This window comes from Theobroma cacao, chromosome 3, assembly GCF_053813885.1.
Source record: "Theobroma cacao isolate CCN51 chromosome 3, ASM5381388v1, whole genome shotgun sequence".
Lineage (NCBI taxonomy): Eukaryota > Viridiplantae > Streptophyta > Magnoliopsida > Malvales > Malvaceae > Theobroma > Theobroma cacao.
In genome coordinates this window covers 1714102-1977139 of record NC_142641.1, presented here as the reverse complement: position 1 = coordinate 1977139, position 263038 = coordinate 1714102, and the positions used below count along the sequence as shown (strand labels likewise).

The following is a 263038-nucleotide window of genomic DNA, read 5'->3' as shown; positions in this document are numbered from 1 at the left end:
TTGTAATTGTTGAATTTTTAAGATGGATATCTAATTTACAATTAATTGATAATAGATGGAGAAGTCTTTGTTGTATTTACATATCCAATATACCTTTAATTTAATTGATATAAAAAATTTTTTATCAATATTTTAACAATAATATTATTTGAATTTATTGGGTCCTAAGTTGTACGAGAGAGGGCATATCTCTTTCATCACTAAACTCACCTTATTTCACATAAAATTGTTCACCCTAAAAGAAAATAAAGGACAAGCTAAAACTTTTTTTTTTTTTGCATTTAGGATTATTAGACATTTTATTTTACAGAAAATTGAATTTGAGAAAAAAAAATCCAACACAAATATGTCTTATAATTTAAATAAGTAACGATCAAATTTCGTGTATAAAAAAAGGTAATATTTTTAAAATTTGAATATCGCTCTTCTTTAATCATGATTTTTTTTTTCACTCTTAAACTTTTGATTATGCAATAATATATAAAAAATTTACAATATATTATTTATTAAAATATTATCATCGTATGATAGTTTGTATTTTTGGTATGAAATTTTGGTGATATTAATAAAAATTCGAAAAATGTGAATGGCACAATAAAGTTCAGGTTTGGGCTTTTGCTGGGGAGAGACTGGACTGACTGTTAATGCTTGATCGGAGAAGAGGTTTAATCATCCCTTTTCTAGCCCAACCCAAACATTATTTCAAGGAAACGATAGGAGAAAAGAAATGGACTGTTCTTTGCGATTTCAATCAATTCTAATTACTAAGGACTTAAATCATTCTAATTTAGCTTTGTGGTTTTGTGTAGGGTCTTCTCCTTACATGTTTATTATTATTATTATTATTTGCAAATTTTTTAATAAAAAATATGTACACTTATCATTGAATAAAATATTTAAATTTATCTTTTCTTACGTATTTTAATTATATAACAATATTAGTTTGAGAGAGACCCAAAAAGAGAATACTTGTTTTATCGTATACAATTTTAATTTAATTTTTGTTCACATTTGTCTTATTTATGTTAACGTTGGTTAGGTACGCGCGTTTGAGTTGAAATAAGTTCGATAAACCAAAATAGATGCGTAATATTGTTCTTTGAAAGTTAATCCAAATATTATTTATTCATAATTATCACAATTAGTTTGAAAAGCGGCTCAGAGAAGATATCGAGCCAATTGCTCAATTTACTATAATATTTTGAATATGAGCCAAATTAGATTAAAACCAAATTAAATCATTTAGATCAAGACAAAATTAATACAAAAATTTAAAAAAAATCACAAGTTTGATCAAAATTGATCAAATTATTTATTTATTTGATTCAATATAAAAATTAGATTAATTAAATTATTGATCGTCAATTCAATTAATCTGATCATTGATTCGAGTCAATTTTAATAATTATGCATATACTCGATGAATAGATGGACTTCATTATGGATTTAATTGTTGTAGCAAATTTCGGCAAGCCTTAATTGTTGTAGCAAAAGAAATATTGCTCTTGGAACTTCAAATGCTTTTATTTTTCTATTTTTCTAACTTTTTTATTTCACTGAATAAGAAGTACATCCATGGGCTTAGGCAGGTGGAAGTAGAAGTATCCGCTGGTAGGGCTATAATGGGCCAAGTTTGGGTGTAGTGTTTTGGCCCAATTTAAGTCGATTAACTTTTTCTTATTAATAAATATTATATTTTTATTAATTTAAAATTTACAAAATATTTAAAATTAATATAATATTAAATTTTTTATTTTAATAATAAAAAATAATTAAATGACATACTGAATTAAACTTATACTTGATTTTATAAAATAGAGATTTGACTTGACTTGACTCGACTCGACTCGATTCATAAACACGTCTAATAAAAAACTTCTAATCCAATAACGATTACGACAAATTAATATGATTTTGATTAAAATTTTTTACTCTAACATAACCCCACCTTAATGATGTTTAGCCTGAATTTCCATTCAACTAATCACACGATAAAAGAGATTTTACTTTGACCTTTTTGGTAACTATTGATGACACACTCTCTTCCTAAATGAATGTTTAATTACTCAGTGATTTTACTTGGCCCCCTCCGGCCCGGCGGGTTGGACCGCCTTGCGACTCCCCAACCGTGGTGTGGTCGAATAACGAACCCCAGCACGAATCGCGTCAAGAAAACAAGAAGTTGCTGAGTAAAAAACAAATTGAATGCTTAATTACAATGGTCTTATCCAAATTTCTCTATCCTACCACATTCCTAGAAAATGTCATCATGAATATATGTGGTTTTCCTCTTCTGCATTCTTTCCACGGCGAAATGAAAAAGGATTCCTCCCTCGAAAGGCCCTGGTCACTGCCCCCTTAGGAATGCCACTGATTGTGGGTCTGCCCTTTTTTCTTGATGTTTGTCACAAAATTGTTAAATTTCAAAAATTAACTAAATAAATTTATTAGGTCTTAAGTTACATAATGAGACTCAATTTTTTCAGTATCTTATAAATATGATTCAAGATTCAAATTAAAAAAATTTTAATATATAAATTTAAAGACAAATTTCACCTATTCTCTTTATAGTTTCAACTCTTTTCACGATATTTTATGAAATTTTTTTCTCCAATTACCATCCTGGATACATCTTTATTTACTAATTAGCACTTGTGAATAATTTCTATTCCTGCCAAAAAGGTTAAGCTGTTAATTTTATTTAGTAAAATTATCAAAATATTTTCAATTTGATATCAACTTATTAATTCATAATTAAGAATATTTTTATAATTTTATTAGGTAAAATCAACCACCTAATCTCTTATCTAAAATCACGAAAATAAAATTTATTCAAAATTCTAATTATCGAGATATCTTTCAGGAACTATGGTCATTGTAATTTGTGTACCGTGTATAGATTTTTACCTTTGAATATTCTCATGGTCTAGCTTGTTGGCTAGACCAAAACCATCTATGTTCAAAAATCTAGAAAAGTGGTAATAATTTTCCACTTTTTCCCTTGAAAATCTTGAGGTAATTAACCAATTATAGGCCTCAACTTCAATACTCCATACATAGTACTCCAACCTTTTAGTAGGGACAGGAGCCATCAAGCTAAAATCCAACTGTACACTTTTCTTAACCTTCCATATCAAGAAAAGCAGTGGTTTCCAAGACCTTCACAGCGTTGAAAGAGCTAAACCCTTCATAGAAAAATAGCCAAGCCATAAACCCAAGGGTTCTTTCTTTATTAAATAAATAAATAAATATTATTTAAAATAAAGATACATAATTGTCATACCTTCAAGTCACAAAAATAAATCCTAAGTTTATCTATCTTTTGGTATGAACAATGAGTCGCTAATCTAGTGATAAGGACTGTATCGATGTTGATGGTTTAATTCCAAAGAGAGGATGAAGACAAAATAATTTTAAAAAAAAGGAATTAAAATCAAATTTGACTTAATCCTCAACTTTTGTTAATACATTGTACAAAGCTAAATTAAATGGAAGGCAACCTACCACTGTAATTATTATTGCTATTTGAACTGTAATTCACCTTAATTTTTTAGGTCACCAGCCACCAGATTTCCAGTAGCAATTATGGCTTTCTTTTATATATTTTTTTTGAGAGAGTTGACTTATCATTTACCTCAAAAAAAGGGTATTCACGTTTACTTATGATCATTAATTCTTCATTTGGTCTTAATTTAAAGGGTCTATTCTTTCCTTTGAATTATACAGATGACCGGTGTTTCATTGTATTTCTAGGTGAACAGTTCATGGAAGTTTCGTCTTCTTTGGCCAAAAGAAAGAATATTTTACTGAGGAAAAAAGAAAAACTTTTACCCTTTTCCCCAATCCCATGACAAAGACTATAGTTTTTTTTTTATGTTAAAATTTTAACCAAATTCTTATATTTTTGTTTTAAATTAAAATAAATTAATTAAAAGCTAATTAATTATAATTAATCAAAATACGACTTACCATTTTGTTTCATGCGATTTTGACATGACATGTTGATATGTCAAATGAACGTTGATATAGCATATTGACATGATTACATGAAATTTTTTACCTTTCAAATCAAAACAATATTAACAATAAAAAATGATAAATGACGTTTTTTATTTTATTAATAAAAAATAAAAACTTATTTAAATCTTTTTGAATAATTTAGAAATTTTTTAGAACATTATGCTAAAAAGAATTGTAGTTACATTAGAAATTATGTGATTAAAATACAAAACTTTCTATTAGCCAAACAATGCTTAATCATGAATTATTTGTTATTTTGTTATAAAATGCACAAGCAATATTTTTATTTATTTATTTAGGGGGGGGGGGGGGGGGGGTTAGGAGTTGAATTACATTTTTCAAATAATAATGATTTGGATTCTAAAATTCTATAGAAAAAAAATTGAATGTTTATAATATAGAAAATTCCAATTGTGTAGTTGTTAATCTTTTGAACTAGTCTGTTTTGATTAATTTATTCTCTTTGTTCCGTTTTAACTAATATTATGAAGCATTTCAAAATGAAAAGAGAATCCCATTTAACAAAACATATTAAAGTAAATAAATAATAGTATATATTTTTTAAATACATCAATATTTTTAAATTAATTAATGAGAAGAAACCCCATTTTTATTTTTTATACTTTAATTATTCCACATATTTAATAATTCAAATTTAAAATTTGAAAACTTACGTTCTCACTTTGAAATATTGTTTTAAAGACAAAGTTCGATAAACATGAATATATGCAATAAAAAGTTTGAAAATAAACACGATTAAATTAATGAATAATTAATGAAATATTTGTGTATAGAATCGTACTTCCTAAATCCACAAAAAAAAAAAAAAAAATCCACAAACGTGAGAAGAGGAATCCATTGTTTATCCACCAAACTCCTTTTGTCAAAACCAAGTTCACCACCTTCCATTACATAATCAAATTAATTAAATAATCAAAATATATCAATACTAATTAAAGAAATCGATAAATAATAAAAAACAGAACGATTTCGGTAATTTGAATAAAGCACGTAAGATCTTTATCTTTAAATTTTAAGTTAACATTTAAACTTGTTATCATTGTTTCTAACCTTTATTTTTGAATTTTTTATTTTTAAAATATACATTATTTATAATTTTACACAAGTTCAATAATCAAAATATATTACTACAAATTAAGAAAATCGATAAAATAATCTACAAATATACTGACCGATACCTTGAGTAAAGTACATAAAATCTTTATTTTTAAAATTTATGTTATTTACACTCGTTACCATTGCTTTTATCTGTCCTCTTTGAATGTTCATTATTTTCAATAATTTAAAAAAAAAACTCTAAAAATATACCTATAAAATTTATGCAAATTATTCATAGTTTTACACAAAATCTTTAAATAATCAGAGTATATTAGTATTAATTAAGAAAACTGATATATAATTTTAAATAGCTTGAATAAGGTTCATAAAATCTTTATCTCTACACTTATTGTCGTTGCTTTTGTCTTTTTTTTTTTGAATTTTTGTTATTTTTCAATAATATGAATAAAACCCGTAAAATTTTCATCTATAAAATTTACGTTATTCATGATTTTACACACGATATTATTATTTTTATCTCTTTGTTTCAAATTTTTGATCATTAACCACAAAACTTGATACTTATAAGCAAATGCTAAACAACATTATCCCATTATAAATACAAAATAAAAAAAATAAAATAAAAAGATGAGACCAAGTCAGAAGAACAAAATTTCATGGTGGGCTCAGAGGAAGTGAGAAACACACAAGTTTTGTCAAGTTGGAAGGCTGAGTCCAAGTGGGACCGACTCCCCACCATCCCCACTTTAAATTAATAACACAAGAATGGAATACTTGGCGTTGCTACTTTCATGCCAGAGCAAGTTGACCCCAACCACTGGCCTTTTTGCTACCTCAGCCTGAGTGCAGGACACGTGGATATCTCATGATCTGGAGCTTCGCATTTCGTAGCTTCCTCAAACTGCACTAACCAATCACGTCATTACATGTGGATTTTTAGTGCTGTTTTTGCTGGAAGTTGATCTTCTTGCCACTTCTAATATTTTAGTGGGAGAGGGTTCGGATGAGAGATTTTTGTTTTTGGGCCAATGAGAAGAGGAAACATTGGCATTCGTTTTGGTAATTTTTTGTGGTTATTTTTGTATTTTGTTCTCAAGATTTTAAAGGGTGTTATATTATTTTTTATTTTTTAATTTCTTTGTAAAACATTTTAACAATTTTTTTTCAGTCATTTATTTATTTTTACTTTTTAACAACTTTTTTTTAGAGTAAGCTAAGGCAAATAAAAAGAAAAATCTAATGACTTTCATGAAAATGAATCTCAATAAATTTAGCGTGTAAGGTATCTGTTATTTTTGAGATACCTTAATTCGGAGTTTATAAATATTTAATTAAAATTTTGAATTATTATTCGAACTCGAACTTGTATATTAAGTACTATCCGTTAAATACCCTACTTGTACTCAATTAAAATAAATTTCAAATCAATTTTTATGTAAATTTAGAAAAAATGAATTAAAATTTAAAATCATATTTAGAAAAGTTAATAAATTTTAATAAATATTACATTAATTATAAAATTTTTATAAATAAAAAATAATATATAATTAAAAATTAATATTAAAATTAATTATTTATAATAATAGTGATGATTTAAGACTGTTAATTAAACTCGTAACAGTTAATAGTATTTTATTTAATCGAGTTGGAAAATAAAAGGTACTTAATTAAAAAGGGCTCGTTCATTGTTGAAAATCCAAAAGTAGAAATGAAGCACCAAATCATTTCCCAATATCCCCTAAAAAAAAATCTAGATTTAGGTCAACGAAATTTCCACCGGCTATAACCGGTCACCCAACCCTCGGCCCTCACATCTATATATTCCCAAGCCCCCTTCAACCCCGCCAAATTTTTCACTCTTTGAAAAAAATAAATTGAATAAGAGGAAGGAAAATAAAAAAACTGAGTGAGCATGGATTCATCGGAACATGGCTCTACCTCACCAAAGCAGAGGCTAACTCTTAGCGTCCTTGTTTCCTTCATGGCTCTATGCGCCAAGCACGCCGGCCGAGTTTCTAAAAAGCTCAAGCCCAAGCCTAAAGAAAACGGCTTAGCTTCCGACTCTCCGAGATTCTCCATGCCGAAAACACCTCTAAGATCGCCGAGGCCGAAGCAGCTTCTGACAACGATTAGCAACAAAGCGATCACGCTGGTACACCGGAAAAAGCTAGGGGAGGAAAACGGGAAAGGCACCCGGCATGCACCGAAGGAGGAGGAGGAGGAGTTCGGGGATGGCGGGGTGTGGCAAAAGGCGATTTTGATGGGGGATAAATGTCAGCCGTTGGATTTCTCCGGTGTGATTTATTACGACAGTAAGGGGAATCAGCTGGACGAGTTGCCTATTCGCTCGCCGCGTGCCAGTCCCTTGCCTGGCTACCTCGCTCAAAGAGGGCTCTGATTCGGTCACCGGCGAAGGTTGTTCAAAACCAGAAATGTTTTGTTTTGACAAACTCTTTTCTTACTGTAAGTTGCTACGTGTGCCGTTTCTATTGGTGTGTTTTTGTAGTCAGGTTGAGGCGTCTGGGTGATGAAATCATTTTCCTAAGAAAATAGCCTCCGTCCCGGCGCCCCCCATAAAAGAGAAAAGCTTTTACTCTTTAAATTAGCGAGTTAAAACTTTTTTTTCCTCTTTGCAAGTATATGTACAAAGTTTTAGAAAAAATTGGATTGTACAAATTAAAAATTAATTACCTAAAGTGAATATTTGTTCTTGATCAATTTATCATGAAAAAAAAAATCGAACTCAATATATTTAACGAGAGATATATTTATTATTAAGTTAAATGTTTAGATACATTAAATAAATTTTTTATTAAAATCTTTTAGTTTTTTTCTAGAGTTGGGGTGTAAAGTTCGAATTTCGACTCTTATGATAAAATCGTCTCTTAAATGAATGTATTGGGTCATTGGGTTAACGGTTCGACTGTTGGATCGATGATTGGTTTATATATTTAATTTTTTATTTTCATATATATTTATATAAATTAAATTGACTATTTTTTTGAAAATATACACAAACATAATGCTTGATCATTTGATGATTATAATTGAGATCAAGGTTTAAATCTTATAAATGACATTTAAGTGGCTGTAATTGATTTTTTTTTTTTTGAAAATGAGTCAAATATGATCAAATCGTCTAAGTCAATATCGAGTTAATGTAAAAACAATAAAAAAAAAAACTCATGACTTCTAATTGAATCATTTGCTTACTTGAACTAACAAAAAAATTAAACCAATCCGAATGGGTAGAACACTGTTTTAACCATCGATTGGGTTCAATTTTAAAACCTACATGTGAACTAATAACATTATGCATTACAGCTAGGTTAGATTTGATATAGTTTGGTTTTTTAACTTAGGTGGGAATTGGATATAATTTAAGTATGAATGAATAATTGGTACCAATTAGTATAGTTGTAAGCTTTTCAAACTACTTAATAGTTGAACAATTCAACATAGAGAAAATCTTCAAACTTCCAAAATTGATCAAAGTAATTGAAGTTTCTCAACTATGACTCTTTAGCACATCAGCACTGAGAAAATGTGTTTTACTTGAGACTTAAGGTTTATAGCATCATGCCTTACTATGTAAATATATCATATAGTTGAAATTTGAAAAGGTCTATAACATGAGTATATTTGATTTTTTTTTTGTACATTTTGAACAAATTCTTAGAATAAATTTCTAGTAATGTCAGGGATGAGAAATAGTCATGGCTCTTTACTTGTTTATTATACCAATTAGAACAAATAAATAATAAATAATTAAAACATGACAAGACCATTTTCCATGAAAAATGTTTTTGATGTTGTAACAAAATAATTAAATTATGGCATGACTTTTCATGTTGTTGATCATTGTCATGAAATAATTAAGGTCCAAGTTCAATCAATTTTTTTTGACATAATATCTAAAAAGATCTCTAATTATTCAAGAAAATTCAAATAAATCTTTATACTTTTATTATATTTAATCAAACACTTATATTTTTATTTTGAGCTAAATAAGCTTTTATATATTTATTTTAAATCAAATAAACTCTTCTAACTGATAATTGATTTAGTTAAAATGTCTTTTGTCATTTTTTACTGTATGGTGTTGATTTGACATGCTAACATATTATATTTAATACTGATACGACATGTTAACATATTATAATTGTTGATGATGTGACATGTTAATTAAACATAATAGCAAATCATACGACAAATTTCACTCTCTATATCAATATTATGTTTGAACCATGTAGATATTAAATTACAAATGAAATTTTGATTAATTGCAATTACTCAATCATTAGTTATAAATGCTTATTTGATTCAAAATAAAAAATATAATAATTTGATTGAAAGTAAAAAAAAAAACTTATTTGAATATTTTTAAATAATATATATATATATATATATATGTATTGCAAAAGATGTCAACGCTTATCTTTACAAAAATATAATTGAAATAAGAATCTTGAAATTATTTTTTTTCCATTATGTCAAGATTGTGGTTATCTTGTTATTGGATAGTATAGCCACATATGTTTATTCATTTTTTTTTGTTAATATCTTCAAAATTTTGTATTTAAAATTTTATTTTCAAAATATTTCCTACGAACACTGAATCTTATTCGACAACGAAATAGACTCTTGACCTTACTAATTGATAATTTGTGCGAGTATAATCCCATAATTTTGTACTTCCGATAAAATTTTGAAATTGAAATTTTATCTCCCAATTTAAAAAAAAAAACACACACACACACGCAATATCAAGCTTAGGGGTTCCATTTTTCATCAATTTGGACCAAATTTAGATTAAATTTATTGTTTAAGAAGAGAGGCATTGTTTGGATTAATATTGATGAATTCATATATTTATTGTCCATTCATGAACTATGTGGAGAGGAAGCTGCATCCTTTGACTTCCTTATGTCTTGCGGACCATTGTTCTCTTCTCTGAAGAATTGACGTTGCCTTTTCGATTTGACTAGACCCTAAGCAATAACAGCCCTATCACTTTCATATATTTTGGTAATTGTTTCCATTCTCTAACATTAACTCATAAATCATGAGTTGTACATTGAAGAATCCCAATGACATGGGTATACCAACTACGGCTTCGGGCAAGGTTAGTTATCAATAAACTTGACAATTTTTGTATTTATATTTTTATCAGGTCATATAAATATAAAATATTAATAATTATATAAATAAATATAAATATGATACGATTAATTAATGATATCAAAAATTTAAATACATATACAAATATATTTAATAAATGTACCGCACGATACGACATGATTAACACGTTTATTAAATTTATAAAGTTAAAATTTATATTACATCACACTATTCAAATTTATACGAATTATGATACATTTACATAATTAATATGATTGATATGATTACATTAAAATATATATAAGTAAAATAAGATTTAATTATTCAAATTTAGAACAACAAATTATAAATATAATAATATTTATTAATATAATAAAAATTTAATATTAATAAATTTTTATTATTATAAAAATATTAATATTTAAATATTTTATTTATTAATTAATATACGATCTTTTACTTATTCACAAAACACGTGAACATGATAAAAAAAATGCCATTTTTATTGACTTGGGCATTTTGTTCTCTTCTCTTAAGAGTTGACTTTGCTTCCTCGATTTGACGAGACCACCCAGATCAGACGGTATCAACCAAGCCTAGAACCAGACCAAACCGCAACCAGACCTATAAACACTTTTATATAATTAGACCAGTCAGATGAAGCGGAATCAACTGACCTAATCCAACCCAACCAGATAAAACGGTGGGCCTAATCTGACCCAACTAGACACCACCCCAGCCAGACCTCTACACAGCTCTATAGATATCAGTACGAGCGCTGGTTATTTTTTAATTATTGTTTAGACGTAATATTTAAAAATTTATAAATTATTTATAAAAATTTAAATAATTTTTTATATTTTTATAATATTTAATATAATATTAATATTTTTATTGTAATTAAAATAAAATTTTATAATTAATAAATAATTTAATAAAAATATTATTTATTATTTTATATTTGACGTAATACGTTAACATATCACAATAAAATTATATAAATAATAAATAATAAATAATATTTTAATTAATAATAATTAATTAATTATTAATTATAAAAATTTATTTAATTAATTAAATATAATAAAAACTAACTTTTTAAAATAATTTAAAAATTTATTTAAATATAATTATATCTTATTATTTTGATTAATATTAAATTAAAATAGTAATAATAGGTAAAAATGAAATAATTATTACTATATCTAATAAAATAAAATATAAAATCAATAAATAAACCAAATTATAAGGAATAAAAATTGTCTTTACAATCCAAAGATAAAATTGAAACAAGGTCACCAATACTTGCAAATCTACACATAAAGATATTGCATGGGTAATCACAAATAAGCAATTGACTAATTGGTGTGCTATACTGAATTTACTTTATTAAATGAATACTTTATTTAATTAAAAATAAAAGATTAATTTTGATTTTTTTTAATTAAAAAAAAATTTAAATCTTACTTTTTAAGTAGAGATAGTACATCAATCAATGATCAACATCAATCAATAAACAAAATACTTTTATTGTTAAAAAAATCATTTTTTTTTAGAAAAAAGGGCAAATTCTTTCTTTTTACACTAAACAAAAAGATTTAATTATTCAGTTTCAACTAAATTTAAGACATAGGTAAGGTATAATAACATTAATTTGTTGAAATGGTGATTGGTTATGAATTAATTTACAAATAATTACATTGTTAAGTACCTTTAATCAAAACTTTAATTAACCAACGTTTTGTAATTTATTTAGATGATCTAAATTAATTTCTCGAACAAACAAAAAACTTCTCATTTAAATCTCGATATGATTTCATGCAAATGAAAAGCATATAATCGATAATTAAAATTTCGATTTAAAACAAAAAAAGAAAAAAAACTCTTTTTTTGGTTTAAACACACAAAATTACCATCATCACAAATTGGATAAAGAAAAAAAAAAAAGGAAAAGCAGGTAGCTGAGACCGGATCAACCCAAAATCCGAACCGGTTGGACCCATTTGCTCATGCACCAGGAGCAGCATCCTTTACCTTGCTTTGCAAGTAACCACCATATTCCATGGCATAGTCCTTCACATGGCTGGCCGTGTCATAAATCCGGCTCCGTGCATAGTCGACCCTGTCCGACCCCGGTGGGTGCATGCCTCTGAAGTAACGGTACATCCAAGACAACGCCGCCATCACCACCAATCCGAACCCGCATGCTGACAAGAACCCCGCTACCGTCACAAACAGCACGGTGCCTACCGGGATCCATATAGGGCTAGAAATGACGATCAACGGCATAAAAATGACCAGGCCAAGGATGGCAGCAGTGACGGTGAGGCCAGTGAGAGTTATCAGAATTGAAGCAGAGACAAAGAGGGTCAAGAAACCGAGGAGTTGAGCGGAGTTGGGTGCATGAGCTTGGAATTTTTGTAAAAAAGTGGACGCAGCACTGGCGGTGGGGTTGGGTCTTGGTGCAGCTCTCTGCTGGCTAGGATTGCGCTCAGCCATGGTTGAGAGCTCAGAGGGTGAATTAGGGGGGGAAGAGGAAGGTTGAGAAAGACAGAGTGGAATGGGTTAAAAGTGTAGAAAGGAGAAGAGAAAGGTTAGGCTTTGATGACAGCTGTGCGGAGGTTCAGGTTCTGGAAACATGCAAGGAGCACACGTGGAGAAGGCATGGAGTTCTTGCTGTCCTAGGTATGGGGGTGCCAGGACACTGACTTTTTCTGTCTTTTGGGTAGATTTTGATGGCTATTTGATTAACTTCATTAGCTACTTTTAGTTCAGAAAACTGTTGCGTTTAGCTCTAAATTTGGAAATCCCTTTTGTCATTTTCAGATTCTATACAAAATTGACACATTACAGCTTTAAGTATAGAGATTTTCCCTTCAGTTGGGCTCTACAATTAGATTTTAGTTTATTCGGTTCATAATCTGAATTTCTACAACCACAGTCGAAAGATTTATTTTACTATTTAATAAATTTTAATTTATTAATGTAAACACTGCACGATCAGACAGTCAACCTGTCGAGGAGAAAGTAAAGTAATAATCGTAAGACATAAGCATGCACCTAAGCCCTATTACTCATCTGGTCTGAGACAACATTTCAGGGCCTGGATAACTTTAAAAAGAGCCTGAGGTTTTCCACAACATTAGCTGAACGGAAACCAAAAGGTGAGTTCTCAGCTCCTGGTATCGAATCCGAGGCAAAGAGAAACTCCAAACTCTTAGGCTATCATTGGTGTAACTTGCCAATCAAACATGCATGTACAGGGAAAGTTATCATCATCCAATACAAGAAACCGAGAAAACTTCTTCTATTTGCCAGAACTAATGTCTTTCCAGGATTCAAGTTGATTTGCCGTGGCATAAAATTATGATTTTGATGTAAAGAATGAATCAGAAAGGGTACTGAAGTAAGCGATCAAAATGCCTAAAACATGGATCCATCTTCCCCCAAAAATGGATTTCTCTTATGAATCTATGAGGAGAGCTTTCCTTCTTATCCAAATTGTTGTAACTCTATATCAACAAGTACTCCTTCCGATATTCGCGCACTATGACAGGCACACTCGTGGGAGGGATCTGCAGCACAAACAATAGATGAGTTACACTCGACTAAAGCATTTAACCCTATCAAGAGAGAGAAGAGCGAATGATAAACAAAGTGGAAAAAATAAACACCCGCCAAATGTATAGGACTTTGGTATCCTTGGATTCACAGCTAGAATACACCTTAACACAAAATCCTGAGTAAAGATGGGGAAAAATATATCAGTATCACTCACCATGCCGTAATCTGTGACAATCATAGAGATGTAATCTGAAGGAGTAGCATCATATCTGTTGGGAAATCACGCCAAGGTAAGAGAGTTCAGAATCATTCAGAGATCATTAAAAACAAATCTTTTCTTTCTTTAGACATGAGACATCTAAAAGCTTACTTTAAATTAAGAAGTTTGAGGTTTTCCTTCTGTTTATCAGTCAAATTATCCAAATAATTCACATCAACTCTTCCTGGGACCTTCGCTATGGCATCCGGGTCACCTGCAAGATATTCCAGAAGGCTCAAGTTGTCTACTTCAGAAGAGAAGGTGAAATAACTAGAGAAAAAGATATGAAATGACAACTCTCCTCTCAGAAGGAGATTGCAATTCCAGTGTCCAAACTTTTTATATATATATAAATAGAGATTCTTCTGGGAGATAAAAAGAAAGGGGGGAGCAGATTGACCCGTATAACACCAACATACCTAGCTCATTAAAGCAGATTGAATCAAGCTGCACCCTTTCATGAAATTTATATGCTTCACAACAGATCAAAACTGGAACACGACATGCATAAGCAACCATAGCAACGGATGCAGTCCCAACCCTCGAATATACAGTCCCATTAGATAATATTGAGGAAGCCCCAAGAAGAACTCGTGTTACTTCATGCATAATATAAGAAATAGCATTTAAATGAGTATATGTACAGCTCAGGCCCTTTGCTACCAGTCTACGAAGTAGCTTTTGGCCTTCAAGCATGGGACGTGAGTCTACCACAACAACACGGAATTGTTTCCCAAGCTCATGGGCATAAAGCAGAATCATTTCAACAACACATGATGATCCATATGTCAGAAGAACATCGCCATCTCTGATCTTTGTAGCAGCATGTCTAACTATCACCTTATCAGCAAGCACTATCTTCTCATTTATGAAACGATCAATGTCCGAACAAAGGGATGCCTTTGCTTCTGATTCAGAGAGAATTGGTGGTAACTTGGCTATGCGACTCTTCAGAAACCTGATTGCATTTCCCATGCTCATAGAAAGCGGGCGGCATTCAATCAAGAAAGAAACAAAACCACCAATTTTGGAAGTTAAATCTCTAATGAGGGTTTTTTCTGGTGGTGTGGAATAGTCTCTAATGGCTTCCTGAAATGCCTGCAGCATTGCGATACAACGAGCATTACCTCCAGATAAATCTCCAGTCAAATACTGCAATCCAACCTGATAATTTCATATAAGACATCATTGTAAGGAACTTGTTTTATCTACTTTTCAAAATAAGTAGACACGAAAGTAACTCATCCACCATCACAGTCAATATATGCAAAAACTACCATGTGCCCACACTCTGATTCCTTTTCCTACAGTATATCCTCACACCAACTAGTGGGCCAAAATTTAACAGAATTTGTATTAATAAAAATCTTTAAAGGTTTGAGAAAAATAGCAAGAAGGATAAGAATAAGGTCACAAAGCTGAGCAAAAATTAAAAAAAAAAAGAAGAAATTTATGTAGCATTCTCAACAATGGATTTACATATTTGAGGTTATCATTCTACTGAATATTTGCTTTGTGCCAATTTACCCCCTCTTTAATTTTTCCTTTTTCCTCAACAAACTTGAAAGGAGTTGCTTTGTGATGAACTAGTATTATGCCATTCACCAACATGTATCAAGCCAACAGAGAAAGGGAATTTTGTGGCCATAGAAGCTAAAATACAGCATTAGAGAAATTTAAAGTTAAATTGCAGAAACAACTAATCTCTGACTGGCTCATTCATTTCCTTGACTTTCCAGTGTCAGTGTAGATGACAACACTCAGATAAGAAGAAGATGAATACCTATGTTTCATTTCAGTAGTTGAAATAGCAATAATAAGCTCCACTATTAACTAACCACAACAAACTACCAAATAGAATACCTTGTAAACAGCAGGATGCTTATCATGAAGTTCAAAAAATTTAGACTCCAAATAAGGAAGCTGAGTTCCATTTTTGTGTGGAGGCAGATGGCGAAATAGTTCGACGCTATTTCTAGCTTCAGGTTGATTCAACACAGATCGTCTTTTAGCTTTCCCCACACGACTCTCATCATCAAATTGCATGCGCGGAGGAGGAACATCTTTCTTCCTCTCTTTCTCTGCTGGACGATCAACTCCTATTCTTTCAGAAGTTGCAACCGAAGATGCAACTGGAGGAGCATCTTTCTTCTGTGATGGCTGCTTCACAGTTTTAGAAGAAGCTGCTCCTCCACCAGATTTATTTGCTTCAGCTATAAAAATAAAATTAAAAGCTGCTTAATACTAAGGAAAAAGCTAAAGAATTAAGTGCTAAAAAACCAATTTAAATTGGTCAGAACAACTACAAATAATAAATGTCTAACAGAAATAATGTTTCATCAAAATCTAAAACACCATTGCCTATGTTTTTAGAGGGGGTAAAAGAACAAATCTGAACAAATACTAAGGAAATGCTAACAGACTTCAATAAGCTATTCAATGATTTCAATATTACAGAGATGGAAACTAGAAACTAGCTGAGCTGCTTGCAAACTATTCAAGCTCCGCTCAGTAGATTGGAAAACAAGTCAAGCATGGGTTTGATAAAGAACTCACTCCATATTAGGTATTTCTCTTTCAATCAGATTCAGAACTGATTAATTTACGGAAAGCAGAAAACTTGAAACTGATTGCAACGTGTACTTACGAAAATTATCTATATTTGTTTTCTATAATAATGATATGGAATTTTTAATTTAAAACATAACGATCGATAGATTAATAATTTATATTATTTCATAAGTGTATGCTAGTCACGACACCTCACATATTGTCATTGAGCCACATGCTTCTTTCCATATATTCCAACTACAGTCCTTTAGCCTCTTTTCAATTTCCCAATCTCCTCTCTAGTGTAACTGAATTCCATCCATTACTTTTGCAAATAATTCCTACTATGTTAAACTAACCTCTTTTGGGAGGAGATGAGAACAAAACCAGTTAAGCACTTCAAATCATATCTTCCACTTTAGACACAAGCAATAATGCATGTTTGGACACATTTGCACACATTCTCCATAATCAATTCAATTCAAATAGCAATACTTAACAGTTTCAGATAGTCACTGAAAATAAAGAAAAAGACCGTTTTGAACCTTTAGAAGCAGCTTTCGCAGCCCGTTGAGACTGCTGCAAGGCACGTCTCTCAGCTTTTGTTGTTTTCGCTTTTGAAGGCTTTGAACTTGATGCTTGTCCCTTTTGCACTTCATTTTTTTCTGCGAGGCAATTTTCTTTTAAGAAACCTCATTTATTTCAGATATTTTTAAAAAAATTAAAAAAAAACATTATTACCAGGCGGTTGATTTTTAGCTTCTACTCCGGAGACAATTTCTGGTTGCTTCACCGGAGACAAATCGAAGCCTCCTCCTGGAAAACTCGACGCAAATTTCGCGGGATTGTTCCTCCGGTACCATCCCAACGACGATTCCGTTTCCTCCGAGAACTCTCCGTCGCCAATCCGAGTCGGCGGCGGCGACTCCAAACCCAGCACCGAATCCGCCGGGTTGTAGCTTCCGACAGTCGCATGGTCTCCAGCGTTAGCTCGCCCGGGAACCGGCACCGCGCCGGTGCGCGCTCCAAGGTTGTCGGAGAGGTGACGCGGAGGCGGGATCATGACTGGAGAGAGCGAGTTGCTGGCGGGAGAACCGGAGAGTGGAGGCGAACTGGAGTTCGGAGGACCTGATTGAGACCGAACAGGTCCCGGTTGCTCCGGCGGCGCGTTCGGGGTGAAGAAGCCTACTTGGCGTACCCTGGGGACTGCGCGTGTGACGCGTCGCGCGTCCATGTAATGTTGCTGTTCGCTCGAAATTGCTGATTTCTTCTTATAAAACTAAAAACAAGTGTCCAAAATCAAATGCTAGGGTTTCAAACTCATGCCAAAACATTAAATTGAGGATAGAAAGAGAGAGAGAGAGAGAGAGATTGAAGAAGAAGAAACAAATTATTCGTTAACAAAGTAAACTTTTTAAAATATGTCTATACGCTACAGTCGTTAGTGCAGAATATGTTTTTACCTATTTTTTTTCCTTTTTAGGAAAAAATAATTATATTAAGTTGTAAATCAAAGAAAAAAATTACAATAAATTCTATGCAAAAAATGACAAAATTTTTTATGAAAAATATTATAAGAATCTTACTAATTATTATATTGATGGTAAATAAAAAAAATAAAGTAAATTTAATGTATTATATTATATTACATTCGGGTTTTAATTATATTTTTTTTCAATAATATATTTTATTTATAATATTGTTAAAAATTTATATAATATAGTCAAATTTATGAAAATATTATAAAAAGTAAACAAAAAATGTTGCTAAAAATATTATTAATAGCACATTTTAAATGCTTGTAATTTTATTCTTATATTTTGTAATTTGGTTAAAAAATATTATAAGTTAAAGGTAAAAGAATATTGCTTTTAAAAAATAAAAGAATATTTTTCAAACTATTATAAATTTTGACGGATAAAATAAGTATAATACCTAAAAATTTTTTGAATTATTCATCAATATTTAAATAAGTTCTTATTTTTAAATAATTTAGAGATTTTTTCCAAGTATTGTACCTTTAAAATAAAATGATAAATTTGAATCATTTAAGACATGATAAAATTTGTGTCTTAAACAAGTTAAATTTGTTTAATCGACATATGACACGTTTAATTTATTTAATTAATTATGTTATCATATCAATTCATACAATATGACTTATTTAACTGATTTATAATATTTATTTAAATAAATTAATCGTATCATATAAAATTTAATTCAATTTGTTTAATAAATATACTAATAGTATGAAATTGTGTAAGACATATAATAAATATATTTTTGTATGTATACATAATCTTAGTTGTTGGAATGAAAGTGGAGTATCCGGGGGATGGAAAAAGTGGGTTGATAGAAAATGCAAGATTTGGCTTATGTGAATGGATTCCTGACAGCAAGCTTAAGAAAGCTCCAACCGAGCTTGGCACCTTGCTAAACCAGATTGTCATGATGTTGATATTGGAATTTGTCATCTGTAGCTACAGTTTTAGTGATTGTTTTCATGTTCTTCACATGGACAAAGACGAGCCACTTCTTGGTGATGAGACTTATCACTTTCTGAGGTACACAAGGAGTGATGAATAGATAGCTGTGATGGTGAAAACAGTGCAGGCAATGTGTCAGGTTTTCTTGACCCAAATATCTCAGTTCAGTTGCTTGTCGAGTTTAACTGTTGTATAGGGCTCTAGGCCCATGAACTGTGAAGAATCTGCATGATATTCCGGGTCAGCATCTTGGTTGTAGCTTCAGTTGCACCTTTTGCTGTCATCAGAAAGAGTTGGAAGAAGCAAAATCTGATGCTCCCAGGTCAGTTTAATTGACTAGCTTTTGGCTTGGTCACTGAGTAGTTTTGTTTGTAGTGTTAGTTATATGCTAACTCTTCGGCATTTGCATGGGTTTTAGCAAAAGATTGCTCAAGCTCCCAGCAAGTGGACATGGCAGAAGATAATATTCCAGTATTTCCTAGTCCCCCTCCTCTTTTATATCTTTCAATGCCTCTCCCTTTCTCAACACTCTTTTTGCCAAAATCTAACAAGAAACTAAGCTCTTGCAGGAAAAGGACATGGAGGAGGAGGAGGTTAAAGTGGTCAACAGCAAGAATGTGGAAAAAGTTTTGAAACCAAATTTGACTCAGAAAAGAAACTGTGAAGTGCTTGAGCTTGACAGACAATGGAAGTTAGGGAATAGAGAAATAGAGCAATCTCAGAATCTAATAAAGGAATTGGAGAAGAGGAGAGTGACCCTTGAAGGGAAACCGCTTGAGTTGTACAGTCTAAAAGAAAAGCTGTCATACATTGGTTGTTTGCAGGGGAATTTAGATGACAAAACTGCAGAAGTTGACAAACTCAATTTCAGAATTTATGCACTTAAAGCTGAGATAAAGGATCTTCAAGAAATTATAAGGCAGGGTAACTTGGCCATGAAGCAGCTAGAGAAGGCAAAGAAGATGACAGAGCAAATGCAGATGGAAAATGGTAATGCAAGCCAGATAAAGGGGCAGATAATGGTGCTTGAGGAGCAGTTGTCCGGATTTACAACCAATGAAACCTCTGCTCCGAATGATATGGTTAAGAAGAAGCTTGAAGCTGTAAAAACTATTGAATTCGAAGTGGTTAAGATGAAAAGGAGAAACAAAGAACTTGAGTTAGAAAAAAGGGAATTGTCAGTTAAGCTATTTGCTGCTCATGCCAAAATATCTGCCCTTTCTGACATGACACAGGTAAATAAATCATATGGATGCATTTAATTTTCATTAATCTTTAGATAAGCAGGACAGGACCTTATATGTTCTCTTGCTAGCTACAAATTTCAGTATTAGCTGTTGTCCAACATTACTTCTAATATGCTCTTTCCCATGTCACTCCAAATACTTGAATTGGGATGATAAAAATGTTGCTAATAGCTTCAGCTTCAGAAATCATACTAGAATTTTAGAATTATTTTGAATTACTTGTGTTTGTATTTATGATTTGATACCCCCATCGAGTCTATTCTTTGAAATGCAATGCACCTTAAGGCTCAACTACCAGAAAAGAGTATTGCTTTTTGTAGTGCCATACTTCTTGAATCTGAAAGGGCTTGTTTCTTTACTGGTGCTGCTGCAGAGTAAGACTATTGCCAAGATTAGTGAACTGAGACATGCCAACGGGGACCTCTCAGAACAAGTTGAAAGATTGCAGAAGAGCAGATTTGACATGGTTGAGGAATTGGTGTACCAACGCTGGCTCAATGCTTGCCTGAGGGCTGAAATCCAAGGTCATCAAAAATCATCAAGAAAGACCTTGCAAAAGGAACTTCCAAAGCCTTCAGACCACAAACCTCGCAAGATAACTACACAAGATCCTGACATGAACAGCACTTCTTCTTACACCTCATCAACTGAGAGTGAAGATACAGACAGCAGCACCATTGAAAGCTCTTCAAGTGGCCATATAAGCATTAGCAAGAATTCAGGCATAGGTCATAATTCAAGTTGGAGAAGCAGCATGGATGGTTCTAGTGTTGTTTCATCACTGGATAAGTCCTCCACAGGAAGTCCTTTGGAAAGAACTGGCATCATACGCAGGCTTTCAAATTCAATGGTGCCTTCAAAGACATCAATGCCAAGCACTAAACTGGATGGTATATCTAGCAAGAGAGCTGTGCCGGTCCTGTAGGATTTTACTGAAACTACAGAGACGCCAAATCTTACAAAAGTAAGTAGGGTTTCTTTCAATGATGCAGTAGAAACAGTTCCTTCAGCAAAGCAAGTTTTAACAAAATTCGTTGAAGGGGTGTTGGATGACAAGGAAATTGCTACTTTGGTCTCTGGGCATAGAACAAGAATGAAGGCAGGCCTGCAGTCTCAATCTGCAATGGCTGGAGAGAAACATGAATTTTCTTCATCAGAAGTCTCCCTGGCAAAGCCAGACCAATCAAGTGATTCAAAGAGGAGATATGTTGACAATGATGATACCGCTGCTCAAGAAGTCAGCAGGATAGCAAATGCTCGCCCAAAGGGGCTGCATTCAGCATTTCCAATGTCGTTCCTAATAAAAATAAGATGGATACTCACATCATGCCTCCTGTACTTGCATTTTTCATTTTTCTATTTGTGTTACTTGTCTATTTCTTACATCTTTCTGCCAGGATATTCTAATCATAACATTTTTATGAAGCATGGGACAGCAAATAATTATATACACTCTTTCACTTGATATAATTTTTTCACCGAATAGCTCATTATCAGACTCTTCATTTGCTTGGATGGTCTCCAAATCTATGGACACAACTTGCATATTCACAAGTATTCTCAACTTTAGAGAGATCCTGTTACACTAGCTTATCAAACTTTACCTTTTTCCTGTGACCTTCTGGCCATTCTTCTACATGATTGTTCTTTGACCTCAATAATAAAGGATGAATCCACATCTTTTACATTATTATTTTTATCAATCCTTTATTTCCACTTTTACAATTGCAATATTAATTTCAGTTGAACTTCCTTTCTGCAAAGGCATGAGAGAAAGACTGTTGAAACAATTAAAGATGAGAAAATGAGAATGACATAGTTTTTAATCCCTTTCTGTTAAGATTATCTCCTCATTTCCATCAGGTGACATACAATAGTAATGACTATAGCAAAAAGAAAGACAGCCTTGATGTTCAGTTAGCTGCCCAATGTGCAGAAATTTTGATGACAATTTGATGTACTAGAATCATCACATAATATCAGTGTCTTTTTCTCAGGTTAGCATTCTAAAATTTTGAACTGTACATTCAATACATAATTTTCATATCATACATACATCAATAAGGAAGAAATAATGACAATTCAATTCCCTCTTGAGGGAGAAGTTAAATTACAATCATAAGTCAGACAGTCATCTAGATTAGTGGTAGAAGTCAATCACATTAACTTAATCATTTTCAGATTCTCCTTTTGTTCACTTTTGTTTCTTATCAAAACCAGCTGAGATATTATCTGCAGCAGCTGCAGCTGCCAATTCCATCAACCTCTCATAGTCAATCTCAGAAGACTTGTACTTTAACTTGAGACCTCCCTGAGTCCATGACTTAATACAAAGAATAGCTTGTGTGCTATCATGTGGCATACAAAAACGCTGCTTATCGATCTCATCACCTTTACTGCAAAATAGTTCCTCAGGTTTTACTGAAGTTGCTTGGACAGCCAAGAAGTCCCTAGCCATCGCAGAGAGCCGAGGGTAGCGTGTACTGTTGACCTTCCACCACTCCAAAACATCTGTTTTCGTAGGAGCTGGAGACTCGGAAAGATACTGAGTGAGTTCATCAGCAACATTGCTCATGCTCGCTCTTCGCTTCTTTCGAGCAATCTCCTCCGCAAAAGAAACACTTCCTCCATCTTCAATATCTTGAGCAGAGTATCCACTTGTCATGGATGAAAAATGGCTGGTATAATAATTTCTCATGAAATGGGCTCTCGCTTCCTCTAGATAGTTTTCTGAGTTGAGACTCTCAGGGATGAGTTCACATTTAATTCGGGGATCAAGAATGGCCGTCATATAGATGAATATGTTGCAAACCTGGTTGTTGTAACTTCTGAGCTTTTTGGCCATGTCTTCGGCAGCACTCTTTAGCCAATCTGGTGTTTGCCGTGTTGCAATTGTATCAGAAATGTGATCCATGTAGACAATAACCATCCCAATAGTAGGTGGGTTGTTTACACATATCTCATTGATGACTTTGTAGAAGGGCTCCAGGTAGTTGTGAACAATATTGGCAACATTCTTCTCTGTACCATTCAGCAAAATCCTACTACCAAGTATCTCCTCATTCTTCCTGACGACAGCATCCATTGACTTCCCAGCCTGCTTCATATTAGAAACATTAAATTAAAATTTTATCATCAGTCACCAAACCCGTACCTGAATTGACAGGAAAACAGATTATAAATTTCTCGTATCTAATAAGGAGTTCTTATATGAAAGAAACAAGTACCTTGTGAACAAGATCAAGCATTTGATAATTGCCACTCCACCGTGCTGAAGCATCAAGTGGAAATTGCCAACTACCTTCTTGGTAAGCTGTTGTTAATTGAATGAAATCCTCTGAGATATCTAAGGATGCATTTAACTCTTGTACAAATTCCCTGACCTTGGCAATAACAGGTTTTGTTGTCCTTAATGCATCATCTATAATCAAACTCAAAGTACGAGCAGCACAAGGGATATAGCAGAACGGCCCCACTTTCTGACCATCCAAGTCCTCCTTTAAAGTATGGCAAGCATGGATAGCATTCTGACTGTTATCATGGGTGCATGAGAGGACTTTAGTCTCTATATTGTACATCTTAAGAACCTTGAACAGGGTGTTATATATTTCAGAACCTGTACAAGGGTAAGGTACCTGGCATATATCAAGAAGCACCTTCTGGAAGGACCAGTTTTCATCAATCCATTGACATGTGACGCTCATATAAAAGATTTGTTCATAGGAAGTCCAGAAATCAAGAGTGACAGAAACTTTGGAAGAAACCTGTTCCAAAGATACTCTAACATCTTCTCTCATGCTCCTGAAAACTTCACGGAACACTGCTTTGTACTTCTCACCTGGCCATAGTTGAATTGATGGATTCAAAAATTTAAAGGAGTTTGCTAACCACTTTTCTTCCAAGGTTGAAGGAGGAAGAGAAGCTAATATGAGCCATTTAATAAGCAACCAATTCAGATGATCATAATCAACCTGAGCCGCTCTTCCTTGTGGTTGAGATTTCTTGATCACTGGGGTAGTGGGCTGTGGCACCGAACTAGTAGTGACAACATCCCCAGTCTTATCATATCCGGGATGTCGATTACTAAGGTGCCTTCCCAAATTGCCTTCACAATAAAGGGAGATCATCAGATGAATGAGATAATTGCAATGAGTGGTAATCTTATCATAGACTCAAACACGCCATAAGCTTTCTAAAAGCTACATCCATTGACTCAAACCATGGTAAACAGCCACCTGATTACTAAGGGACTTCCCAATTGCCTTCACGAAGAAGGGGGATCATTAGATGGATGAGATAATTATTGGTCCAATTATCATAGGCCCAAACATGGCATAAACTTGCTAAATGCTGCATCCATTGACTCAAACCATGGTAAGAAGCCATTTCTGTTTTCAGAATAGCAATTTCTAACTACAAGGAACCTAAAGCTCCTTACAAGCACATTGTTATAAATAGATATTATGGTGCCAATGGATTTTCAATGAAAGCACCAAAAGTTAAGGGACAAACTGAAGCAAGTCCACAGGATTTACCAGTTGCAGTTGCAATAGAATAACTCTGCCCACAAAACTTGCACCTCCTTGTTTTCCCATCAGGAGCTGTCTCAAAATACTTGAGGTAAACTGATGTCATTGTCTTCTTCCTGGGTTTTGATGTGGGGACAACACTTCCCTTTTCTGAAGAACCCAATCCAATATCTACTGGATCAATATTTGGAATGAGTGCCATATCCATCATGGCTTTGGGTTCCATATCTGCTACAAAAGCAACGATTAAGAATTATAGATTCATACATAAAGCAGTAATGAAGAATTCAGTATTCTCAAGACTTCCAAGGTAAAATAAACTGATAGCAAATTGAAGACTATTAAATTTAAGATAATGCAAGCAAGCTGCAGATCAATATGTGAAGGTACAGTTTCCATCTTTTTCAATAATTCAAAATTTCCATTTACCCCCTCCTTTTCCAATCAATAAGTCAGGAATTCAACACTCTTACACAAGAAGAATATGCAAACAAATTTATCAAACTAAGAATTGTATCTTACTTCCCTCTTCCCCCAAACTACAAAACACAGAATCCATCAATCTCCACATTTTTGTAATCCTCACTGCAACCTCCCAGATTAAGTTTACAATCAGTTTGTAGGGTTCATATCATGTATAATTAGTCAATCCCAAAAATCGAGATTGAGATTCCATAATTGTATATTTAGCGCCCTCGTGGATGTTACACTTATAGAAGACTGAGAGATTCCATAATTGTATACAATTACTTGTAATTGATATGAATGAACACCCAGTTTGTAAATTTTTTTTCCAAACACAACGAACTGAATCTGCGCATTCTGAGCTAATTACATAACCTAAACACAAGAACAAAGCAATATTTTATCCTAAATCACATTAACAAGTTCGACCGCTGTAAAGCAATATATATTCAGCTAAATTACTCACAAAAAAGAAAAAAAGAAAACATATAGGGATGAGAAGATACCTTTGTAAGTCTTGAAGGTATTGTTTGAATTCCACTCCATTTCGTTTCCAGCTTTCCCACTAATTCTTCCAGTCTTACAGAAATGTAAACTCAACAAAATCAATAATTGCAGCTAACCCAAAAGTCATAGACAGTGCTGACACTAGAAGCAATCCACCTTCATTTAACTTCCAAACATAACAATCAAAACCCTGAAAAAAAATAGAGATTAGTGGCAGTTTAAGAAATGGGTTTTGTTTGTTTTGGGCAAAAAAAGTCTGGGCTAGAGCTAAAACCTTGGATAAGTGAATCTGGGTTCTCCTTCTTCACTTTGTTAGACGATTTGAACTTGCATAAATCAGAGGTGAAAGAAGCAAAAGAAGAGGAGCTTAAGGCAGAGAAAAAAGAGAAAGAGGCAAGAAATGGAGGGAAAGAAAAGAGATCGGCGCTAGATCTAAGCTTGGATCTAAGCCGATGCAACCAAAGAGAGAGAGAGAAAAAAAAACAAATAGTAGTAACTATAAGAACAAAATCAAATCAGCTTTTACTTTACAGAGCCGCGGAGCGAGTTGAGTCTGCGACGCGGACGCCTAAACCCTTTTTTGTTTACTTTTTCTTTTGGCTCGGCTGGGTGGGAGTGAAGAAGGCAAAACCAACTCGAGCGAGTGGCTCTGCACGGGTTGATGTACCAGACTCAGGTGCGAAAAAAACCGAGCCAGCTTTGTTCTACATTTTTTTCTTTAATAATATATATATATATATATTTTGTCTTTGTTTAAAAGTGGGTGGTGGCTGGCTCAAGGTCAGGAACAGTTGTTGAAGCCTGATGGTTCGATTTGTTGAGCCCCAGGTCGCCCCGCTCCGAGCTAAAGGTTCCGGGTCTGGCTCAAACCAAACACCATTTCAAATCAAACGTTCAAATTTGAAAGTGAGTGTGTAACTGTAACTCAAAAGCATACCTTTCTATTTTTAGATAAAAGAATTATTTAAAATTTGTGTTCATGGATCGGGTCGGCCGAAATCGGACTCTTATGTTATATTAATTGAAAAAAATAAAAAAATTTCACTTTTATTATGTATAAAATAATAATCTAAATATTAAAATGTTTTATACAAAATTTCATATTAAATCTAAATCTTTTACCTTAGCGTAACCTAATGCATCCATATAAAGTGTCCCAGTCCGACCCATATGTTGGGTGAGCAAGTGACCTCGTGGCCGATCCGCCTATGACTACTTTTAAAAGACTTTATGTAATGTTATTAAAAGTTTATATTTAATGTATTATCGGTATATAGATTTTATATGTTATTAATGAATCAAATATTATAATTTTGATAATTAATAAATTTAAAACTTTAAAAAATAAATATTTATAATTTTAAAAATATTTATTTTGAAAGGATCTGATTAAGTAACTGTGTACAGATATTATACATTGATATTACATCAAATATAATATCTTAATTTATTACTTTATTTCATTTATAAAAATTTAAAATTGAAAAAATGTTTAGTAAATAATGTCGTTACATGACAAGAACAAAAAAAGGGTTTGATAAAGTTATTATAAACATAAATAATACTAATCTAATAAATAAATAAATATTGAATAACTAAATAAATGAATTATACTTATATTACCTTATTTATATATTGGATAGGAAATATTACCTTATATTTTGTCATATTAAAATATTAATTTAGTATGTAATAACATAACTAAATAATAATATAATATAACATTTAAATAACATAATTACACAATTTTAGCAGATTTCTACTAAAGTTTTGATCATACTACTTATCTAAATAATGAAAAATTTTTTTCCACATTTACTAATAAGCTATTTGTCATTTTTCCTATAAATATTTTGCCGATTACTTTTGTATCTATAAGAGATTAGGTTGTTACTTTTATCTAATAAAATTATCAAAATAATTTCGATTCAAATTTTAACTCATTTGTTCACATTTACGGTAATTTTATAATTTTATTAGACAAAATTAACAATCTAACATAAGTGAAAATAAAAGTTATTCTCGTGTGTTAATTTAGAAAAAAAAAAGATATTCACAAAATGTTATGTAAGAAAAGTTAAAACGATAAAAAAATATAAAATGATTTATTCAAATTTATATTAAGAGGAATTGATTATTGACCTTTGAGGCTTTAAGTATACTACAGCCACCATTATTATAATGAATACTTTTACCAGGTTATTAAAAGTTTAAACCCAATTTCACAGACAATTAAAGTTAGTTTTTTGGGTTACCTGCACCCTTTGAAATAACAAGGACCCAAAAATAAAGGCTAGAAGACATAAGGAGAGAAATCGAAAGAGTGGAAGAAAACTTGCTTGTGTGAACCAACAAAGAAGTAAACGTGGTCACGTTACAATTTTGTCTTTTATTGTAATAAGTTAATACTTCACGTTATTGTCACGTGATATAAAAAATAATAAATATTATTTTTATTTAATAATAGATAAAAAATTTTACATGAAAAAGTGATTAAAAGATAATCATATAAGAATATGAATCGAGTCAATAATTTCATTCGGAGTAAAAATTAAAAACTGACGAGTGGTCGTCGTCACCATCATTGGGTTATTTTTATTTTCGTTAATGGTAATTAATTAACTGTTAATTATAAAAAAATTTTATTTTTTAATTTTAAAATAAAATAAAAATATTGATTAAATATAATGAAAAAATAAAAAATTTATTTATTTTATATATCTGAATAAATTAGTGAGACAAGTCAGGCTGTATTCTTGGAGAACGGAAGTGAAGCGTTTTTGAGCTTAGAAAGCCCTTAAGTTTTGGATTGCGTGACTTACCTAAACACTGAAAGTAAAAACAAACAAACGAATAAATAAAGTTTTGATTGCGTGCACGTCATTTTCTTTAATTATTTTAGGTAAATAAGGTTTGTTGCATGGTGATTGTTTTTTATTTTAGGTAAATTCCCTATCTGTGAATTATTTTGTTATTTGATTTTTTTTTTTGTATTTCATATTTATAATGTCACGTTATACAGCAAGAGAAAATTTTTCTCATCTCTTTAATTCTATTCCTCGATTTTTAAAGATTCGAACTTAAAATTTTTAAAATTTAAGTTTCGTAACTTTAATTATTAGGATATTCTCTTAAGAATGTCTCGACTTGTGTCTAACTCGGCATTATGATTTCTATTTAAAGTTATAAGATATAAAATTTACGAAATCTCAAATAAATAAATAACAAATATTTTTTAAATTTGTTTGTAGATTATCCTCTAAAGAGTACCATTTTATAAATATGTAAAAGTTAAAATTCAAAAAAAATATTTTTAAAATCATGGGTATTTTCATTTTTTAAGATTCTCAATTTTTAATTTTATTTATTAATGAGATATCGATATTTAATTTGGTCAGAGTGTGTAAGATTTATACCGTAATATTGTATCAAATATAAACGTATCTTCGGATATAAGATAATTTTTTTTATTCTCTTTAACAGTCTTTTCTGCCTAACTTTTTAACATCACTCTTTAGTTTAATACCATAGAAGTAATGCATTAGTATAATTGCTGGGTACAGAACAATGATAATGACATGATTAAATCACTCTTTCACATATCAAAACTAAGCAAAAGATTGTTGTATGATGTCAATCTCCATTGTTTATTTGTATTTATTTGTTTTTTGTGTAATCTGTAACTGTAAGAGAAGTTGAGATCCTAAAGAACAAACTGTGCCCAGAAAAGGTGAAAATTAGCTTAAAAACTATGTGCATTTTGGATATACTCTAAGCTTTTCATGTTCAAGCTCCATTGGTATAGCTCCTCTTTTTCCTGGATTTCCTTGACGACCTCCAAATAATTGCAGAAGGGCTTGGACAGATTCGATATGGAATCTTTGGGGTAGGAATATCAGGGACCCTGTAATCAAGATTTTTCAAGATAATCACCAAGAAAATTACTTGTTTCCTATCCCAAACATGGGTGCAAGAAAATGAGAAACTTGTAAGAGAAAATTGGTGGTTTTTATCTTACTGTAATCCGGAAATCTCGATTTGGGAAAAGTCCATGTTAGTTGAGCTGTCTAGCCCTGATAGCATTGCTCTGGTCTTGTTCCTCGGTGGCACCAATTCTGGTTGCTTGATGGCAAGAACTCTGCAGTTGAAGCTGCTTGCTATGCTGTCGTGGGCCATGGCCAACCTATGCCGACATCACACCAATGAAAAACACTGATTTGAGTTTTGTTACCAGCCCTTGGCCATGGTGCAAAGACACCATTACCAATGCAATCTGCAACCATGATTTGCTGCAGTATTTATTGTCATAATTCATGTTACCATAAGATTCAAATCTAATGGTTAACTCTGAATTGGGTAATTTCGCTTTCAACTCTAACATTACTCAGTCAATCAATTTCATGGTTGAAAATAAACAAAAAAGAGAAGGGATTGTATGTAGGAATATAGCAAGTATATGCTAATGAATCTGCTTTCAGACAACTAGCTAGGTTGAGGTTCCCCATAAGAAATCTAGCCTAGTTGACAGCAAACCTCTTGAATCATTGATCATCCCATGATTTCAGAACAGCCCCATGCCTTTAGGCTGCAGGGAACTTTTGTCCATTGCTAATTGACAAGGGAGAAGCATCCCAACAATTACTCAAATCTATACTAATTAACATTACCAGCTGGACCCCCAAAAGGGTTTTTGGCTGTGTCTTACAGGCAATGAACAAAGCCACATGCTTGTACGTGCCGGGTTTAGTGAAAAATGCCTGAGACTTTCCACCCTAAAGTGCGGCCGGCGGGGCCTGTTTTCTTGTGGTCCTTCTCAGCCTCAGGCATCACCGCATCATCATAAAATAATTGGCTACAAGGCTCCAAGTTTTGAACTTGTTTCTTCTTTATCCTGACAAATAATTTAGTCCCGAAATGGCCTGGAAAATTACCATACCTAAGACCTTATGACAGTTTGACCATTTCTTGTACCTTCCTAGAAAGCTCCCCCCAGTCAAAATACCCTGAAAATGGTTTCCCTAATTAACCCCTTCCAGGCTCCGGATGAAACATGGCAACAATGATTAAACAAGGGAAAAAAATTACTGACAAGAAATAAAATTAACTCACTTGTAAAGGAAGCTCTGATCATGGAGACCAACAACAAGAACAGAGGCTCCAATCTCCCGCACGATGGCCAGAATCTTCCTGCCTTCCTGGTCGCCTTCCGTGACAATTATCTCAATATTTGTCTGTAACACAATTCTCTGATTATGGCATATCCGTGAGATAATTGTCACATAAAAAACTTATGGACAAAACGAAAAGAACAGGAAAAGTACTCGAGTTCAAACTCACGTTGAAGAAATTGGAGTTACATGTTTCCTTGAAGGAGAGAGCCAGCTGATAGCCTTGCAAGCGAAGCCGCCTTGCTTTCTTCTTGCTTCTGGATGTAGTGGGAGAGAAGACATGAAGGAGAGTTAGCAAATCACCATAGCGAAGTAAGTTGTGGAGAGCCCATTGCAGTGCTGTTCTTGCTACATCTTCATCCTCTACTACCACGACTATTTTCCTCACATCCATTCCCTCCCTCACCTTTTTGATCCCTTGCCCCTCCTCTCCCTCTCCCTCTCTCTCTCTCTCTCTCTCTCTCTCTCTCTCTCTCTCTCTCCCTCTCTAGAGCACAAGCAGGGAGACTTTTTCTGAGATGGGATTGTGTCCAAAAGCTAAAACTAAACTGAGAATTGACCTTTTAAATGAACTTGGGTACTTTTTGTCAAGACTTGCAATTTCCATAATGTTGATTGGGGTTTATAGGCATAAATTGAATCAAATATTGTCATTTGATTAATAAATTTAAATCTAGTACATATTTATATTGCACTAGATTTAAATATGATACACTCTTTTTGTATTAATTTTTAAATTTATTTTTTAAAGAAACGATAACATTTGATTTATAAAATAATGTGCATAATCTGTGTACATACAACAAATCAAATATAAACCTGCCTGTGGACTACTTGCTCTAATCTCTTTGTCTTTCTATCTTAGGTGCCTTTCTCTCTCTAGGTTAGCTAAAATGGCTGGTTAAGAAAATGGCAAGTGATTACTTAGGCAGCTTAACTAAAATATGAAACAGCCTAGAAAATTTAGAGTAGGTGGCCATTGGGACCATTTAATTTACAGCATAAACATGCACCATGTAATTAACTCCTCTTGAATATCATCACCCTTGATCATGTGGCCTTAAATCTCAATTAACTCCTCTTTTTAGTTTAAAAAAAATGGGAAAAATCAGAAAATCTTTATAAATTAATTGGTTAATCAATCATAATCAAGGCCCATAATTATTTGATTTAACAAAATTTTTTGTTATTTATTTGAAAAATAAAAAAAATCGAGTGACGAAATCCCCGAAAATGATTGGTCCTTGTGTCCCCATTGAAAATCCTTTTCAATAATTAATGCCTAGTTGAACTTTATAGGTCCAAAACTATGTCTTTTGATGCCTCTTGATTACCCTTTCTTTTTCTTGATGTTCCAAATATGGAATTTGTTTTATTTGTTCTTGAAAATGACAAGGATGTGGAAAGAGACTTAGTTATTAATTATTATTATAAACATGAAAATTGCCGGCAATTTAAATTACGTAATGATCGATAACTTTTTTCTACCTCGCAAATCTTATAATTCTTAAAAAAATTTAAGCAAAACATTTAATTTAAACAGAAATCTCGATTTAATTATTACGGGATATTTTATTATTACAATTGTAAATAAAAAATTAATTTTTTTTTCATTTGAAAGAAAAGATGGAGCATGAATTTAAGACCTTAATTTTAATCAACTTTAATTCTAAAGGGAATATCATATTTAAATAGATAACGGCATGTGGAGAAGTTCGATTAAGTCATTATTATTATTTTTTTTTATAATTTTGTGGAAGACTAGTGCTGGCTGCGGGCATGCAAATTTGCGCGTCATTAGCTGACAATGGCCTACGTCCCACGTTGTACTTGGTGATAACATGTTGATTAAAATAATTGAATAACAATAAATTAAAACTTAATAATAATAATAATCGTGTTACGAGGAATTAGCAGCCGAGTTCGGATTTCGTATTTGGAATAAAAATAATATTTACAAAATAGTAATATTAAAGGTTTAATATTTATAAAAATAAAATTTCAAAATTTTTAAAAAATATAGATATATTATAAAAATTTAAAATTTTTAGAGAGTGAAGCCCTGCAAGACCCCTCTCCTCTGAATATGGTGTTATTGGTCGGTTTTGTTATATTGTCTAATGTATATATTTTATACATGGTTAGTGAATTAAATATTAATAATTTATTAATAAATAAATAAAGTTTTTATGCGTTAATAAATAAATATTATATCCCGAAAATAGTATTTTAGAAGGTGACGATAGGACATGGATGTTGGAAGAGAAGTGGTTGTGTCGTGGCGTCAGTTCTATTTTGGCTTCATTTCGTCGGCTGTTCCTTCATGTGTCGCAGTAGTTGTTCTTTTCTGATTCTTTTTCCATTTTTTTTTTAAATTCTGTTATTTTTCTTTTCTTTTTTAATTACTAGCTTGAGTCCACTTCTTTATGTTTCCACCACTAGGATACTGGGCCTGCGGTAGTGGGCCCAATGACGTTAACGGCCCAGATTCCTTGATTGAACGTTGCACAAGCATGGGGACGGATAAAGAATCTCTTTTAAGGTATTTATTAATTAAATTCTATTATTTTTCCAAATATCCGATTATTACTTAAAAATTACTATCCATTAAATTAAACAAGTCACCTAAGATTAAATTATTTCAAATTTATTGATTAAATTGATAAAAAAATTTTTTATAAAAATTAATAATTTTATCTAAATCCGTCTCAAACTCAAATATGAAGTGTTCGGACCTTATGTAATTAGATCCAATAATTCTAAAAATCCGAAAATTAAATACCCATTACCATCCCTCTTGTTGCATGGGTTCCTTTTAAAGCAATTAATCAATCTTCTATACATTTATTTTTGTTGTCAAAGACCTTTTAAGGCCTTGTTTTCTTTTTGCAATGTAAGCTTATTATTGGGGAATTTGTTTGCATTCTTAGATACAAGTGAGTAGCAACAAATCAAGGATCTATCATGTAGAAAGGTGTACTCAAGGTATAGTAATTCATTATGTTGCCTACAAATCAAACTTAATCAAACTATATATTCCTCAATTTCTTTCCTTCTTTCCCTCATAATGGTTCCTTTTTCCATTCTCCTCATTAACCCTCTCTGCCTGAGGTATTCTTCCTAGTGAGATCAAAGCCAAATTATTCCAAAGCCCTCTCAAAGCAGCTCCTTCTCATATCTTCTACTACAATGGAAAAAAAAAAAAAAGGAAATCTAAAATGGTGTCTGTCTCTGATGTTGTCAAAGAACACTGGGCAACATATGGAAGAAATTTCTTTTCCAGACATGATAATGAAGAATGTGAACCTGAAGGTGCAAATAAAATGATTGAATACCTTAGAGATCCGGTCTCAAAGAGTAAGGAAGGAGCCAAGTATGGAGATTATGTCCTTCAATTTGCTGATGACTTTGCATACACTGATCCTGTGGATGGAAGTGTGGCCTCAAAGCAACATGACATGGATGCCCAAGTGGCACTGAAGCCATTAATAGATTTGGCATTGTCTGTATCAATGCTGAAGGACTTCACAGCAATGGAGGAACCCACAGGCTACAGGCATCACATAATTAAATTTATGTATAACCATTTACTAATGAATTATATTTATAGGAGAATATCGAAATCCACGCTCTCACCTACTGTAACTATTTCGATTATTTAAACCTCGGTTCATTCTTGCAACATATAAATATACTCTTAACTCTAGCTAAGTTTAAGAATTAGAAGCAAACTGTTCATCAGTAGCTATAACAGTAAATTTCTTGAGCTTTTAAGTTACTGATCATTTCATGGAGGGATTTTCTCACGAATGTGAGATCATCACTCTGAAAAGATTGATGAAAGCTTTCATCTCTTGGATGAGTCCTGTCTTAAACCTCAAGGAAACGGTGAGTATTGATTGAATATTTCCTTTGCCAGGGTGAGTCTTTGAACTGTGATTTTCAAGTAATTTCCTGCACCATTAATGGAGGAAGGAAAGGTAACTGGTAGGATTGAAAGGAAGAGAAATATTCTTAACGAGTTAAAAGTAAAGATTGAAAGGAAAAATGTGGAAAGCAAAGCGGAAGGTATGGTGAATGCCATACTTGTGGAAGCAAGTTTGTCATGAGATTAGCATTTCACAGCAGAAACAAGTTTTTAGGCAGAGATCACTTTAATTGTTAGGGGTGGCAGAAAAAATGGAGAACAAAAAAAACATATGAGAGATACTATACTTGTGGAAGTGAACACCATGATAGCTATAATTGTGTTCCGTACTTTTGAAACAAAGTCATTTAAAAAGCGGTACAATATATTATTTAATGTGTTTGCTTGAACGAACATATTATTTAATGTGTTTGCTTTAACGAATTTATTCGTTAAGGAATTCGTTTCTCCTCAATATAAAATATAATTAATCATTTTTTTAAAATGAGGGTAAGGAAATTTAAACCGTGCTTATTAGATTAGAATCATGCACGAATCAATAAACTAAATGCTCGGATATAAAACATAATTAATCATTTGATAGAGTAGTATTTTTAGTCATCCATTAAAGAATTTGCTTCTCTCGGAATAAGGCCTAATCATTTGATAAAAATCAAATAAAATCATATTTCTTTCTTTTACTTGTCAAATCCAAATCCGAATCCAATCCAATCCAACCGAGTTTGAAATCGACAAAAATCAAAAGTCCTCACCAACTCTAACTCAAAATGATCCAAACCCAAAATTATTTGAATCCGAAACAGCTTGAATATAAATTGATTTTACTTTAAAATTCAATAAATTGAATTCAAAATAAACCGGACCTAATTAATCCAAGAATTAAACCCAAATGATTTGAATCCGAGAATGATCCGAACCTGAAATGACCAATATCTAAAATGATCCAAACCCAAAATGACCAGAGTTTCCTTTGATCCAAAATGGCAGTATCGTTGCTCAAACATTATATGTCTTCTCTAAGAAAAGAAAGAAACAAGAAAGAAAAAGAAGGGCAGCCAACAAAATTACCAAATACATCCTTATAGAACTGTTGGTAATTAGCAGAGAAAAGTTGAATCCCAGCACGGCAATGCAGGACCTGCAACAACTTTTACCTGCTTTAAAATCAATTAGCTAAGATGGATTAACCTAAGGACTTTTTCGCATAGAACTCATAATGATTCATTTCAGGTCGGCCGGCTTGTTGCTTTAGCACTGGCAAAACCATTACAAGCATTAAGTTAAATTCCCAATTTCTTATTTCTGCTAGATGCCCTTTGTTAGATCATATGCCTATCACAACTACATTTAAAAGAGCTAACTAGGTTACACGACTCCATACAGCCCGTCCCTGGCCTCTCCCACCATGTTCATATCCCCTTCCATATCTAGAACCCCGTGACCAGCCACCATGCCCTGCTCTCCGACCACCATGTCCACCACGATTAATATGGAAACCGCCAAATGTCTGAAACATCCATCATCAGGCAAAAAGTAAAAAAAAATCAAATACCCAATACCCAAGCATAAATCTAACAGAGGAACAGACCCTGAGAGCAAACTACCTCTGCATCCAATTTCTTCTGCTCGGAAAACTTAGACCTTCCTTTCTTTGGCTTGTGATCAAATGTATTGGAAGAAAGAGAATCAAAAAACTCATCCTTAACATACACAGGCTGTGAAACAGAGGGCAAGAAGGTGTTACCATAAACAAATAGAAACCGGATTAAACATTGCTTAAACATATATAACAAAATTAGAGTAACAATCAATTCTAGCAATCTCACCTTTATGTCAGCTTTTAGCAGTCCTTCTGCATCTTCATGTTGTCTATCGTCTTCCTGACTATCATCTGCATCCCCATTGTCTTCTGATATACCTTTACTACTTTTGCCAAGTTGATTCCAGACCTCCTCTTTGTTGAATTTCTCATTCATTGCCTCAAAATCAAAATCCGTAGGGTACTCGGTAACAGAGCGTGAAATCTACAAATCAAAACATTTAGCAATTATAATAGCTCAACATAAATTTGAGGATGATCTCTCCCTCGTAATAGGCATCTCCCAAGAACAGAAAAAAGGATAGAGAGGATTGGAAGAACAAAGTGATCTTCTCTATAATAACCTGAGCCTCTTTAGCAGTTCAACTGCATGTCCATTTTCTCAAACCTAAAAGAGTCGGTTCAGCTTTAACTTTTTTCCTTTTTCTAAACTCAAGATGCCCTACTGCAGCCTTATACAAGTGGAATGGGGGCACCAGTTTGTAACATAAGGTGTGTGTAATGTGAGATTGGGGAAGCCTGTGTCAATGGAATTTAATCTGTGTGTAGCATTTTGAGCCCACATGAAACCAGAGGAAGTAAAAGAATCAGGACATCTGGATCCAGTATTAGATAATTTAATTTCAGCAAGTTTTTTTACCACAGCTACTCTTCAAATACTATGTTAAGAAGTTTGATTATTTTAAACAATGCATTCTGAAAAAGCAATATTGAGTCAGAAAAGATCCCAAAATATTGCCATTTAGCATAGATTAATAATTGCATAATTCAAATTTAATGCTGAAAGAGGTGTATGGCTTAGACTTTCAATTTAAGGGGAAATCTTTCTAATTAACCTATTGCTTTTTAATTGATCATTCCTTCAACAGTTTAATTCTATTACAAGCTTTATTATCACTGATGCAAGTAAAATATCATACTAATTAGCAGTCTAAAGTTTTGGCCTTTTCGATCCAATGACAGGTATAAGTTTCTAAAGTGTTCTGAGCTACTAATTTGTAATTTAAAAAAAAAAGGAAAAGAAACCACAAAAACACATTTATTACCCCGTTTGTTCTTCCTTGCGCACGGCCCCGGCTACCATAATAAGGGCGTGGAGCAGTTCCATTCATCTAGGAGATTGAGAATCCACATAAAATTTTATGAAAATACAGACACTCAGTTAGAAGACAATAACTTATAAAATTCTGTGAGTTAAAAGGAAAACAAATGGAGTACTACCTTTTCCATTCCCCCTGTGTGGCTTCTGTTACTTGGTTGAAAGTGTGATGCAGTTCCATACAACTGAAAGGGAAAATGAAGTGGCACAAAGACATATAATGGAGTTCCCATGATATATAAGTCCGTCAAAGGTAAAGTGAAGTTCTGTAACTCAAAGAAGCTAAAAGAATTACCCCATTTCTTCTCCCCCTTACATGGACCTTATTAGTGTGGTGAGACTGCAAAGTAACTCTATTGGACTGCAAGATATATAGAACAATTCCAAACAAATATGTGAAAATGTAAATGATTGACAGAAGGTAAATACCAATATTCATAGCATATAAAGAATATAAACTGTATTTCCTCATTACATTGTTTTCTCTTTCCTCCACATGGCCCCTAATAATTCGGTGAGTATGTGAGGTGGCAACATGTGGCTGTAAGGAAACAGCATGAGAGCAAAGATCAAACATCTTATCATGAACATAATAAACAAAAGCTGAACTGAAAGACAGTAAATATTGAATATACATGAAGAAACAAACAAGAAGTTGGAAAATAGTAAACAGAATAATTGTACCTAATATACTACAGAGATCTTGCACATTCAGATTAGTGAATAAAAGGAAAAAAAAGGAAGGAAAACTAAAGCATTCTACATAAGTTGGAAATTGAAAAAATCATGTAGTCATATAAATGTTCAAAACAGACGATTAACCAACAAACCCTAAATAATTAATCATGTTAACCAAAAACAACAATAAGAAGGAAGCAAAAGCATGGCAATTAATTATCAAAAAGAAAATTGACACAAAAATGGATATAATAACACATGTTTATCCAGAAAATATGATAAATAAATAAGTAAAATGGGTTAACCCAATTCCTCTAACTTGATCCCCAAATAATCATGCAGAATAGTAGATGCAAGAGAGAAATTTGCATAAGTATCCCTAAGAAATATTACAAAGGAAAAGAAAAACATACCCAAAAGGACTTAAGGAAGAGTTGCTTAACATTAGGCAAATTAACAGGACAACAGAAGCCACCTCAATCATTCTGTGGATTAAGGATATTTATTAAGAATTATATTATTCCCCCGCCCCCATGCAAAAAATAAATAAATTAAGAAAAGAAGCCAGTTAACCTCATGTATGAGTTGCTCAAATTTGATTTAATATCATGGTCAAAATAGAAACTTCAAAACTGATAGGTATTCATGGAATTTAACACTCCAGTACATATTCAGTTAAAAACTAAAACTTAACCTATCAAACTTTAAGAAAAGCAACATCAATGTGCCTAAGTGCAGCTTCAAAGGTTAAAGAAGATTGATACATTACCCCATTTCTTCTTCCCCGTACAAGCCCCTTGTCATGGTGTTGAGAATCCAAAGAAGCTTCATTCATCTGTAAAAGCAAAATGCATCAGGATTCCAAATCACAGTTTAATTGCAGAATGAAAATACCATAATATATATAGAAGCGGTATGTATTATGTGTAGCCCATAGTAGAGAAGAAAAATATCTGCGTATGTAGGATATTAAGAACAATAACCCAGAGAAATATCTAAGGTAGCTAGAATGCACGCATGCACACACACAGAGATGTATCACTGACATTTCCAAATTGACAGTGCACCACTCGAATACAGTTGTTATCTTATTGATCTTGACATTGGGAAAGACAAGGAAGAAATACCTTTCCAGATGATACGGATGCTGTGGGCAACATTGGTGCCTGAGCCTCGTCTGCATCTGTTGACAGTGGTTCTAATGTTGATGTTTGAACCACCTCAATATCTTTCTGAGCAGTTTGGAGGGGAAGAGATGAAGAAAGTATTGTGGGTGGACTAGTGGGTGCGGACTGCAAAAGCTGGCCTGGGGTCACTAGAGAAGGAGTTGGTACCTCAAGTTGATTTGAGCCAGATGTCCCAACAATAGGAGGTGTAGGTGTGGGCATATTTGGATAAGAGGAAGTGGAGCCAAGAGTTGATTTAGATTTCTCACCGAATTGAAGAGCAATATTATTTGTATCCACAGAAGAAGTCAAGGAAGATGCTAATGACAAGTTAGAACTCAATGTTAAACCAGGAGCATTAGGGTCAAAATATGCAGTGTAATTTGATGCTTCATTAGAAACTAATGAAGCAGCATGAACTATAGGAAGCTTAGAGTGCAAAGATGGGGAAGAGATTGATACAAATGTAGAGTTTAGGGTGCTAGCACTTGAAGGTGGCAGCACTGTGGGGTTCTGGGAGCTAGCACTTGAAGGTGGCAGCATTGTGGAGTTCTGGGGGCTAGCACTTGAAGGTGGAAACAATATGGAATTCTGGGAGCTAGCACTTGAAGATGGAAGCAATGTAGAGTTGAGGGAGCTAGCACTTGATGTTGGCAGTAAGAGATGAGGAATTTCTGGCAAGTGTGTTGCACCACTCGGTATAGATGCATCTACGGTAGAATGTTCCATCTGCTGTGTCCCAGGAGATGCTAACAAGCCAGGTGGTGGCTGAAGCAAAGATGGGTGTAAATAAGAATAACCTCCTGAGGGCCCATTCAATCCTTGCCAATACATTGGCACAGTATGCTCGTTGCTGTTTACAGTGGGAGGAGTTGAAGAACCCCAAGAAACCATATGTCCGACAGGCTGATATTGAGGCACACTGCCTTGGTAATTTGAACTAGGAAGTGCCAGCTGTGAATTGGAACTAAAACTTGTCATGGAACTAGTACTAGAATGTGGCAAGCTTGAAGATGCAGCAGGATGTTGATAATGAGACTGCAAAAGGAGTTACATTAAATAAATTATTCTTCATCTACAGCACAATGGGTACAAAACTTTCTTGTTTAAATTTCATGCCTGAATGATAGCAGGATCATCAGGTATGGCTGCCACACTCTGCACGGACAGTGAAGACAAAACTTGCAAATCCTGACAGAGCAAGGACAAAAGGTACAACTCAGAATCCAATAAAACAAGATAAAACACTTATAGATTTAGGCAAAATTATTATTCTCAAAAAAAAAAAAGACCAAGAATTAAAAACCTATCATATCTATTACAATCTCAAAACCACAGTTGCCGATAAGAATGCAAATAGAGTATTAATTATAGAGACCAAGTTATAAATTTTCACCTAATTTAACACCATCTTACAGCTACAAAATAGAATTTTATGACCCTGGACTCAGTACATTCCACGCAGAGCACAGACCCTTAAAACCAGAATCCACTAATTTCAAACATTACATAAGAGACAAAGCAGTTCTTTATTTCCATTTTCAAACCCGACCCGAATTGTGTTTACCAGGGAAGAATACTGCTTGCTAAATCCCTAAACAATTTTTCTAACTTCCATTACGAAACATCTCAAACAGAATTTCCACAACCCAAAGTGAAAAACTAATTATTATTAAACTTCCAGTAACAATAACTATTACCAAAGTGTCAGTGGCATTATTTATTATACCTTAATGTCGCTTCCTCGGAAGTATATGTAATCATAAACTTTGTCGCTTGGAAGAACCTGCGGCCCATCCTTCTTTCGTCCTTCCGTACCAAAAGATCTTACTGCAGGGGAAAAAAGAAATGCAGATATCATCAAATTCCATTGCTTATAATCTTCGCAATTTGATGCAAAAATGTGATCGATTCATTCCGTCACATAAAAGAAATCCTTAAACCATTTCTTTCCTTTCTTTTTCTTCATTAACATTATAAAAGAAAAATACCCAAATTAATCATAAACTGCAAAACGAAGAAAGGAAGGGGAAGAAGAAAGAATGGGGGGCACAACGCACCGTTTTTGAGGCCAATGGAGGATTCGTGAGGGTTGATACGGAAAAGAACGCCTTCGTACCGGATTTCGGACTTGGAAATAAGGCTTATGAAGCTTCCGACGTAGGAATCCGCTGATTGGGAAGCCTCCGTCGTTGCCATTTTCTCTCCTTTTTAACGGAAAAAAAAATTAAGAGAAAATGGAAACAAAAGTGTTTGTTTCTCTTTCGTAAATGCAGAGAGATAGAAAAAGCAAAACGAAAGTTTTTCTTGGTAAAGAAGAAAGATGCTGCCCGGGGTAGTGGAAGGAAAGAACCGTGCTGCTACATGGGCTGGGCCTCCGATCCATTTATTTATTTCTTTTGCTTAAGCCAAATCAGCAAATATATAATTAATTTAAAATATTTAATTATTATATAACTGATAAATTTATGTGAAATTTTTTTATTATAAAACATATTGATTACGTACTAATCTCATATAAATAAAAAATAAAAATATAAAATTAATGTTAATTAATTATAATGTAAATATTAAAAAAAAAATTAAAAAAAAATTTTACTTGTACCCATTGTGACTTCAACTTTTTCATGTGACATCTTGTTATTTATTTTTTAATTAACATTTTATGAATATTTTTTTCAATTAATATAGTGTCATAGAGAGTGAGTTAGATTGTTAATTCAGCTTAAAATTTGGGTTATCCCTCTAACAATGTAACATCCCACTTCGAGATGTTAATTTAATGAAAATATTTTGACAAATTAAGGTGAATTATAGATGTTGGTAATGTGCGAATATATGTGAGAGTGAGAATTAAGGTGGATATGTGAAAAAAATAAAATAATAATATTATCAAAATAATAATGGTGAGTGATTATACGAATATATGTGAAACTAAGAAGAATTTTAAGGAACGGAGTATTGGTGATAGGTGATGAGTGATGACTATATGAAATAAAATATATATCATGTTAAGGGAAGAATTCTATATCATGGTCACATGTCCTCCAAGGAGTATATAAGTGATGGAATTATTATTATAAAGCATTAAAATGAAGTTTTCTGCCCTAACTAGAGCCAAGAACACTTGAATTTTCAAAATTTTTATCTTAGAAGCTGGACATTTGAGTTAAAGTGGAGGAACTGCCCTTCTTGAAGCTTGTTTCCAAGTTTAAATTTTCAAATGTTGTAATGTAGTCAAGAGATGAAGCAAAGGGCTGAGAAACTCCACTAAACGGGAGGTAAAACAGTCCTTAAACAAATCTACTTGGTGGGAAGAAGCTGCTGCCGAGGGGTTCTTTGAAGACCCATGTACAAGCAATGCACTCCAAGAAAGAAATGAGGGACTCTCAGCTGAGGGAGGTTATTGAAGATTAGTTGGAGAAAAACCAATTGGATTAAAGGTTGAGGGGTAAGAACTGTGAGTGAAACTAAGACTTAAGTTTGAACCTTTTTATGGAAATTATATACGAAAAAATGGTGATGAAATTCATTAATGTTCTTGAATTAACCATTTTATTTTTAGGAGGTTGACATAGAAATGAGATAGCAATTGGAACTTATTAAGTGAGGAGTAGTATTTGAAATTGGCAGAATTGTGAAGGTAAGAAAGTAGCTCAAATCAAAATATAATTGCTACTATACTTGTGTAGATATTAGATTTTGGTTAATACTGTTACTTTAAAGAATTATGTTACAACATAATGTTGTACACAAAACGACCAGAATAAGTGAAGTGCTACTTCACGCAGAATAATTAGAACAAGTGAAGCGCTACTTCACGCAGAACAAGTGAAGCGCTACTTCACGCAGAATAAGTGAAGTACTACTTAAAGCAAAATAATTAGAAAAAGTAAAGTATTACTCCATATGGAACAACTAATACAATTAAAACAGCCAATTTGAATAGAATAACCACTTCACTTGGATGACAGTGAAAGTAACTCAGAATAAGTGGCAAGGTTCATGGGTTACTTTCATCTTGGAATGTTTCAGAGAGTTTGGCTTGGTGGCTCAGATATGGAGGTAGTTAAGAGGTGTTCCTCTTAACCCTTTCCTGAAGTACAAGTGTTTCACCCTCTTATCTTGTTCTTGTATACTTATTCATGTACAGCTTATTCTCTTGTACCTATTCTCGTACAGCTTCTTCTCTTGTACCTATTCTTGTACACCTCTTTTCTATTACCTTTACTTGAGAACAAGTCTTACTACATCCAATTACAGTAACGATTACTTTCATTAATATTCTTCATAATAATGTCATTCATTAGGCGCATTAAAGCCTATTTTTATGTAACTGCCACTTTTAGCACTCTATATAGAGCCTCACAATTCATTTGGGAGGACTTTTCTCTTCCCCTCCAAGCTAACACATTTTCAACTTGAGAGCTTTTCTCTCTAAATTCTCTCTCTAATTATCTTGTACCCTCTAAGTCTCTTTAAGTTTTTTCTTATTGTCTTCCACCTGCCACAACACTTAGTACTTCAGGAACTGCTTCAATCTTCCTCTCTGCCGCCTCTGGCACATCTTTTCCAAGAGTCTCCACAAATTTCATGACATGTTCGCGTGCATCACCAATCTTCCCATTAAATTGTTTGAACTTAGGGCTAGTATAGTCTTTAGGATATGGTTTTGCAGCTACACTGGCCGGGTAAGGCAACTTGAGATCAAACTCAGAAAAATTCAAGCTCTTGTTCTTCTGATCTAACAACTTTTGGAGCTCTTCCAGTGTCACAAATCCTTGAGTAGGAATAGATGGGATTACTGCAGTAGAAGTAGTAGTTGGAGTAACTGCAATAGTGGTGTTGGTAGGGTTAGGGTTTGCAGCAACTACTACATCAGCTGCATCTTCTCCATTGCCTTCATTCTCCTCAATGTTTGTAACTAGATGAGTGACTCCAGCAGGTGCACTCTCATTAGGATGCACAGATTGAGCTTGAAAAGTGGTGACAGTCGAGGATGCAAATTGAGATATAGTGTCCATCATTCGCTTATTATTGTCCTCCAAAATTTGCATCCTCTCTTGGGAAGTTTGAATCATTCTCATCAGATCCTGAATGTAGGAAGGAACAGGCGCATCCTGGTTGCTAGTGGAACTCTCTATCTTTTTCGAAAACAAGAAATTTCAGCAGTAAAAGTCTTACTTAGTGCAATCACTCCTCCCCAGTGGAGTCGCCAAAATGTAAAGAGGGTTCTTGTGATAGGGAGAGAAAGTGTTGTAAACAAGTAAAAGGATGTGCCAGAGGCGGCAGAGAGGAAGATTGAAGCAGTTCCTGAAGTACTAAGTGCTGTGGCAGGTGGAAGACAATAAGAAAAGACTTAAAGAGACTTAGAGGGTACAAGATAATTAGAGAGAGAATTTAGAGAGAGAAGCTCTCAAGTTGAGAATGTGTTAGCTTGGAGGGGAAGAGAAGAGTCTTCCCAAATGAATTGTGAGGCTCTATATATAGTGCTAAAAGTGGTTGTTACATAAAAATAGGCTTTAATGTGCCTAATGAATGACATTATTATGAAGAATATTAATGAAAGTAATCGTTACTGTAATTAGATGTAGTAAGACTTGTTCTCAAGTAAAGGTAATAGAAAAGAGGTGTACAAGAATAGGTACAAAAGAAGAAGCTGTACGAGAATAGGTACAAGAGAATAAGCTGTACATGAATAAGTATACAAGAACAAGATAAGAGGGTGAAACACTTGTACTTCAGGAAAGGGTTAAGAGGAACACCTCTTAACTACCTCCATATCTGAGCCACCAAGCCAAACTCTCTGAAACATCCCAAGATGAAAGTAACCCATGAACCCTGTCACTTATTCTGAGTTACTTTCACTGTCATCCAAGTGAAGTGGTTATTTTATTCAAAGTGGCTGTTCTACTTGTATTAGTTGTTCCATATGGAGTAATACTTTACTTTTGCTAATTATTTTGCTTTAAGTAGTACTTCACTTATTCTGCGTGAAGTAGCGCTTCACTTGTTCTGCGTGAAGTAGCTCTTCACTTGTTCTAATTATTCTGCGTGAAGTAGCACTTCACTTATTCTGGTCGTTTTGTGTACAACATTATGTTGTAACATAATTATTTAAAGTAACAGTATTAAACAAAATCTAATATCTACATTTTGCCCCCTGCATAAGAATTCATTATTAAAAATAATTCTTATGTATAATTTTTTTTATATACTATAACGTGTTGTACTGTTTCACTTTGAGCAGTAATGCCTTGGGTAGTACTGCTTTATACAGTAACACCTTAACCAGTAATGCTTTAGGTAGTAACACATTACTGTCTTGTGTAAGGTGTAATACTAATTTTTTTTTATCAATATCTTTTGTAATATATGATTGATTATACAATAATATTTAATATCTTTCGTAATATTTGATTGTATTTTTTTTTAATGTCAATATCTTTTGTAATATTTTATTGATTATGCAATAATATTTAATATCTTTTTTATAAAAACCTTGATTCTATGTGGCTTATAAATATCAAGTTATTACAAACAATTTTCTTCATTCAAATTTTAAAGTAAAGCAAAAACAAATTTCAAAGCAAAGTCGATTCTTTTGCGGATCTTTTCAAGTAAGTTTTTTTTTTTTTTCAATTAGTTGAATTTCTCATACTTGTTGCCCCCTGCATGAAAATTTTTTTTTATTAAAATATGAGGAAAGAGAAAAAAGAAAAAATTTCATGCATGAGATATTTTGATTATAAAAGAAAATAATAAAGTAAGAATATTTATGTTACCTTGGCTTTGTTTTAATCTTTTATTACTCTGACTCATTGCAAGGTAGCTGTGGTTTCTATTTGCTTTTGGATCTTACAAATTGGAGTAATAGGCTTCTTAATTTATTTATTTTTTTAAGTATAATTTATTGTTTTTATTTTGACATATAGTGTTTAATAGAAAAGAGAAATATTAGAATAAAGAAGTCAAGAAAAAGATTAAAGTGAACGGCATGTCAGGAGGGAGAAATACCAGAATAAAGAAACAAACTAGTAAATGCATAAAAAGTTGACAAAAGCTGCATGTCTTTTTTTTTTTTAATATAATTTGACTTTGACCTTTGTCTTTTGTTTTGCATAAAAGTTAACAAAACTGAACAGCATGTCTTTCTAATTTTTTTTTTATTTTACTTGGGCTTGTATTATGACTTTGACTTGTGTTATGCCTTTCTCTAGCTTTTTAAAGTAAAAGCTTTTTAAGTGAGGCTCGCGGCATGTGCCGCGAGCATTTTTACTTGCCGCGAGCTCTTTTTAACAAAGCTCGCAGCAAGCGTTGCGAGTTCTTTAATTATTATATATATATATTTAAAATGTTATATATATATTAGTTTTATCTATTTGTTATTATTATTATTATTATTAAATTTTTTTTAAAGTTTTACTTATTTATTATATATATTTATTTATATTACATATAAAAAAAATAATAATAATAAAAAATTTATAATTTTGATAAGTTTTATTATTTTACTTTGTGGTAGTGATTTTTTTTATACATAACAAATAAGTAAAAAAATTATTATGTTTGTATACTTATCTCTTTTTTTTTTTCATGATCATGTTTGTAGGCTTCTTTTCCATCTTCCCTTATGCCTAGGACGCGTCTCCCTTCGAAGATCCATTATGGTGAGCCTGGGAGAGCTGCAACAAAGAGAAAGACCACTGCACATAAAAGGAAGAATAATGATTCTGAATTAGTTGCTCCTAAGAAAATTAGGGTAGGAAAGAGTAGTGAAGTTCCTCCTGTTCCTGAAAACTGGAAAGATGAAATTATTAGAGAACGAGGAGAAGATCGTTTTTGGGAAGAAGTTCGTGCCAGACAGGTTGACGAACATCCCTCTAAGTCTGTTGGATATGATTGGAATCGTTTATGCTTAGAAGCACTTCCTCATAGAAGAAGTGGTATTCTAGGACTATCTATTCTGAAATTCAGGTTTGAACGTGGTAAGTTTCCCCTTTCTGCTACTAAGTTAGGGTCCAATTCTCAATTTGTTCATGGTTGGGATGAATGGGTAACTAAGGTATTGAAGAATCCTTCTTATGTTAAACTTCTCTCTTCTGCTGGGATACTTGATGCTATACGTATCACTTCTAAGCTCAATATTCGTAGAGAAAAAAGAATAGATGTGTGGCGTGCTATTCTTGCGAGGTGGAGCACGTTTTCTCATACTATGATTACTCGCGGCATGAACCGCGAGCTTCAATTGAAAAAGCTCGCGGCACATACCGCGAGCTACAAAGCAAAAACCTTCTAAAATAAAAAGTTGAAGTATAGCATATTTAAAAAACAATATGTATATTAAAAAAAAAAGATACTGTAGCTTTGTGTCTTTCAATGTTGAAAAAGCCCTTCTTTATATATATATATATATATATATAAAGAAAAACCCTACAACTTTCAGCCTTTGGTGCCGACAAATTACTCCAAAGTACAAAGCCCTCTTCTCTATATATATATAAAAAAAAAAAAAACTACAACTTGCAGCTTTTGCTGCCAACAAAACAAAAACAAAAAAAAAAAGAAAGATTTGATAAGTCAATCGTTTGCTCCTTTTATTTTAACTTTTATTTATTTTTTATTAACTTTTTCTAAGGCTACACAACAAAATAAGAAAAAATTAATTCTCTTTTACACTTTTGCTTGTGCCGTGAGTTTCAAAGAAAACTCTAAAACAAAGTACCACTGCAGTTGTGAGTTTCAAGGTAAGAAAAAAAGTATCAATTAAATAAAAAAATAATAATAACACAAGTATGTATGGCGGGCAAACAAAAGAATAGTTTGTTTACTTATTTTTTTCAACTTTAGTTTGACTTCTTCATCTTTTTGTCTTCTTATGTATTAAAAAAAAAAATTCCATCGAAGGCTAAGTCTCTTTTATTTTTTCTTTCCTCCGGTGAATTAGAAGGCTCTCATTTAAAAGTACAAGTACAAATATATATATATATATATATATATATATTTAAAACATTATTTTTGAGTCAAAATATTCATTAAAAAAAGTATTAAAATGTTAAACTCAATTAAAATTTATCTACAATAATCCAATTTCATAAGAATCTTAATTATATCTAATAAAAAAAATAAAAAAAAACAATATTCTCAATTTTGTTTGTTTAATAATTATATTTTGAACATATATATATATATATATATATATATAAAATCTCATCTTATGCATGAAAAATTTCCTTTTCTCATTTTCAAAAAAATAAAAATAAAAATTTATGCAGGGGGCAACAAGTAAGAGAAATTCGATTAAATTTAATTAATTGAAAACAAAATTAAAAAAAAAATATTACAAGAAGAAGAAAAACTTACTTATTTGAAAAGATTCGCAAAAGAATCAACTTTGCTCTGAAATTTTTTTGCTCTACTTTGAATATGAATGAAGAAAATTATTCATAATAACTTGATATTTAAAAGTCACATAGAATCAAGGTTTTTTATGAAAAAGATATTCAATATTATTACATAATCAATAAAATATTACAAATAGAATCAAAATTTTTTTATGAAAAAGATATTAAATATTATTGCATAATCAATCAAATATTACAAAAGATTTTGACATTACAAAAAAAAAAATTGATATTACACCTTACACAAGGCAGTAACGTGTTACTACCTAAAGCATTACTGGCTAAGGTGTTACTATCTAAAGTAGTACTGCCCAAGGCATTACTGTTCAAAGTAATACAATACAATATGTTATAGTACAAAAAAATTTATATTTTAAATTAATACATAAGAATTATTTTTAACAATGAATTCTTATGCAGGGGGCAAAATGTAGATACTACATTTTGGTTAATACTGTTACTCTAAAGAATTATGTTACAACATAATGTTGTATAGAGAACAACCAGAACAAGTGAAGTGTTACTTCAAGCAGAATAATTAGAACAAGTGAAGCGCTACTTCACGCAGAACAAGTGAAGCGCTACTTCAAGTACTACTTAAAGTAGAATAATTAGAAAAAGTAAAGTATTACTCCATATAGAATAACTAATACAAGTAGAACAACCACTTTGAATATAATAACCGCTTCACTTGGATGACAGTGAAAGTAGCTCAGAATAAGTGGCAGGGTTCATGAGTTACTTTCATCTTGTGATGTTTCAGAGAGTTTGGCTTGGTGACTCAGATATGGAGGTAGTTAAGAGGGCTTCCTCTTAACCCTTTCTAAAATACAAGTGTTTCACCCTCTTATCTTGTTCTCGTATACTTATTCATGTACAGCTTATTCTCTTGTACCTATTCTCGTACAGCTTCTTCTCTTGTACCTATTCTTGTACACCTCTTTTCTATTACCTTTACTTGAGAACAAGTCTTACTACATCCAATTACAGTAGCAGTTACTTTCATTAATATTTTTCATAATAATGTCATTTATTAGGCGCATTAAAGCCTATTTTTATGTAACTGTCACTTTTAGTACTATATATAGAGCCTAACAATTCATTTGGGGGGACTCTTCTCTCCCCCTCCAAGCTAACACATTCTCAACTTGAGAGCTTCTCTCTTTAAATTCTTTCTCTCTAATTATCTTGTACTCTCTAAGTCTCTTTAAGTCTCTTTTTATTGTCTTCCACCTGCCACAGCACTTAGTACTTCAGGAACTGCTTCAATCTTCTTCTCTGCCGCCTCTGGCATATCCTTTTACTTGTTTACAATGCTTACTAGATATATAAAACATTTTAAATATATATATATATATATAATAATTAAAGAACTCGTAACGGTTGCTGCGAGCTTTGTTAAAAAGAGTTTAAAAATGCTCGCGGCATGTGCCGCGAGCTTCACTTAAAAATGCTCGCGGCATGTGCCGCGAGCTTCACTTAAAAATGCTCGCGGCATGTGCGGCGAGCTTCACTTAAAAATGCTCGCGGCACATGCCGCGAGCCTCACTTAAAAAGCTTTTACTTTAAAAAGCTAGAGAAAGGCATAACACAAGTCAAAGTCATAATACAAGCCCAAGAAAAATTAAAAAAAAATTAGAAAGACATGCCGTTTAGTTTTGTTAGCTTTTATACAAAACAAAAGACAAAGGTCAAAGTCAAATTATATTAAAAAAAAAAAAAAGACATGCAGCTTTTGCCAACTTTTTATGCATTTACTAGTTTGTTTCTTTATTCTGGTATTTCTCCCTCCTGACATGCCGTTCACTTTAATCTTTTTCTTGACTTCTTTATTCTAATATTTCTCTTTTCTATTAAACACTATATGTCAAAATAAAAACAATAAATTATACTTAAAAATAAATAAATTAATTAAGAAGCCTATTACTCTAATTTGTAAGATCCAAAAGCAAATAGAAACCACAACTACCTTGCAATTAGTCAAAGTAATAAAAGATTAAAACAAAGCCAAGGTAACATAAATATTCTTACTTTATGATTTTCTTTTATAATCAAAATATCTCATGCATGAAATTTTTTCTTTTTTCTCTTTCCTCATATTTTAATAATAAAAAAAAAATTTCACGCAGGGGGCAACAAGTATGAGAAATTCAACTAATTGAAAACAAAAAAAAAAAAACTTACTTGAAAAGATTCGCAAAAGAATCGACTTTGCTTTGAAATTTATTTTTGCTTTACTTTAAAATTTGAATGAAGAAAATTGTTTGTAATAACTTGATATTTATAAGCCACATAGAATCAAGGTTTTTATGAAAAAGATATTAAATATTATTGCATAATCAATAAAATATTACAAAAGATATTGACATTAAAAAAAAATACAATCAAATATTACGAAAGATGTTAAATATTATTGCATAATCAATCATATATTACAAAAGATATTGATAAAAAAAAAATTAGTATTACACCTTACACAAGACAGTAATGTGTTACTACCTAAAGCATTACTGGTTAAGGTGTTACTGTATAAAGCAATACTACCCAAGGCATTACTGCTCAAAGTGATACAGTACAACATGTTATAGTATATAAAAAAAAAATTATACATAAGAATTATTTTTAACAATGAATTCTTATGCAGGGGGCAAAATGTAGATATTAGATTTTGGTTAATACTGTTACTTTAAAGAATTATGTTACAACATAATGTTGTACACAAAACGACCAGAATAAGTGAAGTGCTACTTCACGCAGAATAATTAGAACAAGTGAAGAGCTACTTCACGCAGAACAAGTGAAGCGTTACTTCACGCAGAAAAAGTGAAGTACTACTTAAAGCAAAATAATTAGAAAAAGTAAAGTATTACTCCATATGGAATAACTAATACAAGTAGAACAACCACTTTGAATAGAATAACCACTTCACTTGGATGACAGTGAAAGTAACTCAGAATAAGTGGCAGGGTTCATGGGTTACTTTCATCTTGGAATGTTTCAGAGAGTTTGGCTTGGTGGCTCAGATATAGAGGTAGTTAAGAGGTGTTCCTCTTAACCCTTTCATGAAGTACAAGTGTTTCACTCTCTTATCTTGTTCTCGTATACTTATTCATGTACAGCTTATTCTCTTGTACCTATTCTCGTACAGCTTCTTCTCTTGTACCTATTCTTGTACACCTCTTTTCTATTACCTTTACTTGAGAACAAGTCTTACTACATCCAATTACAGTAACGATTACTTTCATTAATATTCTTCATAATAATGTCATTCATTAGGCGCATTAAAGCCTATTTTTATGTAACTGCCACTTTTAGCACTATATATAGAGCCTCACAATTCATTTGGGAGGACTATTCTCTTCCCCTCCAAGCTAACACATTCTCAACTTGAGAGCTTCTCTCTCTAAATTCTCTCTCTAATTATCTTGTACCCTCTAAGTCTCTTTAAGTCTTTTCTTATTGTCTTCCACCTGCCACAGCACTTAGTACTTCAGGAACTGCTTCAATCTTTCTCTCTGCCACCTCTGGCACATCCTTTTACTTGTTTGCAACACTTTCTCTCCCTATCATAAGAACCCCTTTTACATTTTAGCGACTCCACTGGGGAGGAGTGATTGCATTAAGTAAGACTTTTACTGTTGAAATTTTTTGTTTTCGAAAAAGATGGAGAGTTCCACTGGCAACCAGGATGCGCCTGTTCCTTCCTACATTCAGGATCTGATGAGAATGATTCAAACTTCCCAAGAGAGGATGCAAATTTTGGAGGACAATAATAAGCGAATGATGGACACTATATCTCAATTTGCATCCTCTACTGTCACCACTTTTCAAGCTCAATCTGTGCATCCTAATGAGAGTGCACCTGCTGGAGTCACTCATCTAGTTACAAACATTGAGGAGAATGGAGGTAATGGAGAAGGTGCAGCTGATGTAGTAGTTGCTGCAAACCCTAACCCTACCAACACCACTATTGCAGTTACTCCAACTACTACTTCTACTGCAGTAATCCCATTTATTCCTACTCAAGGATTTGTGACACTGGAAGAGCTCCAAAAGTTGTTAGATCAGAAGAATAAGAGCTTGAATTTTTTTGAGTTTGATCTCAAGTTACCTTACCCGGCCAGTGCAGCTGCAAAACCATATCCTAAAGACTATACTAGCCCTAAGTTCAAATAATTTAATGGGAAGACTGGTGATGCACGCGAACATGTCATGAAATTTGTGGAGACTCTTGGAGTAGCTGGATTGGATGATGACCTGAAGTTGAAAGAATTCTCCAAGTCTTTCACTGAGAAGGCTTATACATGGTATGTTAACCTCACTCTTGGTTCTGTTCAATCTTGGAATCAGATGTGTAGGATGTTTGGGGAAAAGTTCTTTTCTACTCAAGAGAAAGTTACTCTCGTTGATCTTGGAAGAGAGTTTAAAAAGTCTAGGGAGGATTTAATGGAGTATATCCAACATTTTAGAGAGAGAGTGCTGGACATACAAGAATCTCATGATGAGAAAGAGCTGGTAAAATTGTGTATTCAGGGGATGTTTGATGAATACAGGTTACACTTGGAGAATCTACCTCTTCCAACCTTTGCTACACTAGTGGAAGCTGCACGAAGGACCAATAATACAGTTCTTAGACAAAAGGGACTCACTCGCTTTGGTAGAAGGAATAACCCAACGATGAATGCCATCCAAGGAGGAGGTAGAGAAAGAAGGGGTCCAATTCGAGCAAATTTACGTCTTAGAAGAGATGTCCCTAGGAGAGCGCCAGATGAGGAGAATGACTCTTCTCCACCGTTTTCAGTACCTTTAGATAGAGTGAGAGCTCTTCTCCAAGAATGGGTTAGGGATGGACAAATAAACTTACCTTACACTCCACGACCACCAACAGCGGAGGAAAAGGCTAATCCAGGGTACTATGATTATCATCGGACAGTCGATCATCCACTTGCTGAATGCAGAAACCTTCGAAGAATGTTCCACCGTCGGGTGAAAGCAGGAGAAGTGTTGATTGGAAATAACAGAGTCCAAAATAACCCTCTTCCCATTCATCCAAATCCTCGCGAACAAGTAAGTGCAATAATTCATGCTCACCATGATGACCCTTCCTCTTTAAACACCCAATTCAATGATGCAAATGAAGCTACTAGGGTTACTTCTTCAATTGCTAATTCACTCATGAAGACACCTAGCTTCCGACATTTCTTTGACCAACTTGGGTTTTCAGAAGAAGCAAGGAAAAAAGTAGCTATATCCCTAGTTCAGATAGCTGGAGAACAGTATGAAGAATGTAACTTAATAGGACGACTTATGGGGAAAATGGTTGGTGCATATAAGAACGCTATTGTGTTTACAGAGGCAGACATGTGTACACTTCATCCTTATCATAATAAACCCCTTTATGTGGAAAGTACTATCAATGGATATCCTATTAGGAGAATATTCATTGATGATGGTTCTTTTGTGAATCTCATACCTCTATCCACTTTGAAAGCTGTAAACATGGATTTAAAGAGTTTACGCCGTCCTATGGCCATCATTTCTTTTGATAACAAGGAGATTATAACTTTGGGGCAAGTGACAGTGAATTTTAAGATGGGGCCGATTCAAGATCAAACATGTTTCCATGTTATTGATGCAAATGTGGCTTATCATGCTCTAATTGGAAGAAAGTTCTTGCATATGCATAATATCATCCCTTCCTCACGTCATCAATGTATTAAGGGATATTGGAAGGGGAAGGAGGTTTTCATTCCAGCCACTAAAGCTCCGTTTGAACGGCATGAGGTGAGTTATATAGAGGCTTCTTTCTTTGAAGATCTAGCAACAGATGGAGAAACAACTATTGTTAGACCTATCGGTGTTCCATTTCCACGATGGGAGAAGTATGTTGGGAATAAGACAAAGAGTAGTGGCAAGAAAAAGGAACAAGGTGGGAAGAGAAAAAGGGAAAACATTTCCACATACAAAGAAGTAAATGAAGAAAATACGTCTATTGTGGTAACTTCCTATGCACGTGAAGATGGAAAAATTGTGTATTGCTTATGATGGGACGCGGGGTCTGGGGAAACATCTTCTCCTGATCCCAAACTTTGAAAGCCACCGGATACATCACCATCATGTTTTCAAGTAGAAGCAGAAAAGGAAAAACTACAGGAAGTATTATTCACGAAAGAACAACTTTTAGATCAACCCAAGCCTCAAGGGGATGAGTTGGAAGAAATAAATATGGCAGAAGAAGGAGAGACAAGTAAGCCACTCTTCATAAGCAGGAGTCTTTCTGGTGAACAAAAGGTTGTGCTAATTGAGTTGTTAAGAAAATTCCAAGATGTGTTTGCTTGGACTTATGAGCAGATGCCTGGATTGGATGAGAATCTCATTACTCACGAGTTACACATTTCTCCACAAAGCAAGCCAGTGAAACAACATGCTCGTGTATTTCATCATGAGATAGAGGGCCAGATAAAGGAGGAGATTAATAAGCTTCTCAAGGTTGGATTCATCAAACCCATACATTATCCTACATGGCTAGCAAATGTAGTTCCGGTGAAAAAGAAGAATGGAACAATTCGGGTGTGTGTAGATTTCAGAGATTTGAACAAGGCATGCCCAAAAGATGATTTTCCTCTTCCTAATATTGATACTTTAGTGGATGCTACAGCTGGTCATGAGATGTTTTCCTTCATGGATGGGTTTAGTGGATACAATCAAATAAAGATGGCACGAGAAGATGTAGAGAAAACAGCTTTTAAAACTCCATTTAGAAATTTTTATTACACTGTAATGCCATTTGGATTAAAGAATGCAGGTGCAACTTATCAACGTGCCATGACAGCTATCTTCCATGACATGATGCATGATTTTATGAAAGATTATGTGGATGATATAGTAGTGAAATCCAAGAAGGCTTTTAATCACTTTGAAGATCTGAAAAAAGTATTTAAACGGTTTAGAAAGTATAATCTTTGCATGAATCCTTTAAAGTGTGCATTTGGAGTAACAGCAGGAAGATTTTTGGGTTTTATGGTTCACAGAAAAGGTGTAGATGTTGATCCTACAAAAATAAAAGCTATTCAATCCATGCCATCTCCGATGAATCAAAAACAACTCAAAAGCTTGTTGGGAAAAGTCTCTTATATTAGGAGATTCATTACAGCTTTAGGAGAAATCATTGTGCCTTTTCAAGCCTTGCTTAAGAAAGGTGTTCCATTCATATGGGGTGAACCACAACAACAAGCATTTGAGAAGATTAAAAAGATTCTTACTTCTCCTGCAACGATGATCATGCCTATCAAAGGAAAGCCAATGATGTTGTATTTGACTTCTACTCCATACTCAATTGGTGCTTTACTTGTTCAGGAAATGGATGGAGAAGAAAAACCTATGTACTACATTAGTAGATGCTTACACGAAAGTGAGTTGAATTATCCACCTATGGAAAAGCACTGTCTTGCATTAGTCTATACAACTCAAAAGCTTCGACACTATTTCTTGGCACACAAGCTCATAATTGTGACAAAGTCAGATCCCATCAAGTTTTTACTTTCTAAGCCAGTTCTATCTGGAAGAGTAGCAAAGTGGCTTCTTTTATTGGGAGAATTTGATGTATCAGTTGTTCAGCCAAAAGCTATAAAGTCTCAAGCACTTTCAGATTTGTTAGCATATTTTCCATCTCAGTTTAAAGAGATTATTCTTGATGCCATTCCAGTTGAATTTCATGAAGAAGTGTGCATAGTAAATATTGAAGAAGGGGAGTGGAGTTTATACTTTGATGGTTCTTCAAATAGTTTTGGAAGAGGTGCCGGAATAGTTCTTATTCCTCCGAGTAGAGAAGATAACTCTGCAGTACAAAGTTCTGAATTAGTTGTCTCTCATTTGAGTAGAGGTCACATCTCTTTGGAGAGAAAAGGTCTTCGTGTCTTGGAAGCACCAAGTGAAGATGAAAATTTCTGGATTTCATGTTTAGAGTTAAACTCTTTTGAGTCAAGTAGAGAACCTATCTCGTTAGCTTTCAAGCTAGATTTTCCATGCACAAACAATCAAGCTGAGTATGAAGCACTAGCTTTGGGGTTGTATGCGGCAGCAACAATTGGAATAAGCAATCTTTTCATCCATGGGGATTCTAATCTTATTGTAAAGCAGACTAATGGTGAGTTTTCTTTGAAAGAACCAATACTTGCTTCTTACAGGACTCTTGTTCAGTCTTTGTTAGAGAAATTTCAAACGGTGAGATGTGAACATACTCCGAGAACAACGAACCGTTATGCAGATGCTCTTGCTACTTTGGCTTCTAAAGTCTGTATTCCAGAGAAAGAACGAAGTATTCTTATAGTTGTACTCAAGAGGACTATCTCATGTCCATCCAGTGAGCTATTACTACCTCCAATTTATGACGAAGAGGATTGGCGAAAATCCATCATAGAAGAGCTGCTTAACCCTAGTTCTACTGCTATTCCATGCTTAAAGCACTACATTTTGATTCATGGTACACTTTACCACAAAGGAAGTAATGGAGTTCTAGCAAGATGCGTTTCTGAGGAAAAGGCAAAAGAAAGATTGAGAATAGCCCACGAACAATGGTGTGGCGAGGAAGGACCACCTTTACATCGCTTAATCCAAAGAGCAGGATATTTTTGGCCATTTATGTCCAAGATGCTTTACAGCTTCAAAAGGCTTGCATTAGATGTTCTGAACCACCAGATGTACAAGAGTGTAATTTTGTGGGAAGTGCCGGTGATTGGCGTAGGCCTTATATTGATCTTTTCCAAAATGAAATTTTACCAGCTAACTTTCAAGATGCAAGACAACTCAAGAGAAGAGCTCAACGTTTTTTTCTTAAAGGAAATGACTTGTTTAGGCTCTCATTTGCAGGAACATCATTGAAATGTGTTTCCCCAGCTGATGTCAATCCATTGTTAGCAGAAGTGCATGCAGGTAGTAGTGGGGAGCATGAAGGTGGAAGAAAACTTTATCAGAAGCTTTTGGATCTTGGGTATTATTGGCCTACTATGGAAGCAGATGCAGTGAATTACGCAAGGAAGTGTTATCCGTGTCAGATTTATGGGAATGCTATACATGCTCCAGCTGTACAACTTCATAGCATCATTACTCCATGGCCATTCCATACTTGGGCGTTTGATTTGATTGGACCTATCAATCCTCCTTCTAAAGGATATACTTGGATATTAGCAGCAACAGAGTGCTTTACTAAATGGGTGGAAGCTATTTCTTTGAAGAATGCGACTGGGCCGGCTGTGGCAAATTTCATCAAAGAAAACATCATTTGCAGGTTCGGCATACCTAGACGTATTCTTTCAGATAATGGTACTCCGTATTCTTTCAGATAATGGTACTCCGTTCATTAATGCCAATGTAAGGGAATTACTTGCTCTTTACGATGTGGATCATTTGAAGTCTACTCCTTACTACCCGAAAGAAAATGGTCAAGCTGAAGCTACTAACAAGACTTTACTTAAAGTGCTTAGTAGAATGGTGCATGAAGAACTAAAGATGTGGTATGATGCACTTCCAGTAGCATTATGGGCATATAGGACTTCCAAGCGTGAACCTACGAAGGCAACTCCTTTTTCACTAGTATATGGAACAGAGGCAATGCTACCTGCTGAAATTCTAGTTCCGTTTGCAAGATTAGCTCTAGACGCTGAACTTGATAATGATAATTTACGGATGTTAGAATTGGAAGCATTGGAAGAAAGAAGAGATAGAGTAAAGAAGAATTTATCAGTCTATCAAATAAGGTTGAGTAGAGCTTATGACAAGCTAGTGAAGAGGAGGAATTTTGAAGAGGGAGATCTAGTGTTACGCGCAGCTGAGCATATTAGAAGAGGAACACCATCTTCTAAATTTAGCCCAAAATGGGAAGGACCATATATTGTTCATGAGGTGAATGAAAATGGATATTGCAAATTGATAAATCCGAAGAACAACGTCATCACTGCACCGATCAATTTTCAATATATAAAGAAGTATCATGTATGAGGTTCTAACTCCACTCTTTGTTGTATGCAAAATACATGATTTACTTTTTCGCAATGAAAGGCATTTCAGCCGCAGCTTCACCACTCTTACATTGGCTGTGTTTTACTATTTATAATTTATCCGCTAGCTTCGTTGCTTATATCTTGGCTGCAATAATATTATTGGTCGCAAGCTGTATCGCTCAATATTTGACCATAATTAATCATTAACATTTCAGCCGCTAGCTTTATCGCTCATAATTTGGCTGTAATGATAGTATGTTATTGGCCGCAAGCTTCATCGCTTATCTTTGGCCTTACCTTATTACTCACAAATTGGCCGCAGCTCTTATGCTTGCTTATTTGAAAGGATGAAATAATCTTTTTCACGTCAAGTTAGAGTTAATCTCCTTGATGAAAAGTTAAGAATTACCTTTTGGCCGCATACAATGATACAAAAAGTGAATAAGTACACAACAAGCGAAGCATTATTATTATTGTAAAAGAAAAAGAAATGTGATATATCAATAGCAAAGTACTGACTCAAATGAGTTTCAAAAAGAGTCAAAGAAAAGTAAAAGACTAGCCAATTACATATTCCATAGAGATGAGTTATTATTGGCAAATACATCTAATTGTTCTCGTACTTCAGCTTCACGTTTTTTTAATGAAGTTATCTTCGCTGCAATGTCTTCTAACTCATCTTCCAAGGAAGACTTGTTGAGAAAAATCTTGGCTTTTGATCTACAATCATTGAGGCATTCAAGCTTGAATCCAAAGTTACAAGCATCATCGAAATCTTGTAACATCTGTTGCAATTCCTCTGGTGAAGTACTTATCAATGGAGCATGAGAAATGACTAAAGCTCTACCCAATACGTCCATCATTAAGCAAATGACGTCTACGTTCTTTACAAATGAGGTACTCCAAAACTCTCCCTCTATGTTGAAAATCTGTTCTAAGTATGTCACATATTCCAGTGAAACTTGAAAACCATGGAAGTCAACTTTTTTACCACTTTGTTCAGTATGTGCTATTTGAGTGCCAAAAGCACTACTTGTATCTCTATGTTTTGGCACTGGGGAGGAATAAGCATGAGGAGTCATTGGAATAGCTCTAACATTATCAATATCAATTCTAACATCTTGAATAACCTCAATATTTGGAGTAACCTCAGGAACAACTTCACCAGCAGGAATAGTCTCAATGTCAGAAACAACCTTATCTCGAATAGCCTGGGGAGTAAGAACGATCTTAATTGAAAAAAAAAAAGGGGGAGGGGAATGGAACAACATCAATTAGAGTAACATAGCAATATGTTTATACCTAGTTCATTGTAGAACTATGAACATGATTTGGAAATAAAACATCAAAATCAATGAAATCATCAAAAGGGGTTGGCCCACCCTCAATTTCAGCTTTATCAACATCAATGGATTCATCATCAGATTCATCACTACGTTCAGAGTCACATGATTCTTCTTCAGTCTCTACTTTAGAAGTTTCTTCCTCTTCAACTGAATTGAGTTCTACTCTTGTAGTTGATTCTCCCTAAAAAAAAAAATTGATGAAAATGAGGAAATAAAATATATATATAGAAAAAAATAAAAAAAAATGAACTTATTTTTCGATAGGCATGCTTATCTTTTGTTTGAAGAATAGGAGCAGGAACTGCAGTATCTTCTTCTTTAGTCATGCATTTCTTCTTTCTAAGAGGAATCAAGCGCAAGGATACATCATTGTTACTTACATGATGAGTGTAGAGACGAGCTGTGGGATTAGTTAAGGGCACAGTAAAAGATCTCCATTCTCCAAGACATTCTCCCCAATAAGTAAACCATCCAGAAGTATGGATACCAACTCTATCAAAAGCTGGGATAGTACAACTCTTAAGTTTATCTGAATGGAGTGAAAGTCCTGCCATGAGAAATGAAGAAACGCAAGAAGAAAAGCTGATAGGCGAAGAAGAGTCAGGTGGAGCTGGTTGATCAAATCCAAATTGACGTGCCACTCTATAAGGAGAATACACTTCAACAGAACGAAAGTTTCTATCTCCACCAGAACTAGAACTCTTAATCATAGAAGGCAAATGGGAACTATGAACCCATATACAAAAGTTAATACCTCGTGAGCTCATTCTTCCGGACTGTAGAGGATGAAGGTCATAATAAATTACAGGATCACCAAATCCATTTATAGGCTACACATAAGGTCTGGGATTGAATTCTTTTGTAACATCCATCACTTCAAGAACATTACCCCTTTGTAGTCGATCATGCCATGCCCAAGCTCTATAGTTGTTTCTGGATAAAAGGTTATTCACAGAAAAAGATGCAAAAGGATATGCATTAGGCATGGGAGCACAAGTACCAAACCTTTCCCACAAGCACATCTGAATGAAGGAAACATCCATATAAGTCAAAACCTTGTAACGCCCAGCTGACTCAATAATTTTGAGTTGGTATAAGTCTAATATCTTATATAGGGATCCTAAATACAATGGAGCAAGAGGAAAGCGTATTCCCTTAACAATTTTTATTGCTAAAGGAATAACTGCTGAGGAGATACCATCATCTGGACACCCTGGGAGTAGCTGCCCAAATTGTATAATGTGCAGTGTTGAATCTAGTACTGAGAAATGACATTGTGTATGCTGCCAGTGAACATTTGAGCTGACAGTTTGACTACTAAAAAGGAATTGAGGTGAAGGAGCTAGTTAATTAAGCACTTGGTGCCAAATACAAGTTTCTAAAAACTTTCTAATTAAAACCCTTCATTTAACATGGACAAACTATTGGTGAGATGTCCCACCGATTGAGGTGAGTGGATGTTAAATTTCAAAACTATATTCTTATAAATATATTATATATGTTACACTTGATAGTTGAATGAAATTGTGAAAAGTATGAGTTGGTAGAAAGCCTTAAATTATTTATAATTGTGATAAAGATTTTAAATTTTTTATTATTATATATATGTATATAATTACATGCTTTTAAAAATAGGGAAACAAACATTTGACAAGTTTTTACTTCTAATCTGCCTTACAACCTTTGTGTGGTACTTAAGCTAATGGTCATTATTTGACTTATGAAACGTGATGGTTTTACTTGCTATTTTCATCAATCTATGTTGTCTGTTTTTTTTTTTTTTTTTTTTTGAATAGCAATGTATGTTGTTTGATTAAAGTGCCATGCCTCAAAATAAATTTCTGCATAAACATTTGATTTATAATTATACTACATATTATTTTATCACGTTTCGTGAATGCATTAGAATTATATTGATTTTTCTTTTTAAAAAAATGAAGACACTCGGGGATAAGATATGTTACCACACTAGATTAATGTAATCTTTGTACACAAAGTAATGATGATTGATTATTGATATTTGATTACAAAAGGGGATCTGGAGCCCTTATTTATGTTCGGTGGCGTGAAAAGTTTCCACGAGTAGGTAAAGGGGGACTTGAAGCGTTAACTTATATTTGATGGTTTGGGGAGATCCCACGAGTAAGTAAAAGAGACTTGAAGGCTCGATTTATATTTAACGGTGTGGAGAGTTTCCATAAGTAGTTGATGATGCTATTGACATAAGAGAGTAAACCTAAAGGCTATACTAAATCTATTCGAAGATGATGCTCATTTATTGATTTTTATTAAACATGGCATGGCATTAATATTTGAAATCTATTTTTACATGGCAAATGAGATTTGCGTATTCATTGGTGATTGATTATTATACATTTTTTTGTTTGAGATTGTTCATTTTACACTTGCTATTGGATTTACTGTTGAAAAGAGACTAAAGCTGAATAATTTTCCAACATGCTAATTATAGCTATTTTCATATCTGTTTACTTATGAATTATTTTTCTCTAAGACTTGCAAGGCATAAAAAGGAAATCTCTCAGTTTAATTAATTATATTTTCATCGCTTAGTCTTGGATTTATAAATATTTCAACTTTATGTTTGTTTCCCTTCCCTGCATGCTCATCGAGTCAATGATCACTGAGTCTATGAAACTCACCCACATATATTATTATGCAGATAAACAAATAGTTGGGGACATCGTTGGCGATGATATTTTCTCCAATTGTGTAAGTAAATGGCATCTCCTAATGTTCCCTTGTGTCACTCCGCTGTCAAATAGTTGAGTCATTTTCAATTTAAAGAAATGTTGTATTTAAAACTAATTTGGGCCAAGACCCCTGGATGTTATGACATTAAATTTAGAATAATATTATTTAAAACATGATGTACAAGTACATGGTAAATTGTATTATGAAATTTTACATGTGAGGAAATCAAGTTGCTATTTTAAGGCATATTATTATTATTATTATTATTATTATCATATTTAAAGAAATATTTGAAGCTTTCGTGGTGAATTGAAGATAAGAATTTTAATTAGTAAATTGAATTAAACATAAAAAACTTGTCAAGTTGTGTGAGTTTACTTGCATGACTTGTCCGTCTGTAACGGCCATACGAGTAGGTCGTTATAAACAAGACCCAAACCTATCTCTCTAGCAATCCACAACATCTCACGTATTCCACGTAAATAAGAAACAAGGTGAATTTTATGCATATAAACATAGGATATTTCACAACTTATCAGACATATTGTTTGAATTGAGAATGTGAACTCGTGAATCCAACATTGTGCAGGCTGATGAACCATACAGAGATATATCATCAAAACAGGGATAGTCAACTACTCCAGCCAACTCAGCCAGGAATATTAGTTATTAAGATAACTGCTTTACGCATAACATGCAATTTCAAGAACTTTCGAATTGGCGCAAACTTTTTCATCCATAAATTACCTTTAAACATAGTATGATTACAAATGCGAAAACTGGTTCCATGCAAAAGAAATTTTTAGTTCTTTAACGATAACCAACAGTTGCTAGTTTCTAGTAAATGCCAGCACCCTTCAATTCTCTTGGAGTTGCTTGCTGGGTATTATCGCCTTTTCCCAAAACTAAAACCCGACCTGCAAAATTCACAGCAAAGATTGCGATAAAAGTCAAGGAGAAACTTGTTATGGTGCAGAACTATGAAGTTATTTGTCAACTTGCCTTCACCGAAAATAAAAAGTACTAATCTCCTATTATTTCATCCATGCACTAGTAAACCAAAAGCACAAAAATGGAAAAAAAAAAAAAAAGAAAAGAAAAAGAAAGGATTATGCCAATAAGCCACAAGAAAACCTAAAGTCAGATTCATCCATGAATGGTACAGTCACCATTCATGAAATAGAAGAATTTAATTATCAGCAGAAAGGAAAAAAAAATCAAGAGAGATGATATTGTTATCATAAGCACAGCTGTGACCATTTTGAATATTATAATGTAGGATCTATACCTTTGACTAAGGTTTCAAATAGAATAACAAACTGATTCGAATATATATAACCACAACCTATGTAGAAGAGTAATGCTATTAAACTTTTTTCGAAGGAAAGTAATACAAGTAAAATTTGATGTGCTTAAAAACACAACAAAAGTCAAAACGCATTCATGGGTTCAACAAACCAAAAAATTAATGTTTAATCATCAAAACCACTCACCATTTTGACCAATAGTGACACATTAGAATGTTTGGTTTTGTCAAGTGGGGAAATAAAGCATGGCATGACATGTTAATCAAAAACAAATTCTCATTACTCATGTCAAAATCCATATTAAAGCACTAAAAACCTCTCAGGATAAAAAGAAAATGTTGAGAGAATAAGTTTAATTTTTTTTTTTTTTTGGTAGTGAATACTCAATAGAGAAAGTAATTAGTTCAGTTCAGATATTTTTCTGTCCATCCTTGAGCATATTAAAATAAAGAATGGAAGAAATAATATACATACCATTTCGACGAATGGAAACCTCTCGAATCCGTCGAACCAGACCAGTGATTGGGTCAGTGAAGATTTTTGTCTCCAGATTTCCCTCCAAATATAAGGTCATACTACATCACCCAAATGGAAAAAAATAGAGAGAAGAATATTACAGCCTAGATCAAGAATGAAGAGAATCAACAGCTGATATAATCATGACAAGGAGTTGCAGTCAATAGGATATAAGGCCATGCTCAAAACCAGATTACTATATCGTTCAGTATCCCACCCATTTGAAAGGACTGATTAGACTCTTCATTTTGAATTTTATACATCAACAGAACCAATGACCACAAGTGTTGATATTAAAAACAAATCTCTACAGAAAACAGGTCTGCTTAGAAATGATCCAGCAAAGTTTCCCCACCCAATTACATTCAATACACAAAGCCATTCATTGTGCAATCTTTCAAAACCAACTATTCTCTTGACATTGACTGGCTAATGAGCATTGGTTCTCCCAAGACTCCAGATGTTTGGCGTTGACCATCTAATGAGTCAGTTCACAGTCATTTAATGATACAGTGCATAGCATCTTTTAAATATTTTCTAAGTCATAGATCCATGCTGATAAAAGGAAGATATTTTGCTAATGACAACCTTATGATGCAATAAAGGAGTCATTGCTAGGAAAATTCTGCATCATTCCATTATCTTCAATGTCAACTTAGTCCTCATTCTTGTACTCACTCTTCTCGTGCATTTCACACCCATTATGGATGGCTTATCCTGCAACAGTTTCAATAAAGGGACTATCCAATTCTACATGTAAATAGATTTTTTATGCTCTCTGAATTTGGTAGTGGATAACTGCACAGTTATCCAAGAATTAGCTATAACAGAGCAATGCAAGACAACTTCCTCAAAAACAAAATGCCTAATAACTTTAATGAATTGGTCATGTCAGAGCATCCACCCATCGTTTACAGCATGCTTCTGTTCTCTACATCAAAGACAATCCCATTCATTGACCCCTATGCTAACTTTTGCAGATAACAAGGGTCATTGTTAGAAATGGCAGTAAGGAATGAAACTCAAAAGGAGAAGAAAATGGACATCATCTAAAACCAAAAGAAGCATTTCAGCATATTAAGTAATATGAAAGACGCTTAGAATAAAACCTCACCCGGGTACAACATGTTTCATGAGGAGCTCTCCCAACTTGTCTTGGTAAACGCAAATTCGATGCCACTGAACAGCACAGCGGTTGGCATACTCCTGCGGTTCCTCATTCTCGTGCGGCCTCCTGTTGTTGCGAATCCCACCTGTCGCCACTGAAAACATTGTAACCGCCAATCCACTCCTCAGTTTCTTCTGCACGGGGGTCTGCCCTACCTGTCCGACCAATATTGCCTACAAAAAAAAAAAAAAAACCGAAACGTCAAGAACCACTCTGAGTTAACTTTTGGAACACAGCTCCAAAACTAAACATTTCAACCTCGAACAGCAGCTGCCAAATGCCCATATTAAACTCAAAAGGACAATCTGTTTGAATATTCATCCAAAATTCCAGAGACCCAAAAAAATCCATAAGATTTCCTTTTAATTTAGCTACTGCCAAAAGCTTTCCTAACAGAAAGTTTCGAATTTGAAGAATAAAGTTAAGAAGAAAGAAAGCAAAACCAGTAGGGTGAAATTGAATGCACCTTATAAACGCCCACATCGAGGCCATTCTCAAGCGGGCTATCGTACAAGCGTCTCTGGGTGTTGGAGTCCTTGGAAGATTCCGACAGCGTTGAGGGTGGAGATGGAGTTGAGTAGGGAACTGAGTCACTGTCCGAGTCACAAGATTCAGTAGAGGAGGAAGGCGTGGTGGTGCAAAAGGGCATTGAAAGTTGAGGGGTTTTGGGGTTGGAGAGAAGAGATCGATAAACCCTTCGTGATAAAACTGCCATTGATTTCGCCATTTTTCCTTTTGGAAAGAATATCAAAATGAAATGGAAATTCTGATTGGGGTTTTAGAGTGGCTTAAACCCTAGTGACATAAACTCAGCTCAAATGGTACACTGACATGAAATGCATAAAACTAATTAATTTTTAAGTCATATTTATGATTAATTAAAGCTCACAATTTTGTAATTAAAAATAAAAAATCGTGAAAAAAGAAGATAAAAATAAGAAAGTAAAAGTAACAATAAATAATAAATGGATATACTTATCTTTTTGTTTAAATATTTTACTTAAGAAAAGTACATATAACAATCTTCAAATTCTATTTATACAATTATAAGCATAGTTATTAGAAGTGGACTGTATCCAATAATTACTGGTTAATGTCACGTGTTAGAACTTAAACTCAATCTCGTGTAATTTTAAACTCTAAAAATAAAATTTAAATAAATTTTAAAAGTTAAGAAATAATGAAAGCAAAAGAAAAGGAGAAGATAGAGTTTTTGAGAAATATAATACTTTGTATTTCTAAGGGGTGTGTTATAAATGAGGCGAAGATGTCTATTTACAAGCTGATAGCCTTTTTGTTAGATAAGATTAAGATTTGGATTTAACAGGATGTCACGCCTAACGCTTCCGAAAGGAAGTAAGTAGAATGTATACAAAAATCCCACATTAGATAAGTAAAAGGATCTCGAGAGGCTTATAAGAAGTGGTGCTACACATCCACTCAGGTTAACTTTTTTAGTATCGAGTAGGTAAAGAAATCCTGAGAACTTTATAAACGGTGGCGTTGCACGCCCTATCAAGTAAACCTTTCGTAACACCTCGAGAAGGAAGTATACAAGATGCATCACATCAGGCAGATAGGGAAATTTTGGGAGCCTTATATGCAATGGCATTGCCTTTTGGGGTCATCGTCGAATTGGGAGAGGTGAGAATGCCATGCCTAACGCTTCAAGAAGGAAGTAGGTAAGGTGTATATCTAGAAATCTCACATTGGGCAAGTAAGAGAATCTTGAGAGGCTTATAAGCGGTGGCGTTAACTATTGGGGTCGTCATCAAATTGGGTGAGTGAAAATGTCATGCCTAATGCTTTAGGAAGAAAGCAAGCAAGGTGTACATCCAAAAATCTCACATTAGGCAAGTAAATGAATCTTGAGAGGCTTATAAACGGTGGCACTGCACATCTTATCAAGTTAACAATTAATAGATCATTAATATTGAATTAATAAAAATGCTTCTTTAAAAAATTTTTATACTTTATTTATTAAATTACAAGCATAGTTACCAAAATCGAACCAAATCATAATTCATTCAAAACTTTGAGTTTAAATTCAATCATCGCATCATTTACATCAATGTTGGGTTTATAAAAAAATTTTTAAATATTATAAATAAAATAATAATTTATTATTTATTTTATCATTCTTTCTTAAACATAGCACTGATTCCACTTTTTAGTCTTACAAAAGAAACTATTAAACGATTTTCATTTTTTTGACATAATATCTTAAAAGGTTTTTAAATTATTCAAAAAAATTAAAATAAATTGTTATTTTTTTATTTCAATCAAATTCTTATATTTTTATTTTGAGTCAAATAAGCATTTATCATTAATAGTTTATTAATTGTTATTAATCAAAATATCATTTATCATTTTATATCATGTGACATATTAACGTATTATAATGAATGATGATGTGATATACTGACATGATCATATGTGTAATTTTTCACTTCTATATCAACTTCATACCATCAACAAACGGGCATAAAAACTTAATTGAATGTAATAAAAAAATAAAAAATTATTTAAATTTTTTAAGTAATGTATGAGCCTTTTCAGAGTATTATGTTCTTTTTTTTTAATCTTTTCCTTTTATTAAAAAAAAAAATTCCTGAAATCAGGACCTCATGTTCTAACTCAAGATATGGCCCATAGCAGGCTCAACAAATTGGGAGTATGTCTTACGCACCATATAAAAGCAAGGCATTTCTCGGATTTTGGAGGGATTGACTCACCAATTTTCTTATCCTCAAAAATCTCTACGAAAAGAGAGGCATATGAAACAGAATTTCATCTGCAGCAGCAGTAGCAGTAGCAGAACTCTCTTGAGGCAGTGAAGGTAGAATCCCAAAAGGAAAGGAAAACTGTCAAAAGCAGTGAATTAAACAGAGAAATGTTACAGAACCCAAAATTCTTACAATCCTCCCCACCATTACTTCACCCTCCAACTGCACCAGCTCCCCTTCCACAACTCCCTACCATTCCTGCTTCCCCTTCTTCCCCCATTCTGAGACAGTTCAAATTATCCAGGCGAGAGCTTGCAATTTCTGGCAACTCTTCGCTGCTTCTCCTGTTAAGTTCCCAGGCCCTGGAACAACTCTATCCATCCAAGGCAGAGGCTGAAGAAACTCCAACAGAAGACAATCAACAGGAGCAGAATGTTAACACTCCTAGTCTTGATTGCAGCAAGAAAGTTGCTACCAAACGAGCTTTTCTTGATATAGCCATTGATGGAGAGCCTGTTGGTCGCATTGTTATTGGACTATATGGGGATGACGTTCCAGCTGGGGCTGGCTGGTTTAGCAGTATAGTTAGTGGAGCTGCTGGAATTAGCTACAGAAGGAAAGAGTTCATTAAGATCATGCCGAACTACGTGCAACATGGTGGGTTGAGATCTTTCGGTGTTGATGCTGAGCGTGCGAAGAGAACTGGAAGCAGTCTGGGTATTGAAAATCTGAGGGAGGAGTGGGAGAGAGTGTATGACAAGTGTCCAGGAGCAAAGAACTTGGCTGGATCAGTGAGCATCATCGTCAGGGATCCCTCTAAACCGCCTCCGAAACTGAAGCTGGTTGCTCGAAAGGGGAAGCTGGAGATTGATCAGGAAGAGATTGGAACAGAGCCGAATGGTACAGAGTTTGTGATTGCTATCAAGGATTCACCAGAACTGGATGCTTCAGCTCTCGTGGTTGGCGAAGTCTTGGAAGGAATGGAGGTTGCAAAGAGAATTGGACAGGTCAAGACTGTGCAAGAGAACACCGGTTCTCCCTATTTCAGGTATGCTTTTCAATCATGGCAATATTCATGGTGCTCTTCTTGGCAACTTCATAAAATAACATGTATACTTTGGAGCCAAGAACCCAATAAATGTCACGACTCTTTACTTTATTTTAACATTTTTATGTATCTGTGTCAGACACATATCCGTACCCGACACTCTATCTAAAACCTATGTAATTATGTCAAACATATATCCATATCCAACACTTTCTTCTTCAGAGTATGTAACGTAAAATGGTATCTCCATCCAGATTTTTATTTCCCCACTAACCCATAATTCATCCCAAAAAGGGGGTGTTCTATGTAACTCTATTCTTGTTCTTCCAAATTCGATGATCTCAAAGAAAAATATAAGAAAGAATAGATAAATTTTATCTAAATTCAATTTAAGTTCGTTATATTTGAAAATAAACATTTCTGTCTCAAAACAATGAGAACTCCATTAACAGATGTGTACTTGTGTTTGGTGAGCAGGGTGGCCAAGCTAATAGGCGATAAAAGAGCAGTCGTGGCAGAAAGAGGCTTCAATCGCCCCTACTCGAAGGTGCTCATCACAAATTGTGGTTTGATGGACTGAACCATATCCCATTTGCATACTGCTCATATCCTTTCAATTTTGAGAGAAGAGTGACCTGTTCTATGCGATAAACTAAGTATTTCTACTTCTCAACATGTCAATCCAAAAATTTGATTGAAACTCATAAGCTGCAGTATGGCTGTCAACGGAATTTTAAGCTTTAATCTCACGCTGTAATTTGGCTGTAAATGAGAGGATGGGGGTACTACTGCACAAAGCCTAACAATAGATACAACATATTTGTAGGTTTGAAAAAGGGTGGAAACTTGAGAAACATGATTGCCATCCTAGCATACACATGAAACAAGGGAAGTCGAATCTCCGGTCTCCGGTATCATTGGGCATTCATTGATACACCGGAATAAAAGTTACAAGCAGCAATTTTAGCTTGATTCATGGGTGTTCTTAGGTCTTTTGGCTATAGGAGACGCGAACAGCTTTCTAACTGATGCAATGGGATCATCAACCTGCAGAATAAAATCCAGCAACATTATGATCCTCTAAAGATTATAATAAAGCAATGGATAGTATTTGATCGAACATAATTAATTATATCTTAAATGTTGACATTTATCTGGATTCATCAAACGGAGGAGGATATTCTTTCTCAATCACCATGTATAAGCAACAGTTCCTGCAATCAAAGAACTGTTGTCCGTGTCTCAAAACCTAATTATTTTTTATTTTAACAGATTCAAAAAATAGAGCAGGATAGAGTCACAAGTAAGAATGAGCAGTATAAATAATTAAAAGTTAAAACTAACAGCAAACATACAAACTGGTATCAAATACTTCCATTTTAGCACCAAAAATATGGTAACACCTCCTTTACTTGAGTAAAAGTAAAATTTTAACTTACCTTAATCAGAGAGGCAGATGAAGGAGAACATGTAGGTGAAGAATGAGGAAAATTTTTCCCGCCTAGCAAAGCAGATAATGTTTGTTTCCATCCAGGTGTGCTGCTACCTGCTGATGCAATCCACGGACAAAAGTGTCTGTGCTGCCTTATTGCATCAAACTCTGTTATCTTATCCATGCACAGTTGCTTTAGATCCTTTCCTGGAAAATGGAGGTAGCAGTTTATAAAACCACCCTTAGATTAAATGACAAATCTCAAAGAATCAGACTATCAAAGAAAGATAGGTATGTAACAACTGCATATGCCACAAAACACATAAACCAGCTACATACTATATATCAAGAAGGTTACACTTTCACAATTAACCACCTAGCCAGCAAGGTTCTTATAAGGGGGCACCTGAGCATTTGACTTATTGGTCGGTGCATGATTTCCCTGTTTAAAGAGTAGGGTTCAAATCCCCCTCACCACACCCCCCCCCCCCCCCCCCCCCCCCAAAAAAAAAAAAAAAGGTACTTATAAGGGGGAAACTAGGAGAAGAAAATAATTTTTCATGCAGCTAATGGATCAGCCTTCCAGGCGGCACTGAAACTGAGAAAGATCACAAAGCTTCTAGCTGCTCCAACAGTGGATTTCTAGCACAACATATTTATGCATTACTAGCAAAGCAAGGACAAAACTTGAATTCAACTCTGGCTAAGCTACACAACAAGACACTATTGCAGCTTTAAACATTCCAGAGATGGTATTGTGAATGAACATCAACATGCCATCCCAGTGGCAATGAAGTGTTTGAGTGCAATCCAAGTCAACAATTGCCACATGATTCTTGGAGCACTCTCTTCCATCAATTCCGTAAGAACTTGCAATGCTCCAATGGCAGATCCCTCAATGAAAAATTGATCAAAGAGAAATGATATTAAAGTCCATCACCTTAAAATTTAAAACAACCTATGAAGATAACCTCAATTGCCACCAGCACTGTAACCTAAGCTTCATTTCAATCAAGTACCATCTTTGAATAATCATATATCAAGAAATGTATATGTTGATGGCTATATTTCTTTCTATATATTCATCAAGGCACATGTTTAGGAAGATTCTTCAACATGACAACCCTGGCACGTAGTCTACCCATCCAACAACTGATCTATCCTCTCATCCTGTACTTGAATAACTAGAGGGAGAGTGTTATTCCACAATGGTGAAAGTGTTATTAGTAAAGCCATTCATTTTTAACCAGGTGCTTGGTTGATCAAAAGAAATTACAGAAACCATTTTGGAATCTATAGAAAAAGTGAAAAACTAGACTCTAGGTGTTTAACTTAACTAGGTGTATAAGAAGCATGAATAAGTTTATAATTGACAAGATAGGTTGGAAACAAATAAAACTTGACTTCCCATACTCCCGGAAATCTAGGAAGATAACTTTGGTCTTTTTGGGCTTTACTATACTTGGCAATTGGAGCATTCTTCTCAATTGTAAATAAAGCTCATATTTGTCAAACATCTTCTACGAAAAACTAGAAGAAAGCTCCAACACCTATTAATTTCACAACTTCTAAACGGGAAAAATATAGTACAACTTAAATGTTCAACTTGGTGCATAGAACTGAAATTTCAATCTCTCTTAGGTGTGAAAGCCACAAAATGGTAACAAGTAATGAGTATATAAGGTGAGAATCTTACTAACAGAAAAGATAGTTTAGCAAATTAGATTACTACTTCATTTTCTATTAATCAGCTGGTAAGCAGAGAAGTCATATATAAATCACTCGCCCTCAGATAGACCATTAAAAGAAATTGATGGGTGAAACAGACCTGACATGCTACAGGTATAAAAAATAGATTTTTCACAGGAACGTATTATATAGGCAGAAAAAGAAATTCATCCTAATAAACTCTCTGTAACATGAGAGTGAAATAGTATATTCTCCAACTGAAAATATATATGCAGTTTAACTTCATAATCTACAAGCAATAAATAATCAGTTAAAAGCATAACAAGCCCCGAAATAAAGGGAATTAAATAACAATAGAGCAAAAAAGTATACTGATAGTGAAACTTTCGTTTTATTCAAGGTTATTTTTAAAGAGCACCAAGGAGTGAGGACAACAAATAATAATGCTTACCTTTGGCACAGGCTAAGACCTTATTGTTTTGTGCAGTCTGCCTTCCAGCAATTACACCTTCCTGGCTATTAGCATTTGGTGCATCAGAACAAGTTTTGTCTTCTGTGGAGTTCATCTTGTATGTGCCATCAATATTTACATCAGCTTCCAAGCCAGAGGCAGCACATGTAGACTCTTGATGATTAGATAAAGAAATTTCTTTATTGCAAACCTTATCTGTTTCTGCAATTTGTTCTGGATGGCACTTTTCAGATGTAATCATCACTGATGAATCATTATCCTTAGTTCCTGCATTTCCAAGGGAGACATTAGCACCTTGGGTCATAACAGAAGACTCTCCAACTTGCAAAGTACCAGAACCAATTATTGCTAAATGACCAGATACATTTTGAGGCAATTCATTACTTTCGTAAGAACCTTGTGCTACATTCTGAAAGCTCTCTATTTGACCCCTCATGTTAGAATCATACATACCATTATCAGGATAAGTTTCTTCTGCAGTCAAGCCGGTTCCTTCCAATGGCATGAGGTTTCTGAAAATATCATCTCTTGCACTATCATGGTTTGAACAAGGGGATTGATCATTGCTTGTAGAATTACAATTCACTTGATCATCCTTTTCTTTATTTGAAGTTCTCATGTCTTCCAATGGCACGACTTGGCCTTCTTCTCCTTGAATCATATTGCAGTTGGCTTCTGGTCGTGTATCTTCCTGGTTAATATGTATCTGCTCTCTAAACTCTGGATGATATAAAAGCCTAGCCCTTAAACTCTGGCCAATAACAGGCAAAGAGATTGTTGCTTTAATGTTTTGTCGTGTTGGTGGTGGACCCCCTGCTATAGTTAATTTTAAATTTGAAGATTGCTCCATAGATGATGACCCAACATTTGAAGCAACGGCAACAACCCTCTCACCAACATTGCTTTCATGGCCTGAGTCATGGACCCCAGGACTGACTTCTGCATATCCAACAACTCTGAAGAACTCTACAGGCTGTTGAACAGTGGAGAAAGTCCATAATCCAACACTAGCACCACAAAGCCTGCAATCTAGAACAACAGACTTGGGATCATACTGCAATCTACAAGAATTCTCAGATTCTTTATTTGCCTCCAAATTTTCATGTTCATCAATAGAATGGATGCTGAGACTCGGATTTCGTCCATTATCAACTCCCTGGGATAAATTTAATATATCAGCATCTTTGACAACATGATTTGGACCATCCTTGCATTCAACCACATACGGGAGTGAGCGTGGTTCCCAGCCACAAAGACTTATAAGCTTCTGTGCCTGCACATTTTCAATACCGTCACTCTTCAACACCAACAAAAATTCAAGAATACAGAAAATCACAGTCAATAACTGCAGGATGTATTATGCTTGTATCGGTCACAAATTGGAGACACCGTAGGATATTTTTTGTACTAGAAAGCAGAAGTTGGAACTGTATAAAAATGCAATACATGAAAGTTTCAGAGTGCAACAAATGCATGCATACATGTGAGTGATGTGTGTGTGCATGCGTAATGAAAGCAACTGACACTGGCAAAAATTTAGAAATGTATCTATTAGCATTACCAAACCTATAGTTGCAAACCAAAATGACAAACAAGTGTCATACCTGATAATACATGTTAGTGGAATCCACATCAGATCCACTTTCAATAGTTTCTGATTGAGAAAATTCAGCACTGTCTTTCTGATAATCCAACATGAAGGGTTGTCTGAGGAATTCTTCCAGCTGAGGGCTTTTCATAAATTCAATGGCTGAAGATGAAATCACCGGAAGAGCTAAAAGTTGACAGAGTGAACAAGATCGCTCCTTGAATTTCTCAACTAAATCAGCAGGCATAATGGGAGGAAATTCAGCTAGTCTTTCCTCGCAGGCAATGTTAATCCAAGGACAAAGTAATTTGTGTCCACTATCCAGCTTTAAGCTAAACACCAAGGCTACCTTCTCAACTGAAGAGCATAGAATAATACATCCCATTTAGCCGCAAACACAATATAAAACTTTCTTTTACAATTGCAAGAATCGGTTTAAAGAGTGATTGAGTGGAGTAAAATTAGATGCATGACATGCCTTGCTGCTGTGTCCAAGAAGGTGGAGTGGAAAAAAGAAGACGCGCTCCGCATGATTCACAGGCAATAATATCCATATCTACATTGACCCAACCTCTCCTAGCACAATTTACAGCACTTACTACCTAATAACAATGGAAAAGATAATCATCCATTACCTCCCATCAATTTAAAAAAAAAAAAAAAGGGTTTACTCAGAACCTAGGAAATTAGTAACTAAGATAGAAAGAAAGAAAGAAAGAGTGGGGTTGGATTCTAATGAATAAGCGAACCTTGGGCTTAGCAAACCAAGTCATGGATTTGAATGTCGATAGCCTCCTCACAAGGTCTCCTCTATCCCATGGTCTACACAGCGGAGCTTCAGCCGTAACTAAGCAATGCTGCGGCTCTTCTAGCGCTAAAGCAGACGACGGATTCGGGCGTTTCTTGCCTCGTAACGATTGTCCTCCCAACGAACTACCAATTTATTACAAATAAATATACAAAAAAAAATTAGAAGCAAGAATATTAGAAATTCAAATTCCATCTACTAGACCCTAAAAACAAAAGAAGGAATAAAACCTGGAGGAGGAAGGAGTGGGTTTAGGGGCATGAAAGATCCTGTTCATGATCGAATGAAACCTCTCCTGTGAATTCTGCGCCATTATTTCTTTCTTTTATCTTCTCTTCCTTTATCAGAGAGAATTTAATCTGTTCGAGAGAGAGTTCTTTAGACGAAGAAGAAGAACGTTGCTCGAGCTTCGCCTTGCCGTCTCCAGTTCCGCCTCACTCGCTTTCCTTATATAATGTCTTTTTATCGGCAGCTTCCGACACGAACACCATGTAAGCTATAGTTTCAAATTGCTGTAAGATTCAATGGGCCGGGCCGAGTATTCGCTTGTTCAGAGGTCGGGTTGGCACCTCGGATAAGTTGAGTTGGGCCCAACTCGGTTTTATCAATTTATATGCTATTTTAATGTTTAAAAATAATTAAAAACTTTTATAATATTTTAAATATTAAAATTATAATTTATATAAAAATATTTATTTTGTGATTTATTTTCTAACTATTATTCTTAAAAATCCTAAAATTAGAAGAACAAACTTAAATTTTGTATTTCAATAAAGAGATAACATCAGAAAAATGAAAATTATTTTAAAACACCAAAAATAATAAGATGGATATTCAATTTGAAATAGAAGAATAATATCAAGCTACACATGGGCTTAAAAATTTAAATCCAAATATAGTTTGAGTTAACAACATTTATCTTAATAGTTGATGCATGTATCTCCATTTTTTAAAAAATAAAATTCTAACCTCTTTTTCCCTAAATCGAAATAATAAAAAAAATCAGAGTATATTGCACTAAACATTCATGACTTTTGTGAGATATGTCGTTTTTTAGAACTCAATTTTTTTATTTATGATTTAAAAAAAATATTCAAAATTTATTCATTTTATCAATTTATATCAAAATTAGACCAGACTTGTTGCTTCAGCACCATGTGAATGTCAATGCGGAATTAAAATCAAAATGTGATATGTGATTAAAATTGTCACATGAGTATGCACTGATTTACTTTTTTTCATTAACTTAATATAACAATTATTATTAAAAATAAATTCCTACATGTTTAGGCGATAATTTTAAAGGTTTATGTTTGATATACTATTGATGTAGAGTATTTATACATTATTACTTAATCGCGACATATCACCTCATTAAGAGTATAAAGATAAAGATTTAAAAGTCAATTCAAAATGAATATTTTTAAATTATGACCACTTTAAATTTATGACATAATGATTAGAAAAGCCTTTGAATTATTCAAAAAAAAATTAATTAAATCATTATTATTTTATTACATTTAATTAAGCTATAATTATTTTATTTTGAATCAAATAAGCTTTTTATGGTTAATGAAAATTAATTAAAATTTCATTTATCTTTTTATATTAATATAAAGAGTGAAAAATATCATACAATTATGTCATAATGTCATATTAACGTACCATTTCATCATTTTACATGTCACATTAGTATTATGTGATATAAAATGATAAATGATATTTTTAATAATGATTAATGATAATAACTTATTTGACTCAAAATAAATATATAATTATTTATATAAAATTTTTTCATAATTCATAGTTTTTTAAAATATTATATCTAAATTAATTTATTAATAAAATGTTGTTGGCAAAGTTGAGAACCTGAATCAGAGACGTGGCACCCAGAAGTGGCTGTCTTTGTTTCTGTGGGTAACCAGCTCTCCCAATAATTCTACACAATACCAGCCACAAACTTCCATGGAAACTTCTCTTATTTTGAACCTCAAATAACTACGAATATGACCCCTTTGAGAGTTAAAGACCGTGCAAAAGCTCCGTTTACTAAGAACATATCTGAATTATTATTATTTTTTAATTTAGGTAAAAGGAATTTGAATTTTGTTATTTTAAATAAGGGATCATAGATTAATTAATCAGTTAAATAGCTCTGAATTATATTTGTTTTTATAATCAATTTTATATCATTTTATTGTATTTATATAAATTCTTAATCTCAACCAGAAAAAAACAACATCGATTATTTTAAATCTGATTAATATTTTCTAATCACATCACATTTACACATAATAATTAATATTATTATAGACAGTTGATATGAAATTAATCACTTAATTGTATGATCAAAGCCCATCATATAAAGTAAATTACATTATCATGACATATTTTAACTAGTATTAAACATTATAAGTATCGATAACTTGTCTTAATCCAAACCCATCAAACATTGACTTGATGATTTTACATGATGTTACCGTAAACGTGCACGTGTCAGAATCGGAGTAGGATAGCATGGAAATTCAGTACTACCCAAAGTAAGCACTGTGAATTGAGCAGCAGTGGGGAGTGGATAGAACTCATATTAGCCCTGCTTTGGTCCTTCCAAACAAGATAACAAAACAAATCCATTGCCTTTCCTCCTCCCCCTTGCATTCCTTCCTCCTCCATTTCTATACCCCAAGGCCAAAACCCCCCCAGTACTCCCGCCTTCTCTGCTCTCTCAAGCGTAACAGAAATGGCAATTTCATCGACGGCAGCAGCAGCAGCCACTTCTTCAAAGCTTAGATACCCCTACGCCTCCCCTCTCTCGACTCACTCCGCAACCTCCACAGCCAGTTTCTCCGCAAAATCTACAAAACTGACCCCAACCCATCTCTCATCTTCCTTCCTCCCGCCTTTCCTCGCCACTACCGCCACCAGCACCGTCATCCGCCGCCGTGGAGGGGCTCTCACCGTAAAAGCCGCTCGTGGCAAATTCGAGCGGAAAAAACCCCACGTCAACATCGGCACCATTGGCCATGTCGACCACGGAAAAACCACCTTAACCGCGGCTCTAACCATGGCCTTAGCTGCCATGGGTAACAGTGCCCCTAAGAAATATGACGAAATCGATGCCGCCCCAGAAGAGCGTGCTCGTGGTATCACCATTAACACCGCCACCGTGGAATACGAAACCGAGAACCGCCATTACGCCCATGTGGACTGCCCGGGGCACGCTGATTATGTCAAAAACATGATTACCGGAGCTGCCCAAATGGACGGCGCAATCTTGGTCGTTTCCGGAGCCGATGGACCCATGCCCCAGACGAAAGAGCATATCTTGTTGGCTAAACAAGTTGGTGTTCCAAACATGGTTGTGTTTTTGAACAAGCAAGACCAGGTTGACGATGAAGAGCTTTTGCAATTGGTCGAATTGGAGGTGCGTGAATTGCTTTCAAGTTATGAATTTCCTGGTGATGATGTGCCTATTATTGCGGGCTCTGCCCTTTTAGCTTTAGAAGCTTTGATGGCTAATCCGAGTGTTAAGAGAGGTGAAAACCCATGGGTTGATAAGATTTATGAACTTATGGATTCTGTTGATAGTTATATTCCTATTCCCCAAAGGCAAACTGATTTGCCTTTCTTGTTAGCTGTTGAGGATGTATTTTCCATCACGGGTCGTGGTACTGTTGCCACTGGTCGTGTTGAGAGAGGTACTATAAAGACTGCAGAGACTGTTGATATAGTTGGGTTGAGGGAAACAAGAAACGTTACAGTTACTGGTGTGGAAATGTTTCAAAAGACATTAGATGAGGCTATGGCTGGTGATAATGTTGGGTTGTTGCTTAGAGGTGTTCAAAAGGCTGATATCCAGAGAGGGATGGTTCTGGCTAAACCAGGAACAATTACTCCGCATACTAAGTTCTCCGCAATTGTTTATGTGTTGAAGAAGGAAGAGGGTGGTAGGCATTCTCCATTTTTCGCGGGTTATAGACCTCAGTTTTACATGAGGACTACTGATGTGACTGGGAAGGTAGCTTCGATTATGAATGATAAGGATGAGGAGTCTAAGATGGTTATGCCTGGTGACCGTGTAAAGATGGTTGTTGAGCTTATTATGCCTGTGGCTTGTGAGCAAGGGATGAGGTTTGCTATCAGAGAAGGAGGGAAGACTGTTGGAGCCGGTGTTATTCAGTCTATCATCGAGTGATTTTAGGAAACTGACATTGCAGGAAATGTTACTTGCTTTTTGAGTGATGTCAAAAACTTTTATATGTCAAGGTTATGCAATTAGTTCACCATTTTTAGGACATCTTTGATTCCAATTTCATATATTTTGCAGTTTTGTACTTCTTTTGCTTCAGACTCATGTCTAATCTAGTTGGATAATATTCATGTCATAATTCAATGTGATCTTATTTTTCTCTGTTGCTTCTGCTGTTATTGTGCTAATTCTTAGAGCTTTTGCTCGCTTTAGAAAATGTCATGTTCTTCAGGTGGTTAACACACATCAATACTCTAAAGGAATCATTGTTCTTCAAGGCTGTTTTTCTGTGTCAATGAAACTTTCATACAGCATTGTCAATTTAATCTGATAATTGTTTTGGTCCACTTAAATTGTAATTTGTAGCTCTTCGTGGCAACTATAATTTTTTGTGATTCTAGGTAACCATCTTATCTAGTGTTTCTCCTGCAAAATCTTGCATTGATGGTTTGGGAAATGCATACTCTTCTTTTAGTCAGTTTCCAACAAGTTCAACTTGCTTCATAGTTAGTAAGTTCAGTTTTGTAATAGTAGGTGTATTATAGATATTGATTGCTGAATATTTGGACCAAAGCAAAGACAAAGTATACCTCTATTGGTGATTGAATTGGCTTACCACATTTTGAAAACTCTTGCTTATTACCTCGCAAGCTTGTAACTTCTTATCATCTTTATCATGAAGAATTTTCTCTTTGCTAGTTTCATGAGTAGAGCTACCAGAAAGAATTAGTACTTGTAGATTAAACAAGGTTTGTCAATCTTGCCTGCCTTTGAAAATGATCCCTTGGAATAATGGCTGTTATTGTCAAGCTACTAGTTTAGCACAGTGGTACATGTTACTCACTCTTCTGTACCAACCTTTTCCACCTATCCCCTTTTCCCATTTTGGGACAGCATCTTTCTGGAGTATAATCATGCATGTCTGCACAAGTTGAACTAGGATTCATAAGACAAGTTGCAGTGGATATGTAGATTGGTGTGCCATGAGGTAGACTCTGGATTTTGTCATCCAGGGACCCAGGAGATGGATGTTACTGCTAAATCTAGATGTGAAAAAGGATATGCTCTGCATTTTCCATGAAGGGCATTTCGAAGGAGTTTATGTCAAGGCCAATGCTACTCAAGACTCGAGGTAAATGACCTTTGGCACAGGGATGTCAACAACGGTCAGAGGTATCCCTTATGACACGTTAGGTTCGCACAATGAAATAGAATAGAATAGAATGGTTATCATGTTATTTGGTTCATGAGATGAAATATGATAAGAATTGTTATTATAATTTATTTTGATGGTTGGTTGATAATAATAGTTTTGGAAAAGTTTAAGAATAAATGAAAAAATGACAAAATTATTTTTTATTATAATTTAGTAAATTAGATAAAATTATTTATTATTATAATTTAATAATATTTTTTCTTTTTTAATTTTTTAATTTTATTTTCATTATAAATTTAAAATATTAATAATTCATTATTAAATTATTAATATGATTTTTTACTTCAATTTCTCTTTATTTTTTCTCTATTTGTAGTTTCATTTTTTAATCTTTTAATTTCTATTTTCATAAAAAATTTAAACATTAATAATTTATTATTAAATTATTAATATATTTTTTAATTTTAATTTCTTTTTACTTTTTCTTTATTTTTATTTATATTTGTATATTGTAATTATTTTCAATAAATAAGGACATTTTTGTCCAATAAATTTTTGACTCTATTCCATAGTCATGGAAGAGCCTTTGACATGGAGAGGTGGGGAATGGCTAAACCAAGATTTTGGAGAATTATTGTTCCTCGGAACCTCAAAAACCAACGAAACAAAAGAATAAAAATGAGAAAGGAATAAAGGGGAATGACTTTGCTATTTCCCATACCAAATGTATCATTAGTTCTATTTGAATTTTATTATTAATGAAAATTAAATTAATAATTTTAAGTTATTAAATTAAAATTTAAAATCATTATTAGAATAATTAATAAATTTAAGTAAGCATTACATTAATTATAAAAAGTTTATAAATAAAAAATAATATTTGTAAAATTAATATTTAATATTAAAATTTATTATTTATAATTGAATTCAAGTAGTGGGTAAGACCATTATTTGAATCCTATTTGAAATCGATTATAAAAAATCTTAATTTTATTTAATCAAATATGATAATACAGGATAATTGGCACTTGAAATAATGTCTTTGTTATTAGACTTGACCATGTTGGATACGATACAAGAAGACATTGAGTTAAATAAATTTGAATTTAATCTTATCGTATTTCGTGTTTTAATTGTGTCAGACATAATTAACACGTTTAATTAATCGTATTATCGTGTTTAAACGCGTATAAATGACACGTTTAATGTTAATGATGAATTTTATTAATATGATAATGAATTTTATATATGTTATTTATTTTAGATTTTATTATATTTGATGTTATTATTATTTGTTTTAATTGTTTTTATAATTATTAATTTTAAATTTGAATAATAAAATTATATTTTAATATAAAATATTTTAAGTTGATCTGGTTAAACGTATTAAAAAAATTATGTTAATCGTTTAATCATGTTTATTAATTGTGTTGTGTGAAAAATTTTAATATATTTAATAAACGAATAATTATTCTTGTGTTCGTATTTAGTTTTATCATGTTTCGTATCTTAATAATGTTAACACGATTAAGCCACGAAAATACGAATTGTCAAGTTTACTTATTACTAGATAAAATCCCAATTAAATAAAATAAAAAAATAAAAACTTAATTAGGTACAAATCAAAGAAACAGGGTTTTGAGTATAATAAAAAATATAAAGATTTAATTGCAAAAACACATATAATTGAAGAGTGTTTATTGTTATTTAAGCCCAAAGAAAAATAGGAACTTGGCCTGGGGAGAAAGACACCATAACAATTGCTTATCTCCAGCTTAGGCCCATGCAGAAAGCCAGAACTAAGATATGGGCTTTACGGCCCATTCCAGTACACCCCCTTAAGGCCTTTCTCAGTTTGCGTTTCATTTGATTGTTGAAGAAAATCTGATTTCCAACATAAGCTCTTTATTAAGTTTATCTCTGCTAGATTGTAGGCAAAAAGGGTTAATGGTAGGAGAATCCTTTTTGACAGCAAAAGAAGGCTGGAGAATAGAGCAAAAGGAAATGACTCAGGAAACATTAAAAAGACATTAACTCAGCTTTTAAAACTTAAAAATAGAGTATGTTTCTACACTCCTTATAAAGCTGTGGCCTTTCAATGGCTACAAATATTTGTTTGACTATATAGGCATTATACATACATTCGTACATACATACATACATCGCTTTTTGATGAACAGACCATGTTGCGTTTCACGAGCCGTTCCTCCCAGATAATACCAATTATGATGATCGACCTCCTAGAACCATCACCAGTGCTAAAAACCCAGTGTTGATTAACACAGCCAGGTGAGCTGCAAGCCAGCAACAGATATCAACAAAGACTTTGTTCCTGTGTAATAGTTTGAGATTCATAGGGACTAGATGAGAACCTTAGAAGATGGTTGACATGACCAACTGTAGAACAAATGCGGCTTTTTGCCTTCTCTCTTCTGTATTCTGTTCATGATCCTTGTCCAAAAAAGGTAGTTCAGTTCTGCACAAAAAGGAAACAATCAATGACATTTAAAAATGCGTCTTAACCAGATCCCCGCATTAGAGCTGGCGAATTCCACCAACATCAGAAAACAATAGAACTGGAAATTGCAGTAAGCTGAAAGAGAAACTGACTGAAATATGTACATTTTGCTCTTTCATACTTTTGGGACAACCTTTCAGAACATGAGGGTCAGAATTTATTTACTTCAAAATAAATGGACATAAATTAGAGCAAATTTTCATTTCATACAGAGAAACTATAACTCGTATAATACTTTCTTCAAGTTGTAAAAATTGACATTTGTCAGTACATCAAACCACACTATTGTCTGACCTGTATGAAGATTATCTTGATTAGAAACCTCGACTCTGGGACATTATTCACTGGGTCAAAGAAACATGGTCCTAGTCACTAGGAAGATTATCCTTGCCTTGATTCAAGGAGAAGAAGCAAAGCAGAATAGTAAGGCACGATACCCTTGAAAAACTTTGGAAATTGAGTAGAAGACTGTCACAAAAAAGTAAGACCTGAAGACTGAGGTTCCTGAAGTAGGCTTCTCTAGATAGGGTTCCATAGGTGTCTAAAGCAGGGAACGGAGAATGTTTAAAGATTTGCTCAAGAACAGGGACTTTCAGTGGGTGAAATGAAACAGACATTTATGAAGTCTTCTTAAAAACAACACAGGGTTATGCTGGATAGAGTTCTAGAAGAATTCACGAAACATCAGGATGACCTCCATGGATATCAGAAGGAAGGAAGCTAAAATCATCTGTTTGTTTATTTGCTTAAACCATCAAAGACACAGACAGATCAAGCTCTATAACTAAGCAAAAGGCACTTTAAATTCTTACCTTTTCTGCCTAACCTTTGTTCAAATACTAAGGTAATTTACATGCCCACCCTAACACATGAGGAATCGTGGCTTTTGTATTTTCAGGTATGCAACTATCCTTTGTTTCTAATTTCAGATATGGACAAAACTAATTCCACAGACATGCAACATTCATAAATATCAATTCTGCAATAATCAATCAGACAGTTCTATATTATATGGAATCTAACTTTAGAGGGCACACAATTAAGTTATCAAAACAAAAAACAATTTACCTCAAGTGTGATAATAGGTTCTAATATGCTTTTACTACCTTACAGTTGCAGAATTTATATCCACAATTTTACTGATAAATAAGGAATTTAACTCATCTAAATCGACTAGAGTATGTCATGCAAGGCTGAGGGTCATTAATGACTTCTAGGCAGCAACATAGGTCATTAAAATTTTTAGATTTTTAACATGCGGTTTCCTTCTAAATAGATCCTCTTTTACTAAAAGTTAGCAGTCATATAATGTGTAATCGCACAATGTAAAAGCCCCATTCAATGAGTATACCTTTTCAAATTAGAAGTAACAGAAGTTTCACCGTCAGAGCATTTATCTCGCAAAATATCCTTAGTGTCTGAAACAGGTGCATTACAGAGAAAAGGAGAAAGGATCAGATCAGGTGCAGATTCATGTGCATTATCCCTATCGCCAGTTGAGGAACCAATAAATAAGCTCAGTTCCCTGCTAAGTGTAGCAGGAGTACCAGGCCAGCAGCCAGACTTTTGGGATTTTCTCCTTCGCTGAAAAGCATAAAGATAATTCCAGGTAAGCTCAAAGCACAAAAACATGCTCAAACATGCTACAAACTATATTTAACACATTAAGATCCAAAATGGGGAACAACCTTTAATGAACTAGCGTGTTGCACTATGAAATGTCCAATCACATCTTTACCAAGATTTGCTGCACATAGAGGACAAACCTGAAATAATCGTCAAATTATAATTTTAGTTGTAAGCAGCATTTGCAGAATCATAATGCCTTATATTTAAATCAGTTATATGTTCAACATTTAACTTCAATTTTAACCATTGCCAGCAATCGAAATGAGAAGGAAATAAGCTAATTTACAATCTTTGACAACTTATTATTAATAATTTAAAGCCAAATTAATTAGGATTCCAGTCAATCAGTGACAGGCGCAGCTAAGAAACAAAATACACAATTATATACAAGGTACTCAAGATAAGAACATCAGACAAGACGAAGAAAATACCGAATTTTTCATGTCAAAGCAGTGTTCTTCCTGCAAATGATTACAGAGAGCATGAATCTCAATTTCCACGTAACAGAAGGGGCATGGAAAGCATGCTCTTGTATCTTCATCTCCATCAAAATCATCATAATGTCCATCTGCTTCTCATATTAAATAATAAAAAAAGATGTCATATTAGGAATACATTCAAGAAACTAAAAAGAAAAGCTGAGCAGTGAAACAAAATGGGCAAACTTTGAAACAAAGACAAATATGGCCCAACCAGAATCCTGGAGAGAAAGGATGGTAAGAAAGGCAGAGAATGAAGGAAACAAAAAAGGAACCCATTACATTTTTCGAAATCGGTCTTCCTAAACATTTTTAGAGTTTATCCAGACACCAAGCATTTCGTGGCCTTAATTTGTATATGCGACAAGACAGACCAGATACCACCAATATTACCAAATTCCAAGCAAGGGAAAATTTAGATTAAAAACACCCACCTTATTGGAGATAAGAAAATTGGCAGTGCTACAATAGAGTACAAAAGAATTCAGATGTTCCTTGTTATCATTTAACAAGAGAAGATTCAAACAGCCAGCCCAATAAGCAAGAACCCGTAAGCTCATGAATCCAAAATTCTGTACATCTTACCTTCATCACAATTACTTTCATAATCCAACTCCCCATCTTCAGTTTCATCTTCACATTCATCTTCACATGTTCCATACAAGACACCACAATCAGATTCTTTCCTACACTCCTGCTGATTATCTAGTTGGGAGATATGTAATGACTTAACAGAAAAAGACAGGGAATTTGCATTCAATATCAATGCCTTAAGCTTATCCAAAATATTTTGAAAATCCAAGGTTTGCTTCTGAATGGTCTCCAGTACTTGATTACGCTTAGAGCATTCATCTTCAGTGTAAGTAGTCATCCTTGTGAAAGCCCCCAAAATGCTAAACTTTCTTTGTTTTTCTTCTCCTTAATGTCCATTATATCTGGACTCTTTAGAAACCCTAAGTGGCCAGCTCTCTAGGAATAAGTATTTAAGGACTTTCCAAGTTTACGGGATTGCTAATTATGGAAGGACACCTAAATAAGAAATGACAATAAAATAAAACATGAAATTCACTCATTAACGCCTGAAATCACACTTTTTTCTTCTATACTACTACTAAATTAAGGGAGAAAATTTATACTTTGAAAAACAAAAGTTTCAAGAACATAAGAAAATAAATGAAACCCATCATTCAGAAGTACCAAGAGAACCCCAAGGTCCTATAATCAAGTACAAATCTAAGTTCAGACAATCCCAACAGAATCTAATCAAAATCTTGAAGACCCAGTTCCTGAAAACTCTCAAAAAGCCTCTTACTTGCAAGAAACAACAAAAGAAACAAATCCATATGGCAATACCATAACAAAAACATGTCCTTTTTGTAAGGAAAAAGAAAGGAAAACATTAGAAAACCCAGAAGGAGAAAGTCATACTATAATCAAATTCAGTACCAGAGTTGAGACGAGCAGCACGAACTACAGAGAGATGCTTGGAAGAGTGAACTTTAGATGGCCAGAGGTCAACGTCCATTGTCTTACGTCAGCTTTCCGGTGGCTTAACTATACGTCAGCGTTTCCAGCAAGTAGAGAGAAGGAGAGGGAGAGAGAGGAAAGAAAAGCTTCCCTCTTTCCTTTTGCTTATGCAAATTTTCTCTCTCTTCTTTACTTACCCAGTATTTGCAAGAGGGTTTGTTTGCTTTGGGTGATGGGTTATGATGATGGATGTGCTTCTTCTGCTCTTCATTGTCTGACATTGTGGAAAGCTGTTCCGACATCGAAAAGCCACTTGGTGGATGACTGACACGTGGCATTCTCATTATTTCTTTATTTTGGTAAAATTCTTCCATTTTTTTAATGTTTCATTGAAAAATAATTTATTATAAAGTTTTTGTCACATTTTACATTTGTGAGTAAAGTATAAAAGAGAGATTGTTCTCAAGTGACAGCAAACTTCTGCTTTATAACTAGGCCAACTTTTTTATTAAAAATGATAATAAATATTTTTTAATCGTCTCGAGTCAAATAAGACACGAGTATCATCTCTTATATACTTGATATTCGAATTCGATTATATTAATATTTGAATATTATTAAGCGCGATTATCCAATCCCCATATATTCTTTTGATAGAAACAATTATTTTTATTCATGGTAAATTTCATCTATATTTATTGTGGGTTTTTTTTTTATTTAACACTTTATAATTTTTTTAATTAACATTTCATGAATAAATTTTATTTATATAAAGATTACATTGTTAATATTCACACAATAAAAATTATCATTGATGCTCCTAAAGAAGAAATGGGTTTTTTGTTTTTTCTTCTTTTCTTATGCTTAATGAGAAATAAGCTTCAATTTAAAACAATAAGTTTCAATTAGTTGTTTGTTAGTGATAGAAGACTATGATCAACCAACTTTCCAAGTCTTGAATACAACAGCTCTCTTTGTTTGTATACAGAAAATTTTAGTCAAAAAGCAGAGTTTATGGCATTAAAACTCAACCCAAAGTATAAGGCAATGACCGTTAATGTCACTTCCAAGTTATGGACAAAGTCCCCATCACATCTCTGGGCCTCACATAATAACATTATAAACCCTAATTGAAGCGATTAAACCTAATAATAATTAGTGTAAATTACTACTATTAATAAAAAAAATTCAGTTTACCTTGGTTGTAACGGAGTCAGGATCTCATATGTGGAGATGAATAAGAGGTGGGTCGATCGTGGGGTCTTACGATAATGGGATTCGAGGAATAATTTTATTGAAGTAGGTTTTATTGTAATTCATAAATCTATTAAAATTAGTTATTGACTAATTATTGTGGGAGCATCTCATCAAATAAAAAAAATTATATATATAAGATTATAAAAATTTTTAAAAATAAAAATATATTATAAAATTTTAAAATTTTTGAGAGAACGATATCTCTATTAATCGTCATTTCCTTTGTCACAATCTTCGTTGACGTTATTAATGCACAGATTTTATACACTACCAATTGGTAACTTTCAAAAAAATAAATTTACAAAAAAATAAGTTTACACCCGAGCATTTATCTCATTAGTTGGTGCATAATTCTCTTACCTAAAAAATAGAGTTGAAATCTCTCTTCTTTTAATTATTAAAAATAAATAAATTTAATTTTTTGAAGAATTTATATCTCATGTTTAAGTGATAATATATAAATATTAGACATGACAATCCATCAAATATAAATATGTTAAAAAATCAAACAAATACTCGAAAAAGGCAGCTCAACGAAAAGAAGTCCCAATCAATGGACAGGTACCTAACAAAGGCATAGGTAGAGATGAGGCAGCAGCACGTTGGAGGACGGTGGAAGTGTTGGACACAAAGTTGCTTTGATAACAAGAATGGAATATGAAGTAGGGACAGTGGGATTCCACATAGAAAAAGGGCTAACAACAAAAGATTAAAAGATTACAAATTAATATAATATATAAATACATATATAAATTAAAGGATTTTTAGTTGTTACATAAAGATATTTTAACATTTATTATTGAAGCCCACGTACATCTTTTATAATTTTAATTTTTATTTTTATTACATGGCGTTTCGTACTTTTTTCTATCTATTAAGATTTTATAAATAAATTTTGTTCTCGTAAAGAATTACATTTTTATAACTTATTTATTCATATTTACTGAAAACAGAACTTATTTATAAGAAATTAATTAGGAAAAAAGAAAAAAGAAAAATTGGGATTAAAATTTTAAATTCTTTTATGAGATTTTTTATTCGAGTTAATATTATTGCAAACAAGTTATTTTATAAATCATACACTTTTTACAATGTTATTATAAATTTTAATTTTACAAAATAGATAGAAAATGCTTACACGACCGATGATCTTTTCGTGTCGAGATAAATACTTTATACATCTATTAATATTACATGATGGAGTTTAAAAAAACCCAAAAAATTAATTTTAATTACTTGAGGAAAGGATTCTAAAATCTAAAGGAAAGCTTACATTAAAAGCTCGGGCAATCTATGGCTGCTGGTCAGCTTCATTCAAAAGTCTCTTTCTACACTTTTAGGTGTATATGTAAGTAGGGCCAAATCAAGAGTTTTGGTTTGATTGGTAGCAATTAATTCATCAGCATAAATAGTTTATTATTATTATTTATATAAATTATAAAACAAAAATTTATTAGAACAGAATTCAAGATATTATCTCTTATAATACAATTATGTGTTTAATCAACTCTTTATACGATAAATTCTTTTTTTGATGGGATTAGAATTAATTATAAGCAAAAATTTCAATTGTAATCAAATAATTTTCATGAACGAAAGTAAAACTTGAGATTTAAAGATTTCGAAATCTCCTTCTTAATTGGAAAAAAAAATAAAGAAGGCCAATGATAGGGTTTTTGGGTCCAATGAAGGACAAGGCTTTATGCTATTCAAGTCTAACCTGGGCTGCTTACACCGATAGATATTTGTTGAAATTTTAAGATATTTTTAATTTAATATTTCAATTTTTTTTCAAGTATAAAGATTACGAACTTATCATATGGTATAAATCAACTGAAAGAAAATTTACAGAAATCTCGACACATGGGAATTGTGTCTGGTTTGGTACCATATTGAACTTTTAAGATGAATGTTGGACTTAATAATTTAGAAGTATTTTTATTATAGTGGGGATAATTATTTTGCACAGGCAAAGCTGATGGAGGGCTGAAAAAGGAGAGGGAGGAAGGGGGGATCTGCAGATGTGGTTCGCATAGTCTATGTAGATGCTGTCCGAAATCAATCCAAACATTAAAAACAGGAGCATTTTCATGCAAATCATGATCAATCCATGAGAAATACCCTTTAAACAAGTACTGATAAAATTATCTTACAGAATATATACATAGCTTTAACTACTCAAAGGCCAAAGCCCAGAGTCCCCACTGTTTATCATTGTATGGGATATCCACACCCTTAGGTGCCAACTGCCATTATTCTGTTGGAGGGACCAACAGATGATCTCCTTTCTATGGAAACATGTGCCCAAACAATAGCTTTAGCTGATAGTGATCCAATGTTGATCATTAACTTCTTTATAAAAAGGGATGAAGGGATGGATGATAACAATCTGCAAAAGCTTTCATAAATGTGTTTTAGGAAAGGAGATTTTATTACTGGGAATCTGGCCAGGAATCACTTGGCAAAACACAAAACCATAGTCAACCTAAGCTTTTTCCATCATGACAGAGAAGGGGAAAAGAGCAATGTTTTAGAATATATGTTGGAACTCATCATTGTTTGAAGAGTGTCAGCCAGAGATAGCATTTGTGTTTGGGTATTATTCAATTTGATGATTAGGTGTAAAGTAAAGGTGGAAGCTAATTAATCAGTGGGTCAATGCTGATCAAAGAGATTGAGAGAGATAGAGTCAGCCCCAGCCACAATAACAGCAGCAACAAGTGGGAAAGCAAATAGTTTTTGCATGCTCAGAGAAAATTAGTCGCATGTGAAAAGGAGAAATCTGCAAGAGTCCTTCAACTCCCTTTGTCCTCCCAAAATGGAGCAGCCACTTCCACTACTATTTGCATAAAAGCAAAGCTCACTAGCTCTTTTCCCTTTTAGCAGACTGATTTGAATAAGACCATTCACCAAATCTCACTAGTTTTGATGCTTTGGAAGGGCAAGGGACATGCCTGATTACATATCTAAAAATTCCTATTCCCAAGTGCATCAAATGATTTTACCATTTCTTGTTCTTATGCTGTTCTATATTCACATAATCTATTTCCATTAGAGAACATATGAAGACAGAATTGATTGAATCAGAAGCAAAAGAAGACAAAAGGGAAAATTAATTATATGCAGCAAGATCAGCAACATCTGGAACAAGGGAAGCCCTCTCATGGTGAAAACATCCATATAGAAAATTGGCTCTATATTGTCACCAGATCTACAGTTCTAAGTTGCAGAAATGGCAGGAACTTTGATGGAAATTTGCCAGGGAAGGAAGAATACAAACACACACAAAGAAAAACATTGAGCAAATAGAAATGAAACTTTTATTACATGAAGCACTCACACACATTTCTTACATTCCTAAAAATTTCATCTGCCTGAAACAGCAGCTCTATCTTTCACTCGGATCTAGCTGCTTATTCACCTCACATACAATACTGCAAGAACATTTTCTTTGTATACTAATAATCGATGTTCTTCAATCCTAAAATAAAGTAAATTTGAGAAAGAATAAGAAAGCCAGGATGATGAACACATGAATAAGTATTGCAGGCTAACCTGTTTAACCATTCATCCCCAAAAAGAACAAAGAACAAACATAAAACAGATAAGTAATGTGGTCGGACCAGGAACGCTTGATTCCCCTTTGCATGGATGATCTCCATTCCCATGCTACCTTTTCTCACCGGGAGTGAAGCTCTACATTCACTGAAAGGCAGCTATCAAAGCCACCCATCATATAAAATCGAAAGAGAAGCTTAACCATCCTCTTTTGATCATCAGTGCAAGAAAGCCGATGCATAGTAGAAACCCCAGAGCTTAACATGATCAGAAACATCGACGTGCAAAGATCAGAAGGAAATGCTATGGAAAACAAAGCTTGCTTAGAGAAGGGAGAGAAAAGGGTTCATGCCCATTTTCTCATTCATGGCTCGTTAATTTCTTCAAAGGAAGCCATATATATGTATATATATAGACAATTTACATACATAAGATGAAGAAATGAAATATAAATAGGGAAAAGTTTAGGGTGAGGCAGAGCTGAAACCTGAGAAATATTTGTGGTGCACTGCAGGCTGCACCACGCATAGTGAAGAAAGCTTAACCTTATATTCCCGCATGCAGGTTCGAGCTTTTAGTGAACACTGGGGGGTGGCACGTTTCCACAAGAGAAAAAAGAGAGGGAAGAAAGCGACAGACAATGAAGGTTTTGTTTTTTGGCCTTTAGGGACTCATTTCTTTGTTCTAATTTCTAAAGGCAAAGCATGCTATGGAGTTGACAAAATGAACTCCAACTAAAATATCTATTCGAAAAAATTAGAATTCGAAATGATCCAAACCCTAATATTAATATAATATAAAATTATAATAACTCAAATTTAAAATTAAAAATATAAAATTTAAATATTAATTTTATTTTAATTCGAATCGGAATTTAGGATGACTCGAACTTGAGACAATGTAAATTCGGTTTGAACTTGATATGATCCTATCGGAATTCGACCATTTGCTACCTCCAACATGGTGTGCCCTAAAGTTGGGGACACTTTTCAAAGCCTTCTCCCACTAAAAGGGTCTTTACATGCACATGGCAAAGGCCTAGAGGGGACCTTGGTTTGAACTTTTTTGGCTCTCTTCTGGTCATTTTTTAGGGTTTGGTCGGGCCTACTGTTCTGTATATCAAAATTATATGCTAGCTACTACTTTGCTTTTCAAAATGTCTTAGTGAAGATCTAACATGTCTTATAGAAGTTCACCTACCATGGATATATGTACTGTGAATGCTTTTCTTATAGGGGACAATCATGGTCAAAAAGTCCATTTTATTTTGGTCATGACTGATATTATTGCCCTATTTATCAAGAAAATTAACAATTATATGTACAAAGAATAATACTATTTCGATGAAAAGTTGATATAATTATGGTTTAATATCTTTTTAATAAAAAAATTAAAATGAGTAATCAAGGTATCGAAACCTTAAGATATGATCTTACATTTATTCTCGAAAAGTGTTAATAATCTTGATTAATTATCAACTTGATATGTATATCGGACGTTTGATTTGGTGGTAGGTGTATGTATCTCTCTTCTTAAAACAAAAGGTTTGAATTTTTCTTTTTTCTAAATAAAAACGAAAAGGGCAAAAAAAAATCTAAGAATATTTCAAAAAAAATAAAATAATTTAAGTTTAAGTATTCGAGTATTTAATTTAATACTACATGCATGTATCTTTTTACTTAAAAAATTAAACTCTAAATTAAGAAAAACAAGTACAACGATTCATATCGCTAAGAACCCAAACAAGATAAAGAGACGTAGCCTATCCCTAATCCTTTATGGATAACTAAGAATCTAATTATCCCCAAGTGCATGGTTAATGCCATTTAGGTTTAACTAAGAATCTTATTCATGGGCGGTTTAACGAACGTATTATTACATACGTCTTTAAAATTAATAATAAATAAATTTATTTATGAAAATAAAATAAACTAAATACAATTTTTTATATAAAAGATTATAATAACGTAATTGAATTACTTATATATATATATAATCATTGATATCAAAATAGGAATCTTAGCTCTTGCAGTCTTGCTTGCTTGGATTTACTCAATTCTTTTGATCGAACGCCCTACATAGGAAGGACCACGGTAGCACCGTTGCGTAAGCTCTAGCGGACCAATTCCTTCAAGAGATTGAAACTTAAGAGGGACCAACTGGCCTCGAGAACGTACTGGAGATCGACTAGTGTAAGGGTACGCACGCCCGTTATAAAAGGGCGGTGGGTGGGTCCGAATCACTTTTCGGAAAACAATCTTCGCGTGGAAGACAATCAAGGGCGTGGGTGGGGGGGGGGGGGGGGGGGGGGGGAATTTGATACGGTCAAGAGATGACGTGGTATTTTGGATGCTACTTGCCGACAATAATTAGGCCAAATTTTTATCTGCCCCAAAAAAGGAAGTTTGCTGTGCTTTTTCCTTTTTGGGTTGTTGCTGCTTTCAATTTTCTAATTTTTCTTTTTTTTTTGGGGAAATTATCTTTATATCCCTTTAAAGTAAAAAATATTTCCGGAATACTCTTGTCAAGTCTGTTATAAGTTCGACCAATAAAATTACATCATATTTTCTTACTTTATATATAAATTGATACACCTCAGTGCATTGTCTTATACCTCACCATTTAATTACGGAATAATTGTCACTTTATAAAATGTGTAAAAATAAAAGTTTAAATTTTTTTTCAAATATATATTTTTAAAATTATAAATATTTATTTTTGGGATTTTTTGCTTGTAATATAAATTAACAAGATAGTAACATTTGATTAATTATTAATAGGAGTGGACTCAAGTCCTATCACTCTCTAAGCTTGCTAAGTTAATATTTTGAAAATTATCTTTATTTGGTTTCATTTCATTTAAATTTAAAGTCGTTTAAATTAGAAAAGAGTTTTAAATTTGTGTTCGAGCTTGCCTCCATTAAAGTTTGATTAAATTGAAGATCGGATTGAGCTTAGTTCAAGATTAGGGTAAATAAGCACATTCCCTAACATTAAACGAATATGTTCGATTAGGGTAATTAAATATATTCGTTATCATTAAACGAACTTGTTCGTGAACATTAAATGGACTACTAAAATCGAGATCAACAGAAACGAAAGATAGAAAGGGGGAGAGATATCAAAATGTAGAGAGAATGGGAATCGAGGAAGTGGAGCGATGAGAGATAAGAAAGTTCGGGGAAAATGCGAGATTAGAGAGAAGGGATATAAGTGAAGAAGAGATGAAAGGGACAAAGGGAAAGGTGGCTAAATGTCTCTTTAGACATTTAAACAAACCTTATTTGATCCAACCATAAGTATGCCTACTAATGAACAATAAACACACTTGTGTTCGAGTTCGACAAGTTTATTAATCGAGTTCTAAAAGTTTGTTCGAATTCATAAAGGAGTTTAACCCGAACTTATTCATGAATTGTTTGACAAACATACTAATTCATTTACATCCTTAAAATTAATAATAAACAAATTTATTCATGAACATTAATGAATTAAGCACAATTGTAGGGATGTCAACGGGTCGAGTACTCGAATCCTCACTCTATAAAAAATTAACTACCCTAACCCTATTAACTACCCGAAATAATTTTAAAATTACTACCATAACCCTAATCCTATTACATTTTTACTATCCTATAGTTACCCTAACCTGTTCAAAAACCCGATTATATTAAAAAAAATTAGTGAAATATTCTTCATAGGTACCAAATTACCTAAACCTGAATACATATACAATAATATTTCTCTACGTGTTTTATAAAATTAACTACTAATTAAATTAATAAAAACAAAAATAATAAATTTAAATTTAAATAATCAAAAACAAAAATCTTAAACATAAACTTAAATAACTAAAAATAAATATTCATACAATGATATAAACTTAAATAACTATACATAAATATCCAAATAATAACATAAACTTAAATAACTAAACACAAATATCCAAACAAATAACATAAATTTAAATAACAAAAAATATAATTTTTATAATGTTAACACAAAATAAAAAATAAAAATATTTATATTTAAAATATATATACTAAAAGTATTATAGTGTATATACAAAATAGTAATTATATTTTTTATAAATGAGCCCAATGTATATAAAGTATAGATATTAAAAGGCATTACAATTAAATTAATAATCATAATTTTATTAATTAATTATATGAATTTATCCTTAATTACATGAAATTTAAAAAAAATAGCTAAGTTTCAAAACTATTCTAATCTCACAACTTCTTTTTAGATAATTAAGTTTATATATTATAAATTTATATAAACAAAGGTATATATATTATTTAGTAATTAATTTATATAATAGTAATTAGATTCTTTATAAATTAACATAATATATAATATAAAGTGTATGTGTTAAAAGATATTACAAGTTATATATTATAAAGTGTGTGTATATATATATATATATATATTACAATTAATAATTTTATAAGTTATAATTTTTATAATGTTAACACAAAATAAAAAATAAAAATATTTACATTTAAAGTATATATATACTAAAAGTATTAGTATATATATAATATAGTAATTATATTTCTTATAATATTACTCAATATATATAATATATATTTAAAAATATTTCAAGTTAATTAATAATGATAGTTTAATTAATTAATTTAATTAACTATATGAGTTTGTCTTTAATTACATAAAATTAAAAAAATAGTTAGATTCCAAAACTATTCTAAACTCAAAGACTCATTATGCAGGAGGATCACGCACAAACCAATGAGCTAAATGCTCGGATGCAAAAACTTTATTTAAGTATGTATATTATAAGTTATAATTTTTGTAATCTTAACCCAAAATAAAAAGTAAATACATTTTTATTAAAAATATATATAATAGTAATTATATTCCTTTATAATATGATATGATATTCATATTATTTAAATATAATTAATAATCTAATAATATTTTTATTTATGTATATTCATATCATCACATTAGTAATTTAACTAACTATATTTTTAATATATTTGTCAATATATAACAAAAAAAATTGTTAGTCAAGATAATACAGACTTTGGGTTTGGGTACTTGCCGAACTCGAATATTATATAATCGGGTTCGAGTAACGGGTATCCGTTGACATCTCTACACAATTGTGTTTAAGTTCAACAAATTAAATTGATCGAATTCTAAACATTTTACTCAAATTCTTTATGTAAATGACCTTAACTTGAACTTATTCGTGAGTTGTTTGGCAAACATACTAATCCACTTAAATATAAAAAATAATAATAAATAAATTTATTTATAAATATAAATGAACTAAATACAATTGTGTTCAAGTTTGGTAAATTTATTAGTCGAATTCTAATATTGTATTCAATTCGTTACATAAACGAGATTAACTGAATTTATTTATGAATTGTTTGACGAACGTACTAGTTCAATTACATCTCGAAAATTGTTTTATAGGAGAATTTAATATCTGGTACATAATTTATTTAATATATTTTAAATCAAAATTTAAACTTACATAGTAGTAGTATTAAAAATCCTTGAAATATGGAAAAAAGGGCTTGAGCATTGCATTGGCAATATTTTGTAGACCGGGTCCGACCGGGAAAAAACCGGGGTCTTAAACCCTTGAAATCCCCTTCCCAATTCCCATTGTTGTCTGTCAGACTTCTATGTTCAAACTCCAAAGAGCAACCATGAATCGTTCCAAGGCAATCCTCACCTCCTTCAGACTCGCGAATTCGCTTCTCTCCACCCGGGTTAGCTCAGCTCGTTCCTTCTCCACTCAGGTGACGCACTTCTCCCGCTTCTCTTCACATCTCTCATTTCAGCCACACTCTTCTCATTTACTGAACACCCATCAAAAGCTTCACTTCTCTTCCAAACCCAACTCGTTGGTCCAACTCATCGTGACCAACGACTGGTCTGATGAGTTAGAGACCGAGTTAGAGAAGTTTAAGTCGGCATTGACTCATGAGACTGTCATCTATGTTTTGAAGAAACTCGATAAAGACCCAAAAAAGGCGTCGAATTTCTTCAACTGGGCTCGTGAAGAAAATGGGTTTAATCCCAATTCTTGTGTTTATAGCTTTATGCTTAGGGTTTTGGCTAGTAAGGATACAATGAAAGAGTTTTGGATAACTTTAAGGGAGATGAAGGACCAAGGTTTTTATCTTGACGAGGAAACTTATTATACGATTCATTCATTATTTAAAAAGAATAAGATGAATACTGATGTTGTGGCTTTAACCCATTTCTATAAGAGGATGGTTGAAGAGAATGCTAAGGATAGCATAGTGAAAGAGGTAGCTGATGTTGCTTTGGGGGATGAATGGAGTAATGAGATTGAGAAACAATTGGATGATATGAAAATTGTTTTATCTGATAATTTAGTTATAAGGGTCTTGAAGGAACTTCGAAGTTACCCTAGAAAAGGTTTGAAGTTTTTCCATTGGGCTGGTAAGTGTTTGAGTTACAAGCATAACACGGTTACTTATAATGCTCTTTTGAGGGTTCTTGCGAGGCGTGATTCTATTGGGGAGTTCTGGAGTGTTGTTGATGAGCTGAAGGGTGAAGGATTTGAGATGGATATTGATACTTATATTAAGGTTTCAAGGTATTTTCAGAAGTTCAAGATGTTGGAGGATGCAGTGAAACTTTATGAAATCATGATGGATGGCCCGTATAAGCCTACGGCTCAAGATTGCAGCTTACTTTTACGACGCATTTCTGGTGGTGATACAAAAGATTTGAATTTGGCGTTTAGGGTTGTGAATAAATATGAGGCTGCCGGAAATTCACTTTCTAAGGCTATCTATGATGGGATTCATCGCTCTTTAACCGGGGTGGGTCGGTTTGATGAAGCAGAGAACATTATGAAGGCTATGAGAAATGCTGGGTGTGAACCTGATAATATTACGTACAGCCAACTGGTCTTTGGACTTTGTAAAGCAAGAAGACTTGAAGAAGCCTGCAAAGTGTTGGATGAAATGGAAGCACATGGATGTACTCCAGATATCAAGACATGGACTATTTTGATTCAAGGTCATTGCGATGCTAATCAAATTGATAATGCATTGATGTGTTTTGCAAAGATGCAGAAAAACTGTGATGCCGATGCTGACTTGTTGGACGTCTTAGTAAATGGTTTCATTGGTCAGAATAGAATAGATGGTGCATACAAATTGCTTGTGGAGATGGTTAATATAGTTCATTTAAGACCTTGGCAAGCAACATTTAAAAATCTTATTGAGAAGCTTCTGGGGAAAAGAAAACTTGAAGAATCAATGAACCTTCTTAAGTTGATGAAGAAACAAAACTACCCACCTTATCCCGAGCCTTTCATTCAATATCTTTCAAAGTTTGGGACTGTGAATGATGCTATAGAATTCTTGAAAGCATTGAGTGTGAATGAATATCCAACCGTTGGAGCTTACCTTCATGTTCTTAATTCATTTTTCGAGGAAGGTAGACATTCTGAGGCCCAAGATCTACTACATAGGTGCCCTCATCATGTTCGTAAACATCCTAAAATCTCTGAACTCTTTGGTACCAAGTCTACTGCTTGATTTTTTTTTTTTAATACTGAGAATCAGCTCAAACTAGAATCTTTACAGATGCAATGAGCAATTTCTGTTTACTAGGATTTTTTTTTGGTATTATGTAGCTTCTTATATTTTTTTTCTGAAAAAAAAAAAAGTTTCATGAATGAATCTTATTTGGGGAAGTCCAGCTTGGCAAGTTGTAAGGTTTTGCAGTGTTCATCTTAACTATTAGTGTCTGGTTAAATTTGGTTGTGCAGTTTCTTCAGTGGTTCGACAAAGTTCAGGTGCCGTTATTTTAGTTGGTTAAGGATATGTTGAGACTTGATGTTCATTTTTAACATTTAGTTTAGTTTTCTTTTCGGGGACACCACTGATGGCAGTGTTGCGTTGGTGGTTCTGAGCCGGTGTAGTGGCTGGTGGGAGTTGGATTCCATAGGTGATTTTGACATTGAACTTTCTTTTTTCTTGTAAGGACAGGAGGCAAGGGTACATTTATTCTGTGAAACATTACTTTAGGCAGCTTTAATTCAAATATAATGCATAGAGTTGTTAAACAAATCTAGTGCCCTTCTAACAGTTCTCTGGTTTGATTACAGATGTGTCAAACATGTTAATCTAACATTTCAAAAGGGATGACAGGTAACCATTAGCAGTCTGCAGTTGTAATAACTACATTGCTAGTATACGTTCCTTTTAGAACTTTTCTTGCAAGCAAGAATGAAACCAGTTTTGTTCAAGAAAAGAATCCATGTTTTTCACCAGATATTACTAAGCATCTTGTGTTGATTCTACATCTTTATATTCAGAGACATGAGTAGATATTGCTAAAGATTTAAGCATTTTTTGACATATTAAGCTTCAAAAGCATCCATCATACACATAGAAAAACCTTGTTAGTTCAGTCGGGTAGCTCAGAACGCTCCCTCCTGGCTGTTTCTATCATTGTGTTCAAGAACTTGCTAGGGTCACAACAATAAGGGTTGTTGAGGGCCGCATGAGCCAGAAATGGAAGTTTTCTTAATGATCTTCCACTCAATCCCTATAAAGAAACCACAGAGAAAATCAAGTTAATACCCAAACTTCAGAAAGTTTATTTCCCTTTGGTCATTGTAAAGCAGTTGCCAGATTCAATATATATGCGTTCAAGGGTTCGGTTTCTAACCTCACATGCTTCTGCAGCCTCTAGTAATTGTTTCCATAGGTGAAGTGTTGTTTGAACCTCCTGAATCTCAGGCATACTCAGTTTCTCTTTCAAAGTAACATAATCTGGAAGGATGGATTGGCTTGAGTCCTAAAAAGATTCAAATTTGACAAATTTGGGCATTAAGTGGATGAGACGAAAATTTGGAGGCGTCAAACACTATTGTCTCTGTAAGAGAAACATTCTTACCCGGGAACTTGATATGATTCCTGTCCGTATAAGTTCATTCAAGCAGGACTTTAAAATTTCATAACGAGCTTGAAGAGTTGGAGGGCCAATGTATGCTTTGATATCAGCTCGGTCAACAAATGCAATATCTGCAATACAATCAGTAAATCTTTAGATTCCAACAGTGTGGATATTTCTCCTGTCTAATCTTTATATTCCGTCGCAAGAGAATTATCTGGTAAAGGTTCCTAACAGTTAGAAAACTCAGAATATCAAACCAATACAGAATAATGACAAATTACCGCCCAGACTTGCAGTATTAAAGAAAATTCCATAGATTTCAGTTTATGGAACCATTCTGAAATGGGTCATAGGCTTACCAATAGCAGCGGTTATATTGGACGTAGTCAAAATTATCACATTGGGAGATGATTTAAGCTTATCCATCTGAGTTAATAGCGCATTTACAACCTGAGTACATGTTTTTTGAAGTTGCATTAGGGTATAAAAATGAGATAGGTATACTCAATCACATAAAGATGTGCATTTAAGAAAGAAAATAGAAATTAGTCTTTTACCCGAATGGAATCTGAAGGCTCGGAACCAGACAAAGCGGCCTTCCTAGCAGCAGCGAGGCTTTCAACTTCATCTGCAGCATCATCATCAAATCTAAAGAATCATAAGCTAGAAAGACTGGAAATATTTAAAATCGAAGGCCAACTTCTGAAATAAAAGGCTCACCAATTAAAACAAATACCAGATTGTTTTCTTCCTCTACCATTTCTTGAATTTTTTGGAAAAGCTTTGCGACCTAAAGTTCAAAATATACCAGAGTTAAGAACATAATCACATAACACCTAACATCCAGGACTTTATAGTATTTCTGTCAAAAGCAACCAACTGGCACCAACTGGCACAGGAACATACCAACTTGCCGCTCTCAGAGAACCATTTACTAAACAAAGAATGTGCATTAACTTCAACCAATTGGCACTGTGGGTACCTGATTAGAGTAGAGCAATCCGCAAAACAAAATTAGGCTAGAACCAATCATGCTATTAAGGGCTGAATTCATCAGACAACAAAATTAACGAAACCTAGAGCTGAATCTAATGGATAGTTTTTGCGCCAGCGCTTTACATAAAGATGTCTTTCCTGTACCTGGGGGTCCATGTAAAAGAATAATGCTGCAAAACATATTAAAAACATCAATCTGATTTGGGACACAGCAATTATTATCAATGCCTGTAATCAACTGAGATTTCCTATTATCTAGATGACTAAGAGCAAATTAAAGAAAATACCAAAAAAAAAAAAAACCAGTTACGAATAGAACACACGAAGCCTTGCTTCATCTCAGATAGTTTAAAGAATTTGCCCTCGGGGCAATCAGTCATAAGGAATCCAGGTGCAACAGGGGAATTGTCAAATTGCATGAAGAAGATTTTGAAAAGTAGGGAAGTAAGCATGTGTGTGCATGTAGATTTGTCTATGCTCTACACAGAGCTTTACATCTTCAAGATTATAGAACCACATCAAAGTGGACATCAAACAAGAAGAAAGAATGCCATAATATGCACAAAACTGAAAGACAGCATGCTGATACATACAAAGCCTACTTCTTGAAAGTTTGATTCAAGTTATTCTCTTACATTCAACCATGCCATATTTAGCACAAACTCAACTGAAATATACTTCAGAAACTAATCACTTTAGTCGTTACTAGATAGAGGACATGGAGACCTATAACACTTTCTGAAAAACATTCGATTAGCTCCAAAAGAGAAAAATGATACTAGTACTTTCTTCATTGAAAGTCATGCGAAGGTTCCATACCGGTTCCATGACACAAGGAAAGGATCAACACCTTTTTCAGTAAAAAGTAATGCACTGGCGGCATACCGCAATAACCGCTGCTTAAGGCCAGATTCATAGATTAAGCTACAAAAGAAAATTCCAGCATCAAAATAGAAACTAATTTCAAACTTACAAGAAAAGATGGCAGTTGCAGACAAACCTTTCCCACATGCCATCAAATTCCTTAGCTGGAAGGATCCAATCATTGAAGCTGGACAACTGGCCATCCCCACTCAATTCCTCACATGGCCCTTCCTCACTAAGCTGACAAGCCAACAATCGTATCCGTTCAAATTTAAACAAACAACACAAAATAAGTATAAACTGAATAACTGACCACACATTTTCAATTTCTGCAAGCCACGCAAATACTGCATCATCATCCTAGAGTTACAACCTCTTATAGCTCTTTCAGTTGAAATTGGATAAAATTTCAAACACAATGTAGACTGTAGAGGCCATTTACTAAGGCATGGTTGTGGAGGAAAATGCACAAAAAAAAGAATAAAAATCATAAAATCTGCAAATCTTACTAAATAAAATCAGAATAGCATGGTACCTGAAAGACATGAACAACAGGTTTCACTTGCCAGAACAAAAGAATATCATGGTTTTTCACCCATTCATCTACACAATCAACAATTCAAACAAGATGAGAAAATTGCAAACCCCCTCACTCTCCGTACAGAAAATAATAGAACTCATCAACTAAAATAAGATACTTAATCAAGCTAAATGCCTCAATTATCACATTCTAAGCTGTCAAAAACATACGAGTCATTGTTTTCCTCAGGTCTTACTTTCACCAAAGATTCCAAACGAAAAACATACCTGTGTCACAAATACGGATTCTTTGTACATTTTCCATGAGAAATGGATCATCAATAGGAACAGGTACAGGACCATCAACGTAGCTGAGACTCCTCTTTTCAAGCATTCTAGTTGCAAAGCAAAACAGTTGATTTCAACCTCTGATTTAAAAAACCCCAAATCTAATAAACCCTAATTTCTTTCAAAGCTTATAAATTAGCATAATTTTTCAACAAAACAGTGAAACATCCACCATCAGTCAGTCAAAGATTTTTTTTTAACATAAAGTAATAAATCAAAATCTTTTTTAACTTCTTACTGTTCAACGGCTTTTCGGACATCGTCGGGCCGAGCTGTGCTTGAAGGTTTTAAGCAAACTTCAACTGACAACAAAAGTAAGGATACAAACATAAATCAAACCAAAACAAAATTCAAATTTGTGAAAAGAGAGTTACATTGAAGAATTACCGGAAACGTGAAATTTGTCATGGGGAACAATAGGAGAAGGTGATGCCGGGGGTGGTGACGGGGCGACGCCGTTTTGTTCAGAGGTCTTGACGTCTGCGGGGTTTGGAACGGAAATCTCCATGGGAGAGCTCATCTTTTGGTTTCGGGGATTTGAGGGATTACGGATTATACCATGGATCGCATTGCAGAGGATCTGCAAATCGGGTTTTTGAGAGGTAAACCAGAAAGAAAAAAACCCTAGGTTGGTGAAAACAATGGATTTTTATTTGAAAATGGGCGGGAAAATGTCGAATAAGGTTTTTCAATTCCTGTGCTGAGTGACTTAGGCTTGGGGATGGGACTCACCCAATTATATGCTAACACGTGGCAGGTTTTTTTTTTGGCTTCCCTCCCTCATTTTCTTTTTTTGGTAAAAAGCTAAATATTTTTAAATAATTTCCTTTCCATTTTTTGGTAGGAAAATAATTTTTAAAAAGTTTTATAATTGGATCATTTTCAAATCATATCTCTTATTTTTTTACTCTATTGATATATTTGAATTAATATATTTTTTGATAATTTAAATATTATATTAACTACATTATGAATTATGTGTTTTTTTATAATTATTTATTATTTTGTTTATCAATTACATTATTATCGTTTACAAATTTTATTACACGAACATTGACACACAAATTTAAAGTTACAATAAATATAAGTATTTAAAAAATATAATTATAAGATATTTTGAGAAATTTACAATAAAAACAAAATTAACCAAATTATTTGAATAAATTTGATTAAAATGATTTAAATAATTCGATAGTTTGATTAATTCCGAAATGAGATCAATTAAATCAATTAATTCGACCAGTATCGATTCTAAAATATTTTTCTTATTAATCAAATTAACCTATTTATAACCCTAAGCATACTAGTATTTATTTATGTTTGAGTTTATTTATATTTGTTGAAATATTTTAATATTTTGAATCATGTTTATTAGAACATTTCAATATTATTAAACTTGCGATATATTAAAACTTCATAATTATAATAAATGACAAAGTCATATAGCATTTCACTTTATTGTTTTATATCACATGACACTGACGTAACATATTGATATATTATAATAGATGATAACATAGTATGATGATGTAGTCATGTAGTATTTCATCTTATACATCAGCACCACGTCATTACCACAAAGCATAAAATGATTGATGACACATTATAATAAATGACATGGTCATATAACATTTCACCTTATTATTTTATATCACGTGATACTGACGTAACATATTGACATATTATAATAAATGATGACGTAGTATGATGATATGATCATATAGCATTTCACTTTATATATCAACAGCACGTCAGTATTACGAGACATAAAATAATTGATGATAATTAATCAACTGCTAATCAAAAAATTTTATATGGTACAAAATAAAAATATAAAGTCAAATTTATTTAATCAAACTAAAATAATTAAGGGTTTGACCCACCAATGTCTACCCACGTGCCAATGCTTGAGGCTGCAAGTAAATTGCTGATATTGTCAATTACAGTACCACAACAAAGATATGCATTCCAACGCCTCATGTCTCTTCGCATCAACAATAACGTGAGGTTGTAATTTACCTAAGATAAACAGTACGGCCCCTACATGACTTTCCTTAGAATACAAAAAAGGAAGCATGAAGAAAAAGCTAGAGGTTGAAGATGATGGTGTCAAGGACCTCGAAATCATCAAAGCAGTGGCACAAGCCTGGCACAGTCAATCCGGGTGCACCAGGCCAACCAATGAATTCGATGCCTACAGGCGAAATTTCAGAGGCCAGCCTTCTAGGTTCAAGCTTGAAGCAATGAGCAGGCCATCGTCGGTCAAGGACAATGTTGCTACCCCATGTTGGGACTTCGGGCAATCACTGTGGGATTCATATGAGATTGTCACGGTGGCCAAAAAGCTCGAGACCGGCCTGGTTTTTGATGACCCTTTGACAGGGTTAGAAGAAGATATGAGTAGAGCTCAAAGGAAGCACAAGGAGGGTAAGAATAGCCTTAGGAATTTGCTCAAGCGGGTGACTTCGAGGAGATTCAATGAAGCTGATATTCCTCGTGAAAACAGGAATGGGTTTTGATTTGTTTTTTTGTTTTATTAGCCTTTGGGTTTGTGTGAAAATTGTGAACTGGATTGTCAGCTCAACACAGAGCAGTTTTTCCTCCTGCAACTGTAAACATGGAGATGGTAGCTCTTTTTGGTAAGTGTGATATCAACAGCAACCTGTTTTGAAGGTTATCCTTCCTGATTTTGCATCCATTTTGATTTCTGTGCATTTGGTGAAACATGTTCTCTGCAGAGCTAGGACTCTTCCTGGTCATGACTTATGGAGAGGCAATCATTTATTTCTTCTCAAAGTGTAATGCTTGCCAATCATCTTTCATCTCAACCAATATTGTAAAGCTAAACCAATTTGATGTCTTCCTTACATAAATTTTCTTCATTCACTTCACCAGTTGCTTCTTTTGCAGTACTCTATACTACTGCTCATAAAGACTTGTTTATGACATAACTCTGTTGTTTTCTTTACAATTTTTCTGATCTTCAGTAGGAATAACAAGACAACAAGTGGATCGGATCTTGAAAAGGTCCAATTTACATATACAATGGCCCTGTCCCTACTCCGTTGGGATATTCTCTGCTATGATCTCAAGGCACTTTACATCTTTACCATAACATTATTGCAGGAATACTAATTAGCTACTTGGACTGAATCTTTTGCCTTGACAACATAGTATAGAGTTAAATAGCAGTTGAAAAGATCAAGATCAGCATCTCGATCATGGTCCAGACAGAGAAAGATATTGAGTACTATTTGGCAAAAAGCCTGCTTTCATTCAACTGCTATAGGCTGGCTGCTAGCGGTACCCGTATTGTTGTAATGGATATGAATTTTTAATGGCCCAACTTGATTTTAATATTCATCTGGTGCAATCTTAAGGTTCATGAAGAACTAACTGATACCTTAATTTTTAATTTTTCTAGTGTTATGAGCCACTATTGATCCCTGGAACCACCTAACTTGTAGGCCTATATCTGAAGAAGGTTTCAGGTAAGATATTTCCAGGGTTGCTCCAGAGTGCAGAGGATTTTTAAGTCTAGTATCACAACTTGAATGGGATATCAACTGCCAAAGTTTCAAACCCTCGCCTCCATTCACCTCTAGAACATTGCTTCAATTGGGTCAAATTTTAAGTGTTTGATTACTTCAACTGGCAGGGGCGCTATGAGTGTGAGCTATTCAATTAGCTAGAAGACTGGCGATGGGGCAGGTAGAGAAAAGCAACTTGATTAGATCTGTTATTGGTCCTGCTGAAATTACTGCAAGGTTTATATAGTATTCATAATTATCAATAACAACAAATACATCAGGGCATACACAAAAGCTATCTGCTATGCAAGCAACCAACTTTAAAGCTTAGTTAAAGAGAAAATAAGAGGGAACACACGGGGCTTTGGTAGCACTCCAAGCCAAATTAGACGGGCCATTTATTTAAGTAACTGCATCAGCAATACTAGCTATGGTTACTTGGCGTGTCATTTAATCATGATTAACATGCTCCCAAAGTCTAGTGCACTTTGAAGGTCTTCCATTTGCACAGTTCAAACGCCTTGTGCTTCTGCTGGATGTAGCCACCAGCTTCCACATCGACGGTGGTTTCTTCATGAACCTCATAGTTCCCATCCGTTGTTTCCTCAATGGTTTCTACATGCTCAACTATCTGAACCTTCTTTTCAGATTTTGGGGACCGCTGCTTTTGGTGATGTTCTTCCTTAAACTCAACAACCTCTTCCTCAGAGCTGTATTTGTTGTTAAAGGCCTTGTGGACAGTGGGGTACTGAGATGCACCAGGGATCATGGTGGGCTGTCTTTCCATTCTGGCAAGATGGGCACGGTAGTCCTGGGACGTGGTGTCCCATCCAGAATTCTGTCTGGGAGTGTAGCCGTTGCTCCTTCTCATTGTTGTATCTACTACTCCCTTCACAGCTATGGGTAAGCCGTAATGGAAGCTTGCACATTTATAGGCAGAGAATTTTCCTTTATTCGTAAATGATAAGATTGCATCTGGTTCTCTCCATCATAATGTCATATCAAAACATACTCAGGTTCAGTTAAACTCAACCACATGCAGAGAGGAATAAAATACTGATAACAAAAAAGGAATGCCCGGAGGATCTCTTCAAAGTTTGATACCATGCCCCTGCTGCATTATTGATCTAGGAATATCAGATTTTCTCTCCCGGATAGTGAACTGCACAAACTTTTTTGGGTGCTCAACTGGCTGGAAAAAGAAACACAGTCATCCGAGCCCAAAAGATAATACCCTGGAAAGCAGATCCTCAGGAATTTTGCCTGAAAAGATCATAAATCTATAATGGCTGTCAATATCGTTTCACACCAACCCCCCAAGGATTTTCAAACAAAACAGTTGCAGAATCTTAATTAGCATTAGAAAAAATAATTAACTCGCATGTATTCTTGGAGCTGTTTCACTGGAAAATTCTGCAGATGGCAGCTAGGACATTTTGTCTTCTCAATCAGAAACATTTTTACTGAGTTGGTTGTTGGTTCCTTTGCCTATCCAAACTTCAATCCCAGCACTTTTCCTGTCTCCCGCCAAAAATATAACTGCCATAACTACCATTTACCTTGGAAAAAGCCCAAAAACCTCATCTTGCACCTATGCCAACACCACCAAAGATCTCAGCCCAAAACGGGTGTCCAGTTGCAGATATTGTCCATGATTCTAATGGGATGCAAAATATGTGGCAGTGTCTACGATTTGAAAAAGAATAAGGACTGTAATACAAGTCAAACGTTTAAGGCCAAATAGATAGAATACTTCAATCTCACATGAGTAGGTAAGGAGATTTGAAAAATTTATAAATTTGCATAATATTCTTTAAATTAGTGTTTTTTTTAAAAAATAACAACCCTCGATCATTATACCTTAAAAGAGTGAAATTGTTTAAAACAGTTTGAATTCTATTCCAAGAAATTGAAAAAAAGTCAGTTTTGATAATCATGTCGGTAGATTTTAAATTTTATTTTCTTCTGTCGATTTATAAGAAAACCCTTCCTGTGGTTTATAACATCATGATGGTGAAGTAATTACTCTATCAAATTCAGGGTCAATTCTCTGTCTATTTTGCATTAGAAGTATTCTCCACTTTTAATAGAATTCCTTGTATGAAAATGAGTTCCACGTGCCCTGGAAAGTTTTCCAGGAAAAAGAGACTCAGAAATAAGTTCACTCCAATGAAAAATCAAACCAATGTCCACGGTCAGACTGGTATTTCTTTACTTGACAGTTTGTTAAAGCAATAGTCATACTGATAGTTAAGTGCCTACAAGAATGCAAAAGAAGGGAGGTGGACTAGTGCTTGCATTTCTACCTTGATTAGCGGACAAAGATTGGCAGAAATGGGTTCTGACTTCTGAGGTGCTGTTGCTTTCTTGTAGAGTGATTGACACTTCATCGAACAAATCAAACAGAATCTGTTTCTCCCCTTTCCTCAAGGAACTAAAGTTGAAATTTCTACATCTCATCATTAAACAAGGAAATGAACCCCCCCCCCAACTGACCAATTCCCATATTTTAGTCACTGAAGACATAAGCCAACTATGAACTATGAGCACTCAAAGAGGAAAATGATAGCAACATCAGATAGATATTGTTGGAATTTCATCCAACTGAATTGAACTTTCACTTAAAAATGTAATTTATTAATCTAAAAAAATATTGTTGATGTTATCAGGGTGTACTTGTCAGGCAAGAGGGCCCTATTGTTTTCTGAGCCCTCTTCAGCTTCTTTTTGATTTGATTCCCACTAGGACAAAAGTATCTGTCATTTCTTCTATCTCTAAGGAACTAATAGCATTGATCAAAGCAGAAGAAGAAACTTCTCCGCTTTTTTACCATATTTGCTTTGGGGTTTTCCCCAGAGTCATCACGCACTCCCATCAATGAGCTTGTACCTGGAGATTCTGGTGGCAATATGGCGTTCTCTGAAGCAAAAATCCGAGGAGGAATGGCTGGTTCAGGAGGACAAATACTAGAAAGATAATTTAGGAGCATCTGGATTATTTGACTGAAATTAGGACGAGTATTTGGGTCTTCCTTCCAACATGATGTTAGAATGATGGCCAATTCCTCTGGCAGGTTTTCAGCACTAGGCCTCACATTCTGAATAGCAAAACATCCCAAAACGTCAGCTGCATTTAACAATATTAGAAAAGCTTAAGATTACATCTACTTTAATCAATCAATATAAAAAAATATATATATTATATGAGTGTATTACCTTAAAAGCAGCTGCATATGCTGCCTGAAGATTTGACATGCCTTCAAATGGCAGTTTGTTGTGCAAAAGCTCCCACAGCACAATCGCGAAGCTGTAGGCATCCACTTTATGGTTGTAATGCTTCTTTTCTCCCTGCCTTAATGTGACAGTACTGTACAACTGCCATAATGTAGCCATGCAATCACTCATTAATTAGTGGTTTGGTAGAAAAGGATTGAAGAACAAACTAAAAATGAAAAGTTAAGTACCTCTGGAGCCATCCAGCGGTATGTTCCTGTTTCAGCAGTCATCATCTCTGTCAGTGACTCCTCTCTAGCTAAGCCAAAATCTGCTAGTTTAACCGTTTTATGGTCTGCTGTCAAAAGCAAGTTTTCTGCAGAGAGAATATCCAGATATGGTGAATATTCAAGCTGACATGCAATTGTGTGTGCTTAAATGTCAAAATCATGCCCTCCCAGTGCTATGCTGAATCATTTGCATAGCACACAACAATGAAGTTCTCTATTTTCCCGCCTGTTTGAGGGGGCAGTAAAGGTGGATGAGCCTAAGTTCTAGTTAAGCAGGATTAATGCAAGTTGCAACAAATAAAAGAAAACTCACACAGCTAATTGTCTCTTAAGTCAAATGTTATTATATTAATTGTAGCCATTATACAGGTAAAGCAAAGCAACAAGAAAGAAGACACATACAGACAAAAAAGAAAACCAGATGCCCTAGTTTCGTAAACAAAAACAATCATACTCCAGCTTGATAGCCTTAAAAGTAATGTTTGAAACCTATTGCAGTGATCTTTGACAGAACAAGTGAAATCAATATTTGAAAGAGATTCCAATGGGTGTCAATTGGAAGCCAGTCCATGGCATTTTCTTCAAATTTATTGGGTGCAATTGCTTTTTACTAATGACAATACTATAGGGGCTTTTATAGGTGTCCTGTCACCAAACAACTGCATCAGAATTATATGCAATAAAAAACTTGGTAGTCCGTATTATCTCTAAACCATCTTATCATTCTGAAGCCTGAACAGCAGTTTAATATGTTCCTCACATCTTCTTTAGTCTTCCCTCCGCCTTTAATATCCTCCATTAAATCACATATCTAACAGATGAACACAAACATGTAGCATTAATTACCTAACCTTCTTGCATCCCTTCATAGTTTTTAGAGATGAAAGATTTCAATAAAGTCACCACCAGTCAAGCAACTGATTCAATTACCTGATGTTCCCTCGCATTCAAAATGGTGCATGTCTCCATGTTGCAAAATGCAAATGTTATCCATCTAATCAACTTTCCAAACACAAAAACATGAATGTGGAAAGAGAAGATTACCAGGCTTCAGATCACGGTGGATGATCCCATGAGAATGCAAGCACTCCATAGCACGAGCAATATCAAGTGCAAAACCAATAGCAATTCGCATGTCTAAGCACCTAGGCCGCATGTTCAGCAAATACTTTCGTAGGGTTCCCCCCAACAGAAGCTCAGTAACTATAACCATTACAGGCTCCTTGCAGGCACCAATAAACTGTTCAACACAAGGGTTCAACATTCACAGTTAAAATTGAGCGAAATTATATATAATTGGAAGTACAATGATGCACCAATAGAAAGGTGACAATCCTAAGAGGACTAGATGCAAATCAACCTTCACTAGGTTTTTATGCTGAACTCTAGACAGCATCGCAACCTCTCTTGCAAACCGTCCTTCTCTCTTGGTTATCTCCTCAGGAGTTTCTCCTTTATGAAGTATTTTAATTGCAACAGTCTGGTTTCTATACCTGCAAGGCATCCCATAAAACCCAAAAAGGCGGAAAAAAAGAAGAAAGTTGAGTGAGATAGGGCGACATTGCTGCACACAAAATTAAAATCCAATTCCAGATAAAACAGACTCAAATCAGGTTTAAGATCTCAAGCCAGCTTCAGCAGTTACAACTAAATATAATTCAATGAAATTCTAACTATTTACAAGAAGAATAAGGAGTTCCAATTTTCCGTTTGACAAACAAATTTAAGTTTCAGACAAAATGGGGAAAGAAGATAACATAATTCAGACAAGAATGAGTAGAACAACAGCTAAACTAAAGACCCACAAATAAATCAGAAAGATTAATAATTCCCAATTGCTAAATTTTGAGACAAACAAAGAACAAAATAATGATGAGGAAACTGAATTTGCCAAAGGGAGAGTACAAAGAAGAAGTTGCAAACCATAGTGAAGGCATTGCCCAGAAATATACAAAACAAGAAATCCAAGACCCACAAAAAGAGAAAAAAATTGCAAACTTACTTTCCCTCATACACTTTGGCATGAGCTCCTTCTCCAATTCTTGGACCAACAAAGAGATGCTTTGGATCAATCAACCATTTAGCATCCAATTTGAACTCATCAGCTGAGTAAAACCTACTCCCAGATTCCATAATTCTAAAACAGGAAAGAGCTCAAACATCTATATCTAGCAAGTAATCATTAGAAAAGTTTATCCTTTTATTAATTAGTAAAAAAAAAAAACATACACCACAAAATCAAAGAAAGGAAAGCTTTTTGAAGGCTAATTCACCACAGACACATTACATGGATACGCTGACAATATGAAATAGAGAGAGAAGAAGCTACACAAGACATGCTCTGGTGTAAAATTTTCTTGTGGTGTTTTTGATAAAACCACTCCTAAAAAATCAAACTTTCACGAGTTTAATGGCTTAAATGTCCTGAAGGAGGCAAAAGAAAGGAACCCCACGTGTAGTGTACAGTGGTTAAAGAGAGAAGAAAACAGATAGAGAGAGAGGGAGAGAGAGAGACACACACAACAGGAAATAAAGCAAGGAAGGAAAGAAAAAGTTGAAAGTCCAAAGTAAATGTCTTGAAAATTCATGGGGAAAAGAGAAGGAGAACAAGATCAAATCTTCATCAAAACTTTTCTTTTCCTTTCTGGGTCTTTTTTTTTTTTCTAGTTTTGCATCATAAGAATCACTAGAGAGCTTTAAATTATGATTAAGTCAACAAATGGGGAGATGGGGGAATTTGAGTTTATTTAAATCTTTTAAGGGAACTGGGGCTTAACAGTTAACAGTGTTGATCTAGAGACAGAATCATGGGAGAGGATTGAGTGTGTGTTCAATAAAGAAAAGGAAGGAGAGAGAGAGAGAGAGAGAGGTATTTGTGAAATATTGTAATAAAGGGGGTGGGAGCCATAAACTAATCAAAAGCACGTGGAAACTGATCTTGTCAAACATGGGGACAACCCCCCATTAAATAAGAAATGCCTGGACCGGCTAATGCCTTCCCCCTTTCCTTCCTTCTACTTGTATTTCACTCTACTTCTGGTGTTCAAGCTAAAGCCCAAGAAGGTGTAGCTTTTTCTTTGGGGCATATTGACTTTGTTGTTCATAGTTAGCTGCCCTCTCTTTTTCTTAGAGACAAATACTACTCCTAATACTAATCAACCACTTCTCTTTATTAAGGTACTGTATTACATTTGCTACCCACTTTTTGCTTCTAAAAATTATTACTAACATTATTATGGAATCAAAAGGATTTTATGGAAAAGTAACATTGGCACCATCATATTAAATTAAAAATAATGTGATTTCAAAGATAATTATTACATATATGTATATTTGGTGAAGATAAAATTATAGCTTATACTCATCTTCTTTTTTTTCAAAATGAAGATATTTTTTCCATTTTGTAGACACATAATACCATTATATTTTCTATATTATAAATTTATTTCTTATATTTTTATTTTTTTCACATAAAAAATTAAATATCTATAATATAAACCTTTTTTTTTTCAAATTTTAATATAAATTACATCAAAATTGATACTTTTATAATGACTATAATGCTTTTGTTTAACTCAAAACTCAATAAGCAAAGGAAGAGGAGAATATGTGCATATCACTTACTACTAATTTTAATTTAGGTTTCTATCTACTATAATTCTTAGCTAAAATGGAACTTCATTATTCCTTGCTTAATAAGATAAATGATCAAGCTTTTGTTTGGTCATTTTGCTGTCTTAGAGGGGAGAAAAGAAGAAAAGATATCTTTTGCTGAGTATATATGTAATGTACCATTCACCAAACAGTAAGTAAAATATAATTATGCACTGAATACTCTGAATTTAATATTGTTTTAAATTCTAAAGATTGCTAGGAATGAACCATTTTTTTTTCTTTTTTCAAGAAAGAGGGGTGTAAAATATTTATAGGATAAAGATAATTATAAGTTTCAGACAATAATAGCAAAATGTTAACAGCCCCTCTGGGCCTATATGCTACAGAACTTAAACACCCCTGGAAAACTAAAAGCAGCTACTTGAGATGGTTTGGGAGCACTCTTGATTTTATTTATGTATAGCATATCCCTAAGAAAGGAACATTATCCTTCACTTAAGCCCTTTCACCAGTGAGGAGATCCATGACAACTCCCTTGATGCTCCCATTGTTCTTCTTCAGCAGCTTCTTGTTCATTTCCGCATCACAGAAACCCTGCGCACAACACAACAGCCAATTTCAGAACACTGTCAGCCCAATGTTGTACATACTAACAAAAAAAGAAAAGAAAAAGATGATTTCTGCAGGCAGTTTACCATTTCCTGCAGCTCCTCAAGGATTGGATCCCACTCAGCTACCCCACAAAGATCGTCAACAGACTTCTCCAGATCATATTCATTCATCCTCAGGATCTCCTTGTTCAAATCAACCTGCTTGAATCCCATCTCTTCAAGTTCCTTAAGTAGAGTCTGCTCAACAGACTCATTTTCAATGTCCTCCTGAGATTGTGCTTGTACACTTATTGCAGGGGATGGTGCTTGTACACTTATTGCAGGGGATGGTGCTTGTACACATATTGCTGGGGCTGGTGCCTGAGAGGATCCAGCAGGAGATCGTGCTTGCACACATATTGCTGGGGCTGGTGCTTGAGAGGGTCCAGCAGGAGATGGTGCTTGTACACATATTGCAGGGGCTGGTGCTTGAGAGGGTCTAGCAGGAGATGGTGCTTGTACACATATTGCAGGGGGTGGTGCTTGAAAGGGTCCAGCAGGAGCTGCTTCTAAGAGATCAATGATGGGATAAGACACAGACGGAGACGGAATGTGCGGAAAAGCAGGAGATGAGACACCTTGGTCAATGTTGGGATATGCTGCAGGTGAAGATAATGTATGCGGCCGGTGAACAGGGACAAAGACACCTTGGTCAATGATGGGATAAGTCACAGATGAAGATTTAGGAACAGGCATTGGGACATCACTGTCAAGCAGCAAACTATTGTTTACTGTATGCTCCTTTGCTGGCTGGTCATTAACCATGGGCTCCAGAGGCTCAGTGCCTGCATTAGAGTTGCAAAGCTCTGTAACGAGATCAACATTCATATCTACAATCTCAGAGTCTCTGAGGCCACTGCTTTCAGGAGGCAAATTTAAGTTCAAGCCCTGGAAGTTATCACTAATAGATTCCTTAATGGAAGCATCAACCTGTAGTAACAAATCATAATCAAAAGTAAATGAACTGTCAAAAGATAAAAGATCTCAAAGCATATCAACCATATTGAAAATAAAATACTTACATGAATGAGAACCCAAACACGTTGCCCAAACTTCATACCAGTTTGAGATGCCATCCTCCAGTAAGAAACATATCGACCAGGCAACTGTGGTGCAGTAAAATCAACGGCAATATCAAGTTCCCCATCAACAGGTATACCATCAGCAGGAATCTGTCACAAGTTGGGAGGACCAACAAATAATTAACCACAGCCTTGAACAAAATCATAATGAAGTCATTGAACACACATGAAACAGCACATCTGCAATTAATACAAAAGATAAAACACTCTACCTCTATCTCAACTGAGGTTGCATCACTGAACTTGTCTCCCCCAATCCAGACAAGTTGCATTCTGCCACACCAGGGCAAAGTACCATTATTGCGCATCCTCCAGATCTTTGTAAATGGCGTAAATGGAGCCATTACAGTCCCATCCAGTACATTGACATCCAAGATGAAGCGACTGTCTACCTTAGGCCGAGCTGACTTCATTGCACGATTCCTCAAGATATGCAGGAGTGCTGGCCCACCAGCCCTTGAAATCTGTAAATAGGAACACATCAGATGTCATTAAAACAAGGATAAGAGTTATGAAGCAAACAGCTAAGGAAATTACATGATCATTTGATGCCCTGAAACACCGTGGATGCCGGTAATGCATAGGTCTGTCCATTCGGATGTAATCAGCTTCATTTCCCATTTTGGAAAAGCAGATGCTGCAGAGATCATAATCGTCTGTTCTGTATTCCCAAGTAAAGAGAAGTTCAGTTAGTAACAATAAAAAGGGAGTCTGAAAGGAATCATCAGCACTTAAAACATTTCTTACACTTTGGACTTGAACCGAGGTCCAGTAATGGGAAGAACCCCACAACCATCACATTGAATTCCCTTGTGGAATGTACCAAACATGGGATTTTCATGAGTGGAACTCCTTTTACTTGGACTAAAGGGATGGTATAAAAAAGGAGGCACAACAGGGTCGTTTGCTACTGGCACTCCACTGAAGGGACATTCATTTGAAGGACCCATCCCACTGATAGGATAATATTTCCTTGTATCAACAAGGGGAGTTGATGTATCCAAGCTAACACTCTTCCCCTTGTTATGACTATTGCTCTCCTTTGTGTTTTTCTTGTCATTACAAGCAAAAACGTTTGACGCAGATGATCCAGAGGTCATGGTAGCACATCCAGTCAGGTTGACATCAGCAGGAGGATCAACATTCAAATCAACAGCAGCAGGCACATTTACACCTCTCGTTGCATTTCCATTGTTGGCTTCCTTGCTAGCCTCGCAACTTGAGTCATCAGCTGTACATTTTGGCAAAACTGCTCGTAAGCCAGCACCCTTTGAAGGATTGGGATCAGTTGGGGCAGATGGGGCACTAGGGCTCTCAGAAGTTCCAACAGGTATGTTTGTATTAACACCAGCTCCAGACTGGGAAACAGGACTCAGATAGGATTGACCCATCTTAGACAAGCACTCCACAAGATCACCTAGCACCGGACTAGCAGATGCAGCTTTCGAAGTAACATCAAAGGACAGCTTTGAGAAAACTTCACTTAAAGCATCATGTAGAGGCTCTGGCACAGATTTCAATACATCAGCAGCTCCAGTATTAAAGCTTGCCAACGGAGGCTGTACAGATGGGGATCTTAAGGGAGTAGAACTTCCGCTTGATCCAGTATAAAGTTTACCAAACTTATCATTATTCAGCTTCACATCAATCCTCAAGAACTTAAGACGTTGCCTCATCACATCACGCAGATCATCATCATCAACAAGAGTAACAACATCCCCATCTTCATCAATATATGTAAGAGTAAGTTCAGCATCAGCAGGAAAATTGAAAAGCCCAATAATTTTGGCCCTCAGTCCAGCCATATTAAGATCCAGCTGTTCAGCATCATCAATTCGAGCATTAAAACGCCTTAGAGTATCTCCATACTTAACCTGTCTCCATAACATTTGCAAAGCAAAAATAATAAGATAATGTATACATTACATAACAATAAAATAAAAAATAATAATATATATAAAAAAAGTATCATGGTCTAACAACAGATTGCAATTCAAGTTTCAGCAGCAGTAATTAATCAGGGGAAACAAGAGATCAATTCAATGAATTTAAAAGGAAAAACGAGGGTTAATCATGAATTCAACCTGGAAAAGACATTAAGATCATCACACGTGCATGATAGACACGAAATCAAATCATAATTCCAAGGCAGAAAGCCTTCATTGCATGTTAAAGAACATTTTACAAAGCTCAGTAACCGCAATAATCACAGTTCAAAATAATCATAACAAATCAGTACGGAAACGACCACAGTCCCGAATTGGAGAAAACAAAACAAAAGAATCAAACTTTACCATGTTCCTCCCCAATTTTCCCCGTCAACAAACAGAAAACGAGCAGTTTTAAGTTACAGTCCTACACTGTTCACTATTCCAAAATCACAAAATTTTCCGACCAAATCAAAACCTCCCCAAAACGAACGATCAATCTATTTTCAATAAGTACAAGCAAAAAAAATCAAACCTTGATAACGAGATTGGATTCCATTCCGTCGACGTCGAATAAGGAGATGAATTTCGGCCAACGAGAATAGATTACAAAATTTTTAATCCCTAAACGAGAAAAAATTACAAAAAAAAAAACCCTAACCCACAATAAGATCAACAATTCAAAGTCTCCCAAACGATTAATTCGGAGAAAACTCTACACGAAACGATCTTTTGAGGTTTTGATGGTTTCCCCTTTTTCTTCCTCCCTAAGTTTCTCTCCGCAAATCCTTCTCGCAAAAGCTTTTTCGATCCAAACAAAAGCCCTCTCGGCTTATTTATAGAATCACGAGTGGCTTGGCCAATAAGAAATTTCCCATTGACTTTCTTTCTCCCAAAGAAAATTTTGGTTGGGTTTACCATCGTGATTAAGGAACCCAATCGTTATCGTATCATCTCATCAGGACACTATCGCGCTTGTGGTATCATCTCATCAGGACTCTCTATTGCGTTATCGTATCATCCTGTGATTTAAAATTTGCCACGTATGAGGTGCGGGGTTTGGGGGTTTGGCATTGACCGCAGGGGATTGGAACTGAAATGTGTGTAAAAAAATAATTTTGTGACATTTAAAAAAGACAGACAATAAAAAATTTTTATAATTTTTTATCAAAATTATATTCCATGATTTTTAATATTGTTGGAATATGCTAATTCGATAACTCAACCGTCCGATTGAAGTCAAAATTTTAGTTAATATCAAGAATTTAAGTTCGAGTACTTGCTTGATTCATCAAGATATAATAGATGTCTTATTTTTTCCTATCTCGATAATTTTAAGAAGTCATAATTAATTTTTTATTAAAATATGATCGATCGCTTAATTGATATGAGCTTTTAATAAAATATTAAATTTAACTTTTTTATTAAAAAATTTATAAATTTCTATTTTCGAAACAAAGTCTTGGAATTTGAAAACATAGTACCAATTTAATTGTGTCTTATGTTTTTAATTTTAATCTAATGGTCCTTAATATCTTATGTTTAATTTTGTTTCCCTTAATTATCATTTTTAATTATTGGTAATATTTTAATCCTCTCCTTAACACCTCACAACATATGTGGAAAAAATAGTATCACTTTAATTATGTGTTATGTTATCCTTTTAGCTTTAATCTAATGATCTTTAATCTCTTATATTTAATATTTTTTCCTTAATTATCTCAATTTTAATAATTGATAAAATTTTCAACATTTTGATGGGACTTGAAGAACAAATCCTCTCATTTTGAGAGTTTTTGTGAAAGTAAGAAGCTCTCTTGTCAATACTCTTCGTCTAAATTAATTGTAATTTATTTTATTTAAAATTATTTAAATATATAATATTAAATAAATAAAAGACATATATATGAAAGCTAAATTACAAGTAGAAAGACACCATGGGTTAGGGTTGAAACTAATTTGCTATAATAATAAATTTAAATAATAAATATATAGTAATACTAATTTAATTTCTTTACTCTTTGAGCTCAACTCTTAGAAAATAATAGAACTATTAAAATACGTAAAATAATTTAATTACAACTTATTTTCTCACTCTATTCTTTTTCACTATATCAAATGAGATTATTAGTTAAAATTAAGAAATTGTGACGTGACGTGATGATATAATAATTAAAATGTATTACGTGAGGACTACATGAACATTTGGATAATAAGTCAATAATTAATAAAAATAAAAATTTATTTAAATTTATTTAAATAATTAAAATTTTTAAAAGTAATTATGTTAAAAAGAGCATAATTCAATTAAACCTTATGATTAATACTTATCAAATTGTTATGTTTTAGTCAAAAATGTAATTTATCATTGTATATTATACTAACATGGCATGTGATATCATAATAAATAATGACGCTACATATTGATATGATTATGTGATATTTTTCATACTTTACATTAATGTCACATGCGTATAATATGATAAGATATTTTAATTAATGTTAATTATTTAACCGTTAATTATAAAAGTTTATTTAATAAAAAATATAAAATTTTATTAAATACAATAAAAATAAAAATTTATTTAATTTTTTAAAATAATTTAAAATTTTGTCCATTAAAGAAAAAGGCAAAATGAAAGCATAGTCCACTCTTATCATGGAAAAGAAATAGAAGGGACCGTGAGGAAACAGAACTGCAACTAGCTGGTCGTAATTAAAGAGAGTGGAGGATTACTATACATGTGTTTTGGATCTTGGGTTCTTGTTAATTGATAATCCCAAGCATGGAAAAACATTTGGATAGTAAACAAGGAATTAATACATGTTCATTCACCGTAGCAATGGGCAAGGAAGTAGATTGCAACGTCGGTGGTGATCTTCCGTCCCTGTTGAACAAGCACGCGCCTCCGCTTGCCTGCAAAGGCTAGCAACACCAGCACCGTGATCCAAGTCACCATGGCGGCACGCGCAGCAGCAACCAGCAATGTCACGCCCGTCAAAACCCCCGCGGCTAGCAAGATCAGCGTGCAGAGAGTTAACAGGCGGCCGCTGCTTGCGTGGTGAAGGTGATCAAAACACAACAGGATTAGACATAAGGACAGGAAGAGAGACAACAGGAATGTTGCCAGGGTTGGTTTGGTTTTGAACAACAAAGTCATCTGATTCAGGGTGTCGTTATTGTTCAACGGGAAGAAGAATCGAAGAAGATCAGAATATCAGGAGAAGGAGAAGAAGAAGGATAGGGTTCTTTTGGGGTTGTTTTGAATGATTGGGAGTGAGAATGTGGATTATATTTTATTAGAATGATGAGGTTGGTTATGGAGGGTTAATGGAACTGGAAAGGAATTGGAAAGCATGTGCTGCACATGGGAGGGTTGGGGAGGAGAGCCACCAAATTGGGAACACAATCAAACGATATTTGTGTCAGGCCACCAATCACACTGATTTTACTGTGTACTTTTAGAAGGTGAATAAAGGAGATTTACATGGCACAAAACAAAGATTCCTGGTAGGATATGGATCAAGTTCATTTTTCTAATGATGCAGCTTAATTGTATAGCAATTACATCAGATGAATCAATGTTTTGGTCATGTGGTTTGCCATGGAAACCTAGCGTGGGGAAGAAAAGGCCCATGTTGGACTGAGGTTAGATCATTCCTCCAGGCTCCTTCTTGTTATAGATTGTTAGAATTCCAGGGTATCTTTGCAGATTTCCGGATTGGATTTGGGTAACAATACAAGATCAAGATCGTCCAACACTGCATCACGAGATTGCCAACTAGGGAACAACCTCAAATCACTGTCCTTCCTTGGCTTGAGGAAAATCAAGCAGATGACAACAATGCAATTATTTGGATTTTGATTTCCTTCCAGTTCTCATGGCTATGACTAAATGCAAATGGTTGTCGAGAGCATCCACATATGGGAATGTTTAACTGAGTTGAAGGGTCATCACTCATCACAAGTTACATTAATCTATATGTAAGAAAATAGAGGTGTGAAGACATTTTAACTCTGCCTGTGAAATTTTCGGTAGAGAGAATAAGAATCCTAATTTTATAATAAAAGCAATCTAAGACAACCTTGGCTGCCTATCATCAAAAGTGTAAGACAAATCTCAGCTGAGTTGTATAAATTCTGATGAGGAGATGCAAACTTTCTCATATATTTAACCATTCGTGTTCATCTAGGTACCGTTTTGAATGTCATATACAGTAGCTAGCTTCGCATGATCCTGATTCCTAGAGATCTGTATAAGTGCTGGACAGAAAACCTGATGGGTCCTAGATATTCTTTTCATTGGCCTGGATGACCAGGAAGGCTTTGTTTTTCTTTTGCTAAGCCTTTGAAGGTTTTTTCTTTTCTATTGTAATCGAAATAACCCCCAAAGTTTGAAGCATGAGCAAGACTTGAACCTTGTCTCTCTACAGGGCTAACCACTCAGCTCCATTGACCCGTTGGCTCCAAGCCCGCTGCCAACCTTTGAAATCTTCTTACCTCTACTGGATAATTTTTTCATAATTTTGTGTTATATGTACCTAAAACTTTTCATATTAGAGTTTAAAGGGTTCAAAGTTTAGGGACACCAAATGAGAGCAAAAGATTTCTGTTCGTTGAGCAGGTATTGCTAACGATATGGGGATGTATACTTTTACTAGACAGCAACATGACATTGATGGAACATGTATTCATCTTATCATAGTGAGAGGAAGAAAGGAAGCATAATTTGCAAGCCTAGGCAATTTGGGGACTTGGTATATCAAACCTTCGCCAAAAGAACCTAGTGCACTTCAAAAAATGGCAGTGCTGATCTGGAGTGGAGTATAACTCTCTTTGGCGTCGCCTCATTACAGCGAAATATGGTGAAGGTAAATAATGTTGGTTGCCAACTGTACACAACACATGGAGGATTTCAGCAGTATGGAAAAACATTGTTAATCTTCCTTCTATAAAAGGAGTACAGGGACTGGTGGGTTTTGATGCCTCTAGATGGATTAAGATGGATTATTGGAGATGGCTCCTCAGTATTCTTTTGGCGGGACATATGGTTACGTGCTCCGTCACCATTGAGCAACACTTAAGACTCCATTCCTTAACCTCTGACCAAAAAGCAAAGATGATGGATATATGGATAACGGATAATTGGGACGAGCAGCAATCAGGGGAGTCCTGATGTGCCTATAAACAAAACAACGATCAAGTCATAATCAACCATCTAGCCTCAAGACACAGCAGATCATTTGTTCTTATTACAACAATTTAAAAGTAAAACTCATCTTACCAGGCAAGTCATAAATTGAGAAAGACAGAAACTAGCTGGCTTCACCTTTGCTTGAGTCGGTGAAGTAGGCACTAAAATTATTTGTTCTTGTGGCTCCCACTTTAGCCAATCCATCAGCCACAATGCTAGCCTCACGCAGGATGTGTTTGAATGAGATTCCAGTGCAGCTTCATGAGTAAGCTTCAATGGCATTGGAGATGGTTTTCATGTGCCATGTGACCTTGCTATGGTCTTTGGCCCAACTGATGGGATTGGAAGAATTGCTTTCCACTTCTAGTGAAAGAAGGAAAAATCTGATTCCTCCCCGGATGGTTTGGAATTCAGCAACCTTTGAGTCCTCAATGTCAATATGGTTGGAAAGTGTACCTTTAATGAAGCCTTGGTCGTCCCTTAGAACTCCCCCAATACCAGCTGGCCCTGGCTTCCCTTTGACAGCACCGTCCGTATTCAGTTTAGGGGAGCCTAGAGGTGGGGGAATCCAATGAGTGGTTATTTTCCTTCGAGCTGTTGCGTGATGCTTGTATGTTGTCTTGCTGTTATCAGTGCTTTCCGGCTAAGCCTTATCTCTGTTAGGATCATGCTCTCTTTTCCTTTCATCTTTATGTAGTGGCACATATATTTAGATCGCCACAAGGTGTTTCTTGGGCTTTTTAGACACGCCTTCTCACTGTACTAGTGAGTGACATAGATAGATATAGGTAAATCCTACTTTTGACTGAGAAAAAACAACAATACTAGGATGGTTGGCAAAAGTAGGCAAATTGGGACACCCTCGTTTCTGTACTAGATTTGACTGAAGAAATAATTGCTACTGGACCTTGCCTATGAATTGAGATTGCTTAGCAAGAGGAAAGGGACCTCGCAACTCATACTTTATACTCTTTTTAGATAAGAATCTTCTCCCAATCAAATTTTAACTTAAGCATGTGTTGTCTTTCATAAGCCTTGCTTTTTGTTGCTGATCATTCCTTTTACTTGCTGGAGCATTATACTGTGGGTGGAAAAACAGCACGATACTGCTATCTAAACTCTTCACTATTCTTTTTCCCCAACTTAGGGTGAATGTTAGAAAATAAAACTTAGAACTTGTAATGCCATAGTGTCACGTGCCGGATCTTAAGCCTTGCAACCACTTGTGAGTCATGACATTAACACCTAACAAAAAATTCAAAAATATATGAACTGGAATGCATTTTTGCACATATATATTAAAGGATACGACTATGAAATATAGCCCAACAAGATTTTAAAAGAAACGTTTCAAATGTGTTTCTTCAAATTTTCAAGAAACAAAAAGAGGAGGAGAGATGGAACACGAAGACTCCATAGGTATTCTTGAATCCCCTCTGATTCCAGTCTCTGGAAAGGTACCTGGAGAGGGTGTGAGTTTGAGTAAGGGAAGCTGCAACAAAGCTGAGATAACCTCAGAGCTAAAGAAGCAAATGAGGCTGGCTGGACCTCTAGTTGTGGTCAGTTTCTTGCAGTACAGTTTGCTGATGATATCGGTCATGTTTGTCGGCCATCTAGGGGAGCTCTCCCTTGCAAGTGCTTCAATGGCTACTTCATTTGCTGGGGTGACAGGGTTTAGTTTCATGGTAAAGCTTCTAATTTCTTCTTCCTGTGCATGTGCTAACCTTTTTTTCCTTTTCTTAGTTTGTGCATATATCACATGTCCATTTCGTTTGGTATCCTCGGTTTCCAATCCATGTCATTAATGGAATAGAAAGGTGGTCAAATTAATCGAGAATGTTGGCTTACTTTGCAACTTCACAGTACGTTTTTGACGTTTTTAAGTTTCATTTGTTATTGGCTAGCTTGGGATGGGAAGTGCACTGGAAACCTTCTGCGGGCAGGCCTATGGAGCAAGACAGTATCACATGCTTGGAGTTCACATGCAGAGAGCAATTCTTGTTCTTACACTTGTGAGCGTTCCCATATCCCTGATTTGGGCTTTTACAGGGCAAGTTTTCACCATTCTCAAGCAAGATACAGAAATTTCGATGCGTGCAGGTGTGTATGCTCGGTGGATGATTCCCAGCATTCTTCCTTATGGCCTTCTGCAGTGCCAGCTGAGATTCTTGCAAACTCAGAATAATGTTCTTCCATTGATGATAAGTACAGGAATTACAAGTTTAGTTCATATCCTCGTTTGTTGGACACTGATTTTTCGACTTGGTTTTGGCAATCAAGGCGCTGCCCTGTCGAGTGCTATCTCTTATTGGATCAATGTGTTTATTTTGGCCATCTACATCAAGTTTTCTCCCACATGCAAGAAAACCTGGACAGGTTTCTCCAAGGATGGCAGGAGAAACCTTGTCAGTTTTCTCAAGCTAGGCATACCATCAGCTCTTATGGTCTGGTGAGTTTGATTTTCATAAGCATCAGAACCATCGATTTTGTTTGTTTTCATGACTGAAATGAGCTGTTTTGTACGCCTTTTGAGAGCACTAGCAATCATGCAATCTGTTTTTTCTTTTTTGGGGGTACTGTGTTCCAGCCTCGAATTTTGGTCCTACGAATTTTTAGTTCTCATGTCTGGTCTTCTTCCGAATCCAAAGCTAGAAACATCAATGATGTCTGTCAGGTTAGCATTTTCACTTCGTATTCCACTTGCCATACTTTCATCACCTATTAAGTGCCTGCATGCAGAAGCTCTGTCCACCATGCCACTCATTTTGTCTTCAGGATTTCCTTCTAAATAACACTTTATGAATTCAGCCCCTAATTTCCACTGACATGCATCTGCAAAAGTCAACAAAAATCCCTTCAGATTCAGAACTTTGAAAATGTTCAAGCAACTTGTTTCCTGAATTTCAAACTAGCTACTCAGCTATGGCTTCAGCATTAATCCTGTATTGCTAACTTGGATATTTGATTTTCCTGCAGCCTCAACATAAGTTCAGTAGTCTACAGGATCCCCTTTGGCTTTGGCAGTGCAGTAAGGTAGATATTCTCAATCACTTTTACCTTAATGAATTCTGCCAATTAATCTTCATCTCCCTCTTAGCGTAAGAGTTTCAAACGAACTCGGCGCTGGCAAACCACGAGCTGCACGCCTTGCAGTGAAGATTGTGATGTTGTTGGCAGTAACAGAAGGTCTGTCACTAAGCATAATTGCAGTTGCATTGAGGGGAACCTTGGGTTATCTGTACACCAATGAAGAAGAAGTTGTGAGATATCTGGCATCCGTGATGCCGGTGCTAGCTCTATCCAACTTCATGGACGGAATCCAGGGTGTTCTGTCAGGTTTGATCAACCACTTGATTCCCAAACAATTCAATTCCATATATTAGTGGAAGTCATGCCAACAAATTTGTATGATCAAATACATTTATACAGGTACTGCTAGAGGGTGTGGTTGGCAAAAGGTTGGAGCTTATGTAAATCTAGGATCTTATTATCTTCTGGGGCTTCCTTCAGCTATCATCTTGACTTTTGTCTTTCACTTTGGAGGAAAAGTAAGCCAAAAAATCAATGTCAAATTCAAAAGGCTTAATGGGTTTTTCCTGTGTTACTGAATCACATTTTTTTTTTTGCAGGGACTTTGGATTGGAATTACATGTGGGAGTGGTTTGCAAGCATTTCTGCTTCTAGTCATTGCCATGCGCACCAACTGGGAGCTAGAAGTATACCAATAATCTCTAGTAGTAAAAATTACTGCAACAGTTTCATTTCTTCCGATTCCTTCACACTTTTTTGTATTGCTTTTCTCAGGCGGGGAAGGCCAGGGAGAGAGTTTATGGTTCTAGCATCCCCATGGATTTGCCATCATGAAGGAGGAGGAAAGAAAAAGCGTCAGGGTAAACAGGTTTATGCTAGGTATCACACTTTTGCAGCTGAGGTGACTTTGAAAAGGAAAATTTGATCTGAAGAATCATAAAAATCATTCCTAATTCCATGTTATTTATGCAATCTTAGTATTATGAAGTTGTAATCGGTTTCAGAAATGAAAAGGAATTGCAACAGAAGGAAAAGGACATCTGACGAACCCAACCAACTCTGTAATTAAGAGAAATTCTATTTTGACTAAAATAAGCAAAGCCATGATAAATATATATATATATATATATATATATATATATATAAATAGTACGGTTCTTTCCACATTATTTTTCTGCAAAACTCGAGTTTGGGAAGTCAGAATGAGAACAAAATTTGTTAGCTTTTCAACTCAAGAAGCTGGAACTGGTGCTTAAGGAAAAATGAGGAAACCTTCAATAATTGAAGTTGGCAGCGAAGTGGAATGTAGTAGTTAACAATGATATCATCGCGGCTCATCAAGATAAGGGTCCCTAGGAGATCCTTCAGCAGCTCCAAGGTAACTTGAAACTCTCTCACTAACAACTGAAGCATAGTTCTTCAACCATGAGGTACTGCGTGTCAACCACCCAGTCTGTGCCTGTTCATTTACTTCTTGCATACACTTTCTTTCTTCCTCCACAAGTATGTCAAGCCACCTTTTAGCCATGAAAGTCTTGACAGCGTCAACCCCTTGGTTTACTATTTCCAAAGGTGGAATGACAATGGGATTTTGCTCCAGGTTGAGTTTAGTCAGCTTGTCAAGCCGACCAAATGTATCAGGAAGAGCTTGAATTTGGTTGTTACTGAGATCAAGCTCTTTAAGGTTTGTCAATTCACCAATTGTGTCTGGAAGTTCCCTCAAGTCAGTGAAATTACTGCTCAGATTGAGGATCTCAAGATTTGTCAATCTCCCAATTTCATCCGGAAGGCCACAAAGTTCATTGAAGTGAGCATCCAGAAAACGCAAAGACCTCATCTCACCAACAGAAGTGGGCAGGGAACGGATCTTGTTCAAATGAAATGAAAGCCTTCGCAGATTTCCTAATTCATTCCCAAGATTAGTTGGCAAGTATGACAGGGAGTTGAAGCTCACATCCAACTCTATCAAAGACCTGAATTGAAGAAAAATCAAATTTTAGCAAAGGATAATAGCCAAAAAAACAATGTTTGATTTTATAAGAAACTAACGTTACCTGCAATGACAAATGGTGTCAGGTAAGGCATTCAGTTTATTTCCAGAGACATCCAAGATTTTTAAGTTCTGGAGCAACCCAATCGAGTCTGGCAGTGATTCCAGAAGATTCGAAGAAAGGTTCAGTTCCTCAAGTTTTTCTAATCCAGCAATTGAGTCAGGGATAACCTATTTCCTCAAACAGGTTAGTCAGATGCAAGGGAAATGCATAAAAGAATCAAGACCCAGAATTCATACTGCTTGCCTATAACAAAACAAGTCGATCGCTTAACTTTATCAGTTTTAATTACCCCATCATGAGAGCAGAGACAAGTCTTTGTATCTAAAGATAACCATTATCTGACAAAAACATGTAACCTGGATTAGGTTACAACTTTCACATCTGATGTCTACAGCCCAGTGTTAAGTCATAAAAACGTAGGCATCTTTCATAAGAACATTGAACCTACAAGTCCAGTTGATCATTTACAAGTGAACATGAACAGAAGTATATATATCATTAGAAAGCAATATATTTATCAAGATGTTAAGGGAGTTGATATCCCTTCTGCCAAATTGAAATCTATGTTACAGCATCAACATATGAATAACATAACAGAAAAACTGACAATAGGAAACTGCTTCTTCCACCTGTCTAATCCAAAGTACTGATTACTGAATAACTCCTTCAATGTTGAAGGATTCTAGATCCAGCTGTTCCAAGTAGCTTATGGTTGTACTTAGTACATGTTTCCATTTGTCCAAATTTAACTGAGTAATGTAGAAATGTCCAAAATCGCATGCAAACTCTCAAAATTCTAGTGCAATGCAATGTTGCTCCGAACTCCACTCTTCATTTTCCTCGAAGTACCCATGTCAGACACATATTCGGTAAACATAGGTATGGAGGTCCGACAATCCAAATATAACCAAATATAAGGAAAACCCTATCCGTGTCGGACACATACCATCATCCCACACTCACACCTGACCCCAAGTAACATAGTCAATCATTGTAATGCGGTGCCTAAATGTACAATCTGGCGCCTAAACAAAATACACTTACAATATGACAATTTCACTAGTTACAGTAGCAGCTGATATGTTAATCCTTTAAATTTTCAACTTTCCTTTAAATGGAAACAAATATAATTGCATTGCATAATTATTTGGATTTCTATCTTAATCCACAGCCTTATCCAATCACATTCCCAATTCAATAACTCTAGAAAGAGAAAGAAATCCAATATCATTTCTCAAAAAAAAAAATTTGCAGCAAGAAAAACTGACCTCAAGCTGATTACTGGAAAGATTAAGCAAAACCAAGCCGCTAATCTTCCCAAAGGCTTCCGGCAAAAACCTGAGTTTCTTTCCAGACAAATCCACTCTTTCCAATCCTCTCCCTTGCGCTTCCTCAAGTACCCCAACAACCTCTGCATTTACCTCCTCAACCACCTCCGCATTTTCCGCCACTTTTCCCGCCTTCTCATAAATCTTAACCAGCCTATCCTCCGCTTCCCTCAGAAGCTTCCCGTACGCCTCGTGCATTTCGTCCAACTGCAAAATCGATTTGTAAATAGACTTCTCTTTCTCAGCTTGTTGCCGAATCTGTTGCTCCTTGTCGGCCAAATGAGACCGCCACTCGAGTCGATCCACGTCGACGGGTCGAGGAGAAAGGACGAGTTCTTCCAGGGATTTGGAGAGGCCGGCCTCGATCTCGCCGAGTTTGGACCGGGCCATGTCGACGACCTCGTGGTCAGGTCGTGGGCCCAAGGTTTGGAGCACGGAGCGGGTTTGGGCTACGTCGGAGACGGAATGAGCCATGGAGGCGAGGACATTGGGATGGGATAAGTAGGGCATTTGGTCCACGATTTGTGGCGGGTTGGTGGACGAGGATGGGGAGGAGGGGTTAGGCACTGGCGGTGGTTGTTCGAGGTCGAAGCCGGGATCGGAGTCCGGTGCGGAAGCGAGTTTGGAGGGTCCAATGGAAGGGAGGCGAGACATGACGTAGGAGAGGAGCGGGTAGCTTTTCGGGTTCGGATCCATTTCTAGGGCGAAGAATGGGGTGGGAATTTGGCAAATGGAAAAAGCCTTTCTGCAAAATTACACTCCTTTCAGAGTGCAGCGGAGTTTTCGAAGTGATCCTCTGCTTTGGCGTTATGATAACATTACCCCCCATTGGATGAAGTGAGAGAGTTTTTTTTTTCCCTTTTTTTTCATAATAAAAATTAATTTAATCAAGGAAGAAAGTACTTATTATTTTTTAAATATTTATATCTAAATTTTATTATTTATCAAAATATTCGTAATCTTATAAATATCCCATTAACATTTAAAAATTATTACTCAAAACTTTATCCTAATTAAATAGACCCTACTTCTTAAATACCCTATTGTTGTCCCTAATCATGACACTGTATTAATTTTATTTTTATTAAAAGGAAAAAATTATGCATCATTTAATTCTTTCTGATAAGATAAAAGTTGCTGTCCCCTACTGTTTTAAGTTTATTATTTTTATTCATTTAATCAGATGGGTTGTCAAATCAGTCACTATGGAATCTGTTCCTTCTGGAAATTCAGGAAAGCAGTTGCATACAACTCTAGATTTCTATAGTTTTCCATGATACAATCTAAAACCCTTTTAGAAGGACTTTTCTTTTTTGCAAGATAGAATATCTCCAAAGCATAAACATGGCAACAATGGCAGCAACTGAAGATTTGTTCACTGGAGATGGGAGTAGGTATTGTCACCATGCCTCCAGATAGTGTTCAGATAGATTCTTGATATGCAAAATTGAAAATGGAACACCTCTTCCAACATAAAAGGAAAAAAAAAAAGTGCATTAGCAATCTCCTCAGTTTGTATTAGCCTGGAAACATCTTTAACTTCCCACATTCCTTTGCATAGTTAAAAAGCAAATACAACTAGTTTTAACACATGATTGTCAACTCTATAAACCAACAAAAAAAAAGGGGTCAAAACTCTTCGTCCCTCTCTTTTCTTCCTTCTCTCCTCTTTCCTTTCTTTTCTCTGTTCCGTTAGCCGGAAAGGATAAGGGGGCAGGTGGCATTGAAACTTTTTGAGGGTTGCATGTTATGCTAAAGCCTCTTTGGATTTCCCTCATCTGCATATTGTTAGGAAGGAGGATGACACACATTCAAAAAACTACCTTATATGCAGCCTTCATGGTATCTGTTGATTGATGGAACGAGCTACCGAGACTCAAAAGGTTGCTTTCTGCCTTTCAGCACCATTTTCATGTTCAACCTGATAAAAAGCAAATACAATAGAAATGGAATTTCTTAGCACCCATATTCTGGAAAGAAGTGGTATAACGTCACTAATGATAGCAAATATAAAAAGCAAATGAACAGATCTATGAAGACCAGGGAAATCCACACAAAAAATTCACTAAATGAAGCTTTTTTCCTAAACACGTGGCAGAGGAATGACGTCATGAGATACTAAAAACATAAAAAGTGTCTCAAAGAAACAAAAGTTACCAACTGAGTGTAATTGCAGTTACGACTTAGTGGAGCTCAAGGACCATCTCAGGGTATGAAATCCAATGTTAATTTGTAACCAAAACCATGAACTATTACTAGCCATGAACCAAAAGATTTACACTGAATTGGTATATGGCATTTTCCAAGAGCTCCAGACACCAACATAATGTTTATTTCCAGAAATGACAAAAGACCAATATATAACATCTAAGTTTTGGTGCTCGTATACATTTTTGGTTCCTTTGACAAAAACCACACTGTTCAAATCTTTGTTCCTGATGCTAATAAGATAGTTGCACAAATACATGTAGATAATAAGATAGTTGCATAAATACATGTAGATGTATAACCACCAACTTAATAAAACCAGGCAAAATTTCGCCTAATAGACGCTGAAGGACTATCACATGAAACATTGTCTGAAAATATAAGAACACCTACATGATATTGGTAAGGATTCTTACCTCAACATGGATCCTTGGTTTCTTTTTCAGCTTTTTACCAGGTTCATCTTTCTCAGACTTGGACCTTCTTCGCACTTTAACTGCATTTACTTCTTCTTCTTCATCATCATCATCAGCCACCTCATCTGCGTAAAAATTTCAACTTATTTGAGCAGAACTGAATATGCAGCATTTCAATTATTAGACACATGGCAGGCAGTGGGATTGACAACATATCATCTATCTCAGAAGGGATAATATCATATTGAGCCCCTAGAGTTTAAGAAAATGTTTAATGTGGTACCTGTACTAAAAAATGTTCAACATGGTATTCAAAACTTTCATTCCGTGTAGCAATGTAGTCTGGCTCCTGACACGGTTAAAAAGAGCTACTGACATAGTCTTCAACCAACCAAAAGTTGACATGTGGCAAAAGAATTTCCACATCATCATTTGGTACCAAGTTAATATGTACATGTGTATGGCACATGTTGCATATGTGGCACACCTATGGATGCCATATGTCAAGATCTCATTCGATCTTCATATTAGAGAGATTTAAGTCAGACTTCTTACGGAAAAAACTTAATTAACTAAGAAAGATAAAAAAAACTTATCCCCTAAACACAAAAAAGACCCCAATTTCTATCTTTCAAAATCCCTAAAAGATTTTGTTCTTCTTGTCCTAGCTACCATTCTCTTTTTATTCTTCCTTTTTATATTTACTTAACCTATATACATTTTACCTCCCTATTTTTGTTTTAGAATTATGTTTGGTTGCCAAGACAGTGAAGTAAAAATGAGATTGTGAGGCTTTTTGGTTGTTTCTTCGTTTGAAGCTGGAGGGGATTTTAGACTGGTTTATTTATGCAGATTAAGTGCTGGAAATAAGGCAAAATGAAGGACTTTACAGTTGATTGGTTTTAGAAACAAGGGATGGAGAAATAAGTTGAAAGTTTTAGTTCTTAAAGTACAGGGACCAAATGTGACATTATCCCTTCTCAGAATAATGAAACCAGCTTATGGTCGCATAAAACTAACTTCACACCATTTAAAAAGACACTACATGACACCAGAAAAAAAAAAACAAATAGGGAGTAGCATATATGCATTTGTAAGCCTATACATGCAAGTGGCATGCGATATCACATGACACAAAAATGCTGACAACATAGACAAAAGTCATACCATTACTGATGTGATAATTCTTCATACCCATATCTTCTATATCATCTTCCTCTTCAAGTTCAAAGTTTCCCTCAACATACTCAACTTCAGATTCCTGCTTATTCCCAAAATAATTATCAGTAGGAAAAAGGAAAATGCAAAAAAGCTTGGATGATACATAGAACAACATGTTCCATAAGACAAACCTCTTCATTTTCATCCTCAGCCTGCAGTTCATCTGTGTCAAGAGTTTCAATAAATTTATTGAAGGGAAGGTTGTATATTCCATCATAAATTCCATTTTCGAGCCGTGCAAGCAACTCTTTCTCAATTGTCTGCAAAGGTATTAGTTAAAACCAATTTGAAGATACGATAATTCAGGACAAGCAATTAAGCAGATGATAACCTTATCCAAGACTGCAGCTTTTTCAGCCTTTTCTTCCCTTCTAGCCTCTCTCTTCTTCTCCTTTCTGGGTGTAGTCATTATCTTCTCCCTATGGACAAATGAAAAATAATAAACTGAAAATGAAAAAGAGAAATATATGATCCAGCAGAAATTAATAAATGTCTATTAAAAATAAATTTTTTGAAAAAAAATAGTACCAAAATTGAACAAGTACATCCATGTTGGAATCCACTAAAACACTCACCAATAAGTCCAACGCCGAGTATATCAAACACATAATAAAGAAAATATAAATCCACTAAAACACTCACCACTGCTCAGTATATCAAACACATAATAAAGAAAATTGAAATCCACTAAAACACTCACCCTGCTAAGTATATCAAACACATAACAAAATTTGAGGATTGAAATGAAATATATGAATGAAGCTTTTAGCAACCACCATTGGTAAGATTCTTGGAAATAAAGTTCTTCTCTTTGATTTTTTATCCACTAACTTGCCACATAAACTTTGGAAACAAAAAGTAATGCAAAGCGAAAGCTGAAGGGAACCTTGTTTTCAAGGCAAGTTTCCTCATGCGGATGCGCATCTGTGTCATTTTTGTGAGACGCTGCTTTATTTTGTGCACAAGGAGCTTCGGCCAATACATCTTAATGACAAGAAAAGGGCAAAGACGAAGGCCAGTTAAGCAACAGATAAACCAAAGTTAAGAAACAAAAAATTAAAATAGGCATTACTAAAGCATGAAAAAAGATGGCTATACCAGATGCTTGTCAATAACTTCAAGTGCCTTCTCATAATTTCGGGGCAATTTTACTCTTTCCCATAAATCATTGGGTTTATGAGCTCTTTCGATAGTCTTCATATATAAATAAAAGACCCCTGAAAAGTCCATGACAGCAAAATCCCATAAGCCACATAAATGCTCTATCATGGCAGAACAATCACTCGAATATAAACACATAGCGCTAGGAATACCCACTTACTATCATTTCACAGCAATTAAATACTATTAACCAATTTACAAAAACAAGATACTTCATTCGATTTTCATAACTAATGAAACAGATTTTTTTAATTGAATTTAACACATGTATCAGGAGAAATTGAGTTTAACACAGCAAACATTAAAATTTCATAGCCTAAACCTCTTCTGTTTTCTCCAATTTTCTCAACAAGGAAAGAATCACTTGACTTACCATCGTGGTCACGGATAGTGGCATAGCGACTATTAGCAAGAGGGCAGGAACTACGATTGCAAATCCCAGTGACGTTATAAGGGTTTCTACAGAAGATCCCAGTCGAGATCCTACAAGAACCAATTCAAAAAACAAAAACCCATCATAAAATGATGATACCCAGAGCTGATCAAAGCTTGAAAAAAAGGGACATTGATTGCTTTGAAAGAGATTCTTACTTGGACATGAAACTGCAGTGCTTGTGCCTGATGACTTGCCATATCACCTCGTCGTGCTGCATCTCTCTTCTTTAATTTGCTAACTCAATTCAAAAAGAACAACAATGGAAATCTCGCTCTTGAATTTACAAAAACCCTCTGTTTGAAGCAAGAGATTTGAATAAAGAAAGGAACAGAAAAGTTTTGGGGTTTTTGGGGTTTAGGGTTTTATGTTGGCTTAGCTGCTGCGGACGGTGGGGTTTTTTTTCTAAGGTGACACGGCTGTTCTCATATTAAAATGTGACGGTCAAATAAAATAAAACCTCAATGCCCCCAAAAGACACTAAACTTATCTCAACTGTGCGATTTAGTCCTTATCATTACTCAAAAGTAAAACCCCTTGAAATAGGAGTAGCAAAAAGGGAAAATAAAATCTTTCTTTTTGGCTCTTATAATTTCATTATTCTTCAATTTCATCAAAATTTCAAACAACTTTTCACTTTTTAAATAAAAATCACCTATATTTCATGCGGTTTCAATTTTTCTCACACGTATAATTTTTTTTCTCATGTGATATCTGTAATTTTTTTTTCTTAATTAACACCATGTGAATAATTTTTGTTCTCATAAGAAATTAACTTGTTAATTTTATCCAATAAAATTATCAACACGCCTTAAATTCAAAATTAAACTATTTATTTACATTTAAGGTATTTTGATAATTTTGTTAGACAAAATTAACAATCTAATCTTTTGTAGTAACAAAAATTATCCATCAAAATATTAATTAAAAGAAATATATGCATAAGGTGTTAATTGAAAATAAAAAAAATACATTGCCGCAGGGTGTAATATAAAAAAAAAATAAAACCATACGAGGGATAAGTGGAATTTATCCAAACCTTTCCTTATTGCCTCACATTAGAGTGATGCATTATTGCCCATAATACAGTAAAATTATGGAAAAATATGTAAAAAAAATTAAAAAATTTTCTTCTAATGGAGGAACATGAAATTTCAGCTGAAACACAGTTTGTTTCAACTAATGTTGGTATACAAGGCTTAAAGCCTAAGTTTCTCTTCCCTTTCTGAATATTTCATATAGCATAACAAAAAATCATTAACATTTTGAATGCCATACAAGATATTGAATGGGATTCCAGGAAAACTCTCTGCATAAGCTGTAACAGTGTTGCTCCAGGTTCCTGAAGGACGAATGTAAGCATGGAAAGATCTGTCAAAAGCTGCAGCTATGTCTCCTGTTGAGTTGCAAACAGAATCTCTCTTTCAACCAGTTCGAATATCTCCTTTAATCGATGAATAAATTTCTCTGTTATGTTTCTAGTTATTCTCAGCTGGAACTTGGTGCTTTTTAGCCAGGTGATCCCAATGTAAGCATCACACTTACAAGCATTGTGAGCTAGGCCAGACTTTTCGATCTGGTACATAAAATGGACCTGCAATTAGAAAGAACAAAGAAGTTTGTAAACAATATGAAGCCATTAGCAGTGAAAGGGTGCATGGGAAATTTTGGAAATGGTTTTTCACATACATGAAAGTGGTCACCAAATGGGACGTCGTGGAGCACCATGACCTCATTCAGAATCCACCCTTCATCATTTGCAATGGGAGATTTTTGTTGTGTGCAGGTGACTTCCCCTCCAAAGATTGAAACATGGCGATTGAACTTGTAAGAGATGCGTCTTTCAGAAACACCAGGCTTTACAGGTTCCCAAATGGTCGTTACATAATTAATACAAGCAGATTTTTCCATAATTTTACGCTCTAAATTTCCTCCATCAAAAATTTCCATTAGTGATGTTACCTGCACCAATGCCAAACACAATTCCACCACCAAAATACTTAAATAAGTTAATCAAATTGAAGGCATACGTTTGTTTTTGTTTTAATATTAAGCATCCTAACAAAAACAGATAGCAGAAGCATCATACAGCGACTACGCTAAACATGATGGATGATACTCTACAACTACAAGTGCTTGGAATCTAATTTAGGGGGCATGGAAAATGTTCATGGCAGGGCAGCAGAGGCCAAAGCTAGAAAGCAATCCTTAAATCTACAAGCAAAGCTTTTAATAGGATTACAAACAAAAAGAGTCATAAGGAAGAGTTTTGCATATGACTTATAAGGTATGACTATGGCAGTCCCAGGGTAGGTGCATTATGCTCAATATGAAGAATATATTTACCTCTTGTGAATCTCATGGACGCACTTCCAAAAGGATATGTGCAATGTGAGTTCCTAAATGCTTAAAAATCAAATAAGAGGTAAATGAGATTAGGGTCAAGAAATCCAGAATTTACACTAATAGGAAGTTCAGCAGAATAAATCTTTGACATCTTTGTAATTTCAACATCCCGAATGGATCCAACCTCTTCAAGTGTGATGGGTCTTTCCTCTTGATCCTGCTGCTCTTCTGCAATCTGTGCTTTTTGATCAAGTGTCAGAGTTTTTGTTCTCCACAAGGCCATTATTGTCCTGTAGTATGACATGGTAGATAATCACCTTTTATGAATAGAAATACTATGATGGAAATCAGAACATCATCTTCAAGACTATGTCCAAGAGAGCTGCACTGGGCTATTTAATTACACTAATACCTGCTGGCCACATTGAATGACACAAAAGATTGAAAATAAAATCTTAGTCTTCCTTCTTCATCTTGAGACTTTGCACCATGCCTTGCATCAAGACCTCGATCCTTCCTCAGAATTATGACTAGAGAAGGGCTACCCAGAGATGCCAGTGATGGCGGAAGCACTTGAATGTATTCAATATCTTCCCAAAGGAAGAAAAACTTGGTTTTGTGTCCGAACAAATTGGCATAAAACCCCACAATTCTTGCAGATAGAAAGAGGCGGCCCTGCATCCACAAGTCTTCGCGTTTCAACATATGTATTGCTTAAATATGAAAAAAAGAGACCAAGACATGAGACTAATGATCTGAATTCTAGACAAAACACAGGAATTGGAATTCGTCATGCAAGTTCTATGGCAACAACTATACGAGGTAAGCTGTTCTTTACTAGTCAGTTTAAATCAAAAGCTTCTGAAAATTCAAAGAACCATATTAAACTGGCAAGCTATTCATCCAATTCCATTTTGTTCACAATGAACTGAAAAACCCACGGAATCTAGAAGCAATTATTAAATGGAAATTAACCATCATTATCTGTTTTTCTTTTTCATGCATGAGCACTACGATACAGTGCAAGACTTAGCTAAGTTATAGCAGAACTATATCTAAGAATAGAAAATGTGTGGAATTGCCTTGAATTACTGCACATTACAAATTAGCAAAATAAAAGTTGCTGAACCAAGCAAGAAAACAATGGCTACAATTTTATAGTAGTTTTTAGTCCTGCACATGACAAAAAGGAATCAACATGTTCATTTGATGTCCACTTGATGACATTAACTGGAAATGTTGATCGCAACATTCTATTTTAACAAGTAAATGTACTGACGTGGTAACTGTAAATTGCACCTGCACAGGCAGTTTTCTCATCAGGTAACATGTAAAGTCACTGATAAGAAATTCTTCGGGTGGCAATCCAAACAGTTTCTGAAATGTTGAATTCTTGTGAGGTGACCATAGATTCAACTGCAAAATACCAAGTGTGGTTTAGACAAGGATTTGGGCAGAAAAAACTTATTCTGTATTGTTTTCTGCAAAAGGTCAACCTGTTCATCAACTAGACACTGAACTGTAACTAGGTGCCATCAAGACAACAAAATAAATTCCCTTATGAATGAATGAGCTATTGCACAATCAAAACATCAACAGTTTTGGCTCAGTCTTTACCTGCTTGCCTACTTCCTTTTCCATCTTTGTTAAATATTCCTTAATAGCTTCAACTCCTTTGTTATTATCCAAAAATATTCTTAAGTGTAACTTTGACTGAGAAGACTGAGCAAGCTTTCCCTCCAGGGAGACCCACAAGTCTGCCAGTTCAGTAGATTTATGTTTCAAAAAATTGATCTCAGCATGCCCAAGGGAGGTAGCCTGGTCAAAAGGACCATCAAAATCAAAAACTTCAATATCCAGGACTGATGGGGGTTCTTCCATGGCATCAAACTCAAGTATCTCTGCATGTCATCAAAACAGGTTAGCATATATTCTTGAGAAGAAAAAAACAAGGTGCACAGGAAGTTTTAAGTAAGAAGATTACCATTCCATTGAGGATCACGAGTTTGTAACTTGACAGAGCTTGTTCTTGTTTTACCATTGCAGGTAAAAACCACATAAGGGTCTGAAAAACCTGTCGAATCCAAGGATGCCAAATTAACACCCTCGATTAGAGCGACAGTGAGAACCCATCCATCACCTTGGGCTTTGACTCCATGATCACTTCCTATTAAAAATAGATTGCCAATGTAAGAAAATCCTGAGACAGAAAGGCAGTAGTTTCTCTTGGGTTCTAAGAGTTTACTAATAATGTATGTATAAAAGGAGGTAATAATTCACCTCTTTGCAACCTAGCTTGTATGAAGCGAGAAACCATGTTGTAAGCACGCTGCAAAAGTATAATTAAAATTCCACCTGTGATAAGCTCTCCAAAACTATCAGGCAAATCAAGTCCATCAATTTCTAAGCCTTGGACTTTGGAAGAATCACAAAGTATAAGATGCACAATGAAAAATGAAAACATAAAAATGGTGAAAACCACAGTGAAATTCCAAAAGTATTCAGTTGCCAATTCCCAATCTGACTGCTGCTCTGTTTGCAAAGTTGACAGCATATGATCCCTGTCTGATAATTCCATGGAATCCAGAATCTTTAGTTTCTGAGCTAGCAAGCTAGCAAACTGATCAAAACTCTCCTTCAGTCCCTGCTTAACTCCTCCTTCAATCATGCTTCTCATCATTGTGCTCTGCTGAAAATTAATTCTCCATGATATTATGAGATGAGAAGATTCTTCTCCGGCTGATAGCTCCGGTCCAGGCATTATCTTGTAAAGTAACTCTATCTTGAATGTACTTCCATATGGAACTTCAGGAGTACTTGCAGATATCAGGATGGCAAATTCTTGTCCATTTGCTTTGATATAGGTCTGCTCTTCTGTTGCTTTAACAGCCTTTACTAACTTTGTTGCAGCTTTTGTGTATGTAACAACTCGTGTTAAGCAAAAATCATATCCTGATTTCCATGTCCAAGGCCCCTCCTGGACTTCCGTTGTTCCCTGCAGTTCTGCCAGGTCTTTCCTGAACTGTGAATCAGGTGCAAAAAAAAACTTATTTAAATCATATGAGGACAATAAATACATCCGATCAAGAAGGATGCCCCCCTCAAGGTTTTCGGGCATTTCATGTTGGTTGTGCTTTGACTGCATCAACTTAATTGCTTCTTCCAAGCTGCAACTAGAGGGGAGTCCCTCCAATGAATCCTCATGATCAGATAGTGTAGTGGATAATTCTGATGATGAATCATCAGTTCTTGAGGTTTCCTCATTCTTATTGAAAAGCTTTTCAAGACGGCCTGCAATAGCCTTCACTTAAGTGTTTACCTTCTGTGATTTTCAGGCATGGAGCTTTGAAACTAAATATGTCATGAGATAATTTGCATGTGCTTTCCAATTCTTTGTAGTCCTCATGGTGAATGTCTGACTGTGCATAAAGAAGATGACTGGCCGAATTATCATGCCCTTTTCCATGCAAAGAAATGGTGAGGAGAATTTTTCCTGCACTCATTGAGAAAAATATACTGTAAATTCATAATTCCATTGACAGATTAAGCAGAGCAAAGAGGAATATACTGCCCTAATGAAAAGCAACTGTTCGGATGTCCTATGCAAATTGGAGATCGATCACAGAATTCAGCTGGGAGACAAAACTGAAAAGAATTAAAATGTGGAGAGGGCACCTTGATTTCAAAGTTCAAGTCAGCCAATTCATCAACTCTGCAATCAATTACCTTCGGGGAACCTAAGGCTTATGAAAGCTCCAATTGAAAGCAATCACATTGTTGCAATAAATGCGGCGACAAAATTCACAATTGATGTTAGTCTCATCTCCAGTCTTTTTTCTATTTTTTTCCCCTGTTTTACCAGGAACTATAAATTGACTGACATAACAAAAACATATGGGAATTGTAATCTTGTTGCAGTGCCATTTTGTTATGGGTGACTATGCACGCAACTCATGTGAGGAAGTCCCAGCTCCTACGCAAGTCTAAAACTAACTTTTTCATGTTCAAAGGGTATGTTGACAGGTACCTTAGATAGATGAAGCCTCCATATATGTCCCTAGAAATAGACTTTGGACTCAAACCAGTTATCCAATTCATTATCTCCTTGAACAAATCACAAAAGTTTGGCAAGTAAATCAGAGAGTATCTATTCAACTTTAGTTCACTTTTCCAATTGTCAGATTAACAACATTATCTAGTCTAATACCAAAACAGAACTAGCTCTTCAAGATTTAAAAAGCCCAATTGAGTATAAGTACTATCATCAAATGCAGATTCAAATATCATTTAATCTTAATTTCTAATTAAATGCAGATTCAAATTTAATTTAATCTTTCTTATATATTAAAAACTTACATCCCACTCAATCAATTATGCTATAAGACATTCATCATTAAGGCTATAAAAAATTGCAGCAACAATGCAAATCAATTTCCATTTATCAGAGAACAAAAAACCACCAAGCACGTTTATTCAAGCCATGGTAGCACAAAAAAGAAACAGAAAGAAAAAGAAAACACTGGCCAAGAGCACTAACCACAATCTTTATTGATAAACCTTCCGGTCTTAGGCTTTTCAAGAGAAAGCCAAGTTGGAGGCAAGGTTTGATTATCTTCATCAGCAATCAACCAGACCGGAATCCTAACCCGACCAACCAAATCCTTGGAAGCATTGAAGAACCCAGAATCATCATCATGGTGAAAAACAGAAACAACAACCTGTTCACCAACATCATGAACCCTGAAACAAACTCCTCGTTCCAAATCGGATTCAAAGTATTTCTCAAAGTCCTTGTCTTGGACTTGAACTTCCCGACTTGGAGTTTCACGTAAATGTCCTCCACACCCAAGTCTTTGGCTTGCAACACGTAAACGTACAGCCTCATCACAAAATAACAATTAAAAACGCTTCACTACTTGTATAATTTTCCAAAGAAAGAAAAACTGAAACTGGGTTTTAAAGCTAGGCCTAGGCGGGTACTCAAGTGCAGAGAGAGAGAGAGAGAGAGAGAGAGAGAGAAGCGAAGGTGAAGCCGTTGAGAGAAACGTGGATACGTGAGAGGAAGGACATGAAAGAACAGTTATGGAATTTATGGAAAGAACCAATAAAGTATTGGTAGAAAATTGTAAAGTGAGCGCCAAAAGAGGCCAAAAAGGAAAAAAGGGTCGGACTCGGTTGGCTTGGTTTTGCGTTTGGGTAAGGCTAAATGAGGATACTCGTTGCCTTCCCTTCCCTTGCCGCTTCAAAAACAAACAGCTCAGCTTTATAGGTATTGGTTGTTTGTTAATGGAGTTCAGCTTTGAATACCCAAAGCGAGAGGGAAAAGATTGCTCAAAAGGATGGAGCAGGAAACCTGGGAACGATAGGGTCTCGGTTTGGATTTATCTTCTTTTTACATGGAATCAGCCCTACTTTTCTATTCCATTTCCTGACATAGAAAATTCCAACAAACAGAATCTGCCTTTTTGTCATGTTTTACGTTCTTTGATAACTGCACACAATTTTTTTTACATAATTCTTAAATAAGTTTTTAAATTATTTTAAAAATTTTAATAAATTTTTATATTTTTATTATATTCAATTAAATCTCTATATTTTTATTTTAAATTAAATAAACTCTTATAACAAATAATTGATTGATTGTCATCACTCAAAATATTATTTATCATTTTATATCCACATGATATTAATATAGATGTAGAGAGTAAAAAATATCACATAATTATATTATCATTCTAAATTACTATATCATGTCAGCGTTATATAATATAAAATAATAAATAATATTTTAATTAATTTAATTATTAATTATAAAATTTATTTAATTTAAAATAAAGATAAAAAAATTTATTTGACTCAAAATAAAAATATAAGGACTTAATTGAACGCAATAAAAATATAAGAGCTTATTTGAATTTTTTTAAATAATGTAAGAACTTGTTTAGATATTATGTCTATTTTTTCTACTTTATATTTTTAAGGCATAATACAATAAAAAAAATTTATTTAAATAAGTCTTTATTTATGTTTTTCATAACAAATAAATTTTTTATGAATAAAAGTTGATTAAATGTAGTTAGTCAAAACCCTTTTTGTTTCTTTACAATCATATCACACTTAGGAAAATATTAACAAGTTATGATAAATTGTGACATGACATTATAATATGATCATATAAAATTTGCACCTGCACATCAACATCACATTAGTGTTGTAACACCGTAACGTTGATATAAATGAAAATTGTCATTTTAGTTAATGGTAGGTGATCGACGGATTTTATAATATAATTTGATTTAAAATAAAAATAAAAAATTTTGATTAAATATGATAAAATATTTTTTTATATTTTTTAATAATTCAATAATTTTTTAAAACATTAAACTTTTTTTTAGTTTATGCTTGAATTTGGGAAGAATAAAATATTTATGGCAAATTTAATGCACCGAGTAATATATGATTTTTTCTCTTTTCTTTAGAAAAAAAACCAATTAAGTACATCTTTGAAATGTGAAACACATAAACCAAGTAACACCGCAAACATTATCTTGATGTTTTTCTATTTTTATTAGACTAGGATTATTGCTCTTATATTAATATATGTTTTATTTGTTTCAAAATAATAAAATGTAAAGTTTTTATAAATAAAAAATTTATATATAATTAAAAGATAATTAATATTTCAATTATATATAATTGAAATCTTATAACATTATTAATTAATGAATTATCCAATACTATTAGAATTAATAAAAATATTCTTATTTTTAAATTTTTATTTATAAATTAATATGTTATTAATATTTATATTAAAAAAATTTAATAAAAGTCATTCGTTCTGATTAGGATTCTTATATATTTACAAATTAAATTAATATTAATTAAAATAATAATTTAAAAATATAATAAAATAATTAATTATTTTCGTCAATTTTTTTCAAAATTCGTGTTTTTTATATATTATAAATTTATAAATATAAAAAGGGTTCGAGGATGGGCTTTGGGAGTAATCCGACCCGATATTGAAACGCATGGGCCGAAATTAGACTAAAATCGTCAATTGGTCTGAGACTCCGAGGTTTTCGGACAAATTAGTCGGGCTGGAGAGTGGTAAATGGGCCGAGATTTGAAATTTGAACCGGCGGATCCGACCCTGAAGTTGATCAGCTTGAGAGTCAACGAGAGAGAGAGAGCGAGAGAAAGGATGTTACAGTTTCCGGCGTTCATGACGCAGTTCCCATCGACGACGAGGACTATTCCGACGTCGTTTTTGCTTCCATCTCAATGGCCGCAACCCCACAGCGAAGAGCTCCTACTCGCCATGGAAGAATCTAATCTCGAAGAAAAGGTACTTTGAAAATTTTTCCAATCCCCCATTTTTCTATTTAGGGAATGTTCTTTTGTTTTCTCCTATCACATGGCAAAGGGTAATTGAGTGTCTCATCTGTTTATTTGATTTCCTCTTGCTCAAGCGTAGTGCATTAGTATTCAAAATCTTTTGAAGGAAGAAAGAAAAAAAAATCAAATTTGTTAATTAAATTAGTCAGTTTGTTTGAACCCGACCCTTGATTTTGTGTCTGGAAGAGATTCATTATGCCGAAGTAGATATTTTTTGAGAATCATCAAGGTTCTCTTTGCTGCTGAAATTTAAACAGTGATAGAGCCAATTTTGTCTTTATTGTGATTTAGTGGATGTGATACTTAATGGGTTTTCATGGTGAAAGCTAGCAATCAAATTCTTAGGATCTTTTGGAACAGGAATTCAGTTTAAGCATTTCGATTTTTTGGGGTTGCTGCCTGGTTACATTACCAAAGTTTGATGACAGAATTTCAAGTGCTATTAAGATCAGTGTCTAAGTTTGTAAGGAAAAAACATTGTCATTGTTGATAGTTTCCTAAATGATTGGGGCAAGATCTTCAGCAAATTACAGTGAGTATAATGAGTTTAACTGCTCAATCGGAGCGGTATAACTTCAATGTACTGAGTACTTCGAAAGATTTCGAGAGCCATATGCTATTGCTGACCACCAGTAAACGGCTTGAAACTTCATATTGTATGATTTATAATCGAATGCAGGATTTTGGCACATAAATTCTTTAAAAAACCATGGTTTTATATACTTTTGGTCTTGCTTGTTGTTTCCCCTAACATTGCTAGAAAGCTAGGTTGAATGCCTTGTCGTGAAGGAGATGTGAGTTTGAGGTAGGAAGTCTGGATGCCAGAGCTTGAAGGTTTGATGGATTAGGTGGTGAATAACATGCTTGTCAGTTACCTTCATGATAGAGTGCAATCAACTGACACCATTGATGAAAATGTTTCTCCGTCTCTACTTTCGTTCTGTTTTTTTTTTTTTTTTCTTTTATGGTAAATTCTAAATTTGGGTTATATTTAGTTTATGGATTACGTGGTGAATAACATGCTTATCAGTTCCCTTCATGATAGAGTGCAAACGACTGATAACATTCATGAAAACCTTTCTCTGTCTCCACTGTCATTCTGCTCGTTTTCTGTGAATTATAGTTTTGGGTTATATGTAGTTTATGACATCAGTAACTTACATTTTATTATCACGATGGTCAACACGAGTGCGAGAAGATGATATTCATTCAAATCATTAGAAGTGAGTAGAAGCTGTTGTTCATTTGGGCAGTTTTGTATGTTTGCCGGTGACTTTCACTTTCGCAAATTCAGGCTTTGGCTTTATTGACACTTGTGTAATTGATTCTTGTAGTTGAATGAAATCAGAGATACTAACAGAAACCTGGTTGTGATTGGGAAGACTACCATCGATAATGATAAAGAAGATGATGATAATGATGCAGACGATGATGATGCTGACAATGCCGAGGAATCTGAGGCTGAGGAGTTTGAGCAAGAAACTGGTTGAAAAAATAATACTCTGCCTCATCGTTTTTGTTACCTCCGTTTCTTCAAAAATTCTAGTCGCAAGCTCTGTAATGCCTGTGTAGGACTTGAGATAAAGCATTGCTTGATGTTATGTTGCCACAAAGCCTGTATTGCGCATGTATTTTCTTGCAACTTGCTTCAATCAGAGCCATTCCTTTTTAATTTTCAATTCCCCCTTTCTAAATCATTCCTGGCCCCAGAAAATGAGGTTAGGAAAAGATCTTTGTTCCCATTTCTGTCGTTTGGCTGAGCAGAGAAATCAAAAGAGAAAAGACAGTTAAGTTGTCATTTTCAAGTTGCAACCCAATTTCCATATAAAGATCAAACCTTGGAGGGAGTCCTCGTCTGTGGCTCAACCTACTTTGAATCTTTGATCTTTCAACAGTCAAAGAGGAGATTGATTATTGAGCTAATGCTGACCACTTCCATAAGGTCTCTTTGGTTAAATATGAGGCTTTCTCCAATAAAGTGAACTAACTAAAATAATACGCTCACAAGGGTGAATCCAAATACATATATTTTACAAATCATAATCAAAATGGGTACATAGGGAAGTAACGATATTTATGTAAAGGTTTTATATTTAATGCATTGTTAATGTATAGTATCTATTTACTATCACTTAATTATATTTTGTCACCTTATAAATGTGTAAAGGTTAAAAAAAAGTTTTAAAAATTTAAATTAATAATTTTAAAATTGTGAGTATATTTTTTAAGGTTCTCAACTTTTAAATTTATTTATTAATGGGGTGGTAATATTTCGTTTACTAATTGTATAAAATTTATACAGGGACAATGCATCAAATATAAATGATATAATACTTAAAAAAAACCTTTAAAATATTTTTAAAAAATTAAATAAATCAATTTTGTTTTATTATTTTCAATCAAACTATTGTATTTTTATTATGAATTAAATAAACTTTTATAATTAATGATTCATTCAATTAAAAATTAAAATATCACTTATTATTTTTAATCTTAATTATTCTAATAATATAGAAAGTGTTAATCTCACGACCATTTAGATTTACCCTTTCCTTTGCTTGAAGGTTTCAATCACTTTGAGTCCCCACAAGTTCACCAAAGTATAATGCCAAATATAGTTCCACAAAGACTTGACCCCATAACCAAAATTTGGAAGATTCAAATAAATCAAACGGTCCCACCTTGCGAAATGGGGTGGCCATCTCTTTCTCTCTTCACACTAATTCTTTCTTGTCCTGTCTTGCTCGTTTCCATCCTCACCCATGGAGGACTAAGTCATACGCAGCTTTATTTTGTTTTTATCCTTAGAACTGTCACACGTTTTCTACTCTTTCCTCTTAATTTCCATTTTTAAAGCTTATTAAAGAATTCCAACCAGCCGTCACTTGTCAGTCTTCCAAGTTGTCCTCCCATGAAGAAAGTTAATCGAATATCTTAAAGAATATCTTACACTACTCTAATTAAATAGATAATTTATAATTAAAGATTTAATTAAATTGGGACAAAATTTAAATAATACTTATGACTTCAAGTAATGATTTCAGAGTTCTCCCTGCAAACCCGTAAAAACAATGACTTTCAATATTAAAGTTAAAAATATTATTTATAAATTATTTATATAATTAATATAATACTCTTCCAAATTCATTAATCATTCTAAATATAATTTTAAAACTTAAATTTATTTTGATTTAAATTCAAATCGAAATAAAAAATAAAAAATTAAATTTTAATTACATTCAAAATTATCGAGTATCTTAACCACCATGATTAAGATATTTCAGAATTAACGAAAGATTATCACTACACCTTACGGCATCTGGTGATTCTGATCCCATCCTTCTTTTGCCCTGCAAAATAAGAAAAAGAAAAATTAAAATCATAGTTTACACAGCTTTTTTCAATTAAGTATAAATTCTACAAAAACATTTTGACCAACCAATCAACTTGTTACGTTTGTACTCTTAGTCATGTCACGTGTCAAGCAGTTGAACTGACTGAGTCCCGTACGCGTCAACCGCTGCAAATATTTCGCGCTGATACAGAAAACAGAAGTGTGACTGGCTAATTCGGAATTTTCCCAATCCGTCACGGCGGCCCACTTATTATCAGAACCCTAACGGTGGAAAAATCATGCTAATTGCAGGGAAAATTTGGGGAAGAAGAAAATCTCAAAAGATTCATCAATTACCAAAAAAATTTACTTCTCGATTCTCACTTTACAATCCAAACGCACTTTGAAATAAAAGTTTCAAAGTTCCACTAATCAACTAATTTTCTTTTTTTTTTAATTTTACGGTATTTTTATGGCCGTTGTCTATATGGTATATTTGTTCTGTAAGCCTCCGACTGAGGGGCTGTTGAGCCATTCTTCCGTCCCGGAATCTCTAGTTTCAATGCCGGCAATAGTAATTAGAATGAGGAGCGGTAAAGAAAACTCTAGGGTTCTGCTGCAGGTTGCAGGGATAATAAGAAGCTCTGACTGGATATGCCATCGGCCGTGGCGGAGATATACTCCGTCGACGGAATACGGCCTTCAACGGGGAATCGGAATCGGCTGACGTGGGAGAGGACAAGTTGACACTGGACGTATTCGACGGAGGGGGAGAGATTTGCTTGAGTGACTTCGGCGGTGAAAGGATTGCTCGGATCTTCGACGAAGCCGCTCCATCGTACTCTTCGATTATGTTCCTCAAATCCTCGTCCGATTTTATCGAAATTAACGTATCTAAATCGCCGTTCGGTAACTGACACCTCAACGTTACGGAATATCCACAAAACTCAACGAGTTTCACCATCAGCTCTGTAACAAAACAAAAAATTCAACACTCTTTTCAATAAAAAGAATAAATAAAACAAAAAACTAAAAAGAAAAAGAAAAAGATTCTTTGAAACACAAAACGAACCTGTAAACGAAATGGAACGATCCACGGAGAGTACTCTGGTGAGTCCGCCGACGTAACGGAGCTTGCCGTCGCTAGAACGTGGAAGAATCTTGCCGCCATAACTGCAAAGAAACTTGACAGTTTCTGAGCTCTTCTTCCCCGATTCAATTTCTCTCACCATTTTCTTTCTTTCTCTTGGGGTTTCCCTCTTTTTGCTCTTTGGCGTTGGTTTGGATTCTGTGGTTGGAAGGTTAGAGAGAGTTCGGTTTTGAAAGATTTTGGGAAGAGAGAATTCGGGGAAAAGAAGGGAATTTGTTTTGAATCTGAAAACAAAGAGAAGGGGGGCAGAGGGTTATTTATGGGAGAAGAAGGCAGTGACGTCAGCCGTGGGTCCTACTTCTACACGCTTAAGAGACTCGTTGGAAACAGAAGAGAAAGGGTTTTGGTTTTTTATATTCGGATATTCCCAATGGTGGCAATTGATTACTTAACATGATCAAGTAGTTAACACGTAATATTTGTTTAATTGATATCATTATTCCAATATTTATGATATTTAGGTATTTTAATAAATAAAAAATTTCAAATATAAATATTTTAAAAATAACTAGTAATATATTTTATTCTTAATTGTGTAATTTAATAGAGTATTAAAATTTTATAAATATTTGAATAAAATTTGAAATTATCATTTATAAACTCCTACTTGAATATTTTAAAAACTATTCGTTAAATATTAAAATTTGTTAAATATTTTATTAAAATTAATTTTATGTATACTATCAATAAAAAATTGAATTAATAAATTAAAATTAATTTATAAAAATAATTATAGTTTAAAATTATAATTTAAAAAATTAATAAATTTTAATAAGTATTACATTAATTATAAATATTATGAATAAAAAATAATATAATTAAAATTTAATATTAAAAATTATTATTTATGATAGAATAGTTCGAACTCTATTTGAACCTATGAAAATTAATAATTTCACAATCCAAAATTTATTCAAATTCAATTAAAAATATTTTAATTTTATTTAATCCAATCAAATAATAATTAATATAAATTAATCAGATTAACAAAATTAAGAAGTTAAATGGAAGGGGCCCACCCCCACGTCTGAGCCTGGAGGCCGACTTCCCTCCCTTCTTTGACTCCCAAAGAGCTGGGGCCCTTTGCTTGGTCCAAGTTCCATTCTAGCCAGCTCTACCTTTTCTCTTTTAATTTTCTTAATTAATTAAACCAAAAATAAATAAATAAATACAAGTTAAACCCAAGGTTAAGAAAACTATGAATAAGGTTCATGATTTCTGGCATTATTCAAGGATCAAACAATGTATATATATATATATATATACATATATATATATAAATATATATATATATGTCAAAATAAGACAATTAATGCTATTTTGGTCCATGGTTCATTGACCCTTCTTGCTTGTTTTGATTATGGTATTTAATTACTATTTTCATTGGCATTAGACATGACCTTCTCCACTACATTTCACTAATATACTCTTAATTATAATTAGTGATTTCTTTATGAATATTTTTTGATAAAGTTGTATATATATATATATATATATATATGTAAAAGTTACGTTCACAATAAAGAATCACGTTTTATATAATAATTCAATGACAGGACCAATATATCAATGGACAAATTCAACAATACATTAGATGAAGTTCATATACGACGAGATTTGAATATGAACTTTAATATTTCAGGTTTCCTCTTTATCGCGAAAACAAAATCTTTGAGAATTGCTATTGAGGCAAAATCACATGGGCTTGTAATGAATATAATTTAATTTTGAAAAAATTTGTTCTTTATTAGGTTTTTTAATCAAATAAATTCAACTTTAACCATTATTTTTAATAAAACCATAAAGTTATAAAATTTTAAAAAGTAAAATTTGTGAATTTTGAATTTTGAACTTTGAACTTTTTCAAAACATATTTTTTAAAATTTTAATTTTATATAATATTTTTAGAAAAAAAATTTCAAAATTAAATTTATTTGATCAAAAATCAAACAAAAACAAATAAAATGGGACAATACCAAATATTCCATTATCCACTTTACAGTCATTTTAAGTAAGATTTGCAAGCAAATCTTATCATGTTCATCCATCATGTTAAGTTCTCCATTACTATCTTTAAAATTAATCATCCCTAGTAACGACACGTGGCCTTACTTTTTTAATAATGAGAAAACATAATACTTAAAAAAATTTTGAATTATTTTAAAAAAATTTAAATAGATTTTTATTTTTTTATTGAATTTAATTAAATTCTTATATTTTTATGTTAGGTCAAATAAACCCTTATGATTTTTTCTAATTTGGAAAAAGAGGGATTCGAATCCTTGCTTTTAAAATAAAATATCATATATCAACTAATGAGTCAAATCTCGAGTATTTTAATGATTAGTAATTAATTATTTATCATTAGTTAAAATATTACTTATCATTTGATATCCACGAAAAATTTCAATGTGTAAAATATTGTAAATTTCGGTTAATATTAGCAGTTGTGTATATATAAATATCATAATATAAGAGGGAAAATTATGACATGGACAAAATTGTTAATTTCGGTTAATATTAATGGTTACGCGTATAAATAACATAATATGAAGGGTCTATATAAAATAAATTTTCCCTACTAACCGTATAGAAGAAGAAATGCACCTAATATGATGTGGTGAGTAAATTGAGTCATTTAGGGTCGGCACTTGTATGGGCCATGGTGTCCTAATTTTAGCTACAAATTAAACCCGTATAGTTTAAGAAACGAAGCAAAGACTTAGTTCCTGAAAATGACCCAAATCCTACATCTTCACCATACATTTGGCTTTCTTCTAATCAAAGTTATTGGTCATCGAAATAAAGAAAAATATGGGATTTTAGTTTTACACAAAAATAAAAAATAATTATACTATAAATCAATAAAATAATTTTTTAATTATATGATTATTTCAAATCAAATATAGTTTTGCTTTTTATTAGTTTTATAATAACTTTGCATAGTTAAAACGCAGAATAAAAAAGGAAACAATAATCTATTCTAATAATAATAATAATAATGTACTAATATGATTTTACTCTTTACATGAAAATTTTAATATAAAAACATTATGAGATGTAAAAAATATAAAAAAGTTAGTAAATGCAGCAATAAAACAAATCTTAATTATTCTAATTATAAGTATTGATGAAGCAAATGATTATCACTCCAATTAATTATGGAGATAAACAAATCTAACCCAAACTAGCCTAACAATAAGCACTTTATAATAGGATACCTTATACTACCCGACCCAATTTTATAAAATTAGATTTCTTATAATCGAGTTTAGATAGTAAAATTATCTCAGGTTTGGACAATGATCATAGAGTACACACTACCTGAACCTAAATTTAAACTTTAATTTATTTTTTTACAAGTTAATTTAATTTATTTTTTTTATTAATAATATATAGAAATTGATTTTAAATTTATTTTTGTTTTGGGTTTGAATTTTTTTATAAATATTTATAATCGAATTCGAATACGAATAATTAGTGTTAATTTCTAATTGTGTTCGGATAAAATATTAAATAATTAAATTTTAATTCGATTTAAATTCAAATATCTTAAAATTAACGAATATCATATCGGTTATTATACCTATTGATCAAATTCTTTGAAGTTTCAAATTAGTCAATGAAACAAAAAGAAAAAGAAAAGTCTCCAGCATATCATCTACTGCCCTAGTTGCATTTCCTTGGCAATATCCAACATTGGGCCATGCATGCAACCTTGTTTCATTTCATAACAAAATTTTATCCTGTCAAGAAATTATCCAGCCTTTTCTGCTTGGGAATTTGAAGAGGACAAAACCCACGAAAACTGCTTGGCATTAGTGTGGGGATCATGCTTGGTCCTCGAAAGGTGTATATATGGGAAAACATAATTGGCTAGAACTAGAAGCAATGGCTGCATGATATTTACCTCCTTGCCGCTTTGCCAAAGATTTGTCGTGTCAGAAACAAAAACCTGCCTGCACGCAGCAGGATCCTGAAAACATATATGTCGGAGACATCCTGGTTGCAGATGATCGAATCCCTGTCCACCCACAGGAACATTCGGGGAGGACACGTGGAGGGAGACATGGCATGGAAAGGGACACGTGGAAGACAGCTGTTGGGCTTTGTGGTGCCATGATGGAGATTCCTCGAAAATAGGTTAAACAAAGGAAAGTGGGGTGCTGGGCCTGCGGGTGGGAGGAGAGCATCATCATCATCATCATGAGCCTCTGAGGTCTGGCCGTATCTGTGATCACATTCATTGTGCTCTATTGAAGTGTAGGTCGTGAATTTGTGACCACATGCATCGTGTTAGAGACGCTGTCTTTATCCGTTGGTTTCCATATTTTCCTTGAATCTTTCTTTTTTCTCGAGAAAGTGACAATGATGGGAAGAAGAATGAGCAGCATCTGCTGGGGTGATGGCAGATTCTTTTTACTTGGTCAAGGGGAGACGAATATGAAAGGAGGGGTGCCTCGTGGGTATGTTTCTGCTGAAAACAACACACTATCCTCAAGTTGTAGTCCCAGATCACTACAATGTTTGAGAGAGTGAACAAAACAGCTGGTCCTCCATTTCGTTGTTGGATGCTTCTGCTCTTTCTTTTCAATCTAATGGTAGCTTTCAGATGAATAGAAAAATCTTCATCAGTTTTCTTTAGGTATTGGAATCGTTGTCCAACAACAAAAATCGACGTAATTTTATCGTATATGTCGAGATTTTCAAGTAGGAACGTATTCAACGTCTAAATTAAGATAGAAATACTGCTAACACGAATTGAATTTATAAAGTAATTTAACATTATTAAAGATCACAAGATACAAAAGGTATGAGATGACAACGAGGAAATCCCTTTCTATTGGAACCAAGAAATGTTTTAACCAGTCATTTCCCTTGCAAACATTATAAAAGAGCAATGTTGTCTTTTTCTCCTTGAGGAAAAGGGATATATTTCTAAACATTCTTACATTTATCTTAATTTTTTTGGACAAATTCCGTTTACATTTCTCGTGGTTTCAAATTGTTTTCGCATGACATTTTACAGCTTTTTTTTTTTTTCAAACGGAATAATTTGAATTTTTTTTCTAATTAGCATTATGTGGATAACTTTTATTTTCGCAAGAGATTAGATTAATTTTGATTTGATAATATTTTGACAATGTTACGGAAAAAAAAAATTAACAGCTTAACTCCTATGAGAATGAAAGTTATACATAAAGTAAGAAAGCATACGATGTTATGTGAAAAAAATTGAAACCACAAAAACCGACCGAGTTAACTTTTTTTTTTTTTTTGTGGTTTCAATCTGTTTGGTGGTTTATATTTTTTGGACTATAGGAGAAGGGGTGTTAATAGTAATTTGCGCACTTGGTTGCACAAAATTTTTCATCAGGTTGTGTAGTTTCATTGTGTGTTTTTTCTTAATGGACCCTGAAGTAAAATCGTTTTGAGCAATATGGGCTATTTATTGGATGGATGGGGTCCAACAAAGGTATAAGGCTTGGGCTATAGGCCCACTATTTAAAGGCCATCTCGACCTTGTTTGCAGGGTTGGGTCTTTGATTCCTATAGTTTCATTAATGGTTAAGCATCAGCCCAATTTCATTGGTTTTGCAGGAAAAGACAAATATATGGAGATGCGGGGGATCGAACCCCGTGCCTCTCGCATGCAAAGCGAGCGCTCTACCATTTGAGCTACATCCCCACTTGATGTGAGGCGAAACATCTTTTTTCCTGATTGCTGATTACAAAAACAATTTGCCTTCATTCAAATTTAAATACTCGAATTGAAAATTCACTAATTTTACTTAAATTATTAATTAAAATTAACTTATTAAAAAAATAAAATTTAAAATCATATTTATAATAATCAATAAATTTTGATAAATATTATATTAATTATAAGTAATCACATGATATGATTCATTAATTTTTAACAAAATTATATGATATGATTTGTTAATGTGATCATGTAATGGTTGATGCGATTAAATAATTAAATAACATAATCAAGTCATCTAACCAGATCATACGTGGTCTGGGTATTAATTGCCAATTTGGCCAATGGTTGCCACTTGCTGGATAGAGTCAGTGTTGTCTGCATATAGATGTAAGCATGACTTGATAAAGTGTTGCCTAAAACATGGAAAAATGAAAGCAACCTGTATTGGAAATTTGTCATGGTTTCTACCTAAATAGACTACCCTTCTTGTCACTTGCTAAGTGCAAAAGAACCATAAAGAAAAAAGGGCACATCTCTGCAACATATCAACTTCATTTTTACATCCCCTTTTATTTTCTTTTATTTTCAAGGGCTGCAACTGATTCAGATAGATGGGTGAAGTGTGCAATAAAAGTAGGACTTTTTTGTTGCTCGATGACTGTATTAATGGTGTAACTAGAGTGTAAAGTTGAGGGCATGGAAACTCAAGTATGGTTTCTTTTTCTGGTCTCTTATGTTAAACCATTGGGACTTCTGCTGGCACAATGATGCAACTGCCCTTTTCAGTGATTCTGGTCCGCACACCAAGACTCCAATGTTAGAACCATCAGTTTCATTTAGGAACTTGGAGAATACATCTGATGAGAATCCAAATGTGTTAGAACAATTGCTGGCAAAAAGTTACAAAAGTATGTCAGAGTGAAGGGCAGATATGACAATACCTTCAAAATTAGACCTTCCTCCAAAATGGACTTCATGATCCTCAACCGCACCTTTACTTTCAATTGAACTAAGTTCCTTTACTTTTTCTGCCTTTAGGCAGATAAGTGGTATTTCTTTCTTCAGCTTTCTCCATCTCAGATTAATTGCTACCAAGGTGGTGCATGCTAGAGATGTGATGAACGAGGATATGATGAGTATATCAGCAATCCAAGAGGGGCTCTTTTCTTTTGGTGCCTTGTTTTTGGAGGAATGGTTTCAGTTTCTGTGTTTTGTGAACCCTTTTTTTCATTATATTGAATCATAATGATCAGATGCTTAATAGATCTGTCAATATGCTTTTATCCAAAAAAATGAAAAAGGATCTGTTCATATGGCTTTAGGATTAACTTTGTTTTTCTCTTTTAGCATCACCCTTAATCATATCCTAACCAGTTTCCTCCACAAAGCAAATGATGGATTAAATGGATAAGCCATGTGGGGTAACTTGGAATTGAATCCATAAAAAGTGGCAGCTGGAGTTTTCTCTACATGACTCGATGAGATTTATTCCAATTATAATTGTGTTTGTGCACTGCAAGATGGATAAATCAAATCTAGCAAAGAAAATGAAGGTCTGATTGCTCTTCTAGAAAACGAAATCACCAATACCAGGTGATTAGATGAAGTCTAGACCTAGCTTATCTTGTGAGTTTGGCCTTCCAATATGGTGCAGAATTGGAAAACCTTCAAAACACAAACTACTGAACTCTGAATAACAGTAACTATATCAGGTTTCGATGTCCCAAAAATAAGTGAAATATCAAGGACAGGCTGCATCCTAGTCCTGGAAAAAGGACAAACTTAACTTATTTTGAATGCACTTGCCATGAATTCCCCATCCCCTTTTTCTTTCGAATGCACTTGCCATTTATCCTGGTCCTGCAAATGATATAGAGCAAGCATTTTCAGCTAGAAGGAAGGCAAACAAAGGAAAAGCAGCCTCAAATATGGTTTAATATTCTTAGTTACAAGGGAAATAATTCCAGAGAGTGAGATATCAGTTGTTGGTTAAGAAACCAGTGTTTGTTTTTTTAATAGTTAAGTTCTAGGAGAGACGATCTCCATCTGAGGTAGGACTGCATTAGGATATGCATGTCAGTATAAAATTGTGAAATAACACTGACATACCATGGTATCATGACAGAGATGATAATCAAACTCCTTTGATTCTAATGCCTATATATGGTTTAAAATGCTATTCCATTGATGAGTATCCTTCTTCCTAGACCACACCTGTCTGGGAAATAGTTTAGTGTCTCTTTGAACAGATATCAGATAACATTGCAGTTATATACATATATCATCAAATCATCCACATGCAACACACATGCAGCAAAAACTAGTTGTTATAAACAAATATTGATGTTATGGTGTATCTAATTCTATCTAACCAAATAAAATCTCTCCAGGTAACATTTTGGGACAACAGGATGAGGGCTACAGTGTTAGCCATTTAGATTGCTTGTGCGGTGGCATCCCCAAATAATTATTCTCATTTGGAAATTTGTGAACCATTTATTTCCTTTTGCTTCCTCAATCTTCTCATAATCTTCAACAGCTTTCTAGCTTAACATTTGTGGTTCAAGCTTTCCAATCAAAGTGTACCCTTTATTCAAGCATAATTCTAGTAACTAATTAGCATTACTAATCCTTAGTGCAGGCTTACAAGGAGAGCATTAGACAAGAACTCAAGAACATGATAGTCATTATCAAAAACAAAAGCCAAAACATGTATAGTTGACTACAAAGAAAACAAAAAGGAGGCTACATGTCTACACTTTTGCACTGTTTTCACAATCTAATGAGAAACAGTTTTGTCTAATCAAATCAAGGGTCATTTTGAATCTGCTCACAAATTGCAAAGCAATGATGACATGAAGTGCCAGGCTCGAGCACAGAAAAGAGAATTTCTGGTCTGGCATTTGATTTGTAACAGAGGAAGAGAATGCATTTTTCAAGCAACTCTAGTTTCCCTGTATCCAGGCTGTTTGATCCAAAACCATCGTTTGCTACATGCTATTTGACTTTGGTTATGCTTAAGTCATTAGATTCTCAGCTTCACATGTGAATTAAGCACATACATGATTACTGAGAAGAGCACACAATAACAGAAATGCATCTCTATGTAACTTAGAGAACAGGCCATTTACAGCCACTGCAACATAGAGGGGAAAAAATGTGCTAATTTTGCTGACGTGGCTGGGCACCATATAACACAGACAGCAAAGTGTTCTGTTCAGTGCCATTGCCACTAAGTTTTGAAACGGCATAGTCTATAAATTTAACAAGATCTTCAGGACTACAAACTCGAGATCCATAATTCTCAAATTCAGCCATCAAAACTTTCCTCATAGTACAGCTCCAATTCTCTTGTTCATGGATCACTGCATATATTCTGCCCAAACCACTGCATAGTTTAAGAAACTTAGGATCACTTAGAGATTCTCTCAAATCCAGGATGCCAAGATTTCCTTGCACACCACCTTCAGATTTCATCTTCAATGCTATTTTCCGCATAGATGCAAGGTTTTGAGCAAAATGCTGCACCATATCAGACCAATGCCTGTTTGAACTTTTGGACTTTGATTCATTATGTATATAATACAGTTCCACCACATTGGCTAATGAAAAGCGTGATATGAAGATGAAGAAGTCATTAAAATTCATGCCTGTAGAAAGAGGACCAACTTGTAAATAAAATATTATAAAGAGAATTGCAATTTATAATTTTCAAAAAAAAAAAAAAGAGAATTGCAATTTTGGCATATCAATTATCATGGTAAGTTGCAGAACAAACTCAAATCATGTTATCCACAAAAATATACACAAGGACTTTGAAATTCTTTAGTGGTACCAACTATAAGAATTTTTCAGAAAATCAGTAAATAACATGGCACTAGATGATGTAGTTATTCTTTTTGTATCTAATCAATAAGACATTCCACTAAAGTTAGGATTCAGCCATGAAAACCACCTAGAAGGAAAAAGGAAAACACAGTTTGGTCCAAGAAAAATCTGCCATTGAACATGTGGTAAATTAGCATCCCTATCAAGATTAATGATATACCTGTGTTTGCTGCAAGATTACGTTGACAGAGACCTTCAAAATTGTCACAGATGTCTTTGATATCCTCTATGTACTCCTTGGCCTCCTTGTAGTCTCTTAATAGCAGATCCCACTGAAAGAATAAATAACTTCATAAGACATATTTTATATTCCATAGAAGAACTGGGTTTATCTTATGTTTGTGAAATACCAGTCAGTAGTAACTGCACCTACCACCCAAGAGAGATTGTAGGCATTGAACCAGTTGTGGTTTATTGATATTGTGTCCTCCTGAAAAAAAAATTATGTTATGAGAACATGTTTAAGGAGATCTACCATTCAGCACAGGCAATAAGGCTATCTATAAAGAAATCATTTAGGAAATAATGGCATCTCTATGGCTTGAATTAGGACTAGAGTTTTAGGCAAACTACAGCGATGCAGGAGCTTTGGAACCTATGATTTAATAGACTGCAAAACTGCCTTTTACCCCTCTTTTTATGTTAGAACCACCCTAAAAGAATTGATCAGCCAATGTCCTTTCCTTCCTCTCTCCCTTTCATTTATCATACTCTATAGTCTATTCTCCTGACTGGTTACATTTTTAAATTGCATGCCTCCAAAGTATTGACAATATTTGGAGAGAACACAAAAAAGAAAAGGAATTAGTTACCAGATTATGGACTTGATGGTACCATCCACTAGGCACAAAGATAATTTCATTCTGTTCCTGTATGCATTCCATCCAGATTGCCTACACATAATATGAACATAAGAACATATGACTAAGGTGTTCAGCAGAGAGAAATTACAATTACAATTTGAAGCTCTAGAATGATGGGTTACCTTCTTAAAACCAGAGAATTTAGTTTCACTAATGTCATCAAAGATATTATAGACAGAGCTTTTCATGTTCCTGAAGTAAAATACAATGGCAGTTAAGAAACAATGAACCTAAAGACATGCGACAAGTGGAAGGTGCTTTCTTGTAACAGCAATCAGCTCCAATTGGCTATAATAGAAAGTGAGAATACAGACAATATCATTGGCATTTGTGATCACAACTCCACAAAACAATTCAGGTAAATTTTTATCTTGATGACTTTCATCTTTCTCTTGCCTCATTCCAATAGTTTTTGCCATTAGGTGACAATGCATATGGATCAAGACCACAAACCTGAACCCTAGGCCAAAATCACTAGAGGAGAGCTGCATAACCACCTGGTCCATATAAGGCAAGACGTACCTAGTCACAAGTTCGGGCAGCATACTAGGCTAATTTATGGCCCACCGTGCGTAGGAGACAGGTAGCACACATGCATCACCCCTAATTCTTAGGACATTGAGGTTCTTATTTAAAAGAGCACATCCCACCAAGGTAAGGGATCTCTCAAACACTCTTTACTTTTATTCTGCCTCTATAGCACCTTCACACCTTTGAAGTGTCAAAGCAGGACAAACTCCAGCACCTCCTAGGCCTCCTCTTGCTTTTTCTTTTTTCTTTTTTTCAGGTTTCTCCACTGCATCTTGCCCTTCTCTTGGGTTCCAGCGACGATAACAATAAATGCCAAAGAAACAGTTGTTATAGTTCTAATTAGTAGTCAAATACCCTTTCAGTTTTTTAGTAAGTCCCTTCCCTAAGTCTAAGAAACCTACAAAAGTTAAATGTCAAAAGATACACCTGTCTAATAATACATAGCGCAAGAAGTTGTGCATGCCTGTCAAACAGAAGATGGCATTGCAGAGGAGGCAGAAAAAGCCACTTCTTCTTGCCACACACGTTGGCTGACCAACTATATGATCTGAAAACATCAGCATGAAGAGGTGTCCAGGATCCTGCACAAGAGATTTAAATAGTTAGATAGTTGCCTTTAGGCTAAATATTCATGAATACAGAATAATAACTAAGCATCTTTATTGACGAGGTATATATCTATAGTATATCCAATCACAGAGATAAAGAGATTGCTGCGTCTATACTCAGACCTTTTGCTCCCATATACACAAAACGATAATCAGAGCAACATATATCATTATTCTCTTGGTTAGTGTCTGGATCGTCATGCATACGATAATTGTCAAGATAAAAATTGAGCCAATCATCAGTAAAAAACACCGGAGTTTTGTACGCTAGATATTCTGGATACTCCTGACAAAGAGATTGAAAAGGATATGAATGACTAAGACAACTAAGCTGCTGTAGTAACATATGTACATACAGCGTAACAGAAAATCTTAATCGCATCCACAAAATTGGCATGTTTTGGGTAATAACTATTAGTTTTGTTAAGAACAAGATTTTGCAAAATAAAATATGTAAAGTTGGAGCAAACACAAAATGACCAACAAAAACAACAGCAATATTATAATCATCATGAACAACAACAAAGAGAAAAAAAAAAAAAAAGGGAGGGCAGATAATTTGACATGATGCCAGAACAACAATGACCACAACGGCACATTAACGTATTTCATAGTTTGAGAAATCTAGTCTCTTCAAATCTTACCTAAACAGTTTTGTAAGTTGACATATATTTCTCCTTTGTTTCACATATAATTAGGGCAAAAAACCTAGATGTCTATGATTCTGTTCACCAAGAGATTCCAAGACTTACATCATATGCTACTGCATCTTTAGAGTTAATAGTACATTTTGATGGTTGACATAAATATATCCAAGTGCACTGATTTCTAACAATCTGACATATTGCAATGTGCAATTAGAATGAAACTCTAGGAAACTCTACCACATACCTAGAAAACTTTCATTGCCACTAACAATTTCTAATAAAGAGGGTGAACGTACACCCCAAAAAGCTTAGCGTTTTAACAAACTGCAATGATATATGAGTTCTCAAAACAATATTGCTTGAGAATCGACAATCAGGAAGATTAGAGGTGAACAAAGAGTGGAACCACCATGAAACAATCATCAAGTTAATAGTAATTATCAAAAGCATATAAGGCACCTTCACAAAATGCCAGTCCTTCAAATAAAGCACCGACTTGCCATTACCATTACCATCAAGGTCCTCTACAGAACCCTGAAGCCAGTGATTAACAAACTCCAAAACAGACATCTCTACCCTTTTCTGATCAGTGAATTCCCTTGCACCACAATCTGCGACCTATGAACACAATACATAAATTCAAGGGATTTAAATCAAACAGCCAATACCCCAAATCTACAAAGAATCCAAAACGAGTGAAACTGAAACCAATCTGTCCTAAAAACAATTTGAAAAACAAAAAAGATGCAAAATTTAGAAAGAATAAATACCTGAACTTTGGATTTACCAAAATGGGTAGAGAAGAAATGGAGGTTAGGTTGTCCATTGGAGGAAACCCAGTCTTTGCAAGCTCCCCAATCATCCATCAAACCAGTTAAAACCACAGGCTGGTTTTTGGCTAAGTATCTTTCAGCAAACTCACTGTAGGAAAGTTCTCTTCCATTTACCTTCTCAATCTGCCCCCCAATCTTTATACCCATTTTCCCTTTGCCTCTGTTTTCCTTGACGGCTCAGTTAATTATGATCTTCAGACAAAGGGAATCACTCAGGACTAGTTCGGAGTGGTTTTTGAGTTGAGTTGGACACGTGCGTTAAACCCGAAATGTCATTTTCAGTTTAAACGTAGAAAAAGCCACGTGGCTTCTCAGGGTAGGTTAGGAAATGATAATTCGGAAAAGTCGTCGTGTACGGACGCTAGCCACAGAAATGAAGGTGGCAAACAAAATATCCCACCCGCCGCAGCTCCTACACTCCTGCTCGTGCTCTAAACTGAAGTGCTGGGTTAATTTTAGAAGACACGGCGGATTCATGCTATTCAGCCTCGGAAGGGTGCCAAACCACCTTCTTCTGCTGAACAGTAAGTGTTATTTACTTGTTCTTTTCATTTGGTTTTCATATCTGTCTTTTCTTTTTTTTACACTTCTGGAGTGAAAAAGAATAAAAGTTTATTCCTTTTTGAGCTTTGATGAAACTTTGTAGTCGAAGTTATGATAAATGTGCTTATATTCGTTTGAATTTGGCTTTTCTTTAGTTTGGTGATCGATTTCTAATGAAATTTGGTTGCTTTCTGGTTCCAAACAGACGTAGTTAAGGGAAATAAATTAAATTATGATCATTTATATTTTACATATGATGAACAATTATGTTAGTATGTATTTGGATGATCATGAATTGATGATTTCTCCTGAACGTGATCATCCTTGTCTGTTTGAGGATATAATACTCTGTTTTGGCAGCAGTTTGGTGTGTAATAATGTTTGTTTTGGAAGGATATGGAGTGATCCCTTCTTACTACATATTCTAGTGGGAATCAGTTGTTTGCTTGTTTGCAAAACTTACTTTGAGGTTGTCCTGGTAAATGTTATTTGGTTCAACCCTTTTCAGTGGCATAATTTCTGTGATATCATGAATCAGGAAATTAAGTAAAAAGGATTCCTCCACCACAATTTTCGACTGCAAGAAGTCTCCCAACCATCTTATTGTTGATGAAGTTATCGATGATGATAATTCCTTGGTTGCCATGCACCCTAATGCAATGGACAAGCTTCAGCTTTTCTGAGGAGATACGGTTTAATAGAGGTGAGTGTTATCTCTTATTACCCTGCTTGGTGTTAGATATACTTCTGTTAACTGGAGAATTTACTAATCTTCTTTTTTGTGGTTCAGGGTAAGAAGAGAAGGGACACAGTTTGCATTGTTCTTGCCGATGAACAATGTGAAGGACAAAAATTTAGAATGATCAAGGTTGTAAGATCCAATCTAAGAGTACACCTTGGGATGTTGTGTCTGTTCTTCATCACTGTCCTTATGTGAAGCATGGGAACCCAGTTCATATCCTTCCAATTGATGATACAAGTGATGGTTTAACTATTGACCTAGGTGTATTTCTGCGGTGTAAGTTTTATTTTATACTTTTCCTCCTTTAAGGAGAAATCTATTTCATTCTTTTTTTTTTTTTGTTTACCTTTTGTTTCTCTTAATTATTAGATTATTCTGACATTATGTAACTGTTGCTTCCTGGTTCAATAGCATACTTTCTGGAAGATTACCCACCTGTAAGAAAAGGTGACATTTTCATAGCTAAAGGTGCAATGAGAACTGCTGAATTTAAAGTAATCGACACAGACCCTGGTGAATATTGTGTTGTTGTATCAGATACAATTGTAAACCGGGAAGGAGAGCCTATTACAGCCGTTACAAATATGCTACAGAGAAAGTATTGTAGCCTGGTGAATATCATGTTGTTGCACCAGATACTGTTGTAACCTGGTGAATATGTCAGTGTGACCGCAAATACGCTATTAGAGGAAGTATTGAGAAGGTAAGATATATCCTTCAGCATGAAATGCCTAACATATTTGCATAAGTATGCCTAATCACGAAATCTCAAGTTGTTCAAATACATAGGTTAAAGATATTTGTTGGTACCACACAAGTTGGATACAATTATTAATCTTTTGTTTATATTTTCGTTCTCTTCTTTTCTGCTATGTGAGTTTTATGTGTGTGTTTTGTTTTCATGCTACTAGCTGGGGATGTCAGGATCCTGGGAGGGAGAAAAAGAAGAGAGAAAACCCTGAAAAAATTGAAGAAGATGAAATTGATGATGTTGCTGATATAAAAGGCAGCACTTTGAGGAATCAATAAAACATGCTCGCTGAAGTGTTAGCAATGAGATATCAGGAAGTACCAGCTCTTTCCTCAGATATAGCAGCAATCCCATGTATTTGGTTCTGGATTTCGTTTTCCAGAAAGAAGAGAAAATGCCACCAGAGGAGCATCAGACCCATTTTCTTCTGCCGCAGCTGCTGGTGATGATGATGATCTGTACAGCTGAATTGAAACCATTTCATTTTGAAGGTATGCAGTCTGTAACATGCAGTTGCACAACAATATAGTCCATGTGATATGTTCATTATGAAAGAACTAGTGTTTGGCATTCTATTTTAGTTTCTAATTATTTCCATGTTTATTGTCATTTAAGAATTTTATGGTCTCTGATTAGAAGTGCGTTATCATATTGAGCAAGGCTTGATCTATCTTGTCGATTGTACACTGGTATTCTGGTTTGGTTTCTTTGAATTGGTTAAGGCCCGCTATGGTGCCTTTGGATATTGGCTGTGCTTAACCGTTTGAGCCCATAGCCTTGACATTGGGTTGAATCAGTCAAATAAAGCATCTCTGAATGGCATCTAATTGGCAAGATTTTGTACCATCGTTTAAGAATGGTTAGAGGCTACTTAGAGCAATTGAAATTGACACGACTCTGTCGACAAACATTCTTGACAGCAATCAATCTGTACGTAGTAAATTTTCTACCTTTTTGCAGTGCTTGTTACACATGGGATGGGGTTCTAAAGAACGGAGTTGTTGGCCATTAAACCTTGCCCTGGAAAATGTGATGTTAACATCAAAAGGTAAGGAATCAGGAGATTAGAAAGTTGTGTGTTTTTTTAGGACCAAACATATCCTGGTAAGCAGAAAAGGGTTATTATTGTTTTCATGGTGAAAAAAATTACAGAGCAGAAAACCTGAGGATTCACCTTCTGATTCTATAAATTGCTGAACCAATGGTCATAATGACAAAGCTGTGCTGAAAGTGATCCATCATTAGTCCGTCCTTTGCCCCTATCTTTCGACTTGATGACCTATGGGGTGATGTGGGATCGCCTCCCCTGCTGCATGTGGTGGACCTTTTTTCCTTTAGATTTCCTCACTAACAAAATACAGCATTCATCATGTCCTTGCGGGATATGTTGGAAATCTTTGATGTGCCTTTTCTTCTTCCCAGTTTCCCAAAATATATGGTAAATGGTTTATTTTCCTTCTCTTAATTCTTTATTGGTACAAATCAGAATACATGGTTTATTTCCAGGAGGTCTTGTTCTTTGTTTCGCGAATCAGGCCCATCGCACCAGATGATAATCTCCCATGAGGGCTCCATTAGGTTGTAAAAGTCTCTGGATTTTTTTGTCAGCTTTACCACATGCGGCAGGTAAATGCAAATCAGGTGCTGAAGTAGTTATTTAACTTGATTTCTCTTGCTGCATTAGGAAATAGTAGTAGTAATGTTGATTTTACTGTCAGAAAACTTCCTGGAAGTTTTTCATTTGCATCTGATTAGAAAAGGAAGAGACGAAAGCTGATGCATGGGTGTGAATTTGCCAACTGCTGCTAATTAAACTTAACCAAGACTGACATGATCAAAAGGTTGCTTGGAATTTGGATGCATAACCAGTCTCCGAAGCTGATGAGTAAGTTATTTGAGAAAGACAGACAGCCAGCCAGCCAACCAAACGTACTGATCGAAAGTGCATGCAAATTTGTAGATTGATTTAACATTTGAAGGGATGTCTCGTTTTGCTTGTAGTTGTAGCTAGAAGCTTTGTTTTTTCACATGATCACATCCCCAATATTCCATTATCAAAATGTTGATAATTCTTGTACTAGCAGGTTGCATCCATCTCACATGGTGGGGACCTTGATGGGTTTCCAAGGCGTCCTCTCCTTATCCTTAAAAACAATTACACATGGAAAGAGAAAGAGAGAAAAGGAGAGAGAGAGATTGGGAAGGCTAATCATTGCCGACATTTCCTCACAGCCACACATCCTCCTCCTCTCCCTCCTTTCCTCATTCCCAAGGGAGTGAAAAATCATTCTCGAAAACGCCTTTTATAAACCTTGCAGACGCCACACAGCACACATCCTTTAAGATCAATGGTTTCCACAGAAAATTATAGAAAATGACTTCACGTCCAAGCAGCATTTCCATGTTCCCCTACGTCATTATCTGCCTTTTCTTGTTTTGCATCTGTTTCTTGCATTTTGATGAAAATGCCATGTAATTAGGTGTAAAAGGAGAAACCCAAATGCGGGAAATGCTTTCATTGCTCTAAGGAAATTAAGTCATCAAGTTGCTAGCTATACACTCATGATCAGGTTCCATCTTGATCTTATCAAAATCTAATCCGGAAAAACACCATTTAACCGCTACTTGCTACCTTTATACAATGAATAATTTTGATGGAAGAAGACAGGCTTTTGTTATTGGCTTCTTGGGATGTAATTTGCTGAGGAAGAAGAATAAGCCAGAGAGCTTTGAGAGGACCCCTGGAGCAGCAATTGAGCTGGGGTCACTGATGATGACGAGTACGAAGGAGTCGTTTCTATCTTCTTTGAGGAGTTGCTCGTCGGCTTGTGGGCCTCGGTGCCTACCATGGGTTCCTGTCGAATTTCTTTCAATAATGCCGCGACATCTTTCATTATCGGCCGGTCTTCTGCGCGATTGCTTGTGCAAAGCAATGATATTCCTAGCGCTTGGAGCATTTCCTGTATCTGAGTGTCTGGATGACCTTGGAGTTTAGGGTCAAGGATTTCTACTGGGTCCTTCTTGTTCTTCAGGTGATCTCGGACCCATTGGATTACATGTTGGCCGTCAGGGAATGATGGGTCTACGGGTTTTTTTCCCGTTATGATCTCCAGCAAGACTACTCCATAGCTATAAACATCGCTCTTTTCTGTGATCTTTAACATGCAAGCATATTCTGCAGAAACCATTTAATAAACAAGTTATTAGATCAGATAGACAAGGGAATAATACGCCAAATGATACAGGAAAAAGGGCATGCAATGCATCATTGCAAAACAGGACAGCAGAGACAGAACAGTGAAATTGTTAGTTGGCTGGTCACTTTTTTATCTTTTTCAAACAGAAGCCATGAAAGTTGTGAGTTGAAAGCTAAAACTGTACAATGAACTTCCAATCAAAGGAGCGTGTGGCTGTAACAGTTGCAAAATTGTCATAACTCAAAACCAAAACAAAAAAAAAAGAGCAACAAGGAAGCTTTTGAAACCCACTGATTTATCTCCACTACGTATTTAATTAAACACCTCATCATCACCTAAATTCCAAGAGCTTGGACAGTAGTTGAACTCCTAATAACGCAAAAATTAAGTGAAATCTTTGCTTTAAGTCTCAATCAACCCTTTGAATCAAGACATAATCCCATATTTGTCTCATCCCCCACAACCATAATCAATAATCATAAAAGATATTATTCCCCAATTAGCATCTTAATCATGATTCTGACATAAAGCCAAAATTGATCTCATTGAAACAGAAACATGATCAATTTTCTAAAAAAAAAAAAACGTAGAAGAAGAAGAATTAGGACCCATCATGCTTACCTGGTGCCATGTAACCATAGGACCCCGCAAACTCTGGGTTGGCCGAAAACGAGCCACCATTTTCATCCTCCACCAATCTGGCAAGCCCGAAATCCGCCAAGCAGGGCTCGTACCGGTCCCCCAACAGGATATTATGAGCCTTCACGTCACGGTGTAAGATTGCCGGCACGCAGTCGTGGTGCAAATAAGCTAACCCTTCTGCCAAGCCTAACGCAATCTTGAATCTGATGTCCCAATCTAACAGTTCCCTTCCGCAACCTTCGTGTAATAACGCACCCAGAGTACCATTTGCCATGTAATCGTAAAATAACAGTTTTGTTTTTCTGTTGGCTCCCCAACCCAGTAATCGTACGATGTTGCGGTGTCGGATTCTTGCCAACGTGGCAATTTCGGATGAAAATGAGCCGGCTGATGCTTTGTCGGATGAACGGAATCTTTTGACGGCGATGGTTAATCCGGACGGGATGGTGACTTTGTAAACGACGCCGGTTCGACCCCGGCCGATGATGTTGCCAGCCATCAGGGACCTTGCCACGTCAGCGATTGACAAGTCGAGTTTCTGGTACAAAGTCAGCTCCCATGGTGGGCCCATTTCCAGGTCAGCGTCTCCGTCAATGTCGCAATCATGATGAGGACCGCTGCTTCGCTTTTTGGAGCTGATGATGATGTAGAGCGCCGCCAGGAGGAGACCGCAAGCGGTGCAGAGCAACACCACCATCGCCACGCGTGCCGCCGTGCGCTTAGAGGAGGAGCCTCCGTATTCGGCGGCGGAACACTGATTTCCGGAGACGCAGAGCGAAGGATTCCCCGAAAGGACGCTGAGTGGTAGCTTCGAGAAGAAGGGAGTGTCCGGCACTCGCCCTGTGAAGTTATTATGCGACACGTTAAGAACCACTAGATTTTGCAACCCGGCGAGATTTTGAAGATCTCCGACAAGTTGATTGTGAGATATATCCAGAATCCCGAGCTTGTCCAATGCCGTGAACTCCTCCGGAATCTTGCCGGTTAGCTGGTTCCAGCTCAGATTGAGAGCGATTTCAAGCGCAGGAATCTTCCCCAAACTTGCCGGAATGTTCCCCATGAACTGATTTGAACTCAAGTCCAGTAACTGTAGCTTCGAACAGGACCCCAGTTGACTTGGGATCGAACCAGAGAATCGGTTATTTCCAAGAACTAGTTTTGTGAGCGAACTCAATGAACCGAGACTCGGACTCAGCGTCCCTTCGATTAAGTTATCAGAGAAATCAACGAACTGAAGTGAAACAAGCTTGCTCAAGCTAACCGGCATGTTTCCGCCAACAGAATTGGAATGCAGATCAAGAAAAGTCAAATTCTGACAACCGGATATTTCTTCCGGTATAAACCCGGTCAATCGATTCGACCCGAGATCCAAGAAATTCAAGTTCTGTAAGTTCCCAATCTGGATAGGAATTGATCCGGTGATTTTGTTATCGCTGGCTCGAAACCGAATCAAAGAGGAGCAGTTGCCGATCTCCGGCGGGATATCTCCCGACAGGTTGTTGGAGAGAAGCAACAGTTTGTTGAGTTTCTTGAGCTGGAAGATTTCATTGGGGATGGGACCCGTCAGGCTGTTTTGAGATAAATCAACGGCTTCCAGGTTCTGGCAGTTGGAAATGGAGACCGGGATGTTGCCTTCCAGCTTATTCTGCCAGAGAAACAGGAGCGTTAAGTTCGTCAAGTTCCCCAATTCCGAAGGTATTGTTCCAGTGATCTGATTGTTGTCGAGTTCGATGTGAGTCATCTGGCGACAGTTCCCGAGGGTGGAAGGGATTTCGCCCGAGATTTGGTTGACGCTCAGCTGAAGTTCCTGGAGCGATTTCAGGTTTCCGAAGGATTGAGGAATGCTTCCGGTTAATGAGTTCATCGAAGCATCAATGACTAACAGTTTGTTGCAGTTTCCAAGCTCCGGAGGAATGATTCCTACCAAGTTGTTTTGCCAAAGCAGCAAGCTCTGAAGATTTCTCAAATTGCCAAGGCTTCTTGGTATTGATCCAGCCAGGGAGTTTTCGTATAAGTAGATGTTTTGTAGCTCGGTGCAGTCCCCGAGTTCGGGGGGGATTTGGCCGGAGAGATAAGCTGTGTAGATTGCGATGGTTTGAAGCTTCTTCAGCAGGCCTAGAGTTGGAGGGAGAAAACCCGAGATGCTTGTTTCAGCTAGGCCTAACATGACCAAACTGGTGCAGTTGCCTATTGCTTGCGGGAGAGGGCCTTCAAGGTTCTTGTTGCCACCAGCTCGAATCACTTCAAGATTCTTCAAGTTGCCTATGGTGCTGGGAATTTCACCGCTGAGTTGATTGTCGTATAGAATTAGCCATTTCAAACTTGTGAGGTTCCCAATTTGGATTGGTATCGAGCCCTTGAGCTGGTTTGAGTTGAGATAGAGTTGTTCAAGCGTAAGCAAGCTGCAGAGCTCACTTGGGATTTCACCGGTCAAGACATTTTCACTCATATCTAAGTGGCTCAATTGGGTGAGAGTGCTTATCTCTTTTGGGATTGAACCAGTGAGGTTTGTTCCAGACAGGACCAGCTTGTTCAAAGTTGACAAAGAGGTGAAATTAGAAGGGACTTCTCCAATTAAATCAACATATCTCAATTCCAGTTCCACAACTACATTGTTAAAGTTGCAGACGATACCAAACCACTTGCATGGAGTTTCATCCTTGGCATCCCAATTGCTCAAGGCCTCCGGGGATCCATTGAAGCTTCTCTTCCAAGAAAGAAGAGCTTCACCTTGTTGGTTAACCGCGAAAGCTGTGCAAAGGAAGGGAATTAGAAATGAAAAAGAGAGGAATAGGGAGGGGAAGAGGGTCCATGGATTTACAGGCATTACAGCTATGCTACAAACTCCAATGAGAGGAGCAGAAAGGAGGGTTTGAGCCTAGGGAGGGACAATGGGAGAAACCAAATCATGTCTTGTGGGCTATGTGTTTTTGAAACGCATTGTATAAACTAATTTGCAAGTCCCAGAATCTCCGGATCCAAGAAACAGCTAGGCCATGATGTTCTGTGCAGAGAGAAATGGAATTTTAGATGGGTGTTTTTAACATTTGTTTATGGTGGAGGAGAGGTGGGGGAAGAACGGGATAACTGTTTTTTAATTTGAATCAAAGGGAAGAAAAGTGGTTGAGTAAGTGACTTTGTCTGCATTTTTCTAGTGTGGGAACTGCCTACTTTTTCATGTCTTTACATGCCCTTATGCAATTCCCTGATATTTTCTCTTGGATCTTTCATAACAAACGAGGTACTTGGTATAAATATTTCTGGGCCAAATCGATAGACAGATACTGCTAATTGCCCCCATATTTATCCAATTACCATTTGAGGATTCTGACTCAGCTTTGTCCTGAGAGTCTTGAATCAGCCAACTAGGAGTAGCAGATGGAAACCCCTGTTTTACAGGTGGTAAATTCTCTTCTGTCCCAGGATGATTGGTTAAAAATGATAACCATCCCCTTGGTTAAAACGCTGAAAATCACAGCCATAGTCCATAGATGGAAGAGATGAACCGGGTATGGTGAAATCTACTTTTTCTTTACCTGAAGCATTTGCAGTTGTTCCTATTTTATTGATACAAAATTGCAGAAACCAGACTGAGGAAGTTCATACTTGAACTTTGGATTCCAAAGGGGTAAAAGCTAATTTCTGGTTTTTTGGCAGAATGCCAGTGTCATCTGCTAAAGAAACTAAAAGGTTTTACTTAATCACTGTCCAAAATCACACTTTATAGGGTTTTCCAAAGCTGCAAAAATTTGTGTAAAAAGAATAAAGCTGCATTATGTGTTCTTTGAGTTGTAAAAATGACTTTAATTCCCTAAGATCTAAACCTAAATTAAAGGTTTTTGGTTCATTGGGATGGATCCAAATCCAAATAAATACAAAAAAAAATTGGGTTTTCTTTTCTTTTTCAAATGCAATGTAAACCCACTCCAAAAAATTCTACTTGTTTCATGATGAGATCTATGACATGGTCCCTTTGTACTATAAAACCTTATAATATTACTCATAAATATTTTAATTTAATCAAATTATGATAAATTTAATTATAACCCACCAAATCAAATATTGTAACCATTAATTATATCCAGTCCAAATTCAAGATCTAACCCAAGACCAGAAATTTGGGGCAGAAGCAGAACCTGCAACAACCCACAAAATCAGATACCCTTTTTCTTTCAGATTAAGATTTTCTTTTCAATATGAAAAGTTTAAATAAATGAAAAAAAAAATTGAGAGGCATCACGTGATGTTGAGTTAGTGAGAATAATAATATGATTTTGGGGTTAAAGAGTGTTTTTTTTTTAAAACAACTCAAAATGATGATATGAAGATGGGGTATTCCACACAAAATAAAAAAACATATTGCCTGCCTTGTGACTTTGCCTGTGGCTTTTGCCATTATTTGACCCAAATAAACCTTGCAAGTGTGTCTAATTAGGAATCTAGGCACGTGAGGGGGCGAGGGGATGGCACATGAGAGAGAGAGAGAGAGAGAGAGAGAGGGGATGGTTTCTTGGTTTTAGTAGTTTAAAGAAGCCATGGAGTGGGACAGCTTTTATGAGAAAAGATTTAATGTTGAATTTTTAATACGATACTGGATTTAAAATCAATTGATAATAGATCAATTAATGAGAATTTTTTTCACATATAAAGATAAATAAGTCTATAACGAAAAGAGTAACGCTTGTTTTGACAGCATGTTAAATTAATAAATGAAAAGATCGTTATTATATTTATAATAATTTTAGAATATGTTCTATTTAAATAAAAAACAAATATAATTTTACTATATTCTAGAATTTAACTTAACAAATGTTATCAATTACAACCCATCATCGATACAAGCCACTAATAATGCAGTCCACTCAAAGTTAAATTATATAACAGCTTTCCTCTAAAAAATTTACGTGAAAAAACTGACCACTTCTTTTAACCTACAACAGTTCTTTACTAAAACGTCCGTCCATGTTGCACCATCTAAAAATCCTATTGAAGTTTCTCTTTATATATAGAGTCATAGATAACAAAGAGGAAGTGACAAGGCAACCCCACTCAAAAAGTGGAGCTACTGCTTTTCTATGTTCATATCCTCTATCATTACCTCTACTAGTAGTAATTTATTACAACTTGTCTCACACAACAATATAGAGCATGGCAAACCTTTTTTAAATAAGATTTTTACTTGAATTTTTAATTTTTTTTAATAATTTTAAATTATACTCAAGCATTTAGATCAATGATTAATATAGTAATCAAATATTTATTAAATTTTATAATGATTCTATAGTAACTAAGAAGTGAATTAAATTTTTATTAAAGTTAATTAAATAAAATTCAAAGTAAAAATATAAAAATATATTGGTAAATTTCATGGAATCGGCTAATAATAGACTATTAAGAATTAGTAAAACGGTGATATATTTGTTGAGAACAGTAAAATAATTGATTTTTAAATCTATTTTATTTGCATCATTCATTTAATAAAATTTAATTATTAAAATATCAGTTCGATTTTCAAATTTCAATATCTATTTAATTATTTTTAATTACAAATTTTATAAAATTTATTAGCCTTTTATCCATTTTAAAATGGTCTAAAAGAATCAAATCATCATCATATTTGAACGAATCCCATAATCAATAGCACATTAGTTGCATAGATCAATCAATAAAATTTCAATTGTGCCTGCCATATTGTGATCACAAGTGCTTGGTTCTTACTTTTAGCCTCGAATTCACTTTTCGGTTTAGGTTGTTGTTTTGTCACATCACCGTCACGTCATTTATATCTATATTCAAAAATTAATATAATGTTTGATATAAAAAAATTAAAATATAATATTATTTGTAAAAATTTAAATAAATTAATAAATTTTTATAATTAATAATTAATTAATTTTTAATTAAAATATTATTTATCATTTTTTATCACGTGACGTTTATGTGATATGATAACGTAATAATATGATATTTTTCATCTTCATATTAACATTACGTAAATATAAAATGATAAATAATATTTTTATTAATGATAATTAATTCACTATTAATCATAATAATTTATTTGTTTTAAAATAAAAATATAAGAATTTAATTAAATATAATAATAAAATAAGAATTTATTTAAATTTTTTCAAGTATTATAAAAAAAATTAAAAACGAAAATAGTGAAAAGAAAATAATCTCCTTCTCATTCTTTCTTTTATTTGATAAAAATAAATAAAGAATACCCTTATTTATTTTCTTCCTCTTTTTTTTTTTTTGATCTTTCAATACATTTTTCTCTTCTTTCCCTTTTCTTTCCTTCTTACCAAACATAATATAAATATACATAAATATTGGATTTTCTTGGATGGATGCCTTCTGTGCTTACAATGGTACTTTATACCCAGAAAGCACATGGAAGGAACAAGAGAAAAAAGGCCTTGAAAAGGAAAAGGAAATCTTGTTTAGCTTTCCACTTTTTCCCCCCAATTAACCCATCCAAATACTGCTAAACCAAGTCACATGGACAAGCCATTATGCAGTCTTCAATGGCTACAACAACAAGCCCTTTTTCACTCTCTACTGCTTGGCTCTGTAAAGATGGTACTGTTTTTTTCCATGTACAACGATGGTGAGGTTTACACCATGGTAAAAAAAAAAAAAAAATCATCCGATGTGCCGGGATCTCGGCTGAACAAGAAGGTGAAGATATTGCATAATAATAGACGTAAAAAATGAATAATTGAGTTATTTTAAACTTAACTCAAGTGATAAGTGTGATGAGATTTGAGTAAATATATTAAATTAGAATCGTAATGTTCCCTCTTATATATAAAAAGAACGTATCTATCGAATTTTCAAAGATGTAGTTAGGATAGGATCCTGATATTTTGAGAGAAAAATGTTATTACTACAATTTATACTACAATTTATCATGAAACCAATAAATTACCAGTGACTAATTAACAATTATAATGAGACGAGTGAGACTAATTAATAAGTGAAAATAGTCATATGTAATATTATTATCCATTTTTTCATTGATCAAGTATTTGAATATTACTCATAAATTTCATATATATAACCATGCTCTAAGTTTATTGAAAGATATCATGTAAAATCTATAATTAGATTTGAAAACAGGCAACTTTCTGGGCAAAATGTTTATTGTATGGAAATGAAGATAATTTTTATCATATCATTAAACTTACTTAGACATGCAAGTATGATCTCAACTTCACTTTATTCTAATCTCAAAACTAATCTCGATTCCATGCTATCAAAATTTTTTTACGGAGATTTGAGTTGTATATTAATTCGTATGTGTTTTTTTTTTTCTTTTTACTTGTTACGAGAAGAAAAGTTTTATATTTCAAATTATAAATTTGTACAAAAAGAATGATGTATCAAACTAACAATATCGTAATCTAATCTCACTAATTTAGTCTACTGTTTAGTCTATAATTGTTATAATTATTTTACCAGTACTTTTATTTTATATGACTGTTGGAATTTTTATAAGAAATAAAGCACATTTACAATACTAATTCACATAAAACTGGCACCTCCGTCTTTGCTTTTTGACTTTTATATAATCTATAATCTATAATGCATGTAAGTTTGATTTTCCTTTTCAAAGCTGGCACTGTCGTATCCCTTGGAATGTTCCTTCTTCAAAAAGAAAGTAAAGAACTTCTGGGGATAATATTTATAAATAGATGCAGTGCTCTTTGCAATCCTTGCAACTTTGTTAAGAGAAAAGAAGTAGGAAGCTAGAGGATCAAACTCCAAAATAGTTCATTATCGGGTTTTTATTTGATGTATTGTCGATTTATAAAATTTATACACGATTACTTAATTGTAGAGTTTTACTTCATAAATGTATATCTTTCGTTATCTTTATTCGGTGAACATAAAACACACTTCCATTAACATTTTTAAAATATGGACAAAGCTAAAAGGGTTACTTTGATTGATTGCTTTTTTTTTTGTTTAACAATAATTGAGTAACAATTAGAGAGACAATCCCAATGAAAAAAGGGTTTCCAATCAAAGGGTTAGTCAAACCATTGGATCATTCTCTTTTTCCACCATGAAAGCATAAAATACAATTCAAGAGATAATAAAATGAAAAGGAAGGTACTCCATATATTAATCCTTATACCAATACATGAATCCAATATATTTTCATGTACTTTATGAAAGTAATTCTTTCCTTAATGACTTGCCAATTGCCAATTGCCGGCCCTTAATTCTTTTTGGTGTTTTCTTACTTGCTTTTTGACCTGGTGGCTTCTTGTTCTTTTCCCCTTTCAATGGTGATCAAACTGTATATATATATATATTATACACACATTCCCACTAGCTTTCTCTTTGTTTCTTGGAATGTTCTTCCTTCCCTTCTTTCAAGGTTAATGGTCTCATTTACTTTTCTTCTTTCGGCTCCAAACACTTGTTTAATTGCTTTTTCTCTCTTCTTGACAATTGCACCTCCGTTCCAAGCCAGTTAGGGCCTCATAGGCAGAATCCCTTCGATCTTGGGCATAGACAGCAAGGTTTTTTCGTGGAAAAAAAAAATACAATGTAGGGTTGAATTCTTAAGCCAAGTATTCAAAGCTGAACATGCCCTTTGTAGGATATACAGTTTAATCTCAATTACCTCTCATACATAATGTTATTCGAAACATAGTCAAAAAATTGGAAAATAATTCTTGCTTTCGGGTAAGAGGAGATTTGGATTGGGATTCTTTAAACGGAGGATACACACACTTATGATTGAGTCAAATTAATTAGTAATTGAATTTACTGATTGTGTCGTGAAAATTAACCGAATCGATCAAATATAAAATTTTAATCAATTAATTCCGGTAATAATCAAATTAATCAAAAAAATTTTATAATATTATAATCGAATTATGGTTTGTATGCAAACAAGTCATCAAAAGAATTTTAATATCGAAAACCATTGAATTAATCAATTTAATCTTGTTTAGTTCTGAATTAATCAAATTTTATAAAACTATCTTAATTGAATTTTTTCGATTAATTCGATTTTAATTAAAAATTATACTAACCTTTACTATTCTCTTCTCTTTTTTTTACACCATAGTGTGCCGGGAAAAGCGCAACCATGTCGGGAAAACGTGGCACTATAAGGAGCCTCAAATAATTAGAAGAAGACGTGATGTGAACTAATAATGTGCAGTGGGCGATGTGCATGGATTCCTTCATTAAACTTTACTTCTGTTTTTGTCAAATTCCTCCGTATAATTATAATCACGTTGTTACTAATTAATGGGAGATTGCATGATATCACGACATCTGTCTTGGAACGTGGGAATGCCACAACGTCTGTCTTCTTCTCAATTACCTATCCAAGCACATGTCTTGTTTTCTTTTTTGGCCATCAATTTTTGGTTTGAATTTTAAGCTAACGCTTAAATCCATGTGGTCTCTCTCGTATTCTTGGCCATACACTCAAATTTTTACCCTCTTTTTTTTGTTTTTGATAAATAAAATCCGATTAAGACAGATAAGATAAACTGTTTAAATCCTTGAATCGAAATGTGAACGTATAATTATTTTACCCGAGTTAAAAAAAAAATTACATTTTAAATAATATTATTAGAGAGTTATTTAAATCAAAATGTAAATATATAATTATTATCTTCACATTGACAATAATGTATAACCTATTGTTACCTAGACGTATCAATGTCTCTTGGATGACCTTTAACTTTATATATGTGAAGTATAAAATTTGTATAAATTGATAAATAAATATCTAAAAATATGATAAAAATATTATTTTAATATTCGGATCAGAACATAAATGTCTTGGTAAAATGTGTAAATTTCAAATTTTCTAGGGGCTGTCTGAGCAAAACTGGGGTTATTCAATTTTCAGGGTGCAGGGCTGCTCCGCATGATTATTTCTGAAAACTTGAGCCTTACAAAAACCAAAAGCCCAAAGAAATTAGTACAAAGCCCAGGAAACAAATGACACACGGCTTTGCTGGGAAAGGCCTTGCCAACAATAGAAGTAGATTAAGAGCTTGCTAGATTTGATTTTTTTTTATTTAAAAATTATTATGAAATTTTTATATATAATAATAATTTTTAAAATTAAGTTAAATTTATTTGTTAAATTTATTTTTGTAAACCTTTTTTTATAGATAAGGTGTTTAGCAAAATAACTTAGAGCTTATTTGATCTGATTTTTTTTTTAATTTAAAACCTATTATAACACTCTTATGAAAAATAATAGTTGTTTGATAAATTTTTTTATAATTTTTTTATACGATATAATTTTAGTTAAAATTATCATAGAATGTATTTTTTTAGAAGGTAATATTATAATTATTATTAACAGATGAAGATATTTTTGAAACAAAAATAAAAATTCTCTTGTTTTTTTAAAAGAAGAGAAGAAAAAGCTTTTCACAGTAGCTTTTCCTGAAACTCTTTTTTTTAAATATTTTATTATTTAAAAAAAACTACTTTTTTTTAAGAACTTCTCAAAATTTATATTTGATATGACTTTTACTTTTAAGAGGTAGATAAGTTAGAAAAAAGTTAGGCCGAACAAACACTTATATAAATTTTAATTTTGGTTCAAATTATCATAAAAGATATTTAATAAATAATTTTTTATTAATAATAAATTCTTTTATTTAAAATTGAAAAAAGTTAACTTTATTTTTTTTATTTATTTAAAACAAAATTTTAGAAATATAAGAAATATTTGTATATAACATAAAGTTTATAATTAATAATAAATCATATAAAAATAAAAATAAATAATGTTATGATTCTTTTTAATAGATAATGACATTTTTGAAACAAAAAGAAAAATTTTCCAGAAATAAGGTGTGGTTTTTTTTTTTAAAAAAAAAGAAAGAAAGCTCTTCTTTAGAGCTTTTATTGAAGTTTTTTTTTTTCAAATTTTATTTTTTAAAAAAATTACTTTTTTTAATAGCTTCTTAAAATCTCTATTTAACTCGACTTCTACTTTTAAGAGATAGATAAATTAAAAAAAAAAATAGACCAAACACGCATTAAATATATATTCACTACATGAATGATTAAAATTTGCATAATATATACAAAAATTATTAAATTATTTAAAAAGATTTTAAATAAATATTTATTTTTTTATTATGTTCAATTAAATTCGTATATTTTTATTTTAAGCCAAATAGTCTTTTATATTTTTATTTTGAGTCAAATAAGTCTTTGTCATTATTTACTTAGTCAAAATATCATTTATCTTTCTATACTATGTGGTTTTATTGTGGCATGTTGACATGTCATACTTGATAATAACATGACATATTGACATATCATAATTGATGATGATGTGACATAATAACATGACATTACGACATTGTCATATGACAGTTTTTACTTTTTACATCAACACCATGTCAGTGTCATATGGGTAGATTTAACAATTCGTGTTTTCGTATTTTAATCGTGTTAACACGAAATACGATAAGGTTAAACTTAAATATAACATGAATAATTATTTGTGTCAACATTTGAAATATGTACATAAATATGTTTAATAACAACGTAATATAACACGATTGACATGTTTATTAAATATATTAAGATTTTTCATATGACACAACACAATTAATAAACACGATTAAACGATTAACATAATTTTTCCTAACAAGTTTAACACGATTAACTTAAAATATTTATAATTAAATATAATTTTATTATTAATTTTAAAATCAATAATTATAAACAAATTATAACAAAATAATAATAACATCAAACATAATAAAATTTAACATAAATAATATAAATAAAATTCATTATCATATTAATTAAATCCATCATTAACATTAAACGTATTATTTATATATGTTTAAATACATAACACGATTAACACGATTAAAGGTGTTAACCGTGTTTGACAAAGTTAAAACATCAAATTTTCATGTTTTAATCGTGTCAATATGATTAAAACACTAAACACAATAAGACTAAACCTAAACTTATTTAACTCCATGTATTCTTGTGTAATATTCAAAATTGTTAAGTCACATATAGGTATAAAATGATAAGTGATATTTTGATTAATGAAAATTAGTCAATTATTAGTCATAAATAATTATTTGACTCAAAATAAAAATATATGAGTTTGATTAAATACAATAAAAGAATAAGGATATATTTAAAATTTATTGAATAATTTAGAGATTTTTTTTGAACATTATGCCATTAAAATTTGATTATATTATTTTTTCTTATCATTTAACCTTTTGAGACTCTTATGTTTTGATTACTCAAATATGAAAACTAATGTTTTAGTTACCAATATTTATAAGTATTATTGTTTTGACCACTCAACCATTAAAACTAACAAATACCTCGCTACATATTTAATGTCAATCATTTTATCGCATATTTACATAATAAAGAAAATTAATTCCTTTTTTAATTTTTGTTATAGTTTTCATTAAAACAAAACAAAAAGAGATAAAAAAATACATAATACTTTAAAAAACCCTATAAACTATTCAAGAGAAATTAAATGAGTATTTATTATTTTATTATGTTCAATTAAATTTTTATATTTTTATTTTAAATCAAATAGATCTTTATTATTAATGATTGATTAATTAGCATTAATTAAAACGTCACTTGTTATTTTTTATGTTATATAACATTGATGGTGAAGCATGTTAAATAACAATGTTATCATATCACAATATCATTTATTATGATCCGTCAGCATATCATGTATATATTATGTGATATAAAATTATGAAAAAAGGTAATCAACTATTAATTTATTTGATTTAAAATAAAAATATAAGAATTTAATTGAAAATAATAAAAAGATAAAAACTTTTTAAATTTTTTTTTAATAGTTCAGACACGTTTTTAGATATTATTAAAGAAAAAACAAAGACAGATAACACTTATAAGTGAATAAAATAGCTTTCATTGGTACTTGTGTAATTTTATAACTATTGATTAGCATGGGAAATCATTCAATTTAAGCAAAATTTTATAAAGAAAATAAAATTAAATAATTAAAGATGTTTATGGGTCAAACTTGTCGAGTTTTTTTTTTTTTTCAAATCAAACTCGAACTCAGCTAGCCTCGTGCATTTAAATATTATTTTATTATTAAAATAATAAAACATTATTTTTATTTTTGAAATAAAAACAAAAATATATTATTTATTAATAAAATAATTTAATTGACTTGGGCTGAACTTAAACTCAAACCCGACGCGGGCCAGGTCCGTGGACTTAAAGGGGTTCCTTCCTAGCTCTATCCACCCAATTTATTCTGTAGTTGAAAAAAAGCTGGCTCAGAGTTTGCCACGCAAGAAATTACCTACGTGGCGAAATCACAACAATTTTCAGAACCACTTGTCCATGTGGGAAAGGCGTGGCACAAAATTTTGGTGATACTGGCGATCACGAGAGCACATCTCGCAGAGGTGTCACCGCTCCACTCCACAGCAGCAACGAAAGTGTGATTAAAGCGAAAAGGAAAATGGCGGGCTAAAACCAATTTCTGTTTTTCATTCAAATCAAAGCGCTCTGTCTCTCTCTCTCTTTCTCTCTCACACTCTCTCGCAAATGGAGAGCGAAGCAGAGCAGTCTCCAAGGACGAAAATGGAGTTCCTAAGAACGATCTGCGAGAGGGAGGTTCCGATCCAACAACAGAAGATAGATTCCTTTACGGCGTCGTTCCCTACTTCTCTTCATTCCATCAAGGCCCTGGCGCAGGATACTGCCCAAAATCAAGGTCCGTAACCAAACTTCTTTCAATTTTAGGCTCTCTCTTTCTTGTAATATATATGATTTGAGTGTAATTAGGGTTTTGGAAGAAACTAGGGTTTATGTAGTGAATTCGGGGATTTTTCTTCGTTATGTTACAGCTGAACTCGCCAAAATGAAAGCTAATTTGAGAGAATCCGAGGATGAGCTTGTCAAAGTTTTAGCAGGTATTGCTCCGTTAATTTCAACTTTTTTTGTTTTTTGGGTTTGAATTTATATCAATTTGTTATGAATTGGAAAGCAGTAGTTATGGAAGTTTTTAAATGGTTTATAAATGAACTTTTTTTTTAAATATGTTGCTGTTATAGTGAAGACCCGTAGAGAGGCAAAGCAGATGGCAACGAGGGACTCAATATCTGCTTTGAAAGCTAGAATAGAAGAACTTAAAAGAACTATCCAAGTTCAAAGGGCTGGGAGGGATGAGTATGCAGCAATCATATCTCAACAATCTCTAGGTAATTATCTATCCTTGCACAATTGGGATGGTTTTTTATGCTTTATGTACTACAGTTTTGCACTTCACTGTCTAAAATTTTGAATTATAGAGCCTTTTTCATGCACATTGTTGCTGTTGTTCCTTAGCTGGTTATGTGGGACTAGAGCCTTGATAATATTATTGGGGGAGAGTTCTTATCTGATGAATGATGTATCTTATACATTGTGATTAAGTCAGTAATATATAAGCTGCTGTGAATTTTTTGCCATGCAAATCATACTTTTAAGTCTCAATTCCTTGATAGACTTGCTTCTTTTTTTTTTTTTTTACAGAAATTAGTACTTGTATGGTTGTACCGTCTTTTTTTGTTTGCCTATGATTTTTTATGCAAACTAGTGGGTAGTTTGAATCTGTAATACCTGAGCTTTTGATTTTAGCAATTGATTCAAAAGTATATGATTGGCAAGGAATTGTTATGGTATCAGGAGGTTTGCTTATGCTGTTATTTTGGATTACCATGCTCTTTAAATGTCCAATTACGCTGCTTTAAGCAAAGGAGTAACAAGAAAACTTCTTGCTCGTACTCTAATTTACTGGAATACATGTTTTTTCCCTGTTTTCTGCTATTTCCAAAACAATATATGGGTTGTTATTTCCTGTTTTCCTTTTAATTATTTTATTTTTTAAATTTGTCAATTAGTTTCACAAACTCCATATTGCAAGGGATCTCCTACTTTACTGCTTATGCTGTGTTCCCTTTCATTTTCTCTGTTTGGTGTTATCCACAGCTTTGGCAACAACTGAAGAGGAGGCAAAGCATGATATTGAAGAAAATGGAGAAATTCAAGAAGCTATTTCATGGTACAACCAGGTTCTAGGTTTTCAGATTGAAGGTGGTCATGGTAAGTGAGATAGTTTAATTGCATGACATTTAGAATCCCTTTTGTTGCCCCGGTTATTATTTTCTTATTGGCTCTTTTGTTTTCTAGGTGTAAAATTCACATTCAATGATATTAACATAAAAAATCCGAAGCAAGAATATTCTTTTACCATTCGTCATGCAAATGATACCTACTCCTGTAAGTAATGTCCTCCTTATGTATTAGCTATACTCTAAACTGGTATATTCTAACATATTTCTTTAATATCTTCCTCATGATCTTAAGTGTTGGATTGCGACCCACAATTGGATGGCATCAAAGAGTTGATTAATGAGTTGAACAGAACAAATGGCTTATTCAAGTTTGTTAGGATCATGAGAGAGAAGTTTCAAGAAGCAGTAGCACTTGGTATGATTTCATTGTTTCTTTTTACCATGCATGCTAGATACTTAAACTTGACACCCTTCAATTTCGAGGACATGGTTCCTCTTTGTTGAGGCCTTTTCTGTTATTTCTAGTAATTTAACAGAAAAAACCACAATTTTTCCCATCTGAGATCTGTTCTTAATAAGTTTCTTCCATCATTTATGCCTTGTTAGGATTGCAGCCCCAATACAGAAGTTTGAATCAAGACTCTTCCACAATCTCTATGTCTGGTCCAGCTTTATCAGTTTCAACTGATATAAGTGAATCTTCTGCCAAGAAAAATGAACATCACATCCCACTTCGAGAAGTAAATAGGCAATTCAAGAAAGTCAACCACAGAAGTAAATCTCCAGCCAAGATAAACGAAAATCAAATTCACGATGGAGAAGTTAATAGACATCCCATGAAAGTAGCCAAATCAGATATTTTATCACCAGTTGTTCGTCGGTCCCCTCGGCTTAAGGTATTATCACCTAAGTTGAATGTTGCCTACCTGTGTTCAACTTTATACAGAAAGTAGCACAATTTTCATATCTGTTTCGCACCAGATTAGGACTAGAAGAGCTTTAGTGTTGTTTTCTTTGAAGAATTCTACCCATGTGATGTTTAGATTTTTGTTTCTTACACATTAAGTTTGGAGGCAGGGGGATAGTAGCCAAAAAGAAAGGATATGGGTAGCCACTTTGTGGAGCCTGTTTTCCTACATGCAAGCCAAACTAGCAATAGGTTAAAGTCCAATGCAGTGCTGCCAAAAGAGCAAGTTTGTTTCCATAACACCCTAGATGTTCCAAAATTTTCAAGGCATGACAATTATTTGAGGGAAATTGTAGTATGGATAGGATGGAGTTTGAGGTACAGAGTATGAGCTGTCAGGCTTGGCCTGGTTTCCTAGCCTTACAAATAATCTGCCAGCTTACCTACAAGAATGTCATAAGTTATGTAGATTTAGGTACTTGTGTTATATCCTTTGTGATCTTAGGGCAAGGCATTCGTGCACATGAGGAACTTGTATGGTTTGTGTTGTCAGTTCTTCCACATGTAAACTGCATGATTAACACCGAAGAATGTTTTCTAATTCAAGATATTGGAATATATGGCAGGCTAAGAAATGAAGTTGAAGTGGAGGTTGCTTAATTTGCTACCATTCTTCACTGATCTTAACTTATGGGACTAATTTGCATATATTTCATCGGACTTAGACGGGACCGATTGAAGTGCTTCAACAAACCAAGTTGTGCCACTAACCTGATATCACCTGCATCCTAGGCATTGATTATATACTTCATTATCTAAATGAAGCAACATCGGCTGACAAGTTGAGCCCATGGTTGAAAAGCTTTAGCACTGGTAAATGTTAGTATTTTCCTTTGTATCTTTTGGATGAATGTATCACCATTTTTATCACTCTAATCATCTGTATGATTCGCAATATCATCGGGTTAGACTTTAGGGTTCTAATTTTCTTTGCAGTAGAGGAAATTGAAAGGTGTGTATATCAGGGTTTGTCCATTTTGTTATTTGCTGTCTTCCTGCACTTTTAAGAATTTTATGATGCTGTGGTTTTAACTTCGTAGGATGTCATTGGGATGGTGCAAATATTTGAGCTCTCTTGTATTCCTTACTAGTTTTTGTGAATTTATTTAATGAATTTTACTTTTTTTTTTAGAAATTCATTTCATGTATAATTGCAATAATAAACTTATCGTGTATCGAAATTTTTTTGAGTAATGTCATAATTAAAATTATTTTCATTTGAAGTCGTTGACCTCACTTTTTACAAAATTATAAAAAAATTAATGAGTTTATTAATATTATTAATTATATAAAATTTTAACATAAGTAATATAATTAGGAAAGATTTTTAACACTTCAATAGTGTCATCTGATACCAATTCATCCTATCTTCGTCCGCCTTTGATCACGTGATAGTATGAATCATGGAAGGGTACATCATAAAGGAACCAACGAATAAGGCAATGCTTACTTGGATACCATACTGAATTTTTAAGTTAAATATCCAAAGCAAAACACAAAATTTCCAAAGCAAGAACATTCTTTTCCCATAGCAGAAAGCAATTTAATTTGGTCACGTTTTATTAATACTAGTATTTAAGTAGATATAAGCTGAAATAATACAGCCCAAAATTCATATTGGGCAAATTAGGGGTTGATTCAAAATTAGCCCCCGCCCTTTTATTAAGTACCCAACTAATCCTGTAACATTGTCTTCTGCATTTACAAGTACAGAATGCTTAATTATGTACAAAGCTTCCTAATCTAAGTTTTTACCATGTTTTCCAGAGACAAAATTACTTTGGCTAAACATGGGAGAAGAAAATAATAATAATAATCTAATTAACTTGGTGTTTGATGCTGCAACCGCCTGTGGATCAGAGCTCGGGTCTGCCTGCACAGCCTTTGAGCCACGGATTCATCACTGGCTAAGGCTGAGCAGTTGCTCTCGTTACAGTCTGCAAAGTATTGCCCACTTATCCCTTCTGCTTGTGGGCTCAATGCTACATAGCAGCTGGTGGATGCTCCCTGCATTTCATTCCCAACTCCAATAAGCTTGCAAAACCCAAAATCAAAGCCCTTTTGCTTTCTCTTATGCTGACAGTCATGAATCTTTTGGATGATGAAACAGACAGGAAGATATGGACAAAGACAAACCTGAGTGGTAGACTTGAGCAACTTGGATGCAATAAAGAAAAGAGAATCTGCATATAGAGTAATTTGGGCAGCTGTTAAATTAGATTTTGGTAAAAAAAACAAAAACAAGAAGCAATCATGAGAAAAATTTGTTTACTGAAAAGGGAGATTCTTGCCTGTAATAAACCCCTTGTGTGCTCTGATAATCCCAGTCTTTACAATGCCTGGATGCACTGCATTGATAGTTACTTTTGAATTTTTTGCCTGCAAATTTTTTTCCATATCACTCTTCAGTTAAAAACTTTGTAATGGCTATTTACAAGTTAAAGCAAGAATAAAAGGTCGGTGTTAGTTTCAATTTTTTTCACATTACACTTCGTGATTTCTTGTTTTTTAATTCATACTATATAGATATTCTTTTTTCAATTAACATATCGTGAATAATTTCAATTTCTACGAAATACTATACATGAAAAGTTTAAACTACAAGAGATATTTAGCGTTTACCCCTTTTTTTTATGTAAAATATTGATGATCATGAGGGAAAACTTTTACAAGATAATGGAATTGAACGTGTCATCACCTTTAGCTGCCTGGCAATTTCTTTGGCATGCAAAATGTTTGCTAGTTTGGATTGAGCATAAGCACGTGTGCCATTATACCTGCATGAACATAAAATATTATATAGTAAGTGCATTGTTCTAAGTCATTGCAACCTCCATTATATATATATATATATATATAGATATAGCATGGAATAAACATTTATTGTCTGCCATTAAATCTCTGAGACATTTTCATTTGTTTGGGAGAAATGGTGGTAGTGAAATTTTTACTTCTTGGGGTTGAGCATTTGGCTGAAGCAGAAACTGTCTCTTTTCACCCAGCTGTGAATCACAGAAGACAGGTTTATGATTCTTCCTTGGATGCCTGTCTGCTCTGCTGTTTCTATCATCTTTTCTAGCAACAGTTCTGTCAATAAATAATGTCCTGCCAAAAAGACAAAAACAAAAGAAAAAAAAAAAAAAGAATGATTGAATGAATCTCTTTTTCCTTAAACATCTAACTCCTATAAACATTGAATTCCCAAAATTTGCTGAACAATGTAATTTGATTCTAACAATATTTACATATTTTCCCAAGATTCTAATTGGGATTGGCTCTTGTTTCATGCATGTACCTGATATTGCATGGAAAGTGCTTACTCTTATGAATTACTGTATGTTCATAATCACAGAAACTATCAGAGAGAGAGAGAGAGAGAGAGAGAGCCCATGAAACTAGACATATGGACCAAATCAGATCAATTTGGTGCCTGAAATTTTATTTTTCAATTCAGATACAAACAAACAAAAAATATCAAGAAAACTGAGGTGCACATAGTCAAGATTACCCAAGTAATTTGTTGCAAATGTCATCTCAATCTTGTCCTCAGAGAACTCCAAATTCTGAGAGAAAATCCCAGCATTGTTTCTGCAAAATGATCATAAAAATTTTTCAGCATTTTATCTTCCCCCCACTGCTTCTCTTTTCATGTCAGGAAAAAAGCAAAAAGAAAACATAGTAGAACAAAAAAAAAAAAAAAAGTAGGAATGGAATATTTTGTACTCACATGAGGATGTTGAGGGGTTGTCCTAGAGCCAGGAACTCAGCACAGAATCTCTTCACAGAAGCCAAAGAGCTGAGATCAATCTCAGACAATATAATCTCAGCATTCGGATTCTCTTTCAGGATCCCCTCCTTCAGCTCAACTGCCTTCTTTAGATCTCTTGCTGGTATCACAACTCTCACTCCTCTCCTCGCCAGCACTCTCGCTGTCTCAGCTCCAATGCCCGACGTTGCCCCTTCAACACATCCACCAACATATGAGTATTGTGATGCATAGAAAAGACTAAACCAAATTAAATGATAAAGATTGGATTAAATTAAAACCCAAGGTGGACAACTTTCTGTTAAAATCTGAACCAATGAAAGATCTTTACTAATAAACTATTTGGTAGAAGAGACAAAACCATATCTTTGTATAAACAAAAAGAACCACAAGCAGAAAACAACAAAGACAAAAATATGTGGTTCAGAGTTTTTTCCTGAAGGACTTGAAATGAGCATAAAATCATACTCCATAGAGTATGCTCAGTGCTCACGTACTACAGCTATGAATACAATGGGAATTTCAGCCTGGATCGAATTCTCAGGCAAATTCATGAAAATATTCTTTCAGAATCCGCGAAAGAAAATGGGAAAAAAAAAAGGGAACAAAAGAGAGCGGATGATCGGACAAATCAATAAGAAAGCAAAGAGGGATGACTGTTTAAACAGGCAGACAAGACATAACCCTACCAAAGGTGAGAATCTCCTGAGGAGAAGCGGTATTCATAGGAAAACTTGCTGAAAAGAGGAAAAAAGGCAGACGTAGACTTGGTATGTATCCGTATTATACACAAACAAAACCTGTTTTCCATGCATGCAAGAATCAGAGAAGAAAAAGTGAATAAGAAAGATGAAATGTTTCCATCAGAAAGTTTTTGTTCCTCCACACATATGAGAGATGAATTTAAATTTTGTGGACTAATTACCAGTGATTATAGCAGTTAGATGGTGAGGGTCGACCCAGCAAGAACAATTGTCTGCAACTTGTTCAGCTGTTGATTTCGAGCCATAACCACTCGGGCCTGCAATGCCTGCCAAGTACCTTAGCGTTTCCTTCATCAGGGTGCAGCAGCTTAAGCTTAGAATCTCAAAGCAGCAAGGCAGGAGTATGGCTAGAAGCAAGAAATATATAGTACACATAGTTTGTACACCGCATAAAGAAGCTTCGGAATTTTCTTTCTAGTCCACGGACCACATTAATCTCGTGGTCTCAACCAATTAAACTAAGCTGGGTTGTCAAAGTTTGTTACTTTCTGCTGAATTTTACTGTCATTTTTTCCATTGGAATGATTGGTTTGTTGAACTTGAGGCTCGAGACCACCTAGGACTGGGTGGTCCATTGACTAGCTGATCGTTTCCAGAACAGAAGACATCTTTAAAGTACTGTGATTTCTGAAAATCCACCGTTATCTCTTATGTCTTTCGTGTTCATGATTATTTGTCTCTCTGCCCTTAATGGGTGGCTTCCAATATTGTTGATCATGGGGTTGGATTTTTTTTGGTTGTTTCCCCCCATGGTCGTTTTGCTGTTAAAGAAAGCAAATGGAAACATTGGAATTATATGTATCATTCATGGTAAACTTTGCTGTCACCTTGTGATTTCTGAGGTGTAAACAAATCTAGAGCTGTGCGGTAGCAAATTTTGACTTGCAAACAGTGTCTTTTTGGCTTTTCTTTTTCTTTTGGGTTTGTTTCTTTTAATTCTTTGGATTTGATGATAAGACCACAATCTGCCTATTATGTCACTAGATCATGGAAATCTTGTGAGACATATTAACATATTTGGGAATTCAACCTGAGTGCCAATCTGGTGACCAAATCCTGCATTTGATGAGAGAGAGAGAAAAAGAAAGGAATGGAAACCAATGAAACCATGGAAAGGAAATTACCCTTCTTACACCTAAAGATGGGAAAACAAATTTCTTCCTTATAAGTTACAACCATAGAAGGAACTTCCTTTATATCCTTTGTGCTTAATTTCATTTTCTTTCTCTTTTTATGTTCTTCCTCCTGATCATCAAACATGAAGTACAAACTACAATTAATCAAGTACAAAGGGTTAATGAAAAGGAAAAATTTTCTTTTTCTTTTTTTTTTTTTGGATCAATGAAAGGGAAAACGTTTGAGACTATATATATATATATTTATATATACAGGGAAAATAAAAGCAATAACTAGCAATTAGTTTCCTTTGATCCAAAGAAAAACAAAAGGGAATAATCTCCCATGATTTCCACTAAGGAGAAAAAGAGGGTTTGATGTATGATTTCAACGTTGAAAGATTAAAGCTAAATCCCTGTGTTCATTACCATGGAAAAATAAAAAGCTAGTTGTTTTGATTGGATTGGTTAAAGTTTTCTTTGCCTTCAAATTCCTACTGATGACTGATCCAGCCATGGATTGGTTTGCATGTTACTGACTCACACGTGCACATCTAGAAAATATTCAATTCCTAATAATTCTAACAACTAAGCAAATCACGAGCGATATTTTAACGAGGATAATTAACTTACATTATCGTAGAATTTAATCATTAATTTTATTTAATAAAATTATTAAAATACCATCGATTTACTGTGTTTTTCCATCAAAATTATCCGTAAGATATTAATTAAGGAAGAATCATAAGAGAAAAATTGAAATGAGGAAAAATGGAAAGAAAGAAAGAAAGGGAGAACATGATTCAACAAAAGTGGTTGGTTCTTTTCTTTTTTTCTCTCCCGTGTGAGACCGTGTCACTCACGTCTCCTTTTGGTCTCCATATCCTTTCACTTTGAGAAATGATGGGGTATGCTGGGGGATTTGATGGAGCAAAAGAGGAGCAATGAGGTTGACTCCTCAACGATGGAGGTTGTGGAATGGCAAAGCACAAGGGCCCCATAGGTTCCCCAACCTGCCCACACCTCTCATCACATTGCCACTGGTTCCAGAAGCACCTTTGCCCTTTGTTAGCTTCACATGCCACTGCCCAATTTCTTCTCTCTTCTTCATTCTTTTTCACTTTCACACACCCCACATGCCATTGCTTCGCACGAAAAGGTGCCTGAGAAAGTAAAAGATCAAAGGTTTGATTATGGGGGGAGAGAAGAGAAGGGTATTTTGTTTGTGCTGCAAACAAAGAAATGGAAACCAAACTATAAGGGACAAGGAAACCTGTTTAACTACTGTGGATTCTATGACGCCAGGCTTCGTTCATATATAGAAATGGTAACCGGTAAGATATCTTCCGATTACAAAATCTATTACTTAATTAAAATTTGAATCTATTTATATATTTAAAAATATTGTAGGTATCCCTTACAAAACTTGATCCGACCTGTCTCGAATTCAACAATAAAAATAAAGTTTAATTATTTTTATGTATTTTATTAATCAAAATTACATAAATTTAAAGTAAATTTTATATTTAGATAATTTATAAATTAAAATATATAATTTGTCATACATATACTAAAAATTAACATAAAATTAAAATAAATATTAAAAAATTTATTATCTACAACCTGATTCGATACCAAATTCCCTAAAGTTACTAGGTACTTATTCGAATCCATTTATAAAGTACCCTAACCTATTTAAACATATCGAATTTACATATTACTCACATATATATTATATTTAGATAATTTATAAATTAAACTGAATAATGTGTCATACATATACTAAAAAATAATATAAAATTAAAATAAATATAAAAAATTATTATTTAGAATCAGATTCATATACCTAAAATTACTACGTACCAATCCAAATCTGATTATAAAGTAGGTAATCCTATTTAAACACATTGGATAATATCGGATACTCGATTAATAGTTTAACAATGTTTTTAAGGAGGGGGTAGAATGAAAGGTTAATTTAGGTTATAATAAACAGTGTTTAGATAATTAGATTCTGTTGATTTGATTGTCTGAAGTTAGGTGAGAGGTTGAAGCTTGATGACAGAAATAAGCATCTCATCTCTCTGTTTGATCCTAGACCAATGCCAGGCCAAAACATTCTGGACAGGATGACAGTAGTCTCTAGGAAGGCTGTCCTGCCTCTTTCACAATTAGACAATGGGTGGCTCAAAGTCTCTGAAATGAGTTCCTCATGTCCGGTCGTTCTTTGATTTCTCATATGTTTTTTTGTCTGTGAAGGGGCAAAGGTCTCATGGCATGCCAAGTATGACCCAACTACTATCAAAGAGACAAAATTGAAGAAACATACTCTTTTTGTTTGGTTTTTATTTGATTAAAATTAAATTCGATCAAAAAAAAAATTAATAAGAGACAAACAAAATGAGACAGAAGGAGTACATGCATAAGAATTCTGGGTATCGGAAATTTTATGAAAAAAAACAAAGTATTGATCGATATTCAAAACCTTTAACCATATTCGTTGACTTTATCAATCCCTCACATGGACAATTATCAAACTCTAATTATCTCAATCAAATCGCCAACAGCTCCACCAAATTGATGTAAAATGACATGTTTATCACCTTAAGCAAATGCCATTACCCAGCTACCTAACCAATTTAATTGTCGTTTTGTTACTCATAATCCAACAAATCCAGAAAAGATTAAGGTTTTTTTTATTGATTTTTTTGTAAAAAAAATGAAAATAAAAAGTAAAAATATAAACCGAACGGATTTAGTAAATTATGATGCAATTTTTTTTTAGGAAAGCAAGAAGGAAAAAGGAAAGTTTTTTTTTTTTTTTTTTGTGCTCAAAGGCTTTAGGGCCCCCTAGTGTGACAACCATGTCTCCCTTGATGAACAAAGTTTTCCAACCTGAATTGATGCATTCAACAAAGCTAGAAAAAAGAAAAGAAAACTAGCATTGCCGACAAACCCTAAAATTCCCTCCCATATATCAAAATCATGGCCGGCCTATCTTTTTCCATCCTTGAAAAATTAACAAAAAGTGTTTACTTAGAAAAGAGACTTTTATATTATCGTTTTCATGAGTGCTATAAGCCCGCAGCCCACGTGCCGTCTGCCAATCGGGGGACGGCATGTGGCTTCCGTAGAGTTCGACCACACGAGCCAATCACGGCGGAGGAGGTCGGAGGGTGGGACACGGCGGAGCTATATAGTCTTCCACTACCTTTTTAATAATTCCACATAGCATAGATAATTAGCTCCAAATTATTACCATGGTAATCCATGTTAAATAATAAACAAACAATAGTTTTATCAATACCTTTTCTTTTTGCTTATGGGCCCTTTTTGAATAGTAAGATTTCGAGAAAAGGTTGTTTGTCTTTATCTTCGTGCACAAAATCTAACCCAAAAGTAAGTTTTTTTTTTTTTTTTTCAACGATTGTTAATTATTCATTAAAAGGAACAAAACCCAAGATAAAGAATCCACGAGCATTAACCTAAAGCTAGTTTAAAGAACAATGCTTATGGATTAGGAAACTTGATTAAGATCATGGATACATACCTCCCCATTACCGACATTAATGTTCAAAATAACATAAAAAAAAGAAAAAAAAAAGGAAAAATGTTGCTTTTAACTTTGTGATTACTTGAATTGTTTAAAGAAAAGTTGAGGGGGTGTTGAAAAAGGGGAGAGAGAATGGAGAAATCCTCTCAAAGCACAATAATTCAAAGACAGTATAATGTGTTTGCCATTTTAGCTAGGTGAGTGGATATTATACCCATGGAAGGTGTACATTTGGACATGGACAAAACCCCAACCCCCCCCCCCCCCCCCCCAAAAAAAGGGCAAAACAAATTGAAACTTTGGGGTTTTACATGGCTCAAAATTGAAGCTTTCAAAATTATTTTGTCCAAGTTTTTTAAAATGGGAAATGATGAAATATTGGTTTGTTTTCAGACTTTGGGTTTTCACTATTTGCAACAAAAAGCCAAAAAAAAAAATCATTTATATATTAGTAAGATGAAATATTGGGTCTCGTATTTTCTTCCCATTTTTGTTATTGTCATTGTATGTATAACCGTATTAAGTATTTAAAAATGAAAAAAACTAATAGTTTTGAGACATCTGAAAAAAAATATGGACAAACAAAAAAAAATGAAAAGAGTAGTAAGATGAAATTTTTTGCCTCATTTTTATTTCCCATTTGTCATTGTCATGGTATGTATAAGTTCTCAAAATAACATATGTATAATATAATTGATATATATTAAAAAAAGAGAAATATGATATAACTGATTAATTAAAACATGCAAAAGTATCTACCAACTTTGATTAAAATATACACTCACCTAGCTAAAATGGAAAACACATTAATTAAAAAAATGATATTTAGCTAAAAATGATAAAATCTGTCCCCATTAGAATTCAACAATTAAAAAACATCATTTTATGTATTTTACTAAATAAATTTAAGTTAATAAATACAAAGGAAATTGTATATTTAGATAATCTAAGTATTAAAATAAATAATTTATCTATTATAGATAATATATACATTAATACCGTACAAATTTACCTACTATTGATACCATTAATTTTGATTGAGGGATCACATACTAAACGGGCCTATAACAGACACCAAAATGGGACTTTCCTGTGGCCCAAAAACATGAACCCACCTGCAATTTGGGTCAACGGCTCCCGTACATATTGAAGAGTGAAGCCCAATAAGATGTCCACGATGCTAATCTTCCGTTTTTCATTTGTTTCCTCATACTCTAAATCGTGCGACCGCTCACAGGAGATCGTAGCTTCTTCCTCCCCATTTTCGAAATCGGTTAACTTGTCGCTGCATTTTCACGGTAAAACCTTTTAGCTCTCTCCCTCCTTTTTTTCTCACTCAAAATCAAATTTCTAGGGTTTTGTTTTGCCCCCAAAATCCCCGCTTTCCATGGCTTCTCACGCGCATCTCGACGATGTAAGTTCCTTCTCTCTCATTACACTATGGCGCTGATGTATTCCATTTTAGGGTTTACAAATTTTTTTTTGTAATTTAATGGTAAATTGGTGTGAGTTGGAGAACAGGATGACGAATTTGGCGGTGATTTTCCCGGGAGTCATAGTACTAGGCATTCAGGTTGATTCAGTTTCTCTGTAACCAATCATTTGATTTTTTTTTTTGAATTTTTTTGTTTAAATTGTCAAATTTATCATTGCTTTCGTTGACATACTTAATTAGGTAATAAAAGAAGCTTTGGTGATCTTGAGGACGATGAGGACGATATTTTTGGATCAAAAAAGGTAAAATTTATTTCACCATTTTCACTGATCTCTGCAACTTTATGGTTTTTTTTAACCTAATGAAATTCAAGGAAATTCTAAACATGGAACACTGGTGCTCATTTAGTTCCTCTTCATTTATTTGTGACTACATAGTGTTAGCTTAGAGAGTTTCTGTTGGCTGTGAGATTCTGAATTAATGTTGAAGTTGGTTAAGAACATGGTTGTTCTTAACATTATTGAATTTTAATGGGTGCTGAATTGGCTAGAAGCAAATATGTCTATGCTTCAAGGATGTGAATTTGAAAGAAACTAACATCATCTAGTGCTTAAGCTCTAGAAGCCTTTTGTGGATAAACAAAATTCAAAGTTTTTTTTTTCTTTTCCATGTCTTTTGATAATCTGCCATTCTGAAGGTTGTGGCTGAGGAGTTTTGTCTTTTTGTATTGCAGGGCAATTCTAAAGTAGAGGAAACTGCCCCTGGTGTAGCAACAGGGATGATTTTGTCACTTCGAGAGAGGTATAAAGTATAGAATGACATATGGCTAAAAGATTATTATCTTTACGTACCTGCTTGTTTGCTTTCAATTCTCTTGGAGACTTATCATCAGCTTTTGTTGTGATGATGTTTTTTGACCTTATCCCCTCCTTTTGCAGTCTTCAGAATTGTAAGGATGCCCTTGCAACATGCCAAGTATGTATTAATCTATTTTTTGATATTATCCGGTCGTTTCTTTGTTTAATCCTTATATTATAATATGCAATATGTTGTGCAATCACTGTCTTGGTAATACGATAGATGGAATGAGTTTAAGCATAAAAAGCTGCTTCACAAAATAAGAACAAAGTTTTCAATGTAATATGGTATACCCGTAGATTTTTCAAGGGCTTATCTCTTTGGCTGCAAAAATTTTATGGTTCTTGTCAACTGGGAATGTTTTTGGATGCTTTATTATGTTCTTTTGTTTTTGCTTAAAGGTTTTGTTAATAGACTTGGAAAGGAGTTTTTAGGACAGTAGCTATCATGTCCATATGAGCTCTTTCTTTTGGTCTCAAGTTTCAAATGATATTATAAAGGCGAGGGGAATTGGCCTAGTTCACAAATTTCATGGTTGAAGAATTTAATGCCTTCTACTCAAGCTTACACATTGTTATTCATAAACTGTGATTATTTTCTTTCCTTTTCCTTTTCTTATTTCGAAATTTCTTGATTATTTGATTATGATATTTCCTTTTTAGATGGAGCTAGAAGCTGCAAAATCAGAGATTCAGAAATGGCATTTTGCATTTCGGAATGAGCCCTTCATACCAGCTGGAACAACTCCTGGTTAGTCTTTTCTCAGGGTGTCTTCCATATTTATCTATCATATTTTTCGACCTGTTCGCTGTGTTTCCTGTTCAAAGGTTTTTGTTTTTGTGTTTTTACGTTAATGATCATTCTATGTGTTCTATCTTTCTTTGTTTTGTACCTTTTCCTGTAGAACCCAAGTTAGTATTAAATTATCTTCAAACTCTGAAATCTTCTGAGGAGGCACTGAAAGAACAGGTAAGAGTTGATGTTGCTTATTTTTCCACTATATTTTATTAACTGTTTTGATCTGTCATGCAGAATTTCTTACATGTTTTGATCTTATTTTCAGCTAGAAAAAGCAAAGAAAAAAGAAGCTGCATTTATTGTAACATTTGCAAAACGTGAGCAGGAGATAGCTGAGTTGAAGGTAACAATTTTTTCTTCTTTTGTGTTTTCCCCTCTTTTAAGTGGCATATCTATATCTCAAATTGTTTAGCATGCAATTTTCTGTTCTATTTGGTAGAATTTGCAAGAATGAGACAAATTGCAAAGGAAGAGATTTCTCAGAAAGGGTGATCATAATGGTTGTAAAAACTTAATTTGCATTTTAATTCAAGTATTGCTTGTTGTGGAAATGGCCAACATCAGGACTTCTTGACTGGTGAATCTTTTATCACAAATGTCCACTGCACTGCTTCCTTGAGGAAGCTGCAGAGATCATATAGTTTTGTCGGTGTTGATGTTTCACTATGGCTGGTAGTTCTGTTGATTCCCAACCTGGAGAGAACTTTTACTTTGTTCCTTTAGCCTGAGTGGAGTGACATTTCATCTTGGCTTATCTATAAACAGTCCTTTAAGATCACCCTTGTGGGAGTTTATGTTGCTGTAGCTTCGGGTGATGACCTTCTATTGTGTACTTTGCAGTGGACAATTCTGGATGAACTTGTGAGGGCACCTTCACCATTTTTGTTTACTTTTATATAATCATCCTGATCCTTAATTGAGTTATTTCTTTCTTATAAAGTATCACACTGGCTTACTTAGTGCATTGATTACATGAACATGATTTTCTAAACACATGGCTATCTAAGACCAAAATCTCTTTTAATTTCCAGTCAGCAGTTCGTGACTTGAAAGTGCAACTCAAGCCACCGTCAATGCAGGTATTATAAACTGTTTCTTTTATATAAAAGTTAAATCTATTGCTGTAGATATTATAAATTTCTTAGCTTCTCTTGTTTTGCTTCTGTTTGTTGAAGATGATCAAGAAGAAAAATGTGTGAAAAGTTTCTTAAGAAATGTAGAGCATATGCTTTTGCTCATAGTTCATGTGCCCAATTTGATTTTGTTATTATATCTAGTTGAATCAATAGATAATACTGTAACTTAACCCCCCCAAAAAAGTATATGGTACCATCAAAACATGGTGATTCAAGACATATGTTATGGTTACTATGTATATCAAAGAAGGTTGAATCTTTCAAACAAGCAATATAAGTGCTAACTATATAGATAGTGTCATAAATGCCTTTCTTTGCACTAGTTTGATTCTCTCCTTGAATCTGTTTACGGTGGTTGTTATGATTTGTTGTTAAATACTGCCTCTCACCATAAGTGGAGTTTAAGTTTGAGTTTGATTTTTTGGACTGTTTAAGAAAATGTGTTGAACTTTTGTTCAGTACTCAGCTTCACGTGCATTCCTTGATTTGACTCGGAGAAGGTGTAAAAAACAATAGTGAAAGGTAATTTGCAAAATTGGGGATATTTTACTTAATACTTTTCAAATGTAACTAATTTGAAAGGACTATAGCTATGGAAACAAGAGAGTATTTACAGGAAGAAGTGAGTGTGATTTTTGACTGTCAAATGTCTTAAGGATTCCAATCCAACCCCTCCCTTAGTTTTTAGATGACTTCTTGTTGCTACTTCCTAATATTTTCTGTGATGCAGAGCTTTGTTGTTTTATTTTTGGGCCTGATTTCATCAAATATCTGTTTCTCTTGTTCTAAACTTTTTGGTCTGTTAAGTTGGGAAGGTGTCAGACATGATTTAACAGTAACATCTTAATCATATGGCCTAGAACTAAAAAATATGTGCACTGACCTATTTAGTTTTCTTTGTGGTTTATTTGACAGGCCAGAAGGTTGCTACTAGATCCAGCAATTCATGAGGAATTTACACGTTTGAAGGTTTGTGCTTGAAGCTCCTTGTTGCTTATTTTGTTATTAATTACATGCTGTGCAAGGATATATACTATTCTCTTGATGAGGTGGGATGAATTTGGAGAGAGAGGAAGCGTAGAGAGAGTGACATATTTGTGATGTGGAAATTGTATTACAAGTCATGAAAGGACTATAATAATATTAATATTTAATATTTTGTAATGAATATTAGTCCTTTTGGGTTTTAGGATGGTTTGGAAAATCTGCCCAAGCAGGGGTTATGGTGGATTAGGCCTGACAGAAGTTTGGCTTTTGTTTTGTGTTTTTAAAATTCATGCATTTTCAATTTCTCTTTTGCCTCAATTCTGGGCTGTAATTGTTGCAACAAGTTTAAGAGTCAAAACATTTAGGCCAATAAGTTTAATCTGCTATTATACATTAGCTATTCATTCAATGTCATTATGCTAGAATTTGGATGTGGAGATATGCCCTTAAGTAATCCATTGTGCTTATAATGAGTTATTATAGTTCTTCTAATGTCACGGTGATAGAATTTGGTTGAGGAAAAGGACAAGAAGGTTAAGGAGCTGCAGGAAAATATTGCTGCCGTTAGTTTTACTCCACAAAGCAAAATGGGAAAGATGCTGATGGCAAAGTGTAGAACCTTGCAAGAGGAAAATGAGGAGATTGGTACTCAAGCAGAGGAAGGAAAGGTATTGCAGTTATATATGCATTATTTTCAGGGTGCATGCCCATTTATGTGTGTAAAAATTGCATGTTCCCTATGTAAAATTAGGGGGTGGGTTATGGATGGATTGTGAAAGTTTTCGGCAGCATTATAGGAGCATCTTTGTGCTTCAGATATGAAAAAATTCTGAAATAGATTAGAAATGTCTTTCAATGCTGAATATGATTCCATTATGTTGAGACTTTGGACTGTTATTTATGCTGATGTTACTGATTTTTGTTGGACTCTTTTGTTCTCTGCAGATGCATGAATTAGGCATGAAACTTGCTTTACAGAAAACTCAAAATGCAGAACTTAGAAGTCAATTTGAAGGTCAGTGTTAAATAAGTTATATATTTGTGGTTGAATGAATCAGATTATGGATGTTTAACTTTTGGGAGAACTTGAATATGTTCTTTGTCATTTTTTAATTGAAATTGTTATTCCATGGTTGAAAATTTTTGGTTCATACCATGTTGATCATGATTGTTTTGTTGATCGCAGCACTGTACAAACAAATGGAGGGGCTGACAAATGATGCAGAAAGATCAAATGAAACGGTTTTCATCTTTTTCTCGCCATTAATCTTTTCTTATTAAAGTGAATTAGTATCACTCACCATACAGTAAATGATGAACAGATGGAAATTTAACTTTAGAGATTTAGTATCCTCAGGGTATTTTGAATAATATCTGTAATTTTAGGATTATCTGTTCTGCAATGCTTATGTCAAAATGGAACTACCATTTCCACATCACTAGAGTCCCAATTAACCATCATGCTGAGTTTAATGGTTACCCTATTTTCATGCACATTTATATTCTTTAACGCAAATTAGTTTCATTTGCTTACATGTGCATCCCATCTGCCTGCTCATGATAATTAATATTTGCATTGAAGAAGCTAAAACATGCATACAATAGGATCGCTCTATAGCCCTTTGTATTTTGATATCTTAATAACTCTGCTGTGGAGTAGGAAAGAAAAGAATTTATGGAAGGGAAAAATGAAACTTTAGCATACCATGTTTGACTGTACATTGCATCTAGGGTTTTGTGGAAATTCTTTCCATATCGATAAGGCATAAATAGGCAATATTCTCTCTTAAGCAACCACTCTTTCCTGGATTCGCCAAAAACAATATCTTTATCTACAAAATTGAAAGTCTTGAATTTTGAGGATTGTTAGTAAGCAGATGGCATCTATTCTACTTAGGTGACTTCTAAAGTTTCTTCTGAGTGAGTATATTATGTTGCTGGAGGAAATGCAAGTTGCCATTTCTTGAAGCCATGCTTGTATCTATTCAAATTCTGACACGGATGTGCAGTTGCATATAGGTGTCACTATAAAAAATAACTTGCTCCTAGTTCTGGTATGTGAGGACTGGACCAGCAATGGAGGCAAAGTTAAATGACTAACATCATCTAAATTTGATGTTTCATGGTCTAGTATATTCAGCAAATGATGGCTCAAGTGTTTCATCTTTAGTTGGTGGATCATATTCAATTAGAACAGTGCTGTAGTACTGCTTGTGTAATGACAGGGTTATCATTCTTTAGCGGTTACAATTGCTTAAGACAAATTTTTAACAAGGTCATATTATGATGCAGGTATATATCTTGCAAGAGAAACTAGAAGAGAAAGATAATGAGATTAAAAGGCTGAAGCTGGAGCTGCAACAGAAGACGCTGATGGAAGAGGAAAATAAGACGGATATAGCCATTGATACTAGTAAGGTAAAAGATGAGATGGTAACTGATGAAACCGGGAACCGTGAACAAGTAGATTGAGAAATTTTGTAGGATATCATTATTTTCACTACAATTTTTGTTGTTTGTACATTGTACATTAAACAAGTCTTTTCTTTTTTTTTTTATTTGTTTATAAGTTTTGAAACGGTATAGTTCTGTGGGATTGCACTATTCAAGTGCAAGTCCATAGTGGATCAGAGGATGAGGGTTAACTTAACCCTCTCTTTGGAGGGCATCATGTTGTTTCTTTCCCAATATTTTTTAATCATCTCTAGCCTCTGCGATAATAATTTTGCATGGTAAATTTGATGCTTGCCTGTATTTCAATGGATATATGGTCTAAAATAGGGATGCCAACAGGTCCCTGACCCAGACCTGTTCCTGTTGAAGTGGGGAATCAGGTTTCTCACTGATTCGGGTGAAATCGACATCCCTAGACTCTTAACAAGTATCCTCTGATTTATCCTTGCTTGGCCCTCACACTTGGGGAGGAAAACTAAATATGATGTTAGATGAGCTCAAAATGTGTATGTATTGATCTTGGATGAAATCTTCTCATATTGAAAGCATATAAGGTCATGGTGTCAACCATCTGCAATTGGTTTGCAAAAGCATCTAATTATATAAAGATTTGGATATTTGCAGTATTTGCACCTTGTCATAAAACATGTCATACATGTTTGTTAAGCATCTTCTCGGACCTGAGCATTTAATTCATTGGTTAATGCATAATTCTTTTATCTTAAGAATAAAGTTCAAATCTCCCATCCCTTAATTATATATAAAAAAAACATCTCATCAAAATGTTCGAATACAGCCTCTGTTTTTCAAGGCATTTCTTTCGAAAAAGGTCAGTTTTTCCCCTGCTTTTCAGATGGTAAATTACAAACCTGTCTACAGATTAGAAGAAATGCGCAAAAGCTCTGTTTGCCTTGTATTTAAGTACTCTGTATAAAAAATCTGGCATTAGTCACAGAAGAAAAGCTTCTTAAGAGATTGCATTACAGAGGCATAAGCCATTTTTTTTCTTCTTCTCTAGGATTAATTGACGTCTTGTTTCTGTTTGTGCAAAACAGGACAGGAATTTTTAAACCTAAATGCTGTAGCTTTCAGTCAGAATTACAAGATGCTAGTATATCTATGACTGCAGGCAGTTTCCGAACAAATAATTCAAATCTCAGACAGATGATACCTAGTAATTTTTAGCAGCGCCTTGTTTGAGGCCATCCCAATCCAGCACTACCAATGTTTCCGATTGGCTGTAATGGCTCTGTCAAGCCCTTTGTGGTGCTACCAAGTGCCTCTCCCTGCATACAATTTAAATTAGTAAAAAGAGTGGAGAATGGTGGTTATATGGCTTTATATGCACGACCAACTTGTAGAATGACTGAAGAAACGATTTTTCCAAGGTCTTAATCCTTTTTGTTTTCTTATAATAATCCTTTCACCCAAGTCATACCCAACTCACCTCCTTCCAGCCCATGCCTTCTAGAATTCGTCTGGCATAACTCCCAGCACCAAATGACATGTTCAAGGCTTCAGCTTTGGCATCCTCTGCATAGGTAGGATCACTATCATGACCAATTGCTACATTTTTTTGTCCCGGACCCAGACCAAAACCACCATGCAAGGTTCTTCGCTCAGCAGCTCTATCCCGGTATACATGGCTTCTCTGCTGAAATTTCTGGCAAGAGACGAGGGAAAGGCCAGATTGCAAATGGAATGAGTATTGCCCACGAAATCATGTACTTAAGTTCTAAGGCACTAACAAAAACTTTTTCCAGTTTGAATGGGATTTTCCTTTTAGAAAGAAATGCATAGTTAAGTTGGGGAATAAGTACATGAAAGTGAATCCTCCATTTTGGAGGTAGGGTATGACTGTGCGACTACAATAAGGCAATTTTCTTGGCCACATAAAGCGGAATTTTGAAAATGAATCTTCAACAAGCACACTTAAACAGAAGGGCCTAATTAACAGATGTTCAATGTCCCAGAAAATTTTGAATGTTTACTTGAATCATCTTACTCTTCTACCTCAACAGGGTGGCTAATTCTTTTCACTGTTACTAACTATTTATACTCTCTATCTGCTTCTGGCTATTAATGATATATCTTCACATATATAAGTACAGCAAAAGAACTTGGAGATTAACTTCTAGAAAGCAATCACTACCTTAATAGATGCAGAGGGCTGATCTGACAATATAGGCAAATCTTTTAAGACTTTCTCTCCCGTTGCTTCTGATTTATCTTTTTGCCCAGATTTAAACTGGTGGCAAACTTTCTTATTGACTGACAAATCAGGGAAGCCCCAATCTTTTGTTGGGTCAGAAGAATCGTATGTTGGCAAGGAAGCTAAGTACCTAGGATTTGGACTTCGCAACTTGTACACTTGCCCTGTAAGCATTAATGGGGGAGGGGGATAACTTTACAAATTAGAATCATAGCACAACAAAGAGAAAATGATTTAGAAAACCATATATTTTCCTTCCTCTTGATCAAAACCAAGAATCACCCTTTACATAAAGCTTGTTTTGCAAAAGATGTTATATAAAAGAGGCAAATGCAAACCTGTTCTAACTCGTACCAGATCAAGATGCACTTCACATATAGGCGCTGTTTTTAATAGACCGCCACCTGAAGGCATGGATGGATGAACCTTAGCAGACCGCTTTACCAGCCGTCCTATCAGTCTAGCCACCTGACCTTTTCCATCCTTTCTTGGTCCTGTCATCATCACCCAGTCCCATAAATCCACAACTGGGACTTCAAGCACAGGCTCTTCCCCAGATTGCGTGACCTGACCATATTGTGCCCTCCAGTTCTCTTCATCCCATGTATCACCTGTATGAAAATTTTCCAATGTGTTGATTTAGACTTGCGAATGGTGGGCAACCATATGAATAATAATTCCACTGGTTTCTATAGTTCTCATGCTCAGACAGTCATAAGATCTGCTTATCCTTAAGGATCCCTTAAGTGGTCAATTTTGAAGGCAAAACTGAACCAGATGTTGATTATTTCAAATAAACTGGATATCAATCAAATGATTAATAATAGCAACACTGTGGCAAGACCTTCATATGGGACCCCTTCACTTGAATCAGCTAAATTATGATTTTCCTCTGGGATCCATTCGCCCTCTTCTATCTCGTAGGTTTCATCAGTTCCTGCACTCAACAAAACACCATGAGATCATCTCCTGAAAATAACAAACTTTTTACAGTCATCTTCTGAGCATAGCAAACTTTTATAAGAATTGAACAAACAAATTTGTGACAGACCATCAGAAGGAAACTTAGAGTTCTCACTGTTGTCTGTTCCCAAAGACATGGTTGCATCAGCAGCAGAATTGACAGCGTTATAACCAGAGAGATATAAGTCAATTAGCGTATCTTCTAACCTGAATCCAGCAGAAACCCGTTTTAGCAACTTTATTAACAACCACCCGGTAGTATCAAAATCAAGGATACAAAACGTCAGATGTAACATACCATTCTGATGGTGGCTGTGGGTTTTCAGGCACTTGATTGCAGGCACCCTCCGTCTGACCTGGTGATTAAAAGTCCAGTTAATTGATTTAAGACACTGGAGTGAACTAGAATCCAACACACAGAATGCTACTACAAAAGTAAAAGGTAATCTGAAAGGAATCTATAGCAACTAACAGTCGAACCAAATTCATAAATTGCCCTGCTCTAAGATAAACATTTAACATTCCCTCAATAATTTAACTTTCCTACACCATTCCACAGCATTATATTCACAAGACAAATTTACCTGCACTGCCAGATTCATCACCAACATTCCTTATTTTAGCGGGAGCACCAATCCCATTGCCCTGAGATGAAGAGCAATACTCCTCGCCATTTTTATCAGCCACAGCTCCTTCCTGCCAAAGCATTTTGCAAATCATTAACTAAAACCAAATCCCATACTCTACATAGCATCCATCAATCAAGCTGATAAAAAATTGAGCTAAGAAAAAAGGGTCGGGAGCTACCTTGTAACAAGAGTCCAAAAGCACATAATTTCCGTTCTCAAATTTGTAATAAAGACCATCTCTACTGCTATAGTACCATCCAGCATCTGGGTCATGGTAAAATCCACTACTGCAACAAATTCAAATAAAACAACACCGTAACATGTGAAAACGAAGAGCAAATTCATAGAGAAAAAACCAAGAAAAATAACAAGTAGAAGGACCAAATTTCTAGCAAAAACGATGATAAAAAATTTGGGGTTAACAAAAAAACACGAAGGGGGTGGGGGGTTGAAACCTGGCATGGAAGTAGAGACGAGTTTGAGGATCCCATAGGAAAGAGCAATCGCTGTTCTGCAACTCCGTGGAATCAGGTTCCTCACTTCCCGCCATTCTTTTATCTTCCTTTTCAAGTTTTACGTAGAATGGCTAAAGAAATTTAATTCATAGAATCAAAATTCACGGATTTAGCCACACCCGAAGCAGGATGATTAAACTAGAAAGATTTTCCAAGTATAAAAATGTAACTAAATTTGATAAAAGAAAATCCAGGAACTTCCATCATCGTTTGTGGACTTTGCTCTGGTGAACTCAGCTTGGGCCTCGTTGGACCCCAAAAAGGCTTGGGTTCATTTGGGCTAGTGGACTTTATATGGACTGAGCCCATTGTCTCTCAAGTCATGGACTTCTTACTGCGGTGACAAGGTATTTCTATTTGATATTCGTAATTTATTTGATTTAATTAAGTCTGTTCATTTAGTCAAAAATGACATGGAAATTCATTATAAAAATAAAATTTAATCATTTTTATATTTTTATTAATAAAAATTAAATCTAAGTTTAAAAATAAATTTTATATTTTGCTAAGAAGTAATAAATTTAAATAAAATAATTTGTCACTTTATAATTAAATTTACTTTCAAATGAAAAGAAGAAAACACAAAAAGAACAGCGACGAGGAGGGCAAGGTGACGTGCAAACTGGTACGACGTGTCGGCGCCACGGTCGGGCTGCGGTCTGTTTAGTCACATTTTCTTGTTTCTTAAATCTTGATAGTACCCGCCGCCCTGAGTTAGATTGCATCAGCGGCGTTAGCCTGAGTGAGTGTCCGAGGTGTTTACGTGGCTTCTCAAACGGCAGTCACGTGGGTGAACAGGGATTAGGTGTCTTTTTTCCCACTTGAGTTTTCGACACGTGTCAAACTGCCAACCACCCTCAAAAGTAAATAATAAATTTAATTAATAGAAATAGTAAATAATACGAATTTATATTTGATGTATTTAATAATATCATGAAATATTATCTCGTAAATATAAATAATTAAAAATTAAAAATATGTTATTTTGTAATTTTTATTTATTAACAAATTAATAATATTTTTTTATTCATTAATAATGTATAAAATTTATACTTCGATTATATATTAAATACAAATCTAAATAATATTTTGTAGTTTTATTTTTTTCTACATGTTATATTTGCTGGTTTTTTTTCTCAATTAGTACTTCATAGATTTTTTTATTTCACTAAAACCTTGCTTGTGAATAACTTTTATTCTCACAATAGATTAAACTATTGATTTTGTTCAGTAAAATTAATAAAATATTTTAAATTTTAAATTAATATATTTATTCATTCTTTAAGATATATATTGTAATATTGCTAAACGAATCAATTAATAACTTATCTTTTTGTGAGCCTACAAGTTATTCACAAAAATTTAATTAAAAAAATATCTATAAATAATTAATTCAAAAAATTACAAAATATAGTATAAAAACTATAATTAAAACCATGAAATTTATCTATCAAGGAAATATGTGGTGAGGGGGAGGAAGTGGCCCCACCATTCATTTCCCACGTTATTAGCACGAGGAATAGGAAAATTCGCAATTTTTAAGGACAAATTCGTCAAATTACTATGGAATTCCCATGCATAAGTGTGGCTTAGAGATGACGTAAGCGGCGGGGCAACGGTTAATCCCTTTGATTTGTCTTGGATCTTTCTAGACCCACTGCCGGCCTACTTAACCTCAATCCTTTATGTTATTATAGCTCTCTAATCATCATTTATCATATTATAAACTTTTTCTTATAATATTTTTTAATAAAATAATAATAATAAAATATAATATTTGATTCACTAGTTAGTGTAAAATATCACTATTTAAAGAGTATAAATTTAAATATCTCTTTCTTTAAAAAATATTATTATGATTTTAATATATGAAATGTCACAATTATAATAAATTTATTATCATGATTTAACGGATTCCTACATATGATGTTGATTTTTGTTTTTATCATAAATGACTTGATACGATTATAACACAAACATGATTATATAAAATTTAAATTCACTTAATCTTAGGTCATATTAACTAACGGGGTTTATAATTATTAGATCTAATTACATATTTAGAACATTATTTAAGTCAAAATTGAATGATTCGTTAAAACACAAAATTAATTAATATTGAAAAGGTATAAAGTTTGGAACCTAATTTTTTTAGTCATTAATTAAGTAAATGTTAATTTATAAGGAATAACATTACATTATGATTAGCTTTGATTCATTATTAATTATTATAATAAATCAATTATTAATAAAGAATTCGAGCAAAGGCAAATTAACCAGCAAGCTAGACAAAGTGTGCAGTGAAAGATGGAAACTTCTTGGGAGCTAAAGCCTAGTGGCTTCATTAAAATAAAGGAGCTGAAGAAGCATCTAGAAAAGCAATGAAAGGTCGAGAGATAAGTGGAAGAATAAAGAAACAAATTAAAGATAGGAATAAATAAAGATTAAAAGAAGAGAAGGAAGATTTTCACCATAGCCTCTCAAAGTAGACTAGCACAGTTCTTACCCTTTGAGATTACTTACTTTTGACAGAAACCAGGACCACCCCATGCACTACACCCCCCTCCTTGTCATAGACAATTTGTCACCTTCAAGCTCCTTTTCCATGTCGAAAGCTCCCTTGATTGGCTCCACCTTTCTCTTTCTAAGGCTCTTTCATCTATTAAGGAAAAAGAAAGACGGTTCCAGGGAGGGTGACCATGCATCGGGCCATATGGCCATGACTGACGAAGGAATGGCACTCATATCTATAGATGACACTGTCCCCGTACATTGTGTTTTTAATTTATGGGCACTTACTTTCACCCAAGATGTAAACCCAAATGACCACAATACCCTTTTTCCGTATTTTCTTGTTTGTCAAGTGTCTCTAGCTAGAGCCAAGGGGGAATCAGCCATGGAAGCAAAACTCAAACCCCCAACTTGTACATGGTTCCCATGCACGAGCAAACCACAGCCAAGTTTTCCTGTAAAACAACGTGTAAGCTCTTACCCCGGCCCTCTAAACTTCTATAAATACCACCGCTTGTTCCTGCATTGCTCACCGACATTCTAAGCCATATTTCTTCCCCTTCCTACCTAGAAGATTCCTTTTTTCCATGGCTCCAAGCATAACCAAAAATGCCCTGGATGCAATGGGGCTTGTTTATGATGGTCAATTATCCACGTCAATAACTTTGGAAGGATCAAACTTCCTTGCTAATGGTGAACCCATTCTCACTGAAGTCCCTGCGAACATTGTAGCCACCCCATCACCGTTTTGTTCCGCAGACAAGGCCAAGAGCACCGTAGGTTGCTTTGTTGGGTTCGATGTCGAGGAGCCAAAGAGCCGACACGTGGTTCCCATAGGCAAGCTGAGTGGCATAAGGTTCATGAGCATTTTCAGGTTCAAAGTCTGGTGGACCACCCATTGGGTTGGAAGTAGTGGAAAAGACGTGGAGAATGATACTCAGATGATGATGTTGGACAAAAAGGAGTCCGGGCGTCCTTATGTTCTGCTGCTTCCACTCCTGGAAGGGCCGTTCAGGGCTTCTCTCCAGCCTGGAGTTGGTGATCAGAACGTGGATATCTGCGTGGAGAGTGGGTCCACGCAGGTTTGTGGTTCCAGCTTCAGGAGTTGTCTGTACATGCATGTCGGTGATGATCCCTATAGTCTCGTCAAGGAGGCCATGAAGGTAGCCAGGGTCCATCTGGGGACCTTCAGGCTTCTTGACGAGAAAGCCCCGCCAGGTATAGTAGATAAATTCGGTTGGTGCACTTGGGATGCATTTTACCTTAAAGTACAACCTAAAGGTGTATGGGAAGGGGTCAAGGGCCTCGTGGAGGGTGGGTGCCCTCCAGGGATGGTCCTTATTGATGATGGATGGCAGTCCATTTGTCATGATGATGACCCCATCAGTGATCAAGAAGGCATAAATCGAACTTCTGCTGGTGAACAAATGCCCTGTAGGCTCATAAAATTTGAAGAGAACTATAAATTTAGGGAGTATGAAAGCACTAAATCACCTATTAAGAAGGGCATGGGTGCCTTCATTAAGGACATAAAGGAAGAGTTTAAGACCATAGAGCATGTATACGTGTGGCATGCATTATGTGGATATTGGGGTGGGATTAGACCCAATGTCCCAGGAATGCCTCCTGCAGAGGTCATTACTCCTAAATTGTCCCAGGGCTTGCTGATGACAATGGAGGATTTAGCTGTAGACAAGATCGTTAATAATGGTGTAGGATTGGTCCCACCGGAACTGGTTCACAAGATGTACGAAGGACTTCACTCTTATCTTGAATCCCTGGGGATTGATGGCGTCAAGGTTGATGTGATTCATGTAAGTTCTCGAACTCTCTCGTTCTTTCTCTTTTATTTCTTAATGAGTTGTGGGCTTTGAGCTCACGTGCACTTTCGACTTCTGCATGGCGTTCTCTAGAAAGTATTGTCCAAGGTCAAAGTTTGATCACTTTCCCTTCTGCATCTCAGCTTACTTGACCATGACCCTTTCCATCTAATTATACAGCCACATCATCAAGTTGAGGTCCAGTGGTCCACATTATCTTATATTTAAGTAATTTTCTGTCCCTTATTGTTTTTGGATTTTTTATGTATACCCAGAGCGAATTGCAGAATGAAAAAGCCAAATGATTTTCAATTTGATGATGTGGTAATCTGAATTAATGATGGTATTAATTGTTTAAAGCATAAGGCAATGAACTTTGACAGCATTTGCATGGTAGAATACAGTGCAAAAAGATTGGCTAACTGCCGTTGCAGGTCTAAGTTCACACAACTTATCCTGAACAAGAAATCCTTTGTCACTTTTCTTGGGGCGTGTCCCCCTGTTTAAGGGTTTCCTGTTTGTTCTTTCGGTGAGTAATGTAGGATGTTGTGGTATTGGCATGTAACGATAAACAACTTTGGTCCTGGCTTCATTGCAAGGATTAGGCTGTACATTTAAACACTTCGTAAGATTTGTTTTTTGGATGTTTCCCCAATGTTCAAGAATATTTGCTCAATATCAGATAACTAATAGCATAGTGCTTTGTTTTATATGCTTTTCAGGAATTAATTAACTGCCTTTTTAATTGTTCTAGATTAGCTTTATAATCCTTTTAGAACCCAATTTTGCCATTATCCTTGATTGTGTAGTTTTAAAGGTTTTTAATTCAGGCTGGGCGGTCAGTTATTTGTATTCTGAAATTCCAGCGTCAGGATTGCATCAATGGACAACTGTATCCATATTTCTAGTTGAGATTTTTCCAGTTTTTCACCAAGATTTTGCATGTTATTGAGGCAATTGCTGTTTGCAGCTGCTTGAGATGCTTGCAGAGGAGTTTGGCGGACGTGTGGATCTCGCCAAAGCTTATTACAAGGCTCTAACAGCTTCAGTGAGGAGACATTTCAAAGGAAATGGTGTTATTGCTAGCATGCAGCACTGCAATGACTTCTTTTTTCTAGGAACAGAGACCATATCCCTCGGTCGTGTTGGTATGTATTTAGAAAATTTTGAAATTTGCATCCAAATGTCTTAAAAAAAACCATATGAGACAAGATGATGCAAAGGACTAATCAAACTATGCTGATGCAAATTTACCTGTAGGTGATGATTTCTGGTGCACTGACCCCTTAGGCGACCCAAACGGGACATATTGGCTTCAGGGCTGCCACATGGTGCATTGTGCCTACAACAGCTTGTGGATGGGCAACTTCATACAACCAGATTGGGACATGTTCCAATCAACTCACCAATGTGCTGAATTCCATGCCGCATCCCGAGCTATGTCTGGTGGACCTATTTATGTAAGTGATTCTGTCGGACAACACAATTTCAAGGTGCTGAAGAGCCTGGTATTGCCTGATGGGTCCATCTTGAGATGCCAACACTACGCTCTTCCAACGAGAGATTGCCTGTTTGAAGACCCGTTGCATGATGGGAAAACTATGCTCAAGATTTGGAACCTCAATAAAGTAAGATAAAACATTGAAATCTCGCTGAAAAGTTTCTTAATTGTGGCAATCATCTGATGTAATGTTCTTCATTTGCGTTGACAACAGTATACAGGAGTTCTAGGACTGTTCAACTGTCAAGGGGGAGGGTGGTCTCGTGAATCTCGGAGAAACGAGAGCGCCTCCCAGTTTTCAAGCATGGTAGGCTGCTTCGCAAGCCCAAAAGACATCGAATGGAGCCATGGCAAGAACCCAATTTCTGTAAAAAGTGTGAGCATCTTTGCTGTATATATGTTGCAGAAAAGGAAGCTGAAGCTGATGAAACAATCAGACAAAGTAGAGGTTTCACTCGAACCATTCGATTACGAGCTACTCACTGTCTCTCCTGTGACAGTCTTACCAAGAAAACGGATCCAATTTGCTCCCATCGGCTTAGTGAACATGCTTAATTCCGGTGGTGCAATTCAGTCGATGGTCTTCGATGATGGCGAAGGTTTGGTAAGAATTGGAGTAAAAGGAAGTGGAGAAATGAGGGTGTTCGCATCAGATAAGCCAAGTACTTGCAAAATTGATGGGGTTCCTGTCAAGTTTGATTATGATGAGCAGATGGTTACAATTCACGTCCCATGGCCTAACTCTTCAAGTTTATCAAATGTCGAGTACCTGTTTTAAGAATTCAGCTCCCCCTAAAACAAAGACTGCTTGTTTTGAATGGGAAGAAAAAAAAGGGAAAATCTTGTTTGATCGAAAAATCAATCAATCTCTCGCTATACTTAATTCATGGTACAGCACCTTGAGATTATCTTATCTCTCTGCAATGGAGGACCATTTTTTCCAGCATACATCAAGCTTTTCTGTGATCTCTTATATGGATCAATTAATCAGTCGAATAAAAATCCTTTTGTCTTTACATTTTGCCTCCATCCTTGCCTCAAACTTACATGGATCAATCATTTTTTTTTAACTAGCTGGCAGAGCTTTCACTTCTTTTTTTGGGAAGAAATTTGACAGTTTCGCTGCTTAGATGACTAGAAATGGTAAGGAGTGTCTCTTTAACCAACATAGTTGCAGAAATAGAACAAATTATCACAAAATGCATCCTCTGCTATAATCATATAACTTGGGTTGGCTAGTTTGAAACATCAAAGCGACGAGACAGGCTTCCGGGATTAGTTTCTTCGAGATGACGAGATCTACACGACTGTGGTATGCATGAATCTTTGCACCTACTACATATCCATACAAAGTTAGGCCAAGAAATGATACAATCACTGACAAAAAGGGGTATGTCACTTCTTAGCAAAAGTGATAGCCATGGGATATTGTGGGGCGATTTTGAAACCCTGAAGGTGCCGCATGGCTGTGGAGGACTGCTCTTCATCTTCATACTCTACAAAGGCAATGCCTCACTTTGCTTCAATCATTCGAACTTCCCTGAATCCCAGGTACTTTTCGAAAAACAGCTGCAGCATCGTGCTAGTTGTCTCGTGAGGTAAATTTTGTATGAACAGAATATTGTTCGGTACCAGCCTGTTCTTGGGCATTCAGGTTTCCATGATGGAAAGGAGCCTTTGGAGAGGGCTATATGGTTAATATGATGAATTGATAATCGATTAAGCCTGTAAATTGATACAATCCAAACGTTAGCAATAGCGGTTGATTTTCTCCTTTTTTTGCCAGAAATTGCTAACGATTTCAATGTAGGCTTCTTACGTATGAATTAAAGGTTGGACTGGATAGATAAATCCTGCAAGAGAACCAAAAGAATAATGACGAAAACGTGTGAAGTGGGTCGGTTTGAAGAGCTTGTTCGTATAATTAGAGAGTGAACGTCTTGTCTCCTACTTACGGAATAATCTATCGAATTTGATTGAATTTTATTAATTTAAATTAAAATTTTTTATTTGATAATCCATATCTTACGAATAAGTGCATGACAACTTGTGCAGACCACGTGGTTCCATCTCCGTTTACCGGAGGTTAATGTGGAATCGCCGGATGAGGTGTCCTCCTTACCACATTGCTCGCACCTGTCAAAGCTTTGAGTAATGCAAACGGTTGCAGCTGCATGATTCATGAATCCAACTTTACACTAACCGCCGCCGATGGCGTTGGCTTATGCTCCATTGCCTGCCACGTCGTTTTTGTCCGATTTGCTAAGTGTAGCCACCGCGAATACAGTGACCGACTGGGAGGCACCGTCGCCACTCATCGAGGCACCGTCGTCAAACAGAACACCTATACAGCTAAGCCTGCCTGCACTTGAAATTTCACTGTTACTCTTGTGCAATAGTATGCTATTTCAATTGAAAAACATATAAATTGAATTTTTACAAAAGAAAAATTACTGAATGATAATAAAAATAAAAAATAATAGAAAGCGATTGAATTATGATAAAAATCGAAAATAATTGAAAATCAATTTGATAATTTATTTTTTAATTAAAATCATTTCTTTAAACAAATTCTCCCTCAACTTCCCTATATATATAATACCATATTCATCCTTCCTTGCAACACCGAAAAATTTCAAGCCTTCCTCTCATCAAAGCTCTTGCTAGCAAATTCATTGGGAAGAAAAAGAAAAAGGGTTTGCTAGCAGAAGTGCAGCAGATTCTTTCATGGCTGTAAGCTTAACCAGAAAAGATCTAGATGCTATGAGGTTTCTTAATGGTGAAGTTCCCACTTCAATCACACTCGCAGGAACAGATTTCCTAGCCAACGGTCATCCAATTCTCACTGAAGTCCCTTCAAACATTGTAGCCACCCCATCACCATATTCCTTCCCCGACAACACCAAGAACAACAGTACAGCTGATCATGGTTGCTTCGTGGGGTTTGACGTGGGAGAACCGAGCAGCTGTCACGTGGTGCCCATAGGCAAGCTGAGTGGCGTAAGGTTCATGAGCATATTCAGGTTCAAACTTTGGTGGAGTACGCACTGGGTGGGAAGCAGCGGGAGAGAAGTGCAGTACGAGACTCAGATGATGGTTTTGGACAAAAGTGACTTGGGTCGCCCTTACGTTATTCTACTTCCAATCATCGAAGGGTCCTTCAGCAGTTCTCTTCAGCCCGGAATTGATGACAACGTGGACATCTGTGTTGAAAGTGGGTCTACGAAGTTTCATGGGTCGAGCTTCAGGAGTTGTTTGTACATGCATGTTGGTGAAGATCCATATAATTTTGTCAAGGAGGTCATGAAAGTGGCCAGGGTACTTCTGGGGACATTCAGGCTTCTTCAGGAGAAAAGCCCACCAGGCATAGTGGACAAATTCGGTTGGTGCACTTGGGATGCCTTTTATCGCTCCGTACATCCGAAAGGTGTGTGGGTAGGGGTCAAGGCCCTGGATGCCCCCCGGGGATGCTCATAATCGATGACGGGTGGCAATCCATATGCCTAGACGACGATCCAATCGATAATGAAGGCATTGACCGAACGGCTAACGGTGAAGAAAAGCCATACAGGCTTGTAAAATTTCAAGAGAATTATAGATTTAAAGATTTTGAGAGTACCAAAACACCATCTAACAAGGGAATGGGTGCCTTTGTTAAGGAGCTGAAGGAGGAGTTCAAGACCGTAAAAGATGTGTACGTGTGGCAAGCCTTATGTGGATACTGGGGTGGGATTAGACCCAAATTCTCAGGCATGCCTGAATCCAGAATCGTTAAAGCTCATGCCTCACCCAGTATGCTGAAGACAATGAAAGATTTTGCTGTATGCAACACTACAAGAGATGGGGTAGGGTTAGTTCCACCGGAGCAGGCGAACAAACTGCTCTAGGGACTTCACTCTCATCTTGAGTCAGTGGGAATTGATGGCGTCAAGATTGATGTGATTGAAGTAAGCTCCAAATATATTCTTTCGTTTGTTTGTTTATTCCCCTTAATATAGAAATGCCTGCAATTCCATTTGCTTGTACCATTCTGCATAGGCAAGTTTTTTTTTCATTGCAGCAATTGCTTAATTTCTTGCAGGTGCTTGAGTTGCTATCAGAAGACTATGGCGGTCACGTGGAGCTCTCTAAAGCTTATTTCAAGGCTCTGACCGCTTCTCTGAGAAAACATTTCAATGGAAATGGTGTCATTTCTAGTATGCAACAGGCCAGCGACTTCTTTTTCCTTGGAACAGAAACCATTGCCCTCGGGCGTGCTGGTATGTCTTCAGAATTTTTCTCCAACCAATGCAACAATTCAGAGTGGCACTAAACCTTTTTTGTTTTTTTCCCCTTCTTTTTGGTGATATAAATTACAAATCTGTAGGAGATGATTTTTGGTGTATTGATCCCTACGGCGATCCAACTGGGATATTTTGGCTACAAGGATGTCACATGGTGCATTGTGCCTACAACAGCTTGTGGATGGGCAACTTCATACATCCAGACTGGGATATGTTCCAATCACACCACCCATGTGCTAAATTCCATGCTGCATCACTAGCTATCTCGGGTGGACCAGTTTATGTAAGCGACTTTGTTGGAGAATACAACTTCGATTTGCTGAAGAAACTGGCATTACCAGATGGGTCCATTTTACGATGTCAACACTATGCACTTCCTACAAGAGATTGCCTGTTCGAAGATCCATTACATGATGGGATAACAGCGCTCAAGATTTGGAACCTCAACAAAGTAAGTCAATAGTTTTCCAAGTTCTACGAGTTACCAAAACTTTGTTTTCCTTAAATGTTCCTCTTTGTATCTGAAAACAGTATTCAGGGGTTATAGGATTGTTCAATTGTCAAGGAGGAGGGCGGTGTCCTCACTCCCGTAGAAACAAAAGCGCCCCTGAGTTTGCCAACCCGGTGGTTTGCTTGGCGCGCAGGTCCTAAAGACATCGAATGGAACAATGGCAAGACCCCAATTCCTGTCGAAGGTGTGAGCATCTACGCTGTTTATCAGTATCAGTCAAAGAAGCTGAAGCTCATGAAGTCATCCGAGCAAATGGAGGTTGCGCTTGAGCCACTCAACTACGAGCTGCTCACAGTTTCACCAGTGGCAATCTTACCCAAAAAGCAGATTCAGTTTGCTCCTATTGGATTAGTGAACATGCTTAATTCTGGCGGTGCAATTCAGTCATTAGCTTTTGATGGTGATGAAAATTTGGTAAGGATCGGAGTGAAAGGAAGAGGGGAACTGAGGGTGTTCGCATCAGAGAAGCCATGGGCTTGTAAGATTGATGGGGTCCCAGTTGAGTTTGGCTATGATGAGCAAATGGTCAGAATTGAAGTACCAGGTCTTAATTCCCCACTGCCTCCAATGGTAGAATACTTTTTTTGAGTTAAAAGAGAGAGTGATGTTACCAACTGCCTGCAAATCTGTTTATGTCGTATTCTTCTCAATTTCTCTGTCCTTTCCAACAAATTTCTTTTTGCAATTTCATAATTTGGTTAAGGCAAACAATTATGGGTGTCACTCGGCTTATTTAGCTAGAATTTTGTAGATAATTGATTTTGGTTAATACTTATACTCTAAAAGACTTGTTTTACAGCGTAACAAGTGAAGTATTATTTCATGTACAATAATTAGAATAAATAGAGCATTATTTCACATGGAACAACTTGGATAAGTGAAATAATCACTTTGCACTGATAACAATGAAAGTGACTCAGAATAAGTGACAGGATTTATGAGTTAGTTTCATCTTAGGATGTTCCGGAGAATTTAACTTGATAGTTCAGATATGAAGAGAATTAAGAAGTCTTTCTCTTTAACTTTTTCGTGAAATACGATTGTTTCTCTCTTTCCTTGTTTTCATGTACTTGTTTACGTACACTTTCTTCTTTTATACCTATTCACGTACACTTATTTTTTTTATACTTGTTCACATATATCTTTTTCTCTTAACTTATTCTTATATAACTTTTTACGTATACGTCTTCTCTACTACCTTTTATTTGAAAATAAGTCTTATTACACTTAATTACTTTAACGATCACTCATATTATATGTCATAATCATCACCTTAATATTCACATAATGTGTTACAGTAACGGTTATTCACATAATGTGTTACAGTAACGGTTATTCACATAATGTGTTACAGTAACGGTTATTCACATTAAAGCTTTTCATAATAATATCATTTACTAGGCGTATTAAAGTTTATTCTTAAATAATCACCACTTTTGACACTATATATAAAGCTTTCTAATTTATTTAGAGGGTTTTCTCTTCTTTTTAAGAGCTAATACATTCTCCTCCAGAACTTCTCTCTCTGAATTTTCTTTTTAATTTTCTTCTATTATCTAATTCTCTTCTTATTATCTTCCGTCTGTAACGATATTTTATACTTTAAAAATTGTACCGATCTTCCTCTTCATCGCTTTCGACATATCCATTTTCTTGTTCGCAACGCTTCCTTTCCTTAATATAAGAACCCTTTTTGCAAATTTAAACTTTCAAATGGTAACATCACTCTTAACCATGTATTCCAGGGTATTACTTGAACAATGAATTAATACGAAAAGAAGCAATTTAATTCCTATAAGAAATAACATGTAAATATTTCTATTGAAATGATGATAAAAAGAAATCTCTGTATCAATTAAATTTCTTTTCAATAATATATGTTCAACTTCATTTGTTCCTATGATTGTAGTGTTTACAATTTACTACTAATATTTCTCAATTTTTTTGGGAGGGTACAACTCCAATCCAAATTACTTGTAGTTCATTCAATTTGTATAAACAAAAAATTGACAAACTATAATCATAAGGAACAATATCATTTGAGAATTTATTGTATATTACTAAAAAAAAAATAAATTAATATAATTTCGGATTGTTCACCTTTCATTTTATTTTTCAATTCAAGGTTCAATTAAAGGCAATGTTATAATATTTTATACATTAAAATAAATTCAAAATATCTCAAGTCCCTAATAAATTAAATTTTCAATAGCTAAAATTTATGTAAACTTGACCTAAACTAAATTTGTGCTCAAAATATTTCAAACAAAAAATTGAATTCAAAAAGATCCTAACTAAATCCGATTCAACCCGTTTATATATCTTTACCCTTTTTAAGTATGGGTAAAATATTGACACTTTTTTAAGTTTTAACTAAAGTTTCACATGGATCTATTAGTATGAAAAATAAACTGTCTATCTCAAAAATTTTCGCTAGACACATATGTCAAGTTGTCAAGATTTTGTTGATATTTTTGCTAATTTGTTGATGTAGTAATTTTTTCGAATAATTTTAATTTTTATTAATTTAAAAAATTACATAATATATAAATTTTAATTTTAATTTTAATTTTTTAAATTTTTTCCTGTTAAAATTGTTTTTCTCTCAAACAGTCAGCCAACGACGCTTCTATTTTGGACCGACCACCTTTTGGAAGGATTTGGTCATGCATGGCCATATTTGACCAGATCTTTGGCTGCGCTCCTCCAGCCTAGGGCGCACCAGGGGAGTTGAGTGCTCCGCAAGCGATCTAGTGCTCCCATGGCTTGGGGAGCACTGGACGGTGCTCCTTCCTTAAGGAGCCAAGGAGAAAGATCTAATGTTTTTTTTAAAAAATTCGGTTGAATCACGATTAGATTTTATTAGAGTAGTCTATTTGTGTCTGTCGATTGACTGGAGAGAAAGAAAAGAGTAAAAAAAAAAGAAATAAAAAAATATTTTAGATCTTTCACGGTTTAAATATTTAGGATAGATTATTTATTTTAAAAATTAATAAATTTTTGTAATTATGATTAAAAGGTAAATTATGCATTTTTACATCACCAAGTAGCAAGCAGTACTACTATCAGCTGACATTCCCTTACCCAAACAATACCAGGAAAACAAAATCCGAACTTTTTGGCAATCGAATTCCCGTCATGGAAAAGCGAATCACACAGCTCCCCAAATCCCGCAACGTCTTCTTCGACGACGAATACGACGTCGAACCCCAGCTACTCCACTCCTCCAATTTCCGCCCGATTCCCACCAAACACACCGCTCTCGATCGAGATACTGGCGACAGAGGAGTTGGGGCTTCTTCGTACGGCGCCGCGTTGATTGCAGAGATTGATAGGAAGATAAAGGAACACACTGAGAATGTTGTGTGCGTGGTGGGAGGATTGAGCGCGCGGGTGTCGCAGCTGGAGAGCAGAACGCGCCAGTTGGAGAACGCCGTTGGGGACTTGAAGGGTTCCGTTGAATTTAACCATGGAAGGGTTGAGGGGAAGATTAGGGAGCTAGGGAATGTTTTAGGAGAGGTACTCTTCATCATTTCTTGTTTATTTTGATTTGTAATTTGATTGTTTCTTTGGCTATTTGCCATTTTTTTCAGTAAAAGCTGTTGCTTGAACTAAAAATTAAGAATTTAACCAGTTTTATATTATAAACATAATGATAAAATTTAGCTGCTAGAGGTGCCAAAAATGGTGGATTTATGATTTTTTTTTTTGGTTCAATGATATGTTTTAGTAATTGCTGCAAATATAGACAGGGTCAGAGATTCAGTTTCTAAAGCTTAATTTCTTAAGCTTTAGACTTGAAACTTGATGCTAGATAGCTTAGTTATAGGATTTGCATTCACCACTCTACAACAACTTCCAATTTCCCCATGTTAAACTCTTTTATTCCCTGTCTTGGTTCATCTCGTTGTTGGAGTTTCAAGCACCTAGATTAACCATCAGCACTAGGAGTTGATTGTTTCTGCCTCTCTTTAATTTATACCACTAAGCATCAATGACTGTACAATACTCATCCGGAACCTCTGAAATCTAGAATAGCTGGTACAGCAGTTTGCTCTCACTGGTACAATACTAAGCATCAATGTTTATCCATCCATCATTAATGGTATTTTGATGGTGTAGATCATTAGCTTGTGCTTGTTGAAGCTTTGGCGGACAAGTTATCTAAACTGGGTTACAATCTCAATTTTGAGATAACTCAATTTTTTTCTTAGTCTTTATCTCCTGTATTAGGAGTCAAGAAATTGAAATTAGTTTAAATTTGGACATATTTTTTACCTTAGACTTTGAAGCTTTTTTAATCATTGCGTACAAGGTGGTAACCTCAGTCATTTTTTATGGGGCAAACAAGGCGCTGCTCTTTTTAACCCTCAGCAAAAGTGTTTTACTCAACCCATCTACCTCCTAAGCCAAAGTCAATAGGCATACATTTTGCTGCAATGGAAATTGCATTATGCTTCAATTCTGTGTGTGTAAGTTAAAGACCTACAATAGGTTATTTTATTTTTCTCTTTGACTTTTGGCTATTATTAAACACTTCTAGGACATCAAAAGTACTCAATTTAACAACCAGAGTCTTTCTCTTAAAAAAATTTTGTTCAGCTGTATTTCTCTTTTTGTTGGCCTACTATTGTATTGTATCTGCTACCACATATGCATTTTAAGTTCAAGTGAATCTCAGTAGATATTTTTCTGAATGGTGATAATTTGCAATGACTGTGGTTAAAAATCTGGTTTGGGAAATAAGTATGCTGAAGCAAAGGGCATCTTAAACATGCTGAGTGCAACTTTGTGTATGGTATTTTGCAGGTTCGTGGTGGTATTCATGACCTGAGAGATAAGCATGAGATCGCAGAGGCTAAGCTGCAGCTTGCTAAGCTTACACTGTCCAAAGTTTACCAAAGCAGTGCTACTCGGGTCGGTTCAGCTCAAGAATTGTCATCATCTGTTCCCCAGCAATCCCAGCTACAAGTTTCAGTTACTTGCCCACAACAGCTTTCTCCTCTCCCTTCTGGTGCTGCTCAAAACCTTCTTCAGCAGAATACCCAATCAAGCCATGAAGCAGCAACACCTCCACAACTTCCAACCCAATTACCTCCTGGTGCTTTCCCTTGTATTCCGCACTCTCAATCTAACTATCCACTGCCTATGCTGACTCCAGATACCACTCATCAGCAATACCTTGCACCATTAGATCAGCAGATGCAGCAACCGATTCCAGCACTAACTCAACCTTATCAACCACCACCTCAACTTTCACCAATTCCACAGTTGTCTCAGCTACAACAACAGCATCCACTTATCAATACGGTTAATACTCATGCCAATCTTCCATTAGGCTATCAACCCAAAGATGTTCCTTGTTTGCCATCTCAAAGTATCCACAAATCCTCTGTGCCACCTGCATATGAATATTTTGTGAGTTCTAAGCAGCAGATTCAAGATCAATCCGCCAACAATCCTTATAAAGAGTTGCCTTCTGGGTATTCACAACCACAGAGGATTCATAATTTGAACAATCAATATCCTTATGGTGCATCTTCTTCCGGTTACAATGGTTCACCCACAAAACCCTCCCAACTCTCACCATCTTCTGTAGTGGGTGCTGGAAACAGCTACTCACGATTGCCAACTGCTAAGATATTACCATATGCACTTCCAACTGCCTCTAGCGTGGATAGTGGATCAAATTCTAGTGAGAGTGGAAACAGAATACGAGTTGACGATGTCATTGACAAAGTTGTAGCAATGGGTTTCCGTAGAGATTTAGTGAGAGCAACAGTGAGGAAACTGACAGCAAATGGGCAGTCAGTTGACCTTAATGTGGTGCTGGATAAATTGATGAACAGCCAGGATGTATGATCTCAGAGTGGTAGCGTTTGCGAGTGAAGTAGTATGTTGGTTCCAGTGCTTGGTTTGATTGTTCCATATAGAAGATAAAATTATATGTTCCTGTATTTACACCATTCCATTTCAGTTGCATTGTGGATCAGGCACTGTATAATATAAATGTGAATACTGCTTGATTCCCTCAGCAGTTTCTTGCTTCTGTCTATTCCTTGTATTGACTAAAATTTATATCTGCTGTTTATCTCTTGCGGAAGAAACCAAGAACATAAACTTTTTAACTCAATTCTGTCTCGAGGCATTGGTTAACTATAGAACTGAATGCCTCTCTGCCTGTGCCACGACATAAGCGCATGCTTGAGATGTTTACACCACTCAAAAAGGCATTGTACAATGATCTCATCACCATGCTTGTAATGAATCACGATAAACATGTTTTATCCTTGTGTAATAACTATATGATAAAGAGTCATTCTAAGGTCTTTGCACAACCACGGATCATGGCTTGATTAAAGGTGAGAAAGTGCAACTGAGTGGAAGCCCGTCACTTTGAATAAAGGAGGGAAAATATCTTGTGTTACTTTGTGTAGTCTTTGTAAGTACCCATTTCTGCACATGATCTGGAAGCTCTCTTGTCCATTTCATGCAGATTTGACTTGGGCAAAGTGCTGAGGAACCTCAAAATTTCACTTCTTTAGGTTATCATGTTATTTAGATCCCCCCATTTTCAGGGGAGTTTAAAAACTGTTTGCAACTTAAAGATTAGATTGAAAATTTTGAATGATCTTGATTAGGTAGCTGTCTAGCTGATAGATTTATCTTGAAAAGATAATTACATGAAGGTGCCATGTTCTTTGCTTCAGGAATTGGTACTTTGCAATCTAAATGGAAGATCTAAGCCTGAGATTGGGCTTTGAAGAACTGGATTCTGCTGGTGGGGGGTGATTTGAAGGAGAGATGAAGAGCCCAGATGCATGTATCCACGTGTCATTTACCCACTAAAAAGAAGTTCATTAGAAGACAAAACGACCCGCTTCAGCAAGATTATTATGATTGGTATGTCCACTTTTACAAGTTGAGAAGGACCATCTCCTTAATTGGTGCAGCTCAAAGCTTTGAAGAGGCCTAGATTTCCATTCCTAGGCTAGACTAGACCAAGCAGAGGACCCCTTTTTTTTTTTTTCTTTTCTTCTGCTTGGGGCATAGACAATGACCAGACTTGAATGCAGTCAGAGTAGCCCTTGCAACCTTGTGGACTTGGAGGGAGAAGGTTTGCTTTTCTTCATATCCTGTTGGGATCCTGGCTGTGGATGGTCCATGGAGAATGAGACTGCCATGACTTTGCTCCTGATAAAAACACCCATTATTACAAAATTACAGCAGTCTCAATCTGGTCCCGGTTTTCGTTTTCCACAGTGCTGATTTTGTGGACCCTTAGACCCAGGCTAGACGTCCAAGCTATATTGTACACTAGGAATTTAGGTGTTTGAGCTCTTTCTTCTTTATTTCCTTCTTCTAGATTTTGAAGGAGTGAAACAATGCTGAGATGGAGACAACTCCTACCCAACAATTGAGGAAGGAAAGGACTCTTTTTCTATTTTGCAGTCTCACTGACAAAACTTTTTAAATATTAAATCAAATCAAGAAAATAAATATACATGCGTACAAATTTTTTTTACAGTGAATTACCTTATGGGATCATGGGGGTTTCACTTTCAAATTTATACCCTTTTAACAAAGGCCTATACAACAATAGGCAAAAGAAAGGAACAAAGACCAAATGTTGTTTAATGCTCATCTTACTTGTTAAAAGATAAAAACAAATTTATGTTATTCATTGATTTGTGGATGGATTCTTCAAATAGTAGATAGGGATTTACTTTAATGATAACTACATCTTACCTTCAAATCAAAAAATTTATATTTCAAATGTAAAAAAATGTTTATGATCAAGCTAAGGTTGTTACGAATCTTTTTTTTTTTTTTTAAAAAAAAGCAGTATTTATTGTCATTTTTTTGCAATTCGTTATAAAAAAATATTTATTAATATTATTATGATTTATCGCAAAAATAAACACTTATTATCGTTATAATTCGTTAATATCGTTACAAAAATATTATCCTTAGAGTATTTGTTGTTTGCTTATTGTGTCTATATGCGAATCGAATTGAATCCATTGACTATTGAGAATTCGATCATAAAACAACTTTTTAACGAGATTTGGTTTTTAGAATATTCAATCTTTAATATTTCCTCTTGCGATTTGTTATTATGTAAAATTTGGAAATAGGGTTTCCAAAAATAAGCTAATTTTTGGAAATTAAAACTAGTTAGGAGAGAAATATCTAGGCATACTTTACAAATGTAAAAGAATATTTACGATCGAGCTACTGCTGTTGTTACGAACCGTTTTAAAAAAGTATTTATTGTTGTTATTTTACAATTCGTTATAGAAAAACATTTATCGATACTGTTATATTTATTATCATTATTATTTATTATTATCGTTATAAAAATATTATTTTTATTGTATTTGTCGTTTACTTATTGTGTCTATATACAAATCATATTAAATCCGATGACTATTGAGAATTTGATCATAAAACAACATTTTAACGAGATTTGATTTTTCGAATATTCGATCTTCAATATTTTCTCGCACAATTTGTTATTGTGTAATTTTTGTTTGGAAAGTATAATTCTTGAATATCACCATCATAGTTTTTGTCAATGTCAATATCTTCTTCAAATCAAAGAGGAGACATCCATGTGTAATGTTTTTAGACTTTTTGTTGAATTAGTAATGCATTTTCTTCCAAACATCCCAAAATCCCCAACCTTTTTTTGAGTACAAGACATTAAAATTGTGAAACAAAACCTAGAAAAAAACATTTTCTTGGGAATTTTAAAGAAACTTTATTCATTCTTGGGAAAAGAGGATAGGAATTGGAAAATAAATCAAAAAGCTTAAAACTTAAAAGCAGAAGCTTCCACAAAATCTGACAAACAAAAGGAAAAAACCAAGTAAAAGAAACTCTTTTTGCCTCTCTCGAGAACCAGCTAATCAAACACTATCTTATAGATATCAGTCCAAATCTAAAACTCCAGTTATTTTACAACTCAAAAACAATTTGACAGCATTTTAAAAAAATTAAAGGCAAATCCCATAAAGAAAAGATCAAAGGAGTTGAAAAGCAAAAGATAGTCATAAAGGAAAAAAGCTGCCTGGAAATGAAAAAAACAGAGGAGATGAAGTGAAAGCAGCTTTTCTCTTCTTAAAACAGAGCACTTCCCCCCACCAACTTTTTTTTATCTCTCTCGTACTTCTATATAGCCCACTCTACATCAATTTATGGAACAGTGAATCTACACTTGTTAGTGCCCTCCTATTGTTTTCGAGATCTGGGATTTAACAAAAAAAAAAACTGGGATTTTTCCAGGAAAAAAAATGGTATAGTGGGATTTCTCGATTCCGGAGAAAATCTCATCCGAAACTATTTGCCGGGGAGTTCTTCCTGTACACCCTGCAGTTACATGGTTCTCTTTGAATCTATTTTTTTTTCCCAAATCTTGCATGTTTTGGTTCTCTCAAGAAGACAATAAATACCAATGTATTGATATATATATATATATATATATATATATATATATATATATATTTATTTATTTATTTATTTTTTGATGTTTTAGTCACTTGAAATTTTTTCTTTTTTCTTGAAATCTTTAATACTGTAGAAGCAAATTCCAATTCAGCTACTTCATTTTCATGCACAAGAAAGGACTCTTGAGAAAGGGTTTCAAAGGTCCAGCCAAAACTTCAAAACCATCTCTCAAAATCGTCCAAAATCTTACTAATTTTTTATGTTTGTCAGAGTTGCCTTGAACCTTGTTCAATCAATTACTCTGTAACTCCCCACCCACAATTTTTTTGGGGTATTATTTTAGTTCTCACCATCCATTTGTCAATCCATACTTTTGTTTTCATCTTCTCGGTTTTACTATAAATCACCCCTCTTGCTTTGTCAGTTCCTCACACTTCACTTCATAGCTCTCTGTTTCTTTTCTCTGTTGCTTCAAGTCCTCTGTTTTCATGTTGCAGTTTTCGTTGAGAGAGATGGCAAAGTTTTTGAGTGTTTTCTCAGTGAGGAACTTGCTGGTATTGTCACTGGCTCTGAATGTGAGCTTAGTTTTGAGGGTCTTGGTCTTACATGATTCTCAAAATGGGAGCTTTAATGGCTTCTTTTTTGAGAAGCAGAATGGACCTCAGGAAGAGGCGCATGCCAGCAAGAGAGCACGTCTCTCTTCCTCTGTTTCCTCCTCCTCCTCTTCTCCTCTTACGATGGCTCAAGGTGACCAAGATAGAGTTATCAATCTTGATCAGTAAGTGTTTTTCTTTTTCATTTGATCACTCTGTTTCTTGTTAATTTGTCCTCTTGTACATTAGTCTCCCTTTGCCTGTTTAACATTTCTGGCAGTGCAAAATATTAACAATTTTAGCAACAATTTGGCTTAGCTTAATTCTTAATACATGACAACAAGGTCATTTCATGACAAGAGGCACGCAGGTAACCGGTGATTTTGCATCCCAAAAGAGTCAATGATGGCTGTCAGTGTAATATCCTATAAATGCTTGCTCAGTTTCTTTTTCTTTGTTTCTTTTGGTTTTGAAGTTTATTTTATTGTGCTGATTCTTCTTAGTGCTGCTTGGATTCCTATTCCTTAACGTGGGCTAAGGGTTGTTTTTTCAACTTTTCCCAGTACTCAGCTTGTTGCTATGCTGAGGTAATTCATTTGGCACCACGGTAGACAAAGACAGCTCCATGTGTTGAGTTTTTTGGGATTTTCCATGGTGCATGTTGAGAGCTAGGGTGCCCTGTCTGGCTAATTGATGACTGCTTTTGTCATCTCTCTGTTCCCAAATTGAATGAGTGAGTTAGTAAGTGAGTGTGCTATGAGAGAGAGAGAGAGAGAGAGAGAGAGAGAGAGAGGCTAAAACAAATTGCAACATGGGTGGTGGTGCACACTTGACATTTTGACCACAGAATCATCATTCTGCCACCTTACAGTTTGTGGACCTCTCAAATTGCACAAATGAAAAAAGAAAAAGGAAAAAAATTTGGGTTTTCAACTTTCAGTTTGCAGCAAGTGGGATTCCCCGAAGGTGCATAATAGCACGAGGCACTATAGGCTTGGAAGTAGATGCATGTCTGTGTTTGTGGGGGCCATGTGAGTGACCTTGGTCCTTGGGCACACTGCATGCAGCCTCTTTCTGGCCTTTGGCTAGATCTAAGAGACTTAGCTTGCCTGCCTTTGGGCTTTGCCTTTGCCTCAGTGATCTTTAAAAACCACCTTGGCCGCCTAAATTGTTAATTACTTTTTAAGCTCCTCTTTCTGGTGGACTGAAAATGCAAATGTGGGGTTGTCTGGATCTGAGCACCTTGAAGGTGGGTCCTATTTTAGATGTGTGCCAATAATGAAGTCATCTCTTGGTCTTTGCCTTTACCACATCACACATTCTATGTGTCCATCTGATGCGAGCCATGCATACACATGTAATCATTGATCTGCTGATGAGATGGACCCCCCCCACTGCTTGCCTCTCCCCCCATACCTACCTCCATGCATTTTTAGATTCCCAAATGGCAGCCTGATGTCAGATAGCACTTTCTATCCCACTATTTTACCACTATCCTATACTGTTTTTTAACAGTTTCACCTTATATGTATTCTTAGTGGAATGTTGGCACCAAATTTGTTACTTGTTACTGCCACTTAGCACAACATCTGTTGGTTTTTTTATTTAAAAAAAATCACCCTGGATGAAATTTGTTCACAGGATCATTCTTCACATGCATCAACAGTTTTTTCAATACTAGTGTGAACTGATACTACTACTTGTAATGATTTCTTGTTGTTTGACTTGAGATTATGATAAATCTAGGATGATCCCGCAATAGTACTTGGAAGTTAAAAAATATATATTTTATTTTGCTCAATGCAGTGGGGATCCGACTATGTACGAAAACTATTGGCAAAAGAAGGGGGATGAGACCACCATTGTTATTCCTGGATGGCAGTTCATGAGCTACTTTTCTGATCCCACAAGCCTGTGCTGGTTCCTAGAGCCTGAATTTGCGAAGCAAGTTGTCCGATTGCATAAAGTAGTGGGCAATGCAGTCACTGAGAATCGGCACATTGTTGTTGGAACGGGTTCAACGCAACTCTTCCAAGCTGCCCTGTATGCGCTGTCCCTCAAAACCGAGGCAGAACCCGTTAGTGTGGTTTCAGCAGCCCCTTACTATTCTGTAAGAGTAATATCTAAACCTTGATTTTCTTTTTGTTTAATTTCAACTTTCAATACTGTCAGTTTCATCTCCTCGAGCTTGATCCTGGAGGAACTGAAACATGTATTTTTAAAGCATTCTGCAAATCAGCTCCATGCTGGTTTTAATTAACCACTAATCATGGTAGATCGATAAATGCTTCCTTTATTGAAATTTCTTGGCATGGAAGTTAATGTTTAATAATGTCGGGCTGCTCTGCAAGCTTGCAGAAAAAATTTATACTAGATTAATATTTCCTGTCCCCTGCTTGTCTATATCTTGCATTTCAGTATCCAGTGGTGAGATCTTTTCATTAAAACATTTTGCCTTCCTGTCTTCCTGCATCACTCTCCTTCCCATAGAATATTACAGCCAATTATTCATCGTACCAAATATGAAATTGAAAGATTCTTACATACTTTGAATTTAGACAAGGACAAGCACTCTTTCCCAAAATTTGGATCATGTTTCATCAGATACATGTATCTGCTGCTTGCTGAGAGCTTTTGAGATATTTTCATTTGACTTCAGTTTCGTTTGATTACTTGCAGTCCTACCCTGTGATTACTGACTGCCTCAGGTCCGGGCTTTACAAATGGGCCGGTGATGCCCGGAGCTTTAGCAAAAATGGCCCTTACATAGAACTTGTTACCTCCCCCAACAATCCTGATGGCTTCGTTAGGCACTCTATTGTAAACAGGAGTGAGGGGATATTGATACATGATCTTGCCTATTACTGGCCACAATACACGCCAATATCCTCTCCGGCCAACTATGACCTGATGCTATTCACTGTCTCAAAGAGCACCGGTCACGCTGGGATGCGCATTGGGTAAGTTGATCATATTTTACCTGGTTAAGTCATTTTCTTTGCAAGTGATGCTGGTCATTTTCTCACTTCTGCATCTTTCAGGTGGGCACTTGTAAAAGATGAAGACGTTGCAAAAAGAATGACAAAATACATAGAGCTTAATACCATTGGCGTCTCAAAGGATTCACAGCTCAGAGCAGCCACAGTTTTGAAGGTTATCTCTGACAGCTGTGAAAGATCAGATGAAGAAGGTGATTCCTTCTTCGAGTTCAGCTATCACCTTATGGCCAAGAGGTGGAAGCAATTGAGAGAGGCAGTGCATCAGAGTGGCCTATTTAGCGTGCCTGACTTTCCCCCCCAGTTCTGCAACTTTCTCAATAGGGTCTTCGAGCCTCAACCTGGTGAGAACAAGGCAAAAAAAAAAAAAAGATTTTTTTTCATCAATTTCCATGGATCAAAGTTTTCTTGGCTATACATACACCACCTGAGACTAAACTTACCTGAATTTTCTCCTTTGCAGCTTTCGCATGGGTGAAGTGCGAAGGAGAGATTGAAGACTGCGAAAGCTTCCTTCGAGGCAAGAAGATCTTGACGAGGGGTGGCAAGCACTTTGGGGTTAGCCCTAAGTATGTCCGGATAAGCATGTTGGATCGAGACAACAATTATGACACCTTTGTAGAAAGGATGTCTACAATCCAATCATGACATCCGAGACACCTCTGTAAGAACAGGGGGGCAGAAGAAGTCAGCAATTTTTTTGTAAATTGGCTAACAAGTTCAAAAATAGCTTATTTTTCCAATTGATCTATTCGATAAAGCTATCAATTTCTTTGTGTGCTCTATAAAGTTAATCATATGGAGGCCTGAATGGGCATAAACATGTCAATGCTGCCATGAATGCTTGTATGTCTGATGGCCGACAGACGCATTCAATCGATTTAAACCTGTGTAGGTATCCCAAGGAACATGAACTTAGGCCTGAATGTCTATTCCCATTTACTTTAAAAGGATTTCCACTCCTCTGAAGGAAATGGTTGCCAAAAATTGAATTATTCATTTACATTAATTGAAAACAAAACCAGTAGTTCAAAGACAAAGTGATGCCACCTATCTGTGACTATAATGCAAGCAATGAAAACTATTTGTCTGAGCCATTGTCATTATTACAGATGCATGCAAAAAGGAAAAGCAAAAGAACAGATTTATTTGTTTATTAGATATCTCCACTTGTTCTAATGGCATGTAAATGGTTAACGGGGGCTTAAATAAAAGGAAGGGATGGATCAAATTCATTACCTGAAGCACATACCAAAATGGCCAGAGTTCCTTGGTTGATGAACAGCGAAAATATGGTGATCAGCGGATGGCTAGATCCTGAGGATGTACATCGTACACCATCTCCTTGCTTTCCTACTGTGCTTGATGAATCCCTCCAGGTTATTCAAGGAAGCCTCAAGCTGAATGTAAATGCACCCTCTTTGTCACAACTGCATATGGAGTCTGAACCCAAACCTGGGAAAGGTCTCAGGGTGACACCCATAGAAGAAGTTGTAGCACTGGAGGGAACTGCCTCTGCCATGCGTGTAATTACACTCCACTTGTTTCTTCCAAGAGCCTGATGGATCCTTTCAGCCACTGGGTAGCGAACAACTAGTCCCTAGCTTCTTTCAACAGATCACCATTAATCTGATGCTGCTCACCATGTCAAGGAACATCTACTGGCCATTTTGCTTATTAGTCTTTTTCGATATTGGCTCAAATGCCTACACAAATTGAAAACAAGAAAATTATATCAGATTTGGAGTGAAAATATGACTCGTTCTGATAATAGATGTTACATGCTAGACTCCTCCAGCAGATATTTCTAGGAAGAAATAAAGTAGAAGTGTGTGTTTATGAGATTACCTTGATACCAAGAAAGGAGAATGACCAAGAGAATTTCTTAGCATTTGCTGTCTCCATTGGCAAACAATTTCTTTGAGAGAAGAAGATGATGAAAGACAATCTGATTCTATATCAGGATCTAAATTATCTTCCATCTTTGACAAAAGGATTTCTAAGCTTTGTTCATGATTCAATTGCGAGGTCATGATTGAATTTATAGGCCATTTGGTGACATTATTGAGGTAAGAGACGGAATTGAAATATTTTTAAATTTAAAATTATACATTTTTCACGTGACATTTATTGTCTTAAAAAAGACGTGTCAAAATTCTATTTGTAAAATAAATAAATAATAATTAAATTAAACATATCACAAGAATTTGAAACGTTACTAGGTGCTTTTTTTAACATTTAAAATCACATTTAAATGTTTTGGAATTTATTGAAACGGTTTCATTAAAATTTAATATGAGATGTATTATCCAACAAAAACATTTTACGTGATTCTTAAAATAATAATCAATTATAATTTATAACGTCTCGTGTTAAGTTAGAGATTCTCAAATTAAAAACACAGTTTTACGTGAATATATTTAAATACGCCAAAAAATATATTAATTAAGTAAAAAATAAAACATCTTCACGTGATCTTTTAAAAAATAATTGGTTACAATTCGTATCGTCTCAAATTAACGATTCTCAAATTACAAATAATTTCACATGAAAATGTTTAAATAAGTTAAATTAAGTAGAAACTAATGTATCTGATATATATCTTTAAAATAATAACCAATTGCATTTTATAACGTCTCATATTAAGTTAGAGATTCTCAAATTATAAAAATAATTTCACGTGAATATGTTTGAATATGACAAAATATATTAATTAAGTAAAAAGTAAAACATATTCACGTGGTTTTAAAGAAAATAATTGGTCACAATTCATAACGTCTCAAATTAGCGATTTTCAAATTAAAAACAATTTCACGTGAAAATGCTTGAATAAGTTAAATTAAGTAGAAAGAACGTATCTGACATATATATTTAAAATAATAATCAATTACAATTTGTAACGTCTCGTGTTAATTAAGAGATTCTTAAATTAAAAAAACAGTTTCATGTGAATATGTTTGAATATGAGAAAAGATATATTAATTAAGTAAAATCTTTTTACGTGGTCTTTAAGAAAATAATTGATCACAATTCATAACGTCTCAAATTAGTAATTTTCAAATTAAAAACAATTTCACATGAATATGTTTGAATAAGTTAAATTAAGTAGAAAGTAATATATTTGGTATATATATTTTTAAAATAATAATCAATTATAATTAGTAACGTCTCGTGTTAAATTAGAGATTCTCAAACTAAAGAAACAGTTTCACGTGAATATGTTTGAATACGACAAAAGATATATTAATTAAATAAAAAGTAAAGCATCTCACTTGATTTTGAAGAAAATAATTAGTCACAATTCATAACATCTCAAATTAGCAATTCTCAAATTAAAAACAATTTCACATGAAAATGTTTGAATAAGTTAAATTAAGTAGAAAGAACGTATCTGGTATATATATTTAAAATAATAACCAATTACAATTTGTAACATTTGTGTTAAGTTAGAGATTCTCAAATTAAAAAAACAGTTTCATGTATATACGTTTGAATACAACAAAAGATATATATATATATTTTGTGACCATAATATATACATCAATATCCACTCATCATAATCAACTCATTCTAAGTCCCCTTCAAAACCAAAGAGCCTCATTAAAAACCTTGTTATGGACTTTTCAAAAAAAAAAAAAAAACCTTCCTATGGAATAACCCAATGAGATAAAAATCATAGGTAAGGAAAAAATTCCGAGTGCACTAGAGAATGTTTTACCTTTAACCAATCCTATTACACTTTGAAAATCCATTTTGATCTCAGTAATCACCAACTTTTTCTTATAACAGCACATTAAAGCCCAGGCTAATGCCTTTAAATCAGCTTCCTCAACGCTGGCACCATATAAAAATTTGCTCACACCTGCAAGAGATAGTTCAGCATTTGAGTTTTGAACTATGAAACTTGCATAAACCCTTTTTACACTATCATCCATGAATATCGCTAAATCCACATTTAGTTTGAGCAGCATGGTTGACATCAAAAGACTTTCCTATCTAGTTTCAAGGAGATCCCTCAGTCACTTTCTATGTTAGCATCTCTGTATTGCTTAATCATATCGCATCTCATTTGTACTACCTGCACAGGATCCAAACTTTAACTTAAAAAATTCAGCAAATTCCACGCCTTCCATATGGCCCATAAACTCCCACAAAGTCTTTTAACTCAGTCTTCTCCAATATATTGCACAGATGCTATAACCAATCCGCCGAAGAAGCAAAATGTATCTGCACTTGCTTGAAACCCTAACTTGATGTCATCAACACTACTTTTACACAACAAAACCCATGTACATTGGTCAGTTGGTGACAAATGCGTGGTAAGGTTTTGGCATGATGTTTGGCTTGGAGAACGTCCCTTGAGGGAGGTGGCCAATTCGATGGGAATAGACTTGGTGGACAATAGTTGTGCAAGGAAATTTGTACTGTCGAATGGATAGTGGGATTTGAGTTGGTCAACAAGGTTATTGCCTACAGTGGAATTGGATTTATTATTAAACTCTCTGCCACTTATTTCTTTGATGAGGCCAGATGAACCGTATTGGGCTGTTTCACCTTTTGGGAAATTCACGATAACGTCTGCCTATGAGATGTTAAGAGGAGTTTTACCATTTGATGGGGGGATAAATAGTGGGGTATGGAAACTGGCATGGTAGTGGAACAACCCTCAGAGACTAAGAACATTCCTCTTTCAATGTCTGCAAGAACGTTTACTGACTAACAAGGAAAGAGCTTGAAGACATATGGTGAATGTGATGACTTACCCTTAATGTCGAGTTGAAGAAGAATTTGTATTGCATGTTTTGCGTGATTATCTTATAGCAAAATCGGTTTGTCTTGGAGTATTGCCTCAAAGTGATTTTGGTCAGTTTCTTTATTCCTAATACTTTTGATTGGATGATTTTCAATCTGAGTAACAGGAAGTTATGGGTTAATAATATTCCTTGGGACAATCTTTTTGGAGTTGTTTGTTGGTTTTTATGGAAATGGAGGGGAATGCTTTTGTTTTTGAAGACAGTTTTATCTTTAGAGGGATGCATGAACCTAATAAATAGCTTCGCCACGAAGATACATCATTCATCATTAATATCCTGGGGAGGTATTGGTTCGACTATTTTCAGAAGGGAGGAAGTGCTTATTGGATGGTCTTCCCTTCCAGAAGGTTGGATTACACAGAGTTTTGATGGTGCATATAGACGTTCTATTGGTCAAGTTACTGTTGGTGGTGTATTAAGGGACTCATACGTTGAATGGCGTGGTGGTTATGCAGCTTGCTTAGGTGTGTGTATAGCATATCGAGCTAAGCTATGCAGAGTTTATAGGGGACTAAATTTGGCATTGGAGTTGGGCTTTCGTAAAATTATTGTTAAGTGGATAATCAGCTTGTGACTTGGGCCATAACTTCAAACAGATCTCATCCTTGCTCTGACTCCGATTTGATTAATGCAATACGTAGTTTACTTACTCGTCAATGGCAGGTTAAGATTTGCCATATTTATAGAGGAGGCAATAGGTTAGCAGATTTTATGACTAATAGGAGCTTTGAGTTCAAAGAAGTCTTTTTTTCTTAAAAAAAATAAGAAAAAAGTAAAACATCTTCATGTCGTTGTAAGAAAATAATTAGTCACAATTCATAACGTTTCAAATTAACGACTCTCAAATTAAAAACAATTTCATGTGAAAATATTTGAATAAATTAAATTAGGTAAAAATTAACATATTTGGCATACACATCTTTAAAATAATAATCAATCACAATTTGTAACGTCTCAAGTTAAGTAAAAGATTATGAAATTAACAGCAATTTCATATGAAAATGTTTGAATAAGCTAAATTAATTAGAAAGTGACGCAGCGAGTTAGCATGAAAATAAAGACTAGCACTTGACTGAACTTTTAAGGTTGATAACCAAGTTTCAAACTAGAAACTTACTCTCAAAATTTGAAAGAAAATATAATATTATTCAATAACTCAAAACGATTAATTGTCTAATAACTAAGCCTAAGGGTTCTATTTATAGTGTTACATGCCCAAGTCCTAATAAAACTCTATTTTTGGTTGTCTAGTACAACTAGAGTAATTAATAAGAGATTTAAATAAAATAAATGTTCTATTCCTAATTAGAACATGACTATCTTAAAGTCCTAGTACAAGTAAATTAAATAAAAGGAAAATTTTATTATACCTATAATTTTTATGTCGCACTCCTAACTAAACAAGAAGCTTTTGTTTTGGCTTATGACACTCAACTTGCTCTAAGAAATTATCTATTAGACGTTCTACATCAGTCCCCTCCACTTGCAAAAGACTCGACCTCGAGTTAATTGGTATATCTGGATACAAGGGTTCATCCAATGAAAGAAATGGGTAAATATCCTCCACATTAAATGTTTCGAAAATTCCCATTATATATGACAAATCCACAACATATACATTGTCATTGTGTCTAGCACTAGGAATCAGATCAATATGGTGTTGAAAATCTCTCATGGGTGGTAATCCGTTAGGTAAATCTTCTGGCATCACCTTACTGAATTCTTTGAATAACGGTTTGATTGTTTCTGCATGCTTTACTATTTTCTAATCCTCTTCAATTAACAACACTTGTTTCATAACCAAAGTATGCACCTCTTTTGACTCACCTCTTTTGACTCCTTGAAAGCATTCTCTATCTCATTCCCTGAACGAGTAAAGGTAAAGAAAGTTCGCCTCTCTAACTTAGAAGCTTTGGTTTTGACACTTCCTTTTTTTAGCAATAAAGTAAACTTTATACCATCCTTATCCAATTTATAGGTGTTTTCTTTTCCATCACGTTGTGTTGCAATATCAAACTGCCAAGGTCTACCCAATAACAAGTGACAAGCATCCATATCCACAATATCAAAATATACCTCATCTTTGTATTTACTAGTGAAAAAAGGTACTTTACACCGTTTTGTTACATGAAACTTTTTGCTGCCTTAATCCAGCCAATAGTGTGTGGATTAGGGTGTTTCTTTGCTTTAAGACCTAAACTTTTCACAGCATCTTTACCAATAATATTCTCCCAACTACCACAATCAATAATCACATCAAATCAGTGGTTAGTGATAATGCACATGGTTCGAAATAATTGATGTCTTTTAGTATTATCTTCCTATTTTGGAGACAACATCATTCTTCTCAGCACATAGTTCTAGCCATCATCATCATCCTCATACTCGTTATTATCCCCATCTAGACCATAACAAATCTCATCATCCTCTTCTTCTCGCTCAATCACATGGACTGCTTTTTTGAGAAGACAATCACTAGATCTGTGACTAGGTTGATTGCATTTAAAACATTTCTTTGGGATTGGTATAACATAGGGATTTGTAGCTTTTTGCCCATCTTTTACATCTGTCACTTTCTATTTCCAACCACATTCTCTTCCTTGTACTAGTCATTGCATGTAGAACTATCAAGAACTGATTTATTCTTGTCGTTGGATGTTCTATCATTATCCCCGCTGTAATTCTTGCTAGAATAATCAACTCTGTTCTTTTCCTACAACATCAGTTTAGCCTTTAAAGCAATATTTCATGCTTCTGATAAAGTTCGTAATACTTGTACCCCTATCTTGTCTCTAATAACTGGCTTCAACCTCTCCAGATACCTAGCAACTTGTTGCCCTTCGGCCTCCCCCAAGTCATTCTTTTCAGCCACTCTTATAAATTTTGCAGTATACTCATGTATAGTTTTCTGACCTTGATAGCACCTCTAATATTGCTAGAATAAAATCTGCTCATAATGTCAAACCTTGCTTTGTAAAATAATTATAATGTCATTCACATGCTCAATAGAATGTTTGTATATTTAGGAAGTTCAAAAAATCCTTAAAAGACGATATTGCCCCTAATGGTACCATTGAGTCTATTAAGCTTCGAATTAGTTCAAATAGGAATTTTAAGGTAAAATTAAAAGTTTCACAGTTCAGGGATGACTCAAAATGGTAATTCGGAGTTCGAGGATCAATTCGGAGTCAAACAGGAATTTTCACTATCTAGGGGCAAAATCGTAATTTTTCCATCCGCGGACAAAATTTGAGATTTTGAGAGAATTTATATCACATTTGACAAATTGGAGAATGGTATGAGTATAATGGATGAAAAATATGTCTATGGGCAATTTTTCAGTTTTTGGGATAAAAATGTAATTTTTCACTTTACGGGGGTAAAAGTGTAATTTTTAAAAATTTACTCCACCAAAACTTTGGAAAAGTCTAGAATTTCATGGAAGACATGGATAAGTGAAGAGGATTGAGTGGTAGAAAAAGAAAGTCAAAAAGATGGCTAGAAAAAATAAAATAATAAAATATTCAAAAGGTAAATAAAATAATAATATTTTATTAAGCTTATTAAAAGGCTTGAAAATTTCAGAATTCTTCATTGGGAGGGTCAGCCAAAACCAGCAGGAGACAGAGAGAAATAAGAACAAACCCTAGAGTGAGAAAATTCAAAGAAAAAGTGTGATTTTTCAAGGAATCAAGTGTTTAAAGGTATGATTTTTCAAGCTTAGCTTAAGATTTATCATTTCCATGCATTTCTCCTTATTTTTCATGGTTAAATTATGTGTTTTGATGATGGATTCAAATCTGATCATATGGGTTTAGAGAGAGAAAGTTGTTAGATTAATTTGATTTTGAACTATATTAGTGTTTAGTGTTAGTTTAGCATGTTTATGAGTAAAACAACAAGAAAAATATTCATTTTCTCCATGAATTTCTCTAGGCCGAATCTAGCCAATGGTGTGTGAGGATGAGGTTGACTTTATTTTAAGAGAATTAGATGAAAAAATGATGAATTATGAGGTTGAAAATTAAATGGGAATTTTTGGTGCAAAAAAAATTGAAATTTTTACCCACTAGTGGTAAAAGCGTAATTTGTGATCCGAACTGATAAATTGGACCACATTCACAGTCATTGAGGTATTGTGGATATAATTAGATAATTGAAATTGAAATGGATGAAATTGGAGTTGAATTGGAGATTTTAGAAATTTACACCGTGTATAGGCGAGTTAGGTCGGACACTGTGATTAAGCGATTGTCCAAACATTTCACACCCTATCTAGTGCATACGCATGGATAAGAGCCTGAAATAATATATATTGATTTGACACAAATTATTGAATTTTTTGTGTTATGTATTGTGGATAGGTGGTGAGCTATCTGATACAGGGTAAAAGACTACACCCGAGGACCGAGAATAGGAGTATATCTACTCCTAGTACAGTGAATAAACTTACTATTGTCTTAATTATCTAGAGTAGATTTATTTAATTGTGTGATTTTATGAAAAATGGTTTAATTGGAAAATTATTGTGTTTTATGGGAAAATGAGATTTCATAAAATAATTTTATAAAATTTTTGAAAATTTAATAATGATTTCAAAAATAGAGTAATTGGAGACCTATAATATGATTGTGTTGTTTATCCATGATTTTACATTAAATGGCTTATGATAAATGTGGGTATGACTGGTTATTTTTATGATTTAAAAAATATGTGAACTGCTTTGATTTGCCTTGAATCTGTTAAGTGAGCCATGTCATACTATTGTGATTTTATTGGTTGGTGGATTATAAAGTGGGCACTGCAGTGACGGGGGTTCCGTGGGCCAGCCTAATTAGAGGGGCACGGTTCCCAATTATTGAGCTTACCTCCATTGGAGAGGCGCAAAGGATAACTCTCGAGGTAGGATTTGAGTACACTTCACGCTGACCAACACGTGAAACTGAGACTCAATCAACGTCGAGGAACGGCTGTGTTGTTAGAAGTGAAATGTGTTTGTGTGTGTGACAATAAACAGCCTTGGCGGTCTCGGTAAGATGCCTTCGTGGGGTATCCCCGAGAATGGATTTTTGGCAAGGGCCAAGTTTTTGAAAAGTTCATAAGCCATGTTGAGTAATTGGATCCAATTATTTATATGGGTTGGGATGAATTATTTTAATTGTTTCTATTACTCGGCTTTAGATTATTTTGATGATGTCTGTCTACTCACTAGGATTTTATAATCTCACCCTTTCTTCCTATACATTTTTCAGGCTCAGAATAGGTAGTAGACTGTCAATTGCATTAAGAAGTAAATTTCGGAGTTGCATCCTAGAAAGTAAGGTTATAGACTTAAACCTTCTCAGTTATTTGGGGGCGCACGTGTCATTGTAATTTAAATTGCATACTCCAGTTTTCTACATTACAGTATGTATAAACTTATTTTATTTTTATGTGCAGAAAATTAATTTTTGATGTTTCAACAATATATATATATATATATATATTGTTTTACATTAAAATAGATTATTTTAATTAATATTTTTATTTTATTTTATTATTAAAAAAAAAAGAAAAAAAGAGAGAGGAATGGAAAACCTGGTACAAAAGCCTTACGAGGTCTCAAAAGGCATTCGGGGGAAGAATGTCTGTCGAGGCTTCGCGGCGGTTGTCACGGGCTTGATGGGAGTTCCAAGTTGTGACACATAATCAGGAGGAAGCAAATCTTTTTGTAACAGTTGTTTCATCTTGTACCAGGTTCTAACTGGTGCTTTCCCCTCATGATTCCTTATGGACTACAACCTATCCCACCACGCAAAAGCCCCAAATTTTAATCTACAAGTGACAAGTCTCACCCTTTTTCCTTCTGAAATTTCCATATATTCGAAAAACCTATTTATTTTTGCAATCCAATCCAGAAAATCTTTAATATTTAAACTCCCATTAAAGTAAGGAATATCTACCTTTACTATGAAATCGTGAGTATCCCGACCACCATAATTATTCCTTCCATATCTAGCGTACCTCACAGGTTCTACAAAATAATCATCTTTCTCATCTGAATCTTCCATGTATACTTGTTTTCTACATTCGTTTGTAGGAACAAGTTTGCCGACAGGCTGTCCGCGAGTTACATCGTCTTTGATACGTGGCCTTTTGTCATTCTGATTTTTGTTGGCATTTTCGCCTAGAGCATGAAGTCGATCTGCAATTTCTTCAAAGCGTTGTTCAAAACGTCAGAATCTGAGATCCATTCGCTGCTCTAAAGCTCTCAATGCCACCCTTTGATCTTGCACTGTAGATCACGAGGTCTCAATTCCCTAATCTTCTCCATGAGATCCGTTGCCTACCATAACTGGGTCACTTGCCATTAGATAAGGATGCTTTTCTCGCTTTGATACCAACTAACGCAGTAAGTTAATGTGAAAATAAAGACTAACACTTGACTAAGCCTTTAAGGTTGATAACCAAGTTTTAAACTAGAAACTTACACTTAAAATTTGAAAGAAAATATAATATTATGCAATTATTCAAAAACATTAATTGTCAAATAATTAAGCCTAAGGGTCTTATTTATAATGTTATAGGCGCAAATCCTAATAAAGCTCTACTTCTGGTTGTCTATTACAACTAAAGTAATTAACAAGAGATTTAAATAAAATAAATGTTCAATTCCTAATTAGCACATGACTATCCTAAAGTCCTAGTACAAGTGAATTAAATAAAAGAAAAATTCTATTATACCTATAATTCTTATGTAGAACTCTTAAGTAAACAAGAAAAATATTAAAATTATGAATATGCCCATTTATGACTTTTGGGCTTTTGTTTTGGCTTCTGATGCTCAACTTGCTCTAAGAAATTATCTGCTAAACGTTCTACGTCAGAAAGTAACATATTTAGCATATATATTTTTAAAATAATAACCAATCACAATTTGTAACGTCTTATGTGGAGTCGAAGATTCTCAAACTAAAATTATCAAGATAAGAAATAGAATTGAAATATTTTCAAATCCAAATATTATATATTTTTCATTTGAAATTCGAGCTTTTTTAGTGATAACATGTCAAAACTTCGCGTGTAAAATGAAATGATATAAAAATTAAAAAAACATATCACATAAATTTAAAACAACAAATAATGCATATTATAATATTAATATTAAAGATAAATATTTTGAAATTTAATGAAACAGTTTCATTAAAATCCAATAAGAAATGTATTATCAAACAAAAAGAGTACAACATTTCACGTGATTCTTAAAATAATAACCAATTACAATTTGTAACGTCTCCTGTTAAGTTAGAAATTCTCAAATTAAAAAAATAGTTTCAAATGAATATGTTTGTATACGACAAAAGATATATTAATTAAGTAAAAAATAAAACATCTTCACATGGTTTTTAAGAAAATAATTGGTTATGATTCATAACAACTAAAATTAGCAAATCTCATATTAAAAACAATTTCACGTGAAAATGTTTGAATAAATTAAATTAAGTAGAAAGTAACGTATATGGTATATATATCTTGAAAATAATAGTCAATTACAATTTGTAACATTTCGTGTTAAGTTAGAGATACTCAAATTAAAGAAATAGTTTCACATGAATATATTTCAATATGACAAAAAATATATTAATTAAATAAAAAGTAAATCATCTTCACATGGTCTTTAAGAAAATAATTTGTTACAAATCATAACGTCTGAAATTAGCGATTCTCAAATTAAAATTAATTTCATGTGAAAATATTTGAGTAAGTTAAAGTAAGTAAAAAGTAACATATCTGGTATATATATTTTTAAAATAGTAATCAATCACAATTTGCAATGTCTCATATTGAGTTAGAGATTCTCAAACTAAAATTATCAAGATAAGAAACAGATTTGAAATATTTTCAAATCCAAAAATTATATATTTTTCATAAAAAATTTAAAGTTTTTTAATGATAACATGTCAAAACTCCGCATGTAAAAGGAAATTATATAAAATTAAAAAACATATCATATAAATTTAAAACAATGGATAACACAAATGATAACATTTAATATTAAAGATAAATATTTTGAAATTTAATGAAACGGTTTCATTAAAATCTAATAAGAGATATATTATCAAACAAAAAAAGTACAATATTTCACGTGATTCTTAAAATAATAATCAATTACAATTTGTAACATCTCATGTTAAGTTAGAGATTTTTAAATTAAAAAAACAATTTCATGTGAATATATTTGAATACGACAAAAAATATATTAATTAAGTAAAAAGTGAAATATCTTCGCGTGGTCTTTAAGAAAATAATTGGTCACAGTTCATAACATCTCAAATTAGTGATTCTCAAATTACAAATAATTTCACGTGAAAATGTTTGAATAAGTTAAATTAAGTAGAAAGTAACGTATTTGGTATATATATCTGTTTAAAATAATACCAATTACAATTTGTAACATCTTGTGTTAAGTTAGAGATTCTCAAATTAAAAAAACAGTTTCACGTAAATATGTTTGAATACGACAGAAGATGTATTAATTAAATAAAAAGTAAAACATTTTCACGTGATTTTTTAAAAAATAATTGGTCATAATTCATAACGTCTCAAATCGGTGATTCTCAAAATAAAAACAATTTTATGTGAGAATGTTTGAATATGTTAAATTAAGTAAAAAGTAACATATTTGGTATATATATCTGTTTAAAATAATAGCCAATTACAATTTGTAATGTCTAGTGTTAAGTTAGAGATTCTCAAATTAAAAAAACAATCTCACATAAATATGTTTGAATACGACAGAAGATATATTAATTAAGCAAAAAGTAAAACATTTTGACGTGATTTTTAAAAAATAATTGGTCACAATTCATAATGTCTCAAATCAGTGATTCTCAAAATAAAAACAATTTTATGTGAGAATGTTTGAATAAGTTAAATTAAGTAGAAAGTAACATATTTGATATATATATAACTTTAAAATAATAACCAATTACATATTATAACTTCTCGTGTTAAGTGAGAGATTTTCAAATTAGAGGAACAATTTCACGAGAATATGTTTGAATACGACAAAAGATATATTAATTAAGTAAAAAGTAAAACATCATCACGTGATTTTGAAGAAAATAATTGGTCATAATGCATAACGTCTCAAATTAGCGATTCTCAAATTAAAAACAATTTCATGTGAAAATGTTTGAATAAGTTAAATTAAATTGAAAGTAACATATTCGGTATATATATCTTTAAAATAATACCCAATCACAAATTGTAACGTCTCACGTTGAGTTATTGATTCTCAAATGAAAAATAATTTCATATGAAAATGTTTCAATAAGTTAAATTACGTAGAGAGTAACATATTTAGCGTATATATATTTAAAATAATAACCAATGACAATTTGTAATGTTTCATGTTGAGTCAAAGATTTTCAAACTAAAATTACCAAGATAATTAAGAAACGGAATTGAATACTTTCAAATCCAAAAATTACATATTTTTCATATGAAATTCAAAGTTTATTAGTGATATGTAAAATGAAATGATATAAAAATTAAATAAAACATATCATATAAATTTAAAACATTGGATAACGCATCTTATAACATTTAATATTAAGAAAAATATTTTGAAATTTAATGAAACAATTTAATATGAAGAAATTTTAAAATGGTCAAAGTACCCAAAAAGTTCCTATACTATAATGTTTTATTCAATTTAGCTCCTCTATCTAAAATTTCGTTAATTTAATCCTTATATTTTGGACATTGTGTGCAAGTAAGTCTTTATGAGTAACTTCATCCAAATTAGCCGTTAGAGACGCTGATGTGTCAAACAATGTTTATGTGGCATTGGCATATCAAATGTAAAAAAAATTTGGGTAAAAAAATTGCCACGTGACTTTTCTATGTCATGCCATAAAGATCAAATTACACCAAATAGCAGGATACAAGGACTAAATTAAATAAATATTGGATAAATGGACTAGATTGAACAAAATTTTAATATATATGCACTTCTTGTGTACTTTTATCATCGTGGTTTCACATTACATATGAGAATATTGGCGCTTCCTATAAGTTGAAATGGTAAGTGAAGTGTATGGAACATGACAACCATAGAATACAGCAAAATAATTGCTTTGTACTTGAACATGAATCAAATTGTTAGATTTTTTATTTCCTAGTATAAATGGGAAGTTAATAAAATGATGTTATGATATAATTTTTCTTGAATTGCATAAATAGATCAACAAAATAAAAAATAGTAAGGTTTCATATTCCAAGCAGAAATTGCATTCAACTACATAGAACAGGATTTCAAGATTTTTATGCACTTTATTTACCATTTCAGCCTACAGGGAAGGCCACCATTTTAGACTTTTTCCCTTCACCTAATGTTACTGAAAAATACAAACTAAAGAATAACCAAAGAAAAAATTACAACAAACTTAAAAACAGTATTCTGACTCCTTATTTTTCTTCAGCATCTGTTGCACACTTCAATTTTTCTTATAGGACTTTGTTTTCAACTCTCAATGTATCAATCTTATCATACATAACTTCATCTTCATTTGAGCTTGCTAGAATTTCAACTCTCTGCCTCAATGCTCTGTTTCAGACTTCAATTGAATGATCAGGTCATGAGCACATGAACTATCAATTCGCCGTCATGCCAACTGAAAAATCAACAACCAGCAGCAACCTAAGAAATTGCACCAAAAATAAACTCAGCAACTTTTTATATAAAAAACCCACATAATTTGAAATCCCAAAACTTACCTTGTAAATTGGACAACCATAAAATTTAGTAGTGTAATTGGTTTGTACTTGAACATGAACCAAATTATTACATTTTTGGTTTCCTAATATAAATGGGAAGTTAATAGAATGATGTCATTTAAGGATGTATTTTTTTCTTGGGAAAGGATAAAGAGGTCAACAAAACAAAAGATAAAAAGGTTTCATATTATAAGTAAAAATTGCATTTAACTACAATGTTTCATATTGTAAGGAAAAATTATATTCAACTACACAAAATAGAGTTTCAAGATTTCCATACACTTCATAAGTAAAAATTGTTTTTAACTATAGTGTTTCATACACCATTTCAGCCTGTAAGGAAGGGCCAACATTCCCATAGGTAATGTGAAACAAAAAATAGTAAAAGTACCCTGGAAGTCCCTCATTGCAAGAAAATTAGTTTTTTTCTACAGAAAAAATGTCGTTAAAAATTTCTGATAGATTTTCAACGGAATTCAGACGAAAATTTCTTTGGACTTTTTCCAATGGAATAATTCCAATGGACAAATTTCGTTGGAAATTTGTTGAAAATTTTTTTGGTGTAAAAAATATTTACTTCCATCAAACTTTCCGACTGATTTTCGTTGGAAATTTTCAATAAAAAATAATCTGCTGGAAATTTGTTGGAAAGTTCAAGAGGCCAAAAAATTTAAAATCTGCTAAATTTTCCAACGGAATATTCAGTTGGAGAATTTCGTCGGTATTACTATTTTTAAAATTTTTTATTTAAAATATATTAAAAAATTTCTAAAATTTTATTAATTCTTTATAGGAAATATATTAATAAAATTAAATATATACATATTGAGTTTTATAATATTAAAATTTTATATATATTTTCCTTCGTCTATTATTTTTTTGAATATTTTGAAAACTTTATTGAATCATAAATTATAAATTAATTGTTCCAAATTCATTAATGTTATAAAATTAAAAAGTTTATAAAAATAACATAATAAATTTTTTAATTTTATAAAAATCGATGATAAAATCTAATAATATAGTAAACAATTATTAATAATATTTTAGGTATATGTACTGATATTAGTAAATATAAATTATGAAGACTGATATATATATAGTAAACTTATAATTAGTATAATATATTTAAAATATATTAGTTTATTATATGTTTACAAATTATATATATATATAATTATATATAAACTTGTATTAATATGAAATTAACTGTTATCTATTTTGAATGATATTACTTTATAAGTTAATATATATATGAAATATTAAATATCCTACATATATATATATTAATATGTTATAATTATTACGCCTATGTTTTATATATTAGCTTATAAGAAATTTTATTCATATGATTACATTTAATAACTTTATTAGTTATTATCTTAGTTCTTATGACATATTAATTCTTTACAATTAGTTATTAGTTATACAAACTTTGTAATATATATATATATATATATATATATATATATATAACATTATAACATATAATTGGTGTCATGAATATATACAATAAAGTAATAAAGCATTATGTTTTGCATTGATTATATTTATATTAGATAATTCTAATATTACTTTAGGTATGCCATCCTTTACGATTAGTTTTATATTGTAATTTTGAAATCGTGTGTACTATTTATAAATATATAACCATATAAGATATACAAAAATAATAATACTTGATGCATATACTAATATTGGTTAATATAAATTAAGTGTGGTTGGAAATCCATAAAAAAAAAAGATATTTTTAACTGAATGTTAACTTTTTTCAATGAAAAATTATGTCGAAAAAGCTTGTTTTTTAATAGTACCTGTAATACAGAGTTTTGTTCAATTTAGTCACTCTATCCAAAATTTCTTTAATTTAGTCCCTGAAATCTACTATTTAATGTCATTTGGTCCTTATGTGTGGTATAGAAAAGTCACATAGTCAATTTCTTAATTCAAAATTTTTAATATCTAACATGTCAATGCCATATCAACATTATAATGATTAAAATCTTTTTTAAAATTGGACAAAACATCGTCATGTAAAGTTTAAATGTTATTGAAATAACTATCCAAAAATTTAATAGGAAATTTAAATATTTTGGCTCCTAATGAAATAATTTCCACAATGTTTATTCAAGAAAACACGTATTATGTGATGCATATGAGTTGACAAAATTAATACGTGTAATGATATTTTATATTTATTTAGATGTTTCTTTTTTTAACAAAACTGTTTCACGTGACTAAACATTTATATGTGATTTACAAAACATTAACCAATTGAATTATAACCATTAATTTTTTTATTCAAAATTGGACAAAATATCATTAGGTGAATTTTAACCGTTATTGAAGTGTCTTAACATTTAATATAAAATTTAAATATTTGACTCCTAATGAAGCATATTCCATTGAAAGATGCTTATGAGTTGGCAATATTAATACGTGATGCTTATGAGCTGACAAAATTAATACGTGTAATGATTTTTTATATCTATTTAGACATCTTTTAACAAAACGGTTTCAATGAAAGATGTTTTGAAAGTTTGATATACAATATGTATAATTAGTGAGTTAAAACTAAATAGCATCCATGGATGATTTTATTATTCGGAACACTTTGACACAAACTAGAATTGTGATGTTAGGTCGGGACTTGATAGTCTTAAAGATAGGGCCAGCTCCTTATGGGCCAAAAACAAGAGAGTCTAGAATTTATAATTGTAAGTGGAATACTGTTGTTCGAGCACTATGTTTGAAGTCCTCAAAGCAGGTAATTACAACTTCAAACACAGTTTTGATTTGAATGCAGCCCTACAACTTCAAAGTAACACTAAGAATTTTTTTTAAGAAAAATTTTGTCGATAATATAATCCATTGCCAATGGATTTTCGATCAATTGTCAGTGACACAAATTTTATAAATTTCAAGACTATTTCTGACAATATTTACCGGAAAAAAGTTTTCATAAAAAATTGATAATATTAATAGGTGTAATAATTGTTTTTTATTTATTTAGACATTTAATCTCTTAAAAAAATGATTTCATAATGAGTAAATATCTTTATGTGATTTATAAAATGTTAACCAATTGAATTATAACCATTAAATTCTTTTTCAAAATTGGAAGTGTTACTAGAACCAGTATCTTAAAATTAAATGTCAAATATAAATATTTTGGTTCTTAATTAAACAATTTCCTTTGGAAGATTTATTTTTTGAGAAAACACGTATCATATGATGCTTGTGAGTAAGCTTGTGAGTTGGCAAAATTAATAGTTGTAATAATATTTATATCTATTTAGACATTTCATCTTTTAACAAAATGGTTTCATGTGAAAATATTTTAGAAGTATGATACAACATGTATAATTAAAAGTTTAAATTTAATCGTAATCAATTTATTATTTAGAAAACTTTGACATCTATTAAAATAGTGATGATAAGTTGAGACTCAAAAGAGTCTAAAAAGATAAGAGGCAACTCCTCACGGCACAAAAAACTAGAAGAGAGAATCTAGTTTGCAATTGTAATTAGACTACTGTTCTTAAAACATTGTGTTTGAAGTCCAAAAAGTAAGTGATAACAACTTTAATTTTACACAGTTTTGATTCTAATGCAACCCAATAACCTTAAAGTAACAATATAAGAAATTTTTTAAGGAAAATTTTCATTGATAATATGGTCCTGACATCTTTTCTTCCCAACTCTGACTTTTTTTCTGATGTCTTCCTTTTCAATTGATTGGAATTTTGCTTTTGCATGTGCACCATAGAGTTAGACCTACCATTTAACTTGGTTGTATGGTTGTAAAAAGTTAGGAGAAAACTAATTAGTCATAGAGATCTTTGGGTAGATAAGTTTCCAGCATCCGAAAATGGCTGGAAAGGCATGTTGAATCATGGCAGCAATATCAATCGAATTTTGAGAATCATGCAAGAGCATGACCCAATCATTCACTTACTGAGAAGTCTGCGAGAAAGGAAAAATGGGTTTCATTTTATTTCCCTGGAGTTCATTGATTCTTGAGATGGAATTGAAAAATGTGAATGTCTTACCTATTGTACATGATTCAATGGCTAGTTCTTCTCAAATGATGAAGTAGCAAAAGATCAAGAGGCCAAAAGGCTGCAGGATCATGCATCAGTATCCCCTCACTTCAGCTAACTACACAGTCCCTGACAAATCCCATCTGAGTTGTTGGATGAATCTCCAAGCTCAACCATGTTCCCAAACACAACACATCAGCCCTCTTTGAAAGCATTATCAGCGTACTCCCTTAAAAGGCCTGATAACTCATCTTGCCAGATCAGCTCAAGGTGAAGAAATTCATGATCAAATCCTTCGGCCTGATCATGCATGGTTTCTTGTTGACTAGCGGTAACTGAACTTCTCTTCATATTGCTCTTCTGATGAATCACTGCAACAATCACCAAGAAATTAACTTTTGCAATTGGTCAAAGACAAAATGTTAAGCAAAAAATTCAATAAAAAATTGGTACTTACACTGAGCTTGGACTCATCCAAACAATCTTGATGGACTTGTCGAGAAACTGTGTTGTGCCAACTGAAGCTAGAAACATACAGACATGGACATCCCACAACATGATTTGCTCTAATCTCTTCAGCAACACAACCTCGATCTATTGCTCTTCACCATTTAAAGAAGCATTTAAAATGGAGGCTTTTTGCTCCGATGTCTTTTTTGACATTGGCTCAAATTACTGCAAAAGGTATAGGAAAATTCAGATTGAAAGCAAAATGTATGTGTAAAAAAAGTATAGAAAATTAAATGTGTTGAGAAAGTAACCTCCAATGGCAAGAACTGAGAACAGCTCCAATGATGTTATTGCAAGATTGGAGCGCTAGTTTAGCCTTTGCTTTCCCTATACCATCCATTTTTAAGTAACAGTGAAAATTTTGAAAGAAATGTAATTCTGTGTCAGGCTCTGGATCATCTTCCATGATCAACGAAAGGCTTTGAGCGAAGACTAACTTGTGAATTGTGAGGAACGATGGGGTTGAATTTATAGGAGAGTTATGGCGATGTTATCGAGGTTTAAATATTTTAAAATATAAAAATATTTTAAAATACGAAAGGTTAATCAATTGAATTATAATTATTAAATTCTTTTTTTAAAATTGGAAGTGTTAGCATAACAAGTATCCTAACATTTAATGTTACATTTAAATATTTTGGCTTTTGGTTAAACAATTTTCTCAAAAAAATATATTTTTTCTGTTGAGAAAACGCGTATCATGTGAAGTTTGTGAGTTGGCAACCGGAACAAGTATCCTTACATTAAATGTCACATTTAAATATTTTGGCTTTTAGTGTAACAATTTCCTTAGGAAGATGCTTTTTTTTTTTTTTTTGTTGTTGAAAAAACGAGTATCATGTGATTCTTGTGTGTTGGCAAAGTTAATAGGTGTATAATATTTCACCTCTTAACACAACGGTTTCATAATGAGTAATCTTCACGTGATTTACATAACGTTAACCAATTAAATTATAACCATTAAATTCTTTTTCAAAATTGGAAGCGTTAAATATTAAATTTAAATATTTTGACTCTTTGTGAAACAATTTCCTTAGTAAGATTTTTTTTTTTGAAAAAACGCGTATCATGTGATGCTTCTAAGTTGGTAAAATTTATAGGTATAATAATATATTTTATACCTATTTAGACATTTCATCTCTTAAGAAAACGGTTTCATAATGAGTAAATATCTTCACATGATTTACAAAGCGTTAACCAATTGAATTATAATCATTAAATTCTTTTTCAAAATTGGAAGTGTTATTAAAACCAGTATCCTAACATTAAATTTCAAATATAAATATTTAGACATTTCATCTTTTAAGAAATCGGTTTCACCTTAAACTAGATTGCAATTGTAATTTGGAATAATGTTCTTAGAACATTGTGTTTGAAGTCCACTAAACAGGTGATTACAACTTTAATTAAAAACAGTTTTGATTCTAATGCAACCCAACAACCTTAAAGTAACACTATAAGAAATTTTTTTAAGAAAATTTTCATTGATAGTATAATATGGTCCGACATCTTTTCTTGCCACCTCTGATGAACAAAATTTGTGTATTCTGATTTTTTGATGTATTCCTTTACAACGGATTGGAATTTTTCTTTGGTATGTACACTATAGAGTTAAACCGACCATTTAACTTGATTGCATGGTTGTGAAAAGCTAGGAGGAAATTGATCAGTCGTAGAGATCTTAGGCGTAGATAAGCTTTCAGCCTTCGAAACTGGCTGGATAGACATGTTGAATCATGGTAGAAATTTCAATCAAATTTTGAGAATCATGCAATACCCACTGAGAAGCCTGCAAGAAGGAAGAAAAAATGGGTTCATAGCATTTAATTCCTTACCTCCAATTTGTTTCAATTTTACTTGAAGTTCATTGATACTTGATCAAATGGAATTGATAAATATGAATGTCTTACCTGTTTTATAGGATTCCATGGCTAGCGCTTCTCAAATGATGAAGTAGCAAAAGATCAAGAGGCCAAGAGGCTGCGGGATCATGCATCAGTATCCCTCACTTCAGTTAACTCCACAGTCCCTAAGAAATCCATCGTAGTTGTTGGATGAATCTCCAAGCTCAACTATTTTCCCCAAACAGCAACATATCAAGTCTCTTTGAAAGTGATGTCAACCCACTTCCTTAAAAGACCTGATAACTCGCCTTGCAAGATTAGCTTAGGCTAAAGAAATCCATGCTGAAATCCTTCGGCCAGATCATGCATGGTTTCTTGTTGCCTAATTGTGGCTACACTCCTTTTCATATTGCTGTTTTGATGAGGCACTGCAACAATCACCAGGAAATTAACTTTTGGAATTGGTCCAAGGCAAGATGTACAGCAAAAAATTAAAAAAGAAATTGGTACTTACACTGAGCTTGGACTCATCCAAACAATCTTGATGAACTTGTATAGAAACTATGTTGTGCCAACTGAAGCTAGAAACATACAGACGTGGACACCCCACAACTTGTATTGCTCCAACCTCTTCGGCAACCCAACCTTGTTCTATGGCTCTTCATCATTCAAAGAAGCGTATAATATGGAGGCTTTTTGCTCCAATGTCTTTTTCGACATTGGCTCAAATTACTACAAAAAATCGAGAAAAAAAGTTTCAGATTGAGAGCAGAATGTATGTGTAAAAAATTATAGTAAATTATATTTGTTGAGAAAATCACCTCCAATGGCTAGAACTAATAACAGCTCCAATGATGCTGTAGCAAGATTGGAACGCTTGTTCAGCCTTTTTTTTCCCTGTACCATCCATTTTTAAGAAACATTGAAAATTTTGAAAGATATGAAATGCTATGTCAGGCTCCGGGTCGTCTTCCATGATCAATGAAAGACTTCAAGCAAACACAAACTTGTGAATTGATAGGAGGGATAGGGTTGAATTTATAGAAAAGTTGCGAGGATGTTATTGAGGTTTAAACATTTTAAAATATAAAAAAGAATATGCATCTTCACATGATTATATAAAAGGTTAACTAATTGAATTATAATCATTAATTTTTTTTTTTCAAAATTGGCAATGTTACCGGAACAGGTATCTTAACATTTAATGTCACATTTAAATATTTTAATTTTTAGTGAAATAATTTTCTCAGGAAGATGTTTTTTTTCTGTTGAGAAAACGCGTATGTGTTGGCAAAATTAATAGGTGTAATAATATTTTATATCTATTTGGACATTTCATCTTTTAATGTAACGGTTTCATATTGGGTAAATATCTTCACGTGGTTTGTGAAGCGTTAATCAATTGAATTATAATAAGTAAATTCTTTTTCAAAATTGGCAATATTACCGAAACAAGTATCCTAACAATTAATGTCACATTTAAATATTTTAGCTTTTAGTGTAACAATTTCCTTAGGAAGATGTTTATTTTTTCTATTGAGAAAACGCGTATGAGTTGGCAAAATTAATAGATGTAATAATATTTTATATCCATTTATATGTTTCATCTTTTAATGAAACAGTTTCATGTTGAATAAATATCTTCACGTGATTTAACAAGCGTTAACCAATTGAATTATAATCATTAAATTCTTTTTTCAAAATTGGCAATGTTACCAGAACAAATATCCTAATATTTAATGTCACATTTAAATATTTGAGCTCTTAATGAAACAATTTTCTCAAGATGATGTTTTTTTTCTGTTGAGAAAACGCGTATGAGTTGGCAAAATCAATAGGTGTAATAATATTTTATATCTATTTAAACATTTTATCTTTTAACAAAATGGTTTCATGTTGAATAAATATCTTCACGTGATTTAACAAGCGTTAACCAATTGAATTATAATCATTAAATTCTTTTTTCAAAATTGGCAATGTTACCAGAACAAATATCCTAATATTTAATGTCACATTTAAATATTTGAGCTCTTAATGAAACAATTTTCTCAAGATGATGATTTTTTTCTGTTGAGAAAACGCGTATGAGTTGGCAAAATCAATAGGTGTAATAATATTTTATATCTATTTAAACATTTTATCTTTTAACAAAACGATTTCATTTTGAAAAAATATCTTCACGTGATTTACAAAGTGTTAACTAATTGAATTATAATCATTAAATTCTTTTTCAAAATTGACAGTGTTACTAGAACAAGTATCCTAACATTTAATGTCACATTTAAATATTTTAGCTCTTAACGAAACAATTTCCTTAGGAAGATTTTTTTTTAGTTGAGAAAACACGTAAGAGTTGGCAAAATTAATAAGTGTAATAATATTTTATATCTATCTAGACATTTCATCTTTTAGATAAATGGTTTTATGTTGAGTAAGCATCTTCATTTGATTTACAAAATGTTAACCAATTAAATTATAATCATTTAATTCTTTTTTAAAATTGAGATTTTTCCGAAACAAATATCCTAACATTAAATGTCAAATTTAAATATTTTGACTCTTAGTGAAACAATTTCCTCAAGAAGTTTTTTTTTTTTTTTGAGTAAACGCATATCATGTGATACTTATGAGTTAGCAAAATTAATAAATGTAATACTATTTTATATCTATTTAGACATTTCATCTTTTAATAAAATGATTTGATATTGAGTAAATATCTTCACGTGATTTACAAAGTATTAACCAATTGAATTATAATCATTAAATTCTTTTTCAAAATTGGCAATGTTACCAAAACAAATATCTTAATATTTAATGTCACATTTAAATATTTGAGCTCTTAATGAAACAATTTTCTCAAAATGATGTTTTTTTTTTTTCTGTTGAGAAAACGCGTATGAGTTGGCTAATTCAATAGAAAAGAGATGTTCACTTCCCCTTCTTGTCCCCACCAATCTCAACGTGCTAGATGAGTTTCTATTTTTCAAAATAATTCAAGAGTTTTTTTAAACATTATTTCTATTTTATATCTATCTTGACATTTCATCTTTTAACAAAATAGTTTCATATTGAATAAATATTTTCATGTGACTTACAAAGTGTTAACCAATTGAATTATAACCATTAAATTCTTTTTCAAAATTGAAAGTGGTATCGGAACAAGTATCCTAACATGAAATGTCAAATAGAACCATTTTGGCCATTAGTGAAACAATTACCTCAGGGAGATTTTTCCTTTTTTGAGAAAACACATATCAAGTGATTCTTGTGAGTTGACAAAATTAGTGGGTATAACAATATTTTATATCTATTTGGACATTTCATCTTTTAACAAAACCATTTCACAAGAAAAATATTATAACAATCTGATATAACATATACAATTAAAAGTTTAAAGTAAATAGCATTCAATTTATTATTTAGAACACTTTGACAAAAATTAAACTTGTGATGATAGGTTAAGACTCAAGAGTCTACAATGATAAGGGCAACTCCTCAAAGGCCCAAAAAACAGAGAGTTTAGTTTACAATTGTAATGGGAATACTGTTCTTTAGAACACAATGTTTGAAGTAGCACCATAAGAAATTTTTTTAGGAAAAATTCCATTGGTAATGTAATACGGTCTGACATTTTTCTTCCCACCTCTGATGAAGAAAACTTGTGCATTCTGATTTTCTGATGTCTTCCTTCTCAATTGTTTGGAATTTTCTTTAGTATGTACACTATAGAGTGAGACCAACCTTTTAACTTGGTTGCATGGTTGTAAAAGGCTAGGAGAAAATTGATCATCTCCAGAAATCTTAGGGGCAGATAGGCTTCCGGCCGTTGAGAGTGGCGGGATAGGCATGTTGCATCATGGCAGAAATTTCAATCAGATTTTGAGAATCACGTAAGAGCATGACCCAGTCATCCACTTACTGAGAGGCCTGCAAGAAGGGTAAAAATGGGTTCGTTGCATTTTCCTTCATTGATTCTTGAGATGGAATTGATAAATCTGAATGTCTTACCTGCTCTATATGATTCTATTGCTAACGCTTCTTAAATGATGAAGTAGCAAAAGATCAGGAGGCCAAAAGGCTATGGGATCATGTATCAGTATCCCTTCACTTCAGTTAACTACACAGTTCTGACAAACCCATCGAAATTGTAGGATGAATCTCCAAGCTCAACCATTATCCCCAAACAGCAACGTATCAATTCTCATTGAAACCGTTGTCAACCCATTTCTTTAAAAGACCTGATAACTCACCTTCCCAGATTAGCTCAGGCTAAAGAAATCCATGCTGAAATCGTTTGGCCGGATTATGCGTGGTTTGTTGTTGCCCAGTTGTAGCTGAATAGCTTTCATATTGCTCTTTTGATGAGGCACTGCAACAATCACCAAGAATTTAACTTTTGGAATTGGTCCAAACCAAAATGTACAGCAAAAATTCAAAAAGAAATTGGCACCTACACTGAGCTTGGACTCATCAGAACAATCTCGATGAACTTTTCAGAAACTGTGTTGTGCCAACTGAAGCTAGAAACATACAGATGTGAACACCCCACAACTTGGATGGCTCCAACCTCCTCGGCAACCCAACCTTCTCATATTGCTCTTCACCATTTAAAGAAGCATAAAATATGGAGGCTTTTTGCTCCAATGTCTTTTTCGACATTGGCTCAAATTACTGCACAAAATAGAGAAAAAACTCCAAATTGAGAGCAGAATGCATGTGTATAAAGTTACAGAAAATTAAATTTGTTGAGAAAATCACCTCCAATGGCCAGAACTAATAACAGCTCCAATGATGCTATAGCAAGATTGGAGCTCTTGTTCAGCCTTCGTTTTCCCTATACCATCCATTTTTAAGAAACATTGAAAATTTTGAAAGAAATGTAATGCTATGTCAGGCTCCGGATCGTCTTCCATGATCAATGAAAGACTTCAACCAAAGACAAACTTGTGAATTGATAGGAGGGATAGGGTTGAATTTATAGAAAAGTTGAGACAATGTTATTGAGGTTTTAAATATTTTAAAATATAAAAAAGAATATACATCTTCACATGATTATATAAGGGGTTAACCAATTGAATTATAATCATTAAATTCTTTTTCAAAATTGGCAATGTTACCGAACAGGTATCTTAATATTTAATGTCGCATTTAAATATTTTAATTCGTAGTGAAACAATTTCCTCAAGAATATGTTTTTTTCTGTTGAGAAAACGCGTATGAGTTAGCAAAATTAATAAGTGTAATAATATTTTATATCTATTTACACGTTTCATCTTTTAACGAAACGGTTTCATGTAGAGTAAATATTTTCACGTGATTTACAAAGCATTAACCAATTGAATTATAATCATTAAATTCTTTTTCGAAATTTGCAATGTTACTAGAACAGGTATCTTAATATTTAATATCACATTTAAATATTTTAATTCTTAGTGAAACAATTTTCTCATGAAGAAGTTTTTTTATTGAGAAAACGCGTATGGGTTGGCAAAATTAATTGGTGTAATAATATTTTATATCTATTTACACGTTTTATCTTTTAATGAAACGGTTTCATGTTGAGTAAATATCTTCACGAAATTTACAAAGCATTAACCAATTGAATTATAATCATTAAATTTTTTTCAAAATTGGCAATGTTACCGGAACATGTATCTTAATATTTAATGTCACATTCAAATATTTTAATTCTTAGTGAAACAATTTCCTTTTTTTCTGTTACGAAAGCGCGTATGAGTTGGTAATATTATTAAGTGTAATAATATTTTATATTTATTTAGACATTTTGTAAAGCCCGACCTTATAAAATACTATTCATGACGTACATGTGATGATAGCATGATTGTATGCTAGGAGAGTCCCGAAAAATTTACAAAAGTCGGTATTGTACCTAGAGGTACAACAAAGTTGATTTAATCCTCGAACTAGATCAAATAGGAATTTTAAGGTGAGATTAAGATCGTCACAGTCCAAGGATGACTCAAAATGGTAATTCGGAGTTTGAGGATCAATTTGGAGTCGAATCAAAATTTTCACTATCTAGGGCCAAAATGGTCATTTACCACCTGGGGACAAAATGAGAATTTTAGAAAAGATTTTTTTGATCCCATTTGACTTATTGGAGTATAATTTGACTTATTGGAGTATGATTTGAGGTTTAGGAGTGAAAAATTTTAATTTCGGTATAATTTAGAGTAAAAGGGTAAAATGGTAATTTTGCCACCATAGGGGCAAAATTGTAATTTTCCACCATTAGGACATTTTTTCCAGCACATGGTCTTCCTTTATCTTCATCTTTGACCCTTGACTAATCATGTGGTGGAGAAAAAATGTTTAAATTTTTAAAATTTTAAAAATGAACTAATAAGAAAATGCCATGTGTCAAGCTTAGGATATTTTATTATTTAACTAAAAAATCAGCATATATCAGCTCATTACTCTCCAAATATTCGGCCAAGTAAGGAAGAAAGAGAAAGAGAGGAAGAACAAACCCTAGGTGAGGAATTTCAAGAGAAAAAGTGTGGAAAATCAAGGAAAACAAGTGAAAAATGTAGGATTTTTCAACTTAAGCTTGAAATCTATTTTCCTTAAGCATTTCTCCTTATTTTTCATGCTTAAATTACATGTTTTTATGATGAATTGTTGGCTGATCAAAATGGGTTAGGAGAGAGAAAGTTGTTAGATTAATTTGATTTTAAATTATGTTAGTGTTTTTAGTTAGTTTAGCATATTTAGAAACAAAACAACAAGAAAAGAATTTATTTTCTCCCACAACCATTAATAGCCGAATTTACCATGTATGAGTGAGGATGAGTTTGATTTTTATTCTAAGAGAATTGGTTAAGAAATGATGAATTATGAGCCTACAAAAATAATGAGAATTTTTGGAGTAAAAATACGAATTTTTACCCATTAGGGGTATTTTCGTAATTTACTATCGAGACTGATAATTTGCACCACACTGAGGGATATTAAGTCAATTTGGGTGCAATTGAGGTATAGAAACTGAAAAAAATTAATTTGGGATTAAATTGGACGCGTTAGTAACTTAATCGGGTGACAAGACGAATTAGGCCAATACCGAGTTTAGATAGTTACTAGTGCATTTTTGCATTTCATATTATGCATTAATAGTCTAAATTAGTTTAATTTCAATTTAGTACCAATGTAGTGAATTTCTCGATTTTGTACTGTGTCAAGGTGGTGAGTCCTCCGATAAAAGTAAGAAAATTGCATCCGAAGACCAGTAGATAGAGTGCGTCGAAAGTCTGCATTCTAGACATTGTGAGTAAAATTACTGTCATTTTAATTATCTAGGGTGATTTTTAGATGATTTCTTTAATTCTATGGAAAAATGGATTTTAAAAGGTAAATTTTCATGTTTTATGAATAAAGGTGTTCCAATGAAATTAAATTATAAATTATTTTGAAATTAATAATGATTTTAAAAAATAGAGTACACAGAGACTGTTAATTGTGGTAATTTGATTGTTTAAATTGATTGGCTTATGATAAATCGGGCATGATTGGCTAGTTGGCAATTCTATTGAAATACAAATTGTTTGGTTGCCTTAAAAGACTGCGAATTACAAAATTGCCATATCATGTTATTGAGTTTTATTGTATGGTGGATTATATATTAATTAATCACTGCAGTAGGGGGTTTCTGTGGACCAGTCTTTTAGAGGGGCACAGTAAACCCCATTATATTCTTACCTCGAACGGAGAGGCGCGTAGGGGTATTTTCGTAATTTACTATCGAGACTGATAATTTGCACCACACTGAGGGATATTAAGTCAATTTGGGTGCAATTGAGGTATAGAAACTGAAAAAAATTAATTTGGGATTAAATTGGACGCGTTAGTAACTTAATCGGGTGACAAGACGAATTAGGCCAATACCGAGTTTAGATAGTTACTAGTGCATTTTTGCATTTCATATTATGCATTAATAGTCTAAATTAGTTTAATTTCAATTTAGTACCAATGTAGTGAATTTCTCGATTTTGTACTGTGTCAAGGTGGTGAGTCCTCCGATAAAAGTAAGAAAATTGCATCCGAAGACCAGTAGATAGAGTGCGTCGAAAGTCTGCATTCTAGACATTGTGAGTAAAATTACTGTCATTTTAATTATCTAGGGTGATTTTTAGATGATTTCTTTAATTCTATGGAAAAATGGATTTTAAAAGGTAAATTTTCATGTTTTATGAATAAAGGTGTTCCAATGAAATTAAATTATAAATTATTTTGAAATTAATAATGATTTTAAAAAATAGAGTACACAGAGACTGTTAATTGTGGTAATTTGATTGTTTAAATTGATTGGCTTATGATAAATCGGGCATGATTGGCTAGTTGGCAATTCTATTGAAATACAAATTGTTTGGTTGCCTTAAAAGACTGCGAATTACAAAATTGCCATATCATGTTATTGAGTTTTATTGTATGGTGGATTATATATTAATTAATCACTGCAGTAGGGGGTTTCTGTGGACCAGTCTTTTAGAGGGGCACAGTAAACCCCATTATATTCTTACCTCGAACGGAGAGGCGCGTAGGGTATCTCCTGGGGTAAAGTTTAGAGTTCACTTCACGTTAAACCATCACGTGAGGGGGAACTCAGCCAACGCCAAAGAATGGCTATGTTTTCAAAACAAAAATATGATTTATGTGAAATGTAAATTTTAATAGCCTTGACGGTCTCGGTAGGATGCCTAGGCCAAGGTGTCCCCGAGAATGGATTTATGGCACAAGCCTAGTTTTTATGAGATTCATAAGCCTCTTTACATATTTTAAATGAAATGTATTCTTATGTTGTGACCCAGTTTACGATGATTTATTTTATTATCTCTATGTACTCAACTCTAGATATTTATGATGATGTCTATTTACTCATTGAGATTTTATAATCTCACCACCCTCCTTTCCACCCACTTCAGGTTCAGTATAGGCTGCAGATAGCTGATCTTATCGAGGACTACTATTGGATCTGCATTTTCCAAACCGTAAGTTCACAGTCCTATTTATTTTTGTTTATTCGGGGGCCATCTTGTTATTGTAAATTAAATTAAATATTTTGGCTTACTGTATTTCAATATGTATAAATTTATTTAGCTTTTGCGTTATAAAAATTATTCACGTATAACTCTATAAATATTGTTTTATAAGAAAATAGAATATTTTACTTAATATTTCTTTTATTTTCTTATTATATTCAAATAACCATAATTTCATTTTAAATGAAGATTTTAGACTTTTAAACTCATTTTGAATATGAATTATGTGTTTTGTACTTATATATTACGTTTTAGCCAGTTTCAAAAATTTTGAAAAAAAATGACCAAAATACCCCTGTGAGATAAAAATTAATATTTTATTTATTTTTAGTTCGAAACAGTTTAAAATCTTTTAGAACACGATATTTGACAATGGTTGCTCACAAGAGAAATGAGAAACTGATAGTAAAACCTTGCGGGGTTTCGGGTTTAACATTCCGGGCAATGAGTATCGGGTTTCGTTAAACTGATACCGCGACGGTTGTCACGAGCTCGAGGGGAGTATCGGGTCGTGACACATTTCATCTTTTAACGAAACGGTTTCATGTCGAGTAAATATCTTCACGTGATTTACAAAGTATTAACCAATTAAATTATAATCATTAAATTCTTTTGCGAAGTTGGCAATGTTACCGGAACATGTATCTTAATATTTAATGTCACATTTAAATATTTTAATACTTAGTGAAAGAATTTCCTCAGGAAGATGTTTTTTTCTGTTGAGAAAACATGTATGAGTTGGCAAAATTAATAAGTGAATAATATTTTATATCTATTTATACGTTTCATCTTTCAATGAAACGGTTTTATGTAGAGTAAATATTTTCACGTGATTTACAAAGCATTAACCAATTGAATTATAATCATTAAATTTTTTTTCAAAATTTGCAATATTACTGGAACAGGTATCTTAATATTTAATGTCACATTCAAATATTTTAATTCTTAGTGAAACAATTTCCTCAGGAAGATGTTTTTTTCTGTTTAGAAAACGCGTATGAATTGACAAAATTAATAGGTTTAATAATATTTTATATTTATTTGGACGTTTCATCTTTTAATGAAACGGTTTCATGTAAAGTAAATATCTTCACGTGATTTACAAAGCATTAACCAATTGAATTATAATCATTAAATTTTTTTTCGAAATTTGCAATTTTACTGAAACAGGTATCTTAATATTTAATGTCACATTTAAATATTTTAATTCTTAGTGAAACAACTTCCTCAGGAAGATGTTTTTTTCTGTTGAGAAAACACGTATGAGTTGGCAAAATTAATAAGTGTAATAATATTTTATATCTATTTACACGTTTTATCTTTTAACGAAACGATTTCATGTCGAGTAAATATCTTCATGTGATTTGTAAAGTATTAATCGATTGAATTATAATCATTAAATTCTTTTTCAAAATTGGCAATGTTATCGGAACATGTATCTTAATATTTAATGTCACATTTAAATATTTTAATTTTTAGTGAAACAACTTCCTCAGGAAGATGTTTTTTTCTGTTGAGAACACGTGTATGAGTTGGCAAAATTAATAAGTGTAATAATATTTTATATCTATTTACACGTTTTATCTTTTAACAAAACGGTTTCATGTCGAGTAAATAACTTCATGTGATTTGTAAAGTATAATCGATTGAATTATAATCATTAAATTCTTTTTCAAAATTGACAATGTTATCGGAACATGTATCTTAATATTTAATGTCACATTTAAATATTTATTTAGACATTTCATCTTTTAACGAAACAGTTTCATGTCGAGTAAATATCTTCACGTGATTTACAAAGTATTAACCAATTGGATTATAATCATTAAATTCTTTTGCGAAATTGGCAATGTTACCGGAACAGGTATCTTAATATTTAATGTCACATTTAAATATTTTAATACTTAGTGAAAGAATTTCCTCAGGAAGATGTTTTTTTTTGTTGAGCAAACATGTATGAGTTGGCAAAATTAATAAGTGAATAATATTTTATATCTATTTATACGTTTCATCTTTCAATGAAACGGTTTCATGTAGAGTAAATATTTTCACCTCATTTACAAAGCATTAACCAATTGAATGATAATCATTAAATTCTTTTTTGAAATTTGCAATATTATTGGAACAGGTATCTTAATATTTAATGTCACATTCAAATATTTTAATTCTTAGTTAAACAATTTCCTCAGGAAGATGTTTTTTTCTGTTTAGAAAACGCGTATGAGTTGACAAAATTAATAAGTGTAATAATATTTTATATTTATTTGGACGTTTCATCTTTTAATGAAACGGTTTCATGTAAAGTAAATATCTTCACGTGATTTACAAAGCATTAACCAATTGAATTATAATCATTAAATTCTTTTTCGAAATTTGCAATTTTACTGGAACAAGTATCTTAATATTTAATGTCACATTTAAATATTTTAATTCTTAGTGAAACAACTTTCTCAGGAAGATGTTTTTTTCTATTGAGAAAACGCGTATGAGTTGGTAAAATTAATAAGTGTAATAATATTTTATATCTATTTACACAGTTTATCTTTTAACGAAACGGTTTCATGTCAAGTAAATATCTTCATGTGATTTGTAAAGTATTAATCAATTGAATTATAATCATTAAATTCTTTTTCAAAATTGGCAATGTTATCGGAACATGTATCTTAATATTTAATGTCACATTTAAAT

General features: G+C 33.9%; 33 protein-coding genes, 5 long non-coding RNA genes, 1 other non-coding gene and 3 pseudogenes across 70 annotated transcripts; 16 read left to right on the top strand and 26 right to left on the bottom strand.

The window, feature by feature from the left end:
- The first annotated feature begins 6949 nt into the window (after nt 1-6949).
- On the top strand, nt 6950-7818 carry LOC18604050 (uncharacterized). The gene has a single exon (XM_007036360.3). The coding sequence runs from the start codon at nt 7013-7015 to the stop codon at nt 7496-7498; it is 486 nt and encodes a 161-aa protein (XP_007036422.1). The 5' UTR covers nt 6950-7012; the 3' UTR covers nt 7499-7818.
- Nucleotides 7819-12057: 4239 nt separating this feature from the next.
- Nucleotides 12058-12789, bottom strand: LOC18604049 (Oleosin family protein). Its single transcript, XM_007036359.3, has one exon. It carries the CDS (start codon nt 12718-12720, stop codon nt 12229-12231), a length of 492 nt encoding a protein of 163 aa, XP_007036421.1. The 5' UTR covers nt 12721-12789; the 3' UTR covers nt 12058-12228.
- A 637-nt stretch (nt 12790-13426) lies between these two features.
- LOC18604048 (NagB/RpiA/CoA transferase-like superfamily protein) lies at nt 13427-18010 on the bottom strand. The gene is made up of 7 exons (XM_007036358.3): nt 17336-18010; nt 17140-17259; nt 15908-16257; nt 14464-15208; nt 14156-14258; nt 14000-14054; nt 13427-13796 (listed from the first exon to the last, which is right to left on the bottom strand). Exons 1-7 carry the CDS (start codon nt 17826-17828, stop codon nt 13734-13736), a joined length of 1929 nt encoding a protein of 642 aa, XP_007036420.3. The 5' UTR covers nt 17829-18010; the 3' UTR covers nt 13427-13733.
- A 1188-nt stretch (nt 18011-19198) lies between these two features.
- Nucleotides 19199-21754, top strand: LOC18604047 (protein CHUP1, chloroplastic-like; annotated as a pseudogene). Its single transcript, XR_016025407.1, has 4 exons — nt 19199-19402; nt 19499-19551; nt 19650-20315; nt 20701-21754. The product of XR_016025407.1 is annotated as a protein CHUP1, chloroplastic-like (transcript).
- A 539-nt stretch (nt 21755-22293) lies between these two features.
- LOC18604046 (BED zinc finger and hAT dimerization domain-containing protein) lies at nt 22294-26518 on the bottom strand. Of its 4 annotated transcripts, none has more exons than XM_018118539.2 (5): nt 26103-26518; nt 25828-26018; nt 24863-25087; nt 23555-24432; nt 22294-23427 (listed from the first exon to the last, which is right to left on the bottom strand). In XM_018118539.2, the coding sequence occupies exons 2-5, from the start codon at nt 25865-25867 to the stop codon at nt 22522-22524; spliced, it is 2049 nt and encodes a 682-aa protein (XP_017974028.2). In that variant the 5' UTR covers nt 25868-26018; nt 26103-26518; the 3' UTR covers nt 22294-22521. The 4 variants fall into 4 exon arrangements, with proteins under 4 accessions (XP_017974028.2, XP_017974031.2, XP_017974032.2 ...); XM_018118542.2 differs by having other exon boundaries at nt 22294-23424; XM_018118543.2 differs by having other exon boundaries at nt 24863-25084.
- A 2889-nt stretch (nt 26519-29407) lies between these two features.
- LOC18604045 (Adenine nucleotide alpha hydrolases-like superfamily protein) lies at nt 29408-31536 on the bottom strand. 2 transcript variants are annotated; one of them, XM_007036355.3, is made up of 4 exons: nt 31166-31536; nt 30938-31074; nt 29847-30011; nt 29408-29732 (listed from the first exon to the last, which is right to left on the bottom strand). In XM_007036355.3, the coding sequence occupies exons 1-4, from the start codon at nt 31388-31390 to the stop codon at nt 29615-29617; spliced, it is 645 nt and encodes a 214-aa protein (XP_007036417.3). In that variant the 5' UTR covers nt 31391-31536; the 3' UTR covers nt 29408-29614. The 2 variants fall into 2 exon arrangements, with proteins under 2 accessions (XP_007036417.3, XP_007036415.3); XM_007036353.3 differs by having other exon boundaries at nt 30938-31059; nt 31166-31535.
- A 4327-nt stretch (nt 31537-35863) lies between these two features.
- LOC18604043 (protein decapping 5-like) lies at nt 35864-41981 on the bottom strand. Its single transcript, XM_007036347.3, has 12 exons — nt 41747-41981; nt 41416-41516; nt 40806-40877; nt 39648-40724; nt 39290-39355; nt 38318-38383; nt 38138-38203; nt 37965-38027; nt 37790-37855; nt 36751-36948; nt 36529-36639; nt 35864-36431 (listed from the first exon to the last, which is right to left on the bottom strand). Exons 1-12 carry the CDS (start codon nt 41883-41885, stop codon nt 36285-36287), a joined length of 2172 nt encoding a protein of 723 aa, XP_007036409.3. The 5' UTR covers nt 41886-41981; the 3' UTR covers nt 35864-36284.
- Nucleotides 41982-53302: 11321 nt separating this feature from the next.
- On the top strand, nt 53303-59086 carry LOC148763444 (uncharacterized). Its single transcript, XM_088804337.1, has 4 exons — nt 53303-55087; nt 55187-57631; nt 57751-58344; nt 58406-59086. The coding sequence occupies exons 1-4, from the start codon at nt 53303-53305 to the stop codon at nt 59084-59086; spliced, it is 5505 nt and encodes a 1834-aa protein (XP_088660463.1).
- Nucleotides 59087-63863: 4777 nt separating this feature from the next.
- Nucleotides 63864-66963, bottom strand: LOC18604042 (Nucleic acid-binding, OB-fold-like protein). Its single transcript, XM_007036346.3, has 4 exons — nt 66604-66963; nt 66084-66310; nt 64928-65028; nt 63864-64063 (listed from the first exon to the last, which is right to left on the bottom strand). Exons 1-4 carry the CDS (start codon nt 66862-66864, stop codon nt 63984-63986), a joined length of 669 nt encoding a protein of 222 aa, XP_007036408.2. The 5' UTR covers nt 66865-66963; the 3' UTR covers nt 63864-63983.
- Nucleotides 66964-68846: 1883 nt separating this feature from the next.
- Nucleotides 68847-70680, top strand: LOC18604041 (Cyclophilin-like peptidyl-prolyl cis-trans isomerase family protein). Its single transcript, XM_007036345.3, has 2 exons — nt 68847-69911; nt 70389-70680. Exons 1-2 carry the CDS (start codon nt 69031-69033, stop codon nt 70489-70491), a joined length of 984 nt encoding a protein of 327 aa, XP_007036407.3. The 5' UTR covers nt 68847-69030; the 3' UTR covers nt 70492-70680.
- Nucleotides 70571-76371, bottom strand: LOC18604040 (C3HC zinc finger-like protein). Of its 4 annotated transcripts, none has more exons than XM_018117745.2 (9): nt 76131-76371; nt 75842-76025; nt 75571-75694; nt 75109-75449; nt 73958-74777; nt 73484-73771; nt 71351-71550; nt 71060-71139; nt 70571-70958 (listed from the first exon to the last, which is right to left on the bottom strand). In XM_018117745.2, exons 1-8 carry the CDS (start codon nt 76211-76213, stop codon nt 71062-71064), a joined length of 2118 nt encoding a protein of 705 aa, XP_017973234.2. In that variant the 5' UTR covers nt 76214-76371; the 3' UTR covers nt 70571-70958; nt 71060-71061. The 4 variants fall into 4 exon arrangements, with proteins under 4 accessions (XP_017973234.2, XP_007036404.3, XP_007036405.3 ...); XM_007036342.3 differs by lacking the exon at nt 71060-71139 and having other exon boundaries at nt 73484-73598; nt 73695-73771; XM_007036343.3 differs by lacking the exon at nt 71060-71139.
- A 2134-nt stretch (nt 76372-78505) lies between these two features.
- Nucleotides 78506-80318, top strand: RABE1B (RAB GTPase homolog E1B). Its single transcript, XM_018117747.2, has one exon. It carries the CDS (start codon nt 78641-78643, stop codon nt 80093-80095), a length of 1455 nt encoding a protein of 484 aa, XP_017973236.2. The 5' UTR covers nt 78506-78640; the 3' UTR covers nt 80096-80318.
- A 3006-nt stretch (nt 80319-83324) lies between these two features.
- On the bottom strand, nt 83325-87657 carry LOC18604038 (protein DEHYDRATION-INDUCED 19 homolog 6-like). Of its 8 annotated transcripts, none has more exons than XM_088805005.1 (7): nt 87360-87657; nt 86517-86576; nt 85884-86023; nt 85512-85589; nt 85175-85407; nt 83678-83781; nt 83325-83599 (listed from the first exon to the last, which is right to left on the bottom strand). In XM_088805005.1, the coding sequence occupies exons 1-6, from the start codon at nt 87454-87456 to the stop codon at nt 83679-83681; spliced, it is 711 nt and encodes a 236-aa protein (XP_088661131.1). In that variant the 5' UTR covers nt 87457-87657; the 3' UTR covers nt 83325-83599; nt 83678. The 8 variants fall into 8 exon arrangements, with proteins under 8 accessions (XP_088661131.1, XP_017973949.2, XP_088661132.1 ...); XM_018118460.2 differs by having other exon boundaries at nt 85884-86020; XM_088805006.1 differs by having other exon boundaries at nt 87378-87656.
- Nucleotides 87658-97821: 10164 nt separating this feature from the next.
- On the top strand, nt 97822-100327 carry BIR6 (Pentatricopeptide repeat (PPR) superfamily protein). Its single transcript, XM_018118379.2, has one exon. The coding sequence runs from the start codon at nt 97880-97882 to the stop codon at nt 99773-99775; it is 1896 nt and encodes a 631-aa protein (XP_017973868.2). The 5' UTR covers nt 97822-97879; the 3' UTR covers nt 99776-100327.
- Nucleotides 100328-100570: 243 nt separating this feature from the next.
- Nucleotides 100571-104522, bottom strand: LOC18604037 (pachytene checkpoint-like protein). Of its 2 annotated transcripts, XM_007036329.3 has the most exons (14): nt 104256-104522; nt 104107-104170; nt 103809-103915; nt 103537-103604; nt 103138-103241; nt 102957-103061; nt 102218-102307; nt 102048-102123; nt 101862-101931; nt 101699-101769; nt 101501-101591; nt 101142-101269; nt 100914-101042; nt 100571-100790 (listed from the first exon to the last, which is right to left on the bottom strand). In XM_007036329.3, the coding sequence occupies exons 1-14, from the start codon at nt 104386-104388 to the stop codon at nt 100650-100652; spliced, it is 1377 nt and encodes a 458-aa protein (XP_007036391.3). In that variant the 5' UTR covers nt 104389-104522; the 3' UTR covers nt 100571-100649. The 2 variants fall into 2 exon arrangements, with proteins under 2 accessions (XP_007036391.3, XP_017973870.2); XM_018118381.2 differs by lacking the exon at nt 102218-102307.
- A 1311-nt stretch (nt 104523-105833) lies between these two features.
- LOC18604036 (uncharacterized) lies at nt 105834-106759 on the top strand. The gene is made up of 2 exons (XM_007036328.3): nt 105834-106507; nt 106607-106759. Exon 1 carries the CDS (start codon nt 105944-105946, stop codon nt 106385-106387), a length of 444 nt encoding a protein of 147 aa, XP_007036390.1. The 5' UTR covers nt 105834-105943; the 3' UTR covers nt 106388-106507; nt 106607-106759.
- Nucleotides 106760-107625: 866 nt separating this feature from the next.
- Nucleotides 107626-108315, bottom strand: LOC148763443 (uncharacterized). The gene has a single exon (XM_088804408.1). The coding sequence runs from the start codon at nt 108267-108269 to the stop codon at nt 107877-107879; it is 393 nt and encodes a 130-aa protein (XP_088660534.1). The 5' UTR covers nt 108270-108315; the 3' UTR covers nt 107626-107876.
- Nucleotides 108316-110013: 1698 nt separating this feature from the next.
- On the bottom strand, nt 110014-113828 carry LOC18604034 (serine/threonine-protein kinase STY13-like). Its single transcript, XM_007036326.3, has 6 exons — nt 112903-113828; nt 112261-112393; nt 111945-112140; nt 110862-110986; nt 110614-110772; nt 110014-110495 (listed from the first exon to the last, which is right to left on the bottom strand). The coding sequence occupies exons 1-6, from the start codon at nt 113031-113033 to the stop codon at nt 110181-110183; spliced, it is 1059 nt and encodes a 352-aa protein (XP_007036388.1). The 5' UTR covers nt 113034-113828; the 3' UTR covers nt 110014-110180.
- A 985-nt stretch (nt 113829-114813) lies between these two features.
- NBR1 (ubiquitin-associated (UBA)/TS-N domain-containing protein / octicosapeptide/Phox/Bemp1 (PB1) domain-containing protein) lies at nt 114814-118983 on the bottom strand. The gene is made up of 7 exons (XM_007036325.3): nt 118711-118983; nt 116995-118121; nt 116785-116908; nt 116460-116711; nt 116188-116337; nt 115211-116095; nt 114814-115109 (listed from the first exon to the last, which is right to left on the bottom strand). Exons 1-7 carry the CDS (start codon nt 118732-118734, stop codon nt 115011-115013), a joined length of 2661 nt encoding a protein of 886 aa, XP_007036387.3. The 5' UTR covers nt 118735-118983; the 3' UTR covers nt 114814-115010.
- Nucleotides 118984-123279: 4296 nt separating this feature from the next.
- Nucleotides 123280-124037, bottom strand: LOC108661406 (uncharacterized). The gene is made up of 2 exons (XR_001927201.2): nt 123461-124037; nt 123280-123357 (listed from the first exon to the last, which is right to left on the bottom strand). It is a non-coding gene; the product is annotated as an uncharacterized LOC108661406 (long non-coding RNA).
- Nucleotides 124038-124719: 682 nt separating this feature from the next.
- LOC18604031 (protein DETOXIFICATION 16-like) lies at nt 124720-127235 on the top strand. The gene is made up of 8 exons (XM_018117976.2): nt 124720-125055; nt 125275-125819; nt 125958-126044; nt 126347-126403; nt 126468-126706; nt 126800-126918; nt 127000-127086; nt 127175-127235. Exons 1-8 carry the CDS (start codon nt 124768-124770, stop codon nt 127232-127234), a joined length of 1482 nt encoding a protein of 493 aa, XP_017973465.1. The 5' UTR covers nt 124720-124767; the 3' UTR covers nt 127235.
- Nucleotides 127236-127343: 108 nt separating this feature from the next.
- On the bottom strand, nt 127344-130604 carry LOC18604030 (plant intracellular Ras-group-related LRR protein 9-like). Its single transcript, XM_007036322.3, has 3 exons — nt 129723-130604; nt 128455-128621; nt 127344-128373 (listed from the first exon to the last, which is right to left on the bottom strand). The coding sequence occupies exons 1-3, from the start codon at nt 130476-130478 to the stop codon at nt 127725-127727; spliced, it is 1572 nt and encodes a 523-aa protein (XP_007036384.3). The 5' UTR covers nt 130479-130604; the 3' UTR covers nt 127344-127724.
- An 837-nt stretch (nt 130605-131441) lies between these two features.
- LOC18604029 (MAK16 protein-like protein) lies at nt 131442-135579 on the bottom strand. Its single transcript, XM_018116737.2, has 9 exons — nt 135380-135579; nt 135162-135271; nt 134726-134844; nt 134514-134611; nt 133959-134046; nt 133759-133887; nt 133574-133667; nt 132407-132531; nt 131442-131703 (listed from the first exon to the last, which is right to left on the bottom strand). The coding sequence occupies exons 1-9, from the start codon at nt 135439-135441 to the stop codon at nt 131659-131661; spliced, it is 870 nt and encodes a 289-aa protein (XP_017972226.2). The 5' UTR covers nt 135442-135579; the 3' UTR covers nt 131442-131658.
- Nucleotides 135580-136330: 751 nt separating this feature from the next.
- On the bottom strand, nt 136331-142985 carry LOC18604028 (C2 calcium/lipid-binding and GRAM domain containing protein). 2 transcript variants are annotated; one of them, XM_018116772.2, is made up of 9 exons: nt 142105-142983; nt 139848-141060; nt 139552-139734; nt 139185-139468; nt 138867-138983; nt 137980-138242; nt 137683-137857; nt 136911-137183; nt 136331-136815 (listed from the first exon to the last, which is right to left on the bottom strand). In XM_018116772.2, the coding sequence occupies exons 2-9, from the start codon at nt 140710-140712 to the stop codon at nt 136609-136611; spliced, it is 2367 nt and encodes a 788-aa protein (XP_017972261.2). In that variant the 5' UTR covers nt 140713-141060; nt 142105-142983; the 3' UTR covers nt 136331-136608. The 2 variants fall into 2 exon arrangements, with proteins under 2 accessions (XP_017972261.2, XP_088660311.1); XM_088804185.1 differs by lacking the exon at nt 136331-136815 and adding an exon at nt 137568-137627 and having other exon boundaries at nt 137124-137183; nt 137752-137857; nt 142105-142985.
- Nucleotides 142986-144710: 1725 nt separating this feature from the next.
- Nucleotides 144711-146644, top strand: LOC18604027 (transcription termination factor). The gene is made up of 2 exons (XM_007036318.3): nt 144711-144915; nt 146300-146644. Exons 1-2 carry the CDS (start codon nt 144772-144774, stop codon nt 146453-146455), a joined length of 300 nt encoding a protein of 99 aa, XP_007036380.3. The 5' UTR covers nt 144711-144771; the 3' UTR covers nt 146456-146644.
- Nucleotides 146645-148617: 1973 nt separating this feature from the next.
- LOC18604026 (Octicosapeptide/Phox/Bem1p family protein) lies at nt 148618-149687 on the bottom strand. The gene is made up of 2 exons (XM_018116744.2): nt 149372-149687; nt 148618-149268 (listed from the first exon to the last, which is right to left on the bottom strand). The coding sequence occupies exons 1-2, from the start codon at nt 149529-149531 to the stop codon at nt 148859-148861; spliced, it is 570 nt and encodes a 189-aa protein (XP_017972233.2). The 5' UTR covers nt 149532-149687; the 3' UTR covers nt 148618-148858.
- Nucleotides 149688-155065: 5378 nt separating this feature from the next.
- TRNAA-UGC (transfer RNA alanine (anticodon UGC)) lies at nt 155066-155138 on the bottom strand. Its single transcript has one exon. It is a non-coding gene; the product is annotated as a tRNA-Ala (tRNA).
- A 556-nt stretch (nt 155139-155694) lies between these two features.
- Nucleotides 155695-156463, bottom strand: LOC148763442 (uncharacterized). The gene is made up of 2 exons (XR_016025455.1): nt 156098-156463; nt 155695-156013 (listed from the first exon to the last, which is right to left on the bottom strand). It is a non-coding gene; the product is annotated as an uncharacterized LOC148763442 (long non-coding RNA).
- Nucleotides 156464-158242: 1779 nt separating this feature from the next.
- On the bottom strand, nt 158243-162742 carry LOC18604023 (arginine-specific demethylase JMJ20-like). 4 transcript variants are annotated; one of them, XM_007036314.3, is made up of 9 exons: nt 162464-162742; nt 162153-162311; nt 161170-161332; nt 160902-161019; nt 160030-160099; nt 159857-159937; nt 159418-159474; nt 159205-159316; nt 158243-158806 (listed from the first exon to the last, which is right to left on the bottom strand). In XM_007036314.3, the coding sequence occupies exons 1-9, from the start codon at nt 162671-162673 to the stop codon at nt 158319-158321; spliced, it is 1458 nt and encodes a 485-aa protein (XP_007036376.3). In that variant the 5' UTR covers nt 162674-162742; the 3' UTR covers nt 158243-158318. The 4 variants fall into 4 exon arrangements, with proteins under 4 accessions (XP_007036376.3, XP_017973190.2, XP_017973191.2 ...); XM_018117701.2 differs by lacking the exon at nt 161170-161332 and having other exon boundaries at nt 160865-161019; XM_018117702.2 differs by lacking the exon at nt 161170-161332 and having other exon boundaries at nt 162200-162311.
- A 161-nt stretch (nt 162743-162903) lies between these two features.
- Nucleotides 162904-166631, top strand: LOC18604022 (uncharacterized). Of its 9 annotated transcripts, none has more exons than XR_016025266.1 (8): nt 162904-163050; nt 163608-163772; nt 163860-164087; nt 164223-164514; nt 164723-165053; nt 165523-165610; nt 166069-166188; nt 166281-166631. It is a non-coding gene; the product is annotated as an uncharacterized LOC18604022 (long non-coding RNA). The 9 variants fall into 9 exon arrangements; XR_016025264.1 differs by having other exon boundaries at nt 165715-166188; XR_016025270.1 differs by having other exon boundaries at nt 165523-166000; nt 166098-166188; nt 166318-166631.
- Nucleotides 166632-167045: 414 nt separating this feature from the next.
- LOC18604021 (uncharacterized) lies at nt 167046-171639 on the bottom strand. The gene is made up of 2 exons (XM_018117700.2): nt 168381-171639; nt 167046-167737 (listed from the first exon to the last, which is right to left on the bottom strand). Exons 1-2 carry the CDS (start codon nt 171226-171228, stop codon nt 167238-167240), a joined length of 3348 nt encoding a protein of 1115 aa, XP_017973189.2. The 5' UTR covers nt 171229-171639; the 3' UTR covers nt 167046-167237.
- A 10228-nt stretch (nt 171640-181867) lies between these two features.
- Nucleotides 181868-185607, top strand: LOC18604020 (kinetochore protein). The gene is made up of 8 exons (XM_007036310.3): nt 181868-182163; nt 182297-182362; nt 182504-182650; nt 183420-183533; nt 183621-183710; nt 183798-183920; nt 184112-184401; nt 185039-185607. The coding sequence occupies exons 1-8, from the start codon at nt 181995-181997 to the stop codon at nt 185048-185050; spliced, it is 1011 nt and encodes a 336-aa protein (XP_007036372.3). The 5' UTR covers nt 181868-181994; the 3' UTR covers nt 185051-185607.
- A 456-nt stretch (nt 185608-186063) lies between these two features.
- Nucleotides 186064-189443, bottom strand: LOC18604019 (NAD(P)-binding Rossmann-fold superfamily protein). The gene is made up of 8 exons (XM_007036309.3): nt 189164-189443; nt 188200-188431; nt 187981-188060; nt 187424-187577; nt 187171-187249; nt 186764-186851; nt 186609-186655; nt 186064-186479 (listed from the first exon to the last, which is right to left on the bottom strand). Exons 1-8 carry the CDS (start codon nt 189375-189377, stop codon nt 186294-186296), a joined length of 1080 nt encoding a protein of 359 aa, XP_007036371.3. The 5' UTR covers nt 189378-189443; the 3' UTR covers nt 186064-186293.
- A 5482-nt stretch (nt 189444-194925) lies between these two features.
- FIP37 (FKBP12 interacting protein 37) lies at nt 194926-201552 on the top strand. Its single transcript, XM_007036308.3, has 14 exons — nt 194926-195084; nt 195192-195243; nt 195346-195407; nt 195839-195906; nt 196044-196080; nt 196626-196713; nt 196868-196932; nt 197027-197104; nt 197793-197840; nt 198813-198866; nt 199391-199552; nt 199830-199899; nt 200071-200126; nt 201177-201552. Exons 1-14 carry the CDS (start codon nt 195058-195060, stop codon nt 201354-201356), a joined length of 1047 nt encoding a protein of 348 aa, XP_007036370.1. The 5' UTR covers nt 194926-195057; the 3' UTR covers nt 201357-201552.
- Nucleotides 201553-202283: 731 nt separating this feature from the next.
- LOC18604017 (D111/G-patch domain-containing protein) lies at nt 202284-205829 on the bottom strand. The gene is given in 11 exon segments (XM_088804653.1): nt 202284-202624; nt 202786-202992; nt 203491-203714; nt 203889-204161; nt 204395-204496; nt 204499-204541; nt 204543-204720; nt 204812-204869; nt 205098-205209; nt 205321-205429; nt 205598-205829. Coding segments are annotated over 11 exon segments (1506 nt in total). The 5' UTR covers nt 205693-205829; the 3' UTR covers nt 202284-202519.
- A 2885-nt stretch (nt 205830-208714) lies between these two features.
- LOC18604016 (galactinol--sucrose galactosyltransferase-like) lies at nt 208715-212505 on the top strand. Its single transcript, XM_007036302.3, has 4 exons — nt 208715-209982; nt 210959-211136; nt 211249-211616; nt 211704-212505. The coding sequence occupies exons 1-4, from the start codon at nt 208756-208758 to the stop codon at nt 212265-212267; spliced, it is 2337 nt and encodes a 778-aa protein (XP_007036364.3). The 5' UTR covers nt 208715-208755; the 3' UTR covers nt 212268-212505.
- Nucleotides 212506-212868: 363 nt separating this feature from the next.
- LOC148763441 (U2 small nuclear ribonucleoprotein B'' pseudogene) lies at nt 212869-213170 on the bottom strand (annotated as a pseudogene).
- A 1034-nt stretch (nt 213171-214204) lies between these two features.
- On the top strand, nt 214205-216994 carry LOC18604014 (galactinol--sucrose galactosyltransferase-like; annotated as a pseudogene). Its single transcript, XR_016025298.1, has 4 exons — nt 214205-215436; nt 215571-215748; nt 215856-216223; nt 216304-216994. The product of XR_016025298.1 is annotated as a galactinol--sucrose galactosyltransferase-like (transcript).
- Nucleotides 216995-219323: 2329 nt separating this feature from the next.
- LOC18604013 (uncharacterized) lies at nt 219324-222330 on the top strand. Its single transcript, XM_007036299.3, has 2 exons — nt 219324-219802; nt 221093-222330. Exons 1-2 carry the CDS (start codon nt 219422-219424, stop codon nt 222143-222145), a joined length of 1434 nt encoding a protein of 477 aa, XP_007036361.3. The 5' UTR covers nt 219324-219421; the 3' UTR covers nt 222146-222330.
- A 2983-nt stretch (nt 222331-225313) lies between these two features.
- TAR2 (tryptophan aminotransferase related 2) lies at nt 225314-230065 on the top strand. Of its 2 annotated transcripts, XM_018118310.2 has the most exons (6): nt 225314-225668; nt 226231-226511; nt 228133-228436; nt 229006-229286; nt 229368-229666; nt 229786-230065. In XM_018118310.2, the coding sequence occupies exons 1-6, from the start codon at nt 225666-225668 to the stop codon at nt 229968-229970; spliced, it is 1353 nt and encodes a 450-aa protein (XP_017973799.2). In that variant the 5' UTR covers nt 225314-225665; the 3' UTR covers nt 229971-230065. The 2 variants fall into 2 exon arrangements, with proteins under 2 accessions (XP_017973799.2, XP_007036360.3); XM_007036298.3 differs by lacking the exon at nt 225314-225668.
- Nucleotides 230066-230237: 172 nt separating this feature from the next.
- LOC18604011 (uncharacterized) lies at nt 230238-231318 on the bottom strand. Its single transcript, XR_001927254.2, has 2 exons — nt 231171-231318; nt 230238-231028 (listed from the first exon to the last, which is right to left on the bottom strand). It is a non-coding gene; the product is annotated as an uncharacterized LOC18604011 (long non-coding RNA).
- Nucleotides 231319-248384: 17066 nt separating this feature from the next.
- Nucleotides 248385-249875, bottom strand: LOC18604009 (uncharacterized). Of its 2 annotated transcripts, XR_001926921.2 has the most exons (4): nt 249702-249875; nt 249398-249615; nt 248950-249311; nt 248385-248863 (listed from the first exon to the last, which is right to left on the bottom strand). It is a non-coding gene; the product is annotated as an uncharacterized LOC18604009 (long non-coding RNA). The 2 variants fall into 2 exon arrangements; XR_001926920.2 differs by lacking the exon at nt 248385-248863 and having other exon boundaries at nt 248871-249311.
- Nucleotides 249876-263038: the final 13163 nt, after the last annotated feature.

Excerpts from the sequence above, each read along its gene's own strand:
- LOC18604045 (XM_007036355.3), bottom strand. The coding sequence starts at position 31,390 with ATGGATGTGAGGAAAATAGTCGTGGTAGTAGAGGATGAAGATGTAGCA. Across the intron at positions 31,075-31,165 it reads GTAACTCCAATTTCTTCAAC|AGAATTGTGTTACAGACAAA; the intron begins GTGAGTTTGAAC and ends TGCCATAATCAG. Across the intron at positions 29,733-29,846 it reads ATCGAGATTTCCGGATTACA|GGTCCCTGATATTCCTACCC; the intron begins GTAAGATAAAAA and ends TCTTGATTACAG.
- LOC18604013 (XM_007036299.3), top strand. The coding sequence starts at position 219,422 with ATGGAAAAGCGAATCACACAGCTCCCCAAATCCCGCAACGTCTTCTTC. Across the intron at positions 219,803-221,092 it reads TAGGGAATGTTTTAGGAGAG|GTTCGTGGTGGTATTCATGA; the intron begins GTACTCTTCATC and ends GGTATTTTGCAG.
- LOC148763443 (XM_088804408.1), bottom strand. The coding sequence starts at position 108,269 with ATGAGAAGGAGCAACGGCTACACTCCCAGACAGAATTCTGGATGGGAC.
- LOC18604021 (XM_018117700.2), bottom strand. The coding sequence starts at position 171,228 with ATGCCTGTAAATCCATGGACCCTCTTCCCCTCCCTATTCCTCTCTTTT. Across the intron at positions 167,738-168,380 it reads CTATGGTTACATGGCACCAG|AATATGCTTGCATGTTAAAG; the intron begins GTAAGCATGATG and ends TGGTTTCTGCAG.
- LOC18604031 (XM_018117976.2), top strand. The coding sequence starts at position 124,768 with ATGGAACACGAAGACTCCATAGGTATTCTTGAATCCCCTCTGATTCCA. Across the intron at positions 125,820-125,957 it reads CCATCAGCTCTTATGGTCTG|CCTCGAATTTTGGTCCTACG; the intron begins GTGAGTTTGATT and ends ACTGTGTTCCAG. Across the intron at positions 126,045-126,346 it reads ACATCAATGATGTCTGTCAG|CCTCAACATAAGTTCAGTAG; the intron begins GTTAGCATTTTC and ends ATTTTCCTGCAG.
- LOC18604019 (XM_007036309.3), bottom strand. The coding sequence starts at position 189,377 with ATGTGTACTATATATTTCTTGCTTCTAGCCATACTCCTGCCTTGCTGC. Across the intron at positions 188,432-189,163 it reads TCTAACTGCTATAATCACTG|GGGCAACGTCGGGCATTGGA; the intron begins GTAATTAGTCCA and ends GATGTGTTGAAG. Across the intron at positions 186,480-186,608 it reads TGCTCAAGTCTACCACTCAG|GGAGCATCCACCAGCTGCTA; the intron begins GTTTGTCTTTGT and ends AATGAAATGCAG.
- LOC18604027 (XM_007036318.3), top strand. The coding sequence starts at position 144,772 with ATGTTACAGTTTCCGGCGTTCATGACGCAGTTCCCATCGACGACGAGG. Across the intron at positions 144,916-146,299 it reads AATCTAATCTCGAAGAAAAG|TTGAATGAAATCAGAGATAC; the intron begins GTACTTTGAAAA and ends TGATTCTTGTAG.
- LOC18604046 (XM_018118539.2), bottom strand. The coding sequence starts at position 25,867 with ATGGAGTGGAATTCAAACAATACCTTCAAGACTTACAAAG. Across the intron at positions 25,088-25,827 it reads TACCTTCAAGACTTACAAAG|CAGATATGGAACCCAAAGCC; the intron begins GTATCTTCTCAT and ends TTGCTTTTGTAG. Across the intron at positions 23,428-23,554 it reads TGCTTGATCTTGTTCACAAG|CAGGCTGGGAAGTCAATGGA; the intron begins GTACTTGTTTCT and ends TCTAATATGAAG.
- BIR6 (XM_018118379.2), top strand. The coding sequence starts at position 97,880 with ATGTTCAAACTCCAAAGAGCAACCATGAATCGTTCCAAGGCAATCCTC.
- LOC18604037 (XM_007036329.3), bottom strand. The coding sequence starts at position 104,388 with ATGAGCTCTCCCATGGAGATTTCCGTTCCAAACCCCGCAGACGTCAAG. Across the intron at positions 102,124-102,217 it reads TCCATTAGATTCAGCTCTAG|GTACCCACAGTGCCAATTGG; the intron begins GTTTCGTTAATT and ends TACTCTAATCAG. Across the intron at positions 101,932-102,047 it reads TCTCTGAGAGCGGCAAGTTG|GTCGCAAAGCTTTTCCAAAA; the intron begins GTATGTTCCTGT and ends TTTGAACTTTAG.
- NBR1 (XM_007036325.3), bottom strand. The coding sequence starts at position 118,734 with ATGGAATCCAATCTCGTTATCAAG. Across the intron at positions 118,122-118,710 it reads AATCCAATCTCGTTATCAAG|GTTAAGTATGGAGATACTCT; the intron begins GTTTGATTTTTT and ends TTATGGAGACAG. Across the intron at positions 116,909-116,994 it reads CCTCGGTTCAAGTCCAAAGT|AACAGACGATTATGATCTCT; the intron begins GTAAGAAATGTT and ends TTGGGAATACAG.
- LOC18604048 (XM_007036358.3), bottom strand. The coding sequence starts at position 17,828 with ATGGACGCGCGACGCGTCACACGCGCAGTCCCCAGGGTACGCCAAGTA. Across the intron at positions 17,260-17,335 it reads AGCTAAAAATCAACCGCCTG|AAAAAAATGAAGTGCAAAAG; the intron begins GTAATAATGTTT and ends ATTGCCTCGCAG. Across the intron at positions 13,797-13,999 it reads TTGTCACAGATTACGGCATG|ATCCCTCCCACGAGTGTGCC; the intron begins GTGAGTGATACT and ends TTTGTGCTGCAG.
- LOC18604038 (XM_088805005.1), bottom strand. The coding sequence starts at position 87,456 with ATGGACGTTGACCTCTGGCCATCTAAAGTTCACTCTTCCAAGCATCTC. Across the intron at positions 86,024-86,516 it reads TGAAAGTAATTGTGATGAAG|CAGATGGACATTATGATGAT; the intron begins GTAAGATGTACA and ends TAATATGAGAAG. Across the intron at positions 85,590-85,883 it reads GCTTTGACATGAAAAATTCG|GTTTGTCCTCTATGTGCAGC; the intron begins GTATTTTCTTCG and ends CGATTATTTCAG.
- LOC18604030 (XM_007036322.3), bottom strand. The coding sequence starts at position 130,478 with ATGGATCCGAACCCGAAAAGCTACCCGCTCCTCTCCTACGTCATGTCT. Across the intron at positions 128,622-129,722 it reads TTTCCAGTAATCAGCTTGAG|GTTATCCCTGACTCAATTGC; the intron begins GTCAGTTTTTCT and ends TTGAGGAAATAG. Across the intron at positions 128,374-128,454 it reads GACACCATTTGTCATTGCAG|GTCTTTGATAGAGTTGGATG; the intron begins GTAACGTTAGTT and ends TCTTCAATTCAG.
- LOC18604028 (XM_018116772.2), bottom strand. The coding sequence starts at position 140,712 with ATGCAGTCAAAGCACAACCAACATGAAATGCCCGAAAACCTTGAGGGG. Across the intron at positions 137,858-137,979 it reads TCATTCAATGTGGCCAGCAG|GACAATAATGGCCTTGTGGA; the intron begins GTATTAGTGTAA and ends GTCATACTACAG. Across the intron at positions 137,184-137,682 it reads CTGCTGAACTTCCTATTAGT|GTAACATCACTAATGGAAAT; the intron begins GTAAATTCTGGA and ends GCATTGGTGCAG.
- RABE1B (XM_018117747.2), top strand. The coding sequence starts at position 78,641 with ATGGCAATTTCATCGACGGCAGCAGCAGCAGCCACTTCTTCAAAGCTT.
- LOC18604026 (XM_018116744.2), bottom strand. The coding sequence starts at position 149,531 with ATGGTGAGAGAAATTGAATCGGGGAAGAAGAGCTCAGAAACTGTCAAG. Across the intron at positions 149,269-149,371 it reads TCGTTCCATTTCGTTTACAG|AGCTGATGGTGAAACTCGTT; the intron begins GTTCGTTTTGTG and ends GTTTTGTTACAG.
- LOC18604043 (XM_007036347.3), bottom strand. The coding sequence starts at position 41,885 with ATGGCAACGACGGAGGCTTCCCAATCAGCGGATTCCTACGTCGGAAGC. Across the intron at positions 38,204-38,317 it reads TGGAGGAAAGAGAAAACAAT|TCCAATAGAGTTACTTTGCA; the intron begins GTAATGAGGAAA and ends TATATCTTGCAG. Across the intron at positions 38,028-38,137 it reads TAAGGGGGAGAAGAAATGGG|TTGTATGGAACTGCATCACA; the intron begins GTAATTCTTTTA and ends TTTCCCTTTCAG.
- TAR2 (XM_018118310.2), top strand. Across the intron at positions 226,512-228,132 it reads AGAGTTATCAATCTTGATCA|TGGGGATCCGACTATGTACG; the intron begins GTAAGTGTTTTT and ends TGCTCAATGCAG. Across the intron at positions 229,667-229,785 it reads GGTCTTCGAGCCTCAACCTG|CTTTCGCATGGGTGAAGTGC; the intron begins GTGAGAACAAGG and ends TCTCCTTTGCAG.
- LOC18604023 (XM_007036314.3), bottom strand. The coding sequence starts at position 162,673 with ATGGGTATAAAGATTGGGGGGCAGATTGAGAAGGTAAATGGAAGAGAA. Across the intron at positions 161,333-162,152 it reads AGGACTGGCATTTTGTGAAG|GAGTATCCAGAATATCTAGC; the intron begins GTGCCTTATATG and ends TCTCTTTGTCAG. Across the intron at positions 159,475-159,856 it reads ACCATCAAGTCCATAATCTG|GAGGACACAATATCAATAAA; the intron begins GTAACTAATTCC and ends TTTTTTTTTCAG.
- LOC18604036 (XM_007036328.3), top strand. The coding sequence starts at position 105,944 with ATGAAGAAAAAGCTAGAGGTTGAAGATGATGGTGTCAAGGACCTCGAA.
- LOC18604016 (XM_007036302.3), top strand. The coding sequence starts at position 208,756 with ATGGCTCCAAGCATAACCAAAAATGCCCTGGATGCAATGGGGCTTGTT. Across the intron at positions 209,983-210,958 it reads TCAAGGTTGATGTGATTCAT|CTGCTTGAGATGCTTGCAGA; the intron begins GTAAGTTCTCGA and ends TGCTGTTTGCAG. Across the intron at positions 211,137-211,248 it reads CATATCCCTCGGTCGTGTTG|GTGATGATTTCTGGTGCACT; the intron begins GTATGTATTTAG and ends ATTTACCTGTAG.
- LOC18604050 (XM_007036360.3), top strand. The coding sequence starts at position 7,013 with ATGGATTCATCGGAACATGGCTCTACCTCACCAAAGCAGAGGCTAACT.
- LOC18604029 (XM_018116737.2), bottom strand. The coding sequence starts at position 135,441 with ATGCAGCACGACGAGGTGATATGGCAAGTCATCAGGCACAAGCACTGC. Across the intron at positions 134,047-134,513 it reads AAACTTGCCTTGAAAACAAG|GGAGAAGATAATGACTACAC; the intron begins GTTCCCTTCAGC and ends ATTTGTCCATAG. Across the intron at positions 133,668-133,758 it reads CTGAGGATGAAAATGAAGAG|GAATCTGAAGTTGAGTATGT; the intron begins GTTTGTCTTATG and ends GGGAATAAGCAG.
- LOC18604041 (XM_007036345.3), top strand. The coding sequence starts at position 69,031 with ATGTTACAGAACCCAAAATTCTTACAATCCTCCCCACCATTACTTCAC. Across the intron at positions 69,912-70,388 it reads ACCGGTTCTCCCTATTTCAG|GGTGGCCAAGCTAATAGGCG; the intron begins GTATGCTTTTCA and ends TTTGGTGAGCAG.
- LOC18604034 (XM_007036326.3), bottom strand. The coding sequence starts at position 113,033 with ATGGAATCTGGGAGTAGGTTTTACTCAGCTGATGAGTTCAAATTGGAT. Across the intron at positions 112,141-112,260 it reads AGCATAAAAACCTAGTGAAG|TTTATTGGTGCCTGCAAGGA; the intron begins GTTGATTTGCAT and ends TGTGTTGAACAG. Across the intron at positions 110,496-110,613 it reads CATATGCAGCTGCTTTTAAG|AATGTGAGGCCTAGTGCTGA; the intron begins GTAATACACTCA and ends TTTGCTATTCAG.
- LOC18604040 (XM_088804507.1), bottom strand. The coding sequence starts at position 76,213 with ATGGCGCAGAATTCACAGGAGAGGTTTCATTCGATCATGAACAGGATC. Across the intron at positions 74,778-75,108 it reads CCACTAACATGTATTATCAG|GCACAGAAGCTTATAAGTCT; the intron begins GTATGACACTTG and ends GAAAATGTGCAG. Across the intron at positions 70,959-71,350 it reads CATCTGCCTCTCTGATTAAG|GTTGATGATCCCATTGCATC; the intron begins GTAAGTTAAAAT and ends TTTATTCTGCAG.
- LOC18604042 (XM_007036346.3), bottom strand. The coding sequence starts at position 66,864 with ATGGCGAAATCAATGGCAGTTTTATCACGAAGGGTTTATCGATCTCTT. Across the intron at positions 65,029-66,083 it reads ATGAAACATGTTGTACCCGG|TATGACCTTATATTTGGAGG; the intron begins GTGAGGTTTTAT and ends TGGGTGATGTAG. Across the intron at positions 64,064-64,927 it reads GGTTTCCATTCGTCGAAATG|GTCGGGTTTTAGTTTTGGGA; the intron begins GTATGTATATTA and ends TGAATTTTGCAG.
- LOC18604020 (XM_007036310.3), top strand. The coding sequence starts at position 181,995 with ATGGAGAGCGAAGCAGAGCAGTCTCCAAGGACGAAAATGGAGTTCCTA. Across the intron at positions 183,534-183,620 it reads TCAGATTGAAGGTGGTCATG|GTGTAAAATTCACATTCAAT; the intron begins GTAAGTGAGATA and ends TTTGTTTTCTAG. Across the intron at positions 183,921-184,111 it reads TCAAGAAGCAGTAGCACTTG|GATTGCAGCCCCAATACAGA; the intron begins GTATGATTTCAT and ends ATGCCTTGTTAG.
- LOC18604049 (XM_007036359.3), bottom strand. The coding sequence starts at position 12,720 with ATGGCTGAGCGCAATCCTAGCCAGCAGAGAGCTGCACCAAGACCCAAC.
- FIP37 (XM_007036308.3), top strand. The coding sequence starts at position 195,058 with ATGGCTTCTCACGCGCATCTCGACGAT. Across the intron at positions 197,105-197,792 it reads AGGAGATAGCTGAGTTGAAG|TCAGCAGTTCGTGACTTGAA; the intron begins GTAACAATTTTT and ends TTTAATTTCCAG. Across the intron at positions 199,553-199,829 it reads CTCAAGCAGAGGAAGGAAAG|ATGCATGAATTAGGCATGAA; the intron begins GTATTGCAGTTA and ends TGTTCTCTGCAG.
- LOC148763444 (XM_088804337.1), top strand. The coding sequence starts at position 53,303 with ATGAAATTTGTGGAGACTCTTGGAGTAGCTGGATTGGATGATGACCTG. Across the intron at positions 57,632-57,750 it reads GATGCGTTTCTGAGGAAAAG|CTTCAAAAGGCTTGCATTAG; the intron begins GCAAAAGAAAGA and ends GATGCTTTACAG. Across the intron at positions 58,345-58,405 it reads ATGCGACTGGGCCGGCTGTG|ATAATGGTACTCCGTATTCT; the intron begins GCAAATTTCATC and ends GTATTCTTTCAG.